The sequence below is a fragment of the Hyperolius riggenbachi genome, chromosome 10, assembly GCF_040937935.1.
Source record: "Hyperolius riggenbachi isolate aHypRig1 chromosome 10, aHypRig1.pri, whole genome shotgun sequence".
NCBI classification, from domain to species: Eukaryota; Metazoa; Chordata; class Amphibia; order Anura; family Hyperoliidae; genus Hyperolius; species Hyperolius riggenbachi.
The window spans coordinates 178,284,898-178,573,255 of NC_090655.1; the positions used below are offsets into that span (position 1 = coordinate 178,284,898).

Sequence of the window (288,358 nt, forward strand, 5' to 3'; positions counted from 1 at the left end):
TCTGAGCTATTCATGATACAGGGCAAATTTACTGGAACATTTTCTGAACAAGGTAATAATTCTGCGATTTCAGGTTCACATAGCAGATGCTCTGAGCTATTCACGAAACTAGAGCGAGGTGTAGAAACAGGAAGATCAAGACACAATGTTTGCGCATCTGAATCACCATTCATTTGTAAAATTGGAGAATTCAGATGCTGGGGTTCTGAGGTTTCTAGACAGGATTGCTGGGACTCGGAAACTGATGTAGTGCATCTATTGGCATCTGCTGGATCAGACAGGAGTTGAACTTTATTAACACAGGTAATTTCTGCAGAAGTGTTTGCAGAGGCAGGCAAGATTTTTCTGGTGTCTGTTTCACTGAACAAAGACTCATGAGTACTGGCTAGACTGGACTCGGAAGTCAGCAGGACCTCTGGATTCTCTGCTGATAAATTTGTGCAGGGCAAGGTTAAGAAAGTATCAGTGGCTTCTGTTTTACTGGGAAGTAACACTGAGTTATCCATGGTACAGTGTGGAATTGCAGGAACTTCAATTTCACACAAAAAGAGCTCCGAATCACCTGCTGAATCAGCCAAAGGTGCTGAAGCAGGCGGGTCAGAACGCCATATTTGCGAATTCGGAGTCACATAAAAATCATCCAAAATCAATTCCCACACATCAATCAATGGAGCCACAAAGTCATACCCACACACACCAGTTTTTATTAGGTTATAGGCAGACTTAATGCATGCATTCAATACTAATTCACTTTTTGCACTGTAAAATTGACAAAATGAACTTGAATCATTCTTCCATTCATTGACCAGAGCTTCCATCTCTCCTTTCTCAAATGGAGGATTCCAAGCATACTTAACAGGCAGATCATAGTTTGCAGATATGATTGTGGCAGGGACATATATTGGGTTAATTAGCAGGTGATTGGCAGATTCCTTATTCTTAAGAATCTCCAATACCTGTAGCAAGTGTTGAACTGTAGTGTATGCAAATTTTCCTTGCTTCACAAATAAGTTGATTTGTTCAATACTCTGTAATATCTCCTCATAATCATACTCAGATAATTCTTTTAAACAAAAATCTTTATTTTCCCTAGCCAGTGATGAAAGTTCATTAGTAGTTTCATAAGTCCATTTAACTCCCCTGAAAGACAATTGCATTTCATTATCTGTTAATGGCAGAATCTCATTATAGGTCTCAGTCGTTAAGGATAACAACTCTGCAGATCGGACACGTTTCTTAGAACGTTTGCGTTTTGCCTTAGACCCTGCTGTTTTTGGTGATTTATTCAAGGCTGCAGGAAAATTATTAGTAACACTTTCTGCTTGCTGATCATTTTTGCAAGCAATTGAAGGAGAAGCTGATTGGCCTGCTGCCAGGAGTTCATTTAGAGGAAAAGGCAATGGATCTATGCGCAACCAGTTATGGATCACAAACGCTAGAAATTCCAGCGGTCTCTCTTTCAAATCGGAATGATTGAGAACATCAAATGCCCACTGAAATAATTCCCCTTTAAACAGAATATAACTTAATTGGAGTGCCCAGGTTGAAACAGGAGTCGCTTGGAGATCGGGATTGGCCAGGAACCTGGCACATTCAGAGAAAAACTCATTTTCTGTTTCAGAGTTAAGTTCTTCAAATTTCTTAAAGGAACAGGAACCATAATTAACAGTGTCATACTTTCTGGGAATCCCCCCCACAATGGGGATTGGTAATGGGGTTTTCATAATGTAAGGCTTGGTGGTGTATTCTCCACAGTCAGCATGCAACGCATGAGCTGGCGTGGAGGAGGTACACAGTGCACACTAGCACAAGGAAACAGGCTATCCCTAGTATAGTGGAGGGAAGGACTGACTCCAAAAGGAGATTGCGGCGCACAGAGGCGGTGCAGATCCGACAGCCACAAACAATGCTTTCGCTACAACGTCCCAGCGTAAAGTAGCGCTGAGCGCATAAACCAGAACTGAGGAGATCAGGACAGGTAGACAGAATGAACGCTTGCTAGCTAGCCGCTACTTAGTGACAGCAAGCGTCCAAAACAAGACAGACTGGAATGAGGCAGCCAATGCGTTTGCAGCGATGGCGTGCCTCACAAAGACAGGACAGGATAGTCAGGAAATAGCAGGATCAAGATAGATGAACGTAACACAGACAAAAATACAATAAGTATGTTTTCCTAGCGTATTACAATTACAGCTATCAATGAAACTATTTGTAACGTCTGACTAACATATGTATATATCGGCAATTAACCGATATATGACATAAGCAGGAACACTGACTTAGGACTGGAACGATACAGGGAACAGGACTCAGAAGGATTCGCTATCTCTTCGCAGAGATGAACGCAATCCACAAACGGTAACAGGACAGGATTCAGAAGGATTCGTTATCTCCTCGCAGAGATAAACGCAATCCACAAACAGGACCAGGAACAGGATAACTAGCTCAGCACGGGTGATCAACGTGCTAGAACTGACTAGCTGAACACAGGATATAAACAGTTCGTGTACGTATATATCAGCGTCACTGATGTATCAACGTAACACGAATACAAGGAAAATAATAAACGTGCTGGTATGCATATATATGGGCAATGAACCAATATATGATGCAAAACCAGCAAAGTATCTTTAGAACAAGAAACACGATCGGGGGCTGAAGCGACAGCAAGACAGGCTTAAACTGAAGCTATGAAAACCCGAGGAGTCCTGCAGGAAGCAGATCTTTATACTGAGGTCATCCAATGGGAGCAGACATGCAGATTCCCACACAGGTGAATGATAATCAGTCACAAGCTGACAGCAGGGAAAGGCAGACAAAGCTATGCAGCTTGCATGAAAAGAGATCAGAACTACCTGAGCTGCAGCACTACTACTTCCAGCAATGCCTGCTGCAGCAGCGATCATTACAACAGGTTTCCCTGTGTCAATTGCCTTCCCTTGGTTTGCTGGAGTAGACAACTCTTGGCCAACCACTGCTGTAGTTTCCACAGTAAGTGAGTACAACAGGACCGCTCTTGCTTGTTTTGACCCTTTCTTTTTTTTATAGGAAATAATGAGATCAGCATACACTCAATTTCACAATGATTTGCAAATATAATTGAAAAAAGTTTGGTTATCAGTTATGTCAAAAGAATTTGGTGGGTTGGTGGTGATGATGATGTTCTTACTACGTGTTGTTTTTTTACTCATTAAAAATAAAAATAAAAATTAAGGCCTCTTTTATGCCAAAGTTGAAGTGATATGAACAATTTAGCAGCTATTTTACAGGCTGGCAATGATAAGCCGCACTGACTCTTAGGGCTCTTCCATGCTTAGTACACACAATGCAATTTTCTGTCAGATTGACGGTTGAATTGATTATTTCCGACAGGTCCGATCTGATTCCCAATCGCTTTTCTGATCAATTCTATAAAGAAGTGATCAGAAAATTGATCACAAAACCAATCGGAAATCATTTGACCATCAATCTGATGCAGTTCATTGTGTGTACTAAGCATTAGATGAACAGCTGACAGCAGTACACTTGACTGCTTGTCAGCCACTCCTGTTTACGTGCAAGTCACTTGCAGCCAGCTACAAGCATCTAGCACTTGCAGCGCATGCAGCATTTATTCTCGGTCAGTAAACACACTGTGTGTCAACCACAATTGTAGTTACATATGCTCCCATTCGGTTGCATTATTTTGCAGCTGGAAGGCGCTTTAGCCCAGCAAAATGAGTGGCTATATGGTGCATTTAATGCCCTTAAAGTGTATGGGAATTGAGAAAAAAAAATAACCAGATACTTACCTAAGAAGAGGGAAGGCTCTGGGTGCCTTCCTGCTCCCCTTACGGATCCCTCGTTCCAGGAATGAGCAGAAACTATGCCAGTGCGAATTTACGCATTGTAGTTCGCATCTACGCATCGTAGTTTGTAGGTGAAGTTTCAAGACTACGCTTACGAATTTACGTGCAGCGAAGTACTGCTACGCGTAGCTTACACCCACTATGCATAGTTAACATATGTATTGGGTAGTGAACTACGAATGTTACAAAATTTTCTGCATATGGGCATAAGCATCCACATACACTACGCTTCGCACTACGCGTAATTACGTATTTTAACGCGTATTCTACAAAATGCATACAAAGCGAATATTTGATTTCGAAGCCATAGTTTGGCGAAGCATAATTGCGTAAAACTACGCGTAGTTCCAGCGTAGCGAAGTTGGCTGACTATGACTATCCCTGGTTCCAGCGCTGGCTCCCTCAATAGCAGTATTCAACCAAATAATTAAATACTGCTTTCTGCCGCCAGAGGAGGCTTCGGAAGTCTTCAGAAGCCTGAGTGCTCCCTAAGATGAGCTGCTCCATGCTGCTCCTGCGCTAGTGCGCTCTCTCGCATAATCACAAATGTGTAGTATGGAGCCGCCCATCTTTGAAACTAAGCCATGGCAGGGGAACCGGATGATCGGTGAGTGACGATACAGGTACAGGACGTCTGCAGGGGGCTGGTGGAAGCCCCAGGCAAGTTAAACTTTTTTTTCAGGTTCAGATAAGGTTCCCTTTAAGGATATTGTTCTGACTAATATAATATAACTAAACAAGATAAGTATCCACTAAGCATTAGAAGCAAAACTTTATTTTAATAAAGTACATTTAGCTCTAAACCTTGCAGAAGGAGTCAGAAAAGACATTTTGCAATTTATTGCTTTTTTTCCCCATCTAATATTACACTTTCCTCTTTCTTGCTATATCCTTGCTGTTACTTTAGTGTCCCTGCTTGTTTTACTAGTTACACATTTTTTGGATCCACATCACCAGAAGTCTTTGTTAAATTCTGCACTGTGTCACACATAACATGATATCATCTCCCTTTATAGGAATATACCTCTGTCAATTAAGGAAGGCGCCCTTATCACTTCCTCTTTCCTCCCACCATCTCAGTTGACTGTCTGCCATGCTTAGTTTTGGCCCACACACTTACCTTATTAATGCTAACAGGAGAACAAAGACACTGACTCCTTCCTCGCTAAAAACAATGTGAAGAATGATTGTCCCTGCTCAAGCTGGAAGGAGCTGCTTCCTGTCACCAATGACAGTATGGGAACAAGAAGCTGACGCTGCCATGGCACCTAGGCTGAGGCTAGACAAAGATTTACAGTGCTGTGATATTATCTTATTGCCAGAAATGAGTATCTGTAGTGATCTGATTAGACAAAAGGGAAGAACAGATGTTTGTCAGGTAACATTTTGTACATAAAAAATGAAAAATAAACACACACACACACAAACATATATATATATATATATATATATATATATGTATATATATATACAGTATATATATATATATATACATACTGTATATATGCAGTATCTTTCAAAAGTGAGTACACCTGTCAAGCTTTTGTATATATTTTGTTATACCTTTTCATGGGACAACGCTGAAGATATGACACACATATGTAAAGTTGGCAGCGAACAGCTTGTAAAATGGTGTAAATTTGCTACGTCAACATAGCCCAACAAACAGCCATAAATGTCTAAACCAGGCATGGGCAAACTTGGCCCTCCAGCTGTTAAGGAACTACAAATCCCACAATGCATTTGCCTTTGAGTCATGACTGTGGCTGTCAGACTCCTGCAATGCATTGTGGGACTTGTAGTTCCTCAACAGCTGGAGGGCCAAGTTTGCCCATGTCTGGTCTAAACTGCTGGCAGCAAAAATGAGTACACCCTTAAGTGAAGAATGTACTTAAGGGCCCACTTATGCCAAAAGGGTCAATATTTTATGTGTGTAAATCTTTATTTTCCAACACTGCCTTAACTCTAATGGACATGGAGTTCACTAAAGCTTCACAGGTTGCCTCTGGAATCCTCTTCTACTACTCCATAACAATGCAGGAGGATGTTGTAGACATTATGCTCCTTCACCTTTCATTTACCCCCTGCCGACCGCTTTACGTCAATTGGCGTGAACGCGGCGGCAGCCCCAGGACCACTTCTCGCCAATCGGCATGAGTGTCTAGGGGTGACTGTTAGGCGGCGAAGCTGCCATCTAATAGGACTGTACATGGCTGTCCCCGTGGCAGGCTCGGGGGTGATCCGCTGTCATAGGCTGAAGCCTATGACAGCCGATCACAGTGATTGGCTGGTGGGAAGAGGTAGGGTGGGGATAGTATAAAATAAATACAAAAATAGCAAAATGTATTTAAAAATAAATCAAATAAATATTTGTATAAAAATAAACAAACATCCCAGCAGGGATGAGAGCCCACCAACAGAGAGCTCTGTTGGTGGGGAGAAAAAAGGGCAGGGGAATCACTTGTGTGCTGAGTTGTGTGACCTATTATAGTATGGTGTGCCCTATTATTATAGTATACTATTTAGTAAAAAATAGCCGGGTCACTAGGGGGATTTAACACTGCGGTCCTCAAGTGGTTAAAGTGAATCTGAGCTCAGAACTATGCTATGCTCTACTTCTATGCTCTAAAAGCTTAGGGACAGTGTGAAAAACATGTTGAGGCACTGTGAGTCATGACTACTGATTATACAATTGACTCACTCAACTGCAACTAAATAAACTAACACAGCTCATTGCAGCTTATTTTTACTGCATGTTATGTCATGTTATATGTCTAATGAACACTGTCTGTTCTTTGCAAGAACTCAGGTTCACTTTAAGGCTGTCCCACAGATTTTCAATAGGGTTTTGGTCTGGAGACATGCTTGGCCAGTCTAGCACTTTTACCCTCAGTTTCTTTAGCAAGTCAGTGGTCTTCTTGGAGGTGTGTTTGGGGTCCATTATCTTGTTAGTAAGCTTTATTGAGGCCCACTTTCCAAAGGGAGGGGAACATGCTCTGCTTTAGTATGTCACAGTACATGTTGGTATTCATGGTTCACTCAATTAACTGTAGCTCACCAGTGCCGGCAGCACTCATGCAGCCCCAAACCGTGACAATCTAACCACCATGCCTTACTCTAGGCAACACAAATTTGTCTTTGTACTCCTCATCTGGTTGCTGCCACACACACTCTTGACACAACCTGAACCAAATACATCTTGGTTCTCATCAGTCCACAGGACATGGTACCAGTAATCCATGCAACATTGATGTCTTTTCCTGCGTGAGTGTGTAACAATATGTAATTGAAACTTGCATTGATCAGCTTAACAAAGGGCAAATGGTGGTGACATCTGAATCCATTGCTGTCGATTTGCTTTGGTGCACTCGATAAAGAAGACCTGTGTGCAGCAACTCTTTGAACTGAAGTGTGGCCAGTTCTCACCAATGTTGAAAGCAGCCGAGCGGATGTGGCCAACGTCTCCTTGTGTTAAGGCATAGGACTGCTCTTCATGCGTGGGGTCTGATCACTCCCCTTGTGTTTATTTTTTTTATAAATATTTTTGTTATTTGTTTTTTTAATAAATATGCCTATTTATTTCTTTTTTTCCCCCTCTCTCCCTCCCTCCCTGTAGCCAGCCAATCATAGCGATTGGCTGCCATAGGCTTCTGCTCCGCCTACCAACAGGAGATGCGCACGCAGCCTGCGCACGATCTCCTGCACTGTGATCCCCAAGGACGTTATGCAGATCGGCGTTAAGCAGTCCTGGGGCTACCGCTGCGGTCACGCCCATCGGCGTGACACGGTCGGCAAGCAGTTAAATTGGGGTATGGCTAGCTTAAGCCATTGCTTCCTAATCAAATCTCTCGCTACTAGCATTCGTATGCTAATAAACATAATAATATTCTTTTTGTTTTGATGGTTGCTTTCTAATGACATTTTTTTCCACCCGAACATTATACTGCAATCAACATTTAAACCCTGGTATCCTAAAATGTACATCCTGCCTAGTTTAGCCTGACCCAAGCCTCCAGCCTACTTCACCAACATAGGCTCCTGTCTTTTAGCTTTAAAACTAAACTTTCACCACTGTCTTCTTTGCCTAGTTTTCATCTTAATGCATTAATAATAATTAAACCTAGACTTTATGCACATGTGTTTCTCTGCGGAAGCTAGCACTGCTGGGCCCAGATAGGAACACTATGATGTTAGCAGCAAAGGACTGAACAGGCAGCTGAGAGAGGACGAATGGTGCACATTCCACCATCAATGAAAATTAGTGATGGGGGGCTGGAAAAAAAGCAGTGCAAGTTGCTACACAGTAAAAATGCCTGAACTTAGTAATAGTTAACAATATACAATATCTGATGCGCACTAGCTGTCTCTGTTTGCACCTTAGTCAGCTTGCTATTGGTGCACCTCTTGCTCTTTTTAACAATAGTACAGTGTTATTCAGTACAGTTGCCATTCATATTCAAATGTAATAGCAATAGAGTCCCACAACATGAAGTCCTTTTCCTCCTCTGCAGATGTTTCAATGTCCCTCTTCTTGCATATCACAGTACACCTCCACCACAACCAATCAGAAGCCACTCAACAGATGCAATGACCATCAGGGTCTAGTAGCACGTCAGGGATACTTTCAGGTCATTTTCTATTCCACCTTCAATATCCCATTCATGACCAATGTGATAACCTCTTACAAAAACTATTTAATAGTATAAAAGGGTATTGCACTCAAATAAAATGACTTGTAAAACAGCATAGAGTTTTAGCTCTCCCCCATTCTGGTGGCCTCGGCTGGCTCTTCCCGATATGCTGTCCTCACAGTGGCTGGCGCCCTGATGAGTTTTTTTTATAAAAAAAAATAGTAGGGTGGACCACAGATGTGGCAGTGCACGAGTACTAGTAAGGCGAGCTGTGTTGGGAAGCAGTGAGGTGGAGGGTGTGCGCTCGGCAGCCAACTGCACACTGTGAGAACAGCACATCAGGAGGAACCATCCATCCCCAGTATAAGGAGCCAGGGTGTCCCCCCGATATAGATAGCCTTTCCCAGTATAGGCAGCCAAGAGGTCCCCCGAGTCAAAGCAGGAAAATCGGGCACATATACGCCATTGACTTCAATGTTAAATATCAGCTATTGGGCGCAAAACTGGACGAATCGGGCGTCTGTTAAACTGTTTTGCGCCTATTGTCAGTTTGTTTTCACAATTATTTTTTTTTTTTTTTATTATTTTGCGCCTATTGTTATTTATTGTTTAACAATGCTAAAACGGAAAATATCATTATAAAATTCATTTTCATAATTATAATTTTTTTAAATTATCAAGTTTTCAATATTTTAGATATTGATATTGATATTGTACTTTTTTAAAATACATTTTACATTCGTTCTTACAATCATAATTACGTGAATTATTGTTTTGACATGCCATTTGACTTTTTTTTATATCATTTTTACATTCTTTTTGACATTTTTAATTTCAGGGTCCTATTTAAAACCATAATTATGTTAATTATCATTTTGACATGTCATTTGACTTTTTTATAATTTTTACATTTTTCATTTTGGGGTCTTAGGGTTAGGCACCACCAGGGGGGGTGGGGTGTTAGGCACCACCAGGGGGGGGGGGGGGTCTTAGGGTAAGGCAGGCACCATCAGGGGGGTGATTAGGGTTAGGCACCACCAGGGGGGTGGTTAGGGTTAAAGGGACACTGTAGGGGGGTCGGGAAAATTAGTTGAACTTACCCGGGGCTTCTAATGGTCCCCCGCAGACATCCTGTGCCCGCGCAGCCGCTCACCGATGCTCTGGCCCCGCCTCCAGTTCACTTCTGGAATTTCAGACTTTAAAGTCGGAAAACCACTGCGCCTGCATTGCTGTGTCCTCGATCCCGCTGATGTCACCAGGAGCATGCTGCGCAGGCCCAGTATGGTCTGCGACTGCACAGTACGCTCCTGGTGACATCAACGGGAGAGAGGACACGGCAAAGCAGGCAAAGTGGTTTTCAGACTTTAAAGTCTGAAATTCCAGAAGTGAACTGGAGGCGGGGCCAGAGCATCGGTGAATGGCTGCGCGGGCACAGGACGTGTGCGAGGGACCATTAGAAGCTCCGGGTAAGTTCAAGTCATTTTCCCCCGACCACCCTACAGTATTCCTTTAAGCACCACCAGGGGGATCTTAGGGTTAGGCACCATCAGGGGGGGTCTTAGGTTTATGCACCGCCAGGGGGTCTTAGGTTTAGGCACCACCAAGGGGGTCTTAGGGCGTGCATTAAAAAAGAGCACTGTGAAAAAAAAGCCCAGCTGGATAACGAAATGGTGCCTGTGGATAACAAAATCTGATAACTATAAACATCATTGTCAAACTTGGATAACGATAAATACCATTGTAAAAACAGCCACAACAGTAAAAAGCAGCCACTTGGTTGCACTGGGCCAAGCAACACCCCTGGGTGGAGGGGTGCAAGAAGAGATCGAGGGGATTGAGGGTCAGTGGATCCCTGGGTTAGGAGCAATCAGATGGGGTGTATAACACTGGTGCAACTTGTAGACTTCCACAAGAAACAGATCAATGATGAGAAAAATTGTTTTTACAGTGTGTTTAAGGGTGCCTCAAAGCCAAATGGATAGGTCTCACCTGATTCTGTAGGGCTGCTTATTTTTATTTAATTTTTATTTACTTTAGTATTTATATAGCGGTGATCTTCTACAGTGCTTCAGTGTATATGTAGTCGTGTAGCTAGTTGTCCCTCAGAGGAGCTCACAATCTGCTAGGGTGAGAAGGCAGCCAATAATCATATTTGTCCCACTTGTGGCCGGGGACCAGGCTCTATGTTCCATAGTCATTGTCCTGTTAGGGTGGTGAATATCCCAAGGAGATATTGTGTAGCTGTGGTAACTGAAACAGCAGGTAGTGTTTACCAAGAGCTGTTGTGTTGCATTGGCAGCAGGTCCATGCAAAATAAGGTGAAAATAAAGTGAGGGCTCAGCCACACTATAATTGCTTTTCTCAGCGCTTGTGATTGATTAGCACATTCAGATCACTTTTTAAAAATCGCTTTCATTCACTTTCAATAAAATCACAGTAAAAATCATTTTTTCGCGTATGACATCGCTGCTGTTTTTACCGCGATGAACTAATAAAAAAGTGAATAGGGGCAATTTTTAAAAAGTGCTGAGAAAGCGCTAATCAATCACAAGCACTCAGAAAGCACTCAGAAAAGTGCTTATAGTGTGGCTGAGCCCTAAGAGTTGGTAACTGATGTTATTAAGGTTATAGGTGTCGATAAACAATGCGTTTTGCATAGGTTCACCGACGCTTTATAACCTGATGATGAAATGTCCCTGGCCGCATAACATCCCAAGGTGCGGGATTGCACAGCTGTATTGTAAAGGGTAATGTGAAAGTCTATGTCCCTGTTATCACATGCAGTGCATAAGGACTGACAGTGATGCACACAGGGCCAATGAGATATATAGTGTATATATATATATATATATATATATATATATATATATATATACTAATCCCAGATACATTTTCATTTTCTGATTTTGGGATTAAACTGTACTCTTGCTGTATTGCACCTAGCAAATAGTCAGAGCGATATGATTTTATGAATTATCTTCAGAAAAAATAACTAACCCACGACAGAGTAGGGATGCTTTCTATAATAAAAGTAAATTACACAGTACATAATATCTACTGTGCGATATACATATATATTGAACAAGAGATAATTATTTTGCCTTGCCATAGCACTGCCCTGGGCCTGGAAAAGAAGCCAGACTAATAGAAAGCTGTGACATTTGATAAGACTGTTAAAGTCCCTGAGGAATTATGTAGACTCTTAAGTTAATGTATTTAATACTTACTTCATTAGTCCTTAACTGCTAGTTCTTATTATTACAATATGTTGTAATCATGGGTTTGGGAATAATTTACTCCTATGTTTTACAATAACCAGAGCATGACCAGGGTGGCATTTGAGAAATTGGCAGCAAAGTAATGTGGTTCCCAGAGCTGGATTTCCCCTTAGGCACTTACAGGCAAAGTGTTCTGGGTGTGCAAAATGTTTATGTCCTACAAAGCTGGAGAAAAATTAATGCGCAGCATATAAGGAAAAGATTGGGGGGGTGGGGGTGTAAGCATTATTATGAGACTGATCTACAGATATCAACCACGTGCACAGTTGGGAGGGGGGGTCCTCAGGGTGCCCCACTTTTTCGCACATGTCTCTTTCCACCTGGACTGCCTCCTCCTCTCACTGTGGCACTGCTGCAGCCAATGGCTAGTGATTCTGAACCCAAGCTCCGTAGTTTGTAACAGAGCCAACTGCTTCCTTCATCACGGCAGCCATTTCATGTGACTGCCCATTTCAAAAGAGATGCGGCTACCACAGACCAAGGGAAAGAGGCACTGTGTTCACACACTGGACTGGAGGAGCAAGGAGGAAATGTACAGCTGCACATGACGAGAGATGCCCCACTAAATACATCACATGTTGCAGAGTCCAGGCTGTGTCCTCTGTGTCATGACATGAGGGAGGGCATTTAAACAAAGAAAAAAGCGAGCATAATCAAGACCCCTCTATATATATAGGGGTAACCTGGGAGGTTCCAGGTGAGAACATTTGAGTCTCACAACCCTAGTTTAGCAAAACTGACACCAAAAGAAAGAGATTTCCCACAGTTTATATTGGGTTACTACCCTCCAGAAAAACAATAGAACCAATTTACATTAAAAATAACAATTTTATTGATGAAAAAGTATACTAAAAACACTAAAAACAAGGCATGGCCATCATGCCTCCCCATGACATGAGGGAGGGGGCATTGTGGTTTAGTGCCTCATGCTGATGCCAAGAGTAGAGCAAGGCTATAGATAGTGACTGGGGTGGAGGTGGGTGAAACCAGGATAGGTCACCTATTGCTTTTGTGGTGGTGGTGGTGGTGGGGGTGGTGGGGGGGGGTGCAGGGAGAGGCCACTTGGTGTTGCTGTCTGGGGAGGGGGAGCAGGGAGAAGTTACCTTCACCTTGTGCTGCTGTCTGAGCATGGGGGAGCAGGGAGAAGTCACCTTGTGCTGCTGTCTAAAGATGAAGGAGCAGGGAGAAGTCCCCTTGTGCTGCTGTCTGGGAGGGGGAGCAGGGAGAAATCACCTTGTGCTGCTGGTGGTGAACCCCCCATTGCTCGGCGGGGGCAGGGAGAGGCCATGGTGCTGCTGTCTGGGGATGTGGGAGTGGGGAGAAATTAGCCTGTGGTTCTCTCTGGGAGGGGGAAGCAGGGAGAAGTCACCTTGTGCTGCTAGCGGTGAGGGCTGCATTTTACGTTTGGGGGGTGAGGGCTGCATTTCAAATGGTGGTGGGGGCAAGGGCTGCATTTCTAATTTGGGGCATTTTGGTTATTGAACAATATGCTACTAAAAGTATCAAAATAAAATAGTTGATAGGAAAATTGAATATGTGTGTATATTTGTAATCCAAATTTTTTTTAAATTTTTTTATTAGAAGGGGCCCATTTTTTTTTTCATTTGAGCACCACCCCCTTGAGGATCCCCTGCACTGCCCTGACAGAGATGGATAGCAAGTTGGTCTGTGCTAGTGATGCTCCTAAGTGGCCGGTTTCAAATTCGAGTGGTTCTGATTACAACATGCACTTTCGATCTGACCATAATCAAAATTACGAATCAAATCGCTGTTTCAATTAGAATTTGGTTACGATTCGTAATTCCGTGTTGTATCCATAATTACGAGTCAGAATTATGACTATATATAAATTGCGGTTAATAGCAGATAGCAAAGCCCCCATACGAGCTAGAAACAACAAATTTGCAGGGTATGTTAAGGAGGACAGGGGACAAAAGAGGAACCTTTTTTTCGAGAAAGACCTTGCAGTTTTTGAGATAATTGATGTTAAAATTTGAGAAAAAGTCGCTATTCCTCGCCCCCACCTCCTCCTGGGTGACCGGAGGTGGGGAAGAGCCACTTTTCCATTGATTGGACAAGGGCTCTGGGGGAGACGGGGAGGCTTGGCCGCCCCTTTCCTCCAGAGCTCCCCCATACCATGGACCATGCGAGTTGATATAGTTCAGGCCGCAAAGATCCATGTGGTCGCGGCTTCAAATTCTGGCTATTCCAGCCTGCAAGGGGTTAGAGTGGGGACCCCACATCATTTTTTTTTTCATTTCCCACACTCTGCATATATATTATGCAGATAATGCCTAACTTTGATTTGTTGGCTTTCAGCAAAAGTAAGTCGCTCCTATGTTTTTGTGCCGTTCTAACCAAAAATCGCTGGAGCCAGTGGGGAGGTTGAATCTGGGAGCCATCTTTTTAAGTGGTGAAAGTGCTTGAAGTAAGTGAAATGTGGCTCACATAATTGTTGAAGTCTCAGAACAGAAAACTAATCTCCCAGATGGGGACACACACAAAAAAAGAACATCAGCAGCCAGATATCACTAACATCTTTTTTTTTAAAGATCCCTACTTTACTAGATGACTAGCCCATGCAGGTGTCTACTACACCATGTTGCGACCTTACAAACAGCACTAAAACACAAGACACAACTTTGCTAAAACATTTTTTTCAATTAATGTAATACTTTTTAACAAAATGTATCATGGCTGTTAAATGAAAATCTGAATAGCATGTGTTCTAAAATAATCAACCTTCCACTCAGCAACCAACTGAACCATCATCCACAACATACATACTACCTACAAAAAACACAAGGGGGAGCAGGGAGAAATGCAAGGCTTTGGTAGACTAGTCAGCACTAGCCCTTCTACGTATCCCTCTTATCTCTATGTATCCCTTCTCACTAATTTTATGTTACTTTTAATATTTCAGGAAAAGAACAGAGTATGTACCAAGACAAGATGGCTAATATTTTTACAGATAGGAGAGGGAAATCAGACTTCAACAGAAGTCCACTCCACAACTATCTCATTGACTTTTTGCCTAACATCCTCTCTGCTAAATTCACTTTATTCTTTGTGGTTTCCCCTCCATGCTTCAGTGCCTTTGGTCAGAAACTGGTTAGAAACACATTCTTCCTCTTTGTTCATCTACCTTTATACTGCATAACAAACTGTACACTCTATTTGTCTTGTTATTGTGGTCATCTCTGCTGTGAATGTTCCTGCTTTTGTGTTAACTTACCAAATCCATTTCTCACATGCAGAACAAACAAGTATTGGGGAAGATCTAAATCTCTAGACTCTGTTTGAAATTTCCCCACAGTTGCAAAGCATAAAGTATAAACTCTTCTGATTCATTTACTTCAAAGCTGTAAAGCAGCATTGCTCACAGACAGTATGAATACTCAAGGGTTAAAGGTACAAAAACAGAACCTGAGAACATTGCTGATGTTATAGTTGTTTTCACGCTTCCTGCACTTATTGGCAGCTTCATAAATGAACTGATTAATATAAACACTAATTAAAGTTTATTCTCCCCAAATATGTGGATTGTGTTGCAGAGTTGTAACTGATCCAACCCATACACAGCTCAGAAGGATTAGGGTTTTTTTTTATTAGTGGAACATACTTTGGTAAAGTTTATTAAGCAATGAGGGGAAGGGTCCTGTTCCATTATGTACTGCCATTTTAGTAAGATATTATCTATTCAGAACTGGCTCAGCTTTTTAGTTGATTTTTTTTTTTTTTGTAAAATTACATCATTGTTTTTTATTATATGTCTTAAACACTGACTGGATAAATTCTCTGCAAGTAACATGATGTTTAAATACATTTCTGCTGTGGTTATGTGCCCCCAGTAGGGGTTAACAAAGGGTACACATAACATATTGTGCATATTGTGTAAAGCAAACAAAAATGAGGTGCCGTGACAACTTCCCTAAACTACTAAGGTACATACGAAAAATACAAAGCAAATTATATATCATATTTAGAATGTCCAGATACAGATATATTGTCATTACAGCTTATTGCCCCCTATACTGCAGTTGCAAATAATAGCATCTTCTGTCTACCTAAGGACGCTAGAAAGTAGAAAGGAGGTGGAGCATACATGTGAGGAAAAAATGTGGTATCTGGCAGTCTATGGCTGCAATGTTATGTTGGAAGCCCCTCTTAGTAGGAGAATGCCTGCAGTAGTCATCTACATCCTAAATTCTTTGAGCCTTTAGACAAGCGATGATGACACTATCACCCTGGGAGTAGGGACCTTCTTTTCATGTTGAAATCACTTCCCTTTTTGGTCATCAGGAACAGGGGGTTTTGGTAGCAATCTTGATGATGTCATTACCCCATTAAGGGCTTTCTACTGCCAATTCTCAAGTCTGCAAAGTGAGTTTCTCATTCTCAACATAGTGCATCTGGAAAATGGCAAATGTGAACAATCCTTGATGTCAGCGGTATCTTCAAACAAGAATAAGAACAATGATAAAATATAAGTATGCATTGTTAATTAAGAACCTTAAAGCAGGAGGATCGGCGATACTATGTCAGGAAAACAAAAACACATATACAGTATAAGTAGATAAATACTTGATCTATTTACAAAACAGATGTATTGTACTGTCCATGTTTTGATTTTAGTGAATTTTTAGTAAATGAATAGAATTCTGTTCCTAGCAGGGGGATGTATTTTCCCTTTAGTGTGAAGCTAAATCCTGATGTCATTTCCTCCCTTAAGTTTTTTTTTTTATTTTCTCCTCCAATCTATTGTGTCATCTCTGGCTTGCTTGTAAACACTTGTAAGCACAGGATCATGTTGCAGACTCAGCTTGTCACACTGAAGCGTGCTGAGACTAATCAGTGAGAAGCAGGAATGTGGGAGGGGAGATGACAAGCTTTCTCCTCAGCGATGGCATAGAATAGAGGCTGGGTGACTGAGAAAAGATAACTACAGCAGAAACAGTTCTCAATAGATTGGAGAGCTTGCATTGCAGGGTGACATTTCTGGCAGCATTACAAACACATTGTAGTATTTAAATTGAATTTGATTTTGTGGCTGACATTCCCCCTTTAAGAGTTTTACTATAAATCCTTTGTGGGAATGGTTAAGAGGTCTTATCACATCACTTAGGATTCATCCATGATATTAAGGAAGATTCCAGATGCCTGCAAGCATTCCCCACAGGGGCTATCACAACCCCATCTTCCTGAGTCAGAGATGGGCATGTGCACCTTGTCTATAATATTGGACATGGGTGCTCTACTCCCCCCCCCCCCCTTCTTTGCACAGTGCTCTCTAATCTTATTAACAATTTATGCTGGTACTGCTCAGTGTAAAATTCCCATGGATAATATCAGCCTAAGTGGGAGCCAAAGGCTTAAAGAGAACCTGTACTGAGTAAAAATATTTAAAATAAACACATGAGGTAACTTCAAATGAAAATTACAGAGTTACCTTGCCATCAGTTCCTCTCAGAAGCTCACCATTTTCTTCTGACAATAATCCCATCCAGTTCTGACAACATTTTGTCAGATCTGAAATATATCAGTTGCTGTCAGTAAAATATCAGTTACTGTCAGTTATAGCTGAGAGGAAAACGGATGTACCAGGCAATGTCCATGTTTCCCTATGGCTCAAGTGGGCGATGTTACAGTTTAACTGTGTGCTGACCAGAAAGCTGTTATGGGTAATGGCTATTTTCAAAATGGAGGACGGAAAATTCCCTTGATCATAGTGAACAAATAGGATGCAGGACAGGAGAAAGACACTGAGGAGTAGACTACATGGAAGGTAAGTATGACTTGTGTATGCCTATTTTGAATTTTATTTTCAGTACAGGTTTTCTTTAAGGGCCTTGGGAAGAGAGACTCCATGCTGTCCCATGCTGTCTGTTATTTAAAGTAGCACTACAGAGAAAAATTGTAAAATTGAAAATATGTGCAAACATAGACAAATAAGAAGTATGTTTTTTTCCAGAGTAAAATGAGCTATAAATTACTTTTCTCCTACGTTGCTGTCACTTACAGTAGGTAGTAGAAATCTTACAGAAGTGACAGGTTTTGGACTAGTCCATCTCTTCATAAGGGATTCTCAGCAAGGCTTTTATTCTTTATAAAGATATTCCCTAAAAAGGATTTGAACAATGATGCTGGCCAGCTTCCCTGCTCCTCCCTACACAGTTTTTTGGCAGTTGGATGGAGCAACTGCCATTCACTAAGTGCTTTTGAAAGTAAATAAATCCCTGAGAATCCCCTATGAAGTGACGGACTTGTCCAAAACCTGTCACTTCTGTCAGATTTCTACTACCTACTGTAAGTGACAGTGACATAGGAAAAAAGTAATTTATGGCTCGTTTTACTCTGGAAAATACGTACTTCTTATTTGTCTGTTTGTACATATTTTTTAAATTTTACAATTTTTCGTCGTAGTGCCCCTTTACATATGTACTGTTACTTGGTTTAACCGCTTGCCAACCGCGTCACGCCGATGGGCGTAGGCGTGACGGCAGCCCCAGGACCAGCTAACGCCAATTGGCGTAAAGTCCTTAGGGCTGCGCGCGCATCTCCTGTTACTGGGCGGAGCTGAGCTCCGCCTTCAGTCTCCGAGTGGTGGTTGCTGCTCGGGAGACTGTTAGAGGGCGGAATCGCCGTCTAATTACATTGTACAGCGCTGCGATCTGCAGATTCCTCTTTGCAGTTTTCGCCACTCCCTGCCACAATCCTGGCTTTTAATCGCCAGTTTTAGGCAGCGTTTACAAACAAAAAACATGGCCGCTAACCAGGAAGTGGTATTTGTGTTAAAATATGTATATAAATACCAAGGGGTATGCAGCAGCACAAACCAATTTTTATGCAATTCTATGCAAAGCATGCACGCAGCACTGGAGGTCCCCAGACTCCATAAGAAATATATAAATACAGAGGGGCTGCAGCACACAACAGGAAAACAGTGACATGGGCTCTTGGTTACGCTTTAACGCGCTTAAGCTCACCAACTGCGCCAAAGTGTCCCCAATCTGGTGAGTCCTACTCTACCATGCAAAATGCCAGTTTTTATAAGCAGTCTAGTGGGAACTAATCCAAAAACTCAAGAGTCAACTAAATGAGAAAAAAGGAAATTAAACCACCTCACCTTTCACTAGCTACTAAATGAACTCTCTGAACATGTGCAATGCACTCATTTATATGCTTAAAGAGACTCTGTAACCTCAAAAACATCCCCTGGGGGGTACTCACCTCGGGTGGGGGAACCCTCCGGATCCTAATGAGGCTTCCCACGCCGTCCTCTGTCCCACGGGGGTCTCGCTGCAGCCCTCCGAACAGCCGGCGACAGACCCGACTGTAAATTCAATATTTACCTTTGCTGGCTCCAGCGGGGGAGCTGTGGCTGCTTTCGGCTCCGAACTACACGGAAATACCAGATCTCAGTCGGGTCCGCTCTACTGCGCAGGCGCCGGAAACTTGGGCCTGCACAGTAGAGCAGACCCGACGGCGATCGGGTATTTCCACCTACTTCGGAGCCGACAGCCGTCAGAGCGCCTGCGCAGGAGCCGGGAAGGTAAATATTGATGTCATCTTTCACGGAGGGCTGCAGCGAGACCCCTGAGGGACGGAGGACAGCGGGGGAAGCCTCATTAGGATCCGGAGGCTTCCCCCACCCAAGGTGAGTACCCCCCAGGGGACGTTTTGACGTTACAGATCCTCTTTAACTGTGCTAGAGGTGGGCGTGGTTATGAAGGCTCACAGGGGAAAATTATAAATAAATACCAAGGGGTGAGCAGCACAAACCAAATTTTATGCAATTCTATGCAAAGCATAGATTGGGGTTTTCCTGTTTTGTGCTGCAGCCCCTCTGTATTTTTATATATATGTATATATATATATATATATATATATATATATATATATATATATACACAGTAAATACTGTATATATCATGTTACAGTATACTACAAGTTTTTATTACCTAGTGAATTATTTGTACTCCAGTCTGGGATTCTCACAGTTTCTCAGCATGTGCCAGGCAGCTCCCTCCCCCTAAGCCTCACAAACTGCATCAGACAAGCTGAAACTGAGAGCAGAGAGTGAGGAGTAAACAAAGCACACAGAGTATGCAGGGGGTGTGCATAACTTGTATTCATTACAACAGAGGCAGCCCATTCCTCCCTGAGTTGACAAAGCTTGACAAAAAAAAGAAGATTAGGGCCTTGATTCACTAACCGGCACTAAGCCGGTTAGTGTGCCTTATCACTTAGTGGGCACAAACTACAGCGCTAACCTTATCTGAGGTTAGTGTGCCTTATCTGAGGTTAGTATGCCTTTTCTGAGGTTAGTGTGCCTTATCTGAACTTAGTGCCCCTTAAGTAGCTTTGTGCACACTAAAAGATGCACAAAGCACAAAGAAGTGAGACCTTCCATCCCTTGTATCAATTTTGTTGCTCGTCTCTGCATCTGCTCTAAAACTGCAATATCTTTCCTGTAATGTGGTGCCCAGAACTGAATTCCATATTCCAGATGTGGCCTTACTAGAGAGGGCAATATTATGCTAGCATCTCAAGTTTTTATTTCCCTTTTAATGCATCCCAAAATTTTATTAGCTTTAGCTGCAGCGGCTTGGCATTGAATACGATAATTTGACTTGTTGTCGATGAGTACTCCTAAGTCCCTCTCCAAGTTTGATGTCCCCGTTTATTTTGTATGGTGCTAGACCATTGGTATGACCAAAATGCATGACTTTACATTTTTCAACATTGAATTTCATCTGCCATTTATGTGCCCATATAGCCATCCTATCCAGATCCTGTTGCAATAGGTCACTATCTTCCTGAGAGTTGATGATTCTGCACAATTTTGTATCATATGCAAAAATAGCAACATTGCTTTCTACTTAATCTAATAGATCAATAATAAATACATTGAAGAGAAGTGGACCCAGCAGGGCCCCCCCTACCACCGCCGTGGCCATCAGACGACTGCTTCCCAGGTCCCTGCAAGTGTAATAGCTGCGGCAATCATCTGTCCCGGCGGGCGGGAGGGCAGCAGCTGCACAATCCATGCACGCTGTCTCCCTACTTCTGTCTCCCTGCTTATGACCCAGCGCATGTTTGCACATAATGCGCCGGGTCATAGAGACAGCTGTGATCAGGTGAGTTAATTACACACCTCACTGCTACGCTCCAGCTGTGCAAGGGGGCACAGGAGGGGGGTCCATGGAGAAGGAGGGAGGCATGATATTGGCCCCCTCCCCACTTTCCCGTGTAGAAATGCCAAAAAATGTACTCAGTACATTGTTTGCTGTAGGAGCCCTTGCCTGCCAGAACGTACTAGGTACGTGCATGGCAAGCAAAGGTTAATAAACAGAATTGCAGCACACTGACCACCTTGCTGCCTACATGCATAATCACATTCTACAGCTCACATTTCTGTAAAATACACTTTTTTTTCATTAAATTCTCATTGCATGAAATTTAGGTATATAGAAACCTTTCATGTTTGTTGTGACATGCGGAATGAAGACCTTTTTGTGGGTTAGACATCAAGCACATTCCAGTAACTAACATTTCACATATTGCAGTAGCAAGGTATATGCTTTATATGTTTTTACAACAGACAGCAATCTGATACAAGCTTTCCTCTGTATGCCAGCAGAAAAAGAGATGAGGGAGCTTTACGTGTGCCTTATTTAATTGGATTCATACTCCTAGACAGATCAAGCTATGAGGATAAATGGATATGGGGTTTCAGGTTCCCTAATTATTCTTATCCGAGGCTCAGATTCTGTGCAACACAGTTAATTCCTGGATGCTGCCTGATCCCAAAGGAATAGGTATCTCAGTGAACAGGAAGTGCCAGACAAAAGTGGAGAGCTTTGCTGAAAAAGAAGAGCAGAGGTTGTGAAAGGGGCAATCTTTGCCTTATTTCTCTCTCAGTGTAAATCACCATGCAGCTGTAGGGAAGTATTTGCAAGGAAAAAAACTCATCCAAAATCTATGACATATGTTAATGGAAAGTTTGCGGCCTTGCTCTGACAAAACATTTTCAATGACCTGATTCAAACGTTTCGAATGGGTATGTGGATCTTGTACCAATCTCATAATCCAAAGTTAAAGGTACAACAATAATTCAAGAAATTATCTTCACTACGCATAGGTGGTTATTCCCTTGCATATCTGACAAATCAAGGTACACAGCAGCAAAGATCATCAGATATTAGTAGAGATCAGCGAACTTTAAAAATCTATGCTCCTGGTAATTATGCTAAATTGTTGGGGCATATCAATAAAGGACTATAATACCTTTTTAATCAATGGCAGCTCTCCGGAACCTGAGCAGAGAGCCACTACTGTGCATGTGTGCACACCAATAAGCGACCGACAAGGAGATCCTTGGGGGGTCCCAGCACTGGATCCCCTCTACTGAGGAGGAAGAAGGAAGCCTCTATTGGATCCAGAGGCTTCCCTCTCCCAAGGTAAGTACCACCCAGGGGCTCTTTCAAGTAACCTTTATTTAACAATTCTTGGTTAACAAACAGACAACATTGTCATTTGACTCCAGATCAGTGGATAAGCTACATAAGGGCAAATGAATCATTATTATTATTATTATTATTATTATTTATTGTATTTATAAAGCGCCAACATATTACGCAGCGCTGATCATCACATATTTTAAAGTAAATGTAAAGGCAATATAAAAACAAATCAGATAGTTACCTATGGACAGGGACGTCTCTGGACGTCTCTGGATCCTATAGAGCCTTCCCTGTCTCTTCTTGCTCCCCTCATTCCAGCATTGCAGTACCGTTGTGTGTACTCGACCAATTGGTCTATTACACATCCATGAGCCCTCAAGAAGCTTCGGAAGCTTGCTCGCAGTCACACATGTGAAGTATGGAGTCGCCTGTCTTCCGAAGCAATTGGGCACACAAATGCTTCCAAAGTCTCCTGAGGCGGCAAATCAAAAGGGGTTGATGGAGCTGGAATGAGTGGCACAAGAGAGTACAGGGAAGGCTTTATAGGATCTGGAGCCTTTCCTGGCCATAGGTAAGTATATGACTTTATTTTGCCTTTACATTTACTTTAACAGGCTGGAAGGGATGCCGGCCAAGGTGTAAGCATGCATACTGTGCTGGTTTACTACTGGTGTTTCTTTGAAAAAGAAACTTGAGGTTCACGTTAAGTTTTCATGCAGCTTTAGATGTCCTACTTTTATTAAACAAACACCACATAAAAACCTTAAAATGAATAAATCATCTCATGTTCATCTATACTTCAATATGTGTTTTTTTTTAGTTTTGTTTTTGTTTTGTTGTTTTGTTTTTAGTGGTAGTGCAGTTATAACTAAATTAGCTTAAAATAACATACAATTAGTCCTTAATAATGCAGTATATGTTTTATGTTGAATAAGGGTAAATGGGAGAGCTGGCAGGCACTCGGGCTATGCTGCGTGAAGCGAGCAAAATGGACAGACACCCAGGTATACTATGTGCTCAAGACTGAAAGACAAAGTCTGTGCAAAACAACTGGAAGAGGCATGGAAAGTCTGGCACTAAAGTTTTTATTTTCAGCAAGTGAAAGCAATGCAGCAAGCAGCGTAATGCATGAAGAGCATATCTTGCAGTGAAAACTGACATTCAAAATGGAAATTGTGCAGAATATTGTTGCAAATGCTTGAAAGGCTGTACCTGGGTGTAGGGAGGTGGCAGGTGTGGGCGCCAATTGGTGCATGGCCTAACCAATTGGCGCCCACACCTGCCACCTCCCTACACCCAGGTACAGCCTTTTAAAGCGGAATATAACCCTGCATTTCAACTTTGCTCTAAAACATTATTTACAGTATATTATATGCAACCAGCATTTTTTTTTTACTAGACCAGCATTGGAAGGGTTACACAGAGCTTTAAAATTCCTGGAGATTTCTGCAGAGGCATTCGAAGCTGACATAGATACATTGTGTTTACATAAATGTATCTAAGTGTTGAATGTGACTGTGACTCACTCTCTCTGACTGAGAAGGAGCTGGAGGACAGCCAAAAAGTGTGTAACATTTCTCAATAGATACATTTAGCTAAATAGAATGTAACAATCTGAACTTCTGCATACCTCTGTGTTTAACCCTTCCAATGCTGGTCTAGTAAAAAAAAATGCTGGTTGCATATAATATGCTGTAAATAATGTTTTAGAGCAAAGTTGAAATGCAGGGTTATATTCCACTTTAAGCATTTGCAACAATATTCTGCACAATTACCATTTTGAATGTCAGTTTTCACTGCAAGATATGCTCTTCATGCATTTCGCTGCTTGCTGCATTGCTTTCACTTGCTGAAAATAAAAACTATAGTGCAAGACTTTCCATGCCTCTTCCAGTTGTTATGTTTTATGTTGTACCTTTTTAAGATAAGCTGGAAATTGTACTAGTAAGCCTGTTGCCTTTGATGTAGGATTTTAGCCCTTGACCAGGGTTCGAATCCTGGCACAAGACAGTATTTAAAACAGTTAGGAGTCTTTGGGCAAGGCTAACTAATGGCCCTGCTACTCCATGGAGCCTGCCCTAAGTGGTTGTAGCTATCTAAGATACAGGCGTATCAGCCCAAGTATGTATTACAAAAAAATATAGGAGAAACTGCTATGTAAATAACATTGTATACTTTATTTAATGAAGTTATAAGTATCAAAAACAATTACAAGCACAGTGTCTATACAGTTTATAAAAGCCCTAAACACCTATGTAACCAGAGCAAATGATCCAAAAAATAATGTGCAAAGATATCACTAATAAACAAGAGCTGTTAAGAAAAAAGTAATGATAATCAGGGGTGCTCGGATATCCCTTTTAAAAAATCCAAATTGATCCAGATCCGGATACCCAGAAATCTGGATTTGGATCGCATATCAGAATCCAAACTTTCAGATATCCGCGTTCATGCGGATATCCGAACGCTTTATCCGGGCTATCCGGGCGGATTGGGATATCCGAATAGAAAAACCGGAAGTGGGCTTTAAATTGCTTTAAAAGGGGTTTTTAGGGTAAATGATGCATGTATCACAATGGCTGACAATTAACATCAGGCCTAGGTTCCAGACAGCGGTCGTGCAGCCCACATTGTGTCCAAAGTCCAATCGCACAACTGGGACATGACAGTTTTCAGCCCAGACACGTCAAAAAAATTATGCAGCAATTGTGTTTTGGGTTAAATATAGGTGGTATCAGCACAGCAGCAGTGGGCTGTGGCGCCCTGGCTGTGGGAGCAGCAAATGCAGCAGCAGCAGCAGGTGTAACCTGTGCCAGGAGCATGCTGGATGTGGCACTTGACACGTGTCACTTTTCACGTGGCACTTGGCACGTGTCACGTGGCACTTGGTGCGTGTCACGTGGCACTTGGCACGTGCCAAGTGCCACGTGACACGTGCCAAGTTCCACGTGACACGTGCCAAGTGCCATGTGACACGTGCCAAGAGCCACGTGACATGTGCCAAGTGCCGAATGACAGTCAGACAGCAAAGGAGAAGACACTAGTGTACACCAGTGTTGCTATCACGGTTTGTCGTGATCACGGGTACGCGTGATTCACGGCCATTTTTCTGCAACACGGGGCCGTGATCTAGATGCCATGACACAGCGTTTTAGCTCATTACAGTGATCTCATACTGCTGATATTACTTGTATTTAGCTAGCCAGTGATTATACTGTCAGTTAGTGAGTGTAGTTCAGAGTGTACTGTGCTGCTAGTGTCTGCTGTTGTGCTACTGTGTAGGCACTACACGCAGGTTTCTGTGCTGCAGACTATATACTACTGTACTGTATTAGTTAGCCAGTGAATATTGACTGTCAGTTAGTCAGTGTAGTTCAGAGTACTGTGCTGCTATTGTCTGCTGTTGTGCTACTGTGCAGGCAGGCACTGGACGCAGGTTTCTGTGCTGCTGTATTACTATTGTACTGTATTAGCTAGCCAGTGAATACTACTGACTGTCAGTTACGTCAGTGTAATTCAGAGTGTACTGTCCTGCTAGTGTCTGTTGTTGTGCTACTGTGCAGGCAGGCACTGCACGCAGGTTTCTGTGCTGCTGTATTACTACTGTACTGTATTAGCTAGCCAGTAGCCAGTGATTACTGACTGTCAGTTAGTTATTATATATCATTACTAACACTCTGCAATAAGCACCTATTGTTACGGCCCTGCCACTCCCAAAGTTAACAGTACCATTATAATATAACTGCATCATATATCATCACTAACACTCTGCAATAAGCACCTATTGTTACGGCCCTGCCACTCCAAAAGTTAACAGTACCATTACAATATAAGTACACCATATATCACTTTCAATAACACTCTGCAATATGCCTTTTGTTAATAAATATTGATTACTTACCACAATCATCATTCTTTTTAGCTCAAGGGGGATCTTGGGAGCCATCCTTCCGTCTGTCTGGGGGTCTCTGTAACTCCTGGGGCACCTACTTGCTTCCCTGCAGAAACTTCCAGATAGTTGTACGCATGCCCAGCATGCATACGTACACGTACGTTTTTACGTGTACGAGTCGGCTGATACTGAACCACCGTTACGCATTGAATACTACGACACGTACGTTCATGTGTAATTTTATATACGTGTGGATTATGGGTATGCTTGTGCAAGTGCAATATGAGCTATCAAATACGTACATTATTATGCATGGGGCCATGACGTTACGCATGGAAAATACGGGTCACAGCCCGTCATTGCGGATTTTTTTATTACAAAAAACGGGAAGAGCCGGTTGTAGCAAAATACACGGGACACGATCACGGGTGGATCCGGATGCGGCACCAATAAAAACGGCCGCATTTGGATCCGTGATTAAGGGGTATCCGAGCAACACTAGTGCACACTAACTGTCACCCTGGCACTGCTCACAGCACAGCAGTTCTGTAGAAAGCTAACACAGTAGTACTACTACTCCAACAACTACTAGCACTGACTGCAGTACTGCAGTACTAAGTACACAATAAAACAGTAATCCTCCTATTCCCTAATCCCTAACCTAACCTAAACTGTAGCTAGCTAAGGCTAATAGCTGGCCAGCAGGCAGCAGCTGGCCTGGTCTGTGCACAGCACACACACACAGACACATACCAGCTGCAGCAGCCCTGAGCACACACTCTGACTGTCACACAATGAAATCAAGCTAATTAACGATACAACAATAGTGTAGTGATAGTGAAGGTGTTAATCACTGAAGAGCTTTAGGATTATCACTGTAAGCACTTGCTGCTAGGCCAGCAGCACTGGAGCACACACTCTGGCTGTCTGTCACACAATGAAATCAAGCTAATTAACGATTTAACAATAGTGTAGTGATAGTGAAGGGGTTAATCACTGAACAGTTTTAGGCTTATCACTGTGTACACACTTGCTAGGCCAGCAGCACTGGAGCATGTCTCTCAGTGAGCATTCACAAAGCAAGGGATGATATGTATCATCATGGCAGCCAGCAGCACTGGAGCATGTTTCTCAGTGAGCATTCACAAGCAAGGGATGATATGTTTCATCATGGCAGCCCTCCTTATTATACAGGGGGGCTGGCCAGTGTTCCTTTCTGTGATTGGGTGCCAGGGCTTAGGATGGGAGCCCTCTAATTAGCTCAATAAAGTCAGATGGGGCTGGCCAGGGTTCCCCTCTGTGATTGGTTGCTAGGACTTCTGCTGGGAGCCCTCTGATTGGCTCAATGATGTCATCTCCTTAGTTACAGCATTCAGATCCGTATATCCGCCGGATATCAGCGGATATCCGCCGGATATCAGCGGATATCCGGGTATGTGACCAAATATCCGCAGATAGCTATCCGGATTTGGAAAAAAATCCGGAATCTGAATCTGAATTGGATAGCTGAAAAAAGTTCGGATATTCGGGTTACCCGGATATCCGGAATCCGGATGAGCACCCCTCATGATAATTAGATGCCTGTGATCAGTAAAATCTCAAGTGCATCCAAAAATATTCAGACCTGCTAAACAAGACTATCATATGTCAGATTAAAAAAATAATAGTTAAATATGCAAAAGAGAAGACACTGGTTAAAATTGATAACAAATGTATAAAGTGCAATGACTACACAGCTAAACAAAAGTGCCTAAAATAATGAATACATCTGTAAATCCAGCCTCTGACAATATAATAGAAATATAATAGATAACTATATAATAATAAATATAATAGATAACTTTTATATTTATACATGCATAAAAATAACCCCAAAAATTTCCCTGCAGCTCTGGGTCCACAATTCGAATCCCAACCAGGTTAACATCTGCAAGGAGTTTGTATGTTCTCCCTGTGTCTGCGTTGGTTTCCTCCAGGCACTTCGGTTTCCTCCCACATTCCAAAAACATACAGATAAGTTTATTGGTTTTCCCCTAAAATTGGCCCTAGAATACAATAAACATATAGTTATGGTAGGAAATAGATTGTAAGCTCCTCAGAGGGACACTTAATAGCAAGGACCATATATATTCTGTAAAAGCGCTGTGTAAGGTGTGGCACTATATAAATACTAAATAATAATAATTATATAGTATCAGGCTATGAATATTCCCAACAAACCAAATTTATTATGGAATGAATTCAAATAAACTGATGATACACAAAAAAACAAAAACAGCAAAATATAAGACCTCATGCAGGCTGTGACCTGTGTGACTTAACAGGAGAGAGAACTGGGTTGCCAGCCATATTCATAATATAAGCATTTATACTGTGTTTATACTAATTGAAATCAAGCTACAGTCTGTGTTGGTCACCTGTTTTTAAAAATGCCCCCACTGTTTATGTAGGGTTAAATTAGCCTGTGCACTTACACTGTTGAAATCTAAACAGAAATAATAGATAACATTGCATGTTGGATGAAAAACAAAATAAGTAATAGAAATATATTCCATTATTAATCAGAATCTTAACACACTTAGCTTCAAGCACAGTGCCACTTTAATTCAAGAACCTGGGGCTATTTCTATTTTCTTGTGTGTTTTTCCTAATCTCTCTATTCTTTACTCTTGAACCAACATTTTCCATCCCATACAAGTTAGAGAACCTCAATAGAATTATGCTGCCAGACCCAGGAAAGCAGCCAAATAAAAGAAATTCAACACTCATTTATTGAAACATATGTCAGTTGTGAGCAATTAAAATGAAGCAAACCATCCTCCATTTTTTGACTCTATGATGCTATTTGCAAATTCGCTGGCACTACTTATTTTCAATGAAAAAAATGTTAAGTACAAGTGCAGCTTTTTGTTTTTTAGAAAATGTTTAATCACCTTTACTGAGAATCCTGAAACCTGTTCTAGAGCACCTCAGTGCCTCATTATTAATGACAACATTATTATTATTATTGATGTATATAGCGCCAGCATTTTCCGTGGCACTGTACAATAGCATACAGTGTATAAGAATACAAAGTATACAATACAATAGTTGATACAAGACAAGAGGGTGTAACAGCTAAAGCAGTGAACAAATTAACTACATATTTTACAAGGGGTGGGAGGTATGTACACTAATTATACAGCATTGTGAGACAAAAGGGAAAAGAGAGCCCTGACCAAACGGCCTAAGAGTCTAAACGTTTAAGTTATAGGACAGTAGGTAAAGGAAGCTGTGTGTGGAGTGGTAGAAATGGTGGTTAGTGGGCACAGTGTCCTAGGTATTGTATATAATTGTATTGTATTGCATTGTATTGTATTGTAGGTAAGAGAGTATGCTTGCCTAAAGAGGTGAACTTTCTGGTTGCACCTAAAAATAGTAAGTGTGGATGAGTGCCAGATGTGTTAAGGGAGAGTGTTCCAGAGGAGTGGAGAGGATCGAGAGAAGTCTTGTAAGTGGGAGTGGGAAGAGGTGATCAGGGAAGAAGACAGAAAGATATTGTTAGCAGAGCAGAGATTGCGTGTGGGATGGTATCTGGAAATAAGTTGATTAAGATAGGAAGGAGATATGTTGTGGAGAGCTTTGTAGGTGAGAGTAAGGATTTAAATTGTATCCTTTGTGTAACTGGCAGCCAGTGAAGGTACTGACAGCGGGGCATTGGGCTGGAGAAACTGGAGGAGAGGTGGATGAGTCGTGCAGCAGAGATAGACTGTAGTGGGGCTAAACGGTTGTCAGGGAGACTGCAGAGTAGAGAGTTGCAATGCACCAGAAGTTTGGTAGTGTCCTGTGCTAGAAAAGGGCGGATGCAGGAGATGTTTTTTAGGTGGAGGCGACAAGAGGAGGATAGTTTGTCAATGTGCGGTGTGCAGAGACTTGAGTCCAAAATTACACCTAGACAGCGAGCCTGGGGGAAAGGTGTTATGCAAATGCCATCAACAGAAATAGTCATGTCTGGCAGGGGCATTGAGTTGTGAGGTGGGAAGACTATTATTAACGATAGATTACGGCGATTTGAAGGTGAAAGGGGGAGTAGACTTGGACTGAGTGGGCTTTTCGAAGCAGAAAGAAGGGGCAGCAGGGAGGGGGCTAAATGTCAGGTTTTGAGAAAGGATGATGCTTACGCCCCCACCATGTTTGTTACCAGGTCTGGGTGTGTGGCTGAACCGTAGGCCTCCATATGACAGTGCAGCAGGTGAGACAGTGTCTGAGGGGAGTAACCATGTTTCAATTATTTCAAAAAAGGTGAGGCCATGTGAAATAAAGAGGTCATGGATGAGTTCCAGTTTATTACAAACAGAACAGGCATTCCATAAGGCACCTGCTATGGGAGGGGGATGACTGTGGGTGCTAGATATGTGAATAAGGTTAGTTGTAGGAGGATGTAGGAGGAAAGAGGTGAGGTTTGCAAGGCAGATAGGGAGGGAGGCTTGACTGTGGAGAGGCTGTGGCCCAGGGTTAGGTGATATATCACCAGCTGCAAGTAGGAGAAGGAGGGAAAGTGTCAGCAGATGAGAGTGAGATTTAAATGTTGCCTGGGAATTTTTGGAGCTGTGGGGGGAGACAGAGTTTTCAATAGAGAAAGACGTTTATGAGAGGCTAAGAAAGGTGAGGAGAGCAGGGAGGGTGAAAAGAATATGGAGTGTGTTTCAATGGGAGGATGCATGTAGCTATGCTACTTACAGGTGTAGGCCAAAAGGCAGAACATAAAAAAAGAGCAGGTTTAACATGCTGGGAGTAAAGCTGCTTTTAAAAACGATTAATTATTCCAACCTTGGGTGTAAAGTGTTAGAGTTGTGGCTGGAGAAGTCTGGAGAATTTCTGGTGAATTTTGGTAAATTTTGTCATCTCGATGACACTTTGAATGACACTTCGGATCAGACACTGCGGCCTGACATGTCAGACGCCTGACTGACTGTGTGCTTAGATATAGTCTGCAGAGCAGGGACAAGGTCCTCCAGCACCCAAGGCTGAGACACCAAAGTGCGCCCCTCCATCCCTCCCACCTCAGCTGTCACACACGGATTGCTATTAGACTAAGAGGGCCACAGGGCCCACAACCTCCCCCAACACCTTAATATCTAGTTATCTGGCTTGCAGTCACTGCTGTGTATCCCCTTTTCTTATTTCTTTCTGCTTCATACACAATTAGGAATGACAACTGAATGAATTGTGCGCCCCCTCCTACACTGCGCCCTGAGGCTGGAGCCTCTCCAGCCTATGCCTCGGCCCGGCCCTGATAGTCTGACCTGCTGAGTTTATCGCCACCCCTCTATCAGGTGGGCCGTGGCAGCCATCAAGGGGGAACAACTGACACTGCAGTGAGGGGCCCAGTCTTCTGGGGGCCCTGCCCCCCCAAAGTGCTGGAAGGGCCGCATGTGCTGGCTGCGAGCCTGTGGCTCACTAACCAGCACACCGCATTCCAGCACTGTGAGAAGAATGACATCAGCGCTTGAGAGTAAGCCCGCTACTCTTGGGAAATAGTGATCACAACATGATAACGTTTGATCTGGTGACTGATAGGCCACGGGGCAGCGGGACCACTAAAACTATGAATTTTAGAAAAGCAAAGTTCAATCAAATTAGGCAGGCACTAAGTTTGGTGAACTGGGATAATGTACTACAAGGGGACGACACTGAAGGGAAATGGCAAGCTTTTAAACGTATTCTCAATCAATATTGTAGTATGTATATCCCATATGGAAACAAAATGTCTAGGAATAAAAAAAGGCCTCTATGGATGAATAGAAAGGTTAGGGATAAAATGAAGAGGAAAAAGAATGCCTATAAGGTCCTAAAACAGGAGGGGACTGAGGCTGCACTAAGCAATTATAAGGAGTGCAATAAAAATTGTAAAAAAGAAATTAGGCTGGCAAAGATCGAAGCTGAAAATCAAATCGCTAGGGATATCAAATCTAACCCAAAAAAGTTTTACAAGTACATCAACTCTAAAAAAAGAAAGGTTGACTGTATAGGAATCCTAAAGGATGAGGGTGGTAACTCAATGGTGGATGACCAAGGTAAGGCAGAGTTATTAAATGCTTTCTTTGCTTCTGTCTTCACAAAGGAAACAGCACTGTTGCAAATTACAGAGGCAGAAGAGTCTCAATCTTCTAACTGTAATATTAAATACTTAACGCAGGAAGAAGTAAAGGCAAGACTAAATAAATTAAAAATAGACAAGGCACCTGGCCCGGATGGCATGCATCCTCGGGTCCTAAGAGAATTAAGTTCAGTTATAGCTAAGCCCCTTTATCTTATCTTTTGTGACTCTCTTGCAACTAGCAGAGTCCCAGTGGATTGGCGTACAGCCCACGTTTTCCCATTATTTAAGAAGGGCAAAAAATCTGATCCAGGAAATTATAGACCTGTAAGCTTAACATCAGTTGTATGCAAACTATTTGAGGGGTTACTAAGAGATACTATACATGACTTCATAGTAGAAAATAATCTTATTTCTCAGCATCAACATGGGTTTACTAAAGACAGGTCCTGTTTGACTAACATGCTCAGCTTTTATGAGGTAGTGAATGCTAATATGGATATTGGGAATGCTGTAGATGTGATATACTTGGACTTTGCAAAGGCCTTCGACACTGTTCCCCACAGAAGTCTGGTGCAAAAGTTGAGGATGCAAGGACTGGGGAAGAGTTTGTGTGCATGGATAGGGAACTGGCTAATGGACAGAAAACAAAGAGTTGTGGTCAATGGATCGTACTCAAAATGGGAGACTGTTAGCAGTGGGGTCCCACAGGGGTCTGTACTGGGTCCAGTGCTCTTCAATTTATTTATTAATGACCTAGTAGATGCAGTAGTGAGCAATGTTGCTATTTTTGCAGATGATACAAAATTGTGCAGAATCATCAACTCTCAGGAAGATAGTGTCATATTGCAACAGGATCTGGATAGGATGGCTATATGGGCACATACATGGCAGATGAAATTCAATGTTGACAAATGTAAAGTCATGCATTTTGGTCGTACCAATGGTCTAGCACCATACAAAATAAATGGGATACAGTTGGGAACATCAAACTTGGAGAAGGACTTAGGAGTACTCATCGACAACAAGTTAAATAATCGTACTCAATGCCAAGCCGCTGCAGCTAAAGCGAACAAAATTTTGGGATGCATTAAAAGGGAAATAAAAACTCGAGATGCTAGCATAATATTGCCCCTGTTTAACTCTCTAGTAAGGCCACATCTGGAATATGGAATTCAGTTCTGGGCACCACATTACAAAAAAGATATTGCAGTTTTAGAGCAGGTGCAGAGACGAGCTACAAAATTGATACGTGGGATGGAAGGTCTCGCTTACCAAGAAAGGTTAGATAAACTGGGTTTATTTAGTCTAGAGAAAAGACGCCTTAGATGAGATCTAATTAACATGTATAAATACATTAGAGGGCAATATAATAGCTTGGCGGATGAGCTTTTTGTCCCTAGGCCTTCTCAAAGGACTAGAGGACATGAGCTGCGCATGGAGGAAAAACGTTTTAGTCATTTATTTAGGAAAGGGTTCTTTACAGTAAGAGTGGTTAAGATGTGGAATGCATTGCCACAGGAAGTCGTTATGGCAAACTCTATACCTGCATTTAAAGGGGGCTTAGATGCTTTCCTTGCGTTGAAAGACATCCATGGCTACAATTACTAGGTTATGCCTAATGATGTTGATCCAGGGATTTTATCTGATTGCCATCTGGAGTCAGGAAGGAATTTTTCCCATTTGGGGCTAATTGGACCATGCCTGGTGGGGGTTTTTTCGCCTTCCTCTGGATCAACAGGGGTATGTGGGGGACGGGCTGGAGTTGTACTTTGTACTGGTTGAACTCGATGGACGTATGTCTTTTTTCAACCAAAATAACTATGTAACTATGTAACTATGTAACTACAGTGGACTTTCTATCCTGGGGCACCACCTATATCTGGCTACAGGCTGCCTATACTGGGCCACCACCTATACCTGGCTACCTATAGTGGGGCTGGAACCACCTACACCTAGCTACCCATACCGAGGCACCACCTATACTGGGGCACCACCTATACTTGGCTACTTTTTACTGAGGGCACTACCTGTACCTGGCTAACTATACTGGGGCACCACCTATTCTTGGCTACTTATACTGTGGCACCTATAGCTTGCTACCTATACTGGAGGCACCTGTACCTGGCTAATCTATACTGGTGCACCACCCATACCAGGCTACCTATACTGGGGGCAACTATACCAGGCTACCTATACCGGGGCACCACCTATAGTTGAATACCTATACTGCGGCACCTGTATCTTGCTGGCCTATACTGGGCCACCAGCTATACTAGGCTACCTATACAAGGGGGATCTACACCCTGCTACCTATACTAGGGCACCACCTATAGCTGGCTACTTATACTGGGGAAACCTATACCTGGCTACCTATACTGGGGGCTTGTAACAAGGATAGCTGCATGGGAGATGCTGCCAGGAATGAGGAAAGGTAACTATCCCCACAAACCCCTACACATGGCCCACATATAAGCCAAACTGCCCACTTTTGGGACTCTTTTTTTTGTCCCAAAAATTTGGCTTATATCCAAGTATATATGGTATTCACAGCCTTTGCCATTGGGATCAAAATTGAGTGAAGGTGCATCCTGTTTCCCCTGACTATCCTGGACTGGAGATCTTTATGCAGCTTAATTGGTACCTACCTGTGGTAAATTCAGTGGATTGGACTTGATTTAGAAAGACACACACCTGTCTATATAAGGTCCCATAGTTGACCTTTCATGTCAGAGCACAAACCAAGCATGAAGTCAGAAGAATTGTCTGTAGACCTTCTAGACAGGATTGTTTCAAGGCACAAATCTGGGGAAGGTTACAGAAAAAAATCTGCTGCTTTGAAGGTCCCAATGAGCACAGTAGTCTCCATCATCTGTGAGTGGAAGAAGTTCAAAGACACTTTTTGGTGATGCTGCTGTTTTTACTGCTGCTTAACCACCTCAGCCTTCAGGCGTTTTTCACCTTATGCATCTGAGCAATTTTCACCTCCCATTCATTCGCCAATAACTTTATCACTACTTATCACAATAAATTGATATATATCTTGTTTTTTTCTGCCACTAATTAGGCTTTCTTTGGGTGGTATATTTTGCTAAGATTTTTTTTTCTAAATGCATTTTAATTGGAATATTAAGAAAAAAATGGAAAAAATCATTATTTCTCAGTTTTCGGCCATTATAGCTTTAAAATAATACATGCTACCATAATTAAAACCCACGTATTTTATTTGCCCATTTGTCCCGGTTATAACTGTAATGCTTGGGGGGTATACTTTCTGAGTCAGCGTGTGTACTCAAGACTATGTAGCTGAGTAATGGAAGTGGCTACACAGGTGGCCACAGGAGTAATGAACAAGGGAGCAAGATTGCCCAGAGCAACTGCAGCTCTGGGCCGCCTATCACGCTAGACGCTATGTGATACAATACACAACAGACGTAGTCGGTAACAGGCTTGGGTCATACGCAATAGATCAGATGGCATTGGCACAGTGGACTAGACAGAATCAGAGTCGGTAACAGGCTAAGGTCATACACGTTAGATCAGATGGCTGCGGTACAAAGGACTAGCCGAGAGAAGGGTCAGTAAAGCTAAGGTCGTATCTAAGTCAGTCTGGCAGTCGCATTGCAATACATTAATTGAGTAATGAAAGTCACATTAATATACAAGGGCTGCTTAGTGCGACGCTGCACTAAGCCTCAGGCTAAGTAACAAGACAAACAACAGATAGACAGATGGAATACTTTGCCAATCTAGTTGCTGCCCCAGCGACGAAAAACATTCACACTGACACAGACAAGACAAACAGGTAGGAGCGTAACTAATGGCAACTGCTACGATAGTTACGTCCTCAGGAACAGACTAGCAGGTATACTACCAGTCACCAATGTGGTAATGGCAGAATCCAAGCTTTCAGGATTAGAAGGACTTCACTGTATCCCTGCGGATACAGCAAACATCCAAGCAAGAAACATGGTTAAACAATGCAATATACAATTCACATGAATGACCCAGCAACAACTCAGGGAGCTGAACGCTATGTCGGGTGGAGTCTGAAATGGGAGGCAGACTTTTATGTGGACATCAGCCAATGGATGCAGGCAATGCAAATTCCCACACAGCTGAATGGTAATCACTCAATCCTGAGCTAGCTTGACCACAAGCTGCCAGCCGACTGTGAAAAAGGACTCTCATAACAAATACATGCAATATTATGCAACAATATGCATGTAGGAAATCCAGGGCTATCTGGCTGCAGTTCAACTGCAGCAAGCAATAGGTGGAATCCTGACAGCATCCTGAACTGCTCTGAATTGCAGAGTGATTGCAAATGAAATGAGACTTATTGCGAATGCACAACCGAATGCAAGCAGATAAGTCAGAACTGCCCAGCTGCAGTTTCACTGCAACCGACAGAACATGCTACAGGAGAGATCCTGACAATTACACAATTTAAATGATGTCCCTATCACAATGTATGGCGCCAATATTTTATTTGGAAATAAAGGTGCCTTTTTACAGTTTTGCATCCATCACTATTTATAATTTAAAAAATAATAGTAATATTCCCTCTTGACATGCATATTTAAAAAGTTCAGACCCTTAGGTAACTATTTATGGTTTTCTTTATTGTCATTTTTTTAATTAAAATATTTATTTGGGTATTATTTTGGAGTGTGGGGTGTAAACTGTTAATTTTAGATGTAATAAATTGTATTTATAAAAAAAATGTATGTAGATGTAGTTTTACTATTTGGCCACAAGATGGCCACAGTCAAAACATATTTTTTTTAGTCCTGTAAGCAAGCTCTCTCGCTTAGAGGAAGTAAAGGGAGGATGGGAAACTATTATTTTCTTTAGAAAGATCAGAGCTTCTAAAAGAAACCTGTTGTTCTTTCTAATGGGGACTTTGATCAATGAATAGGAACTGTGTGCCCATTCATTGATCACTGGGCTAACAAGCAGCAGCACTGGAGCACGGAAAAGCGGGTGCGCAAGAGCGCATGGGAGCGCACAGCCACGCAGATGCAGCCTTTTGGACGTAATAGCAACGTCCAAATGGCGAAAGTAGTTAAGGATAACCATGAAAGATAGCCGAACCCTTTATCTTACGGGGAATCGGATCCAATCTTTCTTTAGCAAGATTCTTGCAAACCCACCATGTGGTTGGCTTAGGTGATAAAAAAAGTAGTGCAAGGGGTTAAGCAGATGATCATTGGGTAGGAAATGATCTGGCGTTAAACTTGGGGAAATTCTCGCTGCTTGCCCAATAACTTCTTCCCAGGGATGTTTAAAAGATCTCACAATGATATTGTTGGTGTGGTCCAACATTACTTCCACAGCAAGTAAATAGCTGCCCTTATCCTCCGAATAGGGAGAAAGTGAGAAAAGTCAGCTGAGAAGTGTTTTTCACGACTGTAAAGATTTACTGTAAGTATTAAAAATTACTGCTAGAATGCTTTTTTTACTGATTCTATTTATAATGTATATTTATCTCATATCTTTATAATCTACCCATGCCATTATTTTAAGATTTTATTTTTCATTAAATTCACCATAATGCCCCTTTAATCACTTCCTGTACAGTTTACCAGCTCACCCCTGACATACCAGGCAGACTAAATCCTTGAAGCGTTAGTGTTTGGTGGCTAAGCATTGTTGGCAAAAGAGCCAATCAAGTTAAGATTTCCCGAAGTAGTCATTTACCCGTTGTCAATGTCTTCTCAGGAATAATTTATCAGAGCCCAAGCAGTCATACTTTTTTCTCCTAGCTTCACAATCCCATAATCCTAAACAGCTGTTCAATACAGTTAATGTTCTACTCTGTCCTTCACCTACTCCTTGAACACCTTGCATTTTGGCTGCCAACTTTGGCATATAGTTTAAAAAGAAAATGTAAGTTCTAATTGATTACTACGGGGAATTAAATAAAAATAACATTTGTAGTTTTTTTTTTTTTTGTTCTTTAAAAGTTATTATCCGTAAAACTTCAAAATAGTTTTCACACTCTCACTTTAAATATAAATCCAGCAAATGCAAGAAAAACATATAGTTTGGCTGAACGATACAAAGATAATAAAGCTACTCAGTAAACCATCAATAGTCCATGACAGAAAGAGAAACACTCTTTCAGAGACATGGTCAGACCAAGTATTTCCTTTTTCTGTTGCACAGCAAGATGTATTGATGCAACTCCAGGCAGGACACTTAATCTGAGATGAAGACCAACTTTACAGGTGAAGAAGATACAGCATGTTAAGAAATCTTTTAAAGTGGATTATCCTTATACATATATTAGTAATAAATCTGCTCAAGCAGGAAGTATTGAATGAGATTGTGGACCTGAATACACGTATTGCGGAAGCTTTTCTTTAGAAAATAATCGTATTGCAGCAGCGTTTCACCAGAAAATAATCGTAATGCGGCAGCGTTTCACCAGAAATTACACTTATTGTGGCAGCGTTTCACCAGAAAATAAACAATGCGGGCAACGTTTCTTCAGAAAATACACAATGTGGTAGCATTTCACCAGAAAATACACAATGTGGGCAGAGTTTCACCAGAAAATACACAATGCGGCAGCGTTTCACCAAAAAATACACATAGGCAGGGCTCCACTTTCATGAAGCACAAAGTGGGACAGAAGGAGGCACAGGAGGACTGAATAAGGCACACAGTGTGACATAGGGAGGCACAGGGGGACAGAAGGAGGCATGAGGATCAGAAGAAGTCACAAAGAAGGACAGAAGGAGGCACAAGGGAACAGAAGGAGGCCCACAGGGGGGCACAAGGAGGCACAATGGGCAACAAAAGGAGGCACAATGGGGGACCGAATGAGACACAAAGGAGGACAAAAGGAGGCATACGGGCACACAAGGAGGCACAATGGGCAACAAAAGGAGGCACAAAGGGGACAGAATGAAACACAAAGGAAGACAGAAGGAGGCACAGGAGGACAGAAGGAGGCACACAGGAGGACACAAGGAGGCACAATGGGCAACAAAAGGAGGCACAATGGGGGACAGAATGAGACACAAAGGAGGACAGAAGGAGGCACAGGAGGACAGAAGGAGGTCCGCAGAGGGCGGTACATGGGGACAGAAGAAGGCATGAGGGCCAGAAGGAGGCACAAAAAAAAGGACAGTGGGAGGCAAAGGGGGACTGAAGGAGGCACAAAGTGGGGCAGAAGGAAGAACAAAGGGGGACAGAAGAAGGTACAATGGGGGACAGATTGAGGCACAAAGGGGGACAAAGGGAGGCACAGGAGGAAAGAAGGAGGCACAGGGACTGAAGGAGACACACAAGGGACAGGAGGAGGCACACAGGGGACAGAAGGAGGCACACAGGGGAAACAAGGAGGCACGATGGGGGACAGAAAAAATCACAAAGTGGCCAGAAGGAGGCACAGGGAGACAGTAGGAGGCACAAAGGGGAACAGAAGGATGCACAAAGGGGGACAGAAAGAGCCACAAAAGGGTGACAGAAGAGGGCAGAGGGGAATGTAAGGAGGCACAGGGAGACAGAAGGAGGTACAGGGGGACAGACAGAGCCACAGGGAGACAGAAGAAGGCACAAAGAGGCACAGAAGGAGGCACAGGGGGACAGAGGAAGGCACAGGGGACAGAGGTGGTACATGGGGACTGAAGAGGCACATGGAGACAGAAGGAGGTAAAGTAGGACTGAAGGAGGAATAGGGGGGGCAGAGGTAGCACAGGGGGACAAAGAAAGGCACAAGGGGACATAAGGAGGCACAGGGGGACAGAAGGAGGCAGAGGTGGCACAGGGGGACTGAAGGAGGCACATGGAGACAGAAGGAGGCACAAAGGGAGACAGGAGGCATAAAGGGAGACCGAAGGACAAACAGGGGGTCAGACATGGCACAAGGGAGTGAAGGAGGCACAAGGACACAGAAGGATGCACAAAAGGGACAGGAGGAGGCACAAAGGGGGGGGGGGGAGAAAATACAAGGCACAGAGAGACACAGTGGCAGCTGCCTGCAACTTACGCTAAGCAGATGCATTAGAAGAAAGTAATAGAACACCCGTGGCGGTGGGGCTTAGTCAGGGGCGTGGCTTCGTTCAGGGGCGTGGCTTAATCCAGCAACATAGCATCCCCCAGGACAAATGGCCCTCCAGGCAATGGCCTGTACTGCCTATGCCTAGAGGCTCCCCTGTTCTAAGCGTCCACCCTATAGGAGTGGCCACTAATCTACACACAACTCCACCTTTTTAAAGCTCTGTATAATATTACACAACACAATTGTTCCCTCAAATACACTTTCATTCACATCCCTTACACACAACTCCATGACACTTACAACCTTTACTCAGGCTGGGAACACACTTGTCTGTCAGTTTTCTGTGTGTGTTTTTCTACATGTGTTTTCTGCATACCTGTGTGTTTGTGGAAAAAATGCACATTATTTTCACAGCAGCTAATTTGATATTTGATAGTATTTGATAGCAAAAAAACACGCACAGTGCTGCGCTGCATGCAAGAAATGCATTTAAGTGCCAGCTAGTCCATTGATTAATATTACTTCTCAGTTTGCCCGTGCAGAAAATGAACATGAAAACAAGAGTGCTCCCAGCTTCACTCCACACCCCTCCACCATACACAGCATGCCCTGACCCTTAATATCTTACTCTCTGTCCACCCATATGGGTTTCCTTCCCTGGTAGTCTAGTACCTGCCCCAACCCTGTTACTCCATTCTGTGATGGTCTAGTGCCCCCTGCATTGTTTTCACTTCCTGGTGTATACAACTTGCCCTATTCATATACTAAAAATATAAATCTAATAATAAAGTGCCTTATTCTTAGTGTTTACTTACAATACAATCCGTGTGACCAAACAATAACTTAAGTTTGCATACAGCATGCAATATTCAGCCTGATTGCCATGATGACAGAGAGGTCTTCGAACCAGTACTCTTCAAAGGTTCTGCTTGTGTCATGCATAACATATTTTTCATCATGTTTGGCAGCACTGTTTGTTACATCAACAAACACAGAACATTTATATTGCACTTTTCTCCTGGCGGACTCAAAGCTCCAGAGCTGCAGCCACTAGGACACGCTCTATAGGCAGTAGCAGTGTTGGGGAGACTTGCCTAAGGTCTCCTACTGAATAGGTGCTGGCTTACTGAACAGGCAGAGCTGAGATTTGAACCCTGGTCTCCTATGCCAGAGGCAGAGGTCTTACCCATTACACTATCCAGCCACTGCTAGAGGTGGAACTTGTTGCAAATTGGAGGTGGGGTGATTCAATTGTGGTGATATATTGTGTTTATGGCCCAATGTATATCGGGATAGGCCCTGAAATGATCATTGTTGTTATGGTCAGATGTCATTACATGTGTGATGGGACAATAAACTAGCACTGTTCCTGAAATTATTATTATTATTATTATTATTTATTAGATTTATATAGCACCAACATATTACGCAGCGCTGTACAATAAATAGGATTACAGACAATGATAACAGGGTTGACAGAACAATACAGGTAACAGACCATAGATACAACAATACAGGTAATAGCAATAAGATACGCAACACAATGCAGATAATAGTACAATGCCAGATCATAAACTGGAATGGTAGTGGTAAAAAATTACCAGTTCTAAATTCTGGGTAAAGTGCACACAGTCAAGTATGATACACAAGGGAAGAGGGCTCTGCCAAAGGCTTACAATCTAGAGGGAGGGGCTGGTGACACAAAAGGAGGGGGTGCATCAAGAAGTTATTGGCAGAAAGGATTAGGGTAGTGTTGAGTTGATGTAGGCCTCCTTGAAGAAGTGAGTTTTGAGTGCTTTTTTGAAGATGTTGAAGGTGGGAGCGAGCCTGATGGGCAGCGTGAGAGAGTTCCACAGGATAGGGGCAGCTCTAGTGAAGTCCTGCAGTCTGGCATGGGAGTGCGAGATGCGTGGGGTGGTTAAGAGGAGGTCGTTGGAGGAGCGAAGTGGGCGGCCAGGTGTATATCTGCTGACCAGGTCAGAGATGTAGGTTGGGCAGGACTTGTGTAAGGATTTGTATGCCAAACATAGGATCTTGAAGCTGATTCTGAAGTGAATTGGAAGCCAATGAAGGGATTTGCGTAGGGGAGTTGTGGAGACAGAGCGGTGGGAGGAGTAGATGAGTCTGGCTGCTGCGTTCATGATGGATTTTAGGGGGGCGATGCGGTTTTGAGGAAGGCCTGACAAGAGGGAGTTGCAGTAGTCCAGGCGGGAGATGATGAGGGCATGGACAAGGAGTTTGGTAGTGTCTGGGGTCAGGAAAGGCCGGATCTTGGAGATGTTGCGTAAGTGGAAATAGCAGGCTCTAGCTACGGTTTGGATGTGGGAGGTGAAGGAGAGGGCCGAGTCTAGGGTGACACCCAGGCAGCGGGCTTGTGTGGTTGGATGAATGATTGTGCCATTGACAGTGACATAGAGGTCAGTGGGGGGTGAAGCAGCACGGGGCGGGAAGATTAGGAGCTCAGTCTTATCCAGGTTTAATTTTAGGAACCTGGCAGACATCCACGATGAAATAGCTGAGAGACCAGAGGATACCTTCTCCATGGTGGTGGTGGAGAGGTCAGTGGTATGGAGGTAAATCTGGGTGTCATCTGCATATAGGTGATAGTTGAAACCCAGAGAGGAGATGAGTTTTCCGATGGAGGCGGTGTAAATGGAGAACAGCAGGGGACCAAGAACAGAGCCTTGGGGGACCCCAACTGAAAGTGGGAAGGAGGTTGAGGAGGAACCATTGAAGGAGGTCTTGAAGGAGCGATTTGAGAGGTAGGAGGAAAACCATGCTAGGGCACGGTCTTGGATACCCACAGATTGCAGGGACTGGAGTAGCAGGGAGTGATCAACAGTGTCGAATGCTGATGAGAGGTCTAGGAGGAGAAGGATAGTGTATTTTCCTTCGGCCTTGGCAAGCGTGAGGTCATTGACGATCTTGGTGAGGGCAGTCTCGGTGGAGTGGCATGGCCAAAATCCTGATTGTAGGGGATCAAACAGGGAGTTGGAGTCAAGGTAATGGGTCATGCGTTGGTGGACTAAACGCTCTAGGAGTTTAGATGCAAAAGGGAGTAAGGAGATGGGATGGTAGCTGGATGGAAGTGAGGGGTCTAGTGAGGGTTTTTTAAGTAGGGGAAGTACAGTGGCCTGTTTGAAGTCAGAGGGGAAGGTACCCGTGGAGAGGGAGAGGTTAAACAGAGTGGTGAGGACAGGAGCCAGAACAGGGAAGTGAGGACGGAGGCATTTGGATGGCACAGGGTCTAGGGGGCTGGAGGTGGCAGGAGAAGTGGCTAGGAGACGGCTGACTTGGTCCTCTGTGATAGGAGTAAATGCAGTGAGTGGTGGGTGGGGTGGGGGATAGGTATTGGTGGGGGAGGAAGAGGTGGTGGAGTGGAGGCTAGTGTTGGGCGAACAGTGTTCGCCACTGTTCGGGTTCTGCAGAACATCACCCTGTTCGGGTGATGTTCGAGTTCGGCCGAACACCTGACGGTGCTCGGCCAAACCGTTCGGCCACATGGCCGAACTAAGAGCGCATGGCCGAACGTTCCCCGAACGTTCGGCTAGCGCTGTGATTGGCCGAACGGGTCACGTGGTTCGGACCCGAACGCGCTCTGATTGGCCGAACGGTCACGTGGTTCGGGTAAATAAATACCCGAACCACGTCATATCTCCGCCATTTGTCTGTGGGTTTAGCTTTGGGTAGGCAGGCAGGGTAGTTCGCGCTCCAGCCACGCTAGCCAGGGTCCCCCCCAGTCATTGTGTGTCGCAGCTGGGAACAGTAGTACACCGCTCGCTCAGCCACACTATATATAGCATTGTTTACTGCCACTGTGTACCTCGCTCAGCCACACTATATAGCATTCTGTGTACTGTTCTGTGTCTGCTGGGAACAGTAGTACACCGCTCGTTCAGCCACACTATATAGCATTCTGTGTACTGTTCTGTGTCTGCTGGGAACAGTAGTACACCGCTCGTTCAGCCACACTATATAGCATTCTGTGTACTGTTCTGTGTCTGCTGGGAACAGTAGTACACCGCTCGTTCAGCCACACTATATAGCATTCTGTGTACTGTTCTGTGTCTGCTGGGAACAGTAGTACACCGCTCGTTCAGCCACACTATATAGCATTCTGTGTACTGTTCTGTGTCTGCTGGGAATAGTGGTACACCGCTCGTTCAGCCACACTATATAGCATTCTGTGTACTGTTCTGTGTCTGCTGGGAACAGTAGTACACCGCTCGTTCAGCCACACTATATAGCATTCTGTGTACTGTTCTGTGTCTGCTGGGAACAGTAGTACACCGCTCGTTCAGCCACACTATATAGCATTCTGTGTACTGTTCTGTGTCTGCTGGGAATAGTGGTACACCGCTCGTTCAGCCACACTATATAGCATTCTGTGTACTGTTCTGTGTCTGCTGGGAACAGTAGTACACCGCTCGTTCAGCCACACTATATAGCATTCTGTGTACTGTTCTGTGTCTGCTGGGAATAGTGGTACACCGCTCGTTCAGCCACACTATATAGCATTCTGTGTACTGTTCTGTGTCTGCTGGGAACAGTAGTACACCGCTCGTTCAGCCACACTATATAGCATTCTGTGTACTGTTCTGTGTCTGCTGGGAATAGTGGTACACCGCTCGTTCAGCCACACTATATAGCATTCTGTGTACTGTTCTGTGTCTGCTGGGAACAGTAGTACACCGCTCGTTCAGCCACACTATATAGCATTCTGTGTACTGTTCTGTGTCTGCTGGGAACAGTAGTACACCGCTCGTTCAGCCACACTATATAGCATTCTGTGTACTGTTCTGTTTCTGCTGGGAACAGTAGTACACCGCTCGTTCAGCCACACTATATAGCATTCTGTGTACTGTTCTGTGTCTGCTGGGAATAGTGGTACACCGCTCGTTCAGCCACACTATATAGCATTCTGTGTACTGTTCTGTGTCTGCTGGGAACAGTAATACACCGCTCGTTCAGCCACACTATATAGCATTCTGTGTACTGTTCTGTGTCTGCTGGGAACAGTAGTACACCGCTCGTTCAGCCACACTATATAGCATTCTGTGTACTGTTCTGTGTCTGCTGGGAACAGTAGTACACCGCTCGTTCAGCCACACTATATAGCATTCTGTGTACTGTTCTGTGTCTGCTGGGAACAGTAGTACACCGCTCGTTCAGCCACACTATATAGCATTCTGTGTACTGTTCTGTGTCTGCTGGGAATAGTGGTACACCGCTCGTTCAGCCACACTATATAGCATTCTGTGTACTGTTCTGTGTCTGCTGGGAACAGTAGTACACCGCTCGTTCAGCCACACTATATAGCATTCTGTGTACTGTTCTGTGTCTGCTGGGAATAGTGGTACACCGCTCGTTCAGCCACACTATATAGCATTCTGTGTACTGTTCTGTGTCTGCTGGGAACAGTAGTACACCGCTCGTTCAGCCACACTATATAGCATTCTGTGTACTGTTCTGTGTCTGCTGGGAATAGTGGTACACCGCTCGTTCAGCCACACTATATAGCATTCTGTGTACTGTTCTGTGTCTGCTGGGAACAGTAGTACACCGCTCGTTCAGCCACACTATATAGCATTCTGTGTACTGTTCTGTGTCTGCTGGGAACAGTAGTACACCGCTCGTTCAGCCACACTATATAGCATTCTGTGTACTGTTCTGTGTCTGCTGGGAATAGTGGTACACCGCTCGTTCAGCCACACTATATAGCATTCTGTGTACTGTTCTGTGTCTGCTGGGAACAGTAGTACACCGCTCGTTCAGCCACACTATATAGCATTCTGTGTACTGTTCTGTGTCTGCTGGGAACAGTAGTACACCGCTCGTTCAGCCACACTATATAGCATTCTGTGTACTGTTCTGTGTCTGCTGGGAATAGTGGTACACCGCTCGTTCAGCCACACTATATAGCATTCTGTGTACTGTTCTGTGTCTGCTGGGAATAGTGGTACACCGCTCGTTCAGCCACACTATATAGCATTCTGTGTACTGTTCTGTGTCTGCTGGGAACAGTAGTACACCGCTCGTTCAGCCACACTATATAGCATTCTGTGTACTGTTCTGTGTCTGCTGGGAACAGTAGTACACCGCTCGTTCAGCCACACTATATAGCATTCTGTGTACTGTTCTGTGTCTGCTGGGAATAGTGGTACACCGCTCACCCGCCACTGTATAGCATTGTGCTCTGTGTCGCTGCTGGGAATAGTGGTACACCGCTCACCCGTCACTGTATAGCATTGTGCTCTGTGTCGCTGCTGGGAATAGTGGTACTGTATAGCATTTCTGTACTGCCACTGTACTGCTGCCAGTCAGCGTGTACTGTAAGGATAAGTGAAATGAGGAAGAAATCCGGTGAAAGAGGGAGGGGCAAGGGAAGAGGTGTTTCCCCTGACGGTTCACGTACAGGCCACAGGGGAGCACCCAAGAAAACCCACTCAATACCGCCCATGTTGTCCAGGACAACAACCCTCACAAATCCAAAAGAACAGGACCAGATAATTACTTGGATGACCTCTCAAGCGTCCAGCAGTGGGTTAAGCAGCACCAGCACATCACGCACGAGGTCCGAGTCCTCAGCCAGTTACAAGGAGCCAGTGGGCACAAAGCTGACACAACCGGCAGCGACACCACGCACACAACTGCCAGATAACCAGTCCGATGAATTACCTCAGGACACAATGGGGTATTCGCAGGAGCTATTCCCAGCCCAACAAACTTCCACCTTTCAAAGGTCAATGGAGGAACAGCCAGAAATGTTGTGCCTGGATTCACAACCGTTAACTGTGGGAAATGCACCGCGCACTGAAATACAAGGCGAGTCCGAAGAGGACTCGGAAACCCAAATCCCAGAGCAATTTGGGCAGGAGGGGTTGCAATTGCAGGAGGTCGGCCGACAAGATCTGGAAGACGACGTTGGAGTGTGCTGCGCAGAGGTTGTTGTGGGGAGCTCTACTCCACGGCGGCGGCCCACAATGACATATGACGAGTTTGAGGAGATGGAAGAGGAGGGTATGGACAATGTGGACAGAGACCCAGATTTTGTTTGTGAACGAGAACATCGCCGTCATAGCAGCAGCACAGATGAGTCTGTTGAAGAACCCACTGCTGCACGAGCTCGCCTTGTGCCACAAGGTAGGCGGCGCGCAATTTCAGGCACCACAAGCGTGGAAGTTCAAGTGAGAGGCAAAAGAGGAGCAAACAGAAATCGCCAGCAAGGAGGCAGGTGCTCCAAAGTCTGGGCTTTCTTTGAAGACTGCACTGAGGATGTTACCATGGCGATTTGCAAGGTGTGCAAGACCCGCCTGAGCAGGGGGAAAAGTATTAACAACCTCTCCACCACCAGCATGAGCCGTCACATGCTATCCAAACATCCCACTCTTTGGGCAAACGCGTCAGGACAGGGTACCAGAAACAACACTGCCTCCCTTGGGTTCACCAGACCCGCCTCAGCAGCAGCAGTAGCCCAGCCATTGCGTGGTTCACAACATTCACAAACATCAGACGACGCTGACACTGTCACTTTCCGGAGTAGTGCTCTTGAGGTCTCCCAGTGTTCTTCAAACACAACAACCAACAGCCCTTCCGTGTGCAGCGCTACGGTTCAGTTGTCTGTGTCGGAGATGTTTGAGCGCAAGAGGAAATTGCCAGCAAATGACCCCCGGGCCGTGGCAGTAACAGCCAGCATAGCCAAGCTTCTGGCCTGCGAAATGCTGCCATATCGATTGGTGGAGACAAACAGCTTCAAGGGCATGATGTCAGTGGCCATCCCACGTTACGTGGTTCCCAGCCGCTACCACTTTGCACGCTCTGCAGTGCCTGAGTTGCATGAGCACGTGGTCAGCAAAATAACCCGAAGCTTGAAGAATGCCGTTGCCTGCAAGGTTCACCTCACCACTGACACCTGGACGAGTGCATTCGGCCAGGGTCGATACATCTCCCTTACCGCGCACTGGATGAACCTTGTGGAGCCTGGCAGCGATTCCTCACCTGCTACGGCACGGGTGTTGCCCACGCCACAAACAGCTGCACCGCCGTCCCTCACACTGGATAACAGCAGCACCTACCTCTCTGACTCCTTCTCCTCCAACGCATCTCAAAGCTGTACCTCATCCGGAAACGCTAACCCAGCAGCAGTAGGATCGTGGAAGCAGTGCAGCACAGCTGTTGGCATGCGTCAGCAAGCGTTGCTGAAGCTAATCTGCCTTGGGGATAAGCAGCACACAGGGGAGGAAATTTGGAAGGGAATAAAGGAACAGACGGATTTGTGGCTGGCACCGCTGGACCTGAAACCGGGCATGGTTGTGTGTGATAATGGGAGTAATCTCATTCGCGCTTTAAGGTTGGCTAAGCTGACACACATCCCTTGCCTGGCGCACGTGATGAACCTAGTAGTTCAGCGGTTCCTGAGGACATACCCAGGCGTGGCCGATCTTCTGTTGAAGGTGCGTCGAGTGGCCAAACATTGTAGAACTTCCAGTACTGCTTCGGGGGCACTCGCCAAGATGCAGGAGCGCTTCAATCTCCCCCACCATCGCTTGCTGTGTGATGTCCCTACGCGCTGGAATTCTACGCTGCACATGCTAGCCCGCTTTTGCGAGCAGAAGAGTGCAGTGGTCCAGTACATGACGGCGCAGTACCGAGGCGCATCCGGCCAGCTGCCAAGCTTCTGTGGATCCGATTGGGCCAACATGTTGGACCTCTGCCAAGTCCTCCAAAATTTTGAGCAATCCACGTTGATTGTGAGCAGTGACAACTCTTCAGTCAGCATTACCATACCACTGCTGTGTTTACTGAAGAGGTCGATGTTAAAAATCAAGGAAACAGCTGTCATGATGCAACTGGGGGAATCTGAAGGAGAAAACGATCAGCGTGATGGTACCAACATCAGGCCATCCGCCTCAGGGAACGCTGGCCCCAGCAGCTATGACGAAGAAGAGGAGGAGGAACAGCTGGAGTTGGAGCAGGAGTTTCATGCCACCACTGACGAGGGCCAGAGCGGTGCACGTTGGACTTCCACAATTCAACGCGAATGGTCAGCAGAAGCAGACCAGGAGGAAGGTGACGACTATGATGCATCACAACAACTATCACAACGCTCACAAGAGGATGATGAGGATTCTGGTGGGACTCTGGCACACATGGCTCAATTCATGCTAGACTGCATTGAACGTGACCCACGCATTGTGCGCATTCTGGACAACACCAATTACTGGGTTTATACCCTTCTGGATCCACGGTACAAACACAATGTTCCAAAACTGCTTGAAGAAAGAGTCAGACAGGTCAAAATGGAAGAATACCAGCAGGCCCTTGTGGAGACTTTAGAGAGGAGATTGACATCCTCCCCCTCCTCTAGCCAGTTGTACGCAGACAGACTGACTTCCGCAAACCCAGGACGACCAGGAGGGCAGCAAACAACGCAAGCCGCAGCTAGTACCCAAAAGGGAATGGTATCGGCAGTGTCCTTGGAGTGGGAAAATTTTCTGACACCCATGCAGCAGCAGCCCACTGAACAGCAAGCGTGCAGATCCACCTCCAACACCGATCGCCTGGAGAAGATGGTCAAGGACTACATGTCAGATGACGTAGCTGTGTCTAACAATCCATCTGCACCCTTCAACTATTGGGTATCGAAGCTAGACACCTGGCACGAACTGGCAATGTACGCAATAGAGGTGCTGGCTTGCCCGGCAGCGAGCGTTATGTCGGAACGCTGTTTCAGTGCTGCCGGAGGCATCGTCACAGATCGGCGTATCCGCCTCTCCACAGAAAATGCAGACCGTCTGACTCAAATTAAAATGAATCAATCCTGGATTGGAAACGACTACGCAACACTCCAGGACCCCAACCAAGTAACATGACCAATGAACATCTGGGATGGTTTAGCGTTTCCGGTCCCTGTTTATTGAACCTCTCATCTGTATTACACTTATGACTGCATGGCGGCAAAAAGCATTGCTATATCCGCACGCTTTTTGTCCTCATGCAAGGCCTGTGTTGTTGTGTCTCAAAAAGCTTGGCCTTCTCCTCCTGCGCCTGCTCCTGTTCCATCACGTCTGCTGCTGCTGGGTTAGCATTTCCAGTCCCTGTTTATTGAACCTCTCATCTGTATTACATTTATGACTGCATGGCGGCAAAAAGCATTGCTATATCCGCACGCTTTTTGTCCTCATGCAAGGCCTGGGTTGCGTCTCAAAAAGCGTGGCCTTCTCCTCCTGCGCCTCCTCCTGTTCCATCATGTGTGCTGCTGCTGGGTTAGCGTTTCCAGTCTCTGTTTATTGAACCTCTCATCTGTATTACATTTATGACTGCATGGCGGCAAAAAGCATTGCTATATCCGCACGCTTTTTGTCCTCATGCAAGGCCTGTGTTGTTGTGTCTCAAAAAGCTTGGCCTTCTCCTCCTGCGCCTGCTCCTGTTCCATCACGTCTGCTGCTGCTGGGTTAGCATTTCCAGTCCCTGTTTATTGAACCTCTCATCTGTATTACATTTATGACTGCATGGCGGCAAAAAGCATTGCTATATCCGCACGCTTTTTGTCCTCATGCAAGGCCTGGGTTGCGTCTCAAAAAGCGTGGCCTTCTCCTCCTGCGCCTCCTCCTGTTCCATCATGTGTGCTGCTGCTGGGTTAGCGTTTCCAGTCTCTGTTTATTGAACCTCTCATCTGTATTACATTTATGACTGCATGGCGGCAAAAAGCATTGCTATATCCGCACGCTTTTTGTCCTCATGCAAGGCCTGGGTTGTTGTGTCTCAAAGCGTGGCCTTCTCCTCCTGCGCCTCCTCCTGTTCCATCACGTGTGCTCTGTGCTGCTGCTGGGTTAGCGTTACCGGTCCCTGTTTATGGAACCTCTTCTCTTTATTACATTTATGACTGCATGGCGGCAAAAAGCATTGCTGCTATATCCGCACGCTTCTTGTCCTCATGCAAGGCCTGGGTTGTTGTGTCTCAAAAAGCGTGGCCTTCTCCTCCTGCGCCTCCTCCTGTTCCATCACGTGTGCTCTGTGCTGCTGCTGGGTTAGCGTTACCGGTCCCTGTTTATTGAACCTCTTATCTTTATTACATTTATGACTGCATGGCGGTAAAAAGCATGCTATCCGCACGCTTCTTGTCCTCATGCAAGGCCTGGGTTGTTGTGTCTCAAAAAGCGTGGCCTTCTCCTCCTGCGCCTCCTCCTGTTCCATCACGTGTGCTGCTGCTGCTGCTGGGTTAGCGTTACCGGTCCCTGTTTATTGAACCTCTTATCTTTATTACATTTATGACTGCCTGGCGGTAAAAACCATGTTACCTGTGCAAAGAAACATGACATTTTCAGCATTTAAAAGACAATTTTTCCTTTGAAACTTTACAATCAATTTTCTCAAAAACTATAAGCTCTTTTTGCTTTTTCCTCTTGTACCCACTCCCAAGGTGCACATACCCTGTAAATTTGGGGTATGTAGCATGTAAGGAGGCTTTACAAAGCACAAAAGTTCGGGTCCCCATTGACTTCCATTATGTTCGGAGTTCGGGTCGAACACCCGAACATCGCGGCCATGTTCGGCCTGTTCGGCCCGAACCCGAACATCTAGATGTTCGCTCAACACTAGTGGAGGCATGAGATTTCCCGTCGGATGCTGGCTATTTTGTCGGTAAAGTGGGTGGACAGATCAGTGGCTGAGAGGGCGGAGGTGGGGGGAGGAGTGGTGGGGTTAAGGAGGGAGTTGAAGGTGGCGAAGAGGCGCCGAGGGTTGGAGGCTTGGGATCTGATCAAGGCAGCAAAGTATTTTTGTTTAACATCAGTTAATGCGGTATAGAACAGCTGCAGGTTGGCCTTGTACGCCAAGAAGTCGGAGTTGCTGCGGGATTTCCTCCATTTGCGTTCGTAGGAGCGTGTCTGTTTTTGGAGGTTGCGAGTGTGCGCATTGTGCCAGGGCTGGGGGTTGATGGGACGGCTGGGGCGGAATGTGGGGGGTGCAGCAATGTCTAGGGCTGCTGAAAGGGCCTGGTTGTATTTGGCCACGGCTTGGTTTGGGCAGGTAACGTTTGGGAGGGTGGATGTGAGGGAGTGGAGGGGGTTGGCTAGTGCAGTTGGGTCTAGGTTATGCAAATCTCTCTGCCAACGACCTGAGGGTGGAGGAGGGTTGGGGGAGGATGATGGGGAGATGGAGAAAGTGAGAAGGTGATGGTCGGAGAGGGGGAAGGGTGTGATGTCCAGGTTGGGGAGGGTGGCGGATTTTGAGAGAATCAGGTCGAGAGTGTGGCCAGCGCGGTGGGTGGGGGAATTAGTGTGTTGGGAGAGGCCAAGGGAAGTAGTGAGGGAGAGCAGTTGAGAGGCTTCAGGGGAGTAAGGACTGTCCATGGGGATGTTGAAGTCCCCAAGTATGATTGTGGGGAGGTCAGAGGAGAGTATGTGTGGGAGCCAAGAGGCCAGGTTGTCCTGGAATTGTTTAATGGAGGTGGATGGGGGGCGGTAAAGGACTGCGATGACTGCTGGAAGGGGATGGTAGAGGCGGATAACATGTGTCTCAAAGGATGTAAAGTTTAAAGAAGGGGGTGGCGTGAGGACACGGAAAGTTCAGGACGGGGAGAGGAGCAGACCCACCCCTCCCCCAGACCTGTTTTCTGGTCTGGGGGTGTGACTGAGGTGAAGTCCCCCATAGGAGAGGGCCGCTGCTGCAGCAGAGTCGGAGGGGGTGAGCCATGTCTCTGTGAGGGCAAGGAGGGTGAGGGAGTTGGAGAGGAAAAGGTCATGGATTTCAGTGAGTTTGTTGCGGACTGATCTAGCATTCCAGAGGGCGCAGGAGAGAGGGGTGGTGTGCTTGTGAGAGGTCTGGATGGGAAATAAACCTGTGTGCGGACCCCTCCTTTGATCTTGTACAATACTGTGAAACGTCTGTCATGCTGCTGTTGCTTGTGCCTCCACTGTCTTTATTCTGAACCGTGTGCATCAAGTGACGTTTTCCAAGGAGCAGCATCCCATGGCATGCAGCAGAGATCTCAGATCAGCGTTGACACACAGACAGTGGAGAGACAGGATAGCAATTCCTCTTGTAGCAGTGGGTATACAGGAAGCACTGGTACGGTACCGTACTTATTACAAAAATATGACCTGACTTAACCCAACCTTACTCAGCTTACTTATGAAAGCAATATGTAACTCCCTTCACCCTTCATTCTAGCATTGATACTTATTGCAAATTTACTTTAATATGTATTAAAAATGGAAAACTTGGGCATTAAAAAAATGTTACTGGTGTAAGTTTTTTTTTTCCAAGTCCCCTGTGTAAATAAATAAGGGTTCAATAAGTGAACCCAGTACAGTCCTGATGACGTCAGCGGTGGAGCACAGAAGAGGCTGACCCGGAAGCTAACCTGGCGAGGTCGGCTTCTGCAGCAGAAAAGACCAGGAGCCACTGGAGCTGTGTCGAGGGCACAGGACAGCTGCCAGGGGCTGGAGGAAGCCCCAGGTAAGTGGATTTTTTCCGCCCTGGACATATCCTTTAAGCAGAAACAGGCCAAAGGTCAGGGCAGGCATAGAACAGTCATAGAGAGGGACTCTAGCCAAGGTTAGCAATGTTAAGACAATCAGGGATCAGGCAGACCCAGTACAAGTACTAACAGGCTAACCAAAGCTGAAAGAACAATCAGCACTGTGTGCAGAGATAAGCCAGCTTTTATATGTAGAGACAGGGAGCAATATGCAATTCACTTTTTCACCTAAGTTTTCTCAAATCCTTAAAATAATTTTGATAGTACTTTTTCACCTACTTTTTGGTACTTTTTCCATTGCAAAGTATTAAAAAGTTAACTAAAATTGAAGATGTAAAATTATCCCAGAGGAGAAAACTCAGGAGAAAAAGTGGATTGCATAAGGGCAAGGGTGTTTTGGTGTCATTGTTACCCCACGCACACATAAACCCTAACACAGAATGCCTTATGGTATTACATAAATAGGAGACACCGAGAGCCCAATATAGTGTAGTATGTATTGGAAACCGTGGATAAATGTAAGCGTGAGATGAATATACTCACAAACATGGGTTACCTTTTAGGCAACCACTGTAGATGCAGGTGAAGAGATTAGACCTGTCCTCACTCAGGATTAAGATGTCGCTCTCTGTAGATCAGGAAAGTAGGGGTAGGTCACCCCTCCACCAGGGGTGGACACAGTATTATCGTAAGAGAACAGAGGCGCCAGCAGGATAAAAGGTAATAACAATTTTAAAATTTGCTGGGAGGCAGTGGTGGACTTACCTCCGGAAAGCAGAGGTGCCATTCATGCTACTGACGAGCTACTGTTTGTCCCCTATCTTATTGCCTGATGAAGCGGGCTGTGCCTGCGAAACGCGTTGCATCTTTTGGGGTACCAATAATACATTTATTTGTTTAATTCAGACAGTATTTTGAGTCTGCTTTCCGGAGGTAAGTCCACCACTGCCTCCCAGCAAATTTTAAAATTTTTATTACCTTTTATCCTGCTGGCGCCTCTGTTCTCTTACGATAATTATGGTATTACATGCTTCAGCAAACATATAAGACCCCACAAGCATGGAGCAAGAGAAGGATGGTGGCAAGTTGGATGGTGAAAATTATAGATTGTGCCATTTTCTAAATAATTCTCCTGATTAATTAATTATTAAAACTAATTGTATCCATCATTCCTAATTACTATTTCCTTCACTTGTAATGAATAATTATGATGTTTACATACCACAAAATGTTTTACATAACAGTCTTTCGTGTGATGATGGTCACATTTACCAGCCGAGGGACAGATGTGATCCTGCTGGTGTTAGTAGGACATAATAAACATAATATCACACACATTCACAAGATAATTATTCCAGAAAAAAACATGAACCTGAAAATTTAAACATGTATGTTTAGACTCATATATGAGACTATCGTATTTCTCAACATGTGCATGCTGGCCAAACCTATAGCAGAGTTGGTGCCTTTGAAACTTTGGCCTGATGCCATTTTATGTGTTAACAGGAATCTGCCTGTTACAAGCTAGTTTATTTACATATCTAATGCAACTTGGAGAGATATTTCCTGAGGAGGGAAGGTTTATTCAGCACTCTCTTTATGCAAGTTGAGGACCAGCTGTATAATAATAATGTGGTTAACTGTTTCTTAATGAGCCAGTAGTCAATTGGTCTGTTGAAGAAACTGATGAAAAGAGATGCTATATATGAGGCTGGGCTCTTACAATTTCTTAGTACAGTAAATGTACTACTTTATATAATTTAATAAAATCAGGATACCAGCCATTGATTAAGGAAAAACTGCATGCACACACTACATTTGTTCCACTGTAAGCAATAATTCATTCTGAGCATGAAAATCTAGTGTGAGTACAGGGAGCCTTTGACATCAGAGGTCTCCTGTTCAGCAATCCACTTAGATAGATCTCAGTTGGCCAAACACTGTTTTTCTATTTTACAGCTGCCTCAGCTAAGATCCGTCTACCATTTTGTGCAAGGTTTTAAAAGCCACTTAATAGCAAAAAGTGGCCTTTATCCAATTAACTTTTTCTTTTTCAGTTGTCTCCTAGGTGATATTGTCACATGTTATTAATAAAATGCCCTTCAAGCCACAAGCAAGTAAGAAAATACTTACAGTACATGCAATGAGAAAATGAGATAGAACACTGAGAGCCCAATATAGTGCAGTATGTACTGGATTGATGTGGGTGATGAGTAGAGATGGCCCGAACGGTTCGCCGGCGAACGGTTCCAGGCGAACTTTGGGTGGTTCGCGATTGCATGCAAACGCAAACTTTCCCGGAAGTTCGGTTCGTCCCCATAGTGTTCCATTAGGGTCAACTTTGACCCTCTACATCACAGTCAGCAGGTGCATTGTAGCCAATCAGGCTACACTATCTCCTGGAGCCCCCCCCCCCCCCCCCCCTATTTTATAAGGCAGGCAGCGCTGGCCATTACACTCACTTGTGTCACTGCAGTAATTAGTGAAGGGAAAGATGGTGGCAGACTCTTATAGGGAAAGATTAGTTAGGCTTTTGTAAGCTTGTTAGCTTGCTCCTGGCTGATTCTTATTCCTAAAATAGCACCCCACAACCTTCACCCTCCTCCTCCTCTCTTGTCTTCCAGAGATCTTGTCTTCCAGGGATTTGTAGGATGTCAAAAGCCAGCTCACATACATTGGCCAGGAATCAAAACCAGGTCAGCTGCTTGGAAGGCAGCTATGCTCACCACTATACCACCAACGCTACATGCTGAAACTTCTTGGAGCAGACCCTCCAAAAGACACACATACATCCCCATAAAATAATTCACAGCAACTGCATGCACAGTCTCTGTGGCACAATCGGTTAGCGCATTCAGCTGTTAACCAAAAGGTTGGTGGTTCAAGCCCACCCAGGGACAGCCTTGCCTTTTGCATTCAACAGTTGTCCAAAGAGAACCCCAGATAGCCATGTAGAATCATCTCTTTCTCTCTCTCTCTCTGGGCTTAAACCACCAACCTTTCGGTTAACAGCCAAACATCCGGTTAGCAGCAGAACACGCTAACTGATTGCACCACAGAGACTGTGCACAGTTGTTGCTAAACAATTTCATGTGGATGCATGTGTGTCTTGTGGAGAGAGGAAAAAAGTCTGCTCAAAGAAGTTTAATGCCACTTTAAACAAAACCTGTATATATAGGCAGCACGGTGGCGTAGTGGTTAGCTCTCTCGCCTTGCAGCGCTGGGTCCCTGGTTCGAATCCCAGCCAGGGCACTATCTGCAAAGAGTTTGTATGTTCTCTCCGTGTCTGTGTGGGTTTCCTCCAGGCACTCCGGTTTCCTCCCACATTCCAGAAACATACAGATAAGTTAATTGGCTCCCCCTAAAATTGGCCCTAGACTACAGTACTTACACTACATAATATAGACATATGGCAATGGTAGGGATTAGATTGTGAGCTCCTTTGAGGGACAGTTAGTGACAAGATATATATATATATATATATACAATGTACAGCGTTGCGTAATATGTCAGCGCTATATAAATACTAAATAATAATAATATCAAATTTCTACATATATTTCTATGATCCTTTCATGACGACAAAGGCCAGAAAGAAGTAGGCAAAGGAGTGCCCATTTTTCCGTATGGCTAAGCGGCCTCACTCACTTTTCCCTACAACGAAGCATCTGCTGTACAACAGCAGAGTGGTGCAGCGGAAGCGTGCTGAGCCCATACCCCAGAGGTCGAAACCATCCTCTGCTAGGTGTACTTTGGTTTTTACACCTTGCTTTACCACATGGGCCAATCGGTGGCCATAGCCCCGTAAGAGAAAGTGTCATTAGGGCCTTGCTGTAACATAGATAGTAGTGAAACTATTTCAACTAATGTACCCTTCTTAAACTTGAAGGTTATATACAAACATAAGCAGAGTGGTGCAGCGGAAGCGTGCTGGCCCCATAACCCAGAGGTTGATGGAAATGAAACCATACTCTGCTAGGCATGATTTCATTTTTGCACCTCGCTTTGTCACATGGGCAAAACGTTTTCCATAGCCCTGTAAGAGAAAGTATAATAAGGGCCCTGCCGTAACATAGATATTAGGGTAGCTAAGACTACTCCTGGGCCTTTCTTGTAGTTGAAAAGATGAGTGAACTGTGACACCACACTTAAAAAATAAACACAAACAAACAGCAAATATAGAAGCTTCCCCATATTGGAGCATTGGATTTGGTAAAGTCTTAAGCCAATGTGTTGTAAGACACAAGTAAGCTTTAGGTTAGCAGGAATGGCTGCATGGCCACCTAGCTTTTCATCCTTCCCACCCTTGCCCCGGAATCTTCCAGACTTCAAATTGCTGTCCTTTGCTGTGTGTGTTACACCAGCATCATCCAGGGGGGCACATGATCTTTCTGAAGTCTTGAATTGCAGCCTGTAAGCAGTATCACCATGTGTCCCACTGATTTCATCTAGCAAATTAGGCAAATAAGCAAGCTCATTTTTCTCTTGGGTATATCACAATGGTATATGCTATCCTGGCTTCAGCATGTAGCATTGGTGGTACAGTGGTGCGCATAGCTGCCTTCCAAGCCGTTGACCTGGGTTCGATTCCTGGCCAATGTATGTGAGGTTGCTTTTGACATCCTATAAATCCCTTAACAAGCTCATTTTTCTCTTGGGTATATCACAATGGTACATGGTAGGCTGGCTTCAGCAAGTAGCATTGGAGGTACAGTGGTGAACATAGCTGCCTTCCAAGCAGTTGACCCGGGTTTGATTCCTGGCCAATGTATGTGAGGTTGCTTTTGACATCTTACACATCCCTAAGCAAGTTCATTTTTCTCTTGGGTATATCACAATGGTACATGCTAGGCTGGCTTCAGCATGTAGCGTTGGTGGTACAGTGGTGAGCATAGCTGCCTTTCAAGCAGTTGACCTGGGTTTGATTCTTGGCCAATGTATGTGAGGTTGCTTTTGACATCCTACACATCCCTAAGCAAGCTCATTTTTTTCTTGGGTATATCACAATGGTACATGCTAGGCTGGCTTCAGCATGTAGTGTTGGTGGTACAGTGGTGAGCATAGCTGCCTTCCAAGCAGTTGACCTGGGTTGGGTTCCTGGCCAATGTATGTGAGGTTGCTTTTGACATCCTACAAATCCCTAAGCAAGCTCATTTTTCTCTTGTGTATATTACAATGGTACATGCTAGGCTGGCTTCAGCATGTAGTGTTGGTGGTACAGTGGTGAGCATAGCTGCCTTCCACGCAGTTGACCTGGGTTTCATTCCTGGCCAATGTATGTAAGCTGGCTTTTGACATCCTACAAATCCCTGGAAGACAAGACAGGAGAAGGAGGAAGGGAGGAATAACACTCCCTGATTGATGTATACACATGTAAGATGTTATAACGCAGTATAGGCCTGCAATTTAGCATTCATTGTGATTTCTGCCCTTAAAACACTGCTTTGCGTCAAATCCAGATTTTTTGACATCTATCCCACTTAACCATGTCACTCTCCAGGTATTAGACCCCTTGAAACATCTTTTCCATCACTTTTTTGGCCAGCATATTTTTTCTAATTTTCCAAGTTCGCCTCCCCATTAAAGTCTATTGCGGTTCGCGGTAGGTTCGCGAACCTAAAATCGGAGGTTCGGGCCATCTCTAGTGATGAGAGGCGAGTATGTAAAGTAATACTCACAAACATGGGTTACCACTAAGGCAATCACTGTAAATGCAGGTGTGGAGATTAGACCTGTCCCCATTCAGGATTAAGAAGTCGCTCTCTGTACATCTGGAAACAAGGGGTTAACACCATTCCACCATGGGTGGACTCAAACATTGTGGAAATTAACAGAGGCGCAAAAAGTATAAAAGTAATTAAACATTTTTTTAAAAATTGGGGGAGGCAGTGGTGGACTTACCTCCTCCCAGCAGACACAAAAAACAGGTTGATATTATATCAACAAGCACATTTATTTATGTATACACTCCAAAGGGTCATTGCAATAAATTTTGCAGGTGTGGCCCTGCTTCATCAGGCAATAGGGGATAGAGCATACAGCAACAAGTGTCTATGTCTCAGCCTAGCGCCTCTGAGGTGGAAACTGGAGTGCTTGGAGGAAATCCAAGCAGACAGGGAGAACATACAAATTCTGTGCCGATAGTGCTGGGATGCAAACCGGGGACCCAGCGCTGCAAGGCAAGAGTGCTAACCACTCCACCACCATGCTGGCCATGTGATTTGAGTCTGTGCATCATGTTAAAATCTGTGAATTCATTGTAAGAGGAGAGGTACCTACGGACACAAGATAACAGTTTTAAGGTACACTTTGTGAGAAAACGCGGAAAAGCCGCCGCGTGCGCTCAGAGTAAGGCGGCTGTTTCCGCGTCCAACGCGGCGGTCTGCATGCGTGGGCCTACATCTGCTAGTATGGCCGAACGTGGAGAAACCGCCGCATGCCTTGATAGTGGTGCGGCGGATTCCGCGTCCAGCGCGGCGGGTGGTACGCAAGACATGTCTGGTGTGGCTGGGACTGATAGTCCACACAGGTTCAGAAGGACGCGAGCGTGTTGAGAGACAGAACTTTTATGACAGCCAGAAGGGAGTCAGCTGACCAAGCCGGTCAGCTGACGATTGTACCAGTTCCCATTGGTCCAGCACTTAGGGGAGGCGCTGGAGAGCGCTGGGCTATATATACTAGTTGCTGGTCATTCACTGGTTGTCTGCTGTTGCGATCACTACGTGGAAGCACTCAGACCTTATTGTCAGAATCTGTGTTATCATTCTGTTATACTTCAGACTAGTCCCAGGGTGTTGATGATCAAGGACCTCACACCCAAAGATTAGGAATCTGTGTTATCATTCTGTTATACTTCAGAATAGTCCCAGGGTGTTGATGATCAAGGACCTCACATCCAAAGATTAGGAATCTGTGTTATCATTCTGTTATACTTCAGACTAGTCCCAGGGTGTTGATGAACAAGGACCTTACACCCAAAGATTAGGGACTTGTGTTACCATTCTGTTATACTTCAGACTAGTTCCAGGGTGTTGATGATCACGGAGCTCGCACCTAAGACTAGGCATTGTTTATTATCTGTTATGACCTTCTGCTTTCCTGACCACTCTTCTGTTCACTGATTTGGTACTTCGCTATGTCTGATATTCTGTTGCCAAACCCTGCTTGCCTTAGGATTACCAAATCAGCCTCCTGTCTTTGTACCTTGTATGTCAGTGTGTTGCCGACCTGGCTTGTCCGACCTTGAGAGCTATCTCCTCAGTTAAGAGATAGTTCACAGATCAGTCAGTGGCATCCTTCTTTTGGTGTCACTCACACTCTGGTCCTTCCCTCTCCCAGTCTGACTCCTCCCCACGGGAGAGTCTCAGGCTGTGGAAGGATACTACTCCAGCAGTATTCCTTACTGCCTTGTACCTGTCCTCCTGGTATTGTTCTCAAAGTATTACTGTTGCACCAAACACTCATATCTCTCAGGTGTCCAGAGGTTAGTAATATATCTGATTATCGGTGATACTGCAGATCATCAATAATCGGGTATATATCTGTATTCTTGGTGATACTGCAGATCACCAATAATCAGACCCTCTCTGTGTTACACCAATCGTTACACACTTGCTATGCAGTTTTTGTTGTGCTTGCCTATTCCCATTCAATTATACTAAAACAAAAACACACATGCAAGGACATGGACTGAAGCAAAATAACACACATCACACACTCACACACTGACCCACATACTGTATATGAATACACCTTGTACACACTTACTGACACACACACTGTACTCACTTACTGACACACGCATTGCACACACACAGTGTACACACACATGCAAGCAGGGACATGGACTGAAGCAAAATTCATTCACACACACACAAAAACACACACACACACACACACACACACACACACACACACACACTGTATACACACACACACACACACATACACACACACACACACACGCACACACGCACACACACTGACACACACACTGTACACTCACACCACACACAAAAGCAAGCAGGGACATGGAATGAAATAAACTATATTCACACACATAAAAACACACAGATATCATTCACACAACATAGAGAGAGAAAGACAGCAGGTCAGATGGATGGGCATAGATAGGAACATTGCTGCAGACCTTCACACATTCTTTAAATGCCCAAGACCTGTCCTCTGCTTGCAGCTAAATCTCTCCTCCTCACCCAGCCAGACAGCGCTTCCTTACTGCATGGACTGACCTTCTCCTGCACACACAGACAGTTTGCATCTCTGTCTGCAGGTCTTTGATCTTCACTCCCATCAAGCCCCGCGGTAAGCACTGTGAGGTGGTGGTGGAACTCCCACACGCAGTGATGTACGCAGCTATAGGACAATTAAGGGGCAGACTGCTGCAGACATCGGAATGCAATTAGAGCTCCCTGAGCTCACAGTAAAAGGTGGGTCGTGCTGCACCCCCCGTCAGCCCTGCTCCCTGTGCGGTCACCCGACTTGCACGGCCGTCGAAACGGGCCTGCATTTGTGTCTAATCACAAGTTATAATTTGATCCCTCCCCTGTGTCACATGACTGCAGTAGAGGTCGCAGATAAGCTCATTTGAAAGCACAGGCTTTTAACAATTTGTCTGCTCCAATGAATCAGGAAGTAGAATCAGTGCAGATTTATTTTAGGATTTTTATCAGCTGTAACAAAAAATGTATTTTTGTTTAAAGGTTATTGTTGTCTTGTGTATCTTTTAGAGCAAAGAGGATGTTCTTAGTTCAGATCCTCTTTAATTATATGCTGAAACTGTGCTAAGGGTGGGTGTGGGTATGCATGCTCATGGGGAATTATATTACAAAATGAGCAATGTATGCACGCAACAATGGCATTCCTTAATGTCTATATAAGAAAATATACAAATACAAAGGGATGCAGCTCACAACTGAAAAAAGTAACAGGGGCTCTTGGTCAGTAGTCATGCTTTACAGAATATTAAATGTGCTCATGCTCACCAACCACGTCAATGTGGCCCCTATTTAGTGAGTCCTACTCTAACCGTGCAAAAAATACTACTTCTCATTATATGTTTTTGAAGGGGACAATGCCAAAAACTCGAGTCAAACAAACAGGAATGAAATAGTTTTAGTCCATTGTTATGCTGGAATACCCATCCACAGCCTATTTCAATGGCTGAGGGAAGGAGCTGCTCACCCAAGAGCTGACAGTCCACTGTCCCTTCGATGCGGTGAAGGTATCCTGTTCTCTTAACAGAAACCTTCCAAAGCTTACTGCCAAAGAGCTCAATTTTGGTCTCATCGAACCACAACACTTTCATCCAGTTCTCATCTGGATAATATTTCTATTGATTAATTGCAGTTGGGCCTGTACATGTACTGTTTTGAGCAGGGGAGCCTTGTGGGCTCTTCAGGATTAGCGTCTTTCATGGTGTAGTGTGTAGCCAATTGTTTTCTTTGAGTATGGGGCCAGCTGCCCTGAGATCATTGGCAAGTCCCCCCATTTAGTTCTGGGTTACTCCCTCGCCATTCTCATGATTATTGCATGGAGCCCCAGACTGAGGGAGATCCCCAGTTATTTGGGGTTTCTTCCATTTTTGAATTATCGCATCAACTGTTTTCACCTTCTCCCTAAGCTGCTTGGCGCTAGTTTTGTAGCCCTCATGGACAGGGTTTTTTGGCCATGGTGGCTGTTTTGCAATCTGTTTGATGGATTGATTGCTTCTGTGACTGTTGTCATCTATACTAATCCTGTTACAAGCTGGGATTCCTGCTGGTTAATATTGGAACAAACACATATTTCACTCATTGCAATGCTCTGGCTCTGAGACACTGGGTTTTAGGGTTCTTTTGTTGCTATTTTGCCTTTTATAGTCCCAGCTTCAATAAATCATTACAATTACAACATTACAATTATAGACCGGTCATTTCTTGGTCTGATGGCAAATGAGAAAATTCAGCTGGGGATCAAATATCCCTCTCTCTGATGATGTCATATGGTAAGCATAACTTAGTCCGGGAAGAATGTACAGTGGATGCAGGCACAAGAGAGCTTGACAGCCATTTTACATCGGGTGGTGCTTCCTTTGAGGCTGTAAACGAGAATACTGCCACTGTCTTTAGTGTTGGGAGATTCTGTGGTACGTTCATGGCTTTTTTGTCAGTAAATTACAGAGCAACAGAGAACCATGTGCCATGTCCTATTAAACAATCCGACTTTACAGGGCGTGCCATTCCAAAAATGAGGAAATTCCTATTGGAAAATGCTAGAAATAACTGTTCATTAACTATACTCTGAGATGATAACAGCACACACACACACACACACACACACACACACCACACACACACACCACACACACACACCACACACACACACACACACACACACACACACCACACACACACACACACCACACACACCACACACACACACACACACACACGTGAACACACACAGAAACTTACACACACACACACACACACACACACACACACACACACACACACACACACACACACACACACACACACACACACACACACACACACACGTGAACACACACAGAAACTTGGTGTGTTGTCTTTTATCCAGCGTTATAGCACTGGTATAGATCTCTCCATGTCTTGAATCATGAAACTATGTATACACTGCAAAAAGTAATTTCATGGTAATTTTAGTACAAACAAACTTTCAATGCAAGTATTACTAAAAAGCAGTACAGATAGTAAATGATACCGGAATTGCAGAAGCTATGGCATTCTTGTCTATTGTTACTAACTTTTCTTATCATTATAAAAATGTAAACCACATCAGTTTATACAACTGCTAACTTTGAATACAGAGTTTGCACTTCATGGGCTTGATTCACAAAGCGGTGCTAACTGTTAGCACGCCTGTGAAAACCCCCTTAGCACGTCTAAACAAGCTTTTCGTGCGCAAAACTTTATGCGCGTAAAACTTTACGCGCGTACTGCACAAAGCGCAGGGCGCTCCGCGCGAAGTGCCCATTAAAGTCTATGGGACTTAGCGCGCGTAAAACTTTGCGCGCGCAAAGTTAGCGCGCGATCTGATTGAGAAATCCGGTGCTAACCTACTTAGCACCCTGGTTAGCGCGTCTAAAGACTTTAGACGTGCTAAGTAGGTTAGCACCGCTTTGTGAATCAAGCCCAATGTCTTTTTTACCACTAATATAAATAATGTAATGTATAAATTCCAGAAATGACAAGATGGCACTAGAAATCTGCGAGCTGTCTCTGTCTACTGGGGCCCTCAGTTCCCCTCCTTCCCATGTAAAATATGTACTCCTCAGGACTGTAATGGGTGTTTCAGGCTCACCTGTCTGCTCCTAAGCCACCATCTTTCTCCATGGCCATTAGAGCCCCCTGTACCATGTAGCATGCAGTGTTGCCACATGGTACAGGTGCTCCTGGCAGCCATGGAGAAAGACGCAGGACACAAGAGGAGGTGTGCCAGTGGAAAGGTGAACTAGCAAATCTCACCATGAGCCTGGGGGGGTGCTTATTTTACATGGGGGGAGACTGGTGGGGGGTCCATCGGCCATCAGGAAAGTGAATGCCGCCACCGCCACACCCCTAACTGATTCCTTTTGAGCAAGATCTTTTCAGAATCCCAGATAGATTATTTTATTATTATTATTATTATTATTTATTTATATAGCGCCAACATATTCCGCAGCGCTTTACAAAACACATTAAGACAACACAAAGAACACAGGTACAACCAAAAAATATACAGCAGAGTCTCAAGCAGCACAAATATTGCAACAAAAACAGTAAACATTAGGTAGCTGACCCTGCCCTTGCGAGCTTAAAATCTAAAGGGTAGTGGGAGAAACACTAGGTAAGGAGACTTGGGGGGGAATGGATGAGGCAGTGAGCCTTTGCCTCTGATTACACTGTGAATAGATAAGTAAACAGGGGCTAAAAAATGGTATAAGCTTGTCTGAAAAGGTGTGTTTTAAGAGTGCGTTTGAAAATGTCCAGGTTTGGAGCATGAAGTACAGGCTGTGGAAGAGAGTTCCAAATTAGGGGTGATGCTCGTGTAAAGTCCTGGATGCGAGCATGAGAGGAGGTGATCAACTTAGAGGCCAGGAGAATTTCTTGGGAGGAGCAAAGGTTGCGGGAGGGACAACATCTAGAGATTAGTGAGGAGATGTATGGAGGGGACAACTCGTGAAGGGCTTTGTATGTTAGAGTCAGGAGTTTGAACTGGTAATGGGTAGCCAGTGGAGGGAACGCACAGTGGGGCTGCATCAGAGGAGCATGTGGAAAGGTGAATGAGGCATGCCGTTGAATTTAGAGGGGTTTGGAGAGGTGCTAGCCTGTTTTTTTTGGTAGACCACAAAGCAGTGTGTTGCAGTAGTCTAGACGGGAGATGATTAAGGCGTGTACAAGCATTTTGGTGGCCTCTTGTGTGAGGAAGGGGTGGATACGGAGTATATGTTTGAGCTGAAAATAGCAGGCGGTGGTTACTGAGGCAATGTAAGGTTTAAAGGAGAGCTCTGAGTCAAGCATAACCCCCAAGCAGGGTGCTTTAGAGGTCGAGGTTATTGGGGTGTTGTCTACAGTTATGGTTGCAATTGGTGGGGGTGTTGATTGTGATGGTGGAAAAATCACAATTTCTGTTTTATTCATGTTGATTTTTAGGAAGCGGGAGGACATGAATGCAGAAACTGCACGTAGACAGTCCGGGACTCTGGATAGTAGTGAGGAAAGGTCATGGGCTGAGAGGTAGATTTGGGTATCTTCCGCATAGAGGTGATACTGGAAACCAAAAGAGTTAATTAGTTGTCCCAGGCCATGAGTGTAGATAGAGAAAAGAAGCCTTGAGGTACACCAATAGACAGTGGGCATGGGGAGGAATTAGTGTTAGAGAAGGATACAGTGTAAGAGCGTCCAGAGAGATAAGAGGTTAATCACTGAACAGCTTTCGGTGTATCACTGTGTACAGCCCTTGCTAGGCCAGCAGCACTGGAGCACACACTCTGACTGTCACACTATGACATCAATCAAGCTAATTAACGATTTGACAATAGTGTAGTGATAGTAGTGAAGGGGTTAATCACTGAACAGCTTTAGGTTTATAACTGTGTACAGCCCTTGCTAGGCCACCAGCACTGGAGCATGTCTCTCAGTGAGCATTCAGCAAGCTAAGACGATATGTCTTATCATGGCAGCCCTCTTTATTATACAGGGGGGCTGGCCAGTGTTCCTTTCTGTGATTGGGTGCCAGGGTTTAGGCTGGGAGCCCTCTGATTGACTCAATGAGGTCAGGTGGGGCTGGCCAGGGTTTCCCTCTGTGATTGGTTGCTAGGGCTTCTGCTGGGAGCCCTCTGATTGGCACCAGGATATCATCTCCTTACTTACAGTATTTCGGATCTGGATATCCGCAATAATCGCATATATCCGCGTTATGCGCCCAAAATATCCGCAGATAGTTATCCAGATTCGGAAAAAAAATCCGGAATCTGAATCAGACTCGGATAGCTGAAAAAAGTTTGGGTATTCGGGTTACACAGATATTCGGAATCCGGATGAGCACCCCTGACTGTGATAGCTACACATAATACAATAAACTCTCGCTCATCCAAAACGTGGGCTTTTACATACAAAACAAAATAATAAGTAAGGCTATACCTCAAGCTAAGCTTTTCAAAGACAGATCATCAGAATTTCATTGGTTACAAAATATTTTTATTTGTTGGTAATATCTGGAATATATACAGTATAGATATATAAATGTGCATACATTTTTTTTAATAAAAGTCAATATAAAAGAGATTACAAAATGTTATGTTAGAACATACATGCATATTTTGGAGCTGCCTTCATATTACCGGCGTTCACATTTTATAGGAAATCTAAAGCCTAAACCAATACATATGAACAGGATTAGGTTTTAACTCTCGCTCATCCCAAACCTGGGCATTAATATACAAAAATAATAATAATAATAATAAGGCTATACTAATACAAAACCTCAAGCAAAGCTTTTCACAGACAGACATCAGAATTTCATTGGTTACAAAATATTTTATTTGTTGGTAATATTTGGAATACATATCAATATATAAATTTGCAGAAAAAAATTAAAAAGGCAATATACCGTAAAAGAGATTACAAAATGTTATGTTAGAACATACATGCATATTTTGGAGCTGCCTTAATGTTACCGGCGTTCACATTTTGTAGGAAATCTAAAGCATAAACCAATACATACTGTAAGCACAGCAGACAGGATTCGGTCTTGCAAGTATGTGTTAACAGCAATATTAGAATGGATCAACAGAATTTAACACAAGTACAGATATAAGCTATTTATTATCATGCAACTCCTATTGGCTGACAAATGTATTATTTATTTTTGGATTTAAGTGGGCCTCCTCCCACGGTAAACTACACTTAACTAACAACACTATTTATACAATGTTATATTAGTTACCTATTCACAAGGTGAAATATAATGAAGAATGTGTACATTTAGGATGAATTAACATTTCAGTGATACCCAGTAGCAGTTTGATGATGCAGCACATTACTTGTACAGTACAATGTTTGATGTATTTTTATGTTTTTTATCAATTAGCTTTCCATTTCAATTTGCAGCAAACTATGACCATGAGCTCCGATTGTACTTCTTTTTATGTCTGAAGTGTTTACTTTGCTTAAAGTACAGAGAGACCAGGTATTTCCCCTTCCTGCAGTAAATAGCTGCACAGAGCAGTAACAATTAATACTCAGCTTGCACTAACTGACTGGCAGCTTCTTTCACACTCCCAATCTAGCAAGTTCACTGTGGAGTTTGATATGAATAGCAAAAATGGTAAGCAAGTTGTTTGCAATTAATCATAGCAATAAGCAGAGCTTAACTAAAGGCATTATGTTTTTCCTGTTTAAAATGAAAGTGATTAATTCTTTGCTAAAGTCATTTTCAATCAAATTTATATTTTTTTATCTCAGTCAATATTTTCATGAAAATATTAGATTTTTGCAAGATACACTATTTAACAAACATGAGAACTTTTAGGAAATGTATCTTTTTAATGTCCATTAGCTTAGATGTATATGGCAAAAAAATGTACTTTTTGCAAGTATATAATTTCTTTATCATTTTTATCTTTGCCATAATATTAAACACTCGCAAAAGCATTAGTGAGACAAAAAGGGCCACATTCACTCACTTTAAAAATTCACTTAGTTGTACTGTATAGCATCTTGCAACATTCCAAAGTTTTTTTTCAAATTGGTACTTATGTTCTTAGATGTGACATTGGAAATATACAGTGTTTATTATTTAAGCCAATGAGAAACTTTGAAATATGGGCAACCACTTGTTGGCATTCTGTATTAAGGTTAGGTTTCAACTTGTGCATTTTGTGTCATATTTTTCTCTCAGAAAATTCGCATTGATTTGGCAACTAATGATAGTGAATGGGGCTGTTTCCACTTAATGCTAATTTTCATACGCGTACAAAAAAAATCTGAGGTCCTGCATCATTTTTTCAGACATCGCGTACAATTCGCTTACAATGCTTTGTATTGGCAACGCAAATTTTTGCGTTATTTGCATGAAAAATCACATTAGATCCATGGTTACAGGAAGTTGTCATCAGTCATGACTAAGCTGTTACTAGGCAGATTATGTTATATTTAACACATTTTCGTGTACGACTTTGCATAAAATTCACATAAAAACGCGTACAAATTTACATGCAAATTTTAACCAAGCAGAAAAATCTTATATGATTTTTTGCAGGCAAAAATGTCATACTACTGTAGAAACGTAGCCTAACTTATATCAAAAGCCTTGTTCACATGCTTGCTAGATGGCTGTTAGCTGAGGAGGTCAGTCAGGGCCACCTCTGCTGAGAATCTAGTGTGTGTACAGTAGTAGCCCCAGTAATCTTCTAGAGCACTGCATAAGATAGACATAGTTGCTGAACATAGAAGAAGTACTCTTATTTTTCTCTCAATATTTTAATAAAATACATATATATATATATATATATATATATATACAGTATATATATATATATATATATATATATATATATATATATATATATATATATATATATATATATATATATATATATATAGGTCTTTTCAGGATAAGGTACTGAAAAAAAATATTCATTTGTTAAAGTTGGTGCTCTTTCATAGGAATGGATGAATGGTGCACCCAGCTGAATGACCGAGTTTGTGACCAGTTGCATGTCAATGACTGACATGCGGTGCAGTTACATGGCAGCAACCTCATTATTTCTGAGAGCACTTGTTGATACCCTTAATTGTGCCTTCATGAGATAGATGCCTCTCAAGTGCCTGTACTAAACACTTCCCAGTGGTGGATTTACTGCCTGTGTGAGACCGAAACAGGCCTAAAAAAGGTATGGTCAGTTCTCTTTTTCCATTGTCCATCTCTGTTTACTACTGTCAAAATGGAGTCCTGCATATATAAGCAGATTTAAAGTAATCTGATCTGTCAAGACAAATGCACAAGTATCCACATTTTACCATGTGGATTTTACATTGCATTTTACATTAACCTATTTTGGTTCCTGGACGTAGAAACTACGTCCAGGAACCATGCGCACTACCGCGCGCTCCCGCAGCTGATCGCGCGTGTGCACACGCACCCCCGGCTGCGGATTCAGTAGCCACGGAATCAATGTATCGGGCTATGGTGCCCGATCACTGATTCCTCTCCCCCGCTGAAAAAGCGACAGCTTCTCTCAGAAGCTGTGCTTTTTCTGGCCGTTGCCTCCCCCCTGCGTCACTCTAAGCATGTGTTACGCTTAGAGTGACGTCATGTAAAGAAACTCATGTCCGCCATCTTGTGGCCAAAAAGTAAAACTACAACTAAAAGTAAAAAAAAAATAAAAACAACACACAATTACATTATAAAACTATAGTTTACATCCCACCCTCCCAAAAATACCCAAATAAAATGTTTAATATAAAAAAAAAACCATTACAATAAAAAAAAAACATGTAAATATTTACCTAAGGGTCTAAACTTTTTAAATATCAATGTAAAGATGAAATATTTCTATATTTTTTTATTTTAAATTTGTAAATAGTGATAGATGCAAAACGGAAAAAATGCACCTTTATTTCCAAATAAAATATTGTCGCCATACATTGTGATAGGGACATAATTTTAACGGTGTAATAACCGGGACATATGGGCAAATACAATACGTGAGTTTTAATTATGGAGGCATGTATTATTTTAAAACTATAATGGCTGAAAACTGAGAAATAATGATTTTTTCCATTTTTTTCTTATTCTTCCTGTTAAAATGCATTTACAGTAAAGTGGCTCTTAGCAAAATGTACCCCCCCCCCCCAAAGAAAGCCTAATTGGTGGCAGAAAAAACAAGATATAGATCAGTTCATTGTGATAAGATAGTGATAAAGTTATAGGCTAATGAATGGGAGGTGAACATTTCTCAAGTGCAAACGACGGATCGCAAAAGGGTTAAAGTAGACCCAAATTAAAAATACAAGATTTCAGAAATAAAATCTATTTTCTAAATTATAACAATAAATATAAGCCTTTTTTTCAGCTGCATGATTACAAATATAAAATATTTTACATTTATTGGAGAAACCCCTCCCTTTCTTTCAAATTGCCGGGATTTTTCCGGCAAACTGGTGGAGTAGATGGTGTCCGGCAATGGAGGAATTGCTAATGGCTGCCCCCAGTATAACCCTAGCTATGAAAAGAGAAGGAGGAAAAGCATGCACTGAAATGATCATAGGTTTGAAGGAGTGTTTATTTATCTTTGTATGTGTCAGAGTGGTGCAACTAAATATTTTAAATTAAAAAAAATCTTTGGTTTGGGTCCGCTTTAAGCAGTTTGATCTAGGCACACACAATACAATATTGTGTATAAATATTCATATATCAGAAAAATTGATGAATGCCCTAAAAGTACATTGGGTCCAATTCAATTCACTTTTTCTCCTATGTTTTCTCCAAGGTGATATATTCACATTATAAATTGAATGCATTTTAAGCCACCAGCCAGCAAGAATACTTAGAATAATTTTTGCAGTACTTTTTTACCTACTTATTGGTACTTTTGCAATTGCAGAGGGCAGAAGTTATTTTAAACAGAAGATGAAAAATGATCTCTTAGGAGAAAACTTTAGAGAAAAAGTGAATTGGATCAGCCCCATTGTGCTCTATTCACAAAACTTCTCATAAGTGTCTTATTTACCATCTAATTGATAAAAATCACTCAAAGTAAGTTGTTCCTGATTAACTTAATTTCAATATTACTTTTCTCACCTTAATTATATTATATTTTTGCTCTTTGGAAGCTTAAAAATGTAACATAGATAAGGTGAAAACAGAGCTAATGGCTGCCCCCAGTATAACCCTAGCTATGAAAAGAGAAGGAGGAAAAGCATGCACTGAAATGATCATAGGTTTGAAGGAGTGTTTATTTATCTTTGTATGTGTCAGAGTGGTGCAACTAAATATTTTAAATTAAAAAAAATCTTTGGTTTGGGTCCGCTTTAAGCAGTTTGATCTAGGCACACACAATACAATATTGTGTATAAATATTCATATATCAGAAAAATTGATGAATGCCCTAAAAGTACATTGGGTCCAATTCAATTCACTTTTTCTCCTATGTTTTCTCCAAGGTGATATATTCACATTATAAATTGAATGCATTTTAAGCCACCAGCCAGCAAGAATACTTAGAATAATTTTTGCAGTACTTTTTTACCTACTTATTGGTACTTTTGCAATTGCAGAGGGCAGAAGTTATTTTAAACAGAAGATGAAAAATGATCTCTTAGGAGAAAACTTAAGAGAAAAAGTGAATTGGATCAGCCCCATTGGGCTCTATTCACAAAACTTCTCATAAGTGTCTTATTTACCATCTAATTGATAAAAATCACTCAAAGTAAGTTGTTCCTGATTAACTTAATTTCAATATTACTTTTCTCACCTTAATTATATTATATTTTTGCTCTTTGGAAGCTTAAAAATGTAACATAGATAAGGTGAAAACAGAGCTAATGGCTGCCCCCAGTATAACCCTAGCTATGAAAAGAGAAGGAGGAAAAGCATGCACTGAAATGATCATAGGTTTGAAGGAGTGTTTATTTATCTTTGTATGTGTCAGAGTGGTGCAACTAAATATTTTAAATTAAAAAAAATCTTTGGTTTGGGTCCGCTTTAAGCAGTTTGATCTAGGCACACACAATACAATATTGTGTATAAATATTCATATATCAGAAAAATTGATGAATGCCCTAAAAGTACATTGGGTCCAATTCAATTCACTTTTTCTCCTATGTTTTCTCCAAGGTGATATATTCACATTATAAATTGAATGCATTTTAAGCCACCAGCCAGCAAGAATACTTAGAATAATTTTTGCAGTACTTTTTTACCTACTTATTGGTACTTTTGCAATTGCAGAGGGCAGAAGTTATTTTAAACAGAAGATGAAAAATGATCTCTTAGGAGAAAACTTAAGAGAAAAAGTGAATTGGATCAGCCCCATTGTGCTCTATTCACAAAACTTCTCATAAGTGTCTTATTTACCATCTAATTGATAAAAATCACTCAAAGTAAGTTGTTCCTGATTAACTTAATTTCAATATTACTTTTCTCATCTTAATTATATTATATTTTTGCTCTTTGGAAGCTTAAAAATGTAACATAGATAAGGTGAAAACAGAGCAAAACAGGTGAAAAGGCATTGGGAATTGTGCCCATCAATTAATCATTGCCATGAATGCTTCACATTTATTGAAACTCTCAAGATCATACATAATTGTGCAGCGTGAAGATACCACAATAACAGTGGCATTTGCCTACATTGGACTTGGCACAGAAACAAGGGCCACAGTATTATACTGGTTCAATAAAGCATGTTCCAGGTCAACACCACCATGTGGAAAAGCTCTTTTATTAATCTATATATATATATTCGGATGTGTTTGTGTATGTATTTGCCGCAATCACTTAAAAACGCCTTGACCAATTTCAAAGAAAATTGGTATACAGATCTCTTACTACCTGGGAAGATATGCTATGGGGGTCTTGCGTCCCCATCACAACTTGATAGAACCACAAACAGGCAATTAGATTTCACATATTCATCAATGGAAAAATTGTAAAAGGCTGCCATTCTCACAGCAATAAAACCCCCCAAACTTGACATGGTTGGTCACTCGGTGACCAAGGTAAGACATTCATGGAAAGTGGGTGGAGCATAAAACAGCCAATCAAATTTCAGGAAATTGATTTCAATGGGAAAATGTAAACTGCAGCCATTCTTACGCCGTTAATCTCAGGGTTTTCAAACTTGGCCCACTTGGTCACTGGATAAGTCTGATTAATTTTCAGGAAAGTAGGTGGTGCCTACAACAGCCAATCAAAATGTACCTATTGATTTTCAAGGGGAATATTTAAATTGTTGCCATTCTGAATCTGTTAATAGCAGAGGCCGCAAACCTGGTACAGTTGATCATTGGGTGACTGGGGTTTACATTCAGCAAAGGGAGTGGAGCCACAGATAGGCAATCAGATTTGTTTCATTTCTATGGCAAAATTTTAATTATTGATGCATAGGAACCCGAAAGCTCACAAACTTAGTCATTAAGTGTATGTATGTTATGGTTAGAAAAAGTGGGCGGAGCCAACAATAGCAAAATACATACCCAGGCAACACCAGGTCTTCCAGTAGCGCTCAATAAAATGGCCCATAGTCAAATGAGCCCATGTAGCGACAGCCCACTGTTTTGGACCACAAGCCCCTTTCAAACTGAGAAGCTGAATATAAAGTTAAATATATTTGCTTGTTTTTGGTTCTTGCATTGAATCCCATTGTTTTGTTGGGAGCGTGTTGACACTATTATTCTAAGTACAAACACTAGATTAGGAGCATTGTCTTATGCTGGAAACACACAATCCAATTTCACATCCAATCGATGGGTGATCAGACAGGAAGTCGTACCATGTGTACATGCCCAAACTGCTCCAGATGGAAAAAGGGATTCATTTTCTGATGATAACTTTGGAAAATCAATTTCTTTTTGATCGTAAATGGATCTAGTATGTTAGAAATATTCGGCTGATTCCTGTTGATCGAACAGGAAATTGCATCGGATGTTCCCAGCATTAAGCTCCCTTCACTAGTGCTATGTGGAACGGGCAATATAATAGTATCTAAATGCGATGCAATTATATTTCAATGGGGCCTTTCACACTGGTAGATTTGCCATACCTTGCAGTGACCAATGAGTCCCAATTCAGCTGCCTGCAGTGCATTACAGAGAAACACGCAGTGGAAGAATAAAGTCTGTGGACTGTATGCTGCACTGTATGGGTCACATTCTGCCGGTAGGCTACGATGCATTGCGATCCTATATTTCATGCAATGTATATAATGTAAGAGAAATGATATTAGGATGCGCTAGGGCATAATTATTTCTGTAACCCCAAAAGAATTAGGGGGAGCCACCTCCTGTTACCAAGGACAATTGCAAAGAAATTTCTTACAAGAGGTGTCTACTAAACAGATATCAACATTTATTGAAAAAACATCATAGGAAACCACCTAAAACCCCCTTATCCCCTGATTGAAAAAGTGATACACAAACGTGTATTAACCACTTCACCACTGAGGGGTTTTACCCCCTGACCACCAGAGCAATTTTCACCTTTCAGCGCTCCTTCCATTCATTCGTCTATAACTTTATTATTACTTATCCCAATGAAATGAACTATATCTTGTTTTTTTTTGCCACCAATTAGGCTTTCTTTAGGTGGGACATTATGCCAAGAATTATTTTATTCTAAATGTGTTTTAATGGGGAAATAGGAAAAAATGTGGGAAAAAATTATTATTTTTCAGTTTTCGGCCATTATAGTTTTTAAATAAAGCATGCTACTGTAATTAAAACCCATGAAATGTATTAACCCATTTGTCCCGGTTATAAAACCATTTAAATTATGTCCCTATCACAATGTTTGGCGACAATATTTTATTTGGAAATAAAGGTGCATTTTTTTCAGTTTTGCATCCATCCCTAATTACAGGCCTATGTTTCGCTGCATAGCTACACACTCTGGCGAGTTTCTTCCATATATTGACTGCACTAGAAATCAATTTTAGCACTACAATAAGGAACGGTGAAGTGCAGGCCATGCACAAGTGTGAACATATTAACCTTTGGCATATTAAGCTAATTGAGGGATGAAATGTTTCCCCAGAACCTTGGAACTCTGTGATCTATGGTGGTGCTATCCTCTTTATTACAGCCCTTGTTTCATAGGTTCAAGCTGCAACTTACCAGGTGTATGAGTGTGCAGTGTCAGCTGACTTGTTTAATACATGGCTGTGTATCACTTTTTTAAGGGGTCATAAGGCAGTTTTATGTGGTTGCCTATGATGTTTTTTCAATAAATTCTGATAACTGTTTAGTAGACACCTCTTGTAAGGAATGTCTTTGCAGATGTATTTAATGTGAAAGGAGCCTTAAGGTGGTCACACACCATACAATTTAATGCAATCTAGCTGTACAATCAATCACCAAGTGCTGTTATACTACATGGATGTTGGTAAGTTTGTATAAAAATTGTAAAGTCAGATTGCATGAAAATTGTATTGTGTGTGGCCACCTTTAGGCTAATTTCACACTATGGGCCTGATGCATGAAAAGCTGGTAATTTGTCTGGTCCTAAAACACAGGGAGCACCGAGGTCCTGGTATTAGGATCTGTAGAATTGCAATGCGCTGCCTGAACACAGCAAAATGACTGGCCTTTCATGTATCAGGTCTTATATCTTTTTCATTTAATACGACACATACAGTACAACATACAGTCAGGGCCGGATTTAGGCCAAGGCTCCCTAGGCCATGGCCTAGGGCACCACAGAAACAAGGGCACCAAAGCGGCAGGCTAAACTGATGCAGCATTTGCAAGTTGCAATGCAGGGAGATCAGGCAAGCGCCTGACTGCATTACTCTGCTTCTAGCCGCCTGTGCAGCAGCCACCTTGCACTCTGTGCACATTTGCATTGTGGACAGCAGCTATGGATTTGAGCAGAATTGGAGACAGAAAGGAAGAGGAAGCTTCTGCACTCGTCTCCAGTTTAGTGACACTGATGGCTGCTGCAGTGTGAAGGCGAGCTGGCTACCTATAGTGAAATGGGGGTGGGAAAAGGAGGGGTTAAAGAAGTCATCTGGTTACTTATACTATTGGGAAAGGGGAGGGGTCATCTGGCTACCTATACTAGGGGGAAGGGGAAAGGAAACATCTCGCTACCTATTCTGAAGGGGGGCAGCTGGTGACAGTGGCCTTAGGCGGTAAAGAGTAAAAATCCAGCCCTGCATACAGTCCGTAGACTTATGCTTGCACCGCACCCAGAATTCATGCAACAAACCACACATACTCAACTTTTTCATGGACATATCTTTATTAAAAACATGTTTTTGTTTTTTTTAACAATCAAGGCCACTTATAGAAAAAGTTACATGGTGATGACTTTCTTGAAACAGGATATACCAAATAGGTATTGAATTCAGCAAGTCTAGTGCCTTAGTTAGTTGAAGGTTTGAGCTGTCTTGCCCAGTATAAAAATCCTGAAAACTGAATCACCTAATCCACAATAAAATTCTATTAAAGTGTGATGTGGGTCAGAAAAACCTTCAAAAGGATATGTAATGGCTTCGGCCTCTAATAATGCACAGGCAAATATTTTTAACAAAGCACAATTTCTACTTTTCCTAGTAGTGAATGTCCCACAAATAATATTAAGTGATACTAACATGTAAGTCCAAAGAGAGGGAACTGTAATGATCGCTGCTGCAGCAGGCATTGCTGGAAGTAGTAGTGCTGCAGCTCAGGTAGTTCTCATCTCTTTACATGCAAGCTGCATAGCTTTGTCTGCCTTTCCCTGCTGTCAGCTTGTGACTGATTATCATTCACCTGTGTGGGAATCTGCATGTCTGCTCCCATTGGATGACCTCAGTATAAAGATCTGCTTCCTGCAGGGTTTCCTTGGGTTTTCATAGCTTCAGTTTAAGCTTGTCTTGCTGTCGCTTCAGCCCCCGATCGTGTTTCTTGTTCTAAAAGATACTTTGCTGGTTTTGCATCATATATTGGTTCATTGCCCATATATATGCATACCAGCACGTTTATTATTTTCCTTGTATTCGTGTTACGTTGATACATCAGTGTCGCTGATGTATACGTACACGAACTGTTTATATCCTGTGTGCAGTTAGTCAGCTTTCCAGCACGTTTTGGTAGTTTGCGCGTACCGTGAGCACCCGTGCTGAGCTAGTATCCTGCTCCTGGTCCTGTTCGTGGATTGCGTTCATCTCTGCGAGGAGATAACGAATCCTTCTGAATCCTGTCCTGTTACCGTTTGTGGATTGCGTTCATCTCTGCGAAGAGATAACGAATCCTTCTGAATCCTGTCCTGTTACCGTTTGTGGATTGCGTTCATCTCTGCGAAGAGATAGCGAATCCTTCTGAGTCCTGTCCCCTGTATTACTCCAGTCCTAGTCAGCGTTCCTGCTTATGTCATATATCGGTTCATTGCCGATATATACATATGTTAGTCAGACGTTACAAATAGTTTCATTGATAGCTGTAATTGTAATACGCTAGGAAAACATACTTATTGTATATTTATCTGTGTTACGTTCATCTATCTTGATCCTGCTATTTCCTGACTATCCTGTCCTGTCTTTGTGAGGCACGCCATCGCCGCAACGCATTGGCTGCCTCATTCCAGTCTGTGTTATTGTGGACGCTTGCTGTCACTAAGTAGTGGCTAGTTAAGCAAGCGTTCATTCTGTCTACCTGTCCTGATCTCCTCAGTTCTGCTTTATGCGCTCAGCGCTACTTTGCGCTGAGATGTTATAGCGAAAGTATTGTTTGTGGCTGTCGGATCTGCACCGGCTCTGTGCGCCACAATCTCCTATTGGAGTCAGTCCTCCCCTCCACTATACTAGGGATAGCCTGTTTCCTTGTGCTAGTGTGTGTACCTCCTCCACGTCAGCTCATGCGTTGCATGCTGACTGTGGAGATTACACCACCAAGCCTTACAGGAACTTCCTCTCTTTGCATCCCTGCAGCATCTTAGTTTCAAGGACAGAAACGTAAGAGCAGACACGTAAATTATTCAGCACCAATCCTACTTTTCCTACTTGTAGGTGCCCTACAAAGATTATAAATGAATACCATTATGGGGCAAGTTCATGGGAAGGGAACTTCCTCTTTTTCTTCCTAGCCCTACAGCATTGTTTCAAGTAGTGAAACATAAGGAGTCGTCCAATGCGTTTTGAATTAAATGAATAAAGATTTAGATGCAAATGAGATCATATCTGAGCAGCCATTCTTGAAGAAGTCCAGAACATGTATTAGGGTTTAAAAACTCTCTCAAATCTGCACAGAAAAGTAAAGAAGTTGTAAATGTGTAAAGCTAGTTATTTGCTTCCTCCATGTTCATTCTAGAACACAAACCTATCAAGAGAGATGCTGGAAGTCTGAATTATGATGCTCTCACCCACAACAATTATTCAGTGGAGAATAGCTTATTTGCCCCAGGAGTCCTTGAAAATAGTTATATGAATTTTATGACTGCATTTTTAATCTGATGGTTCTTACCTGTTACCAACAGGCTTTGGACTATTCCTTCTCCTCATAGGGAAACATACATGTTTCCCTTATTCCTTTAAAAGCACTCCCCGGCAAAGATCTCTACAAAGATGTTGAATGGCCAGCCTACTCACTACTCTAGCTGGACTGAGAAATTTCCATTCAGTATATGTTTCTAAAAATATAAAGAAAACACTGAGAATTCCTTGTGAGAACATGGACTAGTCCAAAACCTGTTGGTAGGAGATCAGAAACACCATATTAAAAAGACTTGCTGTTAGTTACAGCTACCTAGAAAAAAAGCACTTTGCAGTACATTTTACTCTGTGACAAATGTACATCTTTTACAAATGTTTTCAAATATATTTTACATTTTACAGTTTTTCCTCATAGTGCCCCTTTAATGATATTTCTTGAGGGGTAACACTGTGAGCTAATATAGATTTTATTTAAAAAGAAATCCCAATTTTCTTAAAGGATATCTGAGGCAACTGCCTTTAAAAAAATAATTACCTAAGTAGATGCATAAACCTCGTGGGACACGATCTTTGTCCTTTTTTTCTGGGTTTTCCTACAAGACCTTGCAACAGTGTCCAGACCAGGCCCTGACCCTACCCTGGGTCGGCCGCCTTGACCCAGAAGCAGAAGTCTGCAAGCCTGTGCAGGTTTCATGGCTGTGCACATGCCTGTGCAGGTCGGAGGTCCTCTGATGCCATGTCCTTGCTTCCAGACCATCAGGAGTGAAGACACAGTGTCAGAGGCTTCCAACCTGCGCAGGCACATGCTTAGCCATGCAAACTGCACGGGTGCAATAGTGATTGTAGGCTTCTGCTTCTGGGTCAAGGCTGTCTACCCAGGGGAGGGTCGGGGCCCGGTCCGGACACTCTTGGGGGACAATGGCGAAAAAGGAGGATTCAGTCAGTGTCCCAGGAGGTTTATGCATCTAAATAGGTAATTACTTTACCTATTTAGTCACATTCAGTCACATTGGATATCCTTTAAGAGATATGTAATATATCCATTTCAGGTTTATACATTGCCAGGATTAATGAGAAACATGATTTCATCTTGATTTTATATTGCTTGCTTTTGTATCTTACTTTTTTGTGCATAGAAAAGGAAAAGAATAATCATTGCAGTGCTCCTAACATAAATTGCTTGGAGGTGTCAAAGCTAGCTGCCAATCATTGGAATAACCCAGGAAGATGAAAATGATTTAAGGGTCCCTGCACTGTGCAGCTAATTACTCATGCAGGAAGTGGGAAAATTACAGGCAGTCTAGACTTCAAAGTAAATTGCAGTTTGAACTACAATAAATTTGGTAAAATCCAGAAAGGACTGCTGATTGAAAGGAAGGGTTATTAACATTAAATTAAACAAAAAACGTGTCAGCAATAATACATATTTCACATTTTAATGAACAATATAGTTTCACTTTAGGTACACATTCTTTTATGCTGCTAAAAACAAAATGATGATCCTGTAAAAAAGTTACAGGAGGATGAATCCGTATGACTTGGTGTCAGTGAGCACACAGTCTATGTGTGATTTACTGCAAATTCTCATTTAAAAAGTAAGGTAAATGGAAAAAGAACCATTCCTTTTCATTAAGAAACAAAGACCTGAATCTTGCCAGTACTTTTTGGCATGCAGCATATGAAATAATGTTTGGTGCTAAGCAATGCCAAAATGATCTTTATTAATTATATGGACACCATTTGACAGAATATATGCTTTCGTGTTTGGTTTTTAAGGCAAAGGTCTAGTAGAAATAACTGTTCATGCATTTATCATGCCAAAACAAATCGTTCTGAAAAAGTATATTTTATTCCACATTGAGGCCTTTCCCTCCAACCATGTGAACTTTACTACTTGCTATTTTAATGATGAGGAAACAATACATGATTTCTCTTTGGAAAGTCTTGGTCAGCCTGGCATAGTTTCAGCATATAGCATCAAAGCCATATACAAGCAGCACAAACTGACTATCCAAGATCAAAGCACAGACATAAAGAGGGGCAGAGGGAGAGAACTAGATAACCTCCTGCAGTCATGAGAGGGCAGTTTTCCAAATTCTGCCTTATGTAACACCAAGATAAAGAAACCATATGAAGTGAGTGAAATAGTAACCACTCTTAAATCAAAAAGTACCTTACTCATGATGGACAACAGAGAGTGGCCACTCAGCCTTTTTAAGCACATTTATCTGATCATTTTGCAAAATTCTTTGCTGAAAATGGTACCATTAGAGTGCTTGTTAAGTGTGTTTTTGTGTTTCATTTAAAAAAAAAAAAAACATGACAATGCACTGCAGTCCACAGAAGACACATTCAACCCATAATGAGACCATCCATCACATACTAGAACTTCCTTAAATTAAAGGGATACTGTAGGGGGGTCGGGGGAAAATGAGCTGAACTTACCCGGGGCTTCTAATGGTCCCCCGCAGACATCCTGTGTTGGCGCACCCACTCACCAATGCTCCGGCCCCACCTCCAGTTCACTTCTGGAATTTCTGACTTTAAAGTCAGAAAACCACCGCGCCTGCACGCCCGTGTCCTCGCTCCCGCTGATGTCACCAGGAGTGTACTGCGCAGACACAACCATACTAGGCCTGCGCTGTGCGCTCTTGATGACATTAGCGGGATCGAGGACACGGCAACGCAGGAGCAGTGGTTTACAGACTTTAAAGTCTGAAATTCCAGAAGTGAACCGGAGGCAGGGCCGGAGCATCGGTGAGTGGCTGCGCCAACACAGGATGTCTGCGGGGGACCATTAGAAGCCCCGGGTATGTTCAACTCATTTTCCCCTGACCCCCCTACAGTATCCCTTTAAGCATGCCACATTTTATATGGGGGACAGGGAGCTTGGTGTCCTTGTGTACTATTATATCTCTACACCAGCATGCAATGCCACTTTGCAACTGACCATACATTCAGAGATGTAACTACAAATCATGAGCCCCCCCCCCCCCCCCCCCAAAAAAAAACTTTGTTGAGGTCTCCCAATGATCATACCCCTTCCCTTGCTTCCTCTTTATAATCCTCACAGCATGGGTGGCCACCTTGCAAGGGTCACACTACTGCAGCCAAAGAGGTCAACAACAGGACTGCCGGGCAATTGTCATTGTTTAAAAGTAAATACATATGTCATCCGCCATATCCCTCACACTACAGCATCCATTTAAATGTTTTAAACAGATGATTCTTGCGCAGGACTGAAGGAAGGACTGAAGGAACGCTTGCACAGGACTGAAGGAAAACATATAGCAATGCCCCCTGTATGTATTTAGAGAGTTTTGCCTGTCTAATTCTCCCTCATCTTTGACTAAGCACAAGTTGTAACTTGATCCCTCAGCCGTATCAGCTGCCTGCCTTGGCAGAAACCATATGGATCAACAAACTTTGATTTATTGGACTGCTGTCAATTCCTGGGTCAGTGAAGAACATCATGCTAGGAGAATCAGCTGCCTAATATATATACTTCTTTTTGCTATTAAGGGATTCTGCTATACTGTATATAAGTTGGGTTCCAGAATGCCTGGAATTTGTAATGTATGCAGGAAACAGCTGCCCCCATGCAGAATGCTTGCAAGCATTATGTAAGCTCCCAACAGATTGACTGGAAAGCTTGAAATGTGCTAACATGTTTGTCAGTTAGCATATGCTCTGAAAGGAGCAGTTACTTAAAGGATACCCGAACTGACATGTGACATGATGAGATAGACATGTGTATGTACAGTGCCTGGCACACAAATATCTATGTTGTGTTCCTTTTTTTCTTTTTCTGCCTGAAAGAGTTAAATATCAGGTATGTAAGTGGCTGACTCAGTCCTGACTCAGACAGGAAGTGACCACAGTGTGACCCTTACTGATAAGAAATTACAACTATAAAACAATTATCTAGCAGAAAATGGCTTCTGAGAGCAAGAAAGCGGTAAAAAGGGGAATTTATCATCAGTGAGGTTCACACTGTAGTCACTCCCTGTCTGAGTCAGGACTAAGTCAGCCACTTACATACCTGATATTTAACTCTGTCAGGCAGAGAAAGAAAAAAAGGAACACAGCATAATTATTTGTGTGCTAGGCACTGTACATACCCATGTCTATCTCATCATGTCACATGTCAGTTCGGGTATCCTTTAAGAATAAGAATTTTCTCGTTTAGTGGGAAACTCATAATAGTAAGTGACTATTAAAAAATACTCCTAACCTGCCCCCCCCCCCCCCTCCCAATATAAGATTAATACTGTTTTATTGTTGGTGCTGTGACTGTCACGCCACCATCCTCCCCTCTCCAGCTCTCCCTGTAGCCCCAGTTCTTCTCAGTCATAATCTTCGACTGAGCAGAACCTCAAATATGGGCGGGGGTGAGGTGGCAGTACCTCCTTCCCTTTGCCCATCCATAATTCTACCCCCTTAGACTCACCGCTATCATTCCACATTTGATACACTGCACACAGTACGCAGGGGAGCTGCGCTGTGTGTGGCCTTGTGGTAATTGAGGTCAGATATCTTTCTGAAGTCAATTACCACAAGCTCACACACAGCGCAGCTCTCCAGCATGCGGTGCGCAGTGAATCATATGGGGAACTATAGCAGTGAGTGCAGGGGCCGGGACTAAGGATGGGCAGAGGGAAGGAAGAGCTGCCACTTCCTCCCCGCCCATATTTCACAGCAGAAGGGGGTCACTGGGGCGCTGGAGGGGGGAGGATGGTGCTGTGTGCTAGTCACAGCACAAAACAATATTAAAAGTATTAGGGCTGAGGGGACCAAGTCAGGGGTACTTTAATAACTGTAAACTAGAATAATGTCAAACAATGCGTAAACCCCTTTTTAGACCATGTCATCTTTGCTTCATTTACATAGACATATAATTCATTTAGCACTGTTTTTGGGGTACGTATAATAAATGTATTGATTTATATGAAGACAGGATCTCGTGTCTGCTTTTGGGAGGCAAGCCCACCACTTCCTCTAAGGTATTTTGAAAAATGTTATTGACTTTTATCCTGCTGGCGCCTCTGTTCTACATACAAATACTCTGTGTCCACTCCTGGTGGAGGGGAGTGCTACCCCCTTTCTTGTTTCTTTACTACAGAGAGCAACTTCTTAATCCTGAGTGAGGACAGGTCTAATCTCTTCACCTGCCTATTGAGTGGTTGCCTGAATGGTAACCCATGTTTGTGAGTATAAATTCTCTCACTAAACCCTTACCAATTATCTTTAACATACTACACCATATTAAGCTCTCGGTTTTTTCTATTTTATATAACTCATTTAATTTGACATGCAAGTATAAAGTTATCAAAAAAGAAAGAAATTATAAGATAAACGGTCTTTACAGTTATGGGTAGAAGATGATTTGATCAGCCTCCAGCTTGTAAAAGCTTCTGGGCATATTGTTTGAGGTCTTATTATATTCAGCCTGTGTTTTGGTATGTTATGCTGTGGTGAACTGAGCTGTGCTCCTTGTGTTACCATTATGTGCTTCATTGCAGTTGTCAGCCCATTACGGATAAAGAGTAGTGTGTGGTGGTTGTTGAAATGTAAATATAGCTTCAGATTTTAACATATTATGATTCCTTAGTGTGCAGTTATGCTAGGTTTTAAGTGATGCATTTTATGCGGTATGCTGAATATGCCCTTGAAATTTATCTAGCGCAGTGCAGTGCATTGCTTCTTCTGTACACTGAATTAGGCCTCTTGCACACTGCAAGCGATTCCGATTTAGATTCCGCTTTTTAATCAGTTTTTACATCCGATTCCGATTCTGATTTGCAGTGTGCTCCCTGCACACTGCATATCGGAATCTGAATCGGATGTAATAACCGATTAAAAAGCGGAATCTGAATCAGAATCACGTGCAGTGTGCAAGAGGCCTTACTGTGTTTTTGTGGAATAAATATACAGTACTCATCCTTTATTTCAAAATATTTATAAGGAAAATGATTTTGCTAGATTATCTCAATTCATTTTATTTTTACAATGTGGAATATCCATAGGCACAAATTACTGTATATTCCTGCGTATAAGACTACTTTTTAACCCTTGAAAATCTTCTGAAAAGTTGGGGGTCGTCTTATACGCCGGATGTCATTGATGCCAGGTGATACGCCCTATCCTATTACCGCCTTTCAGATCTCCCTGCTGAGGGAGTGCAATCTATTCTTCCATACCGCTCTGATAAACAGGCTGACAAGGAGAGCTGACCAGTCTACTTAAGGAGAGTTGACCAATGCAACAAGTCAATTGACTATATACTGTTATATACTGGGTAACACATACAGTACAGCACCAGTATCTGTTCATACACAGCACCAGTACATGATTTTTTTTATTTTTATTTTAATTTGGTGTGTGTTGGAAAAGGGGTAGTCTTATACGGCGAGTATATCCCAAACTCTATATTTTAAATGGAAAAGTTGGGGGGTCGTCTTATACGCCCAGTCGTCTTATACGCCGGAATATATGGTAATGGTCTGAGAAATAATGTAATTTATAGTCCAATGTTTGCCCCCTATATAGCCTCACCCCCATTGCACTTACAGTATTTCCAGCTTTAGTGGAAAAATATATTGTTAACAAGGTCTCTCTGAGTTCTTCCATACTAGCACAAAGACTATTACCTCCTTTGCCAGCTTTGAGACAAGCAAAGGCATATGGACTATGCAGAACTCAGGGAACAATCCAGGTGCTCCATACATCATGCTCCAAAATCTGTACTGAGTGCATTGCAGTACATCATTGTAGACACTCCCCCGTGTGCTTAATCTATACCAATACACCTATGGCTATAGATCCACAGTCCTAGTAACTAATAAATGGACTTTTGTACCACCCACGTTGTTGCCAAAAGTATGGGCGCCTGAATGGGTCTCCTAGATGCTCTATAGGCTGCATGCATTTCTTAGTTTGGAGGTTAACAAAGGTGATAATGACCATAGTGCTTTTATGATGTCATTTGGTGGGGCCTTATTAAAAAGTGGAAATGCACTTTAAGCCATGTGTTGAGTTGTCTGGTTTTCCTGAAGCCAAAGCTGGCAACCCTGTCATACATCCAGCCCAGGAGCTTTTTATCACTCTGATGCCTTCTGATCTCATCTACCCATTGCTTCTTCCGCATTATTGTACTTGACTCCTGGTGATCAGGTCAGGCAAGATTTGAACACAGCAACAGGAGATCAGCCCTGGCAGTGTGGCCATCAAGCAACACATGGTTTTCAGTTAGGTAATCTGGTATCTGTGGGTAATAATTATCAGAGCAAATAACTTTGGGTGAAGGGATTGGGTAAGCACAGCTGTTTGACAACAATGGGGCTATGCTGTCTTCCTATGTGTGGCTGGATAGTGCAGTGTACTGGTTAAGGGCTCTGCCTTTCACATATGAGACGTAGGTTTGAATCCTTGCTAGGGTCAGTACCTATACAATAAAAAGTCCTTGGGCAACACTTCCTAATGCTCTGGGGTGGCCCCTTGAGCTTGCCCTTAGTGGCTGCAGCTTTTCAGTGCTGTGAGTCCAACAGGAAAAAATTGCTATACAGATGATACAATTATGTTTTCATATAGGTACACAATCACTAATGCAGTGTATCTGTATTTATTGGGGGTTTATTTTATTGCTTTCTGTAAAGGTAAAGTAAAGTTAACCTCTAATTAGTCTCAGTTTAATTAGAATTTGACTGTATATATATATATATATATATATATATATATATATATATATATATATATATATATATATATATATATATATATATATATATACTACAAGACTTTTTGGTCATGTAACATACTGCAAAGTCTAAAATGGATGAGGATCGTACTACTGTCTGTGGCCATATTGGGAACATTTTTCATCATGTTCTCTTACTGGGACCTCTGTGGACCTCCATGATGTTACTGTGAACTCTGTAACAGAAAATAAATGACAGCAATATAAACTGGAGAGGTTTTAACTCTTATCCGCCCTACAACAAAATTCTTTATTTATTGCTGTGTCTCTACCTATTAACAAGATTCACAGATTTCCCTTTTAGATAGAAAGTTAGGAAAATTCTCATGGAAGCACAGAGACAGCAGTAAAATTGGAAAAAATTGGGTCCTTCCCCCTCCTCTCATTTAACAAAACTATTTTTCCTGACGTTGGTCTCAAGCCTGAGCACAGCCACACTGGGTTATTGAGGTAAATGTTTAGAACAGTGTCAGAGATTTAAAGTGGCACTGAAGTGAAAAAAACACCCCATGATATAATGAATTGGTTGTGTAGTACGGATAGTTAATAGAACATTAGTAGCAAAGAAAATAATGTCATATTTTTATTTTCTTGTATATAGCTTTTTTTTTATAACATTGTATCATTCTCTAATAATTGCAGTTTCCACAATACACTTAGGATTTTAAACGATTTCACAGAGCAGGCTACTGACCCTTTGAACTTTCTCTGCAGAAAAACCATAAACAAATAAGAAACAATAAGAGACAGTTGAGATAAGTGCTTCAAAAGACAGTGCTGTCCACGACTTTATAAAGTCACAGAGCTCAAAGTAGCTCTTTTGCATAGATAACTGAAGTTTCTTAACGCTTCCTGTACTGAAAACAATATGAGACTCATATCTTTGCTAATAATGTTTTATTTCTTAGCAGTACTACACATTTAAATCATTATATTATAAGTTTATGTTCACTATAGATTCCCTTTAAAGCAGAACTAAGCTTCTCCCCTTGAAAATACTGCAGATAGATTCAGTGTGGAAACATGAATGAGTCATTTTTACTCATGGTATGGCGTTTTGGCAGTACAATCATTGTGGCGTAAAGTAAAGTCAGTGTTTGTGTGAGGCAGATCCCAGCAGCCACAAGAAGGTACTTCATGACAGAACATTCATATCTTGGAGTACATAGCTTCTATAGATCTCTTGCAGCTTGATTCTTTTTCCATGACTTTCATGCTGCTTTATGTAGAAGCTGAAAGGACAACTGGTTCTTCATTAAAACTGGCAATAACTTTTAAAGAAAGTTACATTTTGCATTGCTTCCATTTATCATTCAACACAGTGATGCTCCTTCTGATGTGGCAGATGGCCTTTAATGCTTTTATGCATCACTTTTTCTTACACTATGCTGATGACCGTACAACTATTTCTGGGTCAATAACAGTGTGCGACTGTAATAATTCCATATCTCATAGTAGTCTCTTGTTAATTAGACATTGAAGAAGAGCTGCCTAATCTCGTATAGAGCAGGAGGAGGTAACTCTGTGCTGACATCCCTTAATTCTAGAGGGAAAGTGATGTGGATGTTATGATAAGAATAAACTAAATGGCATTTCTTACTTTGAAACAGATAAAAAGGTAAGGAAAATAGGAAACCATTCAGTGCAGTTTTCCATTCTGTCGCCCACCCAGTGCCATTATATAAAAAGCGCCAAGTGACTTTTTCTACATAGAAGTGCAATATACTTTGGAATACTTTTTTACAGCTGGAAGCCTGTGGATAGTTGTTGGCGCCAAGACTGGAATGCCAGACTCATAAGGATCTTCTGTGCCAGCAGCTGATTGGGCAGGTTAAGATCTCCCTTTCCCTTTCCCTTTCCTGTTGAGGAAAAAAAAGTACATAAATTTGGTCATATCACTATTTACTTATTCTATTGATTTAATGGATAAAACTTTGAAAACATATATTGACATTTTATTATCATTTACCTATTACACAAAACCCTTAAACCACGTGTAAGGCTGCACCCCATGTAGCCTTACACACTAACCCAACTCACTCCTTTCCCCAAAATGGGGAAAGGTATATTATTTGGCATGCACTGTATGCCTCAGTATAGAGTTATTATAAGTATCCCACACCAGGGTTATGGGATCCCTGGTTATGGGATCCCTTACCCAAAACATAGATAACTTATATGTATACAAAAAAATAATAATAAAATACAAATAAAAATGTACATACATTACCCATAACTAATAATTACAATCAAATTATATGTATATAAACTATATATTTTGGTTTCTGTTTTACTGCATATATTTGAGGAATATATTAATCAATAACACAGGTCTGCGACTTAAAGGCTGTTTGATTATTTTCATCAAATTTCCATGCATTTTGATTTGCAGAAAACCAATACAATATTGAAAAAACTCTTAGATGTCATGATTTGCCACAAAATCAAAACCGTCTTCAAATGTATAGTTTTTTTTTTAATTATTGGTATTTTTTTTTTTTTTTATATTATGGGTTTTTACCCAAGGTCATTAAGGTTATATGAGGTAATAATGACCTAGGGTCATTATTCTGGTCTGTTTCCAAGTCCCAAAGTAGCCACTAAGGTAATAATGACCTAAGGTCATTATTCTGGTCTGTTTCCAAGTCCCAAAGTAGCCGTTTTCAAGCCCCGGGATAAAGAGAGGAAATCCTTCTGATCTGAGACAAGCATATGTGCTTTGGGTCACACAGGAGAAAAGCACTTTACAAATGTTTTGTTGTTGTTGTTGCTAGATGATTTGTCTAAAGTGAATGTCTAGAGTAGAGAGTTCTTTTAGGCTGGTTTCACACATGAGGCCATATGCAATTAACTTTTTCTCCTGAGTTTTCTGCTAGGAGATAATTGTTCAACTACTTGCCTAAGTAGAAATGAGCCTCTGGATACTCCAGAGGCTTCCCATGTCCTTCTTGACCTTCTACTGGCTGGAACCCTCTTCCTCTTAATGGCCATGCTTCTCTCTAGGTACAAGTCCTGCCATTTAGTGCATGCATGAGAATAGCCACAATCAAAAGTGTATTGCCAAGGGAACAGCTCTGCAGGTATGTCAAACCTGGTATTTAGCCAGTGCCAAGTCTCAGCTGGATTGCTCAAACGGTCTTGGACAAATTCAATAAAGAAATGAGACGGCACACCACTGGCTTCAAATATCTTGCTGTGTTTTTTGGAACACTACATGTTACGGATAAAATTCTTTGCCATGTCTGCTTGAGAATAGCCATGTCTGCGCAGTAGCATGCTGTCGTATTTGCGCATGTACAGTACATACTTGTACATGAGAACATATCTGGTTTCTAATATATTCATAGAAACCCAACATGAACAATGAGCTTGTGAATGGATCAGGAAGCCTCTGGACTATCTAACTTTTGGTAATGGTGGTGGTGGTGGTGGTGGTGGGGGGGGGGGTTATAGCTTTCCATTTCAAACTTTATCCAGGTAAACATTTTTAAAGCTGACAGTGATATCAGATTGGACTTCTTTGATACATTCTATAGTCAAGGGAATGTTACATCTCTTACCAGTAACCAGTGATTTAATGGCCCTCTTCCAGATAGGGAGGGTAGCAAGGCTACAGCATTCAGACATTTCTTAATTATATGTAAAATATTATATCTATGGTGTGTACATTTGTAAACTCCGATACATGTGAGCTGTTGCACTGTATTGTCTAATGCTGCAATGAAAATTAGACTTTTATTTCACCATCAGTGCAGCGGGATTCCTTCTTTCAATCGATTTGTAAACTTGTATTATAGCTATGTTTCTACTGTTAGTCAGCAGAGCATTTCTCTGTAACCAGAAGTAATGCAGAAGGTTAACTGAGAAAGACAAGCTCTTCTGATGGCTCCCAGGGGTTTCCCGCTGTGAACTGAAAGTGAACCTGTAAAAAATAGAATTATGAGGGCAGCCTTGCTAAGCTTACAGGATGGGACTGGGAGTTCAGACTTCACTGGCTGTAGGATTGTCAGGGATGTCCATGGACTACCTAATGGGAAAATCCTCCCATTTCATGAAACCCACTTAAGTTAATTTATTGAAGGATATTTCAGTTTCCTGGAATATATACGCAGGGAAGTTTAGATTTGTATGTTTATAAGTAAAAGCTTTTTTTTTTTTTTTTAATGTGGTATCTTCACCTTTGCCCTATACTAGTACCTGAACACACGCTTTACACCGAGACACATACAGGCACCAGTGATGATGATCAATGTGATGCAAGTTGATGCAGGGTTATGCAAGTGTGTATACAAATCAATGCATCTTAAAAATGGACCAATCAAATCTAGAATTTGATTTATGCTGCACAAACTTGCATACAAGATTTAAAAATCCTGCATCAACTCAGAAGTATTTGCATCTCATTGACCAATGACCATCCCAAACAGACTGTTATAGTTACTGTCATGGCGCTCGGCGTCCTCTCCATGGGTGTGCACGCCGGCCAGGCTGTGCTTTGTTGCTTCTCTCCCGACAGGTGACACCGTATGGTGTCACATCCGGTGGCCATTTCCGCATTGGCGGATGCATGGATGTGGACTATTGTAAGCGTTCCTGCGTAATGACGAAGGTGTCTGCACATGCCCGAGATTTGAACTTAGCACCAAAACACGGGGCTGGCCTATAAAAGCCAGTCTCACTTTGCAGTAGGTGCTGTCAGTTCGCACAGCTTTGGCTAGCTCAGTACCAGTACTCAGCCCGCAGTTCCTGATTGATTTCCTGTGTTTGACTCCTGGCTTGTTCCTGACCTACACTTGTCTGCCGCCCGTACCGACCCTTGGCTTGTCTCACGATTATGTTTGTCTGCTGCTTGTCCTGACCCCTGGCCTGTCTCATGTTTACGCCTGTCTGCTGCCTGTCCCGACCTCTGGCCTGTCTCACGTTTATGCCTGTCTGCTGCCTGTCCCAGCCTCTGGCTTGTCCTAAGAACTATGCTTCCTGCTCTCTGAGCGCAGCCTAGTGGGCACTAGGCAGCGAAGTCCAGCGTTCCTTGCGGGACGTCTGGTGAAAACAACGTGGTCACTTAGACTCTGTGCTCGGGGAGACTCTCACTTCAGTGGGGAGGTCAATAACACACCTGAAGATCTTAACACAGACACACACAGATTACACAAGTAAAAATCACACCAGAACACATACTGAAATCTACACGCACACTTGGTGGAGAAAAAAAAAAAAACATTCTTATCACTACAGGTTTGTGTTCTGAGTCCTGTATCATGATTTGTTGAGCCCTTGTCTGCACATGCTCCTCAGCACATGGCCTCCTGTATGACTCTCCTCTTGCATGACACAGTCACTCACATGCTCTCCTCCTGCATGACACAGCCACTTCACCTACTGTTCTCTAACTCATTCCTTCTTTCCTCCTCTTTTACAGTCCCCTGGCTGCACAACATACTATCTGCATTTGCTTGCTTCAGATGCTTGCCTTCTCTTCCTGGCTCATTCTCCTTTGCTGCTTCTCCCCACACTGCCTAAAAAAGGCAAATTATATGGACTTAGGGAAAATGGTGTGAGACTGCATGGGCCCCATAGGTCACTGGGTGTTTTTTTAGATCATTTATACGATTGCAGCAAAACCCGCAAAAAAGTCAATAAGGATGCTAGTCATTCAAAAACAAATTATTGCTGCTTATGGCATGCATGTTGAAACATCGTTTAACACATTTTTGTTGAATGATCTTATGCGATATTGTGAAAAAATAGTTCACTTTAACATAAACAGGGTAAGAGGCACCCAGAGGTAAATAATTCTAAATTAAAAACATCTAAAATGTAAAAAGAAGAGGCGGTTTACCTCAATGATGGAGAGCAGAGAGAAATTGACAGTGCTCCTACCAAGGCTGCACCTGAAATGACTACCAACAGAGGTGTGCAGAGCCCCTAGAGTAGAGGCTAAATACACACCTTGTATTCAAAACAGATGCAAAACAGATGCAAACTATGCACTAAACCCTAAACTTAGATTGAAACAGAATGCAAACTGAAATACCGCATGGATGCAGCTAGTCATATGTAGAGATGGCCCGAACATCCGATTTTCGGTTCGTGAAGCGGGTTCGCGAACTTCTGCAAAAAGTTTGGTTCGCACGAACTTTTGTGAACCGCAATAGACTTCAATGGGGAGGCGAACTTTGAAAAATAGAAACACTTATGCTGGTCACAAAAGTGATGGAAAAGATGTTTCATGAGGTCTAACACTTGGAGGGGGGCATGGCAGAGTGGGATAGACGCCAAAAGTCCCGGGGAAAAATCTGGATTTGATGCAAAGCAGCGTTTTAAGGGCAGAAATCACACTGAATGCTAAATTGCAGGTCTTAGACTCTAAAGTGCTTTGAAACATCTTGCATGTGTATACATCAATCAGGGAGTATAATTAGAGTACTGCTTCACACTGACACACCAAACTCACTGTGTAACGCACCGCAAACAGCTGTTTGTGTAGTGACGCCGTGCAGGACTGGTGCGCACCATGGCCAGATTGCTCTTCCTCACTCAGTGATGTCAGGTAATGTCTGACTGCCTTATCAACTTTCAATGGCTCTTTCTATAACATAGTTAAAGCCTACATCTATTTTTTTAAATTACTTTTTCTGCTGGCTGTTCACTGCCTGTAACGGGAATCTGTTATGGAGGGCAAGTCTGCCATTGCGAGTGCCGGTCCGGAGTGTGAGCCTAAGAAACGGCTACCACCACCACACATCCAAGGAAGGCAGCAGTCACGCTGTGGGCAAAGGAGCAGGAACGGCTAACACACATATCCAAGGAAGGCAGCAGGCATGGTATGCACGTCCCGAGTATTACAATGTGCACCCACAGACAGATACTGTTAAGCTTGGAGGTGTAATCTCCACAGTCAGCATGCAACACATAAGCTGACGTGAAGGAGGTACACACACCAGCACAAGGAATCAGGATATCCCCAGTTTAGTGGAGGAGAGGACTGACTCCAATAGGAGATTGTGGTGCACAGAGCCGGTGCAGATCCGAACAGCCACAAACAACACTTTCGTAATAACGTCTCAGCGCAAAGTAGCGCTGAGCGCATAAACCAGGACTGAGGAGATCAGGACAGGTAGACAGAATGAACGCTTGCTTAACTAGCCACTACTTAGTGACAGCAAGCGTCCACAATAAAACAGACTGGAATGAGGTAGCCAATGCGTTTGCAGCAATGGCGTGCCTCACAAAGACAGGACAGGATAGTCAGGAAATAGCAGGATCAAGATAGATGAACGTAACACAGATAAATATACAATAAGTATGATTTCCTAGCATATTACAATTACAGCTATCAATGAAACTATTTGTAACGTCTGACTAACATATGTATATATCGGCAATGAACCGATATATGACATAAGCAGGAACTCTGACTAAGGCTGGAGTAATACAGGGAACAGGACTCAGAAGGATTCGCTATCTCTTCGCAGAGATGAACGCAATCCACAAACAGGACCAGGAACAGGATAACTAGCTCAGCGTGCTGGAACGCTGACTAACGGAACATAGGATATAAACAGTTCGTGTACGTATATATCAGCGACACTGATGTATCAACGTAACACGAATACAAGGAAAATAATAAAATGCGCAAGTATGCATATATATTGGCGATGAACCAATATATGACACAAGACAAGCAGAGTAACAACTTCTAGAACAAGAGCAGAACTAGGAGGACTCGCTGACCCCTTCGCAGGAGTCAGCGCAGTCCACACAGACTAGGAACGAGGTGGGGCACGGGCAGAGTAACAGACAGAATCTGAGACTATGGTAGCCCATCAAGCATTGCAGGAAGCAGTTCTTTATACTGAGGTCATCCAATGGGAGCAGACCTGCAGATTCCCACACAAGTGAATGGTAATTAATCACAGGCTGACAGCAGGAAAAGGCAGACAATGATATGCAGCCTGCAGGAAAGGGATTGCCCCTCCATTGCAGCAGACAATGTTTGTTTACACAAAAGCATATTAAACTGTCATTAACTTCAGAGCGACTGCAGATGGAATCAGCAACTAGTTTAAGTGCAAACCAAACTATGCAAGAAAATGCATGTAATGACATCAGAACTGCTTGGGTTACAATACCACTGCAGCCAGCAGTAAACGCTGCAGACATGATCATAACATTACCCCCCCTTAAAAGCGGATACCAGACGCTTTTCAAAACTGAAATTCCCAACAAAACAATCTGACTGATAATTCATGATGACCGGGACAGCCCGGCAAGACCAAATTCCAGAATCAGTCCCCACAAGACTGGACCCATCAGAACCAGAACCTACAGAACCATGCCCGTCAGCACTACAAGCCTCAGTGTGATACCCATCAGAACCACGACTTCCAGAAAAAAGCCCCCAGAAACTCTCTGAGCGATACCCACCGCCTTCCAGGGACTGTCCAAAAACGCCAAAGCCTTTGCAATGCCCACCGGAACTGTCCCTACCAACACAAAACCCACCGTTGAACCAGTCCAAGGTACCAGGACAAGTTTCCTCAGAGATCTCCCAGAACACTTGGAAGCTCCAAAGAGATCCCCACAGGTCAGAATGCCCCTTAGGCTCATATGGAGAACTATCAAGAACCCCTATGGAACCCAGGGCAACTCTAGAGTCAGGGTCACAAGGACAAACATCAAGATCAGGTTTTTTAGGGACCAGAACCATCTCCGGGCATGCAGGCCAACCGGCAACATCAGAACATGTCTCCACTAGGGAAGCGTGTGAGCACGCCAACACAGACACACTTGGGCACTCTGGCATACGAAGCACATCTGGGCACACCGGCACAAGAGAGACTTCTGGGCATGTCAAGGAACTGCGAACCTCAAAGTCAGTCAAGGTAGGACCCAAACCAGGACTGGGCAAAAAAAAATCATCATGACTAGACTTCACAGTTACTGGATTCTCACTAAAAAATGCAGGATCAGACTTAGATGTCTCTGATTCCAGCAAGGTTATTAACAAATCATGTTCAGGGGCATTTACAAGACAGGACAAATCTTCCGATGTATGCACCGAACTAGACAGGGTTCCCATAACTTCTTCTGGACTAGACAGAGACTCATCAAATACACTGGATTGGAGCTCATGAAGGGCTGCAAAACAAGTCAGTAGTGCAGCAATCCCCACTGAACTAGGCAAAACTGAGTAACTCATTGGACAGAAAGGGGACTCTGGAACTTCTGCCACACCGGCCAGAGAACCAGAATTTTCCAGGATACAGGGCTGGGTTTCAGAAACACTCATTAACCCGGACTGAAATTCTGAGATTTCTATTATTTTTTCCAGCAAGTCAGAATTATCCATGTTACAGGGCAAGACTTTTGAAACATTCAGAGGACAGGGCTGGAGTTCCTCGGCTGTTACAACACTGGAGAGGGACTCAACAACATTGGTTAAATCAGACTGTGTACAGGGCAAGGTATCTAACACACTTGCTGACGAGGACAATATTTCAATGGCTTCTGCTTCGCTGGGCAGAAATTCATCAAGTTTTATTAGAGCAGACTGTAATTCCAAAACAGCTGCTAGACAAGTGAATATTACTGCAACACCAACTGAGGTAAGCAGTGCCTCAGACTCCTCTGCTAGAGGGTTTGAAGTATCCAAAGTACTGGGTGAAGCATAAGACTCTGCGACCACAGCTTCACTGGACAGGATCACTGAACAGTCCATATTGCAGGGCAAAACCATGGAAGCACCTGCTGGACAGCATAATGATTCTGTGACCTGAGTTTCATTGGAGAGATCTACTGCACAATTCATGGTACAGGGCAAATTTACTGGAACATTTTCTGAACACGGTAATAATTCTGCGATTTCGGATTCACATAGCAGACGCTCTGAGTTATTCACGAAGCTAGAGTGAGGTGTAGAAACAGGAAGATCAAAACACAATGTTTGCGCATCTAAATCACCATTCAATTGTGAAATTGGAAAATTTAGATGCTGGGGTTCTGAGGTTTCTGGACAGGATTGCTGGGACTCGGAAACTGATGTAGTGCATCTATTGGCATCTGCTGGATCAGACAGGAGTTGAACTTTATTAACACAGGTAATTTCTGCAGAAGTGTTTGCAGAGACAGGCAAGATTTTTCTGGTGTCTGTTTCACTGAACAAAGACTCATGAGTACTGGCTAGGCTGGACTCAGAAGTCAGCAGGACCTCTGGATTCTCTGCTGAGAAATTTGTGCAGGGCAAAGTTAAGAAAGTATCAGTGGCTTCTGTTTTACTGGGAAGTAACACTGAGTTATCCATGGTACAGGGTGAAGTTACAGGAACATTCACAAGACATGGCAGGGACTCAGTAACTGGAGAAGTGGAACAGTCTCCAATTGACAGTGTGTCTTCCCTGGTATCAACTGATTGAATCGCATAAAAATCGTCCAAAATCATTTTCCACACATCGATCAATGGAGCCACAAGGTCATACCCACACACACCAGTTTTTATTAGGTTATAGGCAGACTTAATGCATGCATTCAATACTAATTCACTTTTTGCACTGTAAAATTGACAAAATGAACTTGAATCATTCTTCCATTCATTGACCAGAGCTTCCATCTCTCCTTTCTCAAATGGAGGATTCCAAGCATACTTAACAGGCAGATCACAGTTTGCAAATGTGGTTTTGGCAGAAACATACATTGGATTATTTAGCAGGCGATTGACAGATTTCTTATTCCTAAGGATCTCCAATACCTGTAGCAAGTGTTGGACTGTAGTGTATGCAAATTTTTCTTGCTGCACGAATAGATTGATTTGTTCAATACTCCGTAATATATCCTCATAATCATACTCAGATAATTCTTTTAAACAAAAATCTTTATTTTCCCTAGCCAGTGATGAAAGTTCATTAGTAGTTTCATAAGTCCATTTAACTCCCCTGAAAGACAATTGCATTTCATTATCTGTTAATGGCAGAATCTCATTGCAGGTCTGATGCGCAGTCGCTAAAGATAACGATTCTGCAGATTGGACACGTTTCTTAGAACGTTTGCGTTTTGCCTTTGACCTTGCTGTTTTTGGTGATTTATTCAAAGCTGCAGGAAAATTATCAGTAACACTTTCTGCTTGCTGCTCATTCTTGCAAGCAATTGAAGGAGCAGCTGATTGGCCTGCTGCCAGGAGTTCATTAAGAGGAAAAGGCAATGGATCTATGCGCAACCAATTGTGAATTACAAAAGCTATAAATTGCAAAGGACTTTGTCTAAACTGAGATTATCTAAGACATCGATTGCCCAATCAAAAAGTTTGCCCTTAAAAAGAGCACAAACGATCCAATCAGACCAGGTAGAAATTGCAGAAGCCCGAAAGTCGGCATTGGCCAGAACTTTAACCAATTCTGATATAAATTTGTCTGTAACTTCAGGACCAAGCTTTTCAAATTTTTTAAAGGAGCAGGACCCCTGACAAACAGTGTCATAATTTCTGGAAATTCCCCCCACAATAGGGATTGGTAAAGGGGCTACCATAATGTTAAGCTTGGAGGTGTAATCTCCACAGTCAGCATGCAACACATAAGCTGACGTGAAGGAGGTACACACACCAGCACAAGGAATCAGGATATCCCCAGTTTAGTGGAGGAGAGGACTGACTCCAATAGGAGATTGTGGTGCACAGAGCCGGTGCAGATCCGAACAGCCACAAACAACACTTTCGTAATAACGTCTCAGCGCAAAGTAGCGCTGAGCGCATAAACCAGGACTGAGGAGATCAGGACAGGTAGACAGAATGAACGCTTGCTTAACTAGCCACTACTTAGTGACAGCAAGCGTCCACAATAAAACAGACTGGAATGAGGTAGCCAATGCGTTTGCAGCAATGGCGTGCCTCACAAAGACAGGACAGGATAGTCAGGAAATAGCAGGATCAAGATAGATGAACGTAACACAGATAAATATACAATAAGTATGATTTCCTAGCGTATTACAATTACAGCTATCAATGAAACTATTTGTAACGTCTGACTAACATATGTATATATCGGCAATGAACCGATATATGACATAAGCAGGAACTCTGACTAAGGCTGGAGTAATACAGGGAACAGGACTCAGAAGGATTCGCTATCTCTTCGCAGAGATGAACGCAATCCACAAACAGGACCAGGAACAGGATAACTAGCTCAGCGTGCTGGAACGCTGACTAACGGAACATAGGATATAAACAGTTCGTGTACGTATATATCAGCGACACTGATGTATCAACGTAACACGAATACAAGGAAAATAATAAAATGCGCAAGTATGCATATATATTGGCGATGAACCAATATATGACACAAGACAAGCAGAGTAACAACTTCTAGAACAAGAGCAGAACTAGGAGGACTCGCTGACCCCTTCGCAGGAGTCAGCGCAGTCCACACGGACTAGGAACGAGGTGGGGCACGGGCAGAGTAACAGACAGAATCTGAGACTATGGTAGCCCATCAAGCATTGCAGGAAGCAGTTCTTTATACTGAGGTCATCCAATGGGAGCAGACCTGCAGATTCCCACACAAGTGAATGGTAATTAATCACAGGCTGACAGCAGGAAAAGGCAGACAATGATATGCAGCCTGCAGGAAAGGGATTGCCCCTCCATTGCAGCAGACAATGTTTGTTTACACAAAAGCATATTAAACTGTCATTAACTTCAGAGCGACTGCAGATGGAATCAGCAACTAGTTTAAGTGCAAACCAAACTATGCAAGAAAATGCATGTAATGACATCAGAACTGCTTGGGTTACAATACCACTGCAGCCAGCAGTAAACGCTGCAGACATGATCATAACAGATACCGGACAGGCAGAGTGACTCTGCGTGCACTCACGTAGGTAGGTGGGTGCACTGTGAACAACAGGTAGGTAGGTATATGCAGTGATGAGTATTACAATGTGCACCTGTCACACACAGACAGATTCCGGACAGGCAGAGTGACTCTGCATGCACACACGTAGGTAGGTGGGTGCACTGTGAACAACAGGTAGGTAGGTGCATGCAGTGATGAGTATTACAATGTGCACCTGTCACAGACAGATACCGGACAGGCAGAGTGACTCTACGTGCACTCACGTAGGTAGGTGGGTGCACTGTGAACAACAGGTAGGTAGGTATATGCAGTAATGGGTATTACAATGATTACCTGTCACACACACAGGTAGTCACTGAATGTGGTGGTCCTGCCAGTGGCAAACACACAGTATGAATTATCAAGGCTGTCTATGCAACACAATTGTCAGTGGGACACACAGAAAAAAAAATAGATCACAAGAACAAGATTAGCTCTCAAAAGAGCTGTTGTGGGGGGCTTTTTTACCAATAATAATCAGCAAGGAGCAAGCTAAGAGCCTAACTAATCTTTCTCTATGAGAGAGTCTGCAGCAGCTTTCCCTTCTCTCACTATTGCAGGCACAGGAGTGAGTATAATGGCCGACGCTGCCTGCCTTTTATAAGGGGGGGGAGTGGCTCCAGGAGGAAGTGTAGCCTGATTGGCTACAATGTGCCTGCTGAATGTGATGTAGAGGGTCAAAGTTGACCCTAATGGAGCATTATGGGGGCGAACCGAACTTCCGGAAAAGTTAGCTGTTCTCCGCGATCGCGAACCCCGGAAGTTCGTCGGGAACCTTTGTCGGCGAACCGTTCGGGCCATCTCTAGTCATATGCAAACTTAAATTTCTATACAGCAGGAGGAGGTGGCAGCACTTCACAAGGCAGGCTGCATCTGAATGACAAACTGAATAGATGTGCAGAGCCTAAATATAGGCAGGTTAAACAACTTGCAATCAAAACAGATGCAAAAAATGGAGGCTATTGGCTTCCAAAAACAGTTTGTGCGCACAGTGCTCCGCAATACACTCTTCCACTGTGGTGAGGTCTCCTCATGGAAGAGGCCCTAACCACTAAAGAACAAAAAACATAGTGTAAACCTAGGGCCGCTGGACATGGTTTACACATTTTTTGGGAACAGAGAGAAATTGGCAGGGCTCCTATTCAAGCTGCACCTTAAAGAGAACCCGAGGCGGGGTTCTTACATCACAATCCACATACAGAGGCTGGGTCTGTCTATAGAACCCAGCCTCTGTTGCTAGTTAGTTTCCTCCAAAGCCGGTACCCCCCCCCCTGCGCGCTGTCAGACCCCATAAAACACAGCCGCGCTGGCGACACGCAGCGTGTCGCAGCCGGCTGTGTTTATCTCACTAATGTCAGTCTCCGCTCTCCCCCGCCTCCTGAATCGCTCCGGTCCCCGCCCACATCCCTTCCCTCCTGATTGGAGGGAAAAGACGCGGGCGGGGACCGGAGCGATTCGGGAGGCGGGGGAGCAGCCGAGACTGACATTCATGAGGTAAACACAGCCGCATAGCGCGGCTGTGTTTTATAGGGTCTGACAGTGCGCAGGGGGGTCTTTGTGGGAAACTAACTAGCAACAGAGGCTGGGCTCTATAGACAGACCCAGCCTCTGTATGCGAATTGCGATGTAAGAACCCCGCCTCGGGTTCTCTTGAAATGACTACCAACACACATAGTTCCCTAGAGGCTAAATACACACCTTGGGCCATATGCAATTCACGTTTTCACCCGAGTTTTCTCCTAGGTGATATTTTGAAACTTGTCAATAAAATGCCTTTTAAGCCCCCAGCAAGCAAGAAAATACTCAAAATAATTTTGATAGTACTGTTTCACATGCTTTTTGGTACTTTTTTAGTTGAAAAGTGCTGAAAAGTTATTTTAAATCGAAGATGAAAAATTATCTCCTGGGAGAAAAGTCAGGTGAAAAAGTGAATTGCATATGGACCCTTGTATTCAAAACAGATGCAAACTATGCACTAAACCCTAACCTCAGATGAAAATTAAATGCAAACTGAAGTAGCACATGGAAGCAGCTAGCCATATGTAAACGTTCACCGCAGTGGAAGAGACTAGTGCAGAACACTCTGCGCGCAAACTGTTTTTGTAAGCCAACATCCTCCATTTTGTTGCATCTGTTATGAATGCTAATATACCCACACTCTTATTTTTATTTTATTTTAATTATCCATTTATTTATTTATTGGGCTGCCTCCCGATTCTTGAGTGAATAATTTATGTTCAGTTATCTGGAACTGTGATCAGTGATTACACAGTTTGTTTTCTGGAGAGCAACCACCTCTGGTTTCTACTCATATCGCTATTTAAGAAACCTAAAATTCTTACATTTAAAAGCTCCTTTTACCACTTTTTTCTTTTTTTGAGGGTCCTTAAGATCACATCACAGTTCACAGGTGTTATGGTCACTTTACAAAAAATACTTATGTTTGAAACACTTTAGCATTATGTAACATTCTGACAGTGAACATTAATTAGTTGTATTTGTACATATTTGTTAAGTGAAACTCAATTAGGAAATTGTCTTTATTCCCAGATAAATATGTTCTTAAGTCCCCAATTCTTTATAATAAATCCATTGTTAAAATAATCATAGAAGTGAAAAGTAGAAACATATGAGAATGCTCACACAAGTAAAGTTTAGAAGGTCGTGATCAATAAATCTTGTATACTTTATTCTTTTAGCAAGTCCTATTAGTATCTATTTAAATTGTAATGTTGCTTTCAAATACACTTAATTTACTTGCTGTAAAAGCTGTAATTTTGTCTACTTTGTTGATTTCACTTGAGTGACATATACCAATAGCTAACAAGTGGCTACCAGATGTTACATGAATTAAGAACATTAAATATTAAGAATAACTCTGTACTGTTGTTTCTCAAATTAATAGCAAAATTGATAGCAGTTACATACAGCAAAGTTTTTTTTAACAATCCTAAGGCCATAACTTTTATGGTAGACATGGACAGTTGCCCATGGTGTGGGTTAAGATTAGTTGCCCACGAAGGGAGGTGGGTTATGGTTAGGCGCCCCCCAGGAGGGGTTAAGGTTAGGCACCACCAGGGAAGGATTCTGGGTGAGATTAGGGAGTGGTTAGGTCAATAGTTATTAAGTTCTGTTGAGACACTGTCCCCTAGGCATGGCAAAGACAGAGGTGCTTGGCAAAGACCTGGATGGCTTTTAGCTATATGCTCCAAATGTGCGAAATGTGTTACAAACAAACCAAGGAATATATCAATAAATTGTATTGTTTTTCGATTTTTTCCTTTGGAGTAGGTAAGTCCACCACTACCACTCCATATTTTAAAAGTTATTTCATATTTTATCCTTTTGGCGCCTCTGTTCCCGTGTATACAATTATGGCAAAACACCACTCAGTGTAAAATACATTAGCACCATTCTGGAGTACGTATCACAGTGACAGGTGGTGTCGCTAATAGTAAAATTGGTAATTTAAAAGACTGATATTTTACTAGTAGTGTAGTACCAGCACGCATTCTCACTTGAACCCTCCTTTATAAACGCTAACCCTAACTCCCCACCTTATGCCTACCCCCCCCCCCCACACACACACACACACTCGTAGGGCGTACATATAAAAATAACACCCGTTAAAAAAATGGTGCCAGATATAGCCATTATTCAGTTTATCAGCTAGTAAAATGTGTGCCAGGAAATGCCATAGAAAATCAGTTATAATACCAATATTCTACATTTCCCCACTGTAACTTCTATTTTTGTGTACAGTAAAATGAGCACCAGGAAAAGCATTAAAATATCGGTAAATTACTGATATTCTACTACATCCTCTATATAGTAAAATATCAGTAATATTTATTGATATTTTACTTTGACCTAACCACTCCCTAATCTCACCCAGAATCCTCCCCTGGTGGTGCCTAACCTTAACCCCTCCTGGGGGGGCGCCTAACCATAACCCACCTCCCTTCGTGGGCAACTAATCTTAACCCACACCATGGGCAACTAACCTTAACACCCTCCTGTGGGCAACTAACTTTAACACCACCATTGGGCAACTAACCTTAACCCGTAATATGTTGGCGCTTTATAAATACAATACATAAATAATAATTAACCCCTCAAAGCAGCTAATTAACCGATGTAAAGCCATGACCGCTAATTAAAGTCTTTAAAGCCACTAATTAGAACAGCTGTAAAGCTAAACTGCTAATTAATATCGTTGTAAAGCTGTCACTGCCAAGTCCTTCCTATAGTCCAGCGCTGCGTAATATGTTGGCGCTTTATAAATACAATAAATAAATAAATAATATAAAGCAGTAATTTAATCAAAGTCTTTAAAGCCACTAATTAGAACTGCTGTAAAGTTGTAGCTGCTAAATGGAGTCTTTAAAGATGCTTATTAGAACAGCTGTAAAGCTGTAACTGCTACTTAATCCTGATGTAAAGCTGTAACCGCTATTTAGAAACTTTAATTAACCGGGTGCCCAATTTATACACCCGGTGCCATTAAAATTAAGATTTGTGTTGCTGTGAATGGGGTGCCCTTTTTTTACCAGGTGCTATTTTTCATTGTTTCCCCTGCAGGTGCCTAATACTTCTCTCCACCTTCTCTCCACCTAATGCCTAACTCTAAATAAACAATTGTTTAAAATGGAGGCGCAAGATAAGGATAAAATAGTTAAACAATATTTAAAAAGGGGGAGGTAGTGGTGGACTTATCTCCCACAAATAGACACGCGATCAGTTATTCACTGAAAAATATCTTTATTCAAATAGGCTCCAGAGTAATAGCAACGCATTTTACGGGTAACATCCTGATTCATCAGGCAGTATATGGAGCTAGGAGGCACCAATATACATACTAGGAACTTATATAATATCAAAAATGAGGTTCTGCATCAAAAATGCCAATATTCTATAAAATTATATACAATGGTAGACAATCAATTGTATGTGTATGGGATGTCAATCTTAACAATTACACATGGTTATAACACTATAATAAAAAATCTGCAGCAATATTAAATACATTTGAAATAAAAGGCATTAAATACCCACAAATATATATTCATTATAAATTGGTAGAATGTTCAACCTGTATCTATTCACTATTTTAGGTGCATTTGCCAATGATCAATTGAGTTCCTTTAGTCTGTAAAGCAAAGCATTAGGATATGTTCTAAGACAAAGTATCAGTAAGCTATCACTCAGCTAGCAAAGGGTTAAAAGAGAATGTGTACTCTGGCAAAATGCTAGAAAAATAGCAAGTGTATGTTACTTTGTAAAGATCAGGACCAGGTATGAGCGCCTCCATGATGTGTACTGGTTCTTTAACATATATATACTGGTACTCTAGATTGGGGCAGCCTATGAGGAAGCTGATTGCCATAATCAGTGGGTGTGTCTGCAGGTGGCATCTGATTGCCATAGTGAACAGCCAATGTGGGAAGTATAAATGTTAATGCGTCTATATGGTCACATTAGAGTAGATCACTGGATAGTGTACTGGTCAAGGGCTCTGACACAGGAGACTAGGGTTCAAATCCTGGCCAGGGCCAACACCTACCCAGCAAGAAATCTTATAAAATGGAAAGTGAGAATAAACCTAAATACTATGAATGAAACAATGTAAGAATTTTTTAAATGTAAAAAAACGGGTATGACAATTAGGTTTCTGATGATCAATATTAACCATTGGTGTATATCTGCAGCATAATTAAATGAGATACATGCAAAAGATATGGTAATAAAAATTAATAAATAAAATGGTGCAGAGAATAAATTCTATTAGTACGCAGAGATGCCTAGTAGAGTGCAAATATCGAAGGGGCAGGAAATTGGGAAGAAAAGGTGAACCGGGGAGGAGGGAAAGGGAGGGATAAAAGTGGGCACATAAGCATTCATTATATAGATTCTTGTAAAAAATAAAAGCGTATAACATTATAAAAAAATATAAGAATATGAGAAATTATGTTACAAAGAGTGACATAAGCAAAGCCTAAGAGAATAATCATCAATAAGAATAATTCTTCTTTAAATCATAGAGGTAATTTCAATAGATATTTTTGTCATTTATTATAGCAAATAATATATCTAGGTGCTGAGCGAGTAACTGTTTGAGTGGAGGCAATGGGTGGAGTCTATGTAGGTATCCCCTACATAGTGTATCTAGGCATTATGGTGCTGGCTTACTGAATACGTGCTGACTTACTGAAATGGTAAGAGCCGAGAAACTTCATAGGAGAGAATAAACTTAGTATGCAGAATCAGCATGGGTTTACTAAAGACAGGTCTTGTTTGACTATCATGCTCAGCTTTTATGAGGTGGTGGATATTGAGAATGCTGATATAATTGGACTTTGTAAGAGCCTTCAGAACTGTTCCCCACAACAGTCAGGTACAAAAATTGATACAAGGACTGGGGAAGAGTCTGTGTGCATAGGTAGGAAAGTGGCTAATGAACAGAAAGCAAAGAGGTATAGTCAATGAATCATATTCAAAATGGGTCCAGTCAATGTATTTATTAACTAGTGACCTAAGCCCATTTGAAAACGGGCTCTAGGTCTGTAATTGCCGCATGCACCCGCCGCACACATCCGCCCGCCCGCCGTGCACGCGCACCCACCGGCACATCAGCTGGTCGCACACTCGATCTCTCACCCACCCGCTCGGCCAGCTGGCCACCCATCCACCCTGCGTTTTGTCCTAATGGCTGTCAGTTCTTGAGATGCGCAGTAGTGCAAAAGCACTGACACACGGACAGGACGCAGGGACACTTCAGGGTTATAAGTAGGATGATCTAGTAGATAAAATAGAAAGTAATGTTGCTATTTTTTGCTGATAATACAAAATTGAGCAGAATTATCAACTGTCAGGAAGGTTATTATTATTTTTATTTATATAGCGCCAGCATATTTCGCAGCGCGTTACAAAGCACAATAAGATGACGAAGGGAATATAGGTACAACCAAAAAAATGTACAGCAGAGTCTCAAGCAGCACAAATATTGCAACAAAAACAGTAAACATTAGAAGGATGACCCTGCCCTTGCGAGCTTACAATCTAAAGGGAAGATAGTGACATATTGCAGAATGATCTGGATAGGATGGCTATATGGGCACATAATGGCGGGTGCATCTGGAATATGAAATTCAGTTCTGGGCACCACATTATAGGAAAGATATTGCAGCTTTAGAGCAGGTGCAGAGATGAGCAACAGAATTGATTAGATGGATGAAAGGTCTCGCTTACCAGGAAAAGTTAAATAAGATGGGCTAGTCTGGAGAAAAGACGCATTAGAGGAGATCTAATTAACATGTATAAATACATCAGAGGGCAATATAAAATCTGGAATGTAATAATAATAATCCGAACATTTGTATAGCGCTTTTCTCCTGACGAACTCAAAGTGCTCAAGAGCTGCAGCCACTAAGGACGCACTCAAGAGTGTTAGGGAGTCTTGCCTTGAACTCCTTACTGAATAGGTACTGACCCTAAGTAGTAGGAAGTAATAATCTGTTTTTAAGGGGGCTTAGCTGCTTTCCTTGCATTGAAAGAAATCCATGGCTATATTTATTAGGTAATTCAGGGGGTTGTAGATCCACAGATTTTATTTGATTGCTATATGGAGTGGGGAAGGAATTTTGGGGCCAATTGAACCATGCCTTGGAAGGGGTTTTCCCTTCCTCTGGATCAACAGGGATATGTGAGGATGCAGGTTAGTGTTGTACGTTATGTTCTGGTTGAACTTGATGGACATATGTCTTTTTTCAACCCAAATAACTATGTACATAGCAGTTGTGTGCAAAATATATACATTTTATTAAAAAAAATCACATGTATGACTAACATTAACCACTGAATTTGGCATAAAGTCATACAGTAGCCCCCCCCCTATCCCCCCCTCTCCCCTCCCCCCCTCCCCCCCCCCCCCACACACACACACAAACAAGCTAAAATAGAAGGATAGGAAGTAGTGTATGGGGACACTCAGAGGCTGCAGTCCTCTTTTTTGAATGACACAGCCCTCGCACAGTCCTCTGTGTTCCAATTAGCTCAAGATCAATCAAGGGCCTCACAATTGTGGCTTCTTCAAAGTTGTTCAAGAGTTGTTAAACGTCTGGTTTGTAGTTTTCAAACACAAAATTCTAGTTCTAGATAGTGTTTCTGATAGTGATCTGCAATGAGTGAGAGAACTTGCAATGTCTGAATTGCAGACAGAACAAAGGATTGTATCCGTCCTAAACACAAGGGTAGTAGTTGTGAAAAAAACTGGTCCTTAGAAAGAAATGATGTGTGACAGAAAAGAATGTCACTTTCATCAAGGCACTGTATACAGGATACTTCCCTAAGGTTTTACAGAGTGCCAGTATTATTCCATAAAAATTATACAAATTGTCTATATAGTCTAACAAATGTTTTTTGGGGATTGTTTGGACTTCCACAATTTGTATAGGATGAAAATGCTCAACAGTAAAAGCTGTTTGGCAGAATTATTATAGACTCATTTTGCATGTGTTTAAAAAAAAATGTTTGCTTCTCCTTTAAATGCATTCTTAAATTTCACCAGTGAATCCTTATTAACAAGTGAAAGTGATCTTCACTTCCATATGCTGACATCTGCACAAACTCCTACTGCATCAAATAGGTGTCAACCTTGTCTACATTTCAGTAAAGTGACAAGAAGTATTAACAAAATGGGACATGTTTATAAAGGTACTAAAACATTAGTGGATGATAAATACAGAATTGTCAGTTTTTTTTTGTTTTGTTTTTTTTTAGTTCTTGTTTCAGAAATTGATCCAGTCTCTTCTACTTTTCCTCTGAATATGGGTACTTTATTCCTGCTAGAATGTAGTGTATGAAAGATCATTCATAAACCACTTAAGGACCGCCTAACACTGATAGGCGGCGACGGGTTTAAGTGGTTATTACATGGAAATGGCCGCTGGTTCGAGCGGCCTTTCCATGTCAGTTCACGGAGACTCTCTCCGTGAACAGTGTGCGAGCTGCCGATCGCGGCTTGCACGCCTAATGTAAACACGCGGGGAAGAAATCCCCGCTGTTTACATCAATACGCCGCTGCTGCGCCACAGCGCCGTAAGCCAGATTGGCGATCCCCGGCCTCTGATTGGCCAGGGATCACCGTCATTTGATAGGCTTTGTGCAGCCTAATGAGGGAGAGGGAGGTAAGGGGATGGAGGGAACGCGGAAAACGCTGCGGAGGGGAGCTTTGAAGAGCCCCCGCTCGGCCACACGGAGCGGCGGCGATCAGACCCCCCCAGCAGGTCATCCCCCTAGTGGGGAAAAAAGGGGGCAAGTCTGATCGCCCTGCCGTGCACACGATCTGCGCTGCGGGCTGGAGAGCCCACTCAGCGCAGATCTCAAAGAACAGCAGCATTGCAGGAATTGCTTTTGGATTGACTATTCAGTAGTCCCTGAGTGCTTCCAAAGATGAACGGATCCGCACTGTGCACGAGTGAGTACATGTTTGTGCATGCACAGTATGGATGTGCCCAAGCTTCTGAAGCCGTCCGAGGAGTCCCAAAGGCACCAGTTTTGAAAGGGGGACATCGTGGAACAAGGAGACAGAGAGTGGACTGTGGACTGTGGAGACTCTATGGGATCCAGAGCCTTCCCTCTTCATAGGTGAGTATCTAAACACTAACTTTTTTTTTCAGGTTACTTTTTAACCTCCCTTCTGAGAAAGTGCTGCAAATCACCACAGCAAGTATTTCCATAATAAACACCTCTTCCCTCCCCCTAAAAAGTGTGGGTACTAGTGATGAACGAGCATGTACTTTAAGTTAGATCTCGTGGCAAATCCGGCCTTTCTCGCTTACCAAACCCTTTTACGAGAAAGGCCCAGTGATTTGCCATGCAGTCACTTTTTCACCAAAACGAGTGCAGGCAAAACCTGTAGCAGCATGGTGGCAAATTTTTGCCGAGAACCACAGAATGGATATCTGATGAGCAAATCATTTGCTCCTAGGATGCACAGCAAAACCCAGCAGTCAGAAATCTCACCACAGGCAGATATTAATGGAGCAGAGGGATCGGGAGGGGTTATTCATTCCATTTTGCGAGCTACAGACAGACAGGGAGGGAAGTGTATATGCATCAGAGAGAGATAGCTGTTAGGTCTATTAGTTAGGTCTATTTTAGCAACTTAAAACTATCATTTACAGGGTATATTGTGTGCAGAACTGTTATTTGTAGGATGTATTGTGTGCTAAAGTGGTTAGGTGGAAGTAGGTGCAGTTACACTACTTAGACAAGCTTGTAAGTTATTCTAAACTCTATTGCCATCGACTGAGAAAAGTTAGTAAGTTTAGGATTTATCCAATGCAGATTTATCTAAAGGTGGCCACACACCATACAATTTTTTAAATATCTGTTCAATTTAAGAATTGCAATACATTTTTCTGACTGATTGTAACATTTCAAAAATATGACCAATGTACCACACACCTATGTTCAATTTTTCCCCAATTGTGATAAAACTGATTGGAAACTCTGAGAAAATTGCTAGGGTGTGTATATTAATAAATTGACAATCTAACGCACACCATACAATCTTTTAAAAAATTGAAGAGAAATATCTGGCATTCCAGATCGATATAAATCGAAAAAAAACGGGAAATCCGATCGGATTTTTCAGTCGAATGAAAAAAAAGCTGTCGATTTTTTTGGGAGATACGATCGTTTTTATCGAATTGCTGTAAAATCGGATCATTTTATTGTATCGTGTGTGGCCACCTTAAGTTATAACTGTGTGGAAAGCAAGGTACTTGTAATTCTCCAGATTACTCTGTACTGTAACTGCACCTAGTATTGAGAGAAGAATAGCATCCCTACAGTGCCTACTCAGTAACTTAGGTAGAAGAGTGTTCTAAACTAGGTCGGTACTGCAGGTTCCCATTGTCCCTTAGAGCAGAGTTCCCTAACCCTATCCACAAGGCCCACCAACAGTCATGTTTTGCAGGAAACCACAAACATACACAGGTGAGGTAATTAGCATCTCAGCAGTGCTGATTAACTACCTATGTGGATTTCCACAAAACATGCACTGTTGGTGTCCCTTGAGGATAGGGTTGGGGAACCCTGCCTTAAAGGGCACTGAGCACCCAGGAAACATTTTTTTTTTCTTTACAATGAACCTCCCCTTGACCTCTGGCCAAGTTGTTCTCCTTTCCATATAACCTAAAAACATACTACCTTCTAGGTATGAATATTGTATACTGTCCCACCTCTTGCTCCTCCCCCCAACCCACATTTAGTTTGTAAGTCGGAAAAGGCAGGGCTCTCTCACCCTTTTGTGTCTTGGAGTTTGTTATTCATTTGTATCTTGTAATTTGTTATGCATTGTTACATTTTTTTTATTGTAATTGAGTCCTATGGGAGAAAAGCGCTATAGAAATGTTATTGTATTGTATTGTATTGTAATTACCAGTTATGTATTTTGTATATTAGTGTACACCATTGTCTGTATTATTAAGTACCTCATGTTTGGTGCTTACTTTGTACAGCACCATGAAACGTATTGGTGCTTTATAAATCAATAATAACTGACAAGTAGAAAAATGTTGCCAAATGCTCCAGTGAGCACTCAGCATCTACTGAGACGTGTTCTAATGTGTGCTCTGCAAGGGAGGCTACGGCAGCACATTGGTGAGGTAGCAGTTTGGTGGGTCAATTTTTTAGACCAAAAGTTGGTGGGTGGGCTTATGCATGAGATGGCCTATCTGTGCATATATGCATGATTTATTAAAGAAACTCCGGCTGTGAAAGCTGCATGTTGCTTCAATCATATCACTACTAATTTATTCATTTTTCAGTAATCCTGATGATATGATGTACTCTTGGTGAGAGTGGCAAATTCTAAATACAATAGCAAACAACTTAATATGAGGCTAGGTGCATGCCTGGAGTGGGGCTTTTCACTACCAAAGAAGCATAAAGAACTGGATGGAATGCAAGACAAAAAATAGAGCACACTCAGGGAGCAGTATATAACAGATCAAGTAAAGCTGCAATAATCTCACCTTGTGTAGTAGCTGGCAAGCCCATATAGGTGTGTCCAGCAGCAGGGCTTTTGTCCCTCTAGCCGGGGACTGGGCTTGGCAATTTAGCTGATCTTCCTTTGTCATAGATAAAACAAGGATCCGATGGTACTCCTCTGTGAATATCTGCCTGGTCTGTGTGCTTAAATCTGCTAAAGGCAGCTGCACTACAGACTGTGACAGTGAGGGCTGACAAGCAGCGCTGTTTGAGTGGAGTGCTATAAAGGAACTACTGGGTTGTTCTGCAAAGCTATGGAAAAAGCTCACAGGCATTAAGAATACGAGTGGATACGCTGTGTAGCATGCATGCGAGAAAGATAAGCGGCTGCCGTGTTTTAATATGCTACGCATGTTTCAGGAGGTCAGATCCTCCTTTCCTCTGGCAAAACAATGAATTGTTCACAATAATACAGTTATATACATTAACCACTTAAAGACAAGCAGGCGTATTAAAACCTCCTGCTTGAGCCTCTTAACGGCTCCAGGACCTTTTTATAAGTCAATGGCAAGGAAATGAACAGCGCTACTTAAAAACAGATAAGTGCCTACCTGCAAGAGAGTGCAAGCCCCACTTGTGGGATAAAATACACACCTAGCATACACATGACCTGTCTACCACTGGAGGATGTTGGTTTCCTGTAACAGCTTGCATGCAACTTGTTAAGTACTTGTCCCTCCCACTGCGGAGAAGTCATCCTCGATGGGAGGGGACCTAACACTAACTAAGTCCTAACCTATGCATATGCATAGCCTGGGTGCGACACCAAGTAAAATTAAAAATTGCGCAAAAGGTGGATCAGTGCATTACCAGGCCGCCTCCGAATGGCCTCCAATCAGAGGTGCGCTGAGCCCCCCCAGAAACTGCAAATGCTCCCGCACATGCACGTGCATGTGAAATTAGTAAAAAAGAAAAAACATATAAAAAACACAAATATATTGTCACCATACTTTGTACTAGGAATATTTGCCGCCATATAAGACGCTCCGGAATATAAGACGCACCTAGGTTTATAGGACAAAAAACAGGGAAAAAATATATACTAAACCTGGTGTGTCCATATTCCAGGAGTGTCTTATAATGGTGTCCCCTTCTGTTCCCTGGAGTCCTCTTCTGTCCTCTTTGATCCCCTGTGTGTCCTCTTCTGCCCCCAGGTGTCCCCTGTGTATCCCCAAGTGTTTTCTTCTGTCACTGGGTGTGCCCCCCTTCTGCCCTCTGTGTGGCTGCTCTGTCCAGCCTGTGTCCCCAGGTGTCCCCTGTGGTGTCTTCTTCTGTGGCTGTCCCCCCTCCTGACCCCTGTGTAGCCTCTGTCTAGCCGCCTTGTCTGTGTATCTCTGTGTACTATATGTCCCCCTTCTGTTCCCTATGTGGTTGCTCTGTCCCTAATCTGTCTCTGCTCATTTTATGTCCCCCCTTCTGTCACCCGTGTGGCCCCTCAGCGCCGTATTCTGTGTCTCCGCTTATGTGTAACCACGCTGCCCAGGGATCACCGATGTCCTCTCTTCTCACTCTAGTGACTGGCGCTTGTGTAGATGACGTCATCTACACAAGCGCCTGTCACTAGAGTGAGAAGAGAGGACATCAGCGATCCCCGGGCAGCGTGGATGCAGTAAGATATGCTGGCTGGCAATTAATTTACCTTGCACGTGGAGACACCGACTAGGGGGCGGGACAAAGCGGCCCCACTGGACTAAACGGGGGACTTTAATACACATAAGCGGAGACACAGAATACGGGGCTGAACAGAGGGGCCACACGGGTCACAGAAGGGGGGACACATAATACTCTGGTAGCGCCACACCAGAGTAACAGACACGCGGCTGGGACTATGCAGGGAATCCCGATGATGCGGCAGGACGGCGGTTTGTAAAGGCGGGCGATCGTAAGGCGGGGATTCCCTTGCCTTTGCCGTATAAAAAAAGTGCGTCTTATACGGCAGAAGATACGGTAATTCAAATCTTGGAATAACCAGGACAAATAGGCAGATAAAATGTGTGGGTTTTATGTACAGTAGCAGTGTTTATATTAAAACTATAGGGGAGGAAATTTGATTTTTTTTTTTTTTTTTTCCCTTTAAAATGCATAGGAAATAAAGTAATTACTAAAAACAAATATCAACCCCAAAAAGCCTAACTGGTAGTGAAAAAAACAAGATATAGATCATTTCATTGTGATTAGTAGTGATTAAGCTATTGGTGAAAACCGCTCTGGTCCGTTAGGGTAAAAAGTGAAGTGAAGTGGTTAACATAAGATCAATTAGATGACATAATTCAAAAAGACCATCAGAAATTAAGTCTATAGATAGGGTAGTCTATAGTTAGGGTGGTGGTTCATGTGTGTGTGAGAGAGAGCATCATAGATATGCATATTGGTTTGTTGGCTCCCATAAGTCTTAGTGCTTATACACTGATGATATTTGCAGAATTAATGAAATACTTCGAAAGCAAACTGGATATGCACAAGTAGTTAGCAGGACCAATCCTTATTACAGATTAATGACATTTCTGGATAAATTAATGTTTTGGGAAAAATCACCCTAATGTGGTTTGAATATTCTGGGAAGGGGGGGGGGGGTGATAGGTTATAACGATATAACTGTATATACAAGTTGGTTTGATCTTTTAACTGATACAAGAATCATTAATGTAAGGTGCTACTGATATGTAAAAGCATAAATATAGTATTCATGTAAGATAGCATATAATAAAACTGAAAGGAAAGAACAGATTGGGTACCCAGCTATGATAAAACTAAGAAGATAATAGATTGCAAGCCCACGCATAGGCCAATTTAGGAACAATTAAAATTAGAACAATTAAACGAGCAAAGATCTATGACAGTATTAGTGATACAAGTAAATGTTGTAAAAGCTATAAAACTACTGGTTAATGGGAAATTCTATTCATTCATATTTTCTAGAGCTATATTTAGGCCGTTAGGTGTTAAAGTGACCAGTTGAAGTATCCAGAAAGTCTCCCGATTGCATAAGGTTCTGAATCTCCTGCATTTATTGCTATTAGTTATTTGTTCAATAATCGTTAATTGTAGTATTTCAAAGTTTCTATTGTGGATTTGGTCAAAGTGTTTGGAGACGCTATGTTTGTCGCATCCTTTTGTATTATTCTCTCGATGTTTATTCAGACGATTGTGGAGTGCTTGTTTTGTGCGACCTATATATTGTCATCGGGGAAGCTTTTCCGATGACCCTATGTGGACACCATAGTTTTATACGCTGCCTAGCAATGATGATAGTATTCAATAGCGCCATATGTGCCGTTACGTAATCTGACGAAGGCGCAGGGCGCCGAAACGCTTAATGACGTAATCGGCGCGACTATCAAGGCATCGCCCACCCCCTGACGGACACCGCCGGCGCACGGAGCAACTATCCCCGCTACTGGCCATAGCGCGGTTCAGCTCGTGAGGTGATAAGCGTCATTCGGATGGTGAAACGGATAAGCCTTTGGAATATGTGATAAGCCTAAAAGTTTTTTTTATCTTGTACGTGTATTTTTAATTTTTATTGAAGTGATTAAAGAGGTTAATGCACCAGAGAGCACTCCTATACTTCTTTTGTTTTTTAGACATTTGCTTGATTCCCCACAAGCTTATGGAGCAGCATAAACTGGAGGCATAGACCCTTTTTTCGTATTGGTTTGAGCGCAGTGGACTGCTTGTTTGGTTTATACTAGATGGACAGGCTATACTGGATGGACAGTTCCATCTAGCTCTTTGAGCTCTGGTGGTGGTGACATCAGCACAGCTCCTGGATGGTGACCAGTGGGATGGGGGGGGGGGGGGTATTGTCTGGCCGAAATTGGTAAACTTTATGCAGTTTTGGGGAAAACTTATGTCTAATGTTCTGCAATATGTAAGTTTGAAAACCTGCACATACCGCTGTGGATGTAAATCCACACCCATTCTTCGCTGCAAACGCCATGCCTAGTATGTAATCCCTACCACTGGGAGAATGCAGAAGAGAGTCTGGATGTAAGCTAGGAACATCTGTTATTATGTTTCACTTTATGATCCATCACTTACTGGAGTGAGAGATGTGGAAGGGCAAGGGTGGCATCAGTGAATGGAATATGGTTCCAATTCCTCCACCCCATTGTCACCCTGTTTAGGTCGACCCTGCGCAGTCACCCTTCCCCTTGCATCCCAGGCTAATAGAAGCAACCAATCCTCAGCCTTTGTTCCCTCCTCATCCACATTATCTTAATATGCCAGTAAGCACTAGACCTCTGTCCCTGAGCTTTACCCACTCCATAAAAAATGATGTACCCACTGTATCAGTTAATAAGAGCCCTAATTTAATTTTCTAATCTGGTGGATATTCAGCCACATCACAACCTAATCGTTTGCTTCAATATGAAAGACAAACAGTAATCCCTGCACCCAATTGCAATTATTGGATATTCACAATAGACTGTGTTTGTTGCTTTAAGAAATAATCGTGCCTCTACATGCAACAGTAATAAGTCCGCAATGCTAATCCAATAGCAAGATAACACATGGCACCAATTTATCCAGCAACAAATTTATTGCAGCACAGCTTGTGACAAAACAGTATAACAGCAGTTACCTTCGGATGACCCACACACAGACAGCCCCATGACAATTGTTTCACACCGTTCAGGTACTTGGTCACCGATCTTGCAGCTACATGGCGGGGAGGAAGTTCCTATGCCTCCTTCCTATCCCAGACCAATCATTACCGAGACTCTGGCCGAGTGATGCGGCGTGCTACGTAAATGCGCACACCACCGCCTTCGGCCAATAACTGCTCATTCCAGGGTCCCCACTGCTTGGTAAAGCCATGCCTGGAGTGACTCCATGGATAAAGGCATAAGCAGCCCATACAGTGATGTCTGCTCACACCGCTTGCTTAAAGTGAGAGGCAGCGAGTATGACAAACACTGCCTTGTTACTAATAAGTCTACTCAACAATCAGACAGTCTGACATAAAGGTGGGCAGAGCAATATACCCAAGGATCTTGTTAAAAAGGTCAGACAAGATATATATGCAAGGGAAAATAACATCAGAACCAGTAGGGCCAAAGCTAGTCTTAATTACATTAATACAGCAGAATAAGGATCATATTATAGTTCAAACCAACCAAACCCAATAACCACTGTGTCGTGATACACCATTACGTATAGACAGATAAAGCATTACAGTTGCTATTGCATAGATTATCTCTCCAAAAAGACACCTAGTTCATTGTTATCATTAAACCTAAGAGGGCCTGTTTCTTTTATAAATCTAAAAAGAATCCCTCTGGGATAACAACCTGTCCCTGTCTCCACCTTGCTTTGGAGTCGTAACAGCGATCAGCTCCACCATTTTAAGATGGGCCGGATCGCCTCCATGCACTTCCCAAAAGTGTTCCACCAACCTAGGAACACCTTTTTCTCCTTTCCTAATTGCTCTCACATGTTCAACCAAATGCTCCCTCATGGGGAGTGTGGTTTCTCCAATGTAAAAAATATACACAAGGACACAGGAGGGCATAGACCATGAACTCAGTTCTGCAAGTGAAAAAGTCCCTAATCTGGAACATGAGCGCTCTTAACCTAATACTGTTGGTTTTCACTATATGACAACATGTAGGACAATGTCCACACTGGAAACATCCTCTCACTACATGGCTGTCAAGCCAGGTCTGAGATCGTGGTTCCATGAACTCACTACTGGTGTTATGGTCATGTCTGCAGCATGTACTGCTGGCTGCAGTTTTACTGAAGACAAGCAGTTTTTGATGTCATTACATGCATTTGCTTGCAAAGTTTGGTTTGCACTCAAACTAGTTGCTGACTCCATCTGCAGTGGCTCTGCAGTTCTGGCCAGCTCAGGATTGAATAATTACCATTCACCTCTGTGGGAATCTGAATGTCTGCTCCCATTGGATGACCTCAGTATAAAGATCTGCTTCCTGCAGGGCTCCTCGGGCTATCATAGTTTCAGATCAGTCTGTTACTCTGCCTGGGCCCCCTTCGCTCCTTGATCTCCTGTGGACTGCACTGACTCCTGCAAAGGGGTCAGTGAGTCCTTCTAAGTCCTGTTCTGTTTATCAGTAATTTTTACTTTGCTAGTCTTGCATCATATATCGGTTCATTGCCAATATATACGCATACTAGCGTGTTTGTTATTTTCCTTATATTTGTGTTACGTTAATACATCAGTGTCGCTGATATATACGTACTCGAACTGTTTATATCCTGTGTTCAGTCAGTCAGTTTCCAGCACGTTTTGGTAGGTTGCGCGTATCGTGATCACCCGTGCTTAGCTAGTTCAGTCCTGTTCCTGTTACCTTGCTTGGATTACACTCACTTCTGCGTAGAAGTAGCGAATCCTTCCTAGTACTGCTTCAGTTCTTAGTTAGTGTTCCTTGCTTATGTCATATATCGGTTTATCACCGATATATACATATGTCAGTTAGTCGTTTGTAGTTCATTGATAGCTGTAATCATAATACGCTAGGAAATCATACCTATTGTATATTTGTGTGTATTACGTCTGCCTTCTTTGACTCTATTTCCCGACTATTCTGTCCTGTCCTTGTGAGTCACGCCACCGCTGCAATCGCATTGGCTGCCTCATTCAAGTCTGTCTTGTTTTGGACGCTTGCTGTCACTTAAGCAGTGACTAGTTAAGCAAGCGTTCATTCTGTTACCTGTCCTGATCTTCTGAGTTCTGGTTTAAGCGCTCAGCGCTACCTTGCGCTGAGCCACTATAGTGAAAGGATTGTTTGTGGCTGTTCGGATCTATGCCTGCTCTGTTCGCCACATCTCCTGTTGGAGTCAGTCCTCTCCTTCACTAAACTGGGGATATCCTGGTTCCTTGTGCTAGCGTGTGTACCTCCTTCACGTCAGGATATACACCACGTGCTGACTGTGGAGAGTATACCATCAAGCCTAACATTATGATAGCCCTATTACCAATCCCCATTGTGGAGGAGACTTCCAGAAAATATGACACTGTTTATTATGGTTCCTGTTCCTTTAAGAAATTTGAGAAACTTAATTCTGAAACAGAAAATGAGTTTTTTTCTGAATGTACCAGGTTTCTGGCCAATCTCGAGCTCCAAGCTACTCCTGTTTGAACGTGGGCACCCCAGCTAGTTTATATCTTGTTTAAGGGGAAATTGTTTCAGTGGGCTTATGATGTGCTGGATCATACCAATTTGAAAGAGTGACCGCTGGAATTTTTTGCATTTGTGATCCATAACTGGCTGCGCAAAACTAATTTGCCTTGCCCTTTTAATGAGCTCCTGGCAGCTTGTCAATCAGCTGTTCCTTCAACTGCTTGCAAAAATAATCATCAAGCAGATAGTTTACTGATAACTTTCCTTCATCTGTGAATAAATCGCCTAAGGCAGCAAAGTCTAAAGTCTCACATAGAAATAAGCGTAAATGTTCCAGGAAACGGTCACAACCAGCAGAGTCGTTGCCCTTAGCGACTGCGCATCAGATCTGTAATGAGACTCCGCCATTAGCAGATAATGAAATTCAGTTACCATTCAGGGGAGTCAAATGGACCTATGAAACTACTAATGAACTTTCGTTGCTGGCCAGGGAGAATAAAAATTGTTGTTTAAATGAATTGTCTGAATATGATTATGAAGACATATTACAGAGTATTGAGCAAATCAACTTATTTGTGCAGCAAGGGAAATTTGCATATACTACATAGTGATGGGCGAACAGTGTTCGCCACTGTTCTGGTTCGCCCGGATTTTGGCCTGTTCGGGTTTGGTTCGGCACCCCCCGAACACCTCATGGTGTTCGGGAGGGTGCTCGGGCACGCTGCCCGAACCCGAACAGGCCTTCTTTGTTCGGCCGAACACGGCCGTGTCCGGCCGAACATAGCCCCCTATAGGGTCCCAGCATAAAGGGAGAGCATGCCCCGAGCGCGGGGGGGGGGGGGGGGTCGGAAATGCCCCCCACCCCTCCCCACTAAGCTCTCCCTTCTGCCGGTACCCTATAATTAAATTTAAGTGCCCAAAAGTACCTGAGGAGGAGGAGGGCAGGAAGAGGGAAGCCGGAGTTCTTGGGCGCTAGTACCATCTGGTACTTCCGCCCTCTCTTGACGCACTTCCTGTTTACATTTGAAGTCGCGTCAAGAGTGCGCAGAAGTACCGCGATGACGCGTACGAGGGTACGTGTCATCATGTTGACTTCTGAACCCAGTCTAGCCAGTACTTATGAGTCTTTGTTCAGTGAAACAGAAATCAAAGAATTATGGTCTGCCTCAACAAACACTTCTGTAGCATTTACCTGTGTTGATAAAGATCCAGCAGACACCAATAGATGCACTACATCAGTTCCTGAGTCTCAGCAATCATGTTTGGTAGCCTTAGAGCCCCAGCATCTGAATTTTCCAATCTCACAGTTGAAAAGTTATGGTTCAGATTCACAAGCCCTGTGTCCTGATCCTCTTGTTTCTGTACCTTGCTCTAGTTCCATGAATGGTTCTGAGCATCTATCATGTGAACCTAAAATCACAGAATCATTGCCTTGTTCAGAAAATATTCCTGTGAATTCGCCCTGTACCATGAATTGTTCAATGCTTTCCAATGAAACTCAACTCACAGAATCATTTTGCTGCCCAGCAGGTGCTTCCATGGTTCTGCCCTGCAATATGGATTGTTCAGTGATTCTGTCCAGTGAAGCTGAAATTACAGAGTCTTATGCTTCACTCAGTATTGTAGATGCTTCAAGATCTCGAGCAGAAGACTCAGAGGCTCTGCTTACTTCAGTGGGTGTTACCGTAATATTCACTTGTTTAGCAGCTGTTTTGGAATTACAGTCTGCTCTAGTAAAACTTGATGAATCCCTGCTTAGTGAAGCAGAAGCCATTGAAGCATTGTCCTTGTCAGCAAGCATTTTAGATACCTTGCCCTGTACACAGTCTGATTTTGCTAATGATGTTGAGTCCCTCTCTGATATCACAGTAGCCAGGGAACTTCAGCCGTGTCCTCTGAATGTTTTAGAAGTATTGCCTTGTAACATGGATAATTCTGACTCTCTGGAAAAAATAATAGAAATCTCAGAATTTCAGTCCAGGTTAATGAGTGTTCCTGTGTGTCTAAGGTGTTGGCGTGCTCAGATGCTTCCTTAGTGGAGACATGTTCTGATGTTGCCAGTCTGCCTGCATGCCCAGAGATGGTTCTGGTCCCTGAAAGCCCTGATCTTAATATTTGTCCTTGTAACCCTGACTCTGGAATTGCCCTAGGTTCCATAGGGGTTCTTGATAGTTCTCCATGTGAGCCTAAAGGGCATTCTGACCTTTTGGGATCTCTATGGAGCTTCAAAGTGTTCTGGGAGATCTCTGAGGAAACTTGTCCTGGTACCTTGGACTGATTCAACAGTGGGTTTTGTTTTGGTAAAGACAGTTCCGGTGGGCATTGCAAAGGCTTTGGCGTTTTTGGACAGTCCCTGGAAGGCGGTGGGTATCGCTCAGAGGGTTTCGGGGGGCTTTTTTCTGGAAATCCCGGTTCGGGATGGTAGTCACACTGAGGCTTGTAGTACTGACGGGCATGGTTTTGTGGGTTCTGGTTCTGATGGGTCCAGACTTGTGGTGACTGATTCTGGAATTTGGTCTTGTCGGGCTGTCCCGGCCATCATGAATTATCAGTCAGATTGTTTTGCTGGGAATGTCAGTTTTGAAAGGCTTCTAGTATTCGCCTTTAAAAGGGGGGTGTGGGGGGGGTACTGTTACTGTCATTACATGCATTTGCTTGCATAGTTTGGTTTGCACTCAAACTAGTTGCTGATTCCATCTGCAGTGGCTCTGCAGTTCTGGCCAGCTCAGGATTGAATAATTACCATTCACCTCTGTGGGAATCTGCATGTCTGCTCCCATTGGATAACCTCAGTATAAAGATCTGCTTCCTGCAGGGCTCCTCGGGCTATCATAGTTTCAGATCAGTCTGTTACTCTGCCTGGGCCCCCTTCACTCCTAGATCTTGTTGTGGACTTCACTGACTCCTGCAAAGGGGTCAGTGAGTCCTTCTAAGTCCTGTTCTGTTTATCAGTAATTGTTACTTTGCTAGTCTTGCATCATATATCGGTTCATCGCCAATATATACGCATACTAGCGTGTTTGTTATTTTCCTTGTATTCTTGTTACGTTAATACATCAGTGTCGCTAATATATATGTACTCAAACTGTTTATATCCTGTGTTCAGTCAGTCAGTTTCCAGCACGTTTTGGTAGGTTGCGCGTATCGTGATCACCCGTGCTTAGCTAGTTCAGTCCTGTTCCTGTTACCTTGCGTGGATTGCGCTCACTTCTGCGTAGAAGTAGCGAATCCTTCCTAGTCCTGCTTCAGTTCTTAGTTAGTGTTCCGTGCTTATGTCATATATCGGTTTATCGCCGATATATACATATGTCAGTTAGTCGTTTGTAGTTCATTGATAGCTGTAATCATAATACGCTAGGAAAACATACAAATGTATATTTGTGTGTATTACGTCTGCCTTCTCTGACTCTATTTCCCGACTATTCTGTCCTGTCCTTGTGAGTCACGCCACCGCTGCAATCGCATTGGCTGCCTCATTCCAGTCTGTCTTGTTTTGGACGCTTGCTGTCACTTAAGCAGTGACTAGTTAAGCAAGCGTTCATTCTATTACCTGTCCTGATCTTCTGAGTTCTGGTTTATGCGCTCAGCGCTACCTTGCGCTGAGCCACTATAGTGAAAGGATTGTTTGTGGCTGTTCGGATCTATGCCTGCTCTGTGCGCCACATCTCCTGTTGGAGTCAGTCCTCTCCTTCACTAAACTGGGGATATCCTGGTTCCTTATGCTAGCGTGTGTACCTCCTTCACGTCAGGATATACACCACTTGCTGACTGTGGAGCATATACCACCAAGCCTAACAAGTGGTCAGCATGACATCTAGGGTTGTCCCACGACGACACGACAAGATCGGTGGTTGTAACACCCTAAGTCCTAATTTTTCATCCTGTTCAAGGATGTGCCGATTCTTACACAGGATTTCCTGTATTTTGTCAGTCATAGGGGAAAAATCAAAAACCTCTCTATGGATCTCTATGGGGCTGTCTGTGTTAGTCATCCGAAAGGGTGATCACTGATGTATTGCTACATTCATTAATGTGCTTTGAAGCTGCTGTTATGCGGTTTGGTCACAAGCTGTTCTACAATAAATTCCTTGCTGGATAAATTGGTCCCCACGTGTTATCTTTCTATTGGATTGACAACCTAATTGTTATTTTCACTAATCTACACCTGCATGGTGACTGGTGCAAACTAGGAAAAAAAGAATCGGGAGAAGATTGCTCAGAAAACCCCATTAATATGAGTTCCTTTATCTTAAGTAATTTCAGTTCATATACTGAATTTTCAAAGAAAAAAAAAAATATATTGAAATCTCAGATTATATTTCCCACAACTACTATTTCTGTGACATGATATTCTTATTACTAGAGTAAAATCCCTAAAGACAGCTTGTCTGAGCCATAAATTCAGCTGATCACAATCATGCTCCTAATGCTATAGCACGGAATGCAGCGTATTACACTTCAGCTGCCGATTGCATCATTCCTTTTCTGATAACTCACAGCGGGCCTTGTATGAAGCATCAATGTTTGAAGCTGGAACAAAAAAAAATTGGCTTCACTCATAAAACAGCTTTATAGAGTAGCTAAATATACACATCATGTACGGAGTTGGAAGAGTCTCTAGCCTAGACATTTGCAGTGATAAAACAATGGAAATCTAACGCCTCTGGAAACCACCAAAGAAGAACAAAAAAAAGAAGCATGCTGACACATGACTAGTAAAATTTTAAGACTGAAGCTACAGACACACTTTAGATTTCCCTTGTCCAAAATAATTGTTCCTAATCATTTTTGGTATAGAAACCTAAATTGTGTAAGAGCATCCACTGAAGTTTCAGGCCTCCCGATTAGTGTCCCACCAGAACAGAAACCTCAAATTTCCATCAGTATGGTGCAAAACTTTCCAATCCCCTCTTCAGAGAGTAGTACTTGTTGCATGGATGGGAGTCAAGAAACATGTCTGTACAGCTCTTATTCCTAACCGGTCTATAATGGTAGTTTCAGACAGGCCTACATTTGGCTACTTATACTGCAGGGGTCATATGGCTGCCTTTGGGGGGGGGGGGAGACATCTGGCTACCTAATATTGGAGGCTCCTGTGGCTACCTATACTGGGGGCCTGTGTCTGGCTACTTCATACTGAGGGCACCCCTGGCTACTAGAGATGCCCCGAACGGTTCGCCAGCGAACGGTTCCCGGCGAACTTCCAGGGTTCGCGTTCGCCATCTAAGGCCAACTTTTCGCCCCCATAATGCACCATTAGGGTCAACTTTGACCTTCTACATCACAGTCAGCATTTATTTATTTGTATTATAATTGTAAATAATATTTTTCTAATAAAAATCTACACTCACTCGTGTGCCTGCACTAATTAGAGATGGGACAGCTGCTGTAGACTCTCTCATAGGGAAAGATTAGCTAGGCTCTTGTAGGCTTCTTAGCTTGCTCCTTGCTGATTCTTATTGACAAAATAGCACCCCACAACAGCTCTTTTGAGGGCTAATCTTGTTCTTGTGATCTATTTTTTTGTGTGTGCGTCCCACTGAAATTTGTGTTGCATAGACAGCCTTCATAATCCATACTGTGTGTGTGCCACTGGCAGGCCCAGCACATTCAGTGACTACCTGTGTGTGTGACAGGTGCACATTGTAATACCTATTACTGCATATACCTACCTGTTGTGTTGAGTGCACCCACCTCATCACTGCATATACCAACAGTCAGGAACCGGCCCGCGGCACGCCTGCGTATATGGTTCCCGACTGCGGGTTTGACCAGATCGAGAGGGGAAGCAGCCTTAGTCGAGCTAAAACAAGGCTGTGACCCCTCAGAACACTTCTCACTGCCACCACTAGCTTTTGCTAGACACGTCCACTCGGCTGTCAAGTGCTCAGCGCGCAATCCGCGTTTTCGTATTCAGGTCAGCTTTGCGCTTTAGGCCAAATACGGGAACGCCACGCACACACACACACAGTACAGTTGTACAGTAACACGGCACAATCAGGCACCGACTTCTAATGCAAGTTACACTGTCAAGCAGCAAAACCACTAACAGTCGTTCCGAACGATACTGTTAGCCACTCTGCTGTCGAGCGCAAAAGTGCCCCATACACACAATGCAATAACAATCTCATACGGGAGTGTTGCTCAAACGTACAATCAGGCATGGACTTATACACAGTTACACTTCAGTCTCTTCTAGGCTATGAGTGTTAGTTTAGTACAACAGAAGTCAAACTTATTAAATAACGATTTAATATTCCAGGAAAAAGTGGAACAATGCAGAAAATAATATATACAAAAGATGTACAAAAAACAAAGTAAAAAAGTTACAAAGTAAAAGTTACAACGATACACACAAAGCTTTTTGCTTACCAAAATAAACAGGGAAAAATAAACGTTACCAGCGTTGTTTGAACGTCATTGGCGGGAGAACGTCGCTTTCGACCAGTACTCGGGCAGCCCTAGCATATTTCCTATCTCCAGAGAGCTACAAGTTGTGAAGGACCTGTGCAGGTTCTTATAGGCCCATTCGGTGCCTGAGGGTACAAGTCCCACAACTGACGCAATTGCCCAGACTGTGACATCACAGTCTGCCGAGCCCCTTGCACCTCTGGGCTAGCTGTGACCTGCGAATTTCAAGGCTTTTCCTGTCACACTTTGCAGACTTCAAAGCAATCCTGTGTTCGTTCAAAATCCAATTCCCACAGGCAAACGTCTACAGTTCCACAGGTCTAGCCCATGCATCAAAAGATTGTGAAGTGAGGCTTTTCAACATTCCATCAGGCTGTCATATGTAAATTACAGAGTTTCCTGATAGACTATGAAGTTGGCAGATTCAACTAGTCCGATTGTCTTTTGGGACAATTGGGTGTCTACATGTCAGAGTTCAAAAGCTATGCAGACAACCCAATTAGCAGTGACCAACTCTCAGAGGAACTGCATACAGAAACTCAAAAGTACTTCCTATTGTCATACAGCAAACACAGCTTTCCCCAAAGCCAGAATGGCTGTAGCCGACATCACATATGATACAGTCAGAAAAATGAAAGAAATATGTTCCTGTATTATCCTTAACATCATCAGCATCATAACTAGCTGCTATATTCCTGACACCTACCTGTTGTGTTGAAGGCACCCACCTCATCACTGCATATACCTACCTGTTGTGTTAAGTGCACCCACCTCATCACTGCATATACTTATCTGTTGTGTTGAGTGCACCCACATCATCACTGCATATACCTACCTGTTGTGTTGAGTGCACCCACCTCATCACTGTTATGTTCAGTGCACCCACCTCATCAATGCATATACCTACCTTTTGTGTTGAGTGCACCCACCTCATCACTGCATATACCTACCTGTTGTGTTGAGTGCACCCACCTCAACACTGCATATACCTACCTGTTGCGTTCAGTGCACCCACCTCACCACTGCAAATACCTACCTGTTGTGTTCAGTGCATCCACCTCATCACTGCATATACCTACCTGTTGTGTTCAGTGCACCCACCTCATCACTGCATATACCTACCTGTTGTGTTCAGTGCACCCACCTCATCACTGCATATACCTACCTGTTATGTTGAGTGCACCCACCTAATCACTGCATGTACTTACCTGTTGTGTTGAGTGCATCCACCTCATCACTGCATATACCTACCTGTTGTGTTCAGTGCACCCACCTACCTACGTGAGTGCACACAGTGTGATATACCACTCCGTGCATACCTGTTGACTGCACCTGTGTGACTGCACATTGTATTAGTCAAGTCAGTGCATACCTTTCACTTCACCTCCCCCCCCCACCCTATTTGGACAAAACGGACAAAACAGGTAGAGGAAGAGGTAGAGGCAGACCCACAGGAACGCCACCCGGCAGGTCTGTGCGAGGTCATGTTGATGTGATTCCGTGCGGCCCGGGCTCAAAGTACAGTGCTCAAAAGAAGCCACGTGCCATCAACTCCCAAGATTGTCAGGACGTGGTTGACTATTTAACACAGAACACCTCATCTTCCGCAGCCACCAGCGCTACTACAAGCGCCACATCCGCTGCATTTGACAGTTGACACTTCGGCAGGAGTTATTTGGTGGTGAAATCACTGACCCACAGCCACTACTGCTACAACAAGATGAAGGCGCTAAGCAAGTTACACCACCTCATATGTGTGAGTTAGACGACACTATGGACGTAATGTGTGAGGAGAAGGATGATGAAGTACCTGCTGTTGGTGCAGTTTTGGAGGTGTCTGAGGCAAGCGAAGCTGGGCAGGATGATTATGATGATTATGATGATACGGATCCCACATGGGTTCCTAAGAGACAAGATGACCAAGGGGACAGTTCAGAGGGGGAGTCAGAGAGGAGTAGGAGGAGACGAGTTCCTGAAAGAAGCAGGGGGAGCTTGTCATCAGAAACAGCTGGTGGCAGTGTCCGGCACCATTTATCGCCACCTATGTACAGCCAGCCAAAATGCCCTTCAATGTCAGCTGCTGATGCCACCATAGTGCCATCACCCCAGGGGGGCTCAGCGGTTTGGAAATTTTTTAATGTGTCTGCCTCAGATCGGAGCAATGCCATCTGTTCTCTCTGCCTCCAAAAATTGAGCTGTGGAAAGGCCAACACCCACATAGGGACAAGTGCCTTATGAAGGCACATGGAGAAAAGGCACAAACTGCAATGGGAGGGGCACCTGAGCAAAAGCAGCACCCAAAAGAAAAGCCACCCTCCTTCTCCTCTTCCTCCTTCAGGTGCATCATCTTCAGCCTCTTTCTCCCTTGCACCTTCACAGCCACCTTCCTCCACTCCGCCTCTGCCCTTGAGCGGTTCCTGGCTGTGCAGTGGACCAACTTGTGACACCTCCATGACTTGCAGGCAGGCCTCCTGCCACCTCCTCTCCGCCTGCTACACCTTCTTCGCTGTCGTCATCCTCCTCCTCCTCCTTGGCTGGTGCCGTGATCTCCTCTCCAGCTACACAGCCCCATCTCCCCAGGGCCTATGCTGCATGCCAGGTACGACGGTGTCACGCCATCTTAGACATGTCTTGTTTCAAAACGGAGAGTCACACTGGAGCAGCTCTCCCAAACAGGTGATCAGTGGCTGACCCCGCACCAGCTGGAGATCGGCAACATGGTGTGTGACAATGGCAGCAATCTCCTTTCCGCTTTGAATTTGGGAAAGCTGACACACGTACCCTGCATGGCACATGTGCTGAATCTAGTTATTCAAAGATTTGTGTCAAAGTACTCAGGCTTAGAGGATGTCCTGAAGCAGGCCAGGAAGTTGTGTGGGCATTTCAGGCGGTCTTACACAGCCATGGCACCCTTTGCGGACATTCAGCAGAGAAACAACTTGCCGGTGAGACGCTTGATATGTGATAGCCCGACTCACTGGAATTTGACCCTGGTCATGTTCTCTCACCTGCTAGAACAGGAGAAACCCGTCACCCAGTATCTGCATAATTACAGTAAAAGGACACAATCTGGGGAGATGGGGATGTTCTGGCCCAGCAACTGGACACTGATGTGGAATGCATGCAGGCCCATGCAGCCGTTTGAGGAGGTGACCAACCTGGCGAGTCACAGCGAAGGCACCATCAGTGACTTGATCCCGTACACCTACTTCCTGGAGCATGCCGTGCGTAGAGTGGTGAATCAAGCTGTGGAGGAGCTTGAAGAGGAACAGTTATGGCAGGAACAGTTGTGGGAGCAATTTTCATCAGAACCAGATGTTTCCTCAACACCTGCGGCAGCACAGAGGGGGGAGGAGGAGGAAGAGTTGTGTGGGGAAGAGGAGTCAGACTCGGATGATGAGGTAGGTGTTTCTTTGGAGGAGGAGGAGGTGGCGGCAGAAGAACAACCACAGCATGCATTGCAGGGGGCTTGTGCTGCTCAACGTTCCCGTGGTATTGTTCATGGCTGGGGGGAGGAGGAGGACTTACCTGACGTCACTGAGGAAGAGCAAAAGGATATGGATAGTACGTCTGGATCCAACTATGTGCAGATGGCGTCTTTCATGCTTTCCAGCCTGTTGAGGGACCCGCGTATAAAAAAACTCTAGGGGAATGACCTGTACTGGGTGGCCACTCTACTAGACCCTCGTTATAGGCACAAAGTGGCGGACATGTTACCAACTCACCTGAAGGCAGAAAGGATGCAGCACTTGCAGAACAAGCTGGCAACTATGCTTTACAATGCATATAAGGGTGATGTCACAGCACAACGCATTAAAGGTACCACTGCCAGTAACCCTTCTCCCATGTCCACGCAGGCAAGGACAGGACGCTCCAGAAATCTCATGGTGATGTCAGACATGTGGACATTCTTTAGTCCAACTTAGCCCTTAGCCCTTCCGGATCCACCCTCCACCAACGCCTGGACTGGCAGGTAGCTGACTACCTGCCTTTAAGTGTGGATGTAGATACTGTGAGCAGCGATGAACCCTTGGACTACTGGGTGCGCAGGCTTGACCTGTGGCCAGAGCTGTACCAATTTGCCATCCAACTTCTGTCTTGCCCTGCCTCAAGCGTCCTTTTGAAAGGACCTTCAGCGCAGCTGGAGGCATTGTCACTGAGAAGAGAAGTCGCCTAAGACACAAAAGTGTTCAGTACCTCACCTTTATCAAAATGAATGAGGCATGGATCCCGGAGGGCTACTGCCCGCCCCAAGACTATGTCAGTCCCCACACACAGCATCTCTGCCTGCACGCTGTGTGACTGCCTGCCCCAAGACTAAGTTGCTCACCACACAGCATCTCTGCCCGCAGGCCACTTGACTGCCTTCTCCGTCACCACCAACAGGGTCCAGGACTCCAGGCGGATTCCTGAATTTTTAAGGCCGCTGCTAGCAGCGGCCGCTATACTAATTTTTCTGGTGCGTGTACATGCCTGCAACAACAAAACAAAAGGCATGTACATGTGCCAATTCCCCTTTGTGATCATTACCTTGCTGCGGTGAAGCGGCTTGCATATCACAATGAAGCAATGACCGCTGGCTATATGAGTGTCTCGGGGGGGCACACCCACGATAATAAGGTTGTTGCTTCATTGTGGACAGACCACATTTGATCAGCTGGACAGTCACTGTTCTGTCATTCAGCTACCTCAGCCCGGCGACCATATGGGCTGGAAAGCCGCCATCACCTGCACTCTCGTCATGGTGCGCACCAGTCCAGCATGTCCGTCACTACACAAACAGCTGTTTGTGGTGCGTTACACAGTGAGTTTGGTCTGTCAGTGTGAAGCAATACACTAATTACACTCCCTGATTGATGTATACACATGCAAGATGTTTTAAAGCACTTTAGGCCTGCAATTTAGCATTCAATGTGATTTCTGCCCGTAAAACGCTGATTTGCGTCAAATCCAGATTTTTCCATGGGACTTTTGGCATGTATCCCACTCCGCCATGCCCCCTCCAGGTGTTAGACCCCTTGAAACATCTTTTCCATCACTTTTATGGCCAGTATAAGTGTTTCTAGTTTTCAAAGTTCGCCTCCCCATTGAAGTCTATTGCGGTTCCCGGAAGTTCGCGCGAACCAAACTTTTCGAGGAAGTTTGTGAACCTTGTTCGCGAACCAAAAATCGAAGGTTCGGGCCATCTCTACTGGCTACCTATACTGGAGGGGCGGGCTGCATCTTGCTACCTAATAAACTGGGGGCTCCTCTGGCTAATTATACTGAACGAAGCTGCATCTTACAACATAATACCGGAGGCTTGTCCTACTTTCAAAACTGGTGGGCCCACCTGGCTACCTCTACTGGAGGTAACAACGCCTGGTACCCAATACTGGGGGCTCATCTAGCTGCCGATATAGGATTTTACATTTGGCTGCTCAGAATGAGGACTACCTCTGGCTAACTTATACTGAGGGCAACCTAAATTGGGGGAGAGCGGGGTGTCCCTTTGAACCTCTGGCTACGGTATTTGAAAAACATGCTCAAGTCTACAGGGGATGGGGAGGGGGAGGGATTTTACACACCCACCCTGGGAGCTTTGTAGCTAACAAACTGCCCACGTTTCAGGAGATAACAATGGGACATATGTACATAGATTGAATATAAGATTGTGAAGAAATTAAAGAGAAATTCTGGTCAAACATACAGTTTAAAGGTTTGTTTTTTACTGTAGTGTAGGCTTTTTCCTTCAGTGATGTTCACAGTTGCCTTAGTATTTAATAAACCTGATTCCAATAGCTAAGCATAAATAGTTCTAAGAGTCAGGGAAGTTGTAAGAACTATTGGTTGAAGTAGTAGACAAATCTGTTAGTCTCTTTAGGGTTATTGATGAGATGGGAAAAGGGTGTTGTTTCATTAAGGTTAGCAAAAGATTTGTTGATGTTTTAGGGTTAGTTATCACTTTTAGGCTTCATGTTAGAACTAGTCTTGGATGAAATGTCAGAGTTGAGCCTGGTGGATGGTGCACATACAGTAGCTAATTTTGATTAGCCAATCACTGACCAACTTTAAAAATAAGAGCTTTCTTACATAAACTGTTCATGGTATTCAGAATCTGTTGGCTCTTCTAGTACATGCAAGTGGTAAAACTGGCCAATCATTGGCCAATTCAAATTGGATGTGTGTATGCACCCTAGGCGTACAGGATCACTTTCTTTGAAGGAAGCCACATAACCTGTCAGTATGTTTTTGGGATGTTGGAGGAAATCCTTAGAAACATAGGGAGAATATACAAACACACCGGAAGTATCCTGGCTGGAAAAGAACCCGTGACTCAAAATGCCAGAAAAATTTAATTGTACTGCACTTAAAGAGACACTGAAGTGAAAAAAATAAATTATGATATAATGAATTGGTAGCGTAGTATGGATAATTACTAGAATATTAGAAGCAAAGTAAATATTCTCATTTTTTTGTTTCAGTTATATAGTGTTTTTTTTTATAACATTGCATCATTTTTTAATATTTGCAGTTTACACACTACTCAGCATTCTAAATGATTTTACAGAGCAGCCCAGTGAACTATTGACCTGTCCTGTGCAGAAGAAAAAAACAATACAATGACTGACAGTTGAGATAACAAGCTTCAAAAGACAGAACTCTCTGCAACTTTGAAAGTCGTGGAGCTCATTGGCTTTTTTGCATAGATAACAACTGAAGTTTCTTAACTCTTCCTGTACTGGAAAGAATATTAGACTTATGCCTCTGCTCCTAATGTTTTATTTCTTAGCTATACTACACATAAATCATTATATATTTGTTTTTTTCACTTCAGTGTCAACTCAGTTGTTCAATACATATTACCGAATGATACTTGCCTACCTATCCTCTGTTCCTCTGTTAATGTTAGGCTTTGAACAGCTGACTCAAATGAGTATGTAGATGGTGTGACCATGGCTACAGCATCACTACCTGAAAGTATATACCAATGTGCCACATGATGAAAGACATTATGTAGCTAAAGACATGTGGCTGACTGAGAGCCACCATCGTTGGATGCAGAGAGGTGAGTAACTTCTATTTTCCCCTCCTCCCGAGTTTGCATGGGGGATTGGGGGGGGGGGGGTTTGCTACCAATACTGGGGGAAACTGTGTAACATAGGGGAGATAATCTTCTGACTGTATTGGAACCAAGCATAGGTGCCCCCAAATATAGGTAGCCAGGCATAGAAGCCCCCAGTATAGGTAGCCTGGCTTAGGAGCCCCCAGTATAGATAGCCAGTTATAGGTGCCCCCAGTAAAGGTAGCAAGGCATAGGTACCCCCAGTATAGGTTGCCAGGCATAGGTGCCCCTAGTATAGGTAGCCAGGCATAGATACCCCCAATATAGGTAGCCAGACATTGCTGCCCCCAGTATAGGCAACCAGGCATAGGTGACTCCAATATAGGTAGCCAGGCATAGGTGCCCCCAGTATAGGTAGCCAGGCATAGGTGCCCCTTTTTCCTTCCCCCGCTCCTTTACCTTGTCTGGATGCGGCCCTGGGAGTCCAAATCCATTCTAGAAGTAACATCACTTCCTGTATACGTGCGCTAGAGAGACACCAATGGGACAGGGAAGTACTGCAGTAGCACCTCACAGTGCAGCAGCGAGGCTAGAATGGATCTGGACTCCCTGGGCTGAAGCCAGACAAATTCTAGGGGATGGAAGACGATGCCTGGCACACACAGTGCAGGAGGCATCATGGCCGGTCCAGCCCTGATACCTATACACACTGCCAACAACAATGCTCTTTTTTTTTAACTGTATTAATCTTGTTAAAGCTGTAAGGTAGGGACGAACTCAGATTTACATTTTTTTGCACTTTTTAGGCATAAAAAGACCCCATTGTCTACCTACAGGAACTCACAACTTCACAAAAAAAATTCTTAACTACAACAATAATTCTACAACATGAATGAAATGTTTTCTTCCAGTTATCACTAGAAACCAGAGGGGTTAGTTTTGCAAAATTACCTAAACCAAATTGTAAAACCAGTATGGTATAAAGTTTATGTATGGTAAAAAGTTTATAAAATACAAAACAAAATATTCCTTATTGGATATCCTCACGATTTTGTAAGGAGCTTTAAATAAAGACATAACAAAGTGGATATATTTATACAAGAACACAGGAAATTTGATGTGTGTTATTCTAGCACTGCATTTGGAAAACGTACAGTTCATATACTTTTTTATAGAACACTATTTATAGCAAACTGGAGAGGGAATACCAAATATCTGCTATCCCCCGTATCCATGTCTGTGGCTGAAAAAATCCAGATCCAGACAGCCATTTTTTCTAAGTTTCAGACAGCATTAAGAACCATAACATTAACGTTTCATTCATGTAGCAGCTATAAATTGAAACAGTTCAGATCACAGGGAGAGCACCATGAGAATAAGGCTTCATTAGCTTTGCAGTGTATAGAGTGAAAAAGCCTGTGACTGTGGCAGTGTGAGTGACTCGTACAGTATGTAATACGTTGTAATTTTATAAATTATAAATTATAATTACCGTATATACTCGAGTATAAGCCGACCCGAGTATAAGTCGACCCCCCAACTTTCACCTTAAAAAACAGGAAAAAATTAGTGTCCCGAGTATAAGCCGGGGATAGGAAATGCAGCAGCTATAATAAGGTGTAATCAGAGCAGGGAAACAGTTTAAGGATTAGCACTATGCAATGTGCATATAGGGGTGTTCATTGCCAGCATAGCATCAACTAAAAGCAAACAAGATGGATGAAGGATCCCCTATTGCTAGTTAAAGTGGACCTGACTTCTTGCACAGGACAGAAGGAAAACAGAGAAATGCACATTGTATGTATTTAGAGAGTTTAGCCTGTTATTTTCCCCCCTCATTAGTGTCTAATCACAAGTTGTAAGTTGGCTGTTCCCTAGCCCACGGCAGAGGTGGCAGGTAAGCTCATTCCAAGCACAGGCTGTTAACAATATATCTGCTTCCATGCATCAGGAAGTAGCAACACTGCACCTGATTTTCTCTATATATTCTAAACACTGCAGATAGAAGTGACATGCTGCCCAACCTCCGCCCGAGTCACAACTTAGCGCCAGTGTCGTGACTTAGTGCCAGTGTCGCCCCCCCTCCCCGAGTGCCCCCTCTATCAAATGCCATTCAGCTTTTGAGGGCAATTTGTACCTTGTGCCGGCCGAATGCACCGCAATTGATGTCACGGATCCACGTGTCTCCAAACTTCATCCTCCTCATTGCCACATGCTAGATGGTGTGCACAGCGGAGCGGGAGCCTTCACTCACCCGCCCTCGTTTGCAGCGCGGAGAATATGCGGCTCTCTGTCCCAATTAATACACGCTGATCGCAAATAGCAGGAGCGGGAGCTTTTCACTCACCGTTCCACATCGGCAGATTCCCCCTGCATGCCTGTAATGGACTCACTCCTATGACGTCAGGCAGTGGCGAAACGCCACTAGAGGGCGTCATAGGAGCGAGTCCATTACAGGCATGCAGGGGGAATCTGCCGATGTGGAACGGTGAGTGAAAAGCTCCCGCTCCTGCTATTTGCGATCAGCGTGTATTAATTGGGACAGAGAGCCGCATATTCTACGCGCTGCAAACGAGGGCGGGTGAGTGAAGGCTCCCGCTCCGCTGTGTACACCATCTAGCATGTGGCAATGAGGAGGATGAAGTTTGGAGACACGTGGATCCGTGACATCAATTGCGGTGCATTCGGCCGGCACAAGGTACCAATTGCCCGCAAAAGCTGAACCGCATTTGATAGAGGGGGCACTCGGGGAGGGGGGGCGACACTGCCACTAAGTTAAGACTCGACTATAAGCCGAGACCCCCACTTTTGGGACAATTTTTTGGTCCCAAAATCTCGGCTTATACTCGAGTATATACGGTATTATCACATCTCTGAGGTAATAAAGGATTATTATTAAAGCAGACCTAAACTCTTGCACATGAGACAAGGAAAACACACAGAAATCCACCCTGTGTGTCTTTAGAGAGAAAAATCTGTCTAATTCTCCCTGTCTAATTCTCCCTTATCTGCATGTAATTAAAGTGTAATTTGAGCTGTCAGCTCTATCTGAACCATGCCAAGGTGTGTGACAAGTTATGTGCTAATATGTAAACACAGGAAATTAACTCTTTCTGTGTTAAAAACTATAGAGTAGACACTGCAGATTTATTGTAGGAGTTCTGTTAGCTGTAAAAAAGACATGTTTTTCTTTAAAGGTTATTATGCTGTTGCTTGTCTTTTAGAGTAGAGAGGAAGTTCTGGGTTTATGTCCGCTTTAACTGGGTAAATATTAATTCCTTGCCATATATCATAGTATTTCTAACTTTAACAAAATTAATACCATTGATAGCTTCCTCCTTCCACTGACCTTTCTTTTGAGGATCCTGCTTCTGTAAACATTTCTCCTAAGTTTTCAACCAGATGATTTTTTTTAATCTTCACTACAAAATACATTTTAGTATTCAGCAAGTGAAAATGTACTAAGGAAGGTAAGAAAAGTAAAATGTAAGTTATTTTTTAACACCTTGTTTTGAATACTTTTCTGCTAGTTGTGGGCTCAAAGGGGCATCAGGCAAATCAGGTGCATGCGGCTTCAGGACAAAATGGGTGCCAATATTGAAAATATTGGCAAGCCAATACCAAAAGGGAAATTCGGGCGCCAGGTGGCACCTGATGATTATCATTTTTTTTGCATTAGGGTTAGGCATCAGGAAGGGGGTTTGTGCAGGGAAGCAGTGGTGCTCATCCAATATTCGGGTATCCGAACTACCCAGATAATCCGAACTTTTTCCACTATCCGAAATTGAATAGCAATTTGGATATTTTTTAAAATCCGAATAGCACTATTCGAGCAAACTCGGATTTCCCATCTGAAATCCGAAATCTAGGCAGATAGTTAGTTCAGATATTCGGGCAGAAGCCAAATTCACCTTCAATGTCCAAAATCCCTTTCCAAGAAAGAGAGAAAGAGAGAGAGAGAGAGAGAAATTTTTGTGGGAGGGGATTTTAAGTCCCCACATCATCAATAAGTGTTTCCCTTTAACAAAACATGATGCTACATACCTCATTACCCTAAAAAACGTTTTACAAGCAATTTAAAGCCCACTTCAGGTTTTCTACCCAGATATCCGAATCCGGGCGGATATCTGGGATACTGGGTTCAGATATACGAATACAATACAGATTTTGAAAAGGGGTATCCGAGCAGCACTGCAGGGGAGGGTTAGGGTTAGGTGTCAGGAAGGGGGTTTGTGTGTGTGTGGGGGGGGAGTTACAGTTAGGCATCAGGAAGTGGGGTTGTGCAGTGGGGGATGGTTAGAGTTAGGCATCAGAAAGGTGTTTGTGCTGGGGGGGCATTAGGGTTAGGCATCAGGGGGAAGGGTTCTGTGTGAGAGTAGTTAGGTTTAGCTATAGTAAAATATTGGTATCAATAACCAATATTTTATGATAAAAAATTAGCACTTAAATTATAAAATATTGGTAAATGTACGATATTCTACTATCAGCAGTTTTCCTGCAACTGATTTTCCCAGGCACCCATTATTCACGTACTGTACGTGCTAAAAGGGTTTGATAACATGTGGAGAAATATCTCTATTAATAGAAAATGTAGGTGTTGCATGTATAACACAAGTTATGCTATGGTGCAATATTTTAGAAAAAAGCTAGCAATAGCAGTGGCCAGATCAATCATCTAACAGAATATCAAGTAGTTACATAGTTACATAGTTATTTGGGTTGAAAAAAGACATACATCCATCGAGTTCAACCAGAGAACAAAGTACAACACCAGCCTGCTCCCTCACATATCCCTGTTGATCCAGAGGAAGGCGAAAAACCCTTACAAGGCATGGTCCAATTAGCCCCAAAAGGGAAAAAAATTCCTTCCCGACTCAAGATGGCAATCAGATAAAATCCCTGGATTAACATCATTAGGCATTACCTAGTAATTGTAGCCATGGATGTCTTTCAATGCAAGGAAAGCATCTAAGCCCCCTTTAAATGCAGGTATAGAGTTTGCCATAACTACTTCCTGTGGCAATGCATTCCACATCTTAACCACTTAAGGACTGCAGTCATAAAACCCCTTAAGGACCAGAGCCTTTTTTTCCATTCGGACCACTGCAGCTTTCCCGGTTTATTGCTCAGTTATACAACCTACCACCTAAATGAATTTTACCTCCTTTTCTTGTCACTAATACAGCTTTCTTTTGATGCTATTTGATTGCTGCTGCGAATTTTACTTTTTATTATATTCATCAAAAAAGGCATGAATTTTGTCAAAAAAATGACTTTTTTAACTTTCTGTGCTGACATTTTTCAAATAAAGTAAAATTTCCTATACGTTTGAGCGCGAAAGTTATTCTGCTACATGTCTTTGATAAAAAAAAAACCATTCAGTGTATATTTATTGGATTGGGTAAAAGTTATAGCGTTTACAAACTATGGTGCAAAAAGTGAATTTTCCCATTTTCAAGCATCTCTGACTTTTCTGCGCACCTGTCAGGTTTCATGAGGGGCTAAAATTCCAGGATAGTACAAATACCCCCCAAATGACCCCATTTTGGAAAGAAGATATCCCAAAGTATTCAGTGAGAGGCATGGTGAGTTCATTGAAGATTTTATTTTTTGTCACAAGTTAGCGGAAAATGATACTTTGTGACAGAAAAAAAAAAAGTTTCCATTTCTTCTAACTTGCGACAAAAAAAAAAATGAAATCTGCCACGGACTCACTATGCTCCTCTCTGAATACCTTGAAGTGTCTACTTTCCAAAATGGGGTCATTTGTAAGGGTGTGTTCACTGTCCTGGCATTTTGGGGGGTGCCTAATTGTAAGCACCCCTGTAAAGCCTAAAGATGCTCATTGGACTTTGGGCCCCTTAGCGCAGTTAGGCTGCAAAAAAGTGCCACACATGTGGTATTGCCGTACTCAGGAGAAGTAGTATAATGTGTTTTGGGGTGTATTTTTACACATACCCATGCTGGGTGGGAGAAATATCTCCGTAAATGACAATTTTTTTATTTTTTTTACACACAATTGTCAATTTATAGAGATATTTCTCCCACTCAGCATGGGTATGTGGAAAAATACACCCCAAAACACATTATACTACTTCTCCTGAGTACGGCGATACCACATGTGTGGCACTTTTTTGCACCCTAACTGCGCTAAGGGGCCCAAAGTCCAATGAGTACCTTTAGGATTTCACAGGTCATTTTTAGAAATTTCGTTTCAAGACTGCTCCTCACGGTTTAGGGCCCCTAAAATGCCAGGACAGTATAGGAATCCCACAAATTACCCCATTTTAGAAAGAAGACACCCCAAGGTATTCCATTAGGAGTATGGTGAGTTCATAGAAGATTTTTTTTTTTGTCACAAGTTAGCGGAAATTGATTTTAATTGTTTTTTTTCACAAAGTGTCATTTTCCGCTAACTTGTGACAAAAATAAAATCTTCTATGAACTCACCATACTCCTAACGGAATACCTTGGGGTGTCTTCTTTCTAAAATGGGGTCATTTGTGGGGTTCCTATACTGCCCTGGCATTTTAGGGGCCCTAAACCGTGAGGAGTAGTCTTGAAACCAAATGTCGCAAAATGACCTGTGAAATCCTAAAGGTACTCATTGGACTTTGGGACCCTTAGCGCACTTAGGGAGCAAAAAAGGTGCCACACATGTGGTACCGTCGTACTCAGGAGAAGTAGTATAATGTGTTTTGGGGTGTATTTTTACACATACAGATGCTAGGTGGGAGAAATATCTCTGTAAATGACAATTATTTGATTTTTTTTACACACAATTGTCCATTTACAGAGAGATTTCTCCCACCCAGCATGGGTATGTATAAAAATACACCCCAAAACACATTATACTACTTCTTCTGAGTACGGCGATACCACATGTGTGACACTTTTTTGCAACCTAGGTGCGCTAAGGGGCCTAACGTCCTATTCACAGGTCATTTTGAGGCATTTGGATTCTAGACTACTCCTCACGGTTTAGGGCCCCTAAAATGCCAGGGCAGTATAGGAACCCCACAAGTGACCCCATTTTAGAAAGAAGACACCCCAAGGTATTCCGTTAGGGGTATGGTGAGTTCATAGAAGATTTTATTTTTTTTCACAAGTTAGTGAAAAATGACACTTTGTGAAAAAAAACAATAAAAATCCAATTTCCGCTAACTTTTGACAAAAAATAAAATCTTCTATGAACTCATCATACACCTAACAGAATACCTTGGGGTGTCTTCTTTCTAAAATGTGGTCACTTGTGGGGTTCCTATACTGCCCTGGCATTTTACGGGCCCAAAACTGTGAGTAGTCTGGAAACCAAATTTCTCAAAATGACTGTTCAGGGGTATAAGCATCTGCAAATTTTGATGACAGGTGGTCTATGAGGGGGCAAATTTTGTGGAAACGGTCATAAGCAGGGTGGCCTCTTAGATGACAGGATGTATTGGGCCTGATCTGATGGATAGGAGTGCTAGGGGGGTGACAGGAGGTGATTGATGGGTGTCTCAGGGGGCGGTTAGAGGGGAAAATAGATGCAATCAATGCACTGGGGAGGTGCTCGGAAGGGGGTCTGAGGGGGATCTGAGGGTTTGGCCGAGTGATCAGGAGCCCACACGGGGCAAATTAGGGCCTGATCTGATGGGTAGGTGTGCTAGGGGGTGACAGGAGGTGATTTATGGGTGTCTCAAGGTGTGATTAGAGGGGGAAAATAGATGCAAGCAATGCACTAGCGAGGTGATCAGGGCTGGGGTCTGAGGGCGTTCTGAGGGTGTGGGCGGGTGATTGGGTGACCGCAAGGGGCAGATTAGGGTCTAATCTGATGGGTAACAGTGACAGGTGGTGATAGGGGGTGATTGATGGGTAATTAGTGGGTGTTTAGAGGAGAGAAGAGATGTAAACACTGCACTTGGGAGGTGATCTGATGTCGGATCTGCGGGCGATCTATTGGTGTGGGTGGGTGATCAGATTGCCCGCAAGGGGAAGGTTAGGGGCTGATTGATGGGTGGCAGTGACAGGGGGTGATTGATGGGTGGCAGTGACAGGGGGTGATTGATGGGTGATTGACAGGTGATCAGTGGGTTATTACAGGGAATAACAGATGTAAATATTGCACTGGCGAATTGATAAGGCGGGGGTCTGAGGGCAATCTGAGCGTGTGGGCAGGTGATTGGGTGCCCGCAAGGGGCAGATTAGGGTCTAATCTGATGGGTAACAGTGACAGGTGGTGATAGGGGGTGATTGATGGGTAATTAGTGGGTGTTTAGAGGAGAGAAGAGATGTAAACACTGCACTTGGGAGGTGATCTGATGTCGGATCTGCGGGCGATCTATTGGTGTGGGTGGGTGATCAGATTGCCCGCAAGGGGCAGGTTAGGGGCTGATTGATGGGTGGCAGTGACAGGGGGTGATTGATGGGTGGCAGTGACAGGGGGTGATTGACAGGTGATCAGTGGGTTATTACAGGGAAGAATGGATGTAAATAATGCACTGGCGAATCGATAAGGGGGGGTTTGAGGGCAATCTGAGCGTGTGGGCGGGTGATTGGGTGCCCGCAAGGGTCTAATCTGATGGGTAAAAGTGACAGGTGGTGATAGGGGGTGATTGATGGGTGATTGATGGGTAATTAGTGGGTGTTTAGAGGAGAGAATAGATGTAAACAATGGATTTGGGAGGTGATCTGATGTCGGATCTGCGGGCGATCTATTGGTGTGGGTGGGTGATCAGATTGCCCGCAAGGGGCAGGTTAGGGGCTGATTGATAGGTGGCAGTGACAGGGGGTGATTGACGGGTGATTGACAGGTGATTGACAGGTGATTGACAGGTGATTGACAGGTGATCAGGGGGGATAGATGCATACAGTACACAGGGGGGGGGGGTCTGGGGGGGGGGTCTGGGGAGAATCTGAGGGGTGGGGGGGGTGATCAGGAGGGAGCAGGGGGCAGTTTAGGGACTAAAAAAAAAAAAAAGCGTTGACAGATAGTGACAGGGAGTGATTGATGGGTGATTAGGGGGGTGATTGTGTGCAAACGGTGGTCTGGGGGGTGGGCGGGGGGGGGGTCTGAGGGGTACTGTGGGCGATCAGGGGGCAGGGGGGGGCAGATCAGTGTGTTTGGGTGCAGACTAGGGTGGCTGCAGCCTGCCCTGGTGGTCCCTCGGACACTGGGACCACCAGGGCAGGAGGCAGCCTGTATAATACACTTTGTAAACATTACAAAGCGTATTATACGCTTCCTATCCGGCGATCGTCGGGTTAACAACCCGCCGGCGCTTCCGATTGGCCGGCGGGTTGACGTCGCGGGTGGGCGGAGCCTATTGCCGGCGGATGCGCGCGCATCCCAGCGCGCGATCACCGGCCAGAGAGTGCCCCAGGACCTGACGCCAATCTGCGTTACGTGGTCCTGGGGCTGCCACTTTGCCGCCGCCAATATGAAGTAGGCGGTCGGCAAGTGGTTAATCACTCTTACTGTAAAGAACCCTTTCCTAAATAAATGGCTAAAATGTTTTTTCCTCCATGCGCAGATCATGTCCTCTAGTCCTTCGAGAAGGCCTAGGGACAAAAGCTCTTACGCCAAGCTTTTATATTGTCCTCTGATGTATTTATACATGTTAATTAGATCTCCTCTAAGGCATCTTTTCTCTAGACTAAATAAACCCAGTTTATCTAACCTTTCTTGGTAAGTGAGACCTTCCATCCCACGTATCAATTTTGTTGTACGTCTCTGCACCTGCTCTAAAACTGCAATATCTTTCCTGTAATGTGGTGCCCAGAACTGAATTCCATATTACAGATGTGGCCTTACTTAGAGTTAAACAGGGGCAATATTATGCTAGCATCTCGAGTTTTTATTTCCCTTTTAATGCTTCCCAAAATTTTGTTAGCTTTAGTTGCAGCGGCTTGGCATTGAGTGCGATTATTTAACTTGTTGTCGATGAGTACTCCTAAGTCTTTCTTCAAGTTTGATGTCCCCAACTTTATCCCATTTATTTTGTATGGTGCTAGACCATTGGTACGACCAAAATGCATGACTACATTTTTCAACATTGAATTTCATCTGCCATTTATGTGCCGATATAGACATCCAATCCAGATCCTGTTGCAATATATCCCTATCTTCCTGAGAGTTGATGATTCTGCACAATTTTGTATCATCTGCAATAATAAGTTGAAGAGCACTGGGCCCAGTACAGACCCCTGTGGGACCCCACTGCTAACAGTCTCCCATTTTGAGTATGATCCATTAACTACAACTCTTTGTTTTCTGTCCATTAGCCAGTTCCATATCCATGCACACAGACTCTTCCCCAATCCTTGCATCCTCAACTTTTGCACCAGACTTTTGTGGGAAACAGTGTCAAAGGCCTTTGCAAAGTCCAAGTATATCACATCTACAGCATTCCCAATATCCACATTAGCGTTCACTACCTCATAAAAGCAGAGCATGTTAGTCAAACAGGACCTGTCTTTAGTAAACCCATGTTGATGCTGAGAAATAAGATTGTTTTCTACTATGAAGTCATGTATAGTATCTCTTAGTAACCCCTCAAATAGTTTGCATACAACTGATGTTAAGCTTACAGGTCTATAATTTCCTGGATCTGATTTTTTACCCTTCTCAAATAATGGGAAAATGTGGGCTGTACGCCAATCCACTGGGACTCTGCCAGTTGAAAGAGAGTCACAAAAGATAAGATAAAGGGGTTTATCTATAATTGAACTTAATTCCCTTAGGACCCGAATATGCATGCCATCCGGGCCAGGTGCCTTGTCTATTTTTAATTTATTTAGTCTTGCCTTCACTTCTTCCTGCGTTAAGTATTTAATATTACAGTTGGAAGATTGAGACTCTTCTGCATCTATAATTTGCAACAGTGCTGTTTCCTTTGTGAAGACAGAAGCAAAGAAAGCATTTAATAACTCTGCCTTACCTTGATCATCCACCATTGAGTTCCCACCCTCATCCTATAGGAGTCCAATACAGTCAACCTTTCTTTTTTTAGAGTTGATGTACTTGTAAAACTTTTTGGGGTTAGATTTGATATCAGGGGCGTTTCTAGGGTCCTTGGAGATCGGGGGCACCTGTGGGCACCAGGTGGGGAGGTGTGCCAAAAATGGGCGTGGCCATGATGTGAGTGGGCGTGGCCATGGGTGGGGCCAAATGTACATGAACTTAGCAGCGGTGTAAGCTACAGATAACAGGCTTGCCCATCGAAATATTGGATGGAGCCCCCTGTCCTTTATTTAGATAATTTACAATCAGTATAGGCATAGATCAAAGATGTATACGCACATACAATTTTGATTGGTTAATCACTGACCCCCAATTTTACCACCCCCATGCAGTAAGTGGGCCAACAGACAATGAATTTTATGAACAGAGCTAAAATTGGCTAATCAAAATTGTATGTGTGTACCAGGCTTTACAGCTAATACTGTACATACTGAAAGTAGCAGGAATCAGCATACAATATAGCTGGTTTACAATCAGTAAAGGCACAGAGTAACACCTTACACTCTACACACTGGAGGTAAATCAGCACACAGTGCAGGCACTAGAGAACAGCGTATACTGTACATACTGTAGGCAGCAGAATTCAGCACACTGCAGCTAGCGTGCCAAAAATATGAGGATCACGTTGTGCGGCGTGCTTATCGCGCCACACCGAAAAATGGGTGGGCCATGGACCAGAATATAGGTGTGGTAACGGGTGGAGACAACTTTACATGAACCTAGTAATGGTGGGACATTAGATTTAAACTAAATACTGTACAAACGTTTTAACTCATACATGTACAGTATGGAAAATCCAAGTTGAAAATAAACTGTGAAGATAAACAATTTCCTCCATCCTACTCCTGAAAAATGTATTCAGTTTTTTAGAACCTTCCAGTTTTATTTTCTGTTTTAAAAAGCTAAAAAAGTAGGTTTAATGATATTGTCTCATATGATAAGGATTCAGCTTTTCCCATAGTCTCGCAGTTAGCAATCATGTAACCCCCAACAAGACATATTCAGCAATCATGAGGCCCCCAACAAGACAAATTCAGCAATCATGAGGCCTCCAACAAATCAGGAGGCCCCCAACAAGACAAATTCAGCAATCATGAGGCCTCCAACAAATCATGAGGCCCCCAGCAAGACAAATTCAGCAATCTTGAGGCCCCCAACAAATCATAAGGCTCCCAACAAGACAAATTCAGCAGTCATGGGGTACATAAATAGACAGCATTTCACATAAATAGGCAGAATGCCCCCTTAATATGGTAGCCTCCCAAGTTAGGTAGTGAGTGACAGGGACCCCCAGGTTAGCTAGTGAGTGACAGGCGCCTCCAGTTAGGTAGTGAGTGACAGGGACCCCGATAGTGAGTGACAGGGAGCCCCTTTAGGTAGTGAGTGAGTGCCAGGGAGCCCCTTTAGTTTCAGAATCAATTTTTTTTATTTCGCCAAGTAAGTTTGCACCTACAAGGAATTTGTCTTGGCAGTTGCTTAACAAACACAAACAAAAACAATACAAGGGCAGACAGTGTGTATATTACAAGTCAAGGACATTATAAGTATAGTGGCAGTAAGCAGTGTGAGAGTAGTGAGTGAATGCCAGGGAGCCCCTTTAGGCAGTGAGTGAGTGCCAGGGAGCCCCTTCAGGCAGTGAGTGAGTGCCAGGGAGCCCCTTTAGGCAGTGAGTGAGTGCCAGGGAGCCCCTTCAGGCAGTGAGTGAGTGCCAGGGAGCCCCTTTAGGCAGTAAGTGAGTGCCAGGGAGCCCCTTTAGGCAGTGAGCGAGTGACAGGGAGCTCCTTTAGGTAGTGAGTGAGTGCCAGGGAGCCCCTTTAGGCAGTGAGTGAGTGACAGGGAGCCCCTTTAGGTAGTGAGTGAGTGCCAGGGAGCCCCTTTAGGCAGTGAGTAAGTGACAGGGAGGCCCTTTAGGTAGTGAGTGAGTGCCAGGGAGCCCCTTTAGGCAGTGAGTGAGTGCCAGGGAGCCCCGTTAGGTAGTGAGTGAGTGACAGGGAGGCCCTTTAGGCAGTGAGTGAGTGCCAGGGAGCCCCTTTAGGCAGTGATTGAGTGCCAGGGAGCCCCTTTAGGCAGTAAGTGAGTGACAGGGAGGCCCTTTAGGCAGTGAGTGAGTGACAGGGAGCCCCTTTAGGCAGTGAGTGAGTGCCAGGGAGCCCCTTTAGGTAGTGAGTGAGTGACAGGGAGGCCCTTTAGGCAGTGAGTGAGTGCCAGGGAGCCCCTTTAGGCAGTGAGTGAGTGCCAGGGAGCCCCTTTAGGTAGTGAGTGAGTGCCAGGGAGCCCCTTTGGGCAGTGATGTTACTTCCACATATCAGTGCGGGCGCTGGGTCCTAGCGCCCACACGATTGGTCGCCGCCTGATCGAGGTCTGAGTGACGCGGCGGCGGCGGCGGCTGGAGGGAGCAGCTGACAGAGGGGGTGAGCGGCGGCCGGCCGGAGATCCGTGGCACCCCAGGACAGATTGGGGGCATGTGCCCCCCCAAAATAGGGCTAGCGACGCCCCTGTTTGATATCCCTAGCAATTTGATTTTTAGCTTCAATTTTTGCCAGCTTAATTTCTTTTTTACAATTTTTATTGCACTCCTTATAAATGTTTAACGCAGCCTCGGTCCCCTCCTGTTTTAGGACCTTATAGGCATTCTTTTTCCTCTTCATTTTATCTCTAACCTTTCTATTCATCCATAGAAGCCTTTTTTTAGCCCTAGATATTTTGTTTCCATATGGAATATACATACTACAATATTGATTGAGAGTAAGCTTGCCATTTCCCTTCAGTGTCCTTCCCTTGTAGTACATTATCCCAGTTCACCAAACTTAGTGCCTGCCTGAGTTGATTGAACTTTGCTTTTCTAAAATTCATAGTTTTAGTGGGCCCTCTGCCCCGTGGCCTATCAGTCACCAGATCAAACGTTATCATGTTGTGATCACTATTTCCCGAATGTTTTTGAACCTGCATATTTGATACATTATCTGGTCTATTAGAAATGATCAGATCCAGTAACGCATTCCCCCTAGTTGGTTCCATTACCATTTGAGTCATGTAATTGTCCTGTAGTGATGTCAGAAATCTGCTGCTTTTACTAGAATGGGTAGCCTCAATACTCCAGTCAATGTCTGGAAAGTTGAAGTCACCCATAACTATGACCTCATTTTTACTTGCAGCTTTTTCAATCTGCTGTAGTAATTGCAGTTCTGCAGCTTCATGAATATGTGGTGGCCTGTAGCATATCCCAATAAAAAATTGGCAAGCTTTATTTCCACCATGAATATTTACCCAAACGGACTCCACATCTTCACAATCTTCCTCCATCTCATCGTTCAGTACAGCTGTAAAAGAATTCTTAACAAAGAGACAAACCCCTCCACTGTGTTTCCCTGTTCTATCCTTCCTAAACACATTGTATCCTTCTAAATTAGTGTTGGGTGAACACCTGGATGTTCGGGTTCGCGAACGTTCGCCGAACATGGCCGCGATGTTCGGGTGTTCGCGCCGAACTCCGAACATAATGGAAGTCAATGGGGACCCGAACTTTTGTGCTTTGTAAAGCTTCCTTACATGCTACATACCCCAAATTTGCAGGGTATGTGCACCTTGGGAGTGGGTACAAGAGGGAAAAAAATAATTGAAAAAGAGCTTATAGTTTTTGAGAAAATTGATTGTAAAGTTTCAAAGGAAAAAATGTCTTTTAAATGCGGAAAATATCATTTTTCTTTGCACAGGTAACATGCTTTTTGTCGCCATGCAGTCATAAATGTAATACAGATAAGAGGTTCCAGGAAAAGGGACCGGTAACGCTAACCCAGCAGCAGCACACGTGATGGAACAGGAGGAGGGCGGCGCAGGAGGAGAAGGCCACGCTTTGAGACACAACAACCCAGGCCTTGCATGAGGACAAGAAGCGTGCGGATAGCAATGCATTTGTCGCCATGCAGTCATAAATGTAATACAGATAAGAGGTTCCGTAAAAAGGGACCGGCAACGCTAACCCAGCAGCAGCACACGTGATGGAACAGGAGGAGGCGCAGGAGGAGAAGGCCACGCTTTCAGGCGCAACCCAGGCCTTGCATGAGGACAAGAAGCGTGCGGATAGCAATGCATTTTGTCGCCATGCAGTCATAAATGTAATACAGATGAGAGGTTCAATAAACAGGGACCGGAAACGCTAACCCATCACAGATGTTCATTGTTCATGTTACTTGGTTGGGGTCCGGGAGTGTTGCGTAGTCGTTTCCAATCCAGGATTGATTCATTTTAATTTGAGTCAGACGGTCTGCATTTTCTGTGGAGAGGCGGATACGCCGATCTGTGACGATGCCTCCAGCAGCACTGAAACAGCGTTCCGACATAACGCTGGCTGCCGGGCAAGCCAGCACCTCTATTGCGTACATTGCCAGTTTGTGTCAGGTGTCTAGCTTCGATACCCAATAGTTGAAGGGTGCAGATGGATTGTTCAACACAGCTACGCCATCTGACATGTAGTCCTTGACCATCTTCTCCAGGCGATCGGTGTTGGAGGTGGATCTGCACGCTTGCTGTTCTGTGGGCTGCTGCATGGGTGTCAGAAAATTTTCCCACTCCAAGGACACTGCCGATACCATTCCCTTTTGGGCACTAGCTGCGGCTTGTGTTGTTTGCTGCCCTCCTGGTTGTCCTGGGTTTGCGGAAGTCAGTCTGTCGGCATACAACTGGCTAGAGGAGGGGGAGGATGTCAATCTCCTCTCTAAAGTCTCCACAAGGGCCTGCTGGTATTCTTCCATTTTGACCTGTCTGACTCTTTCTTCAAGCAGTTTTGGAACATAGTGTTTGTACCGTTGATCCAGAAGGGTATAAACCCAGTAATTGGTGTTGTCCAGAATGCGCACAATGCGTGGGTCGCGTTCAATGCAGTCTAGCATGAATTGAGCCATGTGTGCCAGAGTCCTGCCAGAATCCTCATCATCCTCTTGTGAGCGTTGTGATAGTTGTGATGCATCATAGTCGTCACCTTCTTCCTGGTCTGCTTCTGCTGACCATTCGCGCTGAATTGTGGAAGTCCAACGTGCACCGCTCTGGCCCTCGTCAGTGGTGGCATGAAATTCCTGCTCCAACTCCAGCTGTTCCTCCTCCTCTTCTTCGTCATAGCTGCTGGGGCCAGCGTTTCCTGAGGCAGATGGCCTGATGTTGGTATCATCACGCTGATCGTTTTCTCCTTCAGATTCCCCCAGTTGCATCATGACAGCTGTTTCCTTAATTTTCAGCATTGACTTCTTCAGTAAATACAGCAGTGGTATGGTAATGCTGACTGAAGAGTTGTCACTGCTCACAAGCAACGTGGATTGCTCAAAATTTTGGAGGACTTGGCAGAGGTCCAACATGTTGGCCCAATCGGATCCACAGAAGCTTGGCAGCTGTCCGGATGCGCCTCAATACTGCGCCGTCATGTACTGGACCACTGCACTCTTCTGCTCACAAAGGCGGGCTAGCATGTGCAGCGTAGAATTCCAGCGCGTAGGGACATCACACAGCAAGCGATGGTGGGGGAGATTGAAGCGCTCCTGCATCTTGGCGAGTGCCCTCGAAGCAGTACTGGAATTTCTACAATGTTTGGCCACTCGTCGCACCTTCAACAGAAGATCGGCCACGCCTGGGTATGTCCTCAGGAACCGCTGAACTACTAGGTTCATCACGTGCGCCAGGCAAGGGATGTGTGTCAGCTTAGCCAACCTTAAAGCGCGAATGAGATTACTCCCATTATCACACACAACCATGCCCGGTTTCAGGTCCAGTGGTGCCAGCCACAAATCCGTCTGTCCCTTTATTCCCCTCCAAATTTCCTCCCCTGTGTGCTGCTTATCCCCAAGGCAGATCAGCTTCAGCAACGCTTGCTGACGCATGCCAACAGCTGTGCTGCACTGCTTCCACGATCCTACTGCTGCTGGGTTAGCGTTTCCGGATGAGGTACAGCTTTGAGATGCGTTGGAGGAGAAGGAGTCAGAGAGGTAGGTGCTGCTGTTGTTGTTATCCAGTGGGAGGGATGGCGGTTCAGCTGTTTGCGGCGTGGGCAATACCCGCGCCGTAGCAGGTGAGGAATCGCTGCCAGGCTCCACAAGGTTCACTCAGTGCGCGGTAAGGGAAATGTATCGACCCTGGCCAAACGCACTCGTCCAGGTGTCAGTGGTGAGGTGAACCTTGCAGGCAATGGCATTCTTCAAGCTTCGGGTTATTTTGCTGACCACGTGCTCATGCAACTCAGGCACTGCAGAGCGTGCAAAGTGGTAGCGGCTGGGAACCACGTAACGTGGGATGGCCACTGACATCATGCCCTTGAAGCTGTTTGTCTCCACCACTCGATATGGCAGCATTTCGCAGGCCAGAAGCTTGGCCATGCTGGCTGTTAGTGCCACGGCCCGGGGGTCATTTTCTGGCAATTTCCCCTTGCGCTCAAACATCTCCGAGACAGACAACTGAACCGTAGGGCTGCACACTGAAGGGCTGTTGGTTGTTGTGTTTGATGAAGACTGGGAGACCTCAAGAGCACTATTCCGGAAAGTGACAGTGTCAGCGTCGTCTGATGTTTGTGAATGTTGTTGTGAACCACGCAATGGCTGGGCTACTGCTGCTGCTGAGGAGGGTCTGGTGGTGAGTCTGGTGACCCCAAGGGAGGCAGTGTTGCTGGTACCCTGTCCTGCCGCGTTTGCCCACAGAGTGGGATGTTTGGATACCATGTGGTGGGTCATGCTGGTGGTGGAGAGGTTGTTAATATTTTTCCCCCTGCTCAGGCGGGTCTTGCACACCTTGCAAATCACCATGGTACCATCCTCACTGCAGTCTTCAAAGAAAGGCCAGACTTTGGAGCACCTGCCTTGCTGGCGATTTCTGTTTGCGCCTCTTTTGCGTCTCACTTGAACTTCCACGCTTGTGGTGCCTGAAATTTCGCGCCGCCTACCTTGTGGCACAAGGTGAACTCATGCAGCAGTGGGTAATTCAACTGACTCATCTGTGCTGCTACGACGGCAATGTTCACCTTCACATACAAAATCTGGGTCTGTGTCCACATTGTCCAAACCCTCCTCTTCCATCTCCTCAAACTCGTCATATGTGATTGTGGGCCGCCGCCGTGGAGTAGAGCTCCCCAGAACAACCTCTGCGCAGCTCACTCCAACGTCGTCTTCCAGATCTTCTCGGCCGACCTCCTGCAATTGAAACCCCTCCTGCCCAACTTGCTCTGGGATTTGGGTTTCAAAGTCCTCAGACTCGCCTTGCATTTCAGTGCGCGGTGCATTTCCCACAGTAAATGGTTGTGAATCCGGGCACAACATTTCTGGCTGTTCCATTGACCTTTGAAAGGTGGAAGTTTGTTGGGCTGGGAATAGCTCCTGCGAATACCCCATTGTGTCCTGAGCAAATTCTTTGGACTGGTTATTTGGCAGTTGTGTGCGTGGTGTCGCTGCCGGTTGTGTCAGCTTTGTGCCCACTGGCTCCTTGTAACTGGCTGAGGACTCAGACCTCGTGCGTGATGTGCTGGTGCTGCTTAACCCACTGCTGGACGCTTGAGAGGTCATCCAATTAATTATCTGGTCCTGTTCTTTTGGATTTGTGAGGGTTGATTTCCTGGACAACATGGGCGGTATTGAGTGGGTTTTCTTCGGTGCTCCACTGTGGCCTGTACGTGAACCGTCAGGGGAAACACCTCTTCCCTTGCCCCTCCCTCTTTCACAGGATTTCTTCTTCATTTCACTTATCCTTAAAGTACACGCTGACTGGCAGCAGTACAGTGGCAGTACAGAAATGCTATATAGTGGTGGGTGAGCGGTGTACTACTATTCCCAGCAGCGACACAGAGCACAATGCTATACAGTGGTGGGTGAGCGGTGTACTACTATTCCCAGCAGCGACACAGAGCACAATGCTATACAGTGGTGGGTGAGCGGTGTACTACTGTTCCCAGCAGCGACACAGAGCACAATGCTATACAGTGGTGGGTGAGCGGTGTACTACTGTTCCCAGCAGCGACACAGAGCACAATGCTATACAGTGGTGGGTGAGCGGTGTACTACTATTCCCAGCAGCGACACAGAGCACAATGCTATACAGTGGTGGGTGAGCAGTGTACTACTGTTCCCAGCAGCGACACAGAGCACAATGCTATACAGTGGTGGGTGAGCGGTGTACTACTGTTCCCAGCAGCGACACAGAGCACAATGCTATACAGTGGTGGGTGAGTGGTGTACTACTGTTCCCAGCAGCGACACAGAGCACAATGCTATACAGAGGTGGGTGAGCGGTGTACTACTATTCCCAGCAGCGACACAGAGCACAATGCTATACAGTGGTGGGTGAGCGGTGTACTACTGTTCCCAGCAGCGACACAGAGCACAATGCTAGACAGTGGTGGGTGAGTGGTGTACTACTATTCCCAGCAGCGACACAGAGCACAATGCTATACAGTGGTGGGTGAGCGGTGTACTACTATTCCCAGCAGCGACACAGAGCACAATGCTATACAGTGGTGGGTGAGCGGTGTACTACTATTCCCAGCAGCGACACAGAGCACAATGCTATACAGTGGCGGGTGAGCGGTGTACTACTGTTCCCAGCAGAGACACAGAATGGCAGTAAACACAATGCTATACAGTGGTGGGTGAGCGGTGTACACAGAGTGGCAGTAAACACAATGCTATATAGTGTGGGTGAGCGGAGTACTACTGTTCCCAGCAGCGACACAATGACTGGGGGGACCCTGGCTAGCCTGGCTGGAGAGAGAACTACCCTGCCTGCCTACCCAAAGCTAAACCCACAGACAAATGGCGGAGAAATGACGTGGATCGGGTATTTATTTACCCGAACCACGTGACCCGTTCGGGCAATCAGAGCGCGTTCGGGTCCGAACCACGTGACCCGTTCGGCCAATCACAGCGCTAGCCGAACGTTCGGGAAACGTTCGGCCATGCGCTCTTAGTTCGGCCATATGGCCAAACGGTTTGGCCGAACACCATCAGGTGTTCGGTCGAACTCGAACATCACCTGAACAGGGTGATGTTCTGCAGAACCCGAACAGTGGCGAACACTGTTCGCCCAACACTATTCTAAATTTTCTATCCAGCCATGGCTTTCATCCATCCATGTATCGGTTATTCTCACAATGTCATAGCCTTTGTCAATCAGAATGAATTTGCAAGGCTCCTAGCATTGGTTACCATGCACTTTATATTTTTACCACCACATTTACCAATTTTGTTTACATGAAATGGTCTACTTGAAGTTTTACCAACCTCCTTACTCTTTACACTGCCCCCCCCCCTTCTCCATCCCCCATAATGTTAGGCTCCCACTGTCTTTTTATCTTATCTTGTCTACATATTAAGACTTTATCCTCCCCACCTCCCCCCAGATCCTAGTTTAAAATCTCCTCCAAACATTTAGCCATCTTCTCCCCCAATGCAGCTGCACCCTCCCCATTAAGGTGCAGCCCATCCCTGCTGTAGAACCTGTAGCCGACTGCAAAGTCTGCCCAGTTCCCTAGGAACCCAAACCCCTCCTTCCTACACCAATTTCTCAGCCACCTATTTAACTCTCTAAGCTCCCTCTGTCTCTCAGATGTAGCACGTGGCACTGGCAGTATTTCAGAAAACACCACCTTGAAAGTCCTTGCTTTAAGTTTATCTCCAAGTACCTGAAAATCATTTTTGAGGACCTTCCATCTCCCACTAACTTTGTCATTGGTGCCAATGTGTACTATGACAGCCGGGTCTTCCCCAACCCCACCCAATAATCTGTCAATTCTTTCCGTTACCTGCCGAACCTGAGCACCCGGGAGACAACAGACTGTATGGCATTCACGGTTTCTTTGACAGATTACCCTATCTGTGTGCCTAATAATTGAATCCCCTACCACCAGTACCTGTTTATCCTTAGCTGCACTCCTATTCCCTTTCTCGTTACAGCAGTCTGCCACTTGGTTGCTAAGGGACACATCCTGCTGCAGCATTGCTACTCCAGAATCATCCTCCCCAATATTACGCAATCAAGCATACTTATTAGGGAGGGACAACTCGGGACAAGCCTCCTTGCCACTTTTTTCCCTACCCCTTTTAACTGTGACCCAACTAGCAGCTACCTCTGCTTCTTGCTCCGACTGTACTCCACCCACCTCATCTTCACTGGTTCCATCCAGTGTCTGGATCGTGAGATCCAAGCTCATCTCCATGTTGTGTATGCATCTCAGTGTTGCGAGATGCTTATTTAGCTCTGCGACTTCAGCCTCTAACTGAGCAACACGCTCACACCCAGGGCAACAGTAAACACCCTCAATCTGCTGATCAAGGCATGTATACATGTTGCAGGATGTACACTGTACTGCATTGTCCAACATGATGACTATTGTGTGGGGAAAACTACTTAAAGTAAACTGTGGTGGTAAAAGATGAAACGGGAGAGGGAGTGAAGCTGGGGACTGAGTGAAGCTGGGGACTGAGTAAAGCTGGGGTGCTTAAAGTAATTAATACAGGTAGTACCCGACTTACGAACACCTGACTTATGAACGACCCGCCGATACAAATGGCATGGATTCTGTGGGAACAAGTAAAATTTTTTTTTCCAAATTGGACTTGTACTTTTGAAAGAAAAAAATGGCTTTTAAACTTGCATAAGCAGGTATAGGGGGCAGAGGTGAAACAGAGGGGGACACTGGAGGTACAGTGGGACAGAGTAGGTACAAGGGACAGAGGTGGGTATGCAGTGATTGGTATATGGTGTATAACACTGCATGCGCTCACGTAGGTTGGTAAGTGCACTGAACAGGTGGGTATGCAGTGATTGGTATTACAAATGTGCAGCTGTCACACACACAGGTACCGTGAACAGGTGCAGTGACTGACTGGTATATAACACTCCGTGTGCTCATGTACATAGGTGCACTACTGAACAGGTATGCAGGGATTGGTATTACAAATGTGCAGCTGTCACACACACAGGTAGTCACTGAATGTGCTGGGCCTGGCAGTGGCATAGTAGGAATTACCAAGAGGCCAAGGTTCAGCAGCTGTGCCTGACTGACAGGGCTGTATATGCAACACAAGTGTCTGTGGGACACACATACACACAAAAAAAACAACAACATTAGCTCTCAAAAGAGCTGTTGAGGATGAGAGATGCTTTTTAGGAATAAGTATCAGCAAGAAGGAGCAAGCTAACAAGCCTAACACAAGAGCCTAACTAAGCTTTCCCTATGTCAGCAGGTTCTCTCCCTTCTCTAATTACTGCAGCCACACGAGTGAGTGAAAAGGCTGACGCTGCCTTTTATAAGGGGGGGGGGGGGAGGGGGCTCCAGGAGGGAGTATAACCTGATTGTCTACCCTGTGTCTGCTGACTGTGATGTAGAGGGTCAAAGTTGACCCTAATGATGTATTATATGGGGCGGGTCGAACTCGCATATAGTTCGAGGTTCACCACGAACCACTGAAGTTCACGCAAATCTGTTCGCGGTCGAATCGTTCTGGCCATCTCTATAAGCAGGTATAGGGGGCAGAGGTGAAACAGAGGGGGACACTGGAGGTACAGTAGGACAGAGAAGGTACAAGTGACAGAGATGGCACAGTGTTCCAATTTAAGAACAGATTCAGGTTAAAAACGAACCTACAGTCCCTATTTCATTTGTTAATTGGGGACTTCCTGTATCAAACTTATTTTTGCTTGCTGCTGAATTGAAAGATGTTGTATAGATAAGGTGGAAAACATCTCCTGTGAGAAAACTCAGTAGAAAATTAACCGAGCAGGGGCCTGGAGAGATACATTTTGAGTTAAAGTGTATGCGCAACACATATTACGCTGGTTGTGTAAACACCATTATTGCAGTGGTGTTATCAATAGAAACAAAGCAGTCCAGCATCAATTCATGGCTGTTGTGCACATTTTACAGTCAAAATGTGACCCTTTACACTGAAAATAATTTGACTCACCAGTACAGTTCTAGTGTATATACTGTACATGTGTTACTACACATACTTAATGTCTCTTGACTCTATTTTTCTTAAGGTATGCTTTAATATATAAGGTGAAATAATTCAGGAAATACGTTTTGTAAATCAATCCCTAATATACCAAGGATTTACAGTACAAAACTTGTTAAAAATCAAGGTACCATTACCATTTGCACCCTCCAAAACACCAAAGAAATGGCAGTGGCGCTTTGACTTTTATAAGAATTTATAAATCTTGCTCTCTACCTTCACCAAGCAGTGCTTGTAATATGAACAATGGCAAACAGGGACTCATTACTCTATCTGGCTCCATTGTGATAGGTGTGGGGACATTTAATGCCATTATCTGCAATGACTGCCATCCACTTTCTTATCTACCATTGATTTGTCTGGAAGGGTAGACAGCAGTCATTTGTCTTAGTTTGAAGTGTGGATGCTGAAGAAGAAAAATGAGGCTTCAATTATCTAACCTTATACATTACCTAATAAAACATCCAAGGTTCAAAACAATATGCCTAGTAGTTTTATTGCTCTAGATTCACGATAAGAATACTTTGCCTTATAAGAGCATTTATTCTTGATGTATGGTTAAACAGCCGATATGTCAGTCCACAGAATATGTTGGTGATTAAATAATGATTATAAAGTCCTGATTTCCATGTTAATATGCTAGTAATAGTAATGGTTAGGGATGTGCTTTCTGTACTGAATGTTGTGGGATCTGAAAAGCTAGAATTAGACATACAATTTTGGTTCTTTTTCGGCATCGATATCTATGGGACTGACTTAATCTCAAAGCCCACAAACTTAAAGCAAACCTGAAGAAAGAAAAAAAGTATGATGTAATGAATTGTATATGTAGTACAGATAACAGAACATTAGTAGCAAAGAAAAAAAAGTTTCACATATTTTCGCTTGCATAGTTCCATAGTTAGTTTGGTTGGTTGATCGTATGTGCTTTATACTGCAGAGCTGTGTGGGAGTGTCTGCAGCCTGGGAGGAGAGAGGGCAATGCATACACAGACAGAGTAAGGGAGGAAATGACATCAGGATTGGCTTCAAAAGAGACACACGCAAAATGGAAAATCCTAAGAAGAAAAATAACTAAAATCAAAACGTGGACAGTGCAATACATATGTTATGTAAGTAGAGCAAGTATTTATCTACTTATATATGTGTTTTTTTTCTGAGATAGTATGGCTGACAGCTCCTCTTTAAATAAAGCAGAAATAATGACCCTTTGAACATTTTTGCAGTAAAACCTTATCTCAAGCTGTCTCTCACTGTTTCTTGGCTTCAGAAAACAGGACTGTATTCAGTCAAAGAGCTCAGAGCAGCTCTTTTGCATAGATAACAGCTGAAGGTTTTTTTTAACTCTTTCTGTACTGGAAAACAACATAAGACTAATTATTTGCTACTAATGTTCTGTTTCTTCATACTTGTAATAATCTTAATTACTTTTGCCGCACAAAAGATAGTGCATTTATCTTTTTTTTTTCCAATACACACATAACCAAATATAATAATTTGTTTGAAATTTAAATTATGTTTTAGATCATATTCATATAAAAATACAAACATTTAAAGCACCACTGGTCACAGTTAGAAATAGAAAAGTGTATTTAAATTTATACTGTCACTTGAAATTGTAAAGGTTTCCCCATCACCAATTGCCTTAGGGAGCAAAGTGGTATCAGTTGAAAAGGGCACCAGAGCTGTCGGTGTAAAATGGCTGCCGCCATAGACTTCAATGTTATTTGCCACAATTAGAGGCTATAAGTGGTGAAAAGCCTCGGTGAATACTGTTTATACCTTTGACATAAAATGTAGCTACAATGATCACACTAAATAATACCAGCTATATCCTTCAAAAATTGCAGCTACAACAATCTCACTGAATACCATGGTTAAGGTTAGGCACCTCCATGCAGGATTAAGGTTATACACTGGTACACTGGTACACTAGGTAGGGGAAGGGGGGGTTTAAAGTTAGACACCACCATGGGTGGGGGGTTAAGGTTAGGTGCCAAGGGAGGTTAAGATAGGCACTGTCTTGGGGGGTTATGGTTAGGCACCAGGGAGGTTAAGGTTAGGCACCACCATGGGGGGTTAAGGTTAGGTGCCAGGGGGTTAAGGTTAGGGATATATTCTAATAGTGGCTACTTCCAGTGCTTTTTGTAAACAGAATTCCACTCTCTGGCTACAAACAGGTGCCTTTTATATGTGTATTGTCTATATCTGGACTGGCACCCTTTTATAAACAAAATCACCTTTATCTGCACAGCCGGCACCCTTATATAAATTAAATCACATTAATCTGCTATATCTGGTTCCCGTTTATAAATATAATCACGTTTATTGGCTATATCTGGTGCCCATTTATAACCAAGATCATATTTATTGGCTACATTCAGCGCCCTTTTTTTCCAGGTGCCACTTTCACATGTGTGCAAAAAAGTTATTGAAGATTGCAGCATGGGAAGGCTAGTGAGCTAACATCTGGTACAATCCAGATCACCAGCACACACACACACACACACACATATTTATTTATTGAAAAATGTTCACATATGACCTTGATATCCATAACAAATCTCAGGACAATAGCATGTTTGTAAGCTTCGTCATTAAGTTGGAAATCAGCATCATAGCCTTTCCTAAACAGTGGCTTGCAAAAGTATTCAGCCCCCTGGAAATTTTCCACATTTTGTCACATTACTGCCACAATTATGAATCAATTTTATTGTAATTCCACTTGAAAGACCAATACAAAGTGGTGTACGCGTGAGAAGTGGAAAGAAAATCATACAGGATTCCAAACATTTTTAACAAATAAATAACTGCAAAGTGGGGTGTGCGTAATTATTCAGCCCCTTGAGTCAATACTTTGTAGAACCACCTTTTGCTGCAATTACAGCTGCCAGTCTTTTAGGGTATGTCTCTACCAGCTTTGCACATCTAGAGACTGAAATCCTTGCCCATTCTTCTTTGCAAAACAGCTCCAGCTCAGTCAGATTAGATGGACTGCATTTGTGAACAGCAGTTTTCAGATCTTGCCACATATTCTCATTTGGATTTAGATCTAAACTTTGACTGGGCCATTCTAACACATGGATATGTTTTGTTTTAAATCATTCCATTGTTGCCCTAGCTTTATGTTTAGGGTTGTTGTCCTGCTGGAAGGGGAACCTTCGCCCCAGTCTCAAGTCTTTTGCAGACTCCAAGAGGTTTTCTTCCAGGATTGCCCTGCATTTCACTCCATCCATCTTCCCATTAACTCTGACCAGCTTCCCTGTCCCTGCTGAAGAGAAGCACCCCCAGAGCATGATGCTGCCACCACCATATTTGACAGTGGGGATGGTGTGTTCAGAGTGATGTTCAGTGTTAGTTTTCCGCCACACATAGCGTTTTGCATTTTGGCCAAAAAGTTCAATTTTGGTCTCATTTGACCAGAGCACCTTCTTCCACATTTGCTGTGTCCCCTACGTGGCTTGTGGCAAACTGCAAATGGGACTTCTTATGCTTTTCTGTTAACAATGGCTTTCTTCTTGCCACTCTTCCATATAGGCCAACTTTGTGCAGTGCCCGACTAATAGTTGTCCTATGGACAGATTCCCCCCACCTGAGCTGTAGCTCTCTGCAGCTCGTCCAGAGTCACCATGGGCCTCTTGACTGCATTTCTGATCAGCGCTCTCCTTGTTCGGCCTGTGAGTTTAGGTGGACGGCCTTGTCTTGGTAGGTTTACAGTTGTGCCATACTCTTTCCATTTCTGAATGATCGCTTTAACAGTGCTCCGTAGGATGTTCAAGGCTTTGGAAATCTTTTTGTAGTCTAGTCCTGGTTTAAATTTCTCAATAACTTGATCCCTGACCTGTCTGGTGTGTACTTTGGACTTCACGGTGTTGTTGCTCCCAATATTCTCTTAGACAACCTCTGAGGCTGTCACAGAGCAGCTGTATTTGTACTGCCATTAGATTACACACAGGTGCACTCTGTTTAGTCATTAGCACTAATCAGGCAATGTCTATGGGCAACTGACTGCACTCAGACCAAAGGGAGTTGAATAATTATGCACACCCCACTTTGCAGTTATTTATTTGTAAAAAATGTTTGGAATCATGTATGATTTTCGTTCCACTTCTCACATGTACACCACTTTGAATTGGTCTTTCACATGGAATTCCAATAAAATTGATTCATGTTTGTGGTAGTAATGTGACAAAATGTGGAAAACTTTAAGGGGGCCGAATACTTTTGCAAATTACTGTATTTTGGCTAGAAAACACAAATCTGAAAGCAAAACAGAATTCGCCCCAAAAAGCCGGAACAGAACCCACGATTGTATTAACACAATTTGCCTATCTCTAGTAATGACAATTTTATTTTACAAGCAATGAAAATACACTAGCCTCAAACAGGAACAAAGAAATCAGTTTTGCAATGTGGGAGGTGTGTATTTATTATAACAAGTCAGGTGCAATTAAATGTAGATAGGATCTGTTACACTGCCAACTATACCTGCTCTGTATTGCCTAAAAATATTTTTTTTTACATCCCTAAAGTAGAGAGAATATTAGTCTGGTAGTGATTACTAAAACTTCAACATATTCTAATATGTAGAACTTAAGATCATTAAATAAAAATATGAAGATCTTAAATACTATGCATTAAATACTATGCTTTTAATAAAAAAATATTTTTCAAAATGAGTTGTAATTAAATATTTTTGTTCTCATCTGTTGACAGACTTGGAAAGCTTGCAAGTCTACATTACAGCACATCTATAAACATATTGGGCTTGATTCACAAAAGAGTGCTAACTGTTAGCACGACCGTTTTTGCGCGAATTTTCACATTGCGTGTGCTCGCGAATTTTCACGCGAAACGTTAACGTTTTCGCATCGCAAACGCAAATTTTCACGCGAAAACGATATCGATTTTGCGGGAAAATTCGCGTTTGCGCGCGAAGACGTTATCATTTCGTGCGACAATTCGCGATCGCGCGCAATACGAAAATTTGCGAGAAAACAGCCGTGCTAACAGTTAGCACTCTTTTGTGAATCAAGCCCATTATATTGCACTATTATCTTGCTGTACATATTCCCCATGCTCTTTTTAATGCAGTTATCATTTTAATACATGCTGAGACATTTTCTTTGTTATTATTTGTGCTATAAATCTCTCATCCTCTTCTGGAGAGAGGCCATGGACCTGTGGTGAAATGCCCCTGGTGGGAGAATGTGGTTCTTGAAGTAGAGTTCAGACAGTGGTGCTCTTCTGTCTTCTTGGCAAGGTATTTGTTCCTGGTGTGAGTCCAGCTGCATTCTTCCAGGATGACTGTTCTCCCATTTGCTGGAATCATTTTACTTACTGATTCGGTTCAGACACTAAAAATGCAATGTCATCAAACACCAGGCTACACTAATGACAATGTCATATTGAAGAGTGCATTAAAAAACTTGCTTTGCTCTGTTTCTTTAGGGCTAGTTCACACCAACAATCGCTAAGCATAATCGCAAACGCTTAGCTTTTTTTGCAGCAATTTGCGTAATGCTTCCCAGCATGTGTCTAGTGATTATTTTATTTACGCCAAGTGATTTTGGAGCATTTGCATTTCACGTTTTTGTAGTTCTTGTGGCAAAATAGAGAGTACATTTTGACCTGGAAATGAACAACTTTTGCCAAAAACGCCTTGAGTTGAAAATTGCTCTGTTCAGTGATTATTTTTTTTAAAGCGATTTTACAGCTTTACTGTACTTTACATTGAGGCATAATCACCTTAAAGAGAACCCGAGGTGGGTTTGAAGAATGTGATCTGCATACAGAGGCTGGACCTGCCTATACAGCCCAGCCTCTGTTGGTATCCCAAACCCCCCTAAGGACCCCCTGCACTCTGCAATCCCTCATAAATCACAGCCGTGCTGTTGACACACAGCGTGTCGCAGCGGGCTGTGTTTTTCTGTATAGTGTCAGTCTGCTGCTCTACCCGCCTCCTGCAGATCTCCGGTCCCCGCCTGCGTTCCTTCCCTCCCCGCTGATTAGAGGGAAGGGAGGGAGGCAGGGACCGGAGCTCTGCAGGAGGCGGGGGAGCAGCCAAGACTGACACTACAGATGTAAACATCTATGTCTGATTGCAGAGTGCAGGGGGACATTAGGGGGGTTTGGAATACCAACAGAGGCTGGGCTGTATAGGCAGATCCAGCCTCTGTATGCAGATCACATTCTTCAAACACACCTCGGGTTCTCTTTAAAAATGCTGCAAGACCCACATTTGCATTTGGGGAAAAAAATCACATCATTCTAGTGTGAACTAGCCCTTAGAAAGACAATAGCCAAGCCTTTTTGAAACTTTATCGCTTTTGAAAGCGTTCAGAAACACTCTTGGTATTAACCAGCCCTCACTCTGATTTATGTAGTGTGAAAAATAGATTGTACTACAAATACTAAGATCTATTCAGCTTTGTGTGCTCTAAAATTTCAGCTAAGGAAGCATTTAATATTCAAAGTTGAATGTGAAAATATGGATTTATTAGGGACAATTTTTACCCACTCAGTAATGTGCATTCAGTAGTAGAGATGGCCCGAACAGTTCGCCCGGGCGAACGGTTCCCTGCAAACTTCCGGGTTTCGCGATCGCGGAGAACCGCCAACTTTTCTGGAAGTTTGGTTCGCCCCCATAGTGAATCATGAGGGTCAACTTTGACCCTCTACATCACAGTCAGCAGGCACATTGTAGCCAATCAGGCTACACTCCCTCCTGGAGCCACTCCCCCCCCCTTATAAAAGGCAGGCAGCGTCAGGCTTTTCACTCACTCGTGTGCCTGCATTAATTAGAGAAGGGAGAGCTGTTGTGCAGAGACCTATAGGGAAAGCCTAGTTAGGCTCTTGTAGGCTTGTTAGCTTGCTCCCTGCTGATTCTAATTGCTAAAAAATCACCCCTCAACAACTCTTTTGAGAGCTAATCTTGTTCTTCGGATCTATTTTTTTTTTGTGTGTGTGGCCCACTTGCATTATATACAGCCCTGTCAGTCAGTCGCAGCTGGCCTTTGGCCCCTTGGTGGTATAATTACTGCTGTGCCAGGTGCACATTATAATACCCATCACTGCATATACTTACTACCTGTTGTTCACTTCAGGGCACCCACCTACCTACGTGATTGCACGCAGTGTCACTGTGCCTGTCCAGTACCTGTCTGTGTGTGACAGGTGCACATTGTAATACCCATCACTGCATAAACCTACCTGTTGTGTTCAGTGCACCCACCTACCTACGTGAGTGCACTCATTGTCACTGTGCCTGTCCAGTACCTGTCTGTATGTGACAGGTGCACATTGTAATACCCATCACTGCATATACCTACTACCTGTTGTTCACTTCAGTGCACCCACCTACCTACGTGAGTGCACTCATTGTCACTGTGCCTGTCCAGTACCTGTCTGTATGTGACAGGTGCACATTGTAATACCCATCACTGCATATACCTACTACCTGTTGTTCACTTCAGTGCACCCACCTACCTACGTGAGCGCACGCAGTGTCACTGTGCCTGTCCGGTACCTGTCTGTATGTGACAGGTGCACATTGTATTACCCATCACTGCATAAACCTACCTGTTGTGTTTAGTGCTCCCACCTACCTATGTGAGTGCACGCAGTGTCACTGTGCCTGTTCAGTACCTGTCTGTGTGTGACAGGTGCACATTGTAATGGTGTGTCAGTGTGAAGCAGTGCTCTAATTATACTCCCTGATTGATGTATACACATGCAAGATGTTTTAAAGCACTTTAGGCCTGCAATTTAGCATTCAATGTGATTTCTGCCCTTAAAATGCTGCTTTGCGTCCAATCCAGATTTTTACTCGGGACTATCCCACTCCGCCATGCCCCCCTTCAGGTGTTAGACCCCTTGAAACATTTTTCCATCACTTTTGTAGCCAGCATAAATGTTTCTAGTTTTCAAAGTTCCCCTCCCCATTGAAGTCTATTGCGGTTCGTGAAAGTTCGCGCGAACTGAACTTTCGCAGAAGTTCGCAAACCGAAGATCAGAGGTTCGGGCCATCTCTATTCAGTACATTTATCCAGTTTTTAAATTACTTTTGTACTCTCAAAATTGGATCATTAGATCATAATTAGATTATTAGATCACTAATGATCATCATAAATGATCTACAGCCTGTATAACCTTGGTAGGTACATTGAGCCTAAAGACTACAACCAGAGGGATACACCCCCCTCCCCCACCACCCTTTTTGCCTAAGTCATTTTTCGCATCAAAATTTCATTTTCACCTGACTCAGTATTTTCACAAAAATAAAATCAATTTCCCCAAGATACTCAAGCCAATTTACTTCAGTACAATTAGTGAAAACATGCATGCCCATATATTTTTGTGTATATTATCATCTGTGTAATATTGACTGTTATGCCCATAGACTTTTTTAAGATCAGTCCTGACCTGAAGTGAATAATGGTAGGAAGGTCACTAGGTTATTTCGAGGTTATTTTGGGGAGTTGGTTGACTGACCTCTTAGTTTCAATGTACAGATTGTTGCTGCTGTAATGCTGCTGTAATTAACATAAATATTGTCACATCATTTGAATGCTAATTATATTTTTAAATGCAGGCAGTGATGCATTACCTGTTGCTTTTTTGGGGTGAGCTTCTCAAGTCATAATCCAAGGCTAATGGGAAATGATTTAAAGGGACCCTGAGCAGTAACCTAAATTCAAAAATCTCACTTACCTGGGGCTTCCGGCATGATGATGACGAGCGTCAGTATCCAGGAAGAGCAGCCCTGGCTGTCGCCAGTAGCAGGAGCCGCCGGTGGGACACAAAGAGGAGCCAGGAGGTCTCTGAGGGACCTCTCGGCCTACGGCGGGCGGGAGGAAGCCCCAGGTAAGTGACATTTTTGAATTTAGGTTACTGCTCAGGGTCCCTTTAAGTTATAGCTTTAGTCACACATACAGGGCAGTAGTTGTCTGCTTCAAAAGAAGTTACGTTACAAACAATATTACCTATTTTTATTTCCATTAAATGCTGTAGGAACATTCCATCTGACCTTGATCACTATGCCTCTGAGTTGGGTAAATCAGGAGGCTACCTCTAACACAAAGAGTTAAGTCTGAGATCCCTCAGCAGCTCTCAAAAATGTGGAACTGACGAACATAAGACCTCTGTTATGGTGTAGTAAAAAACCCTGTAGATTATTATTTTCTATTTCCATTGTGCCCTGTGTTCCTAGGAAATATAAAATGTTCTTAATGTTTAGTCCAAGATGCTAATTTTATCAGAGATCCACTCAAGGGCAGAATGACTTTTAAAGAGAACCCGAGGTGGGTTTGACGAATATTATCTGCATACAGAGGCTGGATCTGCCTATACAGCCCAGCCTCTGTTGCTATCCCAAACCCCCCTAAGGTTCCCCTGCACTCTGCAATCCCTCATAAATCACAGCCACGCTGCTGACAAACAGCTTGTCAGAGCTGGCTGTGTTTATTTCTATAGTGTCAGTCTGCTGCTCTCCCTGCCTCATGCAGAACTCTGGTCCCCGCCTGCATCCCTTCCCTCCCTGCTGATTGGAGGGAAGAGATGGGGGCAGGGACCGGAGCTATGCAGGAGGCGGGGGAGCAGCTGAGACTGACACTAAAGATGTAAACACAGCCTCACAACACTGCTGTGATTTATGATGGATTGCAGAGTGCAGGGGGACCTTAGTGGGGTTTGGGATAGCAACAGAGGCTGGGCTGTATAGGCAGATCCAGCCTCTGTATGCAGATAACATTCTTTAAACACACCTCGGGTTATCTTTAATGTCCATTTGCAGTAATCTGAACCTCCTCTTAAGTTTTTTTTTTACTGTGAAAGCTTAGTAACCTGTATCCACTACTTTTCTACCTGATCAAAATGGGTCCCAACATTCCAGCTACTGGAGGGCATAGATTAAAAAGAAGGATAGATGGGCATTTATTCGCTGTAAAAAAAATATAGTTCCTTTTTTTCGTCAAAATTATTTTCCAACAGTGCATTGTTATCTCAATGATGCTTTTTCATGCCTTTTTGCTTATTTGTCTAGTATGGACATCTTCTTTTCACAGCAATACTAGGTAAGGTCAAATAAGTGTGGAGTGAAAAAGTTAATTTACTAGAAAACAGCATTAACAAGCATTGTGTTAGACTCAGAGCATTAGTCATCATAATATGACAAGGTATGACAAAGTATGTGAATCTCAAATAACCATGCATAGGACTACATTGCCCTAGACCAGGGGTCGGCAACCCGCGGCTCCGGAGCCGCAAGCGGCTCTTTTTCCCCTTTGCCGCGGCTCAGTCCCGGCTCCGGTGCTGCAGGGCTGCCCATTCTGACACTACACCGGTAGTGGGTGTCAGTGGTTGCGGCGCGCGTGTGACGTTTGCGCGTGTGACGTCACGTGTGCTGCCGCTGGCCGGCAGCCTATCACAGAGGCCGCCGGACCAGTGCAGGGCTTCGGGTGGCCATTTTCCCGTAGCCCTGCAGTGTAGTGCAGGCAGGACGTGACGTCGGGAAGGAAGAGGAGCCGACGGAGTTGCGCGCCACAAGGAGGTCGGGACCGGAGGTCGGGACAGGAGGAGATCGTGACAGGAGGTCTTCTTACTAGGTGAGTAAATGGGGTTTTCTTTTCAGATCTGCTGAAGGATTTGTGCATATTGGGGTCATTTCTGCTGAAGGATTTGTGCATATTGGGGTCATTTCTGCTGAAGGATTTGTGCATATTGGGGTCATATTTGCTAATGATTTGTGCATATTGGGGTCATATCTGCTAACGATTTGTGCATATTGGGGGTCATTTCTGCATATTGGGGACATATCTGCTAACGATTTGTGCATATTGGGGGTCATATCTGCATATTGGGGCCATATCTGCTAACGATTTGTGCATATTGGGGACATATCTGCTAACGATTTGTGCATAATGGGGACATATCTGCTAACGATTTGTGCATATTGGGGTTATATCTGCATATTGGGGACATATCTGCTAACGATTTGTGCATATTGGGGTCATATCTGCATATTGGGGTCATATCTGCTAATGATTTGTGCATATTGGGGACATATCTGCTAACGATTTGTGCATATTGGGGACATATCTGCTTACGATTTGTGCTTATTGGGGTTATATCTGCATATTGGGGACATATCTGCTAACGATTTGTGCATATTGGGGTCATATCTGCATATTGGGGTCATATCTGCTAATGATTTGTGCATATTGGGGTCATTTCTGCTGAAGGATTTGTGCATATTGGGGTCATATCTGCTAACGATTTGTGCATATTGGGGTCATATCCGCTAACGATTTGTGCTTATTGGGGTCATATCTGCATATTGGGGTCATATCTGCTAATGATTTGTGCATATTGGGGACATATCTGCTAACGATTTGTGCATATTGGGGACATATCTGCTAACGATTTGTGCTTATTGGGGTTATATCTGCATATTGGGGACATATCTGCTAACGATTTGTGCATATTGGGGTCCTATCTGCATATTGGGGTCATATCTGCTAATGATTTGTGCATATTGGGGTCATTTCTGCTGAAGGATTTGTGCATATTGGGGTCATATCTGCTAACGATTTGTGCATATTGGGGTCATATCCGCTAACGATTTGTGCATATTGGGGTCATATCCGCTAACGATTTGTGCATATTGGGGTCATATCTGCTAACGATTTGTGCATATTGGGGTCATATCTGCTAACGATTTGTGCATATTGGGGTCATATCTGCTAACGATTTGTGCATATTGGGGACATATCTGCTAACGATTTATGCATATTGGGGACATATCTGCTAACGATTTGTGCATATTGGGGTCATATCTGCTAACGATTTGTGCTTATTGGGGTTATATCTGCATATTGGGGACATATCTGCTAACGATTTGTGCATATTGGGGTCCTATCTGCATATTGGGGTCATATCTGCTAATGATTTGTGCATATTGGGGTCATTTCTGCTGAAGGATTTGTGCATATTGGGGTCATATCTGCTAACGATTTGTGCATATTGGGGTCATATCCGCTAACGATTTGTGCATATTGGGGTCATATCCGCTAACGATTTGTGCTTATTGGGGTCATATCTGCATATTGGGGTCATATCTGCTAATGATTTGTGCATATTGGGGACATATCTGCTAACGATTTGTGCATATTGGGGACATATCTGCTAACGATTTGTGCTTATTGGGGTTATATCTGCATATTGGGGACATATCTGCTAACGATTTGTGCATATTGGGGTCCTATCTGCATATTGGGGTCATATCTGCTAATGATTTGTGCATATTGGGGTCATTTCTGCTGAAGGATTTGTGCATATTGGGGTCATATCTGCTAACGATTTGTGCATATTGGGGTCATATCCGCTAACGATTTGTGCATATTGGGGTCATATCCGCTAACGATTTGTGCATATTGGGGTCATATCTGCTAACGATTTGTGCATATTGGGGTCATATCTGCTAACGATTTGTGCATATTGGGGTCATATCTGCTAACGATTTGTGCATATTGGGGACATATCTGCTAACGATTTATGCATATTGGGGACATATCTGCTAACGATTTGTGCATATTGGGGTCATATCTGCTAACGATTTGTGCATATTGGGGTCATATCTGCTAACGATTTGTGCATATTGGGGACATATCTGCTAACGATTTGTGCATATTGGGGTCATATCTGCTAACGATTTGTGCATATTGGGGACATATCTGCTAACGATTTGTGCATATTGGGGACATATCTGTTTTATAATGGTTTTGCGGCTCCCAGTTTTTTTTCTCTTTTCGGAAACGGGTCCAAGTGGCTCTTTCATTCTTAAAGGTTGCAGACCCCTGCCCTAGACTAAACAAAAAAGTTGATGACTGAACATTTCAGACAAAATGTGTTGTGGCATACTACCCTTCAGTGTCTCAAGGTGTTGTCTGCAGATGCTATACAAGCCAAATAGGGTCTCACTTCTAAAAACTGGATGCAAATCCACAACCATCTGATTTACCGGTATTTTAGGTGCTGCTGAGATTTTGGAAGTGTGAGAGTAGAAGATGTAGGCTTTAATCCTTGGCCTTCAGCAATAGCTAAGCTGTTAGTATCATTTTCCACACTAAAAGGCAATCATCATTTCTTTAGGTGTTAGGGCTCAGTGCTGAGCATTATGCTTAGGCTAATTTCAAGAGTTAGGTGCTATGTAAGACGTTGTATGGATAATGCTTTCGTGAGCTATTTATAGACATGTAAAAGATGGGGAAAAGCGTTAAGTATGATGCTACTACCAGAGATTTTTCTCTTGGGATCACCTTATGAGAAAGCACTCTTGGTTCCCCTGGGTGAGCATGTTGATTTTTTTTATGAAGCATAGAGGAAGGAAAAAAGCAGGAGACTTCCCACTGCTGATGAATACAACTGCAAGTAAATAAAATTCAGAATATATTATGATTGTAAGTTCTCAAGCGCAGGGCTCTCTTACCCTTTTGAGTCTTGGAATTTGTTATACATTTTATTCACTATAATGAGCAATTCTGCATTTTGTACTGATTCTATATTTTGTACCAACTCTGTATTTTGTATACTGGTGTCTGTATTTTTTACCCACGTTTGTTTATTATTTTGTACAGCACCCCGGAATATGTTGGCACTTTATAAATCAATAATAATAATACTAATACACTAGAGAGTCACTACTTTACTATCAGCATTTGGGATGTTGGGTGAAAGTAAGTTAGACCTATAGATATCCAGTTGCCATTCAGTTTGCCTTCTGATGTGTTTTTGGCCATCAGGTAGTGTCAGTATGGGCTGTTTTTAAGTGTGGGCTGAAATTCACAACACTAGTCTCCCAGTTCTTAAAGGCAAAATGTAGAGCACAGCAACCAACTGAATGTGGAATATTCTGGTAGTGTAAGGTTGTTGCAGTGACAAATGCAACATTAACGCTAGTTTTTTTTGTTAGTTTTTCACTCCAGTTTTAAACAAGAATAAGGAGGTACTGGGTGTTTGTGTGCAACATCTTTCTGTGTGTAGGTTACATTTTCACCTCCATATACTGTATTTAAGTTTATTATTACACACTTATGCCGTGACGTAATCAGATTTTTAGATAATAAGCCCTACATTTATTCAATACCAATTTTACTCACATGGAGCCAATTATAGCATCTTCTTCTAGGTAGCCTTGGTAACTTTAAACTACTACAAACATACAGTACCCTGTGGGTAATTTTGTGGAAGGAATGGAAGCGTATGTTTTTATTTACAACTCTTCAACACACTATATGGCAGAAGATGTGTTTTTTTTGTGTTTCAGTACAATATAAAAATCCCACCATCTGGGAGACTGCTGTCAATGTTTTTAATTGAGTAGCATAAATATGTGAATACGTTTTCACTAGCCAGACTCGTAAAATGATATTGACAATAGTCATTGTGTTTTCTATGATTACAGTGCTATAAAAACAGAAATCTGTAAAAGGACATTCCAAAATGTTTATAAATTGAAGTTGCATATTATAAAATGCAACATAAGTCTACACAGGGTTAGTATGACAGTTTACTGTAGATATTTATTTAGAAGTGTGTATATGTAAAAAAAAGCCTTTTATTTTAAAATGTATAGAATGAAGTATAGGGATGTGCTTCCATCAGCAGAAATCTGTTTAATACTGTGAGCTTGCAGATGACCAGCACCGTTTTTAGACTAGCATGCACATATGCTGTGCCGAAAGGATAAATAAGATGCAAGATTTACAAGTTTGTTGCAAATCCCATGTAGCTTGAAACAGAGTCAGTCAAATTAAGATGCTGCCACAGGTGTCAATACAGGAGGATCAGTCCCTACAGGAGGGGATGGAGGTCCCGACTTTGTATCCTTCCTCCCTCTGTAACAGTTTCACATCACCAGAGCCTCTTCCAGTGGCCTTCAATGATGATCACGCAGAGCAGCACAGGAAGCTAGTGTTTTTATCACTACCAGACTTGGTACACACTGACACATTTTCCTAAAGGCTGATCACAGATTAGCCCTGTAAAAATGTTGCTGGAGGACTCCATGATTTCTACTTTTGCACTTGGTAACTGTTGAATTAGATTGGCTTAGTTTCAAGTTGAATGCTAATTGCAACAAACACAGAACATTTGTATCTCATTGATTATCTTTGGGGCTGGGGCTTGTGTCATAATGGAGATCATTGTCAAAACTTTAGAAGCCTGTCTACCATGCAGTCTACTCTTTATCTTTGTGTGCACATGATTGTTTCACTGTACAGGTTATGTGATGGGAGCCAATCTAAATTGTGCATCCCCCCCCCCCCCCACACACACACACACACAATGGTCAACTGTTTTTCTTTTATGCATCTTGTTGGGTACCAACAAGTGAATCTTTTTAAAGGGAGTCTGAAGTGATTCTGAAAAAACAAAAACAAAAAAAACCTGATACCTAAAGAGAGGGAAGGCTCTAGGTCCCATAGAGCCTTCCCATTCCTCTCCTAGTCTCTGCGTTTCACCACTGTCTCCCCCGTTAGCAGTCTCCAACGGATGGGTCGGAGACTTCTCTCTTGTCACTGCCCAAGGCTTCAGAAGTCTCCAGAAGCCTGAGTGCTCCCAAAGACAGGCCGCTCTGTACTGCACATGCGTGAGCATGCTCTCTTGTGCACTTGTGCATGCCAGTATGGAGCCGCCCGTCTTCAGGAGCACTTGGGCTCCCAAATACTTCCAGAGACTCCCGCGGTGGGAGATTTGAATAGAGGAGCCTGCGTTGGAACAAGGGGACCGGGAGAGGAACAGGAAGGCTCTATAGGACCCAGAGCCTTCCCTCTCCTTAGGTGAGTATCCGTTTTTTTGTTTTTTTTTCTGAATCGCTTCAGATTTACTTTAAAGTGGACCCAAATTAAAAATACAAGATTTCAGGAATAAAATCTATTTTCTAAATTATAATAATAAATAGCAGGCTTTTTTCAGCTGCATGATGACAAATATAAAATATTTTACATGTATTGGAGGAACCGCTACCTTTCTTTCATATTGCCGGGACAGAATCCGGCAAAATGCTGGAGTAGGTGGTGTCCGGCAATGGAGGAATTGCTAATGGCTGCCACCTGTATAACCCTAGTTATGAAAAGAGAAGGGTAAAAAGCATGCACTGAAATGCTTTAATGAGTGTTTATTTATCTTTGTATGTGTCAGAGTGGTGCAACTAAATATTTTGAGTTAATAAAATGTTTGGTTTGGGTCCGCTTTAATGTATCTGGATCTGTAAGGACCTAATAACAAGTCATAGCAAAGAAGAATGAGAGTTTGTAAAGTCTTATAATAAAGTTTGTTAAAACTCTTTAGCCCATATGCAATTGACGTTTTTCTCCTGAGTTTTCTCCTAGTAGATAATTTTTCAACTTCTATTTAGAATAACTTTCAGCACTCTGCAATTGAAAAAGTACCAAAAGTAGGTGAACAAGTACTATCAAAATAATTTTGAATATTTCCTTGCTTGACTATTGGCCTTTTTTAGTTTTTAGTTTTAGTCTTTCTAATGACTTTGAAACAAACATGATATTAGTGCAAATGACCTATGCGTGAGCTTGTCATGTAATTACCACCAGTTGTCTCAATCATTATAAACAATCTTTCAGTCAGAGTGCAGTCCATGAAGTATCTCAAAACATTAGTCTATTTTCCAGGAAGCTAGGAAAGCTGACTAGGAAGTCAGCTAAAGAATTTCAAAAACTTTTGAAAGGAAACCCCATATTTTCTAAATATCTTCATGATTTTTTACTTCCTTAAATGTAAATGAGAAAAGCATACAGCAGGGAGCACACTTGTCAGTTTCCTGAGTACAGTTTTGCATGCATTTTCTGCACACCATAGCCCATATGCAATTTACTTTTTCTCCTGAGTTTTCTCCTAGGTGATATTATCACATCTTGTCATAAAATTCCTTTTAAACCACCAGCAGGCAAGAACATACTCAAAATAATTTTGATAGTACTTTTTCACCAAATTTTAGGTAAATTTTCAATTGTAAAATGCGTAAAACTTATTTTAACGAGAAAATGAAAATTATCTCCGAGATAACTCAGGAGAAAAAGCCCATGGTCCTAATTCAATTCACTTTTTCACCTAAGTTTTCTCCTGATGACATTGAATGAATTTTTACGCCTTATCAATAAAATGCAATTTAGGCCACCAGCAAGCAAAAAAATACCCAAAATAATTTTGACATTGTTTTTTCACCTACCTTTTGGTACTTTTTAAACTATAATGCTATAAGCAGAGGATGAAAAATTATCTCTTAAGAGAAAACTTAGGAGAAAAAGTGAATTGAATAAAAGCCAATGACCCATATGCAATTAACTTTTTCTCCTGAGTTTTCTCCAGGGAGTTCATTTTTCATCTTCTCTTTTCAGCATTTCACAATTAAAAAAGTGACACAAAGTAGGTGAATAAGCACTAACAAAATTGTTAGCATTTTTTTGCATGTTGGTGGTTTAAAAGGTATTTTATTGACAAGGTTTGAAATAGCACCTAAAAGAAAACTGTGGAGAAAAAGTTACTTGCCCATATGCATATGGGCCAATGAGTGTTTGTATGTGGGAAACACGCATGTTTTTTTTTTTTTTTTTACAAAAGCTAATGTAATTGATAGGGTAAATGCACACAATGCAGCACTGTTGTCAGGTTTTTGTTTTTGCACATGAAAAATGCACACAAGTGTGAACTAACTTATTGATTAACATGGGTTATCAATTAAAATGTGTTTGCCTCCCTGATTATTTTCCCACTGTCCGCATTTACTGCTTCTGTAATGACAATAAATGGCAATACAGTTGGCCATTCTGTCCTGTGGAGAGAGAAGGGGGAAGCGGAGTAAGAAGATGTACTACTGCAACTTACAGTGGGGACTACAATAGTCACTGGAAGAGGACTTACAAACTCGTGATAAACCTGCTGATATTAATTACTGCCCTTGTTATGGATTGTTATCCAAAATATACATAAGTGATTATTTCAAATCTACTACTAACTGTAATGACCTTCGGCTATAGACTGCCATATTAATTTGTTTTAGGGGTGTGCTCCTCTAGTACTCAGTATCCAATACCCATTAACTTCAAATAGAGATCTGAAATAAGTAAAGTTACTTTTTCAAATTTGGTTTACTACACCCACAAAGGAACAGCATTGCCAACAGATGAATGTATAAAATTGGTGTATTGGTGCTCAACAGTTAAAAATACTTCACACTATGTTCAAGATCAGATGCAGCAGTAACCCCAGCAGATAGGTGGGGTTACAGTGCTGGGCACAGCAAGCGGCTTCACACAGGTAAGCAACTGAAGAATCAAAAGTTTGCTATATAATGTCTCCCTACACCACCTGTCTCTAAATCCCTGATGAGACGTAAGTCGAATCGCATTGGACAGAGAAGTGGTGACGCAGAGACCTGCTGGTTGACTGGATCGTGGAAGTACTATTGATTTTATACAAAGGGCTTTTTACTGCAGAGATTGCTCCATTTTATTTTTTTTGGGGGGCCGGGGGGGGGGTGCACTGGATCATTTGAGTCCATAGGAGCATTGTAATAGCAATATCATCTGGTGAGAGGCTTTTATTTAAATCTTTCACATAGCAGTGTGTTGTAAACAGATGCACTGGTGGATGTCAATCCAAATGATAAAGGATAGTGTAGTAGAGCACATTTCTTGTCTTTTCTCCACATATTTTTGAGGTCTACTTGACAGTTTTTGCTGTTAGACGGGAACCGCTGTATCTGATCTTAAATATTGTGTGACATATTTTTAAATGGTGAGTGCCAATACAGCAATTTTATACAGTGGCTTGCAAGAGTATTTGGCCCCTTTGCAGTTTTCCACATGTTGTCACATTACTGCCACAAACATGAATCAATTTTATTGGAATTCGACGTGAAAGACCAATACAAAGTGGTGTACACGTGAGAAGTGGAACGAAAATCATACATGATTCCAAACATTTTTTACAAATAAATAACTGCAAAGCGGGGTGTGCGTAATTATTCAGCCCCCCTGAGTCAATACTTTGTAGAACCACCTTTTGCTGCAATTACAGCTGCCAGTCTTTTAGGGTATGTCTCTACCAGATTTGCACATCTAGAGACTGAAAACCTTACCCATTCTTCTTAGCAAAACAGCTCCAGCTCAGTCAGATTAGATGGACATCGTTTGTGAACAGCAGTTTTCAGATCTTGCCACATATTTTCGATTGGATTTAGTTCTGGACTTTGACTGGGCCATTCTAACACATGGATATGTTTGTTTTAAACCATTCCATTGTTGCCCTGGCTTTATGTTTAGAGTCGTTGTCCTGCTGGAAGGTGAACCCCCGCCCCAGTCTCAAGTCTTTTGCAGACTCCAAGAGGTTTTCTTCCAAGATTGCCCTGTATTTGGCTCCACCCATCTTCCCATCAACTCTGACCAGCTTCCCTGTCCCTGCTGAAGAGAAGCACCCCCCGAGCATGATGCTGCCACCACCATATTTGACAGTGGGGATGGTGTGTTCAGAGTGATGTGCAGTGTTAGTTTTCTGCCACACATAACGTTTTGCATTTTGGCCAAAAAATTCAGTTTTGGTCTCATCTGACCAGAGCACCTTCTTCCACATGTTTGCCGTGTCCCCCACATGGCTTGTGGCAAACTGCAAACGGGACTTCTTATGCTTTTCTGTTAACAATGGCTTTCTTCTTCCCACTCTTCCATAAAGGCCAATTTTGTGCAGTGCACGACTAATAGTTGTCCTATGGACAGATTTCCCCACCTGAGCTGTAGATCTCTGCAGCTCGTCCACAGTCACCATGGACCTCTTGACTGCATTTCTGATCAGTGCTCTCCTTGTTCGGCATGTGAGTTTAGGTGGACGGCCTTGTCTTGGTAGGTTCACAGTTGTGCCATACTCCTTCCGTTTCTGAGTAACCAAGCAGCTCAGGGTGACCCAAACTACTAGGAATGTATAGGGGGATGAAAGGAACCAAAAAGCCCTCCTACTAAAAAAGCAAAGCTTGGTGTAATTGCCTTCTTAAAACAGAAGGAATTTTGCAATAATTCAGTTATAAATGAACATTTGTGGTGACCCACAATGCACACCTACTAAATATGCAATTTTTGAATGATCGTTTGAACAGCGCTCCGTGGGATGTTCAACGCTTTGGAAATCTTTTTGTAGCCTAAGTCTGCTTTAAATTTCTCAATAACTTTATCCCTGACCTGTCTGGTGTGTTCTTTGTACTTCATGGTGTTGTTGTTCCCAATATTATCTTAGACAACCTCTGACTTCGTCACAGAGTAGCTGTATTTGTACTGACATTAGATTACACACAGGTGCACTCTATTTAGTCATTAGCAATCATCAAGCAATGTCTATGGGCAACTGACTGCACTCAGACCAAAGGGGGCTGAATAATTACGCACACCCCACTTTGCAGTTATTGATTTGTAAAAAATTTTGGAATCATGTATGATTTTCGTTCCACTTCTCACGTGTACACTTTGTATTGGTCTTTCACATGGAATTCCAATACAATTGATTCATGTTTGTGGCAGTAATGTGAAAAAATGTGGAAAACTTCAAGGGGGCCGTATATATTTTTGCAAGCCACTGTACATTTATAAACCATTATATTCTGCCTTTCCCACTGTCACAGCCACATTAAAGCATGTGAAAGGTTTCTTAAATATTCCCCCAACCTCCTTTACTCCTCTGTGCCTAAGATCCAAATTCCAGTGTTGTCATTGATGATTCCCCATCATGAGCTATCTATGTGGATTAAAGCAGGTATTTCCAAGTGTAATGATATATGGTCAGATGGAAAACGTAAATCATTTTATACATTTATTCTCACTCCCTAGATTTCAACTATTTACATACACTTTATACTTACATACTTAAAGGAGTTATCAGGGAAAAAAAGTCCAAATGAGCTTTACTCACCCGGGGCTTTTTCCAGCCCCTTGCAGCTGACTGTCCCACGCTGTCACACAGGCGCAGAACTACTGCGCCTGTACAGTTCGCCGCAGCCCACGTGGCCATGATTAACAGCAGCGTTTCGCGCAGCCAAAGTAAGGCCGACCCCGCGGTCGGCCTGAATACCGAGCGGCGAGAGCGGGACAGCGGCAGGTAGTGGAGGTGACAGCGTGGGACAGTTGGCTGCAAGAGGCTGGAGAAAGCCCCAGGTGAGTAAAGCTCATTTGGACTTTTTGTCCCTGATAACTCCTTTAAATAGTAAATTTCCACATCAAGGCACCATCTCACTATGGTATAATCATTTACTACTTAACTGATAAATGGTATTATCCTGATTCAAAGCTTCTTGCTTTTACTACCTAACTGTAAGAGATGTATGGGCCACAGTCATGCAATACTAAAAGATGTAATTCCCAATTGGGAACAACATAAAGTCCTGACTTGATGGTACATTACCCCTAGAAAATTTGCCTCACTCTCCCCAACTGCCTCCTCTGATTGCTGGAGATGTTTTGGTAAAAATGGTACGGTTGGATATGCTGTGGGATTGTCCCATAATTCGTCCATGATGGGCTGATGCAGAATCCCTGAATCAACTAGTACATCTCTGGTTGAAATTAGCCCTGCAGCTGACTTTGCTACTAATAGGCCTAAATACATTAATATCCTTTTCCAACTGGTCATATGTCATTAACTCATGGCTACTATACTTAATAACCACAGCTTGGAAATCCAATTAAGTTATTCTCATTAATAGACTATTAGTAAATGTACAAAGCAATTTACAACTGGAGAGATCTATTAAACACACAAACTTACTTACATCTACAAATGTTATGTTTCCCCAGTGCTGGTGTGATCAAATAGCATAATGTTTTCATGTCTTATGATATAAGAAGCAGCATTATCTTTGAGAATTTTAAGGTTTAGGTAAGATATCAATCCTTTTTATCTAGTTTTTATTTATTTTTCTGATGTTATGGTGGAATAGTAGTAAACCTCTTGCTCAGCAGTGAGTGGCCAATAAATCGATCGAGTAAGGTTCCTTAGACAGTTTATTGTAATATTACTCCTGTAGGAATAAACACATTTCTTGATATGTTGAACTGATTTACTAACTTACTGGATAGCTTGACATAATTTGTGGTTATGACTATTTTTTTTTACTTTTCAATTCCTGATGTCATGTAACATGTGCTTTTGCTAATTGAAATTCAATAAAAGCTGTTGAAAAAAGAAAAGATATGAAATCTAGCGTGTGCACACAGCTTTAGAGCAATTTTAGAATCAAGATTTAGATTTATACCACTATACTATATACTTCTTTATAAACATGTTATTTTTCAACATTCAGAATCAGTGTCTGGAGCCTGGACTAAAAAAATATGAAAAGCTGTGTATTTATTTTGTTAATACAATAGCAACCATTCTTTAGCGTGACATGTCATTACTTTAAAAATCTAAATGTATTATGGAAAAATGTATGTGACATTATAGATCAATATTTCCCAAGTTTTTCTCAAATAACTGCCATCCCAACTTTTACAGTGTCTGAGCATTATACAGACAGTTGGAAATAACAACATGCACCATCAAGTTATGCAGCCAGCACATGGTGAAGGCACAATCTTCTCCAAAACGTCTATACAAGCCTATGAAAGTATTAAGTATTCCAATTGACATCTGCCACTGTAACATACTAGAGTGAGCAAATCATCCACAAATGCAGTAGCTGCTAGCTTGTATCCTTCAGTGAAGATGGAGAACTTTAAAGGACACCTGAAGTGAGAGGAATATGGAGGCTGCCATATTTATTACCTGTTAAAAAATACTAGTTGTCTGGCACCCCTGCTGATCTCTTTGGCTGTAGTGGTGCCTGAATCACACACCTCAAACAAGCATGAGGCTAATCCAGTCAGACTTGGCTTGTTCATGGTCTATGGCTAAAAGTATTAGAGACAGAGGATTAGCAGGACAGCCAGGCAATGTGTATTATCTAAAAGGAAATGAATATGCCTCTCTATCCCTCTCAGCTCAGGTGTGCTTCAAGTGGTGGTACATGTTATATTACACAACCTGGGAATCACTGATATAGAAGAACGTGTGTGTGTGTGTGTGTGTGTGTGTGTGTGTGTGTATGTGTGTGTGTGAATGTGTGAATGTGTGAGTGTGTGAGTGTGTGAGTGTGTGAGTGTGTGTGTGTGTGTGTGTGTGTGTGTGTGTGTATGTGTGTGTGAATGTGTGAATGTGTGAGTGTGTGAGTGTGTGAGTGTGTGTGTGTGTGTGTGTGTGTGTGTGTGTGTGTGTGTGTGTGTGTGTGTGTGTGTATATGTGTGTGTGAATGTGTGAATGTGTGAGTGTGTGAGTGTGTGTGTGTGTGTGTGTGTGTTACCTTTTTTCATTAAATTCTGTGAACTGTCTACACTAAACTCACAAAGGACAAATGGATTTGAAAACAATTTGAAGAATTAGTAGTTATGACAGTTTGTTGTGTATGTTAGTAAAGCCAAATTATCTTTCTGTTAAGCCTCCAGAGAAACACAGAGGCAATATTAATTCTCATGGAAAGAAGAAGATTGTATGGTTAACAAGACAGGTGTACTTAATAAAGCATGAGGCGAGAGTAAAAATAAAAAATATGCATTTTATTGCAGACATAATAAAGTATCAAAAAATGATGAATAATATGTTTTTTTCTTTCATTTTTATACAAATACAAAAATATATAACATATATAACATTGGATGAATACTCTGGTTAAAAGATTATAACTATTTACAGAAGAGAAAAAAAAAATGTTTACGGCCCCTTTACTGTTACAGCCAGCACTTTCAGAATTAAAGCATGTCTTTCATTGTAACGGTATGTTATATGATACAGAAAATCAGCATTCCTTCAATGAAATACAGTTGATGTCATGTTGTTTAGACTGTGTTTTCCCAGTCATCCATTACAGTATGAAATGTGTTGTTTCTCCACTTTGAACTCCAAAGGCATATATTGAGCTGACAGAGATAGAAGGAATTGCTTTGTTTCTGGAATAGTACAGGCCAATATACAAACAGCTGATGAATTTCTTGTTCCGATCACACTAATTGCTGATGGAAGTTTACAAAACATTTCAGATTTTGGTTTACATGAATTTACATTCTTTCTATTTTAAATGAGCTGCATGCACATAGAGTTTAAACCAGCATTGTTCACAGACTGCCCTTAACCTCAGACACACATCTCATCCCTTCAGGGAATAGATTTAATGGAGGTTATTTAATAAAAAGGTAATGTCTGCACTTAGTTCAGTGAATTTGTATTTTCCTCCATGTCTGTTGCATATGATTGGATGTCTACAAATATTCACAGCAGTTATCCAGGTTGTGATATATTTAATGGAAGCAATTAGATTCATCTGGACATCTTGAATGTTCAAACAAGGATTTTTATTGCTGGCTTCCTTCATTTATATAAAATAGATAATTTGCATATTCCGTAGTGGTGAATTGTGGGTAACAACAAATGTTCAATTATAGCTGAATTATTACAAATTTCCTTCTGTTTTAAGAAGGCAAATTTAACCAAGCATTGCTTATTAGTAGGAGGACTTTTCAGTCTCTTTTATCCCCCTATTTATTCTTAGTGGCTTGGGTCACCCCAAGCTGCTTGGTTACTCTGTTGTACTGGTCCAAGCCTTATCCCATACAGCCATATCAATACCTGCCATGTACTGAGGAGGGCTAAAAGCGTGAAATAGGCTATCTACATGTGGGGTTGGTGTGGCTGTGTAATATTTAAAGCTATAGGCTTGCTATACACCAGCGGTCCTGGATGCTTGTCTGGCTTACAGGGGCGAAAAGAGATAATTTGCATATTCAGTAGTGGTGCTGGTGCATTGTGGGTAACCACAAATGTTCACTTATAGCTAAATTATTGCAAATTTTCTTCTTTTTTAAGAAGGCAAATTTCACCAAGCAATGCTTATTAGTAGGAGGGCTTTTCAGTCTCTTTTATCCCCCTATACATTCCTAGTGGTTTGGGTCACTCCAAACTGCTTGGTTATTCTGTTAATATGAATAATTATGCTAAATTCATTTAACTAAAGAAGCCACAGGGATTTGAGAATAATATCTTCTTGTACCACTCAAGAAGTCCAGTTGAGTGTAATTTACTTATCCAGATACAGATTCTTTGAGGTTTTAATTGAGCACAGATTCGCTGAGTTGATGAAAGCAATTCCTTTATTATTTGTACATTTGTTAAATAATGTGAAGTATTTTAAATTCTAACCGTTTCTATGCTTCTATACCACCTTGAAATTACATTAAATTCAGATAGAAAGCTACCAAATGTTTTTATATTAAAACTTCTCGCCACTTCCCATATTTTAATCTACTCACCAAGGTTGGAGATGAAAGTAGCAGCCATTTGGAAGTGTTCCTTATAACATTATAGCAATCAGAGGTGGTACAGAAGAAGAAAAGCTGTTATAATTTTAAAATGCTTCATATTTTTGTTAAAATTAGCCCAGTTATATTCAGTTTGACAATGAAGGTTTTATTCATACCTGACATCAATGAAGGTAGCTTTTATGCAATTCATACCTAAAGGTGGCCACTAACGGTCCAATTTCCAGTGTAAAATCATTTGAGTGATCAGAAATTCTGATTGTATTGGTTGTAAATGATCTCCATTGATGGGCAAAATCGATTACGAATGACTATAAAAAATAGTCGCCAAATTGGATTTCTCTCAAACCAAAATTTGGATTTTCTTGTTGGTTGTGATATATAGGAAGCAAAGATTTGTACATTGATGGTGTAGGGAACAATGTCACTTTTGATCAGAATTTTCTGATTGCTCGAATTATTTTTTGCTAGAAATTGGATTGTTACTGGCCACATTTATATTGATTCATAGATCTGGGGTCCCCTAGAGACATACATCCAAAATTTATTTTTTGAATGAGCCAAAACTAAATATTTATAGTAAAAGTAAATGACCATTTTCATTTAATTTTCGTAAAGGACCACTATCACTAAAAATTGTAAAATTTAAATTACATGTAAACACACACAAATAAGTAGTATGCTTCTTCCAGAGTAAAATGGGCTGTAAATTACTTTTCTTCTATATTGCTGTCACTTACAGTAGTTAGTATAAACCTCACAAAACAGGTTTTTAACTAGACCATCTCTTCATGGGGGATTCTCAGTATTTCATTTATTGTTTACCGATGCACTCCCTGCAAAGGATCTATACAAAGATGCAAGCTGTCCATCCGTCCTCCACACACACACACACACACACACATACCACCACAACCACCTGTTTGCACACTATTCTGGCAGTCGGACTAAACAACTGTCGTTCGCCAAGTGCTCTTAAAAATAGAGAAACATTTAGAGACTCTCCCATGAGAAGATGGACTAATCCAGAATCTGCCAGTTCTGCCAGATTTCTACTACCTACTGTAAGTGACAGCAACATAGGAGACAATTTTTAACACATTTTACTCTGGGAGAAATGTTTTTCAATTTTTATTTTTTTTTTTGCGATAGTGGTCCTTTAATAATGTGGAAATGATTTGGATTTTTTTTGAGTTTTACTGCGGTGCTGTGGGTTAAATTTTGACTCACTTTCTAATCCTGTGAACTACATAGCACTCTGTGGTATAATTATCAGCCCTGGAAGTTGGGAGTAAGTAAAACATGACATGGGCTGTAAAGCTTACTTACTTTGAAAAAAAACGATTGTATTTATTGCTGTTTCTGTTCCTGTGACAGTGTTCCTGTGACTTTGATTAGCTCATTTCCTGTCTGGGAAGGCAGCGAGGGTACTTCTCCAAAATGGGGATTCAATCCTAAGAGTTCCTATCCATTTTCCACACTATTGAATATTATTTTACATATAGTTCGTTTTTAAATTTTAAATGTACCGCGCATTCCTGTTACTAGAATGCTGAAGGATACCACAATGTATTCATATCCCTGGCATCCTGATTTAAAACGTCTTGGTTTTTAACTGGCCTTTTATTTATTTTTCCTTTTTTTTATCCACACTGTCATTATTCTGTCAATCTTTTATAAATGAAGTTTCAAATCTAAAGGCCTTTGGAGTAAAATCGCTTCAGATATGTCTGGCAGTAATATAGCAATTCATTCCTACCCATGGTTCAAAGCAACACAACATGTATGACTGACTGTAACTTATAAAAGAGCTATTACAACTGCTTTCATAACTTTAGAAAAATGGATTACAGGCAGATATGAATCTCATTTAGCTAAAATGTTAGTGGAAAAGTTTAAATGTCTGGCACTTGGTTTAAAATGACACAGACTGATGAAACGATAAAGCTGCTTGAAGCAACTACTCTGCTAGTTTACCATCTAAGGTTACTTTGTGGTTCAGGGTCTAGTTTCTCCAGCCTGAGAGCCTAGCCACATAACACTTGGCCATTAAGCGGTCTGAACCTTCCTGGTTCTGTTCATGGTACTCTAACCTCAGAAGCACCTCTGGGGCACCTAATTTATGCACTTCTTTGAGCAGATTTAATTAAAGCAAGGTCCCTTACAATGGAGGAAGGGTATCCTGTAGTGAGGTCAGGGGGCAGCAGAGAGACAAAAAATGACCAATGTGCAGAGCATCTTACTATGTGAGAAGAGAAGTGTAATTCACAGAACTTCTCAGGATTTATTTATATAGGAGCCAGAGAGGTAAGGGGGCTGTTGTGGTTGTGTGGCAGCTGAGGGAGTCTAGCCAGATGTTTTTACATTCATTACTGCTGACCTCTTTTTATGTTCCTTGGTCTCAATGCTTAACCCTCACCATGCTGTATGCAGGTGGGTTGTGTGGCGATTCCCTTCATGCATGCAAATGACAAGCTCTGTTTGTTTCTTAGCTAAAAGCCACATGTGCTGGATTATACATAAAGCAAAACACCTTTTGGAAGGTGATCTTAAAAGAACCATACTACCGTACTTTTGGTTTAGATTAGTAATGGCAACTTTGAAATGTCTGGTGATGTTAGTCAAATCAAGAACAAGAATGATTTGCTTTGAAAAAAAAAATCACCTTAGTTTGTTTTCACTTGAAATAAATAATAGGATTAAAGGAATGATAAAACAACAAGCTAGGTTGGTATGGATTGATACCAAAAAAGAATCTTCATGTGCAGCCAGCACAAATACTAGCCAACTAAGATCGTGTTTTCTATAGCCAACATGAATTTTGATCTGTTGCTATGGGTTGATGGCTTTCATTCTGTGCTTTATAAAAATTGTGTGTAGCATTGTAGTACATCAACAACTATGTAGATAATATCTACAAAAGTGCAGGAGAGCATAGTTATTGCAGTGATAGTTCCCAGTTGATGGCCCTCTCTGACTATTCCAGCAGTGCTGACTCAATAGCTTGATCAGAAGGATATCCAGGATATTACCCTTTTGCCACTTTTTTTTTTAATTAGAAAAAAAAGAGAAATGTTTTATCAGAAGTCTTATTATTATTGTTATTAAAGCTTCCTTCCACTCTGTTCAGTATGTAAGTCTATATTTGGTTCTGTATTTTCAGGGGCACAGCTATATCCCAGGATACTCTCTGTGTCTGGAATATACACACATGTGCAGTGGAGCATATGCCCGCACTGGGTCTTCTTTCATCTACAGGATGAGAGGGCCTCACGATTTTTATATTTTGTTTCTGCATTAATGCTTGTCCCTAAACAAGGATTAGCAGCTACTAGTTCACAAGGAAGCCTGCTCTGATGATTCACTGGCTTCCAGAATGACTGTTTATATTTTATGTAGTATCCAATACACATGAATATCAGGCATTGCATGGAAAGCAATGTCTCACTTTCTCACTAATGTTGCTGTTAGGTATAGGACATTGCAGCAACACATTCATGTATGCACTTTTATTCAAATCTGTGCACTGAGCTATTTATTATATTGAAAGGAATCAGCGTTACAAGAGACAGCATTGCAGGTGGCCACACACATCATCTGGGTGCACGCATGGAGCTGCATAGCATCAGATTACAGCGTGACTATAGCTGCAATGCTATAGTCCGTGCCCCGCGTAAGGGTAATTCGGGGTTCCAGCAATCACTGGGCCCCAAATTATTTCTCCTTCTAAGTTGCTACAACTCAGAGGGGAAATAGTATTTAACGCCACCCGGTGATGCTGCCGCAGCAGCAGCAGGGTGAGCCATCTTTCGGGTCGCCCTGCGCCCAACCAGGCAGTGTACTAATACGTATGTAGCCACACATTTAGCTCTTAGTATAAATATTACTTTAATATATGAAAGTATTCACAGTAATCAGTTAGCAATCCTCTTTCATTGCTAATATTGCTTAAAATAGCTGAAAGATTAAATCTGTTTAATTGCTATTAATTTGCATTTAAACACTGGCTTTTATGCTTCATTAAATTAACTTGATAAAATCTTAAAAGGTGCCTATACATAGTACAATTTTCCATTTATTTTTTTTTGGATTAGATAATTTAGTTCAATTATTCCATTAGATTGAATATAATGATTTTTTCCAACATGTCTGATCAGATTTTTATAGAAAAAAATGGGATGATCGTTCATTTTTCTTGATCGAAAAAAATATTATTTTCAACTTTCATTCGATTTGATTGTTTTAGTCAAAAAAAGGATAAATCAAACGTTTTTATTGTACCGTGTATGGGTACCATTACAGTGACTCTCGAGTCACTTAAAAAAATGAAAGGTGTGATAAACTGACAGCTGTAATGGATACTTACCAAACCCAAAGCTAGCAGCTACTACTGGAGCCCTTCCTCACTGCTCATTACCAAAACACTTCCTAGTTGCCTGTGGTCAGTCTCTTCCCCTTGTGTGACACTGAATTCAGGAGTCATCTATCACTAAACTTAAAGCATACCACTGGAGTAACTAAACCAAGAAAAGGTACTCTAATGCTGTAACGTTATAATGACCTGGCACAACGTGTATCTAAGAATCCATACTGGAGCTGCAATGAAGAAAAGGCTGAAGCCATATTCTGCAAGGGGCAGAGCTACACAACGAGGATTCTTAAGCACATGATGTGCCAAGTCATTAGTCATTATGACTTGCAGCATTAGCGTACCTCTTTATCTTTTCAGTAACACTAGAGGTATATCTGAGCTGAAATGTTAAAGATTAGATTTACTTATTTGCTAGCAGTCTGTCTGGTCCACCGGTTACATTGCCCTCCAGTTCACTGCTAGCCCCTCCAGTTTTCCACTAGCCCCTCCGAAAGATCCCCAGTTGCTCCCCCCATTCCTTTAGATTGTAAGCTTGCAAGGGCAGGGCTCTCTCACCCCTTTTTGTGTCTCAAAATGTGTTATTAATTTTGTATCATGTAATTTGTTATACATTTTATTTATAATTTGTTACTGTAATTACCAATTCTTTATTTTGTACCAGTGTCTATATTTGGTGTATACCAATGTCTGCATTATTATAATCTTCTGATGAAGTCTTGAACATGACACTGGTTATTTTGAAAAAGACTGTGCTAGAAGTGCTAGAGGAGATGTCATTCACAATAGTTTCTACTTATATATATCCATTAATAGATTGTGTCATTCCTGATGTCATTCGCAATAGTTTCTACCTATATATATATCCATTAATAGATTTTGTCATTCCTATCTGTTAACAGAACACTCCAGCATCTAAAAAGCAATGTCTTGTCTTGTCTTCCTCTGTTTTTGTTATGGCACTTGCCTGATAGGTTTTAGTGTAAAAACAAACCCAATGTTTTGATGCAGGTTAAAAAAATATTCACAGAACCTAAGAGGCAGCAGGAAGGGGTTGTCTTTGTTCAAGCTGTGGAGAGTGGGAACAGATGCTGAGTGAATTTCTGTTAACCTCAAAATTAAACAAAAAGGCAGCTGGGAAATCTCATATCCCAGTGAAAAAAGTGTAAAAATGTAGTTTCTTAAAATAAAATGATTGTATGATATTAGGTGAAAAATACCGATTTTAAAAAATATAATTGTAAGGCACTAGTTTCCTTGCAATGTCTATAATGCCCTTCTTGGCCGTACCATCTAAGTTCTTTTGTACCAAACAGCTCTTTCAAAAGGTTCTTATTGTTTTCCCTAGAGGGTTGTTAATTTGTCTGCACTTTGTCACATGAAAGAATCACACTTAAAGCAGAACTCCAGCCAAAACTTTGAGTTTGGGGATGGCATGGAAGGGTCAGAACATGTTTTAGGCTTTTCTTGCTGTGTGAGTTCCTGTTGGAAGGATTTCCCTCTCATTTCCTGTAGCATTATCAGTGGTATTGAGTGAAGTTCTCCAATGGTGACACTTTAAATAAAAAAATCACCACACTACTAAAAAACAAAACGTATTTATTACGGTCTGTGTTATCATTGGAGGGATTCACATTTCTCCTGTCATCATCAGCAACAGAAAGTGAACAGAATCTCTCTCACAAGGATGCAGACAGCAAAGAAAACCCAACTTAGGTCCTAACTCTTCCTGACTCCAGATGTACAAAATGGCCAAAGTTCTACAATAACTATACAAAGTAGTGACCTCTTTATTCTACCATAAGTAATGTGACACTAACTGCATGTTTTAACTCAACTTCTGTTCATCATCACAGCTAATCAAGCAACAAAGGTTATATTAAATATAATATAATATATGTAAATATATGTTAATATATAAAGCTAGAGACAGTGAGAGCAATCATGATGAATGCATTCAATTCAAAGGTTGTGTGCTTGAATAACAAGTTAAGTTTTTGATAATGTCTTATTCTCTAAGATTATTAGAATTCACAGCCCAAATGTCTGTACCTTACAATGTATAGTTAGATAAGTTTGTCAGCCTGTGGTAATATTTCCTTTTTTTGTGAAGGCACCTCTAGGACCTGACTGTGTCAGGGGTTACTTAATAAAAATGTCCTGGCATTGTGAAGGAGAACCCTCTATCGCTGTGCAGCAGGAGGGTATTTTAAGGCTCAGCACAAGATACATTACAAGATTCCAGGATACAAGTGTGTGGGTGCCCATTGAGGATGTGTCTTAACACATTTCATGCCGGGGTGGTAGCTGTAAATCTGCAGTCTCCTGCTTACTTGTTCAAAGCTTTTTCCAGGTACTCCTGGATCCATTTGATCTTGGGGTCCAAACAAATCTGTTTCCCATTGTGCTTAAGGCGAGCTCTGTGGAATAACAAGACAAGAGAAATTTTGGTAGGAAAGGCTAAGAGTACATTCGGCAATTAAGAGGATTACGTTATATACGGGACCTTATTTCAGAACTATTTAGTTACTTGTGAAAGAGTGTTAATAATAATAATTTAGGTTAAAGTAATGCTGTAATGACAGGGAGATAAAGGCTGCGAAATGTATTTTCTTTTAAGCTATGCCAATTGCCAGGCTCTCCAGCAAATCCTTTTTTCTTTAAGGGTGAGTTCACACTATGCATGTTACGGTGCATGATAACTTTAGTTATAATTGCACATCAATGAGCTGCAATGGTCCTACATCCTCACATTGGGTCCATGGCTCATCATGTTCCAGTATAATAGCAGGAACCGATCCCTGAGCTACTTGACAAACCACGTTATGCCCATATTAGAAATGAACAATGAACAATGATGGAGTACCATGTGATGTGATGTGCATGTTGCTAAAATACAACAATTTTGAAATCCATTCCAATCTGCCACATGAAGCAAACTGCAGCAAGTCCCTGTGGAATAGGCCTAGTCAGGTCTATGTTTCCGGTGCACAATCCCTCTGTGGGTCACCACTCCACACACGGTTCAATGTAGTAAATACGAAGGAGGCACTCAATTGGCTTCAAACTTGCGTTTTATCAAATACCAGTAATACATGACATGTTTCGGGGCATATCCCCTTCATCACCTGATGAAGGGGATATGCCCCGAAACATGTCGTGTATTACTGGGATTTCATAAAACGCAAGTTTGAAGCCAATTGAGTGCCTCCTTTGTATTTACTACAATGATCTGCCACATGCACTGATGTGAGCCTAATACTTTCAGCCACTGACCCAGAATGAGTGTAAACATCAGGTGCTGTGAGTAAAGCCTGGCCATATTAGCAACATGCTTGTTTCAGGTCTGTGATTCAGACACTACTTTAGCCAGAATTATTACTAGCATAACTGTCGCGCAACTGCAATTTTTTTTAAAGGAAATAAATATGGCAACCTCTATATCCCTATCACTATATGGTGCCTATAACAAAGCTTTCCGTTTATCCATGTAGCACAAAACAAATTATAATGTGTGTCAGCTAAAACCATGTCTGTCATTTTTTTTGGTTTTGTTTTATTTTTCTAGTCTGTATTATTTGTTTATACTTACACAATCTGCAGAGAACAGTTGGTGGTGGAGAGGATCTTCAGGTGTTTAATGTTGCTCTTGGCCACATTGCTTTCATAGTATCTGCAGGGACATCGGTAAGTCAAGCTGACCGGTTTCTCTGTAGGATCAAAGGACAAACATTAGGAATGAGATCCCCGCATGGAAAACACACATTACAAAACAATTTGTCAACACTGCATTCTTTACAGCAACCTCCTGGTAGAAGGTGCATTTATTTTCTTTGACTGAAATGGTCATGTCAATAACCAAAGACCAAAAAAAAAAAAACCAAAATGAAAACAAATGTAAATTGAACTTTTAAAGCAGGCATGGCTTGCAATTCAAGTACTGATTTAAAATATAAACAGCAGATTTGCTTCCCCATTATAGTACAATAAATATATTCATGTGGGTGAAATATGCAGTATATACTGTAACACTAAACTTCTAACTTTGATGGATGTTCTAAAAATAGTTTGTAATCCCTGAGGCTATGCACTTAAACAACTGCAGATGGCTGGACCAATAATAATTGTAATTTTATTGTCAGTCCAGCTACATATGCACATAACACAGAGCTACAGGCTATAGTCCAGGCATATTGCTAACGAAAGCAAGTGAAACCAACTACTGAAAAAAAGTCTGCATTTTTAAAACCAATTTAATTGTCTTCCAAGTCAGCCCATTCTTCCTTTTTGTAAAACACGACAAGCAGCATTGAAAGATAGAAATAGCAAAAAAAAATGTTTAAAGATCAACCCATTGCATTATAGCGCCTGCTGCACTTGTTTCTGCTTTCTAAATACTGATGTTCCAAGTCACAAATCCCCTCAATAAACCTGTTCTGCACAAGAAGGGATAGTGGAAGTACAGGCCACAGCTTTGCATCAGGCCACTGCTTTGCATCATCAACTCAAGATGCAACACCCCTCCATCCTCCATCAAATGAGAGAGGGGATATGGTTGAGCCCATCACATGACTTAAAGACCACCTCCAGCCAAAAAAAGGTCTGAATGGCAATACATATATGTCTATGCACAGTGTACAGTTAGATGAACATATACATTTTACATCTGGTACATCATAGTGGATAGAACAGACTCACATTTATATCTGTAAGTACAATACAATACAATACAATAACATTTGTAAAGCGCTTTTCTCCCATAGGACTCAAAGCGCATAGCTGTGTCTCAGATTAATACAGGGTTTCAGGCTGGGTTGTGTTACAGAGGAGATAGTCAGATGTTCATGAATGCCAGACTGAAAAGGTAGGTTTTCAGTTTAGACTTAAATGTTTCCAGGGATGGGGCTGTCCTGATTGGGTGTGGCAGGGAGTTCCAAAGTGTAGGGGCAGCATGACAAAAGGCTCTGTCTCCAAAGGTTTTGAGGTGGACTCTGGGGGTGACCAAGGTGTTACGTCCTTTTGATCTAAGATTGTGGGGGGTGTGATGTAGTTGCAACAAGTCCTTCAGGTATCCAGGGCCCAGATTGTGCAAGGATTTGAATGTCAGTAAGCCAATCTTAAACAGAATTCTCCATTTTATCGGTAACCAGTGGAGTGAGCTCAGGGTTGGTGTTATGTGGCAATGGCGGGGTTGGCTCGTTAACAGCCTTGCGGCGGCATTCTGTACTAATTGCAGGCGGCGTAAGTCTTTCTTATGCAGGCCTGTGTAGAGGACGTTGCAGTAGTCTAACCTTGATGTGACGAAGGCATGAACTAGGGTTGGAAGATCCTCTGAAGGAATTAGGTGTTTAATCCTTGCAATATTCCTTAGGTGAAAGAAGGAATGTTTCACAACAGCTGAGATTTGATTCCTGAAGCTTAATTTCCCATCAATCAGTACTCCCAGGCTGCGCACACAGTCTGAGTTGTTCAGGTCTGAGCTCCCTATCCTTAGCGGTGTTGGTTGAGACTGGAGCTGCTTTGCTGTTGAGCCCTGGCCCTCGATAACAAGAACCTCAGTTTTGTCAGCATTAAGTTTTAGCCAATTATTATTCATCCACTCCTGAAGCTCAGCTAAGCATGCGTTTATTTGTGGAGTAGGGTCTGTGACGTCAGGTTTAAATGACAAATATAGCTGGGTGTCATCAGCATAGCAATGATATGTCAGGCCATGTTTTTGTATGATTTCTCTAAGTGGCAGCATGTATATGGTGAACAGTAAAGGGGATAATATTGCGCCCTGAGGTACACCGTATTTTAGTGGTACAGGGTTGGAGAGGAAGGGCCCTAAGGCTACCCTTTGTGTTCTGCCAGCCAGGAAGGAGTTAAACCACCGGAGAACAATGCCATCTATGCCACAGTACTCTTGTAGCCTGTTGAGTAAGATTTCATGATCGACTGTGTCAAAAGCCGCTGAGAGGTCGAGCAAAATCAGGATGGAACATTGACCCTTGTCTCTTGCAATGAGCAAATCATTGAAAATCTGGGTGAGGGCTGTTTCACAGCTGTGATATTTCCTGAAACCAGATTGAAGAGGGTCAAGGATGTTGTTTCTGGAGAGCCTGGCTTCAAGTTGGAGGTAGACAGCCTTTTCAATAACTTTTCCCAGAAAGGGGAGGTTTGAGACAGGTCTGTAGCTGTTTAGAGCATCTGGGTCTAAGGATGGTTTCTTGAGTAGAGGCCTGACGATTGCTTCTTTCAGAGTAGAGGGAAACCACCCTTCTTGTAAGGAGCCGTTGACTATTTTGTGGAATGCCGGTGTAAATAGTTCAGGGCATTTCAACATGAACTTAGTGGGGCCAGGGGCCAGATCGCAGGTAGTCTGGCGAAGGTTTGAGAGGATATCCAAGATGTCTTTTTCAGTGATTACCTTAAAATCAGACCATGGTGGTAGGCTATTTTTGCACCTGTTATATGGCTCTGCATGGGTTTCTGGGGCTGTGAATTGAATGGCAGATCGTATGGAGGAGACTTTGTCTCAGACTTTGTCTGAGAAGAAGTGGGCAAATTTCTCGCACAGTTCCTGTGAAGGTCTGATGCTGGATTTCCTGCAAGATGAATTGCAGAGACTGTCAACCGTGCGGAAGAGTTGGACAGGTCTGTTGGCTGCATTTGCAATTTCATGAGACAGGAATAAGGACTTCTTTTTGTTAATCATCGTTTGATATTTTTTCAGGTGAGCAATTAGGGAAAGTTTGTCATCAGGAGACTGATGTTTGCGCCACCTTCGTTCCAGTCTGCGTCCCTGTTTCTTTAGTTCCTTTATAGAGTTGTCAAACCAGCGAGCATGATGTAATGGTGCGGAACGTTTAATCTTTAACCTCCTTGGCGGTAACCCCGTGTGTGACACGGGGTAAGCCGCCGGAGGGTGCCGCTCAGGCCCTGCTGGGCCGATTTACGTAATTTTTTTTTTGCTGGACGCAGCTAGCACTTTGCTAGCTGCGCCAGCACCCCGATCGCCACCGCCGCGCGCCCGATCGCCGATATCCGGTGCGGCGCGCCCCCCCCCCCCCCCCCAGACCCCGAGCGCTGCCTGGCCAATCAGTGCCAGGCAGCGCCGAGGGGTGGATCGGGTCTCCCAATGACGTCCCGATGTCGCTGACGTCGGTGACATCATCCCGCCCGGGGGAAGCCCTCCAGGAAATCCCGTTCTTTGAACGGGATCTCCTGATCGGTGATCGCCGAAGGCGATCGAAGCGGGCGGGGGGATGCCGCTGAGCAGCGGCTATCATGTAGCGAGCCCTCGGCTCGCTACATGATTAAAAAAAAATTTTTTAAAAAAACTGCTGCGCTTCCCCCTGGCGGTATTTTTCATACCGCCAAGGGGGTTAAGGGAGCTATGGCGTCAAAAGCGGCTGAGACATCATGGTTACATTTAAGGACCATGGATTCAAGGCCGAAGTTGTGATCTGTCAGTCCACCTAGATTGAGGCTGTTCTCAAGGTGTTGGGATGTCAAACCTTTCAAGGAACGATATTTTATTAGTTCTTTCACTTGGTGTTTTGTAGCTGGTGCTGTAAAGGAGAAGTGGACAGTGTGGTGGTCTGACCAAACTACTGGATCAATTTCCACATTGGATATTAGGAGTTCTGAATGGAAAATGAGGTCCAAAGTGTGTCCTTTTTTGTGGGTAGGGAGGTTGACGGCTTGAGAGAAGCCCAGTTCATTCATGGAGAGAAGTAGCTTAGTTCCAAATTGGGAAGAGTGTGTATCGACCCGTGCGTTAAAGTCTCCAAGAATTATCCACCTAGGGTGTTTCAGTGTTATGCAAGATACAAGTTCTGCTATTTCCTTGAGAAAAGCTGAGCCAGCGTCAGGGGGTCGGTAGACAAGCAGTATGTTTATTTTTTTTCCAGCTGAGAGCTGGGCTGCTAGACATTCAAAAGAGTGGGTGGGGGCTACAGCAAGGGGTTTAATAATCAAACTGGATTTGAAGCACAGAGCTAATCCTCCGCCCTTGCGGTTTTGCCTTTCACAGTGTAAAACTGAGTAATTGTCTGGTACCGCAGCTGCGAGAGTGGGTCCTGAGTTCTGATCCAACCATGTCTCTGTAATTAAAGCTAGATCTGAAGCCTCTATTAGATCATGAATAACTGCTGTTTTGTTGTTTATGGACCTGGCATTGCAGAGTACTGCTTTAATGTTGTTTGCCTTAACTTTGAGGTCTGTGTTCCTAGCTCCTGGCTGGGGGTTGTAATCAGGAGTGTGGCAGCTGTCTCTGTTATCTGGGTCCTTTACTGATACAGCTGATTTATAGATATGTGATGATTGCTTTGGCTTTGATTTATGGGTGCCTGCACGTCCTCCCCTCTTCCCCCGCCTTGTTTTCTTGAGTATCCCAAAGGATTTTAGAGGGGTAATCAAAGCAGAATCTATTTGTAAGAGTTTCTTGGGAACAGAGGTTGCAATATAGATAAGTAGAACTTCCTAATTTCACCTGAAGCCATCCTAAAGCATTGTGCCCTCCTCTTCAGCCTAGTTAGCTCCTCTGCCCCTCCCTCCCCTGCCTGACTGGATCAAATTACTTTTCTTTTCACAGTGTGTAGGAGAGAGAAGAGACAGGAGAACTGCTGTAGCCTGTCTCATCATGTCTGTTTGCTATAACTTATTTCAGATGCCTGTCTGTCTGCCTATATTAGATCACAGGGACATGAGGGGTGGAGTTATGACATCAACCCCCCAACATCCTTTGCACCTATAGATTGGAGAAAAAACAGGCCAGGGCTCAATTTCAGACTGGGACGGGGATTTCAAGACCATATGTAGAATACGGACTCTGGGGGTGGAAAAGTCACACTTTATCATGTGTGATTTTATATATCTTGGCAACTTTTTAGGTTTAAAGCAAATTGTAATTTATCATTTAGGTACTCTTTAGGGTATTTTGTGAAGAGAGGGAAACCGAGAGCCCGATATGGTGTAGTATGTTAATGTAATGGTATCTGGTGATAAAGAAGGTGATTATACTCACAAAGGTAGGTTGCCACCAAGGCAACCACTGGGCGAGCAGGCGGGGAGAATTATAACCTGACCCCGCTCAGGTCTAAGAAGTCGCTCTCTGTAGATAGGAAAAAGTGGAGATACACCCCTCCACCAAGGGTGGATTAAATTATTATTTTGTACCAGGATAACAGAGGCGCCAGGTAGAGTACAATTAATTAAAATCGTTAAAAAGGGCGAAGTGGGTGGACTCACCTCCCTTCTGGAAGAAATGGCTGGATCACGGGCAAGTTACTTGCAGTTTAAAGTAACATTTAATAAAAACTCCAAAAGTGCAACGCGTTTCACGGGTAACAGTCCCGCCTCCTCAGGCAAACGATTTTTGGAGGGTACACTGTCTGGTCAAGAGCTGGGTATAGCGCCTCTGTAGCTTTAGGGTATTTGCTGCTTTTGGGTTAATTCAGGATTCCTGTTACTGTTGGGGTTGAAAGTGGAAGCGTGGGGCTATGTGAAGATGTGAAGATCTATGGCAGACATGGGGTTGGGTGACAGCCATGGCAGGAGGAAAAACAATATGTGCACTTTGCAGTATAGGAGCACTTACCCTCCACTGAACAAATACAAAAACAAAGAAAATGCCAGCAAGATTAGAGTAGACTGCAACCTAATTGTTCTGTGCAGGCAGTGATGACAATTAGACAAGATAGCGGCACAGATAAGACAGCTCTCAGTCACACTGTGCTCTTGGTTACTATAATGGTCTTTCACCTCAAGTTACATTGAAATAAATATCTGAGAGGTGACAAAACAAAACTGTTCAAGGGGAAAAAAAAGTTTAATTGCTAGAAAACAACTCAGCCTTTTGTGAGCTAAATAAAAGAGAAAGAAAAGATTTGGTTAATTATTTTGCTTATCATTATTTGTGCTTCTTAATTGAAACTTATTGTGAAAATAAACTGATGAGATAAACAATTGCTTCTCACCTCCTACTCCTAAAAATGACTTTTTTAGAATCAACCTGTTTTATTATCTGAGTATCAACTAAAAAAGTAAGATTAGTGTTGTATTGTCTCATATGAATGATAAAGTCTTTCACAAAGTCTGAGAGAGTTCTGAAGCCTCATTTACACTGAGGGATTGCTGTCACCCAGCAGGGATTGGTACTCGATCCCTCCAGTGACAGCACATAGGCAATGCTGTATAGATGTGTCAGACAACAGAGCAGTTTACTGTGGGCAGTGTGAGTAGTAGGTGATGGAGAGCAACATGTTCATTGATTGATAAAAATAACTGGCATGTTGCATCTGTAGCAGACGTTGGGCAGCCACTGTACACACTCTGGTTATACTCAAGATTCTTGGCCATGGTGGTCTTTATTGCCTACCACAGCACAGTTCAATCCAGTGTGTGTAGGTAGCTTTAGCCAAGATTAACACTAGTCGAGCATATGTATGTAGCTGAACACAAGATTGATACTTTAAGGATGACCTTCATTATTTCAAGTCAGTTTGGGCTCAAGTTTTTGGTTCCCTCATTGACCCATGGCTTGAAAGGTCCACACCAAACTGGTGATAATTCCATTGCTTTCTTCACAGAAACAGATTTGTAAGGACTAAAGTAACATTTCTAGCTGAGATAAATTCTCAGGAAAATTCACAGAATTTGTGTAAAATACCATTCTTTGTGTAAGACATTAAGAGAAAATGCATTTTCACATTCCCCATTGCAATCAAGGCATTACTGCCAAAGCAGTTCCAATGGGATATTGAATCATTAATGAGAGTGAAAACTCATACAAGCATAACATTCAGTTTATACAAACATTTAAAGGATCTGGAACTGCAGATAAAACACTGGCAAATTCAGGCATATACTTTAGCCTAAGTTCAGAACTCTTAGCGAATTTTCTGATTGCAACATTCACTCCTAATATTAAAAAAAGGCTTCCTAACCATTAACCACAGATAATCTTGGTGGAAGAGAAGATGTTTTTGAAGTATACTGTTAAGTGACCTAAGATTTTTATTTCAGCATTATATATATATTTTTTTAGCTTAAATATGAACCAGACTTTTTGTATGTATATAAGGTCACTTGATCTTGTCTGTTTCTACGTTTGTGCATTTTGTGACTGATACTTAGTATCAAATAAACATATGCTATTTACAACTCTATATACCAAGTTCAAACTAATAAGAAACTTTTCAAACTAGTAGACTGTTGCCTCTGTCCAAGTTCACTGTATGTAAAACACTGCTGTGTACTAGGACTGTACTGTGAACACTGTGAATGCATCTTACAGGTGTCACATGTAAAGTCATAATGTATTTAAAATGTGCAACCTATAAGTGATGGTAATACTTTTAGGATGCCTAAATTTGTTTATTCCTAAGCTTAAAATAATACACAAAATGTATATACAGTTGGTAAGTAGTTTGTCAACACACTGACAGATCAGGTGATATTTTTAGATCTTGCTGTATTGCCCTAAAATAATTTATGCTAGCCCTACACTACATAATTTTTTTTTCCCAATTCACCGTTCAAATGTCTAATGTGGCAAAAGTTATTGTGATCGGCCTGCAATCGACCCTCAGGCAGCATTCAGTGATTGAAAAAGGCATTTTTTTGAGCGATATCGCTTGTCAATCGTGGGCCAACTCTCGGACCAGAAATGGCATGATGGTATAGTGTATGGCAGGCCTTAGTTTAGTATTGCTTTGCAAGCATTTCACTTTCCTAATCGTGGTCTCATCTAATGTATATAGTCACCTTGTCAGCAGTAATGTATATTGTCACTTTGACAAGGCTTCAGGTAACATCAGTCTACCTACTAGAGAGTATGCATGATTTGCAAGGAAGTGCTTACTGGTTATTACATGAAAATGCTTGATGCCTAATGGCTATATGTTGTGTCTTTACACATCTGCAGTTTTCACACATAATTTAAGGTGTTTCCTTTCACTGTCCTTTGAGCCTCATTAAGAATTTAACAGTGTCCTTTGCACCTAGCAACATGGAAATGAACACAGTCTTTGTACACCTTTGAAGACCTATCATATTATCCCACTAATCTGTGCCACGGACAAGCAGCACTCTCCCGCCTTTGTGTCCATCCTCATGCCATACATCATTCTTGTTTTACTATGGTAAAAATGTCAGGCTGGAATGTCTGGAAATGACGTCTTAATGTGCCATTAGTGAGTGCCAGAACACTGCACAACAGTCATCATTAAATCTGATTGCAGCTGCTTTGTAAATTGAGCAGCAAACAAGTCAAAGTGAATGTTAACATCAATAGGAAGCTGTAAGTCCATGATTTGCAAACTAAAAGAATTGTCAGCACGTGTAAATAATATTGAACGTGAACTGCAGCATGTGGGCAATCTCTGTGCTTCTATACACATCCCCTTATGCAATTCACTTTTTCTCCAAAGTTTTCTCCTAGTTGATATTCTTTCATCTTCCCAATAAAATGCATTTTAAGCCACCAGCAAGCAAAAAAATATTCAGAATAATTTGACAGGACTTATTCACCTACTTTTCGGTATTTTTCTATTTCAGAGTGCTAAAACGTTGCTTTAAACAGCTAGTGAAAAATTATCTCCTATCAGATAAAAAGGGCTTCAGTGTCATAAATATATAATTTTATTTTTCTTATAATGACATTATTATACAGAACCCTAAGTATAAGCTACATCAGTTTTTTATACTTTTTAATCTTGCTACATATAAATTTGCAACCTTAAAACAAAAGATATTTGCAGTCATGATAGTAGCGTTATGTGAGCAGGAAGGAACTTCCATGACGCATCACTTCTGATTCAAGTGTTAATATATGTAAACAATTGATTAATAGGCTATAGGCACCCTGTAAATTACCAATTTATTGTAGGAATTATATCAGCAGTAACAAAGTAATGTTTTTCTTTAAAGGTTATTATGCTTTTGCATATCTTTTAGAGCAGAGAGGAAGTTCTGAGTTCAGTTCCGCTTTAAGAAGGTAAATTTATATTTAGCACTGCTTTTTTGTAAGGAGCTTTTAGATTCCTTTTTTGTAATACAAAATAAAAAAAGTAATACAAAATAAAAATAAAATAAAACATATTATTTACAAAAATCACATTACATATATTGTATTTAATCATATACTTTTAAACTGTCAGTTGATATAGGGCCATATTTTCAGTCCTCACAGCGAACTGTGGCAACATATGGATAGTTTTTGTTTGGCTACTTTTATTTTTGTGTCTGTGTGTATTTTTTTTCCCTAAAACTTCCATAGAACATGATCAAATGTTTCTTCATAAAAATGTATAAAAATATCACAATTTTCATAAAGAAATTATTTTGACAAATATCACATTCTGATACACATGGAAAATATAAGCAAAAAGTGGGGGGAGTTATGCACACTTAATGCATCTTTTTAGCTCTATTACGTGTTCACATGTTTTTCTACCTTTTGCTCCTCTTTCTACAGCGTTGACAGTGGCGCAGCAATAAGGAATACAGAGGTTTCAACCGCACCAAGGCCCTTTGACCAGTGGGACCCACTAGGGGACCTCCCTCAACCACAGTATTAGTTTTGCAATGGTGCTATGCTGGTAATGATCACCTCTATGTATGCTTTAAATAGTGGCAATCATTAACAAACTGTTCCTCTCCCTGCTAGTGGTTACACCTCTCATAAGGTGGATGTCCATAGCAGGTTTTGATGCGCCATATGAATTGTTATGTCTAGAATGCTTGGGGGGCCCAATGTAAAACTTTCACTGGGACCCAAAGTTTCTTAGCTACGCACTGAGTGTTGATATGCAACGGGAGAGAGATAGGACAACTGTGACCATTCAGCACTGAAAAGTGTAAGATATATTCCATATACAGTATATAAAACCACCTAATTCTGTGGAAATGGCTATTCATGATGCCTGGCAGCCATTACATCTATTGTTCAGAACTTCCATAAACAACATATTGTTTCAAGTTACACGTTCCTGCTGTTTATGACATAAATGTTCCGAGATGGTCTTTACATTCTTTTCTTAAAATACATAATTCAGAAAGTGAATTGTATTTATCAGAAATATATATTCTTATGTGTGCTATATGTATTTCATGCAAGCATAGACTTTCAAAATGTTTAAGGTTTTCACATTGCATCATTTGCATTGCAGAATAATCCTACATGTCAACTCACTGCCCATACAATTCTTTGGGCCTGTTCATATCTCTGAGTAGTAACAGATTGCGTTATATTAACTCACTGCATGCAAGCTTTAAATTAATGTCTACTGGTATGTCCAGTCTCCATTGCAGTTCACGCACATATTAAGATGTGCGTTATGCAATGCACTGCTGTAAAGTGTACCCGATGTGGATTTGATAGAATAATTGGGACACAGAGGCATGTTAGATGGTAAATTGCATACCTCTGTGTCCTTTCTTCTGTGCACTCAGTTTTCTCATTCAATCTGTTTATTTGAAGTGAAGTGCAAACAAGAAGACCATAATTACTAATAATGAGGCCCCACAGGAAAACACAGGTGCTGCTAACGAGCAAATTAACACTTATAGCCACTATTTGTGGCTATTAATATTGGCACCTATAGTGGTGCTCAAAGTAGCTATATATATTAGTAAAATTTAGGTGTAAGGTTAGGCATATATTAGGCTGTCATTTAGTGTTAGGAATAGGTTAGGGGATTGTTTAGGTTTAGGCTTAGGTTGGTAAGGTATTTTAGGATTAGGCATAGGTTGGGGTGAGGGTGGGGGGTTGGTTAGGGTTAGAGATGTAGCGAACGGTTCCAGGCGAACTTTGGGGGTTCGCGTTCGCCTGCACCAGGCGAACTTTTGCGGAAGTTCGATTCACCCCATAATGCACTATGAGGGTCAACTTTGACCCTCTGCATCACAGTCAGCAGGCACATTGGCTATCATTCATAAAGCATTTCCGCATGCGGAAATGCTAAAAACAGCTGACTTTACCGACCACTCGGCAAAGTCAGCATTCATAAAGGCTCTTTCCGCATGAAAAAATGACACTAACGAGCAGAGTGATAAATCACCGCCTTGTGCAGTGATTATCGGAACAAATGTAGCAAAATGTTCATTCATGAAGAACACCGCAAGCGGTGTCAGGTCGGGAAGTCCCGCTCCCTCTGATGTGGCGATACCAATGCAAGTGAATGGAGACACACAGACCTCCCAGGCAGCTGCAGCAGAGCGGAACACGGAGAAATGTATCAACTCTGCAGCTTCCGTGTCTCCACCTGCCTACCGCCTGCCTATCGCCAGCCTAGTTCGGGGAATCTCCGCAGTGCTACCGCACATGGATACTTTTCTGTGAATGCCCACCCAGAAGTCTAAAATACCGCCAGCGGTGTTTTCCCGCACTGATTCCCCTTACCGACAGCCTCTTTATGAATGATAGCCATCGTAGCCATTCAGGCTACACTAAGCCCTAGAGCCCCACCCCCCCTTATATAAGGCAGGCTCGCTGGCCATGATACTCACTCGTGTGCCTGCTAGACAGACTAGGGACAGCTGCTGCAGACTTGTTCTCCTAGGGAAAGATTAGTTAGGCTCTTGGCTTGTTCCTGGCTGATTGTTATTGCTAAAATAGCACCCCTTAACAGCTCTCTTTTGACAGCTAATGTTTTTCTGTTCTGTTTTTTTTTTTTGGTGTGTGTTGCTCACTGAGACTGACATTATACAGCCCTATCTGTTGCAGCTGGACCTTGGTAATTGTTATTACTGAGCCAGCCAGGCCCTGCCTAACTATCTATACTGGGACACCTACCTATGCCTACCTAACTATTGGGGCACCTACTTTCCTATACGGGGACACCTACCTACCTACCTACCTATACTAGGGGACCTACCTATGCCTACCTACCTATACTGGGACTCCTACCTATGCCTAGCTAACTACTGGGACACCTACCTATGCCTACCTACCTATACTGGGTCTCCTACCTATGCCTAGCTAACTACTGAGGCACCTACCTATGCCTACCTACCTATACTGGGACACCTACCTATGCCTACCTACCTATACTAGGGGACCTACCTATGCCTACCTACCTATACTGGGACTCCTACCTATGCCTAGCTAACTACTGGGACACCTACCTATGCCTACCTACCTATACTGGGTCTCCTACCTATGCCTACCTACCTATACTGGGACTTCTACCTATGCCTACCTACCTATACTGGGACTCCTACCTATGCCTAGCTACATACAAGAAGATAATAAGGTTGTTGCTTCATTGTGGACAGACCAAATTCAAACAGCTGGACAGTCACTGTTGTTCTATCATTGAGCTACCACAGCCCGGCGACCATATGGGCTGGAAAACTGCCACGGCCTGCACTCTGGCCATGGTGCGCACCAGTCCAGCACGGCCATCACTACGCAAACAGCTATTTGCGGTGTGTTACACAGTGAGTTTGGTGTGTCAGTGTGAAGCAGAACTCTAATTACACTCCCTGATTGATGTATACACATGTAAGATGTTTGAAAGCACTTTAGGCCTGCAATTTAGCATTCAATGTGATTTCTGCCCTTAAAACGCTGCTTTGCTTTCCATCACTTTTCTGGCCAGCATAATTTTTTCTATTTTTCAAAGTTCACCTCCCCATTGAAGTCTATTGCGGTTCGCGAACTTTCACGCGAACCGAACCTTCCGCGGAAGTTCGCGAACGGGGTTCGCAAACCGAAAATCGGAGGTTCGCGACATCTCTAGTTAGGGTTAGGTATCAGGTGGGTGGATTGGTTAGGTTAAGGAACCCCAAGCAGTTCAAGTGATAAATGGGGTTAGGTGATAGCAAATATTGGTTAAAATTACATATACAGTATATTTATAATTATAAAGCCTAATAGTAGAATATCAGTAATTTTACCAATGTTCTACTAGTAGCTATTTCCAGCACCCAAATTAACATGGAATCCTTATTACATGTACGTGTAAAAAGATGGCCCTACTGCTATTGTAGTAGCTTATTCAGTACGCCTATACAGTCAATACTAGAACAGCTGTCCATAAGCTGTAAAATACCATTTAACTGCACAATTAGCATGGAATACTAGAACGGAGTGCCTGAGACTACTTATCACACCGCTACAACGAGATCATACTTTACTCTTAGGTGAACTGCCTTTTGCCATTTAGAGAAAGAGTCCGAAATCCAGTGTTTTTTTTTTTTTTGCTGCATTTCTTTTGGAAGAAATACTATTAATGTTACTGACATTTGCTACAATATTGTAACAAATGTTTATTATGAGTACAGTACAACTCCAGCATTCCCCACAGACTAATGGTGCTGTATACACATCAAATCCCCCTTATAACTTTCATCATCCTTGTTTTTCCCCTTGGCAGCAGAAATGTAAGAGTTCTGTAGGGCCAGAAACTGTGGATTTGCTGGAAGTCATAAACAGAATAGGAATAATTGGAGTGATATGTCTGAAAGAGTCTTTGGATTGATTCATCTTGAAGTTTAATGGCTAATTTATGGCTAATTAACAATGTCCTAAACCCTATATTTATGTATTTGTGTATTGGACAGATGTGATAGGACTGACTCTTGGATTCTTAACAATTTATGAGTTTTGTTGATAATGAAGTGTGTAGATTGTTTTTGTTTCACCCAAAGAGATCTGGCACATCTGGGACTAAATTGTTTAGTCAGGTACAGTTGCACATTGCCAAGGAAAGTAACCTACCCTAACTTTATTTTAATACAGATGTGTTATACTATGGAATATAGTTAATATCTGCTGTAGGTACAAACGAAAGATGTGGCCTAGGCTATAAAAACTTTTCAGATGAGAGATGCATGTGAAAAAACAATCTAATTGAAAGACAAGCCTTGTGGATTATTTGTTCTGTGACTTTCTAAGCGGAGTTACACAAACATTTTAAAAAGGTGAGCTAACTTTTGGGAAAAGCTTAAATTGACAACAGCCAATATCTCATCATTTTTGAGTACTCAAAATTCCCCTTAGTACAAAACATTTCTATTGATCCCCATGCTTGTGTGGGTTCCAGTGGTCATTTTTAAGAAGACAATGCCTGGCCCATATATTGCCAACAAAGATGGATGCTGAATTGTACTGCCTTGAGGGTTGCAAAGGTTGTGATGGTTGTACACTATCAATGACACTATTAATAAACAGTAGACTTAACACTGATTCCTTGTGTTCACCCTTTATAACACAAAAAAGTGTCTGAGTGTTCAAGCCTTTGCAATGCTAGTTATATACAATGCAAGGCCACCATACACTCAGTTATTTTTAAGAATTTAGATTAAAAAAGAATCAAACCAAACAAAAAATCTATTAAAATCTAAATAATACTAAGAACCTCTTAGTTCAGTTCTACAGTAAAAACATTGGTCAATACAGGATGTTGTTTCTCAGGTTGATGTGGGCAAGTGGGGGAAGGAAGAGGGGAGACTGGACAACAGTAGTGTGTGATTAATATTTGCATAGTCTTTGTGTTTTGACAAATATTCTACTAGATGTAAATAGACATCTCATGGAATATCAAGCAGTAAAGGCCTGGATAAAGGCCTGGATACAGGCCTTTACCGCTTGATATTCCATGAGATGTCTATTTACATCTAGTGGAATATTTGTCAAAACACAAAGGTAAACAATCAATAACAGTCAGACACCATCAAATGTCTACCTGATCTAAAGCCACATCTAATAATGTATGGTAGCTTTTTTGTCATGCTGTCTCTGTATAAGAGCTTATTTACATCCATTTATTGTGTGCTGAGGGCAGAAGGATCTTGTGACTGGTGTCTGGCCAGTAAAGATTGCCTGCAGGCCAGTTGTAGACATTGCATTCTTTTGTTTTGCAAAGGGGGTGCTTTAGTTTGTAGTCCTGATATGCTGGAGGCTGTTTATCACCCCTACAGGAGCTCCTTAATAGCTCAGTTAATACTCTTTTGATATTAAATACAAGCCATCATTTTAAACTCCCTGTTCCTAAAATCCATGATCCTAAATACATTTTGAAATCTCAATCACAACTTAGTCCTTTCTAAAACCTTTACCTACCAACAGGTTCCTAGACCTAAACATCAGTAGCTTGCCCTACATTTGCAATTCTCAATGACTTAATTTAGTGGTCATTACAAAGTGAAGCCTCATACCCACCCGGTAATGTTACCCGACAATGGGCAATATCATTTGACATAAGTATGTTAAACAATGTTGCCCCCCGTGGCGATCGTGCATCGTTAAACAACGGACATGGTAGATCAGATCTTTAAGATCCCCGATGACGCCGCGCAAAGTACAGCGACAGCGTACTTCTCGTACACGCCCGCCGAGAACAGGAAGATGCATCGCTTAATGACGATCATGAAGGGGAAGTCGCTGGACCCGTCGGGTGGCAAGTACGTAGCTTAAGTGTTTCTACTCATCACCATTACAAACTATGGGGGGGGGGGGTGGAGGCACAAGGATACACTAAGTGGCATGTTCACAAAGGATTAATTAAAAAATATGCAAATTGCAACATGTGATTTTGACCCTTTTTTCCATTTTGTCTGGAAGCACCATGCAAATTTGTGAATACATCAAATCCTGCAAATTATTTGCATAACACTCTCCTACAACTGCACTTGCACATATCCCACCTAATTCAGAAAAAGATGGAAAAACTCTTACAAGGTTTTGGCTACTTCACCTTAAAAGGAAAACAAATCCTTCTCAACTCCAGATTGCAGTCAGATAATAGGAATTACCTAGTAATTATAGCCATGGATATCTTCAATGCAAATAAAGCATCTAAAGCCCAATCTACACGATACGATTCTTTGTGCGATTCGATTACGATTCTATTTACGATCCGATTAAATCTGACATGTTCGATTGGGATTCCATTCGATTCAATTCGATTTGCCATTGTTTTGCAATGGCAAATCAAATTGAATCGAATCGAATCCCGATCGGATCATAAATAGAATCGTAATCGAATCGCACAAAGAATCGTATTGTGTAGATTGGGCTTTAGCCTTCATTAAATGCAGATATATTTAATGTTCCAAAATTACTTCCTGTGGAAAGATAGTTTTAACCTCTTAAAGTAGAGCTGACAGCCATTCCATCTCAGAAAAGAACACAAATATAAGTAGATGAATACTTGTTCTACTTACATAACATGTATTGCACTGTCCACATTTTTATCTTAGTTATGTTTCTATAGTAAAAAAAGAGAAAATCCTTCTTAGGATTTTCCATTTTGTCTATGTCTTTCTTGAAGCCCCAATCCTGTCTTCATTCCCTTCCTTACTCTGTCTATCATTGCCCACCCCCTCTCCCAGTCTTCAGACACTCCCCCCCAGGTCTGCAGTAGAAGGTGCATTGAGAAGAAAAGTGCATTGAGAAGAAAAAAAAAAAAAAAGAAAATCCAGCATGCCCTGCAACTTCCTTTGTGAAGCAGATGTACCAAAAAAGATCCGGGGGAACTGGGGAATGATGTTTTATGGAGAAGAACAAAAGAGAGTGATTTTTAACTTTTGGATTGCCTGGTTACCAACCTCATTACTTTTTTACCAGATAAAAATAAAGAATTGATTTTTGGTTTTGTGCCCAACTGTCAGGCATAACATTAAAAATCAATTATTTATTTTTATCTGGTAAACAGGTAATAGGGATGCTAACCAAGCTATCCAAAAGTTAAAAATTACTCTTACTTTTGTTGTTGATAAAAGATCATTCCCCAGTGAGGGTGCAGCTGCATTGGGGGAGAAGATGGCTAAACGGTTGGAGGAGATTTTAAACTAGGATCTGGGGGGAGGCAGGAGGATAAAGTCTCAATATGTAGACAAGATAAGGTAAAAAGACAGTGGGAGCCTAACATGATGGGGGGTGGAGAGGGGGGTGGGGACAGTGTAAAGATTAAGGAGGTTGGTAAAACTTCAAGTAGCCCATTTCGTGTAAACAACATTGGTAAATGTGGTGGTAAAAATATAAAGTGCATGGTAACCAATGCTAGGAGCCTTGCAAATAAAATAGACGAACTAGAGTTCATTCTGAATGACAAAGGCTATGACATTGTGGGAATAACCGAGACATGGATGGATGAAAGCCATGACTGGATAGCTAATTTAAAAGGATACAATGTGTTTAGGAGGGATAGAACAGGGAAAAAAGGTGGAGGGGTTTGTCTCTTTGTTAAGAATTCTTTTACAGCTGTTCTCAACGATGAGATGGAGGAAGATTGCGAAGATGTGGAGTCCGTTTGGGTAAATATTCATGGTGGAAATAAAAGTTGCCAATTGCTTATTGGGGTATGCTACAGACCACCCCTTATGAATGAAGCTGCAGAACTGCGATTACTACAGCAGATTGAAAAAGCTGCAAGTAAAAATGAGGTCATAATTATGGGCGACTTCAACTTTCCAGACATTGACTGGGGTATTGAGGCTACTCATTCTAGTAAAAGCAGCAGATTTCTGGCAGCACTACAGGACAATTACTTGACTCAAATGGTAACGGAACCAACTAGGGGGAATGCGTTACTGGATCTGATCATTTCTAATAGACCAGATAATGTATCAAATGTGCAGGTTCAAGAACATTTGGGAAATAGTGATCACAACATGATAACGTTTGATCTGGTGACTGATAGGCCATGGGGCAGCGGGACCGCTAAAACTATGAATTTTAGAAAAGCAAAGTTCAATCAAATTAGGCAAGCAGTAAGTTTGGTGAACTGGGATAATGTACTACAAGGGGAGGACACTGAAGGGAAATGGCAAGCTTTTAAACTTATTCTCAATCAATATTGTAGTATGTATATCCCATATGGAAACAAAATGTCTAGGAATAAAAAAAGGCCTCTATTTGAATAGAAAGGTTAGGGATAAAATGAAGAGGAAAAGGAATGCCTATAAGGTCCTAAAACAGGAGGGGACCGAGGCTGCACTAAGCAATTATAAGGAGTGCAATAAAAATTGTAAAAAAGAAATTAGGCTGGCAAAGATCGAAGCTGAAAATCGAATCGCTAGGGATATCAAATCTAACCCAAAAAAGTTTTACAAGTACATCAACTCTAAAAAAAGAAAGGTTGACTGTATAGGAATCCTAAAGGATGAGGGTGGGAACTCAATGGTGGATGACAAAGGTAAGGCAGAGTTATTAAATGCTTTCTTTGCTTCTGTCTTCACAAAGGAAACAGCACTGTTGCAAATTACAGAGGAAGAAGAGTCTCAATCTTCTAACTGTAATATTAAATACTTAACGCAGGAAGAAGTAAAGGCAAGACTAAATAAATTAAAAATAGACAAGGCACCTGGCCCGGATGGCATGCATCCTCGGGTCCTAAGAGAATTAAGTTCAGTTATAGCTAAGCCCCTTTATCTTATCTTTTGTGACTCTCTTGCAACTGGCAGAGTCCCAGTGGATTGGCGTACAGCCGACGTTTTCCCATTATTTAAGAAGGGCAAAAAATCTGATCCAGGAAATTATAGACCTGTAAGCTTAACATCAGTTGTATGCAAACTATTTGAGGGGTTACTAAGAGATACTATACATGACTTTATAGTAGAAAATAATCTTATTTCTCAGCATCAACATGGGTTTACTAAAGACAGGTCCTGTTTGACTAACATGCTCAGCTTTTATGAGGTAGTGAATGCTAATATGGATATTGGGAATGCTGTAGATGTGATATACTTGGACTTTGCAAAGGCCTTCGACACTGTTCCCCACAGAAGTCTGGTGCAAAAGTTGAGGATGCAAGGACTGGGGAACAGTTTGTGTGCATGGATAGGGAATTGGCTAATGGACAGAAAACAAAGAGTTGTGGTCAATGGATCGTACTCAAAATGGGAGACTGTTAGCAGTGGGGTCCCACAGGGGTCTGTACTGGGTCCAGTGCTCTTCAATTTATTTATTAATGACCTAGTAGATGCAGTAGAGAGCAATGTTGCTATTTTTGCAGATGATACAAAATTGTGCAGAATCACGAACTCTCAGGAAGATAGTGTCATATTGCAACAGGATCTGGATAGGATGGCTATATGGGCACATACATGGCAGATGAAGTTCAATGTTGACAAATGTAAAGTCATGCATTTTGGTCGTACCAATGGTCTAGCACCATACAAAATAAATGGGATACAGTTGGGGACATCAAACTTGGAGAAGGACTTAGGAGTACTCATCAACAACAAGTTAAATAATCGTACTCAATGCCAAGCCGCTGCAGCTAAAGCGAACAAAATTTTGGGATGCATTAAAAGGGAAATAAAAACTCGAGATGCTAGCATAACATTGCCCCTGTTTAACTCTCTAGTAAGGCCACATCTGGAATATGGAATTCAGTTCTGGGCACCACATTATAAAAAAGATATTGCAGTTTTAGAGCAGGTGCAGAGACGAGCTACAAAATTGATACGTGGGATGGAAGGTCTCGCTTACCAAGAAAGGTTAGATAAACTGGGTTTATTTAGTCTAGAGAAAAGACGCCTTAGAGGAGATCTAATTAACATGTATAAATACATCAGAGGGCAATATAATAGCTTGGCGGATGAGCTTTTTGTCCCTAGGCCTTCTCAAAGGACTAGAGGACATGATCTGCGCATGGAGGAAAAACGTTTTAGCCATTTATTTAGGAAAGGGTTCTTTACAGTAAGAGTGATTAAGATGTGGAATGCATTGCCACAGTAAGTCGTTATGGCAAACTCTATACCTGCATTTAAAGGGGGCTTAGATGCTTTCCTTGCGTTGAAAGACATCCATGGCTACAATTACTAGGTAATGCCTAATGATGTTGATCCAGGGATTTTATCTGATTGCAATCTGGAGTCAGGAAGGAATTTTTCCCTTTTGGGGCTAATTGGACCATGCCTTGTGGGAGTTTTTTCGCCTTCCTCTGGATCAACAGGGGTATGTGTGGGGACGGGCTGGAATTGTACTTTGTACTGGTTGAACTCGATGGACGTATGTCTTTTTTCAACCAAAATAACTATGTAACTATGTAACTATGTAACAGTTTACCTGGCTCTTATTTGGTACATTGCCGCACAAAGAAAGTTGCAGGGCATGTGGGTTGTCTTTTTTTGCTTCTTTACTTTCCCCTCAGACTTAACTAATGCAGCTTGATTGGCTGAAGCCTCTTTACCTCTTATTTTCTCCTCCCACACCTCTGTTCCTCTCTGATTGGCCAATATTTCTCATGCTGAGAAGCTGAAAAGTCACACAATGACAACGCAGTTTCTATTGCAGAAGTGGGTGGGAGTGTCTAAAACTGTCTGTGTTTGCATTGATCACCCTCCTCCCCGAGTAAGGGAGGAAATGACATCAGGATTGGCTTCAGACACAGGGATTCCAAAATGGCAAATGCTGGAAACAGTTTTCTCTTTATTTACTATATCAAACTCACTGAAATCCAAACATGGACAGTGTAATACACATGTTATGTATGTAGAGCAAGTATGTATCTACTTATATATGTGTTTTTTTGTTTTGTTTTTTGAGATAGCATAGCTGACAGCTCCTCTTTAAGCAGGGCATAGATGCATTTGTTTTCCTGCTCAATTCCTGGCTGTTTTGATCACTCTGAATGAATCCATATCTTTAATTGATTGTTGCCAAAAATCAATCAAAATAATAGACAGGATGGAAAATGTTGATCTATCGGGGGCAGGGGGAACAGCCGCAGCAGATTGATGGCCCAGCATTAAAGAGACTCTGAAGTGAGTCTCAATTCACTTTTTCAACATGCAGTCATGTTACTTAAGAACTATAACCCCTGCTAAAACACTGCTATCCCACGGCAAAACAAGGGGTTTATACCCTCCAAATCCCCCCTGCAAAATCCATGACTTTCTTGGTTGTGGATTTTGCTGCTCAGGGAGGCAGAGCTTTCAGCTTTCAATCATCGCGCGGATCTCCGCCTTTCCCCCGCCCCTCTCTGTGAAGGAATATTGAGAGGGGCAGGGAGAGTCGGCGATCAGCGGGGATTGACGCGCTAAGAGGCAGAGCTACAGCCATAGGCTCTGCCTCATCAGGATACGATCCCCGGAGGTAGGAGAGGGGATTTGGAGGTATAAACCCCTCGTTTTGCCGTGGGATAGCAGTGGTTTATCAGGGGTTATAGTTCTTAACATGACTGCATGTTAAAAAAGTGAATTTAGACTCACTTCAGAGTCTCTTTAAATGGTGCAACACTGCAGTTCAATAGATTTTTAATACATTTAATTCAGATTTTTGCATCAGAATTTAACATTTTAAGTATGAATTTTTAATTTAAAAAAACTTTGACATATAAATTCTGAAAGCATTGTTGTTGTTTTTCACATAAATGACAAAAAAAAATGCATGCTCAAGATAACAAAATTCCACATTGACATATTAATTTGTATGTCCACCTTTTTACTAAATAGATGGCAAATTTTTTTTTTTATTACGGATTGTCCTTTGAAACATTTTAATGAGAATGATTGGTTCATTGATTTTGTATGTAGTGACAAACTGTCCTTTGAAAATTCTTCAGCCTTAAATATATTGGCCAACAGCCAATGTTTAGTGATCTGAAAGAAGCTATATGGAATTATAATAAGCTAAAACATGTATTGTTGCACATAATTAAGTTCTGTGGATCAGAGAGCTAATCGGGTAGAGCCAAAGTTGCACATTAGAAAATGTTAGCAAGTTGTTGTCACCCACTGAAAACATTTTGCTAGAGTACAAAAGATGCAACATGTGTGCACACTCCTGTTAAAATCAGGATACTTAAAAATAAGTAAACCATGAAGGCTAGACACAGAAAATAAATGTTAAAAGTCAGGCCAGTATGTGAAACATTTCCTTTACACTCATGTGATTTTCTCATTACCGATATGATTTACAGCTGCCAAGGAGGTAATGAGCATTAAATTGTCACTTGTTGCCCTTACTGTACTACACATTCACATCAAACACAGATGTTATTAGGAGGAAAAAAACACACACCCTATGTTGCTATATATATATAGAGAGAGAGAGAGAGAGAGCGCACGCGAGAGAGCGAGCCAGAGTGAGAGTTTGTGTGTTTGTTTCAGTCACACTTGTTCTTCTGTAAACAATGCAAAAGGGATAATTATGAGAAAACAGAAATAAGCTGTCTGAGCTGTCCATTGCCCAACTGTCACCATATCTATGTGATTTCAGTGACAGAATTAGTGGGTGATGATTTTCCTAGAATCTCTTTTCCTGTGAAAACTAAGAAACGTACCCCAAGTACTTCTGGAAAATGAGCAGCTCCATACTGTGCATGTGCAAGTCCGTGCTTTGAATGTGCACAGTATGGAATCACTCCTTTTTCAGAAGACCTCGTACTTCCAAGCCTTCCGAGGAGACCCAAAGGCCATTTTTTTTTATTTAAAAGGGTACAGTTATGCTTTAAGATGGCCACACATGATTTTTTTTATATTTCTTTTCAATTCGATAATTAAAATCAATTGTTCTGATTGATTGTAATATTTAACAAATCTGACTACTGTACCACACACTTGAGTACATTTTTTCCTCAATTATGAAAAAAAAATGATTCAAAACTTTGGAAAAATTACATGGGTCTACAAATCAAGAAATTGACAATGTACACCACACCTACACCGTTTGAAAGAACAAGAGGCTGTGAAGTCCATATGTAGCAACACTCAGTTATGTCAAAAGTATAACAATTTTATTTAACATTAAGTACAATATATCACACAGTAAAAACATTTCAAATATATAACACCAGAAGGCCAATGTAATAATTTCAATATATTCCAGATTGCACTAGTTCCATAAGCACATGTTGGTTCAGTCATGAGCACTTCATGTGATAGTTATTATACTGGTGGTATTATACAATATGTTAATAGAAATGGTACTGTCTGATAATGTATTGTGATTATTACATTGACCTTACTATGTTATGATATTTTAAATGTTTTTATTGTGTGATATAGTGTACGTATTTATACTTGTTAAATAACATTGTTAAAATGTGACTTAACTGAGTGGTGCTTTATATGGGCTTCACACCCTCTTGTTCTTTAAATTGATTACCAAGCCCTAGCACACTTTTTGCAGTGCTGCTGAGTTTCTTCTTTCTGTATCCTACACCATTACATTTTCATCAAAATTAATCATTAAAATCTCCCACTCCCAATCAACTTATATTGAAAAAAAGACAAAAAAACAGGAAGTTCAAAATTCAATCAGATTTCTCACTCAAATATAAAAAATTATCTTGTTTTTTTCTGTACAATCACTCATTATCAAACTTGTGTAAAATACAATCTTTTTATTGTATGGAGTGTGGCCACCTTATTAATAGATGCTTACATGTAATATTTCCAAAATAATTAGCATCAATTGAAAAAAAAAATCTGTGTGTGAGTGCACAATACTGCAGTCACAGAATCACTATTTTATAAATGTTTCATGATGGCCAGCCGGACCACTTAGGTTCTCTGGTGTTCTGCAGTGTTGTCCAAATTTATACATGGATAGCTTTCAACCTATTACACTACCAAACTGGGAAGTTGATCAGGGTTGCATATGGGCTGCCAAGTCATGAACTGCAGAGGTCACAACAATTTTACTGTCAGTATAGTATTATGTAAGGGGCCACACACTCAGTTGTGCCTAGGGGCCCGTTCTCCATAAAACTGTCCCTGCTAGCTTTAGTATGCTGTCTACTTTATTCTCAAAAGAATTTCACATATAGCATCTGCATTTGCTGCTGAGATCTCAGTAATGACAATGTTTTGACTCCCTTTTACTCACAGATGCTGTCTTGTTACAAAACATTGGGATACATGCACTAGTTCCCACTATATGTATTTCAGCAGCTAAAAATTGTAAATGAAAAACAGACTTGCTTAGGTCAGATATCAGAGGATGCAGACTTGCTTATTAGCCATAATTATACAATTTAAATGTCACTTTATCCCTGGATACCCTGTTGTTAACTGTTTTCATGTCAATTAAGCTACACTAGTTTGTAAATGTTGAATTTCTGAATATATATGTAGAAAATTAAGAAAGCTTCTTGTACATAGAGGTCTGAGAGGAGGAAGAGCTTAGATTCCTGTGCTTTTGATTTCAGCCCTCATGGAGGCATCTGCAGCCAACCTGAACATTTCAGTTTTTGTTGGAATGTCAGTTTCTTCTATCAGCAACAGATCTGCCATCATTAACCCTGCAAAGTGAACAAATGGCTATGATACTGCAGGCAAAATACTTTCCTATGGGGACAGTCTGGAAGGTGGGAGATGATGAATAATTCTCAAAGATCAATTGCTTTACTTATTAGGTCACAGAAGATGTGAACTCTGGTTTTTGTTACAGCTTATAAATATTCAGATGCAGTTCAGTAGCTGCTTTTGTGGTCAAAGAACCATGTACCTTCTGACCCTACTATTGACACTGTTATAACTTTACTGTGTTGTAATTAACTGTCTAGAGAAAGAAATATATTTCTGTCTAATTTTACTCATCAGAAGAATACCTGTCATGTCACTTTACATTAGACAACTGATTAGTTATTTATTTTTTAAAGATGGCTAATTGAATGTATTTCTATCCAGACTGCACCAACAAATCAGCCATAAGGTAAAAAAGGCAGGTGCCTGGGGCCAAGCAGGAGTCCAGGAGCTCATTTAATGCATCATCAATTTAACTAAAATGCTCCCAGGAAAAAGAAAAATACAGGTAACGCACAGCAAAATATGTATTATTTTTAAAGAGAAACTCCAGTGAAAATAATGTAATAAAAAAGTGCTTCATTTTTACAATAATTGTGTATAAATGATTTAGTTAGTGTTTCCCCATTATAAATTATTTCCTCTCCCTGATTTACATTCTGACATTTACCACATGGTGACATTTTTACTGCTGACAGGTGATGTCACTGGAAGGAGATGCTGCTTGCTTTTTTGGCAGTTGGACTCACGGTTTCCTGTGGGAGGGGTTTCACCACAATATCAGCCATACAGAGCCCCCCGATGATCCGTTTGTGAAAAGAAAAAAGATTTCTCATGGGAAAGGGGTATCAGCTACTGATTGGGATGAAGTTCAATTCTTGGTCACGGTTTCTCTTTAAATAATTTCTCTAAATGACTCCCATTCACTTACCTCTTTCCACATGCTACCAGCTGCTGGCCCACCCTGCCACGCTAAGGTAATTAGCGGAATGATTTCCACAAACGATTCAGTGCATGCTCTGTTTTGGTGGGATAATGCAGTTGCAAGAGCTGTATGCTGATATAGAGCTGCAGTGTACATTCTCCATTGACTCTGTACCATATGAACATACTGAAAGCTGCTCTACTTCATGCAGCCAGTGAGTAGGTACATCAGTTATTTAGAACATGCTCTCTTCCTCTTTGTGGAAAAGAAGTCCCTTTCTATAGTCCTCTTGTGTGGTGCAATCTAGTCTCCATCACTTTGTGTGTGTCTTTATCTCTTCATGTTGTTTTCTTTCTCTCTTCTATAGCAAGTGGTGGCATCAGTAACATAACCATAGGAGAGCAGTCCCTGAGATTGCATGGAGGACCAGAGCTGTGGAGGGCCCAAACTACTAACCTTCCATTCCTCTGATACAGGGGACTATACTTCAGATCATGGTGGCCACACTTTTAAATGACCCTTGTGAGATTGGCCCCAAGGCCATGAAGGGCACCAAAGGGAGGCAAGGGAAAGGATGAGAACATTGGGCGGTCCCATCAAAGTTTTTTTCTGGGGGATCCATGAATTGTAGTTATGCTTTTAGGTAGTGTATTGGATAACACACTCACCTCGCAGTGCTAGGGTCTCTGGTTCGAATCTGGCCTAGGAAACTGCACAAATTTTTAGGTTGTCCCTGTGTTAATGTGTGTTTCCTGCTAGCAATCTGATTTCCTCCCATATCCCAACAAACAGATCAATTAATTTAAAACCATCCCACTCTGAATTGGCCTAAAGCTGAATACTCACCACCTGATGGGTCCAGCAACATCCCCTTGACAATGAACGTTCAGTGACTTTTTCTTCCTGCTTGGGACATCGCACAATGTTACACAATGGGCACGAACGGGAAGTCAAGTGATCGCGATACTTTGCACGGAGTCGTCAGGGATCCTAAAGATTTGATCCGCCATGACAGTCATTATTGGCTTGCATCGCATAACATGTTTTTATTAATCGCAGGCCTGTACCTACATCGTGAGATCACGGGAATGACCCCTTGTCGCTCATAAAATCGCTGGTCGGCATAAAAATTGTTGGGAAAATTGCATGGTGAGTATGGGTCTTTAGTCTACAATAGGCACATAAGAATATGACTGAGATAGGTATTAGACCGTGAGTTCATCTGAGGGACGTTTAGTGACATGTGACATGACTATACTACACATATACACTGTACAGCAGTGCGGAACATATCTGTGCTATATAAATACAGGATCTTCTCAAAAAATTAGCATATTGTGATAAAGTTCATTATTTTCTGTAATGTACTGATAAACATTAGACTTTCATATATTTTAGATTCAAATACACACAACTGAAGTAGTTCAAGCATTTTATTGTTTTAATATTGATGATTTTGGCATACAGCTCATGAAAACCCAAAATTCCTATCTCAAAAAATTAGCATATTTCATCTGACCAATAAAAGAAAAGTGTTTTTAAAACAAAAAAAGTCAATCTTCAAATAATTATGTTCAGTTATGCACTCAATACCTGGTCGGGAATCCTTTTGCAGAAATGACTGCTTCAATGCGGCGTGGCATGGAGGCAATCAGCCTGTGGCACTGCTCAGGTGTTATGGAGGCCCAGGATGCTTCGATAGCGGCCTTAAAGCGGAATATAACCCTGCATTTCAACTTTGTTTTAAAATATTATTTACAGCATATTATATGCAAAACGCATTTTTTTTACTAGACCAGCATTGGAAGGGTTAAACACAGAGGTTTAAAGTTCCGTGGAGAGATATGCAGAAGTTCAGATTGTTACAGTCTATCTAGTTATATGTATCTATTGATAAATGTTACACACTCTTTGGCTGTCCTCCAAGCTCCTTCTCAGTCAGAGAGATGAGTCACAGTCAACACTTAGATACATTTATGTAAACAAAATGTATCTATTTCAGCTTCGGATGCGTCTGCAGAAATCTCCAGGAACTTTAAAGCCCTGTGTAATCCTTCCAATGCTGGTCTAGTAAAAAAAAAAATGCTGGTTGCATATAATATACTGTAAATAATGTTTTAGAGCAAAGTTGAAATGCAGGGTTATATTCCGCTTTAAGCTCATCCAGAGTGTTGGGTCTTGCGTCTCTCAACTTTCTCTTCACAATATCCCACAGATTCTCTATGGGGTTCAGGTCAGGAGAGTTGGCAGGCCAATTGAGCACAGTAATACCATTGTCAGTAAACCATTTACCAGTGGTTTTGGCACTGTGAGCAGGTGCCAGGTCATGCTGAAAAATGAAATCTTCATCTCCATAAAGCTTTTCAGCAGATGGAAGCATGAACCCACTTTTGAACCAGAAACAGCGGCAGAAGCGCCTGACCTGGGCTACAGAGAAGCAGCACTGGACTGTTACTCAGTGGTCCAAAGTACTTTTTTTGGATGAAAGCAACTTTTACATGTCATTCGGAAATCAAGGTGCCAGAGTGTGGAGGAAGACTAGGGAGAGGGAAATGCCAAAATGCCTGAAGTCCAGTGTCAAGTACCCACAGTCAGTGATGGTCTGGGGTGCCATGTCAGCTGCTGGTGTTGGTCCACTGTGTTTTATCAAGGGCAGGGTCAATGCAGCTAACTATCAGGAGATTTTGGAACACTTCATGCTTCCATCTGCTGAAAAGCTTTATGGAGATGAAGATTTCATTTTTCAGCACGAACTGGCACCTGCTCACAGTGCCAAAACCACTGGTAAATGGTTTACTGACCATGGTATTACTGTGCTCAATTGGCCTGCCAACTCTCCTGACCTGAACCCCATAGATAATCTGTGGGATATTGTGAAGAGAAAGTTGAGAGACGCAAGACCCAACACTCTGGATGAGCTTAAGGCCACTATCAAAGCATCCTGGGCCTCCATAACACCTGAGCAGTGCCACAGGCGTATTGCCTCCATGCCACGCTGCATTGAAGCAGTCATTTCTGCAAAAGGATTCCCGACCAAGTATTGAGTGCATAACTGAACATAATTATTTGAAGGTTGACTTTTTTTGTTTTAAAAACACTTTTCTTTTATTGGTCAGATAAAATATGCTAATTTTTTGAGATAGGAATTTTTGGTTTTCATCAGCTGTATGCCAAAATCATCAATATTAAAACAATAAAAGGCTTGAACTACTTCAGTTGTGTGTATTTGAATCTAAAATATATGAATGTCTAATGTTTATCAGTACATTACAGAAAATAATGAACTTTATCACAATATGCTAATTTTTTGAGAAGATCCTGTATACAATAATAATGAAAATAATAGTAAATTAGCAAGAATTGTTTAGATAGTGTCTCAAGACTGTACAGGTGGGTTGATCGTTATTATTGAGACTAAATCTTTGTTAATAGTGGATCTCAAAATCAAACATATATACAAAAAACTGAAACCAACGTCTTAACATCATTAACTGTCTGAGATTTATGGAGAAATACTGTATGTGGAACAATATTTGGTCTACATAGCTGCCATGAGGACTACAAATGTCTCAACAGATTGATTATATATGAAATGTGTCCCAATCCCAATCAATCCTCATTGTAGATGTTGTATAAATGTATTTAATAAGCATTAGGACACCTACAGAAACAGTTACAGATGTGAGCATTTGTTGTATACAATGCAATTTATAATATCACAGTCATCTGTCAAACTATAAATGGTATTGTATACAAGAAATAGTCACATCTGTTACTGTTTCTGAAAGAGTCCTTATCTAAACATAAAGTTGTTCTATATTTCTATTCATATCTCCTGACAGGATAATGTCCACTTGGCTACACTAGGCTATACTAGCCTTTTTAGATTTGTAGTAATAAAGTTAAGTTTTTTCATTCTTATTTCTTATATACGTTATTATGAGACATTTAAAAAAAAAATCTAATTCAGCTATACTGGTTAACCTTCCTGTAAAGTTCTACAGTTCTTTTCCAGCCAACGTTGCTCCCTCTTTTTGTTATACTTGGGGAATAGGGAATATTATTGTTATTTAACATATCTATACTATTAGGACATTTAAGACCATCTTTAGAGTAAATGGTTTTAAATATTTTTTTGTTCTAAATAGTTTCCTCTTTCAAATCCCATATTGAACTGTGTATTTATATTGGAATAAAACCATTTACTCGGAAAAAAAAGGTTTAAATAAATATTTTATTCTAGCCTGCATGTATGCACAGTAAATGACAACTTTATTGAACTTTTCTTTGGCAAAGAGTAGTACTACGAGTATTATACTCAAAATAAAAACTGTTAGCAGTGTGGTTCCATAAAACTCTGTATGGTCCCAAACATGGCTGCAGGGAAGAGAAGAGGAAAGGAGAGTGGAACAATCTGATTGAGGAGCAGATAAATTACACTCCTCTGCAGTGTTATTTTACATTTGGGGAGGGGTATCTTGTGGAAAGTGCGTCTCTTGTTGGAAAGTGAGGGATTTTATACTGGCCCCACTCTCTATGGGGGTGTGGAGGTACTATGCACCTTACGGGTGTTATGGAAGGGGGTATGAAAGAGGTACTATACTGACCACACTCGCTGTAGGGAAGGTTATACTGGCTACATATGGTATGGGGGGAAGGGTTGTTATACTGGCTACATATGCTATGGGGGAAGGGTTGTTATACTGGCCAGACTGTTATTTAAAAGGGAGTTATATTGGGCATCAATATTATGGGGGAGGGGGAAGCATTATTCTGGTAACAAATGTTGTTGTTGGGATAGAATTATACTGCCCACAATTGTTATGGCGGTGGTGTTGGGGAAGTTGGAGGACAGTTATGCTGCTGCACTTTTTTATGTCAGGGAGTTATGTTGGCCACATTTTTTATTGGGAGGATGAGAATGGTGGCAGCACTTGTTATGTAAAAGCCCTAAGTCTGGACTGTACAAAGGACAAGAGGACAACATGAGCTAAACATGAAAGGAAGGGGATTTTACCATGTTTAGAAAGGGGTTCTTCAGAGTATAAGTGGGTAAGATATAAAATGTTTCACCTCAAGAAGTATGTATGGCAAATTGTATACCTGCATTTAAGGGAAATTTGGATTCTTATCTTATTTTAAAGGGCATCCTCCACAGTTAGGCCCTTTTCAGACAGACGGCCCAACTGCGGGTTTGCTGAGCAGTTCAGCTTCCTGGTGCTGGCCGGTGCAATTCGGGTGCAATTTAAATGAACCTCGAATTGCAGCAGTTGTAACACCATGCATCAAGTGTTGACACATGGTGGTGTTACTGGCCAACAGAGAACTGCGACATGTTGAACCGTACGGAGCCACCTGTACATGCAGGAGAACAGCTGACAGACGGTGACTTCACCGCTTGTCAGCTGTCTGTGTGAAAGAGCACTTAATATTGCTAGTTGCAGAAAGATGATTCCATTATTTATTCAGGGCCAAAATTCTACACTGTGCCATTTCTTTCTCCTGGTTTGAGGTGCTGCAAGGCTTAAAAGTTTGAACTTGAATGGCACAATATTTCTTTTTCTACCTACATAACTACTGTATGTGATTCAAGGCTTAGGACCTCATAATGTAGCTTATGTACTGCTGCTGCTGCCCACATGCATGTGATGCAGCAGGGATCTATTACTGGCAAATAAATAGGACACTGTGTCAAAAAAACTGCTAGCTGCATTTTTTATGTTGCCATGCCACCATTAGTGCAAACTGCACTATGCAATTATGCAAAAAAGGGGAGCCCCAGACAGGGACAAGGCAGTGAAACATAATTTGCACCGCAACAAATTGCACTGCTGCTATTATGAACATGCATAAGAATGCAGCTAATGCTGGCTATTTAATTTATTTCTCTATTTTATGTATACCATTTTCTATTAAATCACAAATAAGGATTGTAACTAATAGCTTAGTAATTAATGTACAAAATATTACTATCTTTGAAAATATCACACAGACAAAATATTATATTCATAATGACTAACTGAAATAATAATTAGGGAGTTAAGTATATTAGCAATAAAATTACTATAAAAAGCACCACCAAGTCTCTAAAAAAATTACATAATTATTCAATGTTATAAACCCAATAAGGGTATTTCAAAAATAAGTTTAAATTAATGACATTATTGAAAGAATGGTATTGACTGAAGGTTTATTAAAGGTCAGGTCAGTTGTTGTATGGTTAGTCATTTAGACAGCGACAGCTTTTTATTGGTAATTCTGGTGATGCCTTGACTTTCAAAATCACTTGTGATAACTGAAGTTCGCTGACTAATCCTTGCCCTGGTGAATCTGGCAATCTTGTTCTGTCGCTTCCTTTTCTAGTGTGAAGAAACATGTTTTTTAAACAATTAAACTGCTCCAAAGTAAACTTGTACTGAGGAAAATAAGAAGTTTTCCATCACTGATTTCCTTTAAAGAATTTCTTACGTATTCCTTGACTTCTCTCATGCTGGTCCTCTATCGACTCTGAGTGTCACGTATACCGACTGAATGTTCTGCCTTCATTTACTTGTCCCAAGGCCATGATTCTGAAAGTGTTGACCTCGAAGGACAAACTTTATTAAATTAGCCTTAAATATGTAATTTTTTTTAGAACAGCTGGCCAGGACTGAGCTATTTGTTCATGTTGAAGGCATACTTATGCTTTGCATTGGGACATAAAGACATCTCTGTCTTTATCTTTTTAAGTGTGTATTTGCTGTAGCCCATAAATGGCTGAAAGCAGAGTCGGGGATTTATTCTCATTAGTGCATAGCAAAGAACAGCAGTCACAGTTATGGGCCCGGGTTTTTTTCTACCCTTCTCTTGACCAAAGTTGCTGCAGATTACATATCAATAGATCAGACTCACAGTTTGACACTGCTACTAACAAAACCAATTAAGCTATCTACAGTAAGTGCAACATGTAGTGTATGTTGAGAGTATGAGCGCTATACAGTTCTCTTTATTTGTATGTTTTTATGGCTTATAATTGGATATTACTATACTTGATAGGCCAGTGGCTGTAAACATACATCACTAGAAACTGCTTTCTATCACAGACAGCTGGGCAGCAGAATAAACAGTTCTCCTGATGTCCTGTAGGGGTATCCAAATTTATGTAGATAGAGAAGTGTTTGCACTACAAAGGTCCCATTTTCTTTCATCTCACCCATGATCTGTGTCCTCTCCCTTTTCCACTGTCCCTCCTCTGTTTGATCTTAATCATGAAAGCTTGTCAAATAAACTGGAAAATTAGTCCCAAAAAGAAAGGTATGTTTGTACTATTTTAGAAATGTCCATCAAAGCAACACCAGAGTTACTCCTTTACTGAGCTGGTGTAAGCTGCTCCAATACCAAGATCTTCGCACTAGCTGTATATACAGAATCACAGGAATCCCCGGCTATTCATATTGATAGCATGATAGCACAATATTGATACTCTTACTGATACTGTGTTTGGGACTATTGTATCATGGTTCACATTTCTGTACCAGAAACAATAGAGCCAGTAGACAAGCGAGCAATACATGGAGGATTGACACATAGATCCCATTCATACTGTGGTATGCACATATATAAACTGTTAAGGGATCATGTATAAAAACACACATTTTGCAGCATTCGTTTTGCAGCATCCACCCTCACTTGTGTACATGTGTATGTGCTGTGGTGGTGTTTTATCAGTGAACTGTGGTGGGAGGAATTATTAGGGTAGCAGAAGTTTAAATGTAACTTTCTCATTACCACTGACTGCTGGCTGACAGCTATGTGCAGTTTACTAGGCAGTGTCATAGCTACATGGGAGCAGCCCCTGTGAGCATGCGGGGGGGGGGGGGGTCACAAAGCTGTAATGGGGCCCCAACTACTACTTCACTATCTCTGAAAAAGGGTTCCATCCTTCCAATCAGGGTCTTTTTGTGTCTACATTTGTTATGGGTGTGAAGATTACAGTGTCCACATTTGTTTTATGACCCTTGCAAGATGGGCCCACAGGCTGTGAGGGTCACCAGGGGTAGGCAAGGAAAAATGTGTAAACTTTGCGGGCCCCATCAAAGTTCTGCTGGGGAGCCCCATGATTTGTAGTCACACCCCTGTTACCAGGGATTTATAAAACTCTTGGGTTGAGGCTACATTCACAGTGGGAAGATGCAGTTCAACTTTATGAGGGCATCTGAACAAAGAAAGTTGCCTGAAGGTCGAATAACGTGCGGTGTGATTTTTTTTCATTCCATTGTGCTATGTTTCTGTTTTTACAGGGAATGCAATGCAGCTTCCACCGTGAACAGTGGGGTAGCAATAGGGGATGCAGAGGTTTCAACCGCACTGGGCCCCTGCACTAAGGCTAGGTTCACATTAAGCATGCATCCACTTCTTCGCTGCATTCCGCTCTGTGAAGCGGAGCGGAAGGATCAGGCAGGTCGGCAACGTCCGCTCCGATGAGCAGAACGCAGGGAGTGGAACTGAGCGGAAAGTCGCAATGTGAACTTTCCCATCAGGAAAGCATTGCTTCCGCTGCTGCGTTCCTCTCATCAGAGCGGAACGTAAGCTATTTTAGGCTCAATGTGAGCCGAGCCTAAAGGGGCTCACTAGGGACCCTCCTTCATTCATCTTATAAGCTGTTCATTGGTGCTATGCTGGCAATTAACACCTCTATATGTGCATTGCCTAGTGGTAATCCTTAACCATTTACCGACAAGCATACGTATTAAAACGTCATGCTTTAGCCTATTAATGGCAACATGATGTTTTAATACATCGCGTGATCCCGCCGCCGCTCCGCATGTGTGCACGCCGCTACCGCCGCTGTTTCCATCGGGATCCCATGTTTAGTGATTGGGGAAGAGGACCGAGCAGTCCTCTACCCAATCGCAATGCCTGGAGTGAATGGACGTGACCGCGAACAGCAGCCACCTCCATTCACAAAACAGGAAACTGTTACAGTTAAACAAAGTGTAAAAAAAAAAAAAGTGATCACTTCCTATAACGGGAGTGTTCACTAGCGCCATCTTGTGGACAAAAAGTATATTACACACACAAACACAGGTACATACACATTATTAATAAAATTAATAAAATCACACTTCCAACCCTCCCCCCTCCAAAAAAAAAACACTTGTAAAAAAAAAAAAAAAAAAAGCTTAAAATAAATCAATAAATAGTTGCCTTAGGGACTCAACTTTTTTAATCTATATTTTATTAGGGAAAATTCATTTTAATTTATTACATAGGGGCTTGTAATTATGGCCAGAACAAAAAAAAAAACAGAAAAATAACACCTATACTTCAAAATAATATATTGTTGCTGTACATTGTGATAGGGACATAATTTAAACTGTTTAATAATCGGGACAACTGGGTAAATAAAATGTGTTGGTTTTATCCAAAGGAGAATGTTTAATTTTGAAAACTATAATGGCTGAAAACTGAGAAGAAATGATTTTTTTCCATTATTTTTGTATTTTTCCCATTAAAACGCATTTAGAATAAAAAAAAAAAATCTTAGCAAAATGTACTACTCACAGAAAGCCTAATTGGTGGCGAAAAAAATGAGGTATAGATCATTTTCTTGTGATAAGTAGTAATAAAGTTATTAGGGAATAAAAGGGAGGAGCACTGACAGGTGAAAATTGCTCTGGTCCGTTAGGGTAAAAACCCTTGGGGGTGAACTGGTTAATAAACGGTTTCCTTCCTCTAAATAATCCTTTCTGATGCTGTAGCTGTCTTTCATAGGTTTTGGGGCTCCATATCAATAAAATGCTTAGGGCCCCATGTAAAATTCACACTGGGGTCCAAAGCTCATTAGTTTCACCACTGACTGTGAACCTAGCCTTGCACCAAACCTTTTTTAATGTTAAAGAACTGAAAAAACACACAACAGAAAAATATGCACTGGATAACAACATAAAACTAGAAAATTAGTGTTAATAATGCAAGGAATAGGTACCGATTTTTCAATGATTTATATGAGAACTGGTCTGGTTATCTAACTAATTAAAGACTTAACTAAACAGTCCTGTTTTGCTGTTATCAATATTTCAAGCCATTGTGATCCTTAATGGACCCAGTCCTGTGAATATGACCCTGGTACTAATCTTTGTGTTTCATGTGCCTGATATCCCAAGCTGATATATGAGATAAGTGTGGAGTAAGTTGCTGTCTGGATGGCAGACTAGGAAGCAGTGGCTGTGCAACAAGATAGCTCCTGCCATGCAGATAAGATGCAAGGGTGGTAAATTACTGCTTCCAGATCATCTGTACCTATAGAGAGAACACAACCAGTACACTCTAGAAACAGCTACACCTTGGTGGGAAAACATAAAGCCTGCTGCATTTTTTAGGACAACATTGCATTTGGATCCCCATAGCCATGCATTGGCATGGCTATTGGATGCCAATGAGAATTCATATCAGCACAGTTTCCAAATCGGATGCAGCACTCTGGTGGAAATGTAGCCTTACAAAACATAGCTAGTATACCCTTGCACACAGCTACACCTGTAGGAACAACACAGCCAGTACACCCTGCACACAGCTACACCTATATGGAGAACACAGCCAATGTACCTTGTACATAGCTCCACAAATATGGAGAACATTGTCAGTATACCCTAATAGTATTAGGTAGATAGAGGTACCCACAAGTTTTAGTTAGCCAGAGGTAGCTCTCTTGTATACTTAACCTGGGGGGCAGTGTTGGGTAGAACCTTCAGAATAGGTAACCAGAAATATTCCCCCTACTATAGGTAGCTACATGTGCCCCAATATTATGTAGCAGATGTGTACAACCCCACCACTCATATAGGTAGCCAGATGTGCTGGATACTCGGCTGTAGAGGGTAACCTCTCAACTATGTTGCACATGTGACTCTTCAGCACCGACTAAGGGCAGTGGGGTGGGCACTCACAGTAGCATCCTGCCGGTGCCTTAATATTGTGCCATTCTGAGCCATCACTCAGGTCACTTGTGTTTAAGGCCAGCCCTGCTACACCTATACAACAAAAACAGCTTCACCTATACAGAGAACACAGCCAGTTTAACTTAATCACAAATACACCTATAGGGACTGACTGGAGAACACAGCCAGTGTACCCTGAACACAGTTAGAGCTAGATAACAAAGAAAGCCATAACACCCTGCACACAACTTCACCTTTAGAGAGAACACAGACAGCCATGACACCCTGCACACTGTCACCTATAGGGAGAACACAGACAACCATAATATCCCGCACACAGCTCCACCTTTAGAGAGAACATAGACAACCATAGCACCCTGCACACGGCCTCACCTTTACAAAGAACACAGACAGCCATAACAACCAGCACACAGCTTCACCTATAGAGAGAGCACAGGAAGTTATAACACTCTGTACACAGCTTCACCTGTAGAGAGAATGGCATAACACCCTGCACACAGATAGATTTAACACTCTACACACAACTTCACCTATAGAGAGAACACAGGAAGATATAACACTCTGCACACAGCTTCACCTATAGCCAGAGCACAGGAAGCCACAGCATCCTGCAAACGGCTTCACTTATAGAGAGACAGTCGTAACACCCTGCACACTGCTTCACCACTATTATCCTATACAATAAAACGCAAGTGTCCCTTCCTCTTGATGGTTGTGTGTCCCTGGGTTTTTTGTACTACGCATGTGCGCCACACAGACAACCGTTGGCACAGGAGGACAGGCCAGGGAGCTTGGCGGGTGCACGCGTGTAGCAGACTGGTGCGCGCGCACGCGTGCACTAACATGCGATGGCGGCGATATCACTACCTAGAGCCCGTTTTTAAACGGGCTTATGTAGACTAGTGATCACATAAAACAATAGTACCCTGTGTATGTCTTCATCTATATGATGAACACATACAGCTACAGACAGTACCCTGCACACTTCTTCACATACATCATGTGCCCAGGGGCATAACAATAGCCCCTGCAAGGAATGCAGCCACATGGGGCCCTTAGAGGATGAAGCCTGAGGGGGGTCTCTGGCTCTGGGGCCCTTTTTAGGGGCAGGAGGGGGTGCAATGCAGAAAGGGGGAGCAGCAGGCACAAACAGCAGCAGGTAGGGGAGCCCAACTACCCCCTCCCTCTCCTCAGCGCTACCAGCAGTGCTCCCCCCTCCAGCATTGACAGGTGTCAGGGCCTCATCCAATCGCAGGGGGGCCCAGTGAATTCTAGTTACGCCCCTGCATATGCCACTACAGCTGGCACACTGCACAATGCTTTATCTAAATGAGGAGCACATATAAGTTACAACCACTATACCCTGCCCAATACTTCACCTATATGAAGAACATGTACAGCCACTGTGTACCCTGCCCACTGCTTCACCTATATGAAGAATATGCCATGTACAGCCACTGTATCCTGCATGTACAGCCACTGTACCCTGCCAACTGCTTCACTATTATGAAGAGCACATAGAGCCACTGTACCCTGCCCACTGTTTCACCTATATGAAGAGCACATAGAGCCCCTGTACCTTGCCAACTGCTTCACCTAAATGTAGAGCACCGCCAGCTCCACCTCACAGAAAACTACAACTGGAAACGTGAGAACCCTACAAACCAACTAGAGTCACTTCTTACTTCCTGTGGGTTCTACCAAAAGCTGCTACAGCTGATTCAGCTATTGAATGAAGTATGTAAAAAGTGGGATATTGGCCAAACACTACGTTTTACAATAAAAATTTAATTCAGAACAGATTCCATGCGACTTAGCCTGGAGCCAGTGCGCACATCAGCTAAACCTCGGCTACAGACAAGGGACACACAATTTCTATAAAATATCATATGCCTGAATTAGTGAGCTGATGTCAGAAATTGACTTTGTTATGAAAAGATATCCCCCTTCTCCATCATGTGTTTAGTTTTCATACTTATGGATGTGCAATGTTTCACTGATTGTACAAGCAGTCAGAGTCATGTTCCCATAGATTTATTGTGTTATGCAATCCAAGCAGCACAATAGCTTGGCACATTATCATTTAACCACATTTTATGGGAGTGCTTGAACTTTTTTTTTGTTTTGTTTTTTTGCTAAGGAGATCACAGCGCCACCAAGTGTTTATTCCATGCAATTTATAAGAAAAGCTCTGCGCATAGACCACCGACAGAAAGATAACCACTGATGTGAAGCTGTACTAGTAGACAAATGGGCAGAAGAACGTATGTTGTTGGGCAAACCATTTAAGTGTACAATTGAGTGTAGGAGATTTTAAGTAAATGGCACTAAATAGAGCACGTGTTGCCTCACGCATGTATGGCAAGAGAAACTTTATTTTTACTTTTCTACAAGGATGCCATTTTAATAAGTACCATTCACAAAAGTATAATAGTTACAAAACCACCACTAAGTTGTAGAATATTCTAAAACAGATTATAATGTTGGTCCAGCTAAGGAGACTATAATATGTTCACCTGAATGGTCAACGTCAGCACTGCACAATGACTTTACAACAGTGCAAAATGTAGCCCAACATAGATGAGCTGTTTCTCCAGGGCGAGATATTTTTCAAGTCATAAATGTCACTTTTTACTAACATGACTGGAGAAATTAATGAAATGTAACTACATTCTATGGAAGATGTCATAGCAAATTCCTCTGACTTCAAGACTAGCTACATGCTTGACAATCGTATGAAAACTGCATTCAAAAGAGGCTATATGCAAAAAGTGTTTCGTTGAGTGCAAATATTGTAGATAATTACTATGTAGCTTATATTACTTATGTTAAATACTTTTTGTTTTACGTCAGGCTATTCAAAGGAGGAGAATCATTCTGCACAAATCCCAAGTAGCGTTTTCTACTACATGTGGCTGCTTCATTCGACTGGGGACTGGGCATTTAAAGCCAAAATGCTCCATTATAGCTAAGGGCTTTAAAGCAAATATTTTCTATGCTGTCTAACAATGTTGTTTACTTAGCTTTTAAATCACTTAATTAGATCCGTTTTAGCTCTCTTTAGTCTAAGTTTTCTGAACATTTACAAATATTATACATAAATAATTGTAATGAATAAAACGTTAGATTGAGTTGGTGGTGGTTTTGAGTTCCAAAGTATTATATATTTGTTTATTATTATTACTACTATTGTATTATCAATAATTATTATTTAAGGCTCCTGAGATCCTGTGCTCAGTTCAGTGTCATTAGCTCCAGGAGAAGTTTACGTCTTTAGCTTTCTGTTCAGAATATTGGGGGATGTATCTGGCAAACCGTCTCCTGTCTTAGGACATCTCAGTAGTGTTGGAAGGTGATTGACTAATTTACTAAGTGTAATGAAGTGTGACAAATACCCCACTTTACACTTCCAACACAGTGTGGACTGGAGAGAGCTTCTGTGCACCTGGCTGGAAGGTGGGAAAGAAAAACTGCCTTCATTCACTGCAAGTCTCTCTAAACGGCCTCCCTTCTCCCCTCTTTTACAAACTTAATTCAATGTTATGATATTACAACTGACCAGCGCCAGTTTAGCTGCTGTTAGTTCCATTTACATGTATTTATGTGCGCAGTTTTCATGTAGTACCCGAAAAAGAAGTCTCTCCCCCTGACCTGGAAGATGGAGAAGAGAGAACAGACTGGTACTGCTCATGCCTCTGTCATTCTTCTCAGCGCACCTCATTACACACCTCACATCTCACTATATATCATGCTATAAAAAAGTAGACACTATTTATTGCCGACTTCATCTTTTCAAGGTTGCGCTTTAAGCTGTGGTTCTGCAGATCACTGGGGTTATCAGGACAATCAATCTGTTGACCTTTTATGGGATGGTCTGCTATTGATAGGGCTGCCCTTCCCTTGTAGATGGACTATGCCTTCCAGATGTTTGAGACTGATGCCTTGGCTGCTTTGGGACTATCTGGCTGCTAGGTGTGATCGCATCAGCACAAGGAGTCTGCCGTGGTCACTTGTCCCGTGCCCCCCACCCCTCCCCGGCCACTGCTTCCTTTATCCTGCTATGTTAATGCTGTTTTGGATTTTCCCTTCTTTCTTATGGAAAGTAACTTGATGAATCGCCACAGACCCATAACAATCCCGAGTGTATACCTGAAAGCAGGCTGGGAGCCTGGAAGCTGTCTGAATTCACATGATTAAGCCTATGTGGTACTTATTGTATAAGGTATAAGGTATTAGGTATAAAGTCGCAGATCTAGGGGGAAAATAATCATAATTAAAAATAATAATAATAGAATGTGTTTTTCCTGTGGTGTAATAATGTTGTGTCTATCTACTCGAGTCTCAGTCATGTTGTAGAATCACGCATTTGTCATAGTTTACACACGGAGATGTGGCAGACATTGATGCTATCAATAACAAGGCAAATCATACTGAATTAATCTACAAAGCAAAATACATCATTACATCATTTACTTCAATGGTGATTGCCTCCCAATACATTGGTCACAAAAGATATGCGATAAGCACAAATGCTAAAGTATCAAAACACACAAACAAACAAAATAAAAATCTAGGGCTATATACATATAGTACAATTGAAGGAATTTCGATAAACTGGGGATACATCAACTACTGAAAATAAATGAACATGGAGGGCAAAACAACTATTGAATAAGCAGCTGTAAGTCGACAGTGTGTCAATTAAAGGTGACATAATTAAGTAAATGAGTGACACAGAACCAGATGTAAAGACATCATTATTTGGCAAGGTATTGTAATGTCACACAGCTCAATTATGTTTAAAGCAGTACTGCCCCCATCCCGTGCCACATTACACCAACAAGATGCGGGTCCCCAGACTGCTTACACTCTGCTAAAACAATGCAGCAGCAGCAGAGGTGGATTTTGTAGCCTGGGGGCAGAAGACAGTGCGCTGGGGAAATTCATAGCCTGAGGCATAGCAGGGGTAAAGCAGGTCTCTTTATGGTGCTAGTGTGCTGCAGCCACAGCCAAGACACACACTTCTCGTATCAGGACAGCTAGCTAACTCTTCATATCAGCATAACAAGTCCTCATATCAGCACACATATAACACATGGCGCAACTTATCTACAGAGAGGGAACCAATTCAAACACTGTTAAAGTACAGCGCGCTACATCCCTTAACACCTGCACAGCAAAAAGCCACAATTCAACTGTCTGCTACTCAAGATATCCCCCTAAAGAAACTGCACAAAAAGAAAACTCTGTTACCATAACGAAACCGATATGCTTTCTAGCCCGCAGCTCGTCTGCTGAACACATGCCCTGCTCTCATCTCAACTCCACTCCTTTCCAGAAAGAAACACCATCATGACCCATCGGTGTATGATAGCTAATGGAATAAATGATCCAAAAAGCAAGCATAATACTTTGTTGCAAATCAGCATAAAATGCACAAGAGATCGGGAACGAAAACGCGAGTAACCGACCTCTGCAGCATCTGCGAGAGTTCGGTGGAGCTGCCCTTTGCTTCTATGCGGGCGATTGGGTGACATGGTGCCTAGCGTTCACTTACCATCAGAGAAGCAGATAGTGCCCAGCAGGAGGGTGAGCAGAGCCAGGTTCCTCACATCCATCTTGCTGTTCTCAGTAGAGAAGTCAATGTGTGAATGAGCTGGCTGGGCTCAGTGTGGAGAAGCCTGGAAGTGCAGGGCTGGGGGTGGAGAGAAGCTCTTCAGTGATTTATCACCTCTGGCGTGTTATTACATCCTTCCTCTATTACAATACTTGGATGTATATCAGCAAATCTCTGCTTCAGTATAGGTGGGTTATCTGCTAATATAACAGATAAATACAGCATCTCACTCTCACCGCTTGTAATGCCATGCGATTTGTTATTAGGATGTTTGGATGTGTTGCGTTGTGGACGCACATTGAAGCTTCCCTGGGTGTTCTGTTAGTTCCTTCTATTTCCATCTGTTACACATTACTCAGAAATGCGGACATTGAAATGATGCTTCTACTGTTACCTGCCTTGGTTCTCCTGGGATGGCACGGTATGGACCAGAGGATTTACACAGCACTATGACAGGTTCACACATGCACATACCTGTCTATTAAGCAGAGCTCTAAATCTTTATATAAACTATCTAGATGTCCCCATAAATATAGATATCCAGTTATCCCACATGTTATCCTTTCAGCTGCAGTAACTTGCCTGGGTTTATCGAGCTGGGTTTATCTATCTAGATGTCCCCATACATATAATAAATCCAGGTATCGTCACAGGTTATCAGTTCCTTTATCACAGCTGCAGTTACTTGCCTGGGTTTATCGAGCAGGGTTCATCTATCTAGATGTCCCCATACATATAAGATATCCAGGTATCGTCACATGTTATCCGTTCCTTTATCACAGCTGCAGTTACTTGCCTGGGTTTATCGAGCTGGGTTTATCTACCTAGATGTCCCCATACATATAATATATCCAGTTATCGTCACATGTTATCCGTTCCTTTATCACAGCTGCAGTTACTTGCCTGGGTTTATCGAGCAGGGTTTATCTATCTAGATGTCCCCAACTCCCCATACATATAATATATCCAGTTATCATCACATGTTATCCTTTCCTTTATCACAGCTGCAGTTACTTGCCTGGGTTTATCGGGCTGACCATTGGTGGCTTAACCTTTTATGTTTGCAAGAAATGACAAACATGGACATTTCATAACAGCTGACTGTGTCCAGACCAGTTCTGTACTATGAATTTAACTACATTGGTAAAGATTAAACTTTAGGTAAATTTGGTGTAAGAGAGAGATGGCTCGAACCTCCGATTTTAAGTTTGCAAACTGCCGCAAAAAGTTTGGTTCGTGCGAACTTTCGCGAACCACAATAGACTTCAATGGGGATGCGAACTTTGAAAACTAGAAACATTTATGCTGGCCACAAAAGTGATGGAAAAGATGTTTCAAGAAGTCTAACATCTGAATTTTTGCATGGGGGAGTGGGATAATGCCAAAAGTCCCTGGGTAAAATCTGGATTTGACGCAAAGCAGCGTTTTAAGGGCAGAAATCAGATTGCATGCTAAATTGGAGGCCTAAAGTGCTTTAAGACATCTTGCATGTGTTTACATTTATCAGGGAGTGTAATTAGAGCCCTGCTTCACACTGACACACCAAACTCACTGTGTAACACACTGCACACAGCTGTTTATGTAGTGACGGCCGTGCTGGACTGGTGCGCACCATGGCCAGAGTGCAGGCCATGGCAGTTTTCAAGCCCATCTTCGCCGGGCTGAGGTAGCTCAATGACAGAACAACAGTGACTGTCCAGCTGATCGAATTTGCTCTGTCCACAATGAAGCAACAACCTTATTATCTTGGGTGTCCCCCCCCCCCCTTCCCGAGACACTCATATAGCCGACGGTCATTGCTTCATTGTGATATGCAAGCCCCTTCACCGCGGCAAGGTAACGATCACGAAGGGGAATTTACACATGTACATGCCTTTTGTTTTGTTGTTGCAGCTGCAGTGCAGCCAGAAAAATTAGGCAGGTATGTACATGCACCAGAAAAATTATTATAGCAGCCGCTGCTAGCAGCAACTTTAAAAATTCAGGAATTCGCCTGGAGTCCTGGACCCTGTTGGTGGTGGCGGAGAAGGCAGTCAAGTGGACTGCAAGCAGAGATGCTGTGTGGGGAGTGGCTTAGTCTTGGGGCAGGTAGTCACACGGTGTGCAGGCAGAGATGCTGTGTGTGGGGACTGACTTAGTCTTCGGGCAGGCCTGACCGTGCTTTGCAGACCAGGCATCCGTGGTCAGATGGACCCTTGACCCAACGCTGTGTGCCAGAGATGTCACCACTTGCCTTTCAACATCACGGTACAGTTTAGGTATCACCTTAATTGAGAAATAATTGCGGCCTGGTATCTTCCACTGCGGTGTGTGACTTTGCTTTTGTGTGCTGCTTTTCCTCAGGTGGTCATCCCATTGCAGTTTGTGCTTTGTAATCATGTGCCTTCGTAAGGTAGTTGTCCCTACGTGGGTCTTGGTCTTTCCACAGCTCAATTTTCGTTGGCAGAGAGTACAGATGACATTGCTCTCATCTGAGGCAGACACACAAAAAAATTTCCACACCGCTGAGCCCTGTGATGATGGCAGTTTGGTGATGGCTGCCGACGGAGTGTTAAGTGGGGTGCCAGAATCAGAGCAGGAGGAGTAAGATATGTCACGCTTCCGTGTGGAAGCTGAGGAAGATGAGGTGTTCTGTGTTAAATAGTCAACTACGTCCTGACAATATTGGGGGTTGATGGCATGTGCCTTCTTCTGAACACTGTACTTTAGTCGGTCCCGCACAAAATCACGACAGCGCGACCTCGAACAGACCCGCCAGGTGGCCTGCCGCTGGCTCTGCCTCTTGTTTTGTCCATATTGGGGGGGATGAAGTGAAAGGTATGCACTGACTTGGCTAATACAATGTACGGTTACACAGGTGCAGTGAACAGGTTGCAGTGACTGCTGGTACAACAATGTGCGGTTACACAGGTGCAGTTAACAGGTATGCACGGGCTGGTATATAAAACAACGTGCAGTCACACAGATGCAGTTAACAGGTATGCAGTGACTGGTATTACAAATGTGCAGCTGTCACACACACACAGAGGTACCGTGAACAGGTGCAGAGACTGGTGGTATATAACACTGCGTGCGCTCACGTAGGTAGGTAGGTAAGTGCACAGAACAACAACAGGTGGGTTTGCAGTGATGGGTATTACAAATGTGCACCTGTCACACACACACAGGTACCGACCAGGTGCAGTGACACTGCGTACGCTCACGTAGGTAAGTGGGTGCACTGAACAACAGGTAGGTATATGCAGTGATGGGTATTACAAATGTGCACCTGTCACACACACACAGGTACCGAACAGGTACAGTGACTTTCTCTCTCTCTCTCTCTCTCTCTCTCTCTCTCTCTCTCTCTCTCTCTATATATATATATATATATATATATCAGTTCACAGATGATTTATTGCCACCTTTGTTCCCTTAACACTAATGGTTTCACTATGGCTAGATTCACATTGGGGCATTGCATTGTGGTGTTATAATGTACACATAATGCAACCAAAAACATTTACAGTAGCACACGATGTAACAGATGCAAAGAAGACTGATCAATTTGCACTTTCACTGACTAAAGGCACGTACACACGCCTGACTTGAGCCGGCCAATAACCACCGCCTCAGTCGATAATCAGGCGTGTGTACGGCAGCCAGTGATCCCCAAACTGCGAGCATTCCACTGGGCGGATCTACTCACCCCCAGCAACGCCGATCCCATTGTTCGCACCACTCCACCGCGTGACGTCACATATGTGCTGCTTGTCATCCTTCCGTTCCCCCCCCCCCCCCTTCAAACCTACAGAGCTAACACACGTGAGAACAACCTGGCCCAGCAATGACGCCTAAGGCGATCAGATCCTGATCCTTATGGGTGACAGCCGTCAAACGCAAGTACGCACCTTATCATTGTAAGCATCAGCATGTGCAGTGAGTGACAGCAATTCAGTCAACACACTGTATATTCTGTGTTGTAGCAACGGAATTCATTGAATCACATTGCAGCTGAAGAGGTGAAAACTGTTCATAGACTCTGAATCGGCGCACATTAAAGAGCGCAAAGACTGTGTCTGTTACATGACAATTCAATGTGTTAGTGTTAAAGAGACTCTGTAACACATTTTTAGCCTTAGTTCTTCTATCCTATAAGTTCCTATGCCTGTTCTAATCTGCTCTGGCTTACTGCAGTCTTTCCTAACTGCACTGTCTCTGTAATAAATCAATGTATCTTTCCTCTGTCCTGTTTGTCGGGCTAAGGCTTGATTGTGTGGAATGTGCAGGGCTGCTTGTGATTGGTAGAAGCGATACACACCCTCTGCAGGCCCCCTGCACACTCTGAATGACTCACACACTATGCTTAGCTGAGCCTATTAGAAGCTGGTTAGTTTGTTTGTAAACACTGCCTAAAACTGTTAATTACAAGCCAGGATTGCAGCAGAGAGTGGCAGAAACAGCACAGAGGGGCACAGGAGAAAATAATGAATAGAATGGTATGCTTTTTATTGTAAGAATATTAGAGTACAGATTCTCTTTAAAGTACCCTTAATGTAAATTTCTGCTCAGTACACCTAACCATAACTTACGTGCCTACTGTAATTCCTTTCCTAATGCCTTCTATAACTTTTTTGCCCCCACCCCACGAAAATACCCTTTCTGATACCTAACCCCAACCTTACTGCCTAAACATTGACCAATATTCACCTTCTGTCCACTTCAGTGACCCGTTGGCCAGAGCAGACTGTACAGGCACAGAACTACTGCGCCTGCGCAGTCCGCTTCGGCCCATGTGGCAGTGATTGACAGCACCGCTCGCGCAGGCGCAGTACAAGCCGACCTGGAGGTCGGCCTGACATCATGACCGGGAGTGAGCTGAGGCACACGGCTGCGGGCAGAGCTGCGGCGAGGGACATGCTGGGAGCTTGGGGCTGGAGGAAGCCCCTGGTAAGTAGTACTTATTTTATTAATTTTTCCCCTGATAACTCCTTTAATGTTTAGCCTTGGTCCCTATCTTTGATTTCTAAAGGAATAGAAATCTGTATTTTCTTATCCAGTTCAGACCATTTCTACATTTTGTCAAGCAGAGAAGCAAGAAGGGATTTTTGTGGATAGTGCATTCACACATTTATTTGGCTTATAGTACATTGCACTGCGAAGATAAGAAACAAAATGTAAATGCTAAACATAGATATTGAGCTTTCTACAAATGCTCAAAACAAAACTATATCTAGCTTTCGGCTTGCAGTTTGCCAAATATATCTCGGGAAACATGTATTTACACAGATTCATTTTTTTAGCTATTACTTCTGTCAGAATTATAAAAAAAATAATAATTTGTTAAGGTCAAATTTTTACATGGCTACAAAGTTATAATTGTAACACATTCCAGCAGAATTATAAACTACATTGTTGACAGAAGTGTAGACCTGTAATAGTCTAAATCTCCTTCTATCCATGTTGTTTCAGTATCTGATTTCCAAACATATAACTAGGCTTCAAACTGTCAGCAAATGATACCAGAAGCTCCCATACACTCAACATGCCTTGCTTGTCTTCCCCCACACTAAACAGGTCATTCTACCAGCTCAGTCTGGACACAAAAACACAAAGTGTGACTTGTAGGGAAGAGATAATGCTCTTGTTCCATGGAAATGTTTTCAGATGTATTTGAGAAGAAAATGAATTTGGTGCTGTGATCTGGTTTCATTCATTGTCACCTCTTATTAAATCTTCAAACTAGCAAAAATGTATCTTATCCTTGGTGGGTTGAAAGGTGATACTACTAATAAGATAACCAGCATTTTTCTTGTTCTGTTTGAAACATGATTTTATTTTGTCAAACACTGTCCATGTCTTAAGCACTTTACACTGATGACCATATTACTAATTGAAAAGGTCTATGTGCTGTTGCTGTGCACTGGGTATGCATAAAGTGTATTTTTATGGTTGTTGGTTTCTGCTTGTTTTATACATTATTTTAGAGGAACAAATAAATATAAGTCCTTCAGCTTAAACCGTCTAAAATCTATATATAGTAATTTGCATACAACAATTTTGATCTGATTCTGACCAAAGCAAAATTCTGAGAAAGCAAACCAAATAATGTTAGCTAATGTACACACTTGATGCGTTTTCTGCAGCGCCGCAACAGATATGTAAATGCATATAATGTAAAAAATAGGGTCAATGCCGGCGAACTTGTTGGCGCGAAACCCAGTGATTCGCATTCGCGGCGAACCACGAACACATAGCAAGTTCGACCCGCCCCCTTTTCCACATCATTGGGCTAAACTTTGACCCTCTACATCACAGTCAGCAGACACATGGCAGCCAATCAGGCTGCACTATCTCCTGGACCCCCCCCCCCCCTATAAAAACGCTGCAGCGTCGGCCATGTTCTCACTCTGCTGATCTTGCTATAGTGAGAGGAAGGGACAGAGCTTGCTGGAGATAGGGAAAGCATTAGTTAGGCTGTTGTTAGCTTGCTCCTTGCTGATATTTGTTGTTGAAAGCATCCCAAAACAGTTCTTTTGAGAGCTAATGTTCTTCTGATGTGTTTTTTTGTGTGTGTGTGTGCCACAGTGACTGACACATCATATATAGCTCTGTCTGTCACAGCTGGCCCTTGCTGTACAGTGCCAGGCCCAGCACACTGTATTATACCAGTCACTGGCACTGCATACCTGTCACTGCATTTGTGTGACTGCGCACTGTATTATAACAGTCACTGCATACCTTTCACAGCATCTGTGTGACTGCACACTGTATTATACCAGTCACTGCATACCTTTCACGGCATCTGTGTGACTGCACACTGTATTATACCAGTCAATGCATACTCACTGCATCTAAATGACTGCACAGTGTATTATACCGGTCACTGCATACCTTTCACTGCATCTGTGTGACTGCCTGCTGTATTATACCAGTCACTGCACACCTTTCACTGCATCTGTGTGACTGCACGCTGTATTAAGCCAGTCACTGCATACCTTTCACAGCATCTGTGTGACTGCGCACTGTATTATACCAGTCACTGCATGTTCTGTTTCGAATTCCCGCTTTATGTGTGAGGCATACTCCAGAAGACCCAGTCTGTATAGCAGTATAACTCCACACTGATTTAGAAACCTCCACAGGCAGTTTACTCGATGAAATAATGACTCCAAGTATAATCTGTAGTATCTTTACTTGCGTTGAAAGCATACAAAGATGTTTTTTAGAGCTTATTCATAGGTAAAAATATGATGCGACTACAAGCACAGCAGGATCTCCTCACTAACTGAACTCAACTGTTGCAGAAACATCTAGACAAGGCTGTTGAGCAGGGAGTTACAGTTGGGAAATGCTAAATAACTAAATCTTGCAGGGGGACTGGAATATACTAATACAAAGAATATAAATAATGTTAAATAACATTAAAGGAGGCTGTTGTGACAGCACACTCCCCGCTTGGTATCGGTAGATACCACTATATATAATACAATTTAACATTGAAAACTATAAGTATAATTAAGACTTGTAGAGAAGAGAGAAAACATAAAACATAAACATTAATTCTTGAATGCAGATCTTTGAAGAATCTTCCATCACTGGAGAAAGGATGTAACTCAGTAGACTCGAAGGCATATCAGGCTGTTCCCTTGGATCGAGTAGATAAGACTAGTGATGCTCAAATACCCCTTTTTAAAATTCGAGTTTGGTCGAATTCGAATAGTAAATTATTCGAGGTCAGTCGAATATTCGAGTCGAATAATTTTTACTATTCGATTCGACCTCGGACTTCGAGCTCACTATTCGAGTCGGTATTCGAGCTCACTACTCGAGCTGACTATTCGAATTGGCCTTAAATAGCTTCCAACACTTGTTTTGAGGGTGAATGATGCAAGAAACATCTTTTTTTCCAAGTAACAACAGCAAGTGATTATGTGGGGATGTTCCTTTAAAAAAAAATGTGGAAAGAGAAGTTGTGTCCTAAATTTTGTTCAGTAGTGTTACTGTATATACTTGTTCTTCTTCTTCTTTATCTTTCTTCTTCTTCTAGATCTTCTTCTTCTATATCTTCTTCTTCTTCTTCTTCTTCTTCATCTTCTTCTTCTTCTTCTTCTTCTTCTTCTTCTTCTTCATCATCTTCTTCTTCATCTTCTTCATCTTCTTCTTCATCTTCATCTTCATCTTCTTCTTCTTCTTCATCTTCATCTTCTTCATCTTCTTCTTCTTCATCTTCTTCTTCTTCTTCATCTTCTTCTTCTTCATCTTCTTCATCTTCTTCTTCTTCATCTTCTTCATCTTCTTCTTCTTCTTCTTCATCTTCTTCTTCTTCATCTTCTTCTTCTTCATCTTCTTCATCTTCTTCTTCTTTTTCATCTTCTTTTTCATCTTCTTCTTCATCTTCTTCTTCATCTTCTTCTTCATCTTCTTCTTCTTCATCTTCTTCATCTTCTTCTTCTTTATCTTCTTCTTCTTTTTCATCTTCTTCTTCATCATCTTCACGTATTTCTCTTTTCAATTTTTTTTAAAGAAATGCAGCTATTTTTGAGCGTAACAAATAGCTGGTGGGCGCACGCATGTTGGAAGCGCCATTGTATGTGCTCCCTGGCAGTGGAAACACAAAGACAGCAGGAGGTAAATTCAGCAGCAGGAGGAGGAGGATGAGTGTGTGGCAGCAGGCAGTCAATGAGGCAGGCAGCTCGCCGTGACATAATAGCCCTGGTACCTAGCGGTGATACCAGGGCTGTAAATAAACACAACAGGAGGTCCCAGACAGCGGTCGTGCAGCCCACATTGTGTCCAATACACAACTGGGACAACACAGTTTTCAACCCGGGCACCTCAGAAAAATTAAACCTTTTTTTTTTTTTTAATGGTTTTTTGGTTTTTGGTTTTACAACCAATATAGCTATTGTTTGACGTAATAGCTGGTGGCAGAGTGGCAGCAGAAGAAGGTAATTCTGTGTACCCTGGCAGTGGGAAACACAGACAGACAGCAGCAGCAGGAGGAGGAATGGAGGAGTAGGCGAGCAGCTATTGTTTGACGTAATAGCTGGTGGCAGAGTGGCAGCAGAAGGTAAATCATCTGTGTACCCTGGCAGTGGGAAACACAGACAGACAGCAGCAGCAGCAGCAGGAGGAGGTGTGGAGGAGCAGTGTGAGTGTGGCAGCAGGTAGGCAGCGTGACATAATAGCCCTGGTACCTAGCGGTGATACCAGGGCTGTAAATAAACACAACAGGAGGTCCCAGACAGCGGTCGTGCAGCCCACATTGTGTCCAATACACAACTGGGACAACACAGTTTTCAACCCGGGCACCTCAGAAAAATTAAACCTTTTTTTTTTTTTAATGGTTTTTTGGTTTTTGGTTTTACAACCAATATAGCTATTGTTTGACGTAATAGCTGGTGGCAGAGTGGCAGCAGAAGAAGGTAATTCTGTGTACCCTGGCAGTGGGAAACACAGACAGACAGCAGCAGCAGGAGGAGGAATGGAGGAGTAGGCGAGCAGCTATTGTTTGACGTAATAGCTGGTGGCAGAGTGGCAGCAGAAGGTAAATCATCTGTGTACCCTGGCAGTGGGAAACACAGACAGACAGCAGCAGCAGCAGCAGGAGGAGGTGTGGAGGAGCAGTGTGAGTGTGGCAGCAGGTAGGCAGCGTGACATAATAGCCCTGGTACCTAGCGGTGATACCAGGGCTGTAAATAAACACAACAGGAGGTCCCAGACAGCGGTCGTGCAGCCCACATTGTGTCCAATACACAACTGGGACAACACAGTTTTCAACCCGGGCACCTCAGAAAAATTAAACCTTTTTTTTTTTTTTAATGGTTTGTTTGGTTTTGGTTTTGCAACCAATATAGCTATTGTTTGACGTAATAGCTGGTGGCAGAGTGGCAGCAGAAGAAGGTAATTCTGTGTACCCTGGCAGTGGGAAACACAGACAGACAGCAGCAGCAGGAGGAGGAATGGAGGAGTAGGCGAGCAGCTATTGTTTGACGTAATAGCTGGTGGCAGAGTGGCAGCAGAAGGTAAATCATCTGTGTACCCTGGCAGTGGGAAACACAGACAGACAGCAGCAGCAGCAGCAGGAGGAGGTATGGAGGAGCAGTGTGAGTGTGGCAGCAGGTAGGCAGCGTGACATAATAGCCCTGGTACCTAGCGGTGATACCAGGGCTGTAAATAAACACAACAGGAGGTCCCAGACAGCGGTCGTGCAGCCCACATTGTGTCCAATACACAACTGGGACAACACAGTTTTCAACCCGGGCACCTCAGAAAAATTAAACCTTTTTTTTTTTTTTAATGGTTTGTTTGGTTTTGGTTTTGCAACCAATATAGCTATTGTTTGACGTAATAGCTGGTGGCAGAGTGGCAGCAGAAGAAGGTAATTCTGTGTACCCTGGCAGTGGGAAACACAGACAGACAGCAGCAGCAGGAGGAGGAATGGAGGAGTAGGCGAGCAGCTATTGTTTGACGTAATAGCTGGTGGCAGAGTGTCAGCAGAAGGTAAATCATCTGTGTACCCTGGCAGTGGGAAACACAGACAGACAGCAGCAGCAGCAGCAGGAGGAGGTATGGAGGAGCAGTGTGAGTGTGGCAGCAGGTAGGCAGCGTGACATAATAGCCCTGGTACCTAGCGGTGATACCAGGGCTGTAAATAAACACAACAGGAGGTCCCAGACAGCGGTCGTGCAGCCCACATTGTGTCCAATACACAACTGGGACAACACAGTTTTCAACCCGGGCACCTCAGAAAAATTACACCTTTTTTTTTTTTTAATGGTTTTTTGGTTTTTGGTTTTACAACCAATATAGCTATTGTTTGACGTAATAGCTGGTGGCAGAGTGGCAGCAGAAGAAGGTAATTCTGTGTACCCTGGCAGTGGGAAACACAGACAGACAGCAGCAGCAGGAGGAGGAATGGAGGAGTAGGCGAGCAGCTATTGTTTGACGTAATAGCTGGTGGCAGAGTGGCAGCAGAAGGTAAATCATCTGTGTACCCTGGCAGTGGGAAACACAGACAGACAGCAGCAGCAGCAGCAGGAGGAGGTATGGAGGAGCAGTGTGAGTGTGGCAGCAGGTAGGCAGCGTGACATAATAGCCCTGGTACCTAGCGGTGATACCAGGGCTGTAAATAAACACAACAGGAGGTCCCAGACAGCGGTCGTGCAGCCCACATTGTGTCCAATACACAACTGGGACAACACAGTTTTCAACCCGGGCACCTCAGAAAAATTACACCTTTTTTTTTTTTTAATGGTTTTTTGGTTTTTGGTTTTACAACCAATATAGCTATTGTTTGACGTAATAGCTGGTGGCAGAGTGGCAGCAGAAGAAGGTAATTCTGTGTACCCTGGCAGTGGGAAACACAGACAGACAGCAGAAGGGCAGTACACAGCAGCCCACTGTAGGTGTAAAATGTGTGGCTGCAGGCGACGTAATAGTCAAAGTGAACCAGGCTGGCTTAGTGAGCAGGAGCCAGGAGGTGGTAAAGGGTGGTAAGGCACATTAACGATGGTTTCGGCAGCCAGTTCATGTCCCCCTCTCGCCGACAACAGGGGCCAGGAACTCGCCTTCCACCCACGCCTGGTTCATCTTGAGAAACGTCAGTCTGTCCACAGACTTGTGAGACAGACGTGAGCGTTTCTCGGTGACCACGCCACCAGCTGCACTGAAGCAGCGCTCGGACAGCACGCTGGAAGGGGGGCAGGACAGCACTTCCAGGGCGTACTGCGCCAGCTCGCTCCAGATCTCCATGCGCTTGACCCAATACTCCATGGGATCAACAGGGGCATCGCTGTCAAGCCCGCTGTACGACCCCATGTAGTCAGCCACCATGCGGGTCAGGCGCTGGCTGTGACCGGAGGAGGATGCTGCTGCATGCATCTCCTCTCTAGTCACTGCTGCCGGAGCCTCTACAGTCCTGTAGAGCTCGTGGCTGAGAGACAGCAGGTCTGTGGGGCGCTTGCTGCTGCTGGATGCAGGCACCTGCTGCTGCCTCTGTGCTGGCTGCTGGACAGTGGGGGTGGAAGGCTGGGGGAAGGCTTCCTCCAAGCGCTCAACAAGGGCCTGCTGCAAGCTCCTTATTTGTTGCGCTGGGTCTCCTCCTGCAGGCGGCAGGAACTGGCTCAACTTCCCCTTGAGGCGTGGGTCCAACATCATGCTGATCCAGATCTCCTCCCTCTGCTTCATCTGGATCACCCTGGGGTCCCTGCGCAGGCACGTCAGCATGTGCGCTGCCATTGGGAAGAGGCGGGCCACGTCTGCTGGCACATCGACGTCAGTGCTGTCCTCATCCTCCTCCTCTGCCGCCTCATCCTCTCTCCACCCCCGCACCAACTCAGCTGCGCTGTGCTGATCCCCCTCATCAGCAGCCAGGTCAGGGACCTCCACCAAGTCCTCCTCCTCCTCCCCCTCAGAGGTGGACTGCGCAGCTGGTTGCCGCTCCTGCTGGTCCAAGGCTGCCGCTCCCTGTTCCAGCAAAGCATCGAGGGCCCTGTTCAGCAGAGAAACCAGGGGCACCCACTCGCAGACCATAGCATGGTCCCTGCTCACCATGTTTGTGGCCTGCAGGAAGGGAGCCAGCACAAAGCACACCTGCTGCATGTGCCTCCAGTCATCATCGGGGACGATGGACGGGATGTTGCTGGTCTTGTCCCTTCTCTGAGCTGCGGAAACAGTGGCCAGGGCAAGGTACTGTTTGACAGCGTGCCTCTGTTCAACCAGACGCTCCAACATCGCCAGGGTGGAGTTCCAGCGAGTCGGAACGTCAAGGATCAGCCGATGGCGTGGCAGATCCAGCTCCTTTTGCACATCTTCCAGGCTCGCACAGGCTGCAGCCGAGCGCCAGAAGTGACGCACAACATTCCTTGCCATTTCCAGCAGTTCGCCCATCCCCTGGTAGGTGCGCTGGAACTTCTGCACCACCAGGTTCAGCACGTGGGCAAGACAGGGGATGTGGGTCAGGTTTCCCCTGTCTATTGCGGCAACCAGATTGGCCCCATTGTCGGCCACCACCTCTCCGACTCTGAGGCCTCTGGGGGTCAGCCAAATCCTCTCCTGCTCCTGGAGTTTGGCCAACACATGGGTTGCCGTCAGCTTGGTCTTCCCAAGGCTGACCAAGTGCAGCAGCGCTTGGCAGTGGCGGGCCTTCACGCTGCTGCTGAGGCGGGGGGTTTGGCCAGGTGTGCCGGAGGATGGCAGAGGATCGGAGGAACCTGCTGCAGTTCCCCTGACCCTGCGGGGTGGCACCACCCACTGTGTTGCTGCTGCTGCTGTGCCCGCTGCTGCTCTCCCATCCTCACCCCCTTCCACCAAGCTGACCCAGTGGACAGTGAAGGACAGGTAGCGGCCTGTCCCGAAGCGGCTGCTCCAGGAGTCCATGGTGACGTGGACCCTTTCACCAACCGCGTGCTCCAGCCCTCGCTCCACATTGGCCATCACAAAGTGGTGCAGTGCAGGAATGGCCTTGCGGGCAAAGAAGTGTCTGCTGGGGAGCTGCCAGTCTGGGGCTGCGCAAGCAAGCAGCGCACGAATGTCGCTCCCCTCCTGCACGAGCGTGTACGGCAGGAGTTGGGAGCACATGGCCCGTGCCAGCAAGCCATTCAGCTGCCGCACGCGACGGCTGCTGGGAGGCAGAGCCCTAACCACCCCCTGGAAGGACTCGCTCAAAAGGCTCTGGCGTGGCCTTTTGCTGACACGGGAATCAGCAGACACAGCAGAGGAGGCCACTGAGGACTGGCTGCCAGAACAGGCCTCAGTGTCGGCGGCAGGAGTTGCAGAGGGGGGAGGAGCAGTGCGTTTCCGCACTCCTGCTGGTGCTGCTGGAGGAGCAGGAGGGCGGGTGGCTGCTGTTGCTGCTGCTGCTGCTGAAGGCTGTGCAGTGATGGGTGTGGTGCCACTGCCAGCACCAGATGCCTTCAGCCTCTGGAACTCCTCATGCTGGTGGAAATGTTTAGCCGCAAGGTGGTTGATGAGCGAGCTGGTGCAGAACTTTAAGGGGTCTGCACCTCTGCTCAACTTCCGCTGACAGTGGTTGCAAGTGGCGTACTTGCTGTACACAGTGGGCATGGTGAAATATCGCCAGATTGGTGACTTAAACATCCCCCTACGGCATGGAAGCGCTGCTGCCTGTCTCCCTGTGGTGGTTGGGGGGGGGGGCGTGGGGGGCTTGGGTGCGGCTGGTGGTGGTACTGGCAGATGCTGCTGCTGCTGCTGCTGAGCCTGAGACACCAGCAGGCTGTGGGACCTGCCTACTGCTGCTGCCAATGCTTGCAATGATGCGCCTCCTTGCAAGGCCCACAAGAGCATCCTCCTCCTCCTCCTCAGAGCTGCTGAGGACGACATCCCCTGGAGGTGGTGGCACCCAGTCTCTGTCTGTCACCGGGTCATCATCATCCTCCCCCTCCTGAAACATGTCCTGCTGGGATGAGGACCCCCCAAACTTCTCTCCTGATGCATGGATGGGCTGCTTGACTGTCGCCACAGTCTTGCTGTCCAATCCCTCATCCCCCAAAGTGCCCATCAGCATCTCCTCCTCAAGATCGCCAACAACAGCAGACAATTTACTCATGATGCCTGGGGTCAAAAGACTGCTGAATGACAGGTCGGCGAGTGACGGTGAACTGGCCTCCTCCCCAGACCCTGCTGGGCGGCTGCTGCGAACAGGGGTGGTGGTGGTGGTGGTGGTGAGGGTGGAGGCCTCGGATGCAGAGCTGATGGCGGGCTGCTCATCCTCCGTCATGAGTTGCACCACAGTGTCTGCATCCTTTTCCTCAATGGGACGTTTCCGACCCGGCTGGAGGAAAATGGGAGCAGGTGCTACACGCTGCTGCTGCTGTGTCTCTGCAGCGTGAGTTGCAGATGCTCCTGCTGGGCGGCGCCCAAGGCGTCCACGGCCAGTGGCTATGGGAGGAATGTTAGCCACTGACGCTGCTGCTGCTGCTGCGGAACTGTGCATGGTGGCGCGCCCGCGGCCGCGGCTTGCCACAATGCTGCTCCCTCTCCTCCTGATTCCCTTGCTGCCCTTCCCCTTGCCCAAACCGCGCTGGCTGCCACTTCCAGACATCTTCAATGTTTTGGGCGTATAGAGAAAAGTTTTTTAAAAGGGCGGCTGAAAAGTGGGGTACTTTAATGGAGTGGGTTGGTTGGTGAGGTGACTGAGTGAGTGTCCCCTAGTACAGTAAGTAAGTAGTAACAGTCAGGAAGTACAACTAGCAGTTACAATAATCAGTAGTAATCACAAGTAAATTAGTGTGTGTACACTCAGACAGTGAGTGCACGCACGCAGGAGCTAGTAGCCTATGGACAGTGACTGAGTGTCCTAGACTCCTAGTACAGTAAGAGTAAGTAGTAACAGTAAGTAGAACTAACTAATTACGATAATCAATCAGCGATCAGAAGGAAATAGAGTGTGTGTTGTGTGTGTACACTCAGACAGTGAGTGCACGCACGCAGGAGCTAGTAGCCTATGAACACAGTGACTGAGTGTCCTAGACTCCTAGTACAGTAAGAGTAAGTAGTAACAGTAAGAAGAACTAACTAATTACAATAATCAATCAGCGATCAGAAGGAAATGGAGTGTGGGTGTGTGTACACTCAGACAGTGAGTGCACGCACGCAGGAGCTAGTAGCCTATGAACACAGTGACTGAGTGTCCTAGACTCCTAGTACAGTAAGAGTAAGTAGTAACAGTAAGTAGAACTAACTAATTACAATAATCAATCAGCGATCAGAAGGAAATGGAGTGTGGGTGTGTGTACACTCAGACAGTGAGTGCACGCACGCAGGAGCTAGTAGCCTATGAACACAGTGACTGAGTGTCCTAGACTCCTAGTACAGTAAGAGTAAGTAGTAACAGTAAGTAGAACTAACTAATTACAATAATCAATCAGCGATCAGAAGGAAATGGAGTGTGGGTGTGTGTACACTCAGACAGTGAGTGCACGCACGCAGGAGCTAGTAGCCTATGAACACAGTGACTGAGTGTCCTAGACTCCTAGTACAGTAAGAGTAAGTAGTAACAGTAAGTAGAACTAACTAATTACAATAATCAATCAGCGATCAGAAGGAAATGGAGTGTGGGTGTGTGTACACTCAGACAGTGAGTGCACGCACGCAGGAGCTAGTAGCCTATGAACACAGTGACTGAGTGTCCTAGACTCCTAGTACAGTAAGAGTAAGTAGTAACAGTAAGTAGAACTAACTAATTACAATAATCAATCAGCGATCAGAAGGAAATGGAGTGTGGGTGTGTGTACACTCAGACAGTGAGTGACCGCACGCAGGAGCTAGTAGCCTATGAACACAGTGACTGAGTGTCCTAGACTCCTAGTACAGTAAGAGTAAGTAGTAACAGTAAGTAGAACTAACTAATTACAATAATCAATCAGCGATCAGAAGGAAATGGAGTGTGGGTGTGTGTACACTCAGACAGTGAGTGACCGCACGCAGGAGCTAGTAGCCTATGGACAGTGACTGAGTGTCCTAGACTCCTAGTACAGTAAGAGTAACTAGTAACAGTAAGTAGAACTAACTAATTACAATAATCAATCAGCGATCAGAAGGAAATGGAGTGTGGGTGTGTGTACACTCAGACAGTGAGTGCACGCACGCAGGAGCTAGTAGCCTATGAACACAGTGACTGAGTGTCCTAGACTCCTAGTACAGTAAGAGTAAGTAGTAACAGTAAGTAGAACTAACTAATTACAATAATCAATCAGCGATCAGAAGGAAATAGAGTGTGGGTGGTGTGTGTACACTCAGACAGTGAGTGACCGCACGCAGGAGCTAGTAGCCTATGAACACAGTGACTGAGTGTCCTAGACTCCTAGTACAGTAAGAGTAAGTAGTAACAGTAAGTAGAACTAACTAATTACAATAATCAATCAGCGAACAGAAGGAAATGGAGTGTGGGTGTGTGTACACTCAGACAGTGAGTGCACGCACGCAGGAGCTAGTAGCCTATGAACACAGTGACTGAGTGTCCTAGACTCCTAGTACAGTAAGAGTAAGTAGTAACAGTAAGTAGAACTAACTAATTACAATAATCAATCAGCGATCAGAAGGAAATGGAGTGTGGGTGTGTGTACACTCAGACAGTGAGTGCACGCACGCAGGAGCTAGTAGCCTATGAACACAGTGACTGAGTGTCCTAGACTCCTAGTACAGTAAGAGTAAGTAGTAACAGTAAGTAGAACTAACTAATTACAATAATCAATCAGCGATCAGAAGGAAATGGAGTGTGGGTGTGTGTACACTCAGACAGTGAGTGCACGCACGCAGGAGCTAGTAGCCTATGAACACAGTGACTGAGTGTCCTAGACTCCTAGTACAGTAAGAGTAAGTAGTAACAGTAAGTAGAACTAACTAATTACAATAATCAATCAGCGATCAGAAGGAAATGGAGTGTGGGTGTGTGTACACTCAGACAGTGAGTGACCGCACGCAGGAGCTAGTAGCCTATGAACACAGTGACTGAGTGTCCTAGACTCCTAGTACAGTAAGAGTAACTAGTAACAGTAAGTAGAACTAACTAATTACAATAATCAATCAGCGATCAGAAGGAAATGGAGTGTGGGTGTGTGTACACTCAGACAGTGAGTGCACGCACGCAGGAGCTAGTAGCCTATGAACACAGTGACTGAGTGTCCTAGACTCCTAGTACAGTAAGAGTAAGTAGTAACAGTAAGTAGAACTAACTAATTACAATAATCAATCAGCGATCAGAAGGAAATGGAGTGTGGGTGTGTGTACACTCAGACAGTGAGTGACCGCACGCAGGAGCTAGTAGCCTATGGACAGTGACTGAGTGTCCTAGACTCCTAGTACAGTAAGAGTAACTAGTAACAGTAAGTAGAACTAACTAATTACAATAATCAATCAGCGATCAGAAGGAAATGGAGTGTGGGTGTGTGTACACTCAGACAGTGAGTGCACGCACGCAGGAGCTAGTAGCCTATGAACACAGTGACTGAGTGTCCTAGACTCCTAGTACAGTAAGAGTAAGTAGTAACAGTAAGTAGAACTAACTAATTACAATAATCAATCAGCGATCAGAAGGAAATAGAGTGTGGGTGGTGTGTGTACACTCAGACAGTGAGTGACCGCACGCAGGAGCTAGTAGCCTATGAACACAGTGACTGAGTGTCCTAGACTCCTAGTACAGTAAGAGTAAGTAGTAACAGTAAGTAGAACTAACTAATTACAATAATCAATCAGCGAACAGAAGGAAATGGAGTGTGGGTGTGTGTACACTCAGACAGTGAGTGCACGCACGCAGGAGCTAGTAGCCTATGAACACAGTGACTGAGTGTCCTAGACTCCTAGTACAGTAAGAGTAAGTAGTAACAGTAAGTAGAACTAACTAATTACAATAATCAATCAGCGATCAGAAGGAAATGGAGTGTGGGTGTGTGTACACTCAGACAGTGAGTGCACGCACGCAGGAGCTAGAAGCCTATGAACACAGTGACTGAGTGTCCTAGACTCCTAGTACAGTAAGAGTAAGTAGTAACAGTAAGTAGAACTAACTAATTACAATAATCAATCAGCGATCAGAAGGAAATAGAGTGTGGGTGGTGTGTGTACACTCAGACAGTGAGTGACCGCACGCAGGAGCTAGTAGCCTATGGACAGTGACTGAGTGTCCTAGACTCCTAGTACAGTAAGAGTAAGTATTAACAGTAAGTACAACTAACTAATTACGATAATCAATCAGCGATCAGAAGGAAATGGAGTGTGGGTGTGTGTACACTCAGACAGTGAGTGCACGCACGCAGGAGCTAGTAGCCTATGAACACAGTGACTGAGTGTCCTAGACTCCTAGTACAGTAAGAGTAAGTAGTAACAGTAAGTAGAACTAACTAATTACGATAATCAATCAGCGATCAGAAGGAAATGGAGTGTGGGTGTGTGTACACTCAGACAGTGAGTGCACGCACGCAGGAGCTAGAAGCCTATGAACACAGTGACTGAGTGTCCTAGACTCCTAGTACAGTAAGAGTAAGTAGTAACAGTAAGTAGAACTAACTAATTACAATAATCAATCAGCGATCAGAAGGAAATAGAGTGTGGGTGGTGTGTGTACACTCAGACAGTGAGTGACCGCACGCAGGAGCTAGTAGCCTATGGACAGTGACTGAGTGTCCTAGACTCCTAGTACAGTAAGAGTAAGTAGTAACAGTAAGTAGAACTAACTAATTACAATAATCAATCAGCGATCAGAAGGAAATGGAGTGTGGGTGTGTGTACACTCAGACAGTGAGTGCACGCACGCAGGAGCTAGAAGCCTATGAACACAGTGACTGAGTGTCCTAGACTCCTAGTACAGTAAGAGTAAGTAGTAACAGTAAGTAGAACTAACTAATTACAATAATCAATCAGCGATCAGAAGGAAATGGAGTGTGGGTGTGTGTACACTCAGACAGTGAGTGCACGCACGCAGGAGCTAGTAGCCTATGAACACAGTGACTGAGTGTCCTAGACTCCTAGTACAGTAAGAGTAAGTAGTAACAGTAAGTAGAACTAACTAATTACAATAATCAATCAGCGATCAGAAGGAAATGGAGTGTGGGTGTGTGTACACTCAGACAGTGAGTGACCGCACGCAGGAGCTAGTAGCCTATGAACACAGTGACTGAGTGTCCTAGACTCCTAGTACAGTAAGAGTAACTAGTAACAGTAAGTAGAACTAACTAATTACAATAATCAATCAGCGATCAGAAGGAAATGGAGTGTGGGTGTGTGTACACTCAGACAGTGAGTGCACGCACGCAGGAGCTAGTAGCCTATGAACACAGTGACTGAGTGTCCTAGACTCCTAGTACAGTAAGAGTAAGTAGTAACAGTAAGTAGAACTAACTAATTACAATAATCAATCAGCGATCAGAAGGAAATGGAGTGTGGGTGTGTGTACACTCAGACAGTGAGTGACCGCACGCAGGAGCTAGTAGCCTATGGACAGTGACTGAGTGTCCTAGACTCCTAGTACAGTAAGAGTAACTAGTAACAGTAAGTAGAACTAACTAATTACAATAATCAATCAGCGATCAGAAGGAAATGGAGTGTGGGTGTGTGTACACTCAGACAGTGAGTGCACGCACGCAGGAGCTAGTAGCCTATGAACACAGTGACTGAGTGTCCTAGACTCCTAGTACAGTAAGAGTAAGTAGTAACAGTAAGTAGAACTAACTAATTACAATAATCAATCAGCGATCAGAAGGAAATAGAGTGTGGGTGGTGTGTGTACACTCAGACAGTGAGTGACCGCACGCAGGAGCTAGTAGCCTATGAACACAGTGACTGAGTGTCCTAGACTCCTAGTACAGTAAGAGTAAGTAGTAACAGTAAGTAGAACTAACTAATTACAATAATCAATCAGCGAACAGAAGGAAATGGAGTGTGGGTGTGTGTACACTCAGACAGTGAGTGCACGCACGCAGGAGCTAGTAGCCTATGAACACAGTGACTGAGTGTCCTAGACTCCTAGTACAGTAAGAGTAAGTAGTAACAGTAAGTAGAACTAACTAATTACAATAATCAATCAGCGATCAGAAGGAAATGGAGTGTGGGTGTGTGTACACTCAGACAGTGAGTGCACGCACGCAGGAGCTAGAAGCCTATGAACACAGTGACTGAGTGTCCTAGACTCCTAGTACAGTAAGAGTAAGTAGTAACAGTAAGTAGAACTAACTAATTACAATAATCAATCAGCGATCAGAAGGAAATAGAGTGTGGGTGGTGTGTGTACACTCAGACAGTGAGTGACCGCACGCAGGAGCTAGTAGCCTATGGACAGTGACTGAGTGTCCTAGACTCCTAGTACAGTAAGAGTAAGTATTAACAGTAAGTACAACTAACTAATTACGATAATCAATCAGCGATCAGAAGGAAATGGAGTGTGGGTGTGTGTACACTCAGACAGTGAGTGCACGCACGCAGGAGCTAGTAGCCTATGAACACAGTGACTGAGTGTCCTAGACTCCTAGTACAGTAAGAGTAAGTAGTAACAGTAAGTAGAACTAACTAATTACGATAATCAATCAGCGATCAGAAGGAAATGGAGTGTGGGTGTGTGTACACTCAGACAGTGAGTGCACGCACGCAGGAGCTAGTAGCCTATGGACAGTGACTGAGTGTCCTAGACTCCTAGTACAGTAAGAGTAAGTAGTAACAGTAAGTACAACTAACTAATTACGATAATCAATCAGCGATCAGAAGGAAATAGAGTGTGTGTTGTGTGTGTACACTCAGACAGTGAGTGCAGTGCGCACACGCAGGAGCTAGTAGCCTATATGAACAGTGACAGTGAGTGTCCCTACGGGTACAGTAAGAGTAAGTAGTAAGTAAGTACAACTAAATAACAATAATCTATCAGTAATCAGAAGGAAATAGAGTGTGTGTACACACAGACAGTGAGTGAGTGCACACACGCAGGAGCTAGCTAGTAGCCTATAAACAGTGACAGTCAGTGAGTGTCCTACTCCTAGTACAGTATAACTACAATACTATTAGTAAAGGACAGCAGAAATACTGGTATAGATGAGAGAAATAAACAGAGGACAGCTGCCCACAGAGGCAAGGCCCCCCTGAGGCCTAAACCTGTAAGCTTGCAGCAGCTGCCTGTCTCTAATGTAACACACAAGCTACTAACTAAAATACAATGTCTATCTAACTAACAACAATATAGGTGTATATGGCAGGTGTAGGTGAGCAAAAACGCTAGGTAAATGATCACAATAGAGCACTTGCTAAGCCAAAGCACAAAGGAGCAACTCTCTCTCTGTACAAGTCTCAGGCAAGCATGGAGAAACGGAACATGGCGGCCGCTATTTATAGGGTAGGGGCTGGCCAGGGTCCCCCTCTGTGATTGGCTGCCGTCAGAGGGCCTGGGAGCCCTCTGATTGGCTCTAAGGACATCAATCTGGGCTATGACGCTATTCGAGCTCGGTACCGAGCTCGAATAGCGCCGGGTTGCTCGAATAGCTCGAATAGTGAATGGGCTATTCGAGTGTACTCGGATAGCCCATTCGAATAGCTCCAGCTATTCGGAGCTCGAATACCGAGCTCGAATAGCTGGAAAAGAGCTCGAATATTCGAGCTACTCGAATATTCGAGCTCTGCTGAGCACCACTGGATAAGACATCTTCATTTGAAGGCAGGAGTAAGACTGTCTCCGTGATGGGTCTAAACAAAGTCTTAACACTACCATTTCTTGCTGTCTTCACTTTCACCTTGCGAACCTTTCCATCATCGCTAGTGATTGCCTTTATAAAGTGATCATTCATATCGGGTTTGTTCTTCAGAATTTTTTTAAGTGAAGTTAGCCTAGAAATAACTTGTTTCTTGTTATTTGGAAGCCTAATTCTTGGTGAACGAAACGGTAAAGGAGCTACCCAACTGTTAGTTTCATCCTTGAAGAATTCATTATTCAAGATGTTTATGAACTCTTTATCCTCAATGGAAGGAACTGTCTTATTGTCATCACGAGTTATTTGGAATATAGTGTCACCAAAGTCTTGATGAGAACTGTTCTTACAACTGATTTTCTTTTGTACATCGCATGAAGTCTTTAAACTGAAACTCTCCTGAACTTGAAAGTTAAAAGGATGTTTAAGTGAATGAAAGGTGCATTCAGATTCTCTGATGCTGGTCTTGCATGAGAACACATCATAAGACTCTTGAAATGTATTTAAGCAAACATCTCCTATAATGACCCATCCAAAATCTAATTTCTGTGCATAAGGGGCATCATTTGGTCCATTGCATTGTTGTCGCACCTTATGGACTCTTGGGATATCTCTGCCTAAAAGAAGGAGAATCTTTGCATCATCATCAAGCGGTGGAATGTAACTGGCTATGTGTTTCATATGAGGATGATAAAGAGCCGCTTCTGGTGTAGGGATCTCTTCTCGATTGTTTGGCAACTGATCACATTCGATAAGTGTTGGAAGTGAAAATTCTGTGTTTCCATACTCAGATGCTACCACAAAACCATGTGCTCTTCTTCCAGATACCTTAACCAGGCCTGAGCAAGTTCGTAAAGTATAGGGCCATGTTTCTCCTTGAATATTGAACACGTTGAAGAATTCTGGACTTGCTAATGAACGATTGCTCTGGTCGTCAAGGATAGCATACATCTTCACTGCGCTCTGTGGTCGTCCTTCTGGATATACCTTGACCAGACATATTTTACTGCATGACTTTCTGTGGAATCCTTCTTCACATACCTCAGTACATTTTGTGGATACAGATGCTGTCATTTCCTCAGTACTCTCCCCGCCATAACTTGGTGTGGTCTTTGAGGCTTGAGCAGTTTGAAGCACTTCTTTGGGAGAACTAGGATGATAAGCCGTTATGTGTTTATCACTGTTGCAGTCAAAACATTTGACAGGAACTTTACAGTCTTTAGCAAAGTGGTCTGTAGATGCACAACATCTATAACAAATATCGTGTTCTCTGAGGAAAGATTTGCGCTCTTCAAAGGGCATTTGTTTAAACACACGACAATTTCTAAGACGGTGTGGCTTGTTATGAATAGAACATTGATACCTAGGATCATTTTCCTTGACTTGCTGTGATTTAAAATCAGAGTCTTGAGAACTTGAGAAGATTCCAGTATTCTTGACATAGATAGAGTTCCGTGAGTCCTTAAACTTGCCTTGAGTATCGCAATTTAAAGGTGTTGAAGGAAGAACTGTAGTATCAAAAAATAAAAAGCTTGGGTCATTCTTTACAGTAGCTATGTCTCTAATGAATTTGGAGAAAAAAGAAAAAGGTGGAAAGGATACTTTATAGTCCTGTTTATATTTAGATCCTTTCTTTGCCCATTCACTCTGAATATTCGGTGGCAACTTCTGTACAATTGGGTTTACACCATGAGCTGTATCCAAGTAGACAAGACCTGGAAGGTGTGGGTCTGCCTTGGCTCTTTCTACTTCAAGAAGAAGGTCGCTTAATTCTTGAAACTTGTGGTTGTCCTTGTTAGACAGTTTTGGGAAGTTTCGAAGTCTCTTGAATAAGGCAAGCTCAATAGCTTCAGAACATCCATAAACTCTCTCTAATCTCTCCCAAACTATGTTAAGACCCATTGCTGGATCATCGCAATGAACAGATTTCAGTCTTTTAACTTGTTCTGATGACTGCGGTCCCAACCATTTGATAAGTAGGTCAAGTTCTCCTATAGGTTCAATCTCCAGGTTCTGGATTATAGTCTTGAATGTAGCTCGCCAACCTCTGTAGTTTTCTGGTTGATCATCAAATTTCGTTAGTCCAGAGTTAAGAAGCTCTCGGCGAATCATATACTTGCCAACTTCTTCAATTTCAGACTTTTCTGATTTTATTTCTGTACATGGAAATGCGTCACCACTGCAGACAGTATGTGGCTTGTGCTGTTCCAGTGGTGATGGAGAGAATGGAGATGCAGATGTGTTTACTCCAGGCGAGGGTTTGATCTGTGTGATGTTTGGAGCATGGGAGCTTGAAAAAGACTGTGTTATGAGATTCATGGGATTTGTTCCAATTGGTTGTGATATTTCTTTGTGATTATATCTTGCTGAGGTCTGACAAGGTGTATAGATTTGTTCTCTTGGACTTGTAGTGTTGGACAGCATAGCAGAATCCTTCAAAGGTACAGTGTTAAGCTGAGATTCATGTTTTAATGGTATGCATTCTGGCTGCTTACTTGCTGAACAGGTAGGTGTAGAGACTTCAGCTGTATGCAGGGGAGTATATCCATTGTTCTGGTTCATAACAAATTGCAAAGTTCGTTTAGCAGGATCATCAGCAGACTTTAGGCTAGGGTAATTAATTCCTTCTTCCTCTTCCACAGCTTGTTCGAAGACCTTTAACCTTGCTAGAGCTGCTGCTTCTTCTCTTTTCTTTTGCAGAAGTTCTAACTGGGCCTCTGTCTCTGCCTGTACACGTGTTGCTTCTGCCTGTGCTTCTGCCTGTTTGCGTGCTGCGTCCGCCTGTTTGCGTGCTGCGTCCGCTTTAAGAGTCGATTTTTGTTCAAAGCAATAAGATTGTGCTTTCGCAGCCTCTGCTTCTGCACGGGCTTTGACTAACTGAATGCTTAATGATGACCTCTGGGAGAGTGACTGCAGCGATTTGCATGATCTAGTAAATCTGTGAGAGGTTGCTTGCACTGACAGTTTTTTTGAGTGTCTAGAAGAAATAGAGGTACAGGATGTAGTTTCGATCAAATTTGCTATCCTATTCTCTAACTGTAACTTTGCTTCCATAAACGTAACATGTCTCTGTTGATCAGCGGTGGTAAAGTCATTCAACTCTTTTGACGCTTGTTCTGTACTAACTTGCGATAGAAAGGAAGAATATTTTTCAGAGAGTTTCCTGTAATTTTCATATGTCTTCTTAAGTCTTGTAAGTGCATTGTTTAATTGCTCTCCATTACTGCCAGTCTTCTCAATATCAGATATGTGTTGCAGCATTTTTATCCACAATTCAGACAGACTATGAAACATTCCTTCACTTTCTGCTTCATACCTCTCTCTTGCCTTTAGAGAAAGATGTATTGACCGCCTTGGTCTCTCAGGTAGTACAACATGTTTATCTGAATCATCTTGACCGAGAATTAATTCATCTTCCATGTTAATAGAATGCGCAGAAATAGACATGCTCTATGGCTGCAGATATGATGCTTATGAATCTTATCACTGGGTGATTTTTTTTTTTTTTTAACTTAATAGCGATAGTCCCAAACAGAAGAAATGTACAATTTCTGAAGCAGTCTGTACTCACTGTATTCACTGTAGGAAGGCAAACAGGCAATTCTTGTACTTTTTTGCTGAATGTCTATTTACTCTTTGTAGATTTGTGTTTGATGTGTAGCTAGGTAATCCTTTATTGTATTGCAGATCAGTCCTTTACTGATGAGTTGACAGGAAATCCCATTACCTTCTTGCAGATATCGTATTTTTACTGTTCTGTTTCGAATTCCCGCTTTATGTGTGAGGCATACTCCAGAAGACCCAGTCTGTATAGCAGTATAACTCCACACTGATTTAGAAACCTCCACAGGCAGTTTACTCGATGAAATAATGACTCCAAGTATAATCTGTAGTATCTTTACTTGCGTTGAAAGCATACAAAGATGTTTTTTAGAGCTTATTCATAGGTAAAAATATGATGCGACTACAAGCACAGCAGGATCTCCTCACTAACTGAACTCAACTGTTGCAGAAACATCTAGACAAGGCTGTTGAGCAGGGAGTTACAGTTGGGAAATGCTAAATAACTAAATCTTGCAGGGGGACTGGAATATACTAATACAAAGAATATAAATAATGTTAAATAACATTAAAGGAGGCTGTTGTGACAGCACACTGCATACCTTTTACTGCATCTGTGTGACTGCACGCTGTATTATACCAGTCACTGCATACCTTTCACGGCATCTGTGTGACTGCACATTGTATTATACTAGTAAGTGCATACCTATCACTGCATCTGTGTGACTGCCCGCTGTATTATACCAGTCACTGCATACCTTTCACGGCATCTGTGTGACTGCACACTGTATTATACTAGTCACTGCATACCTTTCACGGCATCTGTGTGACTCCACACTGTATTATACCAGTCACTGCATACCTTTCACTACATCTATGTGACTGCACACTGTTTTATACCAGTCAGTGCATACCTTTCACTGAATCTGTGGCTCCCTCTCCGAACCGGAATGGAACCCTGATTTCCCGGCCATTACCCGTGGTCACCATGATACTGAAAAAATACCATGGAAAGTTTATCACACAGTTGAATGAATGGCAGACTTGCCCTCCATAACAGATTCTCGTTAAAGGATTTCAAGTGTAATCGACTCATCATTATACAGCAGGGCCTTGAAAAAGTCCTCCTGTAATATTATTTTTCGTCACTACCTCCCTGAGTTGGGACTTGGCGTGCCGTGCCTGATGCCTTCCTTGGATGTGTGGTGGTGGTAGAAGTTTCTCAGGCTCCCACTCCGGACCGGAATCGAACACTGATTCCCAGCCCATTACCCGTGGCCACCATGGTACTGAGAAAGTACCATGGAAAGTTTATCACACAGTTGAATGAATGGCAGACTTGCCCTCCATAACAGATTCTTGTTGAAAGAACTGCCCAGACAGCAGAAAAAGTAATTTAAAAAAATAGATGTAAGCTTTAACAATGGTAGAGAAAGAACCATTGAAAGTTGATAAGGCAGTCAGACATCCGAATGCGTCGCCGCCATCAAGGGGATGTGTGATCGGCCCAAGGTTATCTAGTCAGCTCTTGTTAGTAGGTATTAGCTCTCGAATTACCACAGTTATCAAAGTAACATATATTAGGGGAAAAAATTGTAGAATTTTATAAGTAACTTTGATTTTAAATTATTCCCAAAAAAACAAACATATTTTTCAATTTTCATCATCATGGCCTGTACTCTCGCCAATGTGCGCACGAGCACGGCCATCACTACACAAACATTGCCACCGAGAGGACTGACAGTTTATGTCCTGGGCTGGGATTGTCAACTGACAACCCTTTGCGGCTGTTTGCAGTGGTGCATTAAACAGTAAGTTTGGTCTATCAGTGTGAAGCAGTACACAAATTACACTATCTGATCCATGTATACACACGCAAGATGTTTTAAAGCACTTTATGTCTCCAATTTTGGAATGCAATGTGATTTTTGCCCTTTAGGGATTATAACCCTGCTGTGAGTCAAAGTTAGATCCCTTGAAACATCTTTTCCATCACTTTTGTGACCAGAAACAGTGTTGTAGTTTTTCAAGTTCGCCTGACCATTGAAGTCTATTGCGGTTCGCCGAGTTCACCGGTTCGTGAACTTTTGTCGAAGTTTGCGTCTGCAGTTCGCAAATATAAAATCTGAGGTTCGGGCCATCTCTAGCCTATATCTGCTGTGATTTTTAATGGATCCATTTAGTACTTTGCAGAAAAAGGAACATTTTGCTGCATTTTTCAAAACACTGTATGCAGACGGAAGCAATGAAAATCAATGCAAACATGTACATCTGTTCATTAGGTGCATTCTCATAGGCAAAACGCAAGGGACAATGTATTGCACTACTTCCTGCTCCTTCCTTGTACAGAACAAACAAACACTCCCAACAGCCCCCACCAAGAAAATTGCCATAAAAAATAATTTGGCATACATTTTCTGAACCATTTAAAGCACATACACAACACAGTACAAATGGCCCCCCAAAAAATAAGGTGTAAAAACATATCAAATAGATCTGCTGAACGGACCAATGGATTTGTTTAAAATGTATTTGTTTTCATCTATTACAAGTGGGAAGAGTGAAGCCCTGCTTTTGGTACTCTAATTATTTATGAGGACACTTGAGTTTATGTATACAGATGTATGCAGATGTTTCTGATAGAAGAAGATGTATATGTCTATATATGAAAAACTACGCTTTCTCAGTACACATCTAACAATTATTAAATACTTTCACTCACAAATGATGCCAGTTTGGTAGTCCTGCAAATAATGAAACTGTGAGTACTGTTAGTGTTGGCAAATTCTTATTGGTGAGTGTCTGCGCTTGTGTGCTGTGAATGTATAAGGAAGAATAATCATTTGGCCTAAGGTTCCCCATGTTCTACATGTACCTGTCATCATCACAGCAAGCAGTGTTGCTGCCTGTCACCATGGATCTTCAATAGTGTTGGGCGAACACCTAGATGTTCGGGTTCGCGAACGTTCGCCGAACATCGCCGCGATGTTCGGGTGTTCGCGCCGAACTCCGAACATAATGGAAGTCAATGGGGACCCGAACTTTCGTGCTTTGTAAAGCTTCCTTACATGCTACATACCCCAAATTTGCAGGGTATGTGCACCTTGGGACTGGGTACAAGAGGAAAAAAAATATTTGAAAAATAGCTTATAGTTTTTGAGAAAATTGATTGTAAAGTTTCAAAGGAAAAACTGTCTTTTAAATGTGGAAAATGTCATGTTTCTTTGCACAGGTAACATGCTTTTTGTAGCCATGCAGTCATAAATGTAATACAGAGAAGAGGTTCCAGGAAAAGGGACCGGTAACGCTAACCCAGCACAAGCAGCAGAACACGTGATGAAACAGGAGGAGGCGCAGAAGGAGAAGGACACGCTTTTTGAGACACAACATCCCAGGCCTTGCATGAGGACAAATAGCGTGCGGATATAGCAATGCTTTTTGCCGCCATGCAGTCATAAATGTAATACAGATGAGAGGTTCAATAAACAGGGACCGGAAACGCTAACCCAGGCCAGCAGCAGCAGCAGCAGCAGCAGCACACGTGATGGAACAGGAGGAGGCGCAGGAGGAGAAGGCCACGCTTTCAGACACAACAACCCAGGCCTTGCATGAGGACAAGAAGCGTGCGGATAGCATGCATTTTGCCGCCATGCAGTCACAGAGCACAATGCTATACAGTGGTGGGTGAGCGGTGTACCACTATTCCCAGAAGCGACACAGAGCACAATGCTATACAGTGGCGGGTGAGCGGTGTACTACTGTTCCCAGCAGACACAGAGTGGCAGTAAACACATTAATGCTATATAGTGCTGGGTGAGCGGTGTACACAGAGTGGCAGTAAACACAATGCTATATAGTGTGGCTGAGCGAGCGGTGTACTACTGTTCCCAGCAGACACAGAGTGGCAGTAAACACAATGCTATATAGTGTGGCTGAGCGAGGTACACAGAGTGGCAGTAAACACAATGCTATATAGTGTGGCTGAGCGAGCAGTGTACTACTGTTCCCAGCAGACACAGAGTGGCAGTAAACACAATGCTATATAGTGTGGCTGAGCGAGGTACACAGAGTGGCAGTAAACACAATGCTATATAGTGTGGCTGAGCGAGCGGTGTACTATTATTCCCAGCAGCGACACAATGACTGGGGGGACCCTGGCTAGCGTGGCTGGAGCGCGAACTACCCTGCCTGCCTACCCAAAGCTAAACCCACAGACAAATGGCGGAGATATGACGTGGTTCGGGTATTTATTTACCCGAACCACGTGACAGTTCGGCCAATCAGAGCGCGTTCGGGTCCGAACCACGTGACCCGTTCGGCCAATCACAGCGCTAGCCGAACGTTCGGGGAACGTTCGGCCATGCGCTCTTAGTTCGGCCATGTGGCCGAACAGTTTGGCCGAACACCATCAGGTGTTCGGCCGAACTCGAACATCACCCGAACAGGGTGATGTTCTGCAGAACCCGAACAGTGGCGAACACTGTTCGCCCAAAACTAATCTTCAACTGCCAAATGAGTCAGATGAGAAGCAAAACTAGGCTGATATATGAGATACAAGGGAGCAGGGAAGTGGCTAAAGGCAGTGAGGGGTCAGAGTTGTTGGCTATATTAGAATTAATGATTAGGTATGAATGTATGAGCCTCCAAATTTTGTGGGATACCAAAATTTGAACTTGTTGGGCTTGATTCACAAAGCGGTGCTAACTGTTAGCACGCCTGTGAAAACCCCCTTAGCACGTCTAAACAAGCTTTTTGCGCATAAAACTTTATGCGCGCAAAACTTTATGCGCGTAAAACTTTACGTGCGTACTGCACAGAGCGCAGGGCGCTCCACGCGAAGTGCCCATTAAAGCCTATGGGACTTAGCGCGCGCAAAGTTTTACGTTAGTTAGCGCGCGATCTGATTGAGAAATCCGGTGCTAACCTACTTAGCACCCTGGTTAGCGCGTCTAAAGACTTTAGACGTGCTAAGTAGGTTAGCACCGCTTTGTGAATCAAGCTCCTGATCTGATATCCACCTCAAAAAATGTTCTCTAATGTTGCTCCTATCCTCCTATCCCTTGGAACTACTTACCATACCCAATCAAGACAGCTACAACCCTGAAGGAGTTTAAATCCAGATTGAAAAAGCACCTGGTTTGCCTGGCATTTATGAACACATATCTTTTCCTCTGCCACACATTCCACCCTGGAACTATGTATTAATCTGAGAAATATCTATGCGCTTTGACTCCTGTGAGCGAAAAGTGCTTTACAAATGTTATTATAATTTCCAAGTTAAAATATAAAATTCAGAAATATTTTAGCACCAATGTTTACTATTTTGCATCAAAATCTATGCCACCAACTTTCTCTATTTATCTCAGAAAAAAATTCAAAGCTCATTTACAGCGTTCTGAAAGTTTTCGCTCTCACTGTTTCTCACTGATTGTTGATTGACACTGCAGTCAGTATCATAGTATGTCATTTAGTCCTACACATTTTTGGCACTTACGCATGAAAAAAAAAGCTGCTGCATAAAATAAGTAATTTTGTGGAACATTACAATCTTGATCCCCTCTTCCATGCCATTGTCCAGGTTTGGGTACACTTTGAATACCTTTTTTCAAGAAATTATGGCTGCAGAGATGCTCTGAAGGTTTCAGAAGTTCGCCCTGTCATTAAAGCCAATGGGGCTCCCCGCAAACGATGGGTTTGCGAACATTTGTTGTAATGTTAGTGAACTTTCGTGATAACATTCTTGGACGCATTTGTGGATTTGAAATCTGTGGATTTGAAATCTGGATGTTCAACCATCACTACTGGACACCCTTTGCAGGGACTTGTTGGCAACAGAATTGCTTTCCAAGAGTATTTATGTCACAGTAGTGGACATCTTGATGACACAAATGACCTTTTAAAGATGTTAGCATGGGATCATTAATAAATGGCAAGCATTTATATTTAAAATGGTGTGGTGTACATTTCCCACAATGGAAGGGAGGGTAAGTGTACCAGTAGAGTGTATTTCTATTTGAATTGCTCTGCTTGGCATTTTTGTGGAATGATATAGGATGGCATTGGACTGGCAGAGACACTGTAGCATGAACACATTTTGATACATTGTGCCACCCTACCGGGGAATATTCTGTGGCCCTTATTCAATGCATTTTTTGTCTTAACTACTGTAAGTCCTCTCCTAGGCGATAATTTTTCATCTTCTGATTCACAAAACTTTATTGCACTCAGCAATTGAAAAAGTAGCAAAAAGTAAGAGTACTGTCAAATTATTCTGAATATCCACTTGATTGCTGGTAGCTTAACCACTTCAGGACCACAGTGCTAAACCCCTCTAAAGACCATGCTATTTTTTGTTTAATTGGCCACTGCAGCTTTAAGGTCAAGCTGCAGGGCCGCACAACACAGCACACTAGTGACCCCCCCCCCTTTTCCCTCCACCAACAGAGCTCTCTGTTGGCGGGGTCTGATTAGTGTTTATTTTTTTGGCAAATATTTATGTTATTTTTTTTATATATATTTTTTTACTATTCTTTTTTAAACCCCTCCCTCCCCCCAGCCAGCCAATCATGGCGATCAGCTCTCATAGGCTTCACCCTTTGAGAGCCGATCGCTCTCTTCTGCCTCAGGGGTACAGCCGTGTCACATGGCTGTCCCCAGTACAGTGCTGCTGCAGATTGCAGCACTGTACTCAGTAGAAAGACGGCGGTTTCGACGTTTAACAGTCTCCCGAGCCAGAGACTGAATGCGGGGCCGCCCCCCAAGCAGGAGATGCGTGCGCAGCCTGCATGCAATCTCCTGCAGTAGCCGGCCCAGGACTTGACGCCAATTGGCGTTAGGCGATCCTGGGGCTGCCGCCACGCCCATTGGCGTGGAGTGGTCGTAAGGTAGTTAAAAGGCATTTTATTGATAAGGCATGAAAATATCACCTAAATCTAGCAAGAAAATAATTTAAAAAGTACACAGCTTCTGATTAAAACAGTATGGTGAATCACTAATTACATTCACATAGGACAATGTCTGCTGTAAATCTGCAAATACAGTTAAATACAAAAAACATCAGAAAGTGTTTTTTGGGGGGTAAATCTAGACAAGTTACTGTCCTGCATCTGTGGTTACTGGTTTCCCAAAACGCAAATATCCGTTTACATACATCCCTTTACAGTTATAGACAAATTACTGTAGATGAGCAAATAAATATATACAAACAAGTGTGCGAGGACCCTTTAAAAGTAAGTTTTATTATCGAAAAAGGGATCCTGAGATGCCAATGGAGGTGGAGGCACTGAGATTTGAGTCCTCGTGGGGAGTGGAGGAGTTAACCCTTACACCTGTGCTAGTTCAAATGTCTAGGCATTTTCTTGCAGCTGACATCTTCTGGGGAACAGAGCGGGCACGGTGTGAGACATAGTTAAACACTTGTTGCGTTTGGGTGGAGTGTTGCTGCTTGCTGGGTGGGCAGAATTGCCTGGACATATGCAGCTGTCCAGATGGGGCAGAGGCATTCACTTTTCTTATATCATTTGCCCCTCTTTGGGTAACTCTGTTAGCCTTAAAGTGACTAGTGAGTACACGTACATGTTTAGTGTCCCCTGTGAGGATAAGCTCGATCCTTAGGTTGGCATTGGACGCAGTGAGCACTATAAAGACCCAAATAGTGTGTACTGTTTTTATGGAGTTTATTGAAGGGACGATGATGAATGAAGGAGTAGTTTTGGTTAGGTGTGGTGAGCTTGAAATCAGTGTTTGCCCATCATTTAGAGATCTGGTGCGCTGCATCTCTAAGTAACCTTGGAGGACGCCTATGGGCTTTGGTTGTAGTCTGAGACTGAGTTGATGCTAAGATGAGTACTGTGCAGGTCCACTCTGAATTGCCGACCACACAAACAGCTTTTCTTGTATAAAACCACGTTTAATATAACACTAAGCAATTAAAAGGAGAAAAGCACCACCTATATAGTGGGAACATTGCAAGAACAAATGACTGGTGCCAAAGACAAAGTAAATGCAAATACTAATTTTATTAAGCCAATTACACAAATATAAAAGCAATTAAAAACAAGGCAACGCCGTGCCCAGCCAGAAAATCCCTTATGTTATAAAATAACCAAATCTGTAGGCTCTGCTATGAGGTAGTTAGGCTGCACAACAGTACTAAATATTTAAGGATAATGATAATACCAGTAATATCACATTTAATATGGCATGCATAACCTGTAGGGCAATACCATGCAATTCAGGTCATTAACTCTCCTATACAAAGCATCTGATGAAAAAACGTGCTAAACAAACAGTGAAACAACATGGAAAATACGACCTCATAGAGGATAATGATGGTTTGATACAAACAACAAGATAAGGTGCATAACTATCAGCAGGTCAAAAACCACTAACTAATGGTGTAATGGAAGTGAGCAGTAAAGGCGTGAGATAGAGCCAAGTTCAGGAGAGAGTAGCAGAGCTTACCCGGTAAAAGATAAATAGAAGGGCTGGGGACGGCTGCAACGGCGCTCCTGCGCCCGTCCACTACCTCATAGCAGAGCCTACAGATTTGGTTATTTTATAACATAAGGGATTTTCTGGCTGGGCACGGCGTTGCCTTGTTTTTAATTGCTTTTATATTTGTGTAATTGGCTTAATAAAATTAGTATTTGCATTTACTTTGTCTTTGGCACCAGTCATTTGTTCTTGCAATATTCCCACTATATAGGTGGTGCTTTTCTCCTTTTAATTGCTTAGTTCTATAGCCAGGTCGAGGACCTCACCCCTTTGTACAGAACACACTTGTGTTTATATTAGCAATATTTTATTGCATGAATATGTCTGCTCATTTTTCCTCTGTCTAAAAACGTTTAATATAACAGTCCCATTAAAATAATCACAGCATGACGCATAGGATAATAGTGTAGCAGCATACAATCACCATCCTTCAGAAGCAATCCCGGCCACTGCTACACACACTTCTTGACTATCTTGGTTCAACTTCCTCCTTAGGCTCTGCCCTACCGGTTTCATCAGACCAGCTAACTCATCAGGGGCCCCTTCGTGTAATGATGTGTACAGTCTACGCTGTGTTTGTTTATTTTATAATGTGCATGCAGGTGTTATGTGATCTAGTAGATGGTGTATTACAAAGGCTGCTACACTGAGACACTGAGCGCTAGTGGATTTTCTGTGATGCGTTATTGGACTGTTTGGGTGGTCTTGCACAGCACTCCACCATTGGATAGGTACTTTATCACGCACTATAAACTCACTGTAGTTTAAGTGGGGGTTGCAAGTCCCTCTCAAGGCTTGATTATTATTGCACATATGCCTTTTTTACTAACAGTAGATTGTACTTTAGATTGTAAGCTTGCAAGGGCAGAGCGCTCTTCCTTTTATGTCTTAGAATTCATTTTACAGTTTATTCATTGTGTTACTTTTGTGTTACATTTGTCAACGTCATTACAAATTCTTTATTTTGTATTGATTCTGTATTTTGTTACCAATTATGTATTTTGTATATTGGTGTATTCCATTTGTCTGCATTATTATGTACCCGATGTTCATTTATTACTTTCTACAGCGACTCGGGATATGTTTGTGTTTTATAAATCAATAATAATAAGTGTAAACATAAGTGTAAATACTACTGTAAATTGACAAATATGTTAATGTTTACATTTGCAGCATAATCACATTATTACTACTGTGAAATTGCAGTTTTTCTGCTAGGTCTAGTGGAGGAATGATGCCTTCAGAGAGAGAAGACATGGCTTTGTGATCACACATCACAGTCATTACTGTTCCCGCTAAGGTCATGAGAGGGGATCACGCAGTTACTTGCCACTCCCTTTTGGGATGAGTAAAGGGGAGTCATTCCACAAAGACTGAGGTATTTTCTGGATGGAAGGCTTCTTGGGGGTCTCTCAACTCTACTTTCTGTGCAACTTTTTATATGGCTCAGAGAATATCAAGATCTGATGGAATTCAAATAACCAAGAACTGTAACCGGACTGAATGCTGTAGGTTATTAAACATCTGGGCATTGTTGTTGCACTTTCACATGAATAATTGTGTAAGCTTGTTAATTTCTTCCTCCTTAACATCCAGTTCTGGAGTTTAAGATTGTTTCTTTGCAGCACTAATATGCCAGCCTGAATTATAAAGTCCATGTTGCCAGACAGTTACATCTGTGTTTACTTCAAACAGCTTATCTGGTTAAGGTCAAGGGAGAAAAAGTAATTGCTGTATGTTTTGAGGAAAAAAAGGTTGCCTGGTCTGGTGAACCTTTCCTAAACTAGGCTTATACTTCTCTGCAGTAGCAGTAATGGCAATGTCATTGCTTGATCTTAAAGGTAACCTAAACCTTGTATGTCATTTGAATGTCATTTTTAAAATACAAACTATTTGTATGCTGTGGCTACATTTCAATGAATCCCTTTCAAGCTGCAACGTTTGCATAAAAGCAAAAACTCAAAATCATTTGCATCTAAATTGACCATCACTGTTTCTTCAGTTTTCAGATATCCTTGCATGCTGTCATGTCAATTCAGTCTTATTTGGCAATAGATGCTGCTCCTTGTACTGCTCCTTCCCTCTTGCATTAACCTTGTTATTTAAGGGTAGCCTAGTGGAAGAAATTGACTGTTGAAAGTCAGAAAATGTGTGTGAGATGCATGTTATGCCATTTTTAGAATGTGCAAAGCACAAGTTGGCAGGCCCCATGACACAAATACAATATACACAATAACAGCATGTCAGAGATGTTATCAAGAAAAGATAAATTTAGTTCAGATTTGTTTTAACCTTAGTGGCAGGGCCTGAGGCAGCAGAGAAACCAATTCCATTCCTCTAAACATCTGCAGATAGGGATTAGAAGATGTGCAATAATGTACATAGAACTGACCTTGCGTTTACTTCAAATTCCACTAAAATTTTAGTTTTGCTGGACATGATGGATGTGTGCAGTGAACACAGGTTGCTGCAATTACTATTTATTATTTCATAGTTACATAGTTACTTGGGTTGAAAAAAGACATACGTCCATCAAGTTCAACCAGAGAACAAAGTACAACACCAGCCTGCTCTCTTATATATCCCTGTTGATCCAGAGGAAGGCGAAAAACACTTATAAGGCATGGTCCAATTGGCCCCAAAAGGGAAAAAATTCCTTCCTGACTCCAGATGGCAATTGTTAGGAATTCACCTGGAGGTACCCGCAATGCGACCGCTCATGATGAGAGTTGCGTCGGAACCTCCACTTCCGCATGTCAACGGCCATCCTCCGCTGGTGATGCGTGCACTGGGGATCGCTCTGCGCATACTGGTGGGCGGCTTTCTCGCTCCTCTCGGCCACAGTATGGTCTGAGGCGGCGACAGAGGTAGTGTCAGCTGACAGTTTAGTCAACTGACATGGATTTTAATGAATATATAAAATATGAATACTGTCCCTGGCTGGATTTGAACCCTGGCCTCTCACGCCAGAGGCGATGACTTTGACCAGTATGCTATAGCTAATATACAGCCAGGAGGTTTTGTCAGTCAGCTGAGTAGTTACCCAACTGACATGTATTGCTACCTGTGTCAGCTGATCTCTTCAGCTGACACTTAAACAGGATTATTGCCTGCGTGTGATTGGCTGCTGTGTGCATGTGGTCGACCACTGATTGGTTGCATGAAGTATTTAAACCTGCTGAGTGCTTCCTGTGATTGCCCGTGATAGCTTTGGCTGTGTGCTTTTGCTGGGTGTGATTTACTGCTTATTGATTACCTGTGAACCGACCTCTGCCTGGAATCTGACTACGCTTTGCCTGCTGCCTGAACCGACCTTCTGCCTGATCCCTGACTATTCTCTGATCTCTGCCTGGACCGACCTAGGATTACCTGACCTTGATTTCGCCTGCTCCTTGTGTACCTCGATACTTCTGATTGTACGTGTATGACCTCGGATTGTTACTGGACTCTGCTTATCTCCTGTTAGGTTCTGGTGAGTTACATAGTTCACTCTACGTTCAGCTCCTATACCTTGCACCTACAAGGCCTGGGTGTAACCGAAGTCAGGCAGGTGTTGTTTCCTCACCTCCCGTTCAAGCGGGGACGCGCCACATAGGGTGAAGAAGGTGGGGATAGATTGGGGCATAGGAGCTGAGCTGTGAACTGGTAACTGGCCAAGCCTGACATAACATTATCACGGGCCAACTTACCCCAATATTTTACCAAGATGGATGGTAACGGGGAACGTTCCCAGATGGAGATCCTATGTGAACTTGTCTCTTAACTTCGGATTTCAGTCGAGGACGTTCAAAGGAGCTATTCACAAATCCAGGAGCAGTTACGCAATCCAGCAGCTCCCTCAACTCCTGCTCCGCCTGCTGCTCCAGTATCTATTCCTATCGAAAACTCAGTTCCTGCTCCTGTTCCAGTGGACAAAGCTGTGTCTCTTGCTCCTGAGCCTAAACTTCCTTTGCCAGAAATATTTGTGGGAGATAGAACCAAGTTTAGACTGTTTTGCATTTCTCACTTCTACCCAGAACTTACGCTAGTGAAAATATTCGTGTTGGAGCTGTTATATCCTTGTTACAAGGGGAACCGCAGGCTTGGGCACTACGATTGGTGGATAAGCAGCATCCAGCCCTCTCTAGTACTGCGAGTCTTTTTGAAGCACTGGCTGAACTGTATGAGGATACTAGTAAAGGGACCGCAGCAGAGATGGCCCTGCAGTCCCTCCGTCAGGCTAGACGCCCTGTGGAGGAGTATGTTACGGAATTCCGACAATGGTCAGGGGATACAGCATGGTGTGATGCAGCTCTGAAGCACCAATTCAGACGTGGACTTTCTGAACAACTGAAAGATGAGCTTGCCAGGGTCGGGATTCCAGACACACTTAAAGATCTCATCAAATTATCTATTCAGATAGATCGACGCCTCAGGGAGAGACGTCAGGAGAAGTCTTCTTCCTTCCGTCCTAACTGGTCCACTTCAGTTCCAGTACTGCCACCTCCTGGTTCTCCTCCAAAACCATCTGGGTTAGATGATCCAGAACCCATGCAGTTGGGGGCTTCTAAGTTATCTGTTGCTGAAAAAACTAGAAGACGCTCTATGGGTCTTTGTCTGTACTGTGGAGCTTCAGGTCATATGGTTCGCTCCTGCCCTGTAAAGCAGCCGGAAAACTCCAGCGCCTAGGTGAGATCGAGGAAACTCACCTAGGCGGTCAGGTATCTCCTCATAAGAATCGTTTATTATTACCTTGCAATATTATCTGGAGTGACAATTCTTTTGATGGTCAGGCTTTTGTGGATAGTGGGGCAGCAGGTAATTTCATGGACCTCACTACTGCACAAAGCCTAGGTATTCCTGCTTTACCATTGTCTGAAGAAATTTGTGTCACAGCTATTGATGACTCTCCTTTGGTGTTGAGCCAACCTATAACTGTCACACCTGAAGTCCTGTTAAAAATTGGTGTTTGTCACTGTGAAAAGATTAAGTTTTTCTTGCTTGATTTACCTTCCACCCCAGTCGTATTAGGTCTTCCTTGGTTACGCTTGCATAATCCAACATTTGATTGGCAGTCGGCTCAACTCACATCATGGTCTAATACTTGTTTTAAAAACTGTATTAGTTTGCTTCCTTTACGTGGTACTGAGGTTAAAGCCAATCAATTGCCTGTATGTTACCAAGAATTTTCAGATGTATTTTCTCCACAGGAGGCTAACAAACTTCCCCCTCATAGACCATATGATTGCCCTATTGAGTTATTACCTGGTACCATACCTCCTCGGGGTAGGTTGTTTCACCTTTCAGGTCCTGAGAAAGAGGCTATGAGGGATTACATAAAAGAGAATCTTGAGAAGGGTTTTATTAGACCTTCTTCCTCTCCTGCCGGGGCGGGGTTTTTCTTTGTGGAGAAAAAAGATGGGGGACTCAGACCATGCATTGATTATAGGGGGTAAACAAGATCACAGTGAAGAATCGTTACCCTCTCCCACTCATTGACGATCTCTTTACTCAGGTGGCTGGAGCTCGAGTTTTCACTAAATTAGATTTGCGCGGAGCTTATAACCTCATCCGCATCCGGCAGGGAGATGAATGGAAGACTGCATTTAACACTCACGAGGGTCATTATGAATACCTAGTCATGCCATTCGGTCTTTGTAATGCCCCAGCGGTCTTCCAAGATTTTGTTAATGACATCTTTCGAGATTTCCTAGGGAAATTTGTTGTTGTTTATTTGGATGACATTTTAATATTTTCAGCCTCTGTTTCTGAACATCGTACTCATGTCAAAATAATTTTACAAAAATTACGTGAAAATCGTCTATATGCTAAATTGCAAAAGTGTATCTTTGAGACCCGACAGGTTTACTTTTTAGGTTATGTTATCTCTGACTCTGGATTGTCCATGGATCCCTCCAAGTTATCTGCAGTTCTAGAGTGGCCACAACCTCAGGATCTCAAAGCACTTCAAAGGTTTCTGGGGTTCGCTAATTTTTATAGAAAATTTATTAAAGATTTTTCTATTAAAGTAGCACCATTGACTGACCTTACAAAAAAAATGCTGACCCTTCTCAGTGGTCTTTACAAGCAATCAAAGCCTTTAAGGATTTAAAACAGGCCTTCTGCACTGCGCCTGTTTTGATTCATCCTGACATTCAATACCCATTTGTTGTTGAAGTTGATGCTTCTGAGCGAGGGGTGGGGGCAGTGCTTTCCCAGTATGCAGGCAAACCGGAAAGATTGCATCCTTGTGCTTTCTTTTCCAAGAAATTCTCTTCTGCTGAACAGAATTATGATATTGGCAACAAAGAATTACTGGCAGTCAAATGGGCATTCGAAGAATGGAGACATTGGTTGGAAGGAGCTTCTCACCCAGTCACTGTATACACCGACCATAAAAATTTGGAGTATATAGAAAATGCCAAAAGACTGAATCCTCGTCAAGCACGTTGGGCTTTATTTTTCTCATGGTTTAATTTCATTATAACTTACAAGCCAGGCTCAAAGAACACCAAAGCTGATGCTTTATCTCGTAATTTTGAAGTCCATTCTTCCAAGGCAGAAGCTCCTGAACCAATCCTCCCTTCCCAATATATTGTTGCAGCCTTGTCTAGGTCCACCTTGTCAGAAGATTTATCCAGTCTCTTGAAAACTTTTCAAGATGACCCACCACCGGGGCAGCCAGCCCATACCTTATTTGTTCCACCATAATTTAGACTGCAGGTTTTACAACAATTCCATGAGTCTAAAAGTGTTGGTCATCCTGGTCAAAAGAAGACCCTGGAATTGTTATCACGTCTTGTCTGGTGGCCCTCAATGATAAATGATGCTAAGGCATTTGTAAAAGCTTGTACTGTATGTGCCCGCAGTAAAGCTCCCAGATCGGCTCCTAGTGGATCTTTACTTCCGCTTCCCATCCCCAGTAAACCTTGGACGGATTTATCTATGGATTTCATAGTAGATTTACCTCCGTCCCAAGGTTTTACGGTAATCTGGGTAGTGATAGACCGGTTTAGTAAGATGGCTCACTTTGTACCCTTAGTCAAATTGCCTTCGGCCAAAGAATTAGCTGAGTTGTTCATTAAACATGTCTTTCGTTTACATGGTATACCTGAAACCATTGTCTCTGACAGGGGGGTACAATTTGTGGCTCAGTTCTGGCGTTGTTTCTGTGCCAGGATGGGCATTTCTCTGTCTTTCTCTTCTGGGTTTCCTCCAGAATCTAATGGCCAAACTGAGAGGACTAACCAGACCCTTGAGCAATATTTACGTTGTTATGTTTCTGAGAATCAGGAGGAATGGGCTGATTACATTTCATTTGCGGAATTTGCATTCAATAATCTGGTTAGCTCCTCCACCGGTTTGTCACCATTTCAAGTGGTTACTGGTTGTCACCCTAAATTTGCATCATTGTCTGGGTCATCATCTAATTTCCCTGTTTTGGAAGAATGGTTGAATTATATGTCATCCATATGGAATAAAGTTAAAGAAAATTTGGAAATCGCTAGTAAAAAACAAAAAGATTTTGCTGACCGGCATAGGTCACCTGAACCTGAATTTATTCTGGGAGATCTAGTTTGGATTTCCACTAAGAATATTCCTTTACGTCAACATTCTTCCAAGCTGGGTCCCAGATTTATTGGTCCATATCCTATCCTTGAAAAAATTAATAGAGTGACTTACAAAGTGTCTTTACCGCAGTCTCTGAGAATAGTCAACTCTTTTCATGTGTCGTTGTTGAAATCTGCCAGTGATGCCATTTCCTCCTCTTCCCCACCTCCACCCATTGAGGTAGATGGTAGTCCTGAATATGAAGTAGAACGTATTCTGGATTCTCGTAAAGTTAGGAATTCCCTTCAATACCTTATTGACTGGAAAGGGTATGGACCAGAGGAGAGATGCTGGATACCTGCTCGTCAAGTTCATGCTGATGATTTGGTTAAAGATTTTCATTCTAAGAATCCAGATAAACCAGGTGTTGAGTGTTCGGAGCCCACTCCTCAGAGGGGGGGTACTGTTAGGAATTCACCTGGAGGTTCCCGCAATGCGACCGCTCATGATGAGAGTTGCGTCGGAACCTCCACTTCCGCATGTCAACGGCCATCCTCCGCTGGTGATGCGTGCACTGGGGATCGCTCTGCGCATACTGGTGGGCGGCTTTCTCGCTCCTCTCGGCCACAGTATGGTCTGAGGCGGCGACAGAGGTAGTGTCAGCTGACAGTTTAGTCAACTGACATGGGTTTTAATAAATATATAAAATATGACTACTGTCCCTGGCTGGATTTGAACCCTGGCCTCTCACGCCAGAGGCGATGACTTTGACCAGTATGCTATAGCTAATATACAGCCAGGAGGTTTTTTCAGTCAGCTGAGTAGTTACCCAACTGACATGTATTGCTACCTGTGTCAGCTGATCTCTTCAGCTGACACTTAAACAGGATTATTGCCTGCGTGTCATTGGCTGCTGTGTGCATGTGGTCGACCACTGATTGGTTGCATGAAGTATTTAAACCTGCTGAGTGCTTCCTGTGATTGCCTGTGATAGCTTTGGCTGTGTGCTTTTGCTGGGTGTGATTTACTGCTTATTGATTACCTGTGAACCGACCTCTGCCTGGAATCTGACTACGCTTTGCCTGCTGCCTGAACCGACCTTCTGCCTGATCCCTGACTATTCTCTGATCTCTGCCTGGACCGACCTAGGATTACCTGACCTTGATTTCGCCTGCTCCTTGTGTACCTCGATACTTCTGATTGTACGTGTATGACCTCGGATTGTTACTGGACTCTGCTTATCTCCTGTTAGGTTCTGGTGAGTTACATAGTTCACTCTACGTTCAGCTACTATACCTTGCACCTACAAGGCCTGGGTGTAACCGAAGTCGGGCAGGTGTTGTTTCCTCACCTCCCGTTCAAGCGGGGATGCGCCACATAGGGTGAAGAAGGTGGGGATAGATTGGGGCATAGGAGCTGAGCTGTGAACTGGTAACTGGCCAAGCCTGACATAACAGCAATCAGATAAAATCCCTGGATCAACATCATTGGGCATTCCTAGTAATTGCAGCCATGGGTGTCTTTCAATGCAAGGAAAGCATCTATGCCCCCTTTAAATGCAGGTATAGAATTTGCCATAACTACTTCCTGTGGCAATGCATTCCACATCTTAATCACTCTTACTGTAAAGAACCCTTTCCTAAATAAATGGCTAAAACGTTTTTCCTCCATGCGGAGATCATGTCCTCTAGTCCTTTGAGAAAGCCTAGGGACAAAAAGCTCATCCGCCAAGCTTTTATATTGCCCTCTGACGTATTTATACATGTTAATTAGATCCCCTCTAAGGCGTCTTTTCTCTAAACTAAATAAACCCAGTTTATCTTCTTGGTAATTGAGACCTTCCATCCCACGTATCAATTTTGTTGCTCGTCTCTGCACCTGCTCTAAAACTGCAATATCTTTCCTGTAATGTGGTGCCCAGAACTGAATTCCATATCCCAGATGGGGCCTTACTAGAGAGCTAAACAGGGGCAATATTATGCTAGCATCTCGAGTTTTTATTTCCCTTTTTAATGCATCCCAAAATTTTGTTTGCTTTAGCTGCAGCGGCTTGGCATTGAGTTCGGTTATTTAAAGCTAATGGGAACCGGTTTTAAAAAAAAAAGTCAGATACTCACCTAAGGAGAGGGAGGCTCTGGGTCCCATAGAGCATTCCCTCTCCTCTCTCGGTGCCCGCTGCTGTCCTGGCTCCTCCGTAGCGGTATTCGACCGTTTTGGTCAAATACCACTGTCTCCCGGCCGAAGGGAGGTTTCGGAAATGCTTCGGAAGCCCGAGTGCTCCTGAAGACGGGCCGCTCTACACTGCGCACGCGTGCGCGCCCTCTATGACGCACTCGCATGTGCGCCGCCTGTCTTTGGGAGGACTCGGCTCCCGAAGACTTCCGAAGTCCCCTCGGCATGGGATGAGAACGGAGGAACCAGCGCAGCACCGGGGGCACCGGGAGAGGAGAGGGATGGCTCATTAGGACCGAGCCTTCTCTCTCCTTAGGTGAGTATCTGCCTTTTTTTTTTTTTTTTCAAAACATTAGCTTTTTTCGTTACATTAGCTTTAACTTGTTGTCGATGAGTACTCCTAAGTCCTTCTCCAAGTTTGATGTCCCCAACTGTATCCCATTAATTTTGTATGGTGCTAGAAGACCATTGGTACGACCAAAATGCATGACTTTACATTTTTCAACATTGAATTTCATCTGCCATTTATGTGCCCATATAGCCATCCTATGCAGATCCTGTTGCAGTATGTCCCTATCTTCCTGAGAGTTGATGATTCTGCACAATTCTGCACATCTGCAAAAAATAAATAGCAACATTGCTTACTACTGCATCATCTTGTTTAGTAAATCCCTGCTAAAATGTTTTGCTTTCTATATTACAATTGCTGCTTCGGCCACACACGATATAATAAAATGATGCAATTTTAGGGCAATTCGATAAAAATCATCGGTCCTACAGAAAAATTTAAAGCTTTTTATTATTATTTGTTTGAGAAATGTGATTGAATTTCCATGTCAATCAAAAGTGGTGGATTTTTCCAGCAACATGCAGGAAAGAGAGGCAAACAAAATAGGTGGATGGACTTAGTAAGGGCCTGAACACACCTGCGCACCTCTGTCTGCCTCTATCCACTTTTTAGCAACACATAAATGTTACAGAGTGAAATGTGCTGCTGAAAGTGGACAGAAGCATGTGTTCCGGTTTTTAGGCCTCATTTCCAATAAGTAATGCAGGTGGCCATGCATCTGCACATAAACACATGGCTCCTGCATTTTTCTCTATTAAAGTGCTGATCCAATTCCCTGACCTGGACAGTATGTGTAAGCATACTGTCTGAATATTCACAAGCACCATGCATCAATATGTGCTGACGTATTGAAGCAAATACATTTAAAGTTAACCTGAGCAGTGCCATATGCCATTCAAAACGGATACTGTTAGTTTAGTTGGTATCCAACCAAAATGACCACAGTGCATGTACAGATATCCAGGGACCTACATCAATTCCTACTACCAATGAAATCCAGAAATACAAAAGAAAAGCTTACAAATGCCATCAAGACAACTTCTTCAAGAAAGTTATATACAACAGGATCCCAGAGTTGCAAAGCAGAACTCCTCAATGCTTAGGCAGAATATTCCATAGCATGTTTAGCTAGCATAGTCAACTCACTAGTTTAGCATTTGCGGGCAGTGATAGTAAGTCTATCGACAATTATATATCAATCATTGCTGAACTAATTCTGAATTGTTCAGGCAGGGATATGGGTCTTCTTTTTTTTTTTTCTTTTTTTTTTCCTTTCTCTCTATTTATTTTTCTTTTTGAAAAGCTATTCAGTATCTGGCATTTAGCTCCAGCTGAGGATGCGTCATGACCCAGGCAGCGGATCACATTGGGTGGCGATGGGAGGGGAACATGGCTTGTGTGCATCCACATGCTCCCTTCAGTGTGCAGGTGTCCATCTGTCTGTTTTCTTTAGTGGGCCCCTCGCCTGCCATGAGAGATGCACAAACTGACTGTGAAACATAAGCATCCTCTGTCAGAGGTTATGGCTAGGCTCCATGAAACAGATTATTCATGATTTTTGGCCATGACATGAACAAGCAATGACAGAGATATATGGTCTATATAGTCAGGAGCCCCTAAAACATTATACGAATGAGAAAAAAATAACTACTAAAAAGTAGCAAATGCAGACCGATACATTGCAGTTCATGTGGCAATAGGAGTGGTATTTTTAGTAAAGCCCAACAGAGACAAATGTTTTCATAGTTATATGCATGCACTCAGCAACAGAGGGTTTTTTTTCCTCTTTTTCCCCTAGTATATGGTTTTAAAATGCCTACGTATAATAAAGGCACCTACAAAAAAAAAGCACAGGATATTGCCGCTAGTAGTTTATTGGTAAAATTACAGCTATTGGGATGGTGCACACCAAAGCAGTTTTGGAGCGTTTTTGAAAATGCTTGCAGGGGGAAAAACGCTTGGCTAATAATATACGTTAATAAGTTAATGGGATGGTGCACACTAGAGCAGTTCGTTTTTTCCACAAACGCAAACTCGGGCTGCAGCATTTTTTAGATTTCTGAGGCGTTTCTGCTTTAATGTTAAAGTATAGGAAAGTGAAAAACAGCTCGGAAAAACGCTAGATCAGAGCTGTTTTCCAGGCGTTTTTGTTACAGAAGCTGTTCAGTAACAGCTTTACTGTAACAATATTTGTAATCTGCTACACAAAAACGCTCCAAAAAACGCTAGGCATGTTTAGAAAACATGCCTAGAATCGCTCTGAAATCTGCGTTTTGCAGATCTGCTAGAGGTTTTTGGTGTGCACTGGGCCATACTGATACTTCATTCCAATAGTAAAATGCCTAGCCCTTAAACCCCCTGCCCCTTGTGGAGTCTAACACTTAATCCTCCCCCTACCCACGAGCAATGGTGGGCTGAAATTTCGCATATGCAAAATTTTGCAGTGAAATTCGCATTTACGCATTGTAATTGTAATGCGAAATTTTAGGGAAAATCGTAATTCATTTTGTATGTAATAGTAATATTTCATAATTTCGTGTAATTTTTTGCGTAATTTTTGTGCAATTTTGGGAAATTTTGAGCTGACTTAGCAGTTAATAGCAATGCCTCCATACATGCTATTACTACCAAAATTGCTACATGTGTTAAGGAGACTGTTGGATACAGGTAAAAAAAAAGACATTGTAGTTTTTGAGAAAATCAATTTTAAATATGCAAAGAAAAATGGTTTTTAAATTAATTTTTTAGTTTAAAAACCTTTTTTTCCTTTGCATTTTTAAAATCTATTTTCTCAAAAACTACAATGTCTTTTTGTAGCAATTTTGTTGTCACTACCATATATGGGGGCTTTGCTATTCACTGCCAAAGTTGGCATGAAATTACGCGAAAAATTTAGGCGAAATTACAAATCACTATACAAAATCAATTGATTTTACAAATCGTTATTACGTATAAGCATAAATGCGAATATTTACACAAAATTTCACGTAATCATAATTAGCTGATTACGATCATCACTGCCCCTGAGCAGAGTCACAATCAGCGGCATTACAGGGAAAAACATTACAGGGAGAGGCTTCCAATATGGGATTTTCTTATTAAGACTTCCTTGGTGTTATATGAATTTTTGGTATGATTTTTTAATTGAGACTTTCACCATATGATTTTTGTACTGAAGCTTCCTATACCCGTTATATGAATTTCCATGTGCTTTTTGTATTGACACTTCCACTTAATGAGTTCATATTGAGACTCTCTCTGTTGCTATTATATGAATTTTCCTATGTTTTTCGTATTGAGACCTCCACCATGTGATTTTGGTATTGAGGCTTCCTATTGCCATTATATGAATTTGTTCATGATTTTGGTATTGAGACTTCCTGTATATTATTTTTGTATTGTGACTTTTTATTGCTGTTAAAAATATTGTGTGCTATAAAATGGAGGAACTGAGAGCTACAAAAGTGGATAAGATTGATAAATTCATCATCACCTGGGCACAATGGGTGGAGTTTAAGAGTGAGAAGGAGTTAAAGGATTTCATGGAGGAAGGTTGTTGTAAACATTTGAGATACTGGAAAGGGTCTTAAGCCCCATCTACACCATATAATTTTTTGTGCGTTCGATTCGATTCATCGATTTTAATCAAATCAATCCGACATGTCCGATCGGGATTCGATTTGCCATTGCAAAACAGTGGCAAATCGAAACGAATCCCACTCTGACCTGACAAATTGAATTGAATCAAAACGATTAATCGAATCAAATCGCGCAAGAAATTGTATGGTGTAGATGGGGCTTTATAGACACATTAGTTGCCTACTCTTGCTGCCAGGTGGTAATGGAAAGTTTACATGTATCATGGGAAATGCTAGAAGGGAAGTATTCATATTTTGGTCTGTATGGGATAGATGTACAGTGTATACAATTGAACGTTATTTGGGAACACTCTTTATATACCTGTTTTCAATAAGCTTCTATTTTTTAGCATACTTGAAGGGAACAGAGTGTGGTGGATTGATAATGTGTTATTTATTTTGATAACTTGGGCATTTTCTTTTCTTATAGCTTGTAATAGATAGCGGAGATGCCGCCGCGGCGGTGAGCGGCATGGCGGCTGGCTCCGCGTCTCAGCCGGCGGCCTTCGCCGCGCAGTTACATGTTGGAGTTTTGCCTGGTCCCTCAGTTGCACATAGACTGAGGGCTACGCGCACGCGCGCCAGGCAACAGGACCTTTATGCGAGTAGAAGGGTAGTCAGCTGACCAGCCGGTCAGCTGACTCCAGCAGTGCTCCGGATTGGCTGAGTGACTGGGGCAGCTCTGTGGAGCGCTCTTAGTATTTATAGGACCTGCCTGTCAGTTGCTCTTCGTCTGCTGTTGCAAATGCTACGTGTTAGCACTCAGACCTTACTCAGATCCCAAAGTGTGCTAGAACCAGCAGGAGCTGGGGATCCACACTTAACCAGATTCTGTTGATAGCTTAAAGTACTAATTGAATTGTATTATTTGTTATGACCCTCTGCTAGCCTCGACTACTCTTCTGCCTACTGATTCTGTGCCTATGCCTATCTGATCTTGTACCTTACTCTGATTCAGTCTTCTGTCTTTGTACCATATCTGTCTGTGTGTTGCCGAATCTGCTTGTCTGACTCTCCTGCCCTCACCAGTGAGCTTAGTTCTGGTGAGAGATTCTCAGTATAGTAATCACCTACTCCTCAGGTTGATAGCTGCAGTACAGTCTTAATCACCTGTTCCTCAGGTGGATAGCTGCAGTACAGTCTTAATCACCTGCTCCTCAGGTTAATAGTTGCAGTACAGTCTTAATCACCTGCTCCTCAGGTTGATAGCTACAGTACAGTCTGAATCACCCGCTCCTGGGGTGATAAGTACCTTCTGTTCTACTGTGCATCACCCGCTCCTCGGGTGAACCGATCACTAATTCATCTGCGTCTCCAGCCTGCTGGAGTACTGATTCCAGTGTTCTATAGAGATACCTCCCTCTACCAGCTCCTCTGGGAAAGTGGGTATCTCTATCTATATTTACTGTTGCACCAAAAACTTATCTTACACCTGGTTGTCCTGTGTCTTGCAATACTCGCATTATTGGTGATTCTGCAGATCACCACATAATCGGGTATAGCATCTGTATTATTGTTGATACTGCAGATCACCAATAATCAGAAAATCTGTCCTTGCTGACACCAATCGTTACATAGCTGTTCTGGGCATTGCTTTATGTGCATCCACTTCTTTAATGTTAAATATTACTGTTAACGTCACGTTTGGCTTTCTTGTAAGCTGTCAAATGTTTTTTTTTTTCTTTTTTGAATAAACATTTTGAAACAGAAAAAAAATAACATTGTGCTCTGTACTTTGCCCTTTTTAACTAGTTGCCAATGCCATATGCACCTTTTTTACCTGCTTTGCTTAAAATACCTGGTCACACTTGCAGTCTGAGCAGCATGATGGTGAAGAACAAGCAGCAGCACCTTCAGCCACAGAACCAGCTGCTTCATGTCATGCGATTCAATTTTAAAGTAGAATATTTAGCTGTAGAAGCTTCAAGTTGAAACAAAAAAAAACATGTGTATAATCAGATTACTATGTATCAGATGATTTGTGAAAGATCTGGGCATAGAAATAAGCTGTAAATGCAGCTGTAATGTGGCAGGCTTGACTTTTGATTGCAAAACATGACTCTCTAAATTCCTTTCTAGTGTGCCTTTAAAGAGCAATTCAGTTTATGTGATTAGAATATGGTATATATTATTATATTTATATGTGTATCATTAGCCCCATGATAACTGTACCAACAAGTGTTTAATTTATTTTGCATGGACTTTTCCTGTAACAATGTAAATAGCATGTCAGTCAAATAGAATCGTGCTCTCTGACTACAATTCACCTTTCTTGAGGCTCATATAGTAAAGGTCAATGGCACTGACTTGTTTCAGAGGTAGTCTGCAAAGTGCCATCTTTGCATGCTGCCTTTATGTGAAAGGACCACTACTTTGTATGGTTCTGAACCAGTTCTGAAACATGCCTGAAGAAGAAACTCAAAGTTTTGAAAGCTTGCAGAAAAATCTTGTACAGTTAGTCATTACAGGCATCACCTAAACAACTTTTGTTGTTATGACTTCGGATTCTCTCCATTACTAATACTAGACCACATGCAACTGGCTGTGAACTACCTTGCCGTCATCTCGGGCTGATCCGTTCCTCTGTTGTCTGGCCAGGTAAATTCGCTTCACTGTGCATGCACTGTCCAGCCACATGCACCTCTGATTGCATTCTCAGGTACACTTTAAAATAACACCTTTTGGCCTTACTCTTTGACTGCAAAGAGTTTTATGCCACAACAACACTGCTTACCTTTGACTCACTGGAGAATACGACTGGGTTTTGACAAACTATAACTTCAGCAATCATGTTGCATTGTTTTGTTTTTCTTAAAGGGACCCTGAGCAGACGCTGAGCCTAACTATTTGAGTATACACTTACCTGCCCCTTATAAAATTGCTCCTGCTCCCAGGGTGGCCTCTATAAATGACATTGCAATTCGCAAATCTCACCTAAAGTCACACTGTGACCCGACACAGGAAGGCTCTGGGACCTCATTGCGCATGCTCAGTCTTACAGGCTTTTTCCTCCCCTCTGCACGAGAACGGCAATATGACGTCTGGCAGAAGGAGGAGGAAGAAGCTTGTAAGATTGAACATGTGCAGTGAGGATCTGGAGTCTCCCTGTCTCAGCACAGCTTTAGGTGAGAGTTGCTGATTGCAATGTAATTTTTAGGGGCCAGCCACCTCGGGAGCAGGAGCAATTAGATAAGGGGCTGGGAAGTGTATACTCTTATCCAAATAGCCATGGGTATGCTTATATGCACACTCACGGCGTCTGTTCAGGGTTAGAGATGGCTCGAACCTCCGATTTTAGGTTCGCGAACCTCGAATGCGAACTTCAGGTTCGCGTAAACTTTGCGAACCGCAATAGACTTCAATGGGGAGGCGAACCTTGAAAACTAGAAACATTTATGCTGGCCACAAAAGTGATGGAAAAGATGTTTCAAGGGGTCTAACACCTGGAGAGGGGCATGACGGAGTGGGATAGACGCCTAAAGTCCCGGGAAAAAAATCTGGATTTGACACACAGCAGCGTTTTAAGGGCAGAAATCACATTGCTTGCTAAATTGGAGGACTAAAGTGCTTTAAAACATCTTGCATGTGTATACATCAATCAGGTAGTGTAATTAGTGTACTGCTTCACACTGACACACCAAACTCACTGTGTAATGCACCGCAAACAGCTGTTTGTGTAGTGACGGCTGGACTAGTGTGCACCATGGCGAGAGTGCAGGCCATGGCGATTTTCAAGCCTGTGGTAGCTCAATGATAGAACAACAATGACTGCCCCAGCTGATCGAATTTGGTCTGTCCACAATGAAGCAACTACCTGATTATCTTGGGTGTGCCCCCCCCCCCCGATACACTCATATGGGTGTCATTGCTTCATTGTGATATGCAAGCCCCTTCACTGCAGCAAGGTAACAATCACGAAGGGGAATTGACACATGTACATGCCTTTTGTTTTGTTGTTGCAGCCGCAGTGCAGCCAGAAAAATTAGGCAGGCATGTACACGCACCAGAAAAATTATTATAGCAGCCGCTGCTAGCAGCGGCCTTAAAAATTCAGGAATCCACCTGGAGTCCTGGACCCTGTTAGTGGTGGCGGAGAAGGCAGGCAAGCGGCCTGCAGGCAGATATGCTGTGTGGGGACTGGGGACCGACCTAGTCTTGGGGCAGGCTATCATACGGCATGCAGGCAGAGATGGTGTGTTTTGGGGACTAACTTAGTCTTCGGGCAGGCTTGACTGTGCTTTGCAGACCACATGGTCAGATGGACCCTTGACCCAACGTTGTGTGCCAGAGATGACACCACTTGCCTTTCAAGATCACGGTACAGTTTTTATCACCTTTTTTGATAAATAATTGTGGCCTGGTACCTGCCACTGTGGTGTGTGGCTTTGCTTTTGTGTGCTGCTTTTCCTCAGGTGGTCACCCCATTGCAGTTTGTGCTTTGTCATCATGTGCCTTCGTAATGAAGTTGTCCCTAACCGGGTGTTGGTCTTTCCACGGCTCATTTTTTGGTGGCAGAGAGTACAGATAGCATTGCTCTCATCTGAGGCAGATAAACAAAAAAAATTTCCACACCGCTGAGCCCTCGGGTGATGGCACTTTGGTGGTGGCATGGAGTGTTAAGTGGGGTGCCAGAATCAAAGCAGGAGGAGGAAGATATGTCACGGTTGCTGAGGAATAAGAGGTGTTCTGTAAATAGTCAACTACGTCCTGACAATCTGACACGCCTCCTGAACACTGTACTTTGGTCCAGGGCTGCATGAAATCACGACAGCACGACCTCGAACAGACCTGCCGGGTGGCCTGCCTCTGCCTGTTTTTCCCATTTTGGGGGGGGATGAAGTGAAAGGTATGCACTGACTTGACTAATACAATGTACCTGTACTTTCTTCACCAAAATGTAATAGTGAGTGCACACCAATAAACTGCCAATCACTGAGGATTACTCCAGGCAGTGCAACTTCCAGAAGAACAGAACAGGTTCAATGATTGTATATGTTACGGCCAGAACCCGAAGTTTGGCCAGAACTAGAAGTGGCCAGCCACTTCGGGTTCTGGCCGGCCAATGTGCGAACTGGCCGCTGCGCTGCGGCCAATGTGAGAAATGCAACAATTCCTGTAAGGGTAATGTTATGTTGTGGCCGCAGCGCAGCGGGCAAATGTATCACATCTTAGTTTATTCAATGAAATTAAGCTGCCGGCTTTTTCTCTGCCTCTCTCCTCCCCCCGCCTCTCTCTCCTCCCCCCGCCTCTCTCTCCTTCTCTTATGGGCAGCCGGCGGGGACACGCGTGTCCAGGAGAGTCGTTCGTCGCGGCAGGAGAGCAGAGCGGGGAGGCTGCAGACATTGCTTCTGCCAGCACCCGCTCTGCAAGAACGGCAGGATTCCCTGCCGCGACGAATGACTCCGGAGGGACACGCGTGTCCCCGCCCGGCTGCCCATAAGAGAGCGAGAGAGGCGGGGGGAGGAGGAGAGAGAGGCAGAGGAGGAGAGAGAGGCAGATAAAAAAGGCAGTTCGCACATTGTCGCCGGCTTAATTTCATTGAATAAACTAAGATGTGATACATTTGCCCGCTGCGCTGCGGCCACAACATAACATTAACCTTACAGGAATTGTTGCATTTCTCACATTGGCCGCAGCGCAGCGGCCAGTTCGCACATTGGCCGGCCAGAACCCGAAGTGGCCGGCCACTTCTAGTTCTGGCCAAACTTCGGGTTCTGGCCGTAACATATATATTAAAGAAGCAAAGAATCTGGGAGCATCTCGCCAAAGAAAAAAAAAACTTCAATGCTTTAATTCAATCGCCGCAGCAGGAAGCTGTAGAACGGCGCGAATATCAACCTGATTCAGGTGGGAGCATTGAGGTGAACTTATGGTGATTGGCTGGGCATTCATGTAAGGGGAGGGGCATGAGGTATATATGCAGTAGGTGTGGAGGATAGGGGCATTAGGTCTTGATAAAGCCCCGATAGGGGGGCAAAACGATCATCGGCCACATCTCCTCCACACCTCTAATTGACTTTTTCCACCTAGCTGCAGCACTTGTCTTGGACTGGATAAGTATTGTGTCTTTTCATATTAAGAAAAACATTTTTTTTTAACTGCCAAAATGTACTCATTTTTAAGAAGAGATTGAAATAAAGCATTGAAGTTGTTTTTTTTTATATGGCGATAGGCTCTCGGATTCTTTGCTTGTTTAATATATATGACTAATACAATGTGCAGTCACACAGGTGCACTGAACAGGTATGCAGTGACTGGTATCAATACAATGTGCAGCTGTCACACACAGGTACCGTGAACAGGTGCAGTGACTGGTATATAAACCTGCGTGCTTCTGTCACGCAGCTGCAGTAAACATGAACAGGTATTCAGTGATTGGTATTACAAATGTGCAGCTGTCACACACGTGCAGTAAAAAGGTAGGCACTGAATGGGCTGGGCCTGACAGTGGCACAGTAGGAATTAGCAAGGGGCCAAGGGCCAACTGCGACTGACTGACAGGGCTGTAAATGCAAGTGTCAGTGGGACACACACAAAAAAACAAAAATAGATCACAAGAACATCATTAGCTCTCAAAAGAGCTGTTGAGGGGTGCTTTTTAGCAATAAGTATCAGCAAGGAGCAAGCTAACAAGCCTAACAAGAGCCTAACTAAGCTTCCCCTATGTCTCTGCAGCAACTCTCCCTTCTCTAATTACTGCAGCCACACGAGTGAGGGAAATGGCCGATGCTGCCTTGGGGGGGGGGGGGGGGGGGCTCCAGGAGGGAGTGTAGCCTGATTGGCTACCATGTGTCTGCTGACTGTAATGTAGAAGGTCAAAGTTGAGCCTAATGATGTAGTATAGGGGGTGGGTCAAACTCGCATATAGTTCGCAATTCTCCGCAAACATGAATCATGGAAGTTTGCGTGTTCACGTTCGAATGCGAACTGTTCGGGCCATATCTATTCAGGGTCCCATCAACAGCTTTTATCACAGTGTTTGTTGGCACTGGGAGATTTCCTCTCACTTCATGGTGCAGTTTGCACTGTCATCTGGATAAGTAGTAAATGGAAATATGCAACAGAACACAAGAAACATAAAAGTAGACCTGAAGGGAAAAAAACTAAGATACATTACAGGTAGTCAACAGAGAGGTCATTATAATTTATCACTGAGATATGTACAGGGCCGCGCCTGGGCGGGTGCTGCGGGTGCATTGCACCCAGGCGCCTCTCTCTGACAGGCGCCGCCCGGCCGTCGCTCACCCCTTCTGGCCGCCGCTCACCCCCTCTCGCCGCCGCTCACCACCTCTAGCCGCCCCCCCCCCCCAGCACGTCTGACCTCGATCAGGCGGCGACCAATAGTGCGGGTGCTAGGACCTAGCACACCGCACTAATATGCGGAAGTGACATCACTTCCGCATATAGAGCGGGTGCGTCCGGCGCCCGCTTTTACTGGTCGGGTCGCCCTCTGATTGAGGTCTGACTAACTGCAAGGTGAAGGGGGAGCGGCAGCTAGAGGGGGGTCCCTGTCACTCACTGCCTAAACGGGGGTCCCTGTCACTCACTGCCTAAACGGGGGTCCCTTGTCTGTCACTCACTAGCTAAACGGGGGTCCCTGTCACTCACTAGCTAAACGGGGCTCCCTGTCACTCACTAGCTAAACGGGGCTCCCTGTCACTCACTAGCTAAACGGGGCTCCCTGTCACTCACTAGCTAAATGGGGCTCCCTGTCACTCACTAGCTAAACAGGGCTCCCTGTCACTCACTAGCTAAACGGGGCTCCCTGTCACCCACTAGCTAAACGGGGCTCCCTGTCACTCACTAGCTAAACGGGGCTCCCTGTCACTCACTAGCTAAATGGGGCTCCCTGTCACTCACTAGCTAAATGGGGCTCCCTGTCACTCACTAGCTAAACGGGGGTCCCTGTCTATCACTAGCTAAACGGGGGTCCCTGTCACTCACTAGCTAAATGGGGCTCCCTGTCACTCACTAGCTAAATGGGGCTCCCTGTCACCCACTAGCTAAATGGGGCTCCCTGTCACTCACTAGCTAAACGGGGCTCCCTGTCACTCACTAGCTAAACGGGGCTCCCTGTCACTCACTAGCTAAACGGGGCTCCCTGTCACTCACTAGCTAAACGGGGCTCCCTGTCACTCACTAGCTAAATGGGGCTCCCTGTCACTCACTAGCTAAATGGGGCTCCCTGTCACTCACTAGCTAAATGGGGGTCCCTGTCTATCACTAGCTAAACAGGGGTCCCTGTCACTCACTAGCTAAATGGGGCTCCCTGTCACTCACTAGCTAAATGGGGGTCCCTGTCACTCACTACATAAACGGGGGTCCCTGTCTCTCACTGCCTAAACGGGGGTCCCTGTCTCTCACTGCCTAAACGGGGGTCCCTGTCTCTCACTGCCTAAACGGGGGTCCCTGTCTCTCACTGCCTAAACGGGGGTCCCTATACTGCTTGGCTTGCCCAAAGTACAGATGCATCCCCCACAGTCAAATGAATAAGCTGCCTTTTATGGAAAGGATAACACAGTAGTATGTGGCTGTGTGAGTGTGACAGGCTGACAGAGACAGTGCTTGACATTGACGCATACTACTGTTATCCTTTCCATGAAAGGCAGCTTATTCATTTGACTGTCTGTGGCCCATTTGACTGACGTTTGTGAGGATATCTGCTGACAATCTGGTTGCATTGTGTGGGGGACATCCACTGGAACATCAGTTCATATGAGTAGGGATGGATTAGCACCACCTCACAATGTTGGTATATGCTTTTTGTTGAAATGTTTTGTTATAAAAAAAAGTTTTCTTTGTTTTGAACATGGTAATGTCTGTCTACTCAGTTTATTTATCTTTAGATTGGAAAATGGATTGAGTCATTGCTATGCATGGAAGAGGCGTAAAAATGGGGTATCACATGCATGCGTAAAAAGGTGGAAGGTGTGGGTGTGATTAGGCAGGACATGGGTGTGGTTATGTGGTTGGGCGCGGTCAATTTAACCACTCCCATAGGCGCCAGAGAAAATCTTGCACCCAGGTGCCAGGCACCCCAGGCTCACCCCTGGATATGTAGTCTTGCGGTCCTGTTGTGCCTGAGGGAAAAACCCCTTTATGTTGTACCAAGTGAATTACTCCAACCTGTACTTCTTTCATTGTGTTACATTACAACTGGGATAAATTGTGTAGTGATAGATGTATTCTGCAGTAGCTTTTTGTCAAGGTGTATTTTGAGTATACAGCGACGCCACCAAACCTCTAATTCATACATATCTACTATACTTTATAACACAGTTCTGCAGGTACCAGAGAAGAGAAGTCTTGATACAGACCCATGACTCACTTTCTCTTTTAAGTTTGCAACCTCTTTTTTTTTATCTCTGAAATCTTTTTTTTTAAATTATAATGATAGACAGTTATTCTAGTATATTTGCAGTGAGTGAGTAC

General features: G+C 42.8%; 1 protein-coding gene across 1 annotated transcript; it reads right to left on the bottom strand.

Moving 5' to 3' along the window:
* Positions 1 to 87,981: 87,981 nt before the first annotated feature.
* Positions 87,982 to 231,194, bottom strand: CXCL12 (C-X-C motif chemokine ligand 12). Its single transcript, XM_068255309.1, has 4 exons — positions 230,955 to 231,194; positions 188,934 to 189,051; positions 187,675 to 187,761; positions 87,982 to 88,960 (listed from the first exon to the last, which is right to left on the bottom strand). Exons 1-4 carry the CDS (start codon positions 231,013 to 231,015, stop codon positions 88,933 to 88,935), a joined length of 294 nt encoding a protein of 97 aa, XP_068111410.1. The 5' UTR covers positions 231,016 to 231,194; the 3' UTR covers positions 87,982 to 88,932.
* Positions 231,195 to 288,358: the final 57,164 nt, after the last annotated feature.

What these genes read in the sequence shown, in the direction of transcription:
- CXCL12 (XM_068255309.1), bottom strand. Translation starts at nt 231,015, where the DNA reads ATGGATGTGAGGAACCTGGCTCTGCTCACCCTCCTGCTGGGCACTATC. An exon ending in AACTGTTCTCTGCAGATTGT is followed by an intron (nt 187,762 to 188,933) that starts GTAAGTATAAAC and finishes GTTATTCCACAG; the next exon opens with AGCTCGCCTTAAGCACAATG. An exon ending in CTGGAAAAAGCTTTGAACAA is followed by an intron (nt 88,961 to 187,674) that starts GTAAGCAGGAGA and finishes TTTCCTCAACAG; the next exon opens with GAAAGGGAAAGGGAAAGGGA.